This window comes from Chelmon rostratus, chromosome 1, assembly GCF_017976325.1.
Source record: "Chelmon rostratus isolate fCheRos1 chromosome 1, fCheRos1.pri, whole genome shotgun sequence".
Lineage (NCBI taxonomy): Eukaryota > Metazoa > Chordata > Actinopteri > Chaetodontiformes > Chaetodontidae > Chelmon > Chelmon rostratus.
This window is the reverse complement of record NC_055658.1, coordinates 14,550,393-14,838,750: the sequence shown is the minus strand read 5'-3', so window position 1 is coordinate 14,838,750 and position 288,358 is coordinate 14,550,393. Positions and strand designations below refer to the sequence as shown.

The following is a 288,358-nucleotide window of genomic DNA, read 5'->3' as shown; positions in this document are numbered from 1 at the left end:
AGAACAAATAGGAAAATTAAGAGGTATGCACATCAAAGTTTACTAAAGATCAAATCAGTAGAAATATTCAGGCACTAAAATAAATGCAAAATTAAATTGACACGTGATTTAAGTCCATAATATCTTTAAATGGAATGAACTAATGATCAGGGAAGTCAAAGTTAAAAACTGTATAAGAATTCAGTAAGAATTGAAATTCTGTCTATTCTCATGTCACCATCCCGTATTCTGAGAAACTTGTATATTTGTATATTTCACAACAGGTGAGTTCTGAAGGGCCACTCATCTGCAGAGAGTGTGTAGGATACTTCAATGGGATGTGAGCTGAGAAGAGGAAGGGTGACTGACACAGTTAAATGGTTCATTCCCTAGAGGGTGGATGTAGATCTTGTTATTTCTATTTCCCGCCACTCCTCTCTGTGTGTCTGTCTTCTTTTTGATTGTAGAGAGGATCTGATCCCAGAATGTCCAGTAAAAAGCAGTCTGCCACAGTTCTCTCTGACAGACAGGATTCAGTTTAAAGGCTGAGTTCACAAGATTCATCTATTAGATCTTGTGGTACCAAAGGAAAAAAGACTAGCCAACATCTTCAAACTTCAAAACACATTGATTTAGGAGGAAATTGTAGTGATGGTAAGGGACATTCTTATAGATCAACAACATTTTTCCCTCAGTTTAAAAAGGAGGTAACATCCTGTGATATTGAGCATTATCTCAGACAGACATAAACTCAAATGTCTTTTGAGTATTTAGGATGATAATATATTTTTAGTTAGTTTCATATTCTTCCATATATCCATGTAGTAAACTCATGGCTCCAGACTATTTTTTTTCCACTACTAGCACTGGTGCTCCATACTGACATTTTTTTTGGCACATAGGCACAAAATTTAGGAGCATCACTTAAATCAACATTAACTCAATAATGTCCAAGTCCAATATGGGTTGAATGCACATAGGTAGATCCGCTTTATATACATTCTGTGTATGAACTGGGTGTATCTTCAAGATACTGCCTTTTTATAAACCCTGGGTCACCTTTCTGTCCTGCGTTCAGACACCTATTCACTCCCTCTTTGTCGTCTTGAGGTGGATCGGGTCTTACAAGTACAGGTTATTACAACTTACAGATGCGTCGTGAAGCAACAACAGTCACATCTGTAGCCTAATGAGGAAGTGGGAAAGAGAATTGATCATGAAACATTGTGTTTTCTTTCTTTTTTTTATCACTGTGGCACCCTGCCATGGCAAAACATTACTGCCAGAAAAACTGCTTGCAATGTATATGTATATGTTTGCATTTGTTATCACACAAGTGTGGGTTGCTGAAACAAGATAAAGGAAGTTCCTCAAAATCCCTAAATGTGGGACATTTTATTTGGTTTAACTGATTTACTTTTTGCAAAAGTTTGACTTCTTTAAACTGGTGCAGGTGGAGACTGCTTGCAGGTAAGAGTCCAATGCAGAGACCAGCAGCAGCAACAGTGTGACTGTGCAGCAGAATAGAAAATAAGGCCTTGAATTTCCTATTGTATTGTTGTAAAAGTTTATTTGTGTCTTAAAGGAATAGTTCAGATTTTTTGAAGTGTGGTTGTATGAGGTACTTATCAATAGTTGGTGTATTACCTACTGTAGATGGCCGTGGGCATGCCTTCAGTTTGGAGAAGCAGTACTGGTGTAGGCAGTAAAGCAGTGTACTGCTGTGGATGGGGACAGCAGGAAAACACATTTTAAAAGCTGTTATGTGTATCTATGCTCTCTTCAAAGCCACCACACTCCTTTGGCAAAAACAGTAATTTCACTGGAGTTGCTGGTCTACTGCTGCCTTAATTGGTTAGATTGTTTGTGTTATTCTGTGACTTCTGTGTTAGGGCTAGTTAGGATTTACCAAAGCTACACAATAACATAAATTAACCAACCAATCGCTGCAGTTGTACACCAGCAACCCTGCAAGGTAGCAATATTGTTTAGTAGTGAAAATATTCAAAATGTACCATACACTTGATGTGATATAACTGGTATTGAGATTTAAATTGCTCAAATGCATTACGTTGCAGTACATTGTTTAGCTTCCTACACTGGTACTCTCGAAACTCTGTGTGTGCTGACCACCATGTACTGTAGGTAATACACTGACTATTGATAAGTACCTGATACAAAACCACTTCAAACAAATAGAACTATCCCTTTAATCTGATGGGTTATTATTTTGCCATTTTACTGATTTATGTAAGATTGCATACAATGAGAAGTGTAGAAACATAGCTGATTAGAAATATAGCTAATCTAGAATTATTGTTTTCTCATTTTCAATTCTCAAATCCTTTTATGTTATTTCATCTTTTTTCTAGATTACATTGCATTCTTACAGCAGTACTTCTGATTGGGTGGACCTGCGCTTGTGCCCTACCATGCTAGTGATTCTAATAGCAATGGTGGAAATTCTTGTGAAAGGGGGTGGGTTTCTGGGTCATGGGGACCTCATGTCCTCCTTAATACCACTCGATATGAGGCGAACCAAGTGAACCACCAGTGTCTTTGTTAAATATTCATCCCCTGTCAATAATTAAATGCTCATTATTTGAACCTGAAGATTGCTGTGATTCCAAATTTAATGTGCTTCTAATGCATGGGGCGATAAGACACGCCTAATAGCTAGGCTGCATGATGAAAGGTACGTGAGTACAGTCATACCCATTCTTTTTCAGTCGAACAGGTAAAAAGAATCCATGTTTCAAATAAAAAATTTACAACCGTTGTCCAGACTTTTTTGAAGAACATCTGAGGTGTTGTATTCTGCGACTGTACACGATTTCGAACAAATGTCAGAGAAAAGAAGCTTGTTATTTCAGGCCCTTTAAATTGTATCCTCTCTGAAAGCAGCAGACTTTTCAGGAGATCTGTTACTGCAACTGCCACAGCACAATCAACCACCCACACATGAAATAATGACACATGAGCCAATTTAGGTGATAAGATACAGGCAGGGCATGAATACACAAATATACAATAAATATGCAAACAACAAGATCTGTTACCCAAGGGCAAGGGGCTCACATGATAATACAAGTATTGTCCTGCAGCTATGTAGCACACTCAACCAGTAGTGCTATCAATTAACTCCAGGAGGAAGTCAGTGCATCAACAATGTTTTGCCTCTTTCTAAAAACTTTAAAGAATTTTTAAATACATAATCATTTCCTTCTTTGATGTCAGGCATTTTTCATTGTTTGTTGTTATTATGATCTGCATTATGAACAACTGAGAATTACCCCAGCTGTTTTTTTGTGTGTTTTTTTACACTTAATATTGTGTGTGTATGTGCAAGCATGTGTGTTCTCGTATGGCTCAAGGACCTGTCTGTGATGTAAACACAGGGAGGGTAAACACACAGGCAGCTTGTAGTCTCCATTGTTATTATCCTGTTTGTATAATTAGCCTTATAAATCGCTCACATCAAAGGCGCTGTCCCTTGAAATACTTCCATGCCTCTGTTCAAGCAAAGGAGAATAGAGTGGGGAGGGGCGGCTCTGGTCTGGGTCCCCCTCCAATTGAGATATGTTGATCTTCTACTGGGCATTGGAAGATTTAGAAGGGAAACGTAACCAGTGTAGTGATGTCCCTGGGCCTGTCTTTGTGAAGCTTTTTTCTTGGATTGAACTGCCAGAATATAAAGGCTGCAGAAATTAAGTAATTCACATGTGTCATGTTATTGGCATGATGTAAGGCACAAGTGTTTGTTTCAAGCCCCCACACTTGAAGGTTGCGTGAAAAGCCTGCTGTCTTAATCAGGGGCAATTGTTCAAACGGGCATTCATGGTGTTGCTCTTGTTTGTACACACAAAAGTTACAGAAGTAGCAGTGTGAAGAAACAAAAAGAAGTTAAAATCCTGCATACTTTTCTCGCTTGCCTCAGTCACAACGTTAACAAAGGTGTGGGGAGCGGAAGTTCAAGTCACTGTTTGACAATTAGTTGAATCATAATGTTGCCTTTAATCTAGTAATGGTAGTAACTGTAGTATGAACAAATGATCACCTCATAAGATGATTATACTTCGACTACTACTACTACTAAAGTTTTTGAATGTTTCAAAATCACTGCTTGGGACTCCGTCTAAACTAACAAAGTCATCACAGATCACCACTGGAAGGAACATTTTCCTGTCATCTTCTACCCTTTCCACACTGTGAAAACATGGTGAATATTGCAGTGCCTTCAGATTAGTTCCTCTCTCTTGGTTAAGAAATATCTACAGTACATTTAATGACCTTTATGACCTGTATTAAGTGTACGGCTAGGAAAGTGCTGGTGAGTACAGTATGTGCTGATTTAGCTGCACTCTGCTACTCTGATGCTGGCGTGAACAATAATGGCTTGGCAGCTGGAAGTGATGAGAGACAGGAAGTGTCAGAGGGGGTTTGCACAAATGTGATTGACAGTACCGAGGCTGCCTCTGCCATCAATTTAATGGCAATTATTATTTAATGTATATTACTTAAAAGCATATGCAAAATTAAGATTTTGTCACAAAAACACATTTTATATGGTATTTAAAGAATAATATGCATAATATATTGCTTGTTAATATTTATGAAAAAGAAGTTCAAGCATTTCTTGTCTTGAGCTAGTCTTCTGCTGAAAGCGTTGACTCTCATGATCTCAATTAATAACTAAGAAAGCAAGAAAAGGAAGAAGCAGCACAAAACTGGAAGCTTTTTACTCAGAGGAAAAAAACCTGCCAAAGGGAATTTATCTCAGATTCAGATTCAGTTATGTGTATGAGACAAGAGACTGGCCTCCTTCAGGGTATAATTCAAGAAAGCACACTGGAAAAAATATTTTTTCATGACAGATTTCAAAAGCGATATTATTTGTTCAATAAGTGTTGAATGGAATCTAGCAGAACTTTACCCTTTGGATGGAAATATAAGTCTGCACTTGCATTTGTGTGAAAATAGCAAAAAACAAACAAACAAAAACTAAGTATAAACTTAATTAAATGTACAGTACCAAAGAATTTCTTAGACCATATTCATGTGTTAAGAATATGATCTTGTTTTGCAGTTTAAAGCATAAAGTAAAACCTCTCTGGCAGTGCAGGGTCTACTACACAGGCCACCATGTGCCCATCCCTGGTTTGCTGAATCAAACAAATTAGAGACACACAAAACTAAATGGACAGAAGTGTGTTTTTTTGTAAGGAGCTTTAAAAAAAAAAAAAAAAGGTTATTTTTTCCCATACGCTATATAAAACATGGATGTAGTCTCCATGACCTCACCCATAGGTTCCTGAAGAGCCATTGTGAAACTCAGTAACAGTGGTTTCGGCCGTGGCCATCTTGGCAGTGACTTACCCTGACGCCAAACTCCTGAGTAATCCAAAAATTGGCAATGAGGTGGAGCTGGGTGGAGCGGAGACGGACCTAATGTGGCCAGGTTGCTGAAAAATAGCAGCTAGCTGTCACTCAAAGCAACACATGCATTATTATGCAGTTTATGCCTTTATTTATTTATTTATTTATATATATATATATATATATATATATATATATATATATATATATATATATATATATATATATATATATATATTTATATAAGTCGTCAGTTTTATAAAAATTCACCCTGGTACAGTTGTCATGAACTGGGAAATTAGCTATAGAGACCAAAACCATTTTTTTGGACCAGGCTGTAAACATGTTTATTTCTGCTGTACAGTTGGGCATTTTAACATTGGGGTCTATGGGGATTGACTCGCTTTTGGAGCCAACCTCAAGTGGCCATTCGAAGGAATGCAGGTCTTGGCACTTCCATGATGCCGGCATTTTTCAGTCCTGGAGGTTGCTGGTTTTCCTAACTTGAGAAAATCAAAATCAGGTTTGTTTCCAAGTAGGTTTTCACATACAATAAATTCGTCTTGGTGTATTGGTTCATAGAAATAGAAATGGTATGAGAAATGCTATATAAAATAGAGATTAACACAGGTATGCAACTAAACACTCGATCAAGCACAACTGTCTTTTTATACATGTAAAAATAAGTTGTTTTCTTGATAATAATGAAATTCGTAGCAATGAAGTTTAGCATCCTGTAAAGCCCATTTGTGTAAGATTTAGAAACAGCTGATTCTGGAGACTGCTAGTGGTCTTAACAAAAAGCCAGTGTGGCAGACAAAAATGCATCCCCCCAATATTCCACAGGAAACATTAAAAAGTCAACTGGCTACTAGCTTGTTAAAATTCTTCTGCTGTCTGTTACCTCTTTGTTCTATTACTGCCAAGATTAAGATTCTGAAGAGTGTGATTGACACTGAGATGAGGGTTTGACGGTCTGTCATCACTCACGCTGAAATCCTGTGTTAATATAATTAAATTATAAATGAGTGCATGAATATTATATCAGGATGGGAGAGCTATCAGGGAATTCTGTGTTGCTTTCCAACATCAACAATTCTGCCATTTTAGTCACCCCTGTGCATCTTCATCCACTGCTAAAACACAATGCAAGGGAATTCCAGCATGTTTGAGTCAGGTTAATATGAGTCTGCATCCTCACATAGCCCCATCCAAGAGGGAGGTTACTGTGCAAGCCACAAGGACCAAGGAGAATAGAGGACGAGGACTAAGGTTATAAGATGAAATAAATCTGCTTAGTTTATTTTCTGGCAACCCCCTGAGGGAGAGAGACCATGAACTGACAGGCCCTATGTAATTCTTGACAGAGGAAAACTTTGTATACAGACAGTCTCAGCAACATGTTATTAAAAAGATGAGCATGGCTGTGGAAAATAAATAAATAAAGAAAAAATACTGATTAAATTTTAAGCAGCTGGCGGGCCGATAGTTTGCCTGAGGCATATTTGTCAGTTTCAAAGGGTGTTTTTATTAATTTTGTATTTTGCATTTTGTTAGTGGAAAGAACTTACTCCACTGGGAGCGCCACAAGCTATAGCCAGCAGAGCCTATAGCAGGGAGAAAGGAGACGCAGAGCATGCCAAGCAGATCCTGCACACTTAGAGAAAGAAATCAGCTCGAGATCACCAGCATAACCCATAGACCCCCCACCCTCTGTCCAAAACACACACAAAACACTGACCTGTTCACGTAGAAGTAATGTATGCACTATATACATACACATTGAAATCTCTATGTGAAATGCACTGCATTTTCATTTTCCATTACAAACTTCTTTTACCAGCTAGCTGTTGCTGTAAGATAGAAACTGTTCAGTCTGTGTCCTATTGTATAGATGCACCTCTTTTGAAGGGTTACCACTGCACTGTGATAGCAATGTTACTGCTTTTCCCAGTCCTTTATATGAATCATCAACTAGTGGGTAGTGTTTGTGTGGGACCTGTAAGCTTTATCATGTACAGTATGTAGCTCAGGGCCACCGGTGACCTTTTAGAGGCTGTAGGCAGAAAGAATAATTTTGTTAGTAAGTCTTAACTTGTATAAAAGTCAGGTGTTATCCCCACTGATTAGTTTCCCTTAATCTTAATCATATAGACTACGTGAATAAACGTGTGGCCTTACCTCAATACTTCAATGCTCATAGCATCACACCTTGATAAAAAACATGTAATTTCAGGTCGAATAAATTAAATTGACTTGACAGTCCAGCAGGAGTGCATACATGGATATTTACATTTTGACAGAGAGCACACTTTGATGTGTGATTAATGTACTATACGATATTTTGCTCAACTTTTCAGCAGGAGCACAGTCTAGACAGACATTCCTGCCCTCTGTCAGCTCAGTGTCACTGCTGTGCTCTGATGGGCCGACCAGAAAACCAGCATTCATAACTGGGGTGGCTCATGATAGTGTGAGCTGTGCTCTGTAGCTGCTAGTGCTGTCTGAAAGTAATGCTCCTTTTGGCTTTGCTGGACAATGACTACTGACAAAATGAGTGTCAAAAGATAGTTGGTCAGGTATGTTAATTATTAATTAACATAAGTCAACTTAAGTCATTTTTTTTCTTGTTGCTTTTATTTTATTCATTTGTGTTAGTGGTGAAAATCTGCAGTGCATGCTATCTGTCCATCTTTACGGCCATCTGTCCATTTTATTCACTTGTCTGTGGTGTGGTGGCAGGCTAAGTTAGGTCCAGATGCCCAGCCACGTCCTCCAAGTCTTCTTGGGGGTTCCTGAGGACAGGTGGGATATATGAAATCCCTCCAGTCTGCTCTGGGTATAGCCTGAGGTCTCTTCCCAGTTGGATGTGCCTGGAATGCTTGCACAGAGAGGCCATATTAAAGCTTTTGTTGTTTATGTTGACGCTGCTGGACAGATGCCATTTATTGTTTTATATTTGCAGAAAATATGCTGAAGGACTTTACCTTGATATTATATGTAGTATGAGAATAAACCAAGATCGTTTTTGTAAAACAGAAATTGAAATATATGCCAATGAAAGCACAACTTTTGAGAATCAATTTCTATCACATGTAAATTGTGAGGAGGAATCATTGTTTTATGTAAATACTTGTGAAAACAAGGTAGTAGGAATGGAATAATGACAAAAAAACCTCAATAACAGAAACTTGGAATTTCACAAACTCCAGGCAGACAGTATCAAACAGCATCGAACACTGAGCAGCAAAGGCTGCCCTCAGGCTATAATTTGCAGAAGTTTTACCTGCTGTTGGCTGAGACGCCAGTGTGAAGACAAAGCTTAGCAAGTGTGTGTGTATATACATATGTGTGCACAATCCACAACACTACACTTGGCAATTTTATTGCAAATTGCCAGCATCTGGGTCAGGTAAGCCTCCTCAACCCACCAACAGCTTTAATCATCTTAAAAAAGAAATAGCCGTTGAGGCATTTGATGGCTATTAGCAATGTGTGTTGCATCTTCAAAATCACCTTTCATTCCAAAATACTCATAAAACATTTGCGTCAAATCAGTCAGACAGAGCAGTTTGAAGTAGATGCTACTTTGTTGTGTAAAGGTGAAGGAGTTAATTAGGTGATGGGAAGGTGACTGATGCTATGTATATACAGCACATACGACTGGGAGAGAAGCCAAGTGGGCTGCTAATCATGCCCTCCACCCCCTTACTCCTGCATTCATCTCCAACCATATGCTTTTGAAGTCAAGGCTGTCAGGAGCTCTGTGACAAGCACTCAGTTTTATTGGTTTTCGTGGAGAAAGTATGCTTTGTTTATCATGGATGATTTTGAATAAGTCTCAAATAAAACACTAAATTACATTTAAATGGTACGTTGAAAAAAGCTCATTCTAAATAGGACAAGATAGAGCCTTCTTGGCTTTTCTGTTTTTTCACTTTCTGCTGAATTAATGCATGTCCTGTGAAGTGATGGAACAGGTTTTACCGGGCATTTGAGGACATGAGAATGAGAAACAGTGACACTTGTAAAGTTAAAGAAACAACAAAACAAAAAAAGAAAAAAAATCTATATATTACAAATGATATGATGAACGGGTGTTCTATACTGAAAGTTTCATCAGTTATTAGGAGGTTTTAACCTAATATAAATTTGTTAACTACTTGCCTCTCAAAAGGAATTGCATAACAAAAATTCCCCTGATTTGGTTTGTGTGTGCATATGTGCATGTATGCGTGTGCATGTGTATGTGTATGCGCACCTTTGTGGTCTCTGTTGAAGGTTTGGGTATAGTACATTCTGAATAGGAACGCAAAGTCCCTCAAAGACATACTAACATAGACTGACCAGTGAGTAATTTAATGCATTTCTAAAAAGCTGAAACAATGTAGGTTTTGCACAGTAATATTTTTCCCCCCTGAGTAATCCTAGGCACATTTGTCAGTGCTTTTCTTCATGGATAAGAACATTTACTCCAAATATCATCTCACTTTCATCTTAAGACCAGCTGTTGTGGTTCTAACCCAGATCATCAACCTACAGTATATTGTCTTATACAGCCAGCTGCAATAACAAGATTTAATTAATTAAAACTAAAAATTGAAAATAAAGTGTTGTGGTTTGCAGGTTGCTCTCAGTTTTGCTTACTCAAGTGATTATTGAAATTGCATTGAATAGTTTTTTGGGGGTTTTTTTGACATCGGCTACAATGTCAATACTGCAAAAACTAGACTTTGCGGAATTGGATTATTTTCCCCAAATAATTCCCTAACTAATTCCCTTTGTACTTTATTATCCACAAGGAGCTAGGAACCAACTGGATATTTTTCCCCTCCCACCACTAATGCATTTATTCAGACACCTACAACCCTGATTCTGCGCTTCTACACCATGTTGTTTATCACTGCTGCAGGTAAATGTGATGCTTCACAACCTTTCCCTTGCCTGTTGGAAAGGAGATGTTGCACACAGTTGCTAGCTTTATGTTTTGGATGCTTGTACTGAGGGAGTTTAAAGATGTAGAAATGAGGAAAAAACATTGTCTTGAGATTTTTCAGGGAATTGCGTGTGTCCTGCAGTGCATGTCCCATATCGTCATCACAATTTTCACTGCATGTATGAGAAAACTGCGCACACAAGAAGGGGTTGTCATTGTCACATCCTTATCCCCCGCTGAGCTAAAGAGTGGCGGTTAAAGACAAATCATCTGAACTCTGTCCATACTCATACTTCACTTCTGTGTATGTATTCAACCTAAGAGACAAAAATCATTCACACTACGCTGTTGACTTGGTCAGAGCATTAACATCCTTGACACCACAACTAACAGTGGCACACTGGTGACTAAAACAAACACGAACATCCAATTAGCAATAATGTGTCTGCAAGTGTCATGGTTATTGTGGCCATCTCTATTTGTTCATTGTTTTATTTTTGTTTTATTCTATTTTGCAACGCTTTCCTCCTACTGCACGGTCCTCCACCTCTATAGCAATCACCTCTAATATTCGATATATTGTAGGACACACATATAACTCAGCCCCTCTTTGTTTGTCTTTGAAAATAAGACCAAACAGTTTGCACTGTTTCATAGAACTGCTGATTGCTTGCAGAAATGACTTAATTGATCACAGGCTGTGATCCAAATCAGAACCATAGCAAGCAATTAGGATCAAACCTCAAAAGCTATTATGAATTAATGAAGAAGGCATTAATGAATTATTAATGACAAAAGAATTACAGGCCTGACATGTTGTGTGTTGTTGATGGATGGATTTGAAGAAAAATGAGCCGAGTTCAACCATAAGTGATGATTTCCCTCCTGTAATCTTCTTCCCCAAGAACTGGCTTCAGAACAGAATGAAAATTAGTGATTAGGTGAAGAATAACCTTAAAATGAGAAAGCGCTTTCGACAGTAATTTGCTCTTTTGGAAACAATCTTTAAAGCGATTTTACAGCTCGCTCATAAAACATCCGTGAAAGACTAACGAATGAGCACATAACTGTTGGTCATATTTTTTTTATTTTTAACGGATTAAGTGCACCATCAATTCATTTGATTTTAAAATTTAATTTAACATAACAATTAAGGTTTTATTTGTATGCGGGAATATTGTATCGTCATTCTGTTTGAGGGTTAATTAAATATACTCTCTCTAAATTACACCAATTTACAATTACTACTAAGTGGATAACTGAAATGAATGTACAAGGTTTTGTACAGAGATCGATTGGAAAATGCAATTCTTATAAGATGTGAACACATTTCAACATGTAAACTTTGTAAACCTGTTTTTATCTTGTCTGCAGCCTCTCTCCAGAACTCAAAATGCACGTCATCGTTTTTTCTGTTGTTGGATTGTTGACTCCAGAAGTAAACTGCTGAGAGAAAAAAGACCACACTGACCTTCCATTTAGTGTTGCCTTGTGCCTGCTGGATCCCTGGAGAAAATGAGGCAGATTTTGACCGTGTAATACAGAAGTACAAGATCTTGTTTTATCTACTGTGTCTGTTGAGCTCCCCTGCCACCTCTCGTTCTCAGACATACCATAATACACAGATGGAGTGCAGAATGTGGCAGGACATAACAGCATAACAGCATTACGAGTAGCCAGATGACAACTTATGGCAATACCAATGTTGTTGGAACGCTTGCACTTAACTGAGCAATTTATTTGATATAATAGTTGCCTGTCTCTTATTTAGACAACAATAAGCCAAGTAGAGTAATCATGCAAAAAGCTGATGCTGCAGCACTATCAGAGTTAATATGATACACTACATTTTTTCACTTTGCCTTTTTGCGCCTCCACCACCTCATGCACATTAAATTCACAAATGCTTTTTGAGTTCCTTATTTTTATCATTTATTTCCGAGCTGAGGCATATTTAAACATTTTTTTTTCTTCTTGTCTCTGCCTTGGTGGATGGGGGAATTCTTTGCTTAATTCCATTAACTTTGTATTGCTGCTCAATCTTTGGTGCCCTGAGCATCAGTGCTGTGGCTTGGCTGTCTTTTAACAGTTCTGCTTCAGCGCTCTTGGATAGAACATGACAGTTACATTAATGTCTCCATGTAAATTGCTGTCTACATGTAGGAAACAAGCAAAAAAAAAAAAAGAAAAAAAAAGAAAACATGGAACATTCATTGCCCCATGACAGGAGAAATTACAACAACATTCATTGTGTGGAGCGCCAAATGGCCGAGTCTATTATAGTGTACAGCAATTTCACTGAGAGTCCAACCAGGAAGATGGACAGCAAGAAAAAGCAATGACAGGAAACACTCACACAGTGCTTTTTAAACAAGCAGTAGAAAAATAAAGGAAAATAGGGGTCAGGACTTCTGTTACATCAGTTTTCCGGTGGAAATACTGTATATATTTCTGAAGCATAGCACATGGTATTAAAGGTCCTGTGTAGGATTTTTGAGGTTGAAGATTAAAGCCAACTTAATACTCCTCGATTCACCCCTCCCTTTCCAAGCATGCAGGAGAACCTATGATGGCTGCGAAACCTGTGAAAAATGTGAAAGGCAGCCTCGAGAGCCATTGTTTGGCTTGTCCATTCAGGGCTACAGTAAAAACAACTGAGGAAGACGACCTGCTCTGTAAATATAAAGAGCTCATTCTAACAAATGAAAAATGGAGTTCTTATTTTCAGGTGATTTCAAAAACATACTTATTATTGTCCGTTTCTGCCTTATTCTTTTAGTGGTCCATTAAAGTGTCCCCTGGATTTTTGGACTGTTAGTTGTTTGATTAGCTGCTCCCTGAATTGTTTGCTTATGTTGTAGACATTTTGAACAGCTAATCAAAATATTATCAAAATCAGAGTTTAGCCAAATGTAATATCCACATCGCAGGAGCTGCAATTTTTTTTTGATGAAGGTCAAATGTGTCACAACACATCATTATAAATTAAGTATTGTGATGTTAACAGAGATGCCTTGGCCTACAAACCCTGATCTTCAGACATAAGGAGACATGCTGTTTGGTACACATTTCCCCAAAAAAACATGTATTTATGTAAAATCATTATAAATTTTATTTTTCTTTTTTCAGTAGAAATGAAATGCAAAAATGACCATTCCCACTAAAACTACATCAGTTCAGCCCTCATATGTTGTACTAGCATGTGCACGGACAAACATGCATGCTGTGAGCGTAGTGGTGGTTTTCTATTTTTTTCCCTTTAAAGTCTCAGACTTGACCTGTCAGACCTGTGTTTGTATGTCTTTTATGGAATCCCATGGATATGAAATGAAGAAATATTTTCATTGTCAAACAAAATAAAAAGTGATGGTTTAATCCAAGGTCAGAGGTGATATGCTTCTTTAGTTTGAAGTTGTTTGGCTAACCTCATTCTGCACTGGTGGTCAGGACACAGAGTGACACAACACAATAGTGGTGGAGGCAGCCGGAAGAGAAGACCAGAGTTGATGGACATGTAAATGTAGACATCAAAATGGTAATGTGAAAACATGCACAGATTATGAGCAGGCTCTCCCTCACTGGACAAAACTGAAGTCGGAGTGAGGATTTAATTCTATTACAGAGACTGACTTTGTTTTCAGGGGACTATTGCAATAATTTTACATATCTTTAAAGTACACAAAATGTTCATTTTGGATGTACATCTCAAAAAAGGCATTGCAAACAACAGATAACATATATGCCGATATGATATATCTCAAGTATATTTCTGATAAATCAAAATCAGCTGATAAAATCTGCAGACTGATGTATTGGTCAGGCTCTAACACACATCTCAAAACCCCTGGATAAACAAAACCAAGTCCAAGTCTGAAATGTCCCTTTAAGGTCGAGATGCTTTGGTTACACTTAAAAGTCCACAGTTTGCCTTTAAAGTTGTAAACCTATTATTACAGCAGTACAGTGACCGTTCAGCAGGTGCCCTAAATACTATATAAAAGGCAATGGAGAGGATTTCGGTATCCATTTTTGGTATGCCACATCAGATGTTTATATTATGATATAAATTTACTTTGACCTACTTAAAGAGGAACACAGAATAAATGATCCAAGTCTGCGCAACGCCTTACTCATGGTGTCTGTTCTGGTTGCGGTGAGGGCATTGCTTATCCTCACCACCAACATGTCAAAAGTCAAAATTACAGACATGCGTAAAGGAGCCATTATAGAAAAAGCAATCGCTGCATTTGGTTCACTTAAACTGCGACAACAGCATAAAAAATTAAGCACGTCAGGCTGCTAGTTGAAGCACTGCCACCAGCTGTGTGAATGCAAAATATTGCAGTTCCATTCAGTTGCCACTGTTTTAATGTTGGGAAAACAATAATGCTAATTAAATTGACAGAAAAACTTGAACCGGAGCAAGCAGCTCATGTGTATTTCTTATAGCCTTAAAGCATGTACAGAATCATCACTGATTTGTTTTCAATACATGTTAACAGTTTTTAGTGAACAGTGAACTGAACATATCCATTTGCAGCTAATGAACGTAAACAACACTGACTACTTGTGCAGTGTTGTTGTGATGTACAAGATCTAGACAAAGTAGAACAGCACGGTGCGTGTGATCTTAGGGTGTACAGAGAGACATTGATGGAGACCATGAGCTTTTCTGAAGTGAGGTGGGCATTCTGGACTTGAAAGTACATCTAACACAAAAGTTGTGCTGTCGAGATGACAACACCATGTCCTGAAGACACGTCTAAGGATGAGTGTCTCTGCTTTGCTTCTGTTGTGCTGGCACATTTTCAGGCTTCTCTGACTTCACAGCAAGCCACACACTGTAGTGAGACCAGAGTACCTGGGAGCCACCCTCATTCTGTGTCTCTCGCTCACTCCCTTTACTTTTAAGAAAAGGGAGTGGGCAAGAAGAGTGTGCTGTATTTGATTCAGGATTACTCCTGGGGAGAAACCATTGCGAATTTCAATTGGTGTATGGTGTGCAAAAGCATTTGATAAATACGATTGAACAGTTGATTATTCTGTGAAAAAGTACTGCAGATAACCACTGCTAATTTATGAATGAGTGAATGATTTATTTTTATTTTTTTGCAAAGCTATAATTTAGAAAACTAATCCACTTGATTTGTTTCAAATTGTTCAAATTTAAGGTCACTGATCCTCTTTGCAAGAAATTTTGCCGAGGTACAACAGGTTTGAAATATATCTATATCCATGTGATGAGTGGGAGAGGTGACAAGAATAAGAGATATTTCTATTATTATCCCATTGCTACAGCTTTCCTAAAGGGACCCTAACAATATTCCTTTTATGCTGTGCTATCCATCATGATAATGAATGGCAGTAACTTATCCTGGGACATAAATCTGGCAAGCCCCAACAGCACTGTGACACAGCATTTAATTACAACGCATGTCTAATTGAAAGACCCCCGGAAAATAGTGGGATGTCTCTTTGGCTTTAGCAGGGTTAAAAAACTTAATTAATTATGAGGCACCACCCTCCCTCTTTATTCTGAGTCACTGGTGTCCCTGCCTCAGTGAGCTGATGACATTTTCAGCCTCCCTTTCATCCTTCAGAGAAATGAATGACGTGGCAAGAGCGTTATCAAATGAGCTGTAGAGCCAGCCAGTGAATATGTCATTGGGTGTGACTGCTCCCTGAGTGAATTGTGATTTATCTCTATGGCTCCCTCGTCATGTTAACTGACTTGCTACCCGGCACCCCTCACCCCCACCCCTGTTGTTGACAGGCTCAGTAGATCATTTGGGGGATCTTGAGGTGAGGCGCTGGCTAATGTTGTGTGGGACCCTCCTGAATAACAGTACCCCTGCGTTTGACCCCACATGCCCCTCACTATATGGAACTGTTTCCCTTCATTGCTTCACACCGCCTAATCAATAGCATATAGCTTAGGTTGTAGTAAGTGAAGATATGACTAGGAACAAGTAATTAACACACTTAATTCAAATTCTCTGTCGATGCTTGGTGTCATCCACCAAAAACTGTTACACAACCAACACATACACAGACTTAAATACCTTTCACACCAAGAGCTGACAGAAACTGTCATAATTTTGGGAGCATTTTAGTTTGGAACAGGCCAAGAACCTACATTAGCCACTTGGCTGCACCAGCGCACTAGCACAGGCACTAAGTGACAGCGAGCTACAAGGATCCAGCAGTGGCATACCAGTTTTATAAAGCACCTGCTGGTGGGAAGTTTTATCTGTTGGCGTATCTGCCATTTGTAATACGCTGCATGTATTACAAATGGCAGATACCATAGAACAGCAGTAGCATGTCCACACAGTACTTATTGGCTCATGCAAATGAAACAATAGTCAAATAAGTTGCAAAAGATCTTGATTCACATCCTTGTAGGCTCTGTTTTATTTTTTATTTAAACCTTCCCTGCTGTTTATTGCGATTGTTAATAACAATAATGAATGCTGCAATGTTGTCTTTTTTGTAAAAGAAAAACAGAAATGGTTAAGTTTAAGTTAAGTTTTAAATGTTATCAGAATAAGTAGTAGAATACTTGATTATGAAAATAGTTACAACCCTTCTCCTGACATTATTCTGAGTAAAAAGCTTTTGTCAAAAATATGATTTTTTAAAACTCACACAAACTTTGGAGAAACTTGCATCAAAGACAGCTTGGAGTTGTTGACAAGGCACTTCCTGATCTTCTTGTACAAAAAAAGATGCACTTTAAAGTTGTTTATGTCTGAATCAAGTTTGTGTGAATATGTAATGTATTCATCAGCCTTCCAAAATGCTCCCAGTGCCTCTGTTTGGCAGAGACAGCACTTACATGTACATCAAGCACAGGGGTGTGGGCTGTGGGGTATCGTGGGGACAAGCAAAAGGGACCATGGAAAACTTATTTTAACTGAAAAAGGTGATGCAGCTTCCCAAATAATCCTTCTACCAGCTCCATACATTTGTCATCCACACTTCCATGCCTTGCCCCACCTGAGCTTGATTAGTGAATGCATGAACCCGCAGTACAGTGTTGAAAGGCTGCCAGCAGACATTCAGCACCAAATCAAAAGCTTCACTCTAGAATCAAAAGGGTTCAGTCTTTCTCTACATAAACATGAGAGCAATGGAGGTGATGGGCTGCGCTGAATGTGAGCCAGTTCTGACATCCCCCAACGGTTCCTGCACCCTCACACTGTTGTCATATATCCTTCCGCCTTTTTGCTGTCAAAGTCAAGTGTCATTTTAAACTAAGTAAAGTTACTGTTATGTTCTTTATCTCTCACACAAATTAAAGTAGGACATATTGTTGCCATTTCCTAACTTCAGTTTTGGCTTTACAATTTTAAATATCCTTTCTTAACTGACTGGCTCCCTTTCCAGAATATTTTTTTCAGATTGCCCAAAATATAGAAGATGTATTTTCCAGCATGGCAGGCTGTGAAGGAAGAAGAGACTCATACTCATGAGGAGTATCAGAGTTTAACTCATGATTATTTGCAGATTATGAATTTACTTGGGATATGTGCATCTTTTAAAAATGGTGAAAAACATATTATGATTATTATCCAAGCAGTGACAAGACAAGTCCAATAATTAATATAGTTTGAATTATTCAGGTCAATGAAGTAAGGAGCCTTGTCTAATTATAAAAAAGAAATCACATTTTATATCTTGTAGTTCCACACGGCAAAGCACAATTTCAAAAATTCCCAAACTTTAAATTTCACTTTCAGGCAGCTGCCTTTAAGATGGTCAGGTAAAGAATAGTGAATTTTTGAAATCATATTCCATACACACAACACACATACCTGCAATACATTACAATTCAGTCCAGTTATTTAAGTTAATATCATCCTATAGGGAGACAATGTTCTCTTAATTACATCACCTCTTTGTCTTTCAGCGGCAAGATGACAGTCTTTGTCCTCTCTTGTCCTAGTGTACCTTCTGTGAGCCTGTAAAACTTTTATCTTTCAGACATGTAGGATGAAAGAGAAAGATGAGTAAAGAGCATACAGCATGGGACACTAACGTCTTATTAGAATAATGACCATCGAGAGAACGCCGTCCCTGCGTTTCTGTTCACAGTAGTATACAGGCTTTCGTATTAGCTCCAGCTCTGTCGTTGGTAAGTGTCATGCAAAGAGACAGGTCATTTACATTTATGATAAAATGATCCTGCATTTTTTATTTGTCTTTGAAATTAAAGACTTCTTTAATCATTGTGGATGGAAGGGGACTTAGCCGACGTACTCATGTGTTTCTGATTGCATTAGAACTGATGTGGCGTGGCATGATGGATATTTAATAGTTGCGCTGTCCCTGTGTATCATGTCAGGAGTCTGACACACACAGATGCTCTGGAGCTCGCTCTCCACCCCGCACAGAATTGCTTTAATTATTAGGCCTATCATCTTGGCTTTGAGAAGAGAGGAGGGGCGAGGAGAGCAGAGAGGAGAGAAGGGGAAGAGCAAGTAGACGTACAGGCGAACCAAAGATGGCCATGAGAAATGAGTCAAAGGTTGTTGTCAGAGGTTCTAAATGAGTTTATCAGACATTTGTGCATGGTGATATGGTATCAAACTGGCATGCCATATCCTGTTTGTCTGCAGTACTTTCTTCTCCACAGGCCTCGTAGTGGGGCCTAATTGCTGTGTATATCTACAGAGGCCGCAAAGAGCCCACGGCAGCCCTGTAGTGCCCCAGGCAGTGTGCTGATCAGACCTCTCCCTCTGCTGTGCTTAACTGTCATCTTCTACAGCTATGTTTTTTTATATTGCAGCATAAAACTGATTTTACTTGATTAAAAAGATCAGATGTTGGCCTTGCCAATATGAGCAACTCGAAAGAAACACCGCAATTGCGTCACCAGTACCGCAGAAACATCCATCAGTGCACGGGTGCTGGCAAGTCTATTCTTGATAATCCAGAGCTATAATGAAGGAACATAAAACGGCCATACAAATTTTCCTAGAATACTTTTGGAAATAAAGAGGACCGATGAGAGGACCGATGAGAGCAGAGGCCAGAGAGTGATTATGTGAGAGAGAACAGCCACTCTTATGCTGGCACCTCCAGCATGCGGGCCATCTGCATAGAGGGCCTGGAAATGAGGATGACAATGCTAATCACTGCCATGGAGGCCTAACTGGTGTGGATGAATGGCCATCCCAGGCTCTAAACACACTGAGTAGCGCTCATCACACAATGTTTTTGTCTGGGCATGCCAGGTCCACAAGCCTCCACCAGCCCCGCCCTTTTCCTGTACACACTCCATCACTCAGTGGCAACATGTGTATGGCTTCCTGTCAATTCAGGAAGTCTTGGTTCATGTCCCAGCCACATTAATGGACCAGGCAGAGGATACTTGGTAATTTCCTATTTCCCTATTGAAGCAATTGTTGTTGGCTATTCTAATTCATGATCGTCCCCCCCTCCCAAAAAAATTGGATCATTATCTGTGTCTTGTTTCTGTATTGGTTGTTTCTTTCTTTCTCATACACGGTCCTTCATCTAGCAATTGCATCTTTTAAAGGTGTTTTCTGGTCATTGCAGCAAGTTCTATGAGTTACTATGAATGTATGTTCTGTAATGGAGCCTTAACACATGTCACAAAACGAGGCTGTGATGTGCTGTAGCCTCAGGTCAAATCAAATAATCAAAGCAAGTGAAATTGTCTGGAGGATAAGATCAATCTAGTGACACATGTATTTTCATGACTGATCAATCAAAGGGCTAAATCAAATAAACAGGGCTTTCAGTTCGAGAACATGTCTGGTTAATTCCTTTATCCTTAGAAAATGAGAAGAATAAATAGAGAATGACACATTTACATGAGCAAATAAAAGACTGTGCCAAGACAGTCTTTGGGCACAGGGAGGATTTAGCTAAGGAGGGAAGGCCCATAGTCTCAACTTTTCATCCTGATGGTTTCCAGCTGTAGTGTGGGCTTGCTTTTTGCGGGTGTCCCCATAAGTGAATGTGAAGAGGACCAGCTGCCTGGCAGCCGGGCTCTCTATGCCCCCAGCTTTGGGTAACCAGTAAACCTCTGTGTTCTTATTACACTGGAAGGCCCTTTGAGGTAACCTCAAAGCCTACTGTTTGGCTCCATTATCTTGCATACAACAATATACAATGCTGACCAGAAATCACATGGAATGGTAATAAAGAAGTGACACACAAAAATCTCTGTAAATTACTTAATTACTTAAACTTTTGGAAGTTTAGAATTCAAATCACCACAGCAGCTGTACAGATGTAATTTCTAAAACACCATTATTGCAGGTTACCTAGATATTTTATCATTGAGAGTACTGCAATTATGATTTTGTTTTTGCCAACACAAACGTCCATGTGTTGTTGTGTATTAGTGTTATCTGGGTTGGTTTAGTTGATGGCTCACCTGAGGAAGAGTGGAAGTGAAGCACCTCCCTGGTGATGGCAGGATGATTACAGACAAGGTTATATTCTGACGCTACAGTCACAAAACAAAAACCAAAATGATTAAGCTATGAAATTCAAGATCTCCTCAGCCTTCATCAGTAAAGCTCTGTGCTTTGTTGTTCCTAAAAAAATGCTAATATTGATAAAAGCAGTATGCTGTCCACCATGAAAATGGAAGCATGACTTTTTTGAGCATGTTTTTTGTTTGTGATGAAATGAAACATTAGCCTTTGAGCTGAACGTTAACCATCTTGATCAGACAAAAGCTCAGCCTTTCTAGCACTATGGTCAAAAGCAGGAGATCTCTGCAGCTACTCTTTCAACTGCCGTAAAATGTTGTATTTGTGGATGTTTGTGGTCTGTAGAGGTTGAATGTTAGTGGTGGTGGCCTGACCTTTTTCTAGCATCACTATTGGAGCACAAACACATTGAAGCATGGCAAGGTCAATAAAATGTTTTACTAGAAACTCTTACTGTCACAATGTATGGTTTCCTGATATTTTGGTGATCTCCTGAGCTTTTCTTTATCACCATCATCAGGCTAAAATTTCTGCTTGTAGACATTAAAGTCTGATTAGAAATTTACCACAAAGTATTATGCACACATTATGACACACACAATATGAACTTAGCACCACATTCAGGATATGTTATTATTCTATATTTTTTAATGATATTTTAAGCCCCACTACTGTTGCTTGCTGTAAAATAGCAAAACTAATACCCCCCTTCCCCTTTGGAATATTGCCTCAAAAGTTAGAGGTATGAAAAATTAAACTTGTGTAATGTTTCAATGCAGTTTTCATAAAGCAGAAACTATATGTTAAATACACAACATCAATGAAGGAATTACCAAAGCTTTGTAAAAGCGTGTCCACATTTCGCTTTAACCTGGAGACCTCTTTCAGACTGAGAAGACAGGCTTTTATTCCATGTCTTGTTGCAGCGGGTATGTACTGCTGCAGTTCAACTTCCATGTGGGGCATGTCGGAAAGCACTTCATTCTAATGTGCTGCGGTTTTCAAAATCCAATCCCAAGTAAGAAATAAAAGCCCGGACAACTGCATTACTGTCCAACCTGTCAGCTTTGTTGAGTATAAGCTCAATCCTGCCTGCCAGAGCCTTAAAAGCTGAGCTGGCAGAGCGCAGGACTGGAAGTGACAAAAGCAGATAGCTGCAGCTGCGATTTCAGGAAAGGAGAATGGACACTTAAATGCATTTTTCTATGTACATTTACAAGGAGTTCATACTGTTCTCTATGAATCAATAATAAGCAGCATGCAGGAGACCTAGATACAATTATCCACTCTGAAGTACCTCCCTTGTCACTACAATGTGAATTAAAGTCAACATGCTGTCAGGTGTAATGGCATTCATGCTTTCCCTTAGCTCCAGTAAACCTGACTCATGAAGCAGAACAAACCAAAGTAGCCTGGAAATCACACATTTCCTATTGCTTAAATCATAAACCTCTTCAATGGAAATAAAATACCTCTAAGAATTTCCTGGCTGTGTCAACATGTCAACTAACAATAAAACAGGTAGAACAGTGTCACCGATTTTAGTACTCATTAGCCTGAATTTCTGATTGCAGTGTTAAGATTTCAATGTCCTCAGTGACATTTAATTAGATCATACAACAACTTTGGCCACCAAGCTGGTTGTGCCGTATTTCCCTCGATCACACTCATAATTCATTGCCATCCGCTCTATCTCTCACAAAGGATATAGTCACTTTAAAGTATATCTGACAAGTGCAGCTGTTTCTCAGATTGGCGCTCAGCAGATCGCGGTTCCATGCTTCAGTTGGAAGGCACAAGTCCCTCAGCATTGCGTTTGGATATTGAGATGTTTCATGCAATTATGAAAACCTCATTGCTCACATAAAACATCCATAAATTCAATCACAGTCTGTCTTTAGGTTTTGTTGCACTACATCAATGCACTGAGACATTTTTTCTTATTCAGTGAGTTGTTTGATCGAAAAAAGAATAGTCAAGAATAAAATCCAAGCAGAAGCATCCACAGGGGATGAAGGAGAAATCGTATCTGAGCCACACTGGGACGCATAAATAAATTAGTAAATCGGCTCCAACTGTATAATTGGGATACAATGATATTCCCTTATCCAACCAATTCTCTGTAGAATTCATAGAATCCATACTCATGGATATGGACTTGTTTTGAGCCATGGAATAAATAGCCACATTGAATAAATATGCCAATTTAAACAAAGTATGAGGATTGAAAAAAAAATCAATATGTGTAAGTGCTTATCTTAAAATCAAAGTTAGATTTTAAATCTACAACTGTTACATCAGCTCGAGACGGAGTTGCTCGACAGAGGCTGACAGTGTTCCCAGGCTAATGCTCAAAGACGCAAAACATTGAATATACTGCACACCAAGCAAATGATTGTGTATGTAAGGGCTGTCAGAAATGGCCAGAAATTATGCTTGATTGTTCCTTCTGAAAAAACACATTCAGAAAGTTGTTTTAGAGCTTAATGTCCATAAGAAGGAAAACCAATAACATATACTACTTGTGTATTATTTCACATAAACATGTCTTTTAAAAGAGCTACACACCTAGACATTACAAAATAAATGTCCTATGATGCGTTGTTGAATTTTTGCTCTACATTTCTTTCTCATACAAATGGAATAAAACTCACCACAACCGTGGTTCGTCTTTCACTGAACCAACAATCACCACCAACTCTAGATGAGTTGAAATTAACTCTTAATTGAGAGAGGGCAGACATCAGAGAAGCAGTGCAGGAAAGCAGCCTGTAGAGCTCGAATATTTTCACATCTAACTCGGGAGTTATTTTCACCAGACGGTATGACCGCAGAGACTTTAAATATGTTATATGACTTCAACATGTTTTACTGGTAAAAAAAAACCAAACAAACAGAGACAACAGAAACTCTGGTTGTGTGACTCCTGTGTTTTTTTTCCACAAGCGAACATTCATTTTTACAATCGCATGTATGAATTCTTTTAGAATTTGAAAATCTGTTCAAATTTAGAATATTCTCTGGCAGCCCTATTGTATATTCATCCCATACAAACAGATTGGATTACTGTGACTTTAAAGAATTGCATTTTCATCAGTGATGGCTTGTCAATAACAGCACAACTTGTTGACTAGAAGGCAGTCTCCACACTCACTTGCTCATTTCAGTAGCATGGTGCAACAGCCCTGTTTGATATTCTTGGCAATATATTGTGTGATATTATGCACACCACTTCACTCTGTAACAGTATGCTTGCGAGAGAGAGACTGTATGGTGCACATGGTGTTCCTACCTGCGTGTTTTCACTTGCAATTAAGGAGCTTCACCAAGAGGGCAACTAGGGGGAACTGCTGGTGCAGGAAACGGTTGTGATGGTTGAAACTGAGCCACTTGGCTGACATTGGCTCATTTACAGTGATGTTGATCAATATGCAATGTCCCTGTAAAATTGGTAAAATGAAAAGAGAAGATCTCTCACTGGCTTCCTGTCTGCGACCACTATTGATTTGAGCCAGGTTGCTGCTGCTGGAAGCTGCATCACTGTGGTGGATAAGTGTTTGCCCCTGAGCCACCAATGCACCCCATGACTAATATTTTTATAAATGGATTTGATTTTTTTTCTTTCTTTTTTTTTTTAAATATGTCATTGGCATACAATGCCCGCCCCACTCCTCAAGAAAGTATTTGGCCATCTGGCATTGAGAGGGAGAATGCAGTTAGTTAGTTGAGCTTTATTTCTTCAGGAAATTGTATTACGATTGAGGCCTCTTTTGCAAGAGAGACCTGACAACAATTAATTGACTCAAAACAGCTATCACAAATGAACATGGGCATCTTGATATAAACAATCACAGCAATAATTAGAAATATCAGGTAGTAAAGTTTTAAGATTTAAGTACTGGAAACCAGTCTACGCCTGTTCAAAGTTGGTATGAGGAACTTTTAAAGTCAAAATATCCTTTGATCTGGTGTAATGGTTATTAGCTCATAATTTAACTAAACATGGTGTCATTATCTTAGATAGCAGAGCCTGATAAATGAAGATCTGCTTAGATAGCAGAGCCTGATAAATGAAGATACAGGCATGCTGATGCCTTCTAGATGCCACTCATGACCATCCAGCCTTTTCATGTACAGTAACTCACAGTGGTGAGTGCGATATGTTGTGTAATGAATCAAATGGTGCTGCAGTTGCCATCATCCAATGGTTTAAGTGTAGTGGCAATGTACAGGACATCTTCATAATCCAGTGAAGACAGTATGGTGCAGTGTGTATGCTGTTTCTGTTTTCAAAGGAGAAAAAAGCCTGTGTTTTGGTACAAGAAAGCAATATGAATTTTTGATTTTTGAGCGAGATGTTCAACATGAGTTTTGCAGGACAATCTGCCATCTAACCAAATTCCTAAGTATTAATGAAGGAGTGATGATGTTAAATGCTGCCTTGCATTTCATAATAGGCTACATTACCAATAAAATTTCACCTCATATACTTTCTCTTCTCTTACGTGTGAATTAAAAATTTAATTGTCAATAAAAACATCATTAAGCTTAAGGAAGTGTGTTTTTGTTTGATTGGTGGGAAGCTCAGCCCTTCACATTCAACTGCAGATTAGATTGTCTGGGTCCAATGGATGCTTTAAGACACCTTGAAAGAAACCTATGGATGAGAAACCTGTTGACGTGCACATTGTTGTCTACATGAAACAGCATTGAATGTTGACAAATGTATTGCTAGCTAAAAGTTGAGGCTCTTTTTCAGTTGGCTGTAATGAGCAATTTTTAAAAGTAAAGGGCAAAACAACAAAATTGTGGAACTATGAATGGGAGCCTGTGCTGCCCTTTTCCTGTATGACTGTTGAACAAAATAAAAAAAGCTATTGAAAACATTTGGTTTAATGTAGTGGTGAACTGTCATGAACCACTAAATTATTGTAGATGAGAAGTTACTTCTCTCTTTGGTTGCATATAGAACAAGTCATCTCTTTACAGCATTTTTATCAATTTATCACTATACTTATATTAAACAAATTGTAGATGCTTGTCCATAATTATTAAATTAGGCACAATAGCAGTTAAAGAGTTTTTTTGTCAAACAGTTGAGTCCACAGTCAGTATTTTTTCCTGCCCTTTCTTTTTTACATGTTGATCATACTCTTAAATTGCTTGATGTGAATTGATTCCAGTGCAGCAGCACAAAAAGCCTGAGCCGAATGGTCCAGCTACAATATGCTTGAAAGATGAGGAACTCACCCTTTTCCAGCCATTTACTGCAAACCTTTTCTACAAAGTGCTCCAAACGGAGCCATTACACGACTGAGGTGAAAATATTTGCTTTTATCACCCATCTATTTGAACACTGGCCACATCCCCAGCCAGCAAAATGCTCAGTGTGTAGCAATCACAGTCTTGCTTTGCGTGTCATCATTTCCAAATAATTTACCAGCTGCAATTAGCTGACTCCGGTTGTCATCACAGTGCTTTGTGAGATCTTTAGGAGAGAAGTTGATATATTATGGAGACTAAAATAAAAGTCTTCATTAAAAAATGTATATATATACATACAGTCTATATATGCATCACTGATGATTGCACACACCAATTGAAAATAAAAATGACCTCTGCCTGACAAATTAGAAATAAACCTGTTTGACAGGCCCCGTTTGGTTACAACAAATGTGAGACATGAAAAATTGTTTGACACACTTTCATAAAAGCAAGTGGCGGCAACCCATCCTTTAGCATGTGGTAATGGCCTCTCGTTGTTAGATTCAATGGAAAAAGCTATTCATACTGTTATGTGATTGAAAAGAAAATTGAATCCTTTTGATGTTATAAATGTGTCTATTACCGCATTTGCACACAAAATTTCTATGGAAATTATAGAGAAAGGAGTGATTCTCTGGAGGAAATGTTTGGGAATGACATATTGAATTCTATTCCTGCCTGAATATCAATATAGTGTATGCGTTCTACAACAACTTCAAAACTATATGATTTTTCACTGGGCTGAAAGGCTAAAATTACTATACTATACACATGAAAAAAGGTTAATGGTTAGATATTTCTTACGTTCTAATGAACAGCCTCTTCAGTTTACTGCTGAAGTTATGAGAAACTTTCTCTCTTTTACATGACAAGGTTTATCCGTAGCCACTGTTGGAGGTCAAAAAAGGTTCATAGGTGGGATGGGTCACGTCGACATTTGGTTCATGAAAAATGATCTCAAAAGGAAATAATCCTTGAGGGTGAGAGGTTCCGCAAGGGAAGTGTTTTTTTTCTTTCTGAAACACACAGAAAGATAGAACCATTGGAATGGTTATTCAGAAAATATCAATCAGTTGCACAGGTCCTTGCGCTGGAGCCTTTTACAGATGCATTGGGTATTAAAATGTAGACAAGGTTTGTTTTTATTAGCTTACAGATCAATTTTCATGTACCAAGGGTAGGTTCACAGAGTATGCCCTTTTTAGAAATATCATATAGCACACTGGGAGGTGTCCCAGACATCTTATACTGCTGACCACTAGAGCAGGTGGAGGTTAAGTGCCTCCCTAAAGAACCTCCCAATGGTGAGCACGAAGTCTCATCCACTTCCCCACACTGATCCTCTCTTCTGTTTTGGGACAGTGTACAGGTTAGCTCCCAGATGAGTTTTGGATTTTACAGTACACACGAAAAAGGACGATTTTCAGTATTTATTCATCTATTGCCTAGATTCATGTATAATTGATTAATCATTTTATCTTTATCATGTCAGAAATTTGGTAAAAGTGCTCTATAGAATTATCAGTTGTGGAGGAAGTATTCAGATCCTTAAGTAAATGTACTTATACCATACTGTAAAAATACTCTGTTGCAAATAAATAGTCCTGTATTGAAAATGTTACTGAAGTCAAAGTGTAGAAGTATAATTAGGAAAATGCACTTAAAGTATTGAAATTAAAAGTACTCAGTCCCAGAAAAGCAGGAAATCCTCACATTTGTGAAGCTGGAACCATGAAATGTTTTTGTATGAAAACATATTTTATAGACTCTTCATATGTTTATTATGCTTAATTTGTAAAATAACTACAAGCTGTCCGATAAACGTAGGGATGTAAAAAGCATGTTGCCGAGATGTAATGAAGCAGAAGTTTAAAAGTGGCATGAAAAGAAAAGACTCAAGTACTTCAAATTTGTATGCAAGTGCAGCACTTTAGTGAATGTGGTTAAATTCTACCAGTGCCCATGATAATTTCTCAGAGCCCCCAGGTAACACATTCAAAGTGGTTGTTTTATCAAGAAGATGCAGCCATGGATGTTTGGCATTTTTGCTTGAAAAATGAAACTGTAAAATAGAATATAAATAGAATTAAAATTATCAAAATGGTTGCAGATTATTATTCTGTTCATTGACTTATCATTTAATCGACCAATTGTTATAGCTCTAAAACAGTCTAATTATATGATGTTTTTCCTTTTAGACGTTCTCTAATCAGAGCTAAGGATAATTGTTAATTTGTTGTAAGACATTTGCCATGGCTTGCATTTGATTAAGTTAAAGGATATAGGGCAAGCTTATAAGCAGTCAGATGAAGGCAAAGAATATCTGAGTACTTCTTCTCTCCATCACAGTTTTATATTGTTATGTAACATTGATTATGTATATAGACCTGTGTTTAATGTTAATGTCTTATGTGTGTTCATCTGTTTCAGGCTGCATTGTATGTTCAAAAACCTTAAATTAGCACAACAATGAAAAAACTGCTAAAATCATACATTTAGAAAAGGGAAACAATATTTTTGACTCATGAATTATTGCAGTTAGAAAAACATTTTGACAAACATTAGGTGAATGAATGCTAATTTATTACTATAGGATACAGTATGTTGGGCTAAATTTCAAATTCCAGGTTTGCATTATGACAAGCTGAATTGTGTTGTACTGACATGAAATAGTCCCACTATTTTATCCCAGTCACGGGGGTCACCAAAGTGTGTGGCTTTCAAACTGTACTGATAGCAGCTCTAGAGGTTATAGAAATATTGGATTCCTATCTGAATGTTTAATTTCAAATCAGTCAGACATTAATGTACCGTTTTAAGATCTTGCAAATGGATAAGGCTATTGATTTGCTCATATGTAAATTTGGGTCTGAGTATCTCATGATAAAGAACACAGTGCTTTTATTTTACTCTTTTTACTGCTAATAACTGTCAGACACCCTTCTTTGATTAAGTTCCTGCAGAAACCTTTTTCGAGTGTTTTTAATAGTGCACGTGTGAAGTAATATGTGTCACATGTGGCAAAACTACCGACAAAACAAACTAAAAAGACATCTGTATTCAAGGTAGTACACCTCATAATTTAACCCGTCGTTGAACACAAGCTGCTTTCTGATCACTACACCACAACATTATTCAATTGCCTTAATGAGTGCATTTAAAGACTTTTCAGCTATGCTCATATTTGATGCTTTCGGGCCTGTTGTAAAACATTTTGAAGTCTCAGCAAATGGTTGTAATAGCTTCCTTTCAAAACGGTGATAATGATTATGGATGTATTCAAATTAAATTAAATCTCAAAGACTGTGATGCAAGTCACTGTGACTAACTCAAGCGCATCAATCATTTTCCTGAAGCTTACAGGAACACTGTCAATTCACTCGGAGGTACTTTTGATGTCAGACACAAAGGAATAATAATTGCTTTAATTCAAAGGTACACTTTATACTTACAATTTCAATCAAATTTCAATCTAGGATCAAAAGGATATGTTTGCATTATGCTCTGGAGCAATCCAATCCCTGAGTTTGAACACAGATTTTCCCAGAATGTTTAGCAAATAGAAAAGCAGATGGCAGTTCGTTTTTCTGCATTCATTACATTAAAAAGATGCACAAAGTTTCCACCCCACAGGACATAAAACCAAAACATCGTGATTAAAAACGAGTATGTTATATGAGAGGTGGGGAATATAGGCTCTGATTAAGAATTTCAAATTAGAATTATGCAGCAATTTTGGTCATTTGCTGGCACATTTGATCAAAAGTTGTGTGATGCCAAAAGAAAACCTTCCAAGGCTGGACAGAAGTAGGCGCTGAATTCTATGTGTACAGCATAAAAACTGTCATGCTTTACTCCAGATTGTCACAGGAATGGTGAGGAAGTCGAGCAAAGTGGTGTATTTTGTTGTTAACGTGATGGATGTGACCTGAGGACAACGGGATATTAATTTGCATGTGATTAGCAAGACTGATTGAGTGGATACAGAAGTGGCATGCTGTGGTGTGTTGTTGCCGTGTCATGAGGTTGTCATCCGGTGCGTGTGTGTGTGTGTGTGAGAGAGAATGTGTACTGTACGAGTGTGTGTCTGTGTGTATTTGAGTGTAAAACAAGCTCAGTGGCTGCAGGTGTGAAAGTAGCCCAGGCTGTGAACTGCACACACTCCCTCATCCTCTCTCACTTCCTCTCCCACTCATTTATTTCTCTTTTTCTCTGATTTGGTTTTACACTGCTGCACTCTGCTCATTTGCATCTGCTCCTGACACCCTTGTACCAGTCACAAGCAGCCCCTCCGACACACATGCTCTCTTTCTCTCCCTCACCCACACACACATTAAAACTACTACCATCATTCACAACTTGTCCTGTCTTTGGAGTGCGACGAGGAAGAAACTCATGGAACAACGTGTGTAAACTGGTGCACTTTCTGGTGGAGAATTTTCCGTCAGAACGTCATGCTATGTACAAAATATGTAAGATTTAGAATAAAATGATTAGCTATATGTTTAAAATCTTCTGTACAGCTGTTAATGAGCTCTGGTCTAATTACCATAAGCACATATAGGAGCTGGTGGACTTCCTTTGTCTTTTATTTAGTCTGCTGAGTGATCCGTGTGTTTGTTGGGGGGGGTAGGGAGTCGGAAACATATGTTTGTATTTATACCAGTGTGTTTACGGCAAGGATTCAAGCATGAATGCACAAAGGGAACTGATAATCAAATCTTTAATCCAATTAATTTATCCAAGCAGCAGAATGAGCTGAATATATCAGGAGGCTCTGGTCATGGAGCTGTGCTGTTGAGAGCACTGCGATGAAGTTCAATCAAGACACAATATAATAATTATAAACTGACTCGGGAGACAAGGCAGGGTTCATTTCTCTAAGCGTCATTCTTCTGAAAAACAGCCTGTTCTGTTAATCACAGTGACTTGGATAAGTAAGCAAAGAGATTTGCCTCCAGCTTTGCCCACTGGCTTTTGTAAAGTAAGTGCACCAGCTCCTATTTAAAATGTTTTTCAATGCCACAAAACGTTCACTTCTGCACGGTGACTTGACTGTGGCAGACGAGTATCAAATTCTAAAAATTATGAAGCCTGCTTTCTGCATGTCATGTGCGACTGTAATCCTCAAAATCCTTGTAGACACGCAGATGTAATCATACAGGAGGGACTGAAGGACGCTAAGACAGTAAGTCCTACTGAACAAAACTGTCTGCATATTAGCACATGTAACGAGGAATGATGCCAATAAAAGTTTTACATTTCATTAAAATATACAGTAGAGTAACTACGATGAGAAACTATCTTAAGTCCCTCTAAAACATTTCATACAGTTCAAGAAAATGCTCCAAGTAACAGTGCAGAACAATTCTAAGCATTTGCAAGTCACAGGTCAGGCTAATTATGTCTTCTCATGAAAAATAAGCCTGACCCTGTACAACTCATACAATCATGCATTGATTTTCTAAAGAGCGCGTGTTTAATACGTTTTGCTACTGTAGCAGAACCAGGTGGTCAATCATTGTTCCATTCTCAAAGCCCTTGATGAGCACTGAGAAAGATGGCAGAAATAATACATCATTGTTCTGCCTAATTGCAGCATGTCACAGACAAGAGTGGATTTGCATTTTAAACAAGCACTTGTTCTGATTGAGGAACAATTGTTATATATTTCATTAAATGTGAGCCATGCAGAGGGCAGCGCACTCCCTTCAAACATGCATCGCAGCTAGAGGAGATGTAACCCACAAAGCATCCAGTTTTATTCAAACATGTTCCATCGGCAGTTCAAGATATTCTTTAATATATGTTTGTTTGTTTTCATTTCTTTTACACTTATGCATACTTTAGTGATATTTTTCCTCCCACCAACGATTAATTTAATCTCGCAGCCTTCTTCAAGGTCTTTTTTTTTTTCCTTATCCCCCCCTTCCACTCCCAGTTCAAGCAGAAATGAGAGGGTCTGAGGAGAAAGGGAGAGGAAGAAGAACTAAAACAAGATGCTAGAATCAAATACGCTTTAACAGTTTTTGACTGCTTTTGCACTATTTTCTTAGAGTGGATTTGAAGCAGGGCTGGGCTGCTTCCTGAATATCTTACAGCCTCCTCAGTGTCTTTATCTACAATTCCACTTATTTACAGATCACTGGAGGAACATCTGCTCCAACACTTGCCCCAAATCTAAGAAGTGATGTTTTGCAATATACCATTTAATTTTTAATGCTGAAATTCAGTTCTCCTTCAAAACAGAAGAACTTTCATAGATAAGCTCCTTTTGATGACAACTAAACAACATCCAATAGCCTGGAAATATACTGGAATTCAAGGGATAAACAAAACTGTGGCAAACAAACAACTACAGTAATGGTAAACACTGCAAAAGTTGACAATATCACAGCAACATAAAAGTAGCAGCACTATTTTATCTTAGTTATAAACAAGTCTGAATGCAGCTAATCAAGTGAGATGAGTCACAGTATGTCAGAGAATACACAACAAATAACTTCATAAGAGATGAAAAATGTCTTGTTTTAGATTTACAGAAAATACAAACAAGGAAAAGTCATGAATGCTCCAATATTATCAGATTTCAATGAAAAAAAAAGATAAAATGTAACATAATGTACATAAATTTCAACACATAGAAGTCAAACTGAAAACACCTGCTTCACAAAGAGGTTTAGAGCGAGCCATCTTGTTACATCTACAATTACTCTGAAGTAGATGCCTTCCATTGTTACTGATCCGTTTTGTTACCCTGACAGGCACGGGGAAGTTGTGATGCACCTGCATCTGTTCATCTGTACAGCAATACAGGATGGCCTCATGCCAACGCTCCCCACTTCAGCTACCGCCAAATACTACACATATTTGATTTGCAATACAGGATAATAGGCCATCAGCTTAATTATTACTGAGGAGTTATCATCCTGAACCTTTCTGCACAGAATTGCAGGAACAAGGAAGAATGGCTCATAATACCAACATTTGCATGGAGCTCAACAACAGTGTAGTTTTTCTGCTGCTCACTGAGACCATGCCAAAGTTTCCTGTTTTGTTTTTAATTTTTCATACCCATTATCTTTGTGAAGTAAGTGATCAAAGACACTGGAAGGAGCACAGCAGTTTACAATTTTACATTTTACAGTTTACATTTACACATAATGTCAACCACACTAGGATACTCTGCGTCGATGTTCCCCACCAGACATACACGACAATGTGCTACACTGATTTTTGCGACCATGATAATAATTACTATTTTTTAGAAATGTATATACTCAAATCTGTGATGCAGTTCCAGGTTATCCTTAAATCAAGCAAAACAGCCTAACATATGGGAGAGACTGCAGTACTTCTGAATGTAGATGTTGGTGGCCTAATGAATACTGAAAACACTAAACGGGAATTCTCTATGGAAAACTGCCAAGATCATGGAAAATAGTCTGTCCACAGTTTGTATAGTGCAACCCTGCTTCCAATAATGTTGGGACGCTGTGCAAAACATAAGTGAAACAGGAACTGATCATTTGCTGATCCTTTTTGACGTATACGCAACTAAAAACAGTACAAAGACAATATATGTAATGTTTGACCACATCAACTTCATTGATTTTTATGAATATATGCTTCTTCTTAATTTGACACCAGCAACATGCGACACAGTAGACATACTGTAAGGCTGGACAGTGTATGAGTGAATTTCTCCATTGTGAGATCAATAAAGTCTCATCTGTTCTAGTCTAGTTCATTATTATCATTTAATCACTCTTCGTGGAGTCTGTGCAGTTACTGTTTTACAAAATTCAGTTATCCAAATTAATGATTATAAGCAAACTGTAATAATAAAAAACTGAAGCAAAACAAGTTATTGAACTTTTTGTTTTATGCTTGCAAGCAATGATGTATGATGTAAAGACACATTAGTTTGTCGATTTTGTGTAATTCTCTGTACACTTTTGCCATATCATGATTTATGTCAGTGTCAAGAAAATATTTCGTTTAATATGATAGTAATGTGATATATGTTTGAAATTTAGATTAGAAATAAATGTAGCTAACTTGAAAAACATTTCCTGCTTATTGATGGTTTGTCATATTAATTGATATAGTAGATTGCCCATTAACATACTGTGTATCCATGTTGCTTTTTTTAACACACCTTTGCAAGAGGCCCGACAATGTGTATGGTATAGTAACCTACTTTCCAGACACTTTACCAGTCAGATCTAATGTTATTGTATGGAGTGAGTCAGGAGTTAACACCTTGACTAAACTGAAACAGTGAATAACGTCCTTAGACCGAAGTTTGCCAAGCATGTATGGGACTGTTTGTGTTGGATGCAGGTCATGGAAGTGATTTCATAACAACGCACAGTCTGTGCATTGCACAGTGCACTGTTTCTTCTGCTAAATGTGAGCATCATACTCAGTTTGACTACATTTTGCAGCATTTAGAATTACACCAGAACATTCTCAGAACCAAATACATTTTCACGTTTCCAACAGTTTTTTATGTTGATATGATACCAAGAAACCTTATGCCTGTTGTTCGGAAGTATTTTTTATGTTGTGAATAGTCTGAATAGCCTTATTGTGGCACACTATGCAAGGTTAAGAAAGATTACCACTGAACATGTGGTCTCTTTCTCTGCTGTTTTACCTGGCATTTCAAACATCTCTAACTCCCATGTTTACTGCTGTCAATTACTGACTGAGTGATATTTCTGCAACCACTGGTTGCAAAAAAGATGAAATCTGTCCGTTGGTGAATTCGCAGCTTTAAATGGGGGACAGTTTTGTTCATGTCAGCAAAAAGTGCAGTAATCTTCCAAAGAAATCGGCTTTGTGTTTGTGCATGTTCCTTTGCAACTGAGCATTTCAGGAGCCAGAGATCTTTCCATCTGCTCCTGCAGTGTGAGATCTAAGCACAGAGAACAAGTCAGCCCCTTCCCACTGTACCTGCCCCTGCCTGGCCTTCTCGCATGTTTTAGTTGGCACAGCTCATACAGTATATCCATCATAGTTATGCTGCTCTCTGGCTGTAGTTATGTAGAGGGAAAGTAGTCAAAATAAAGCCTAAAGCAAATAGGAAAATATAATCTGATGGATGGTTAATTCAGAAGTATAGTCATGACATACAGCTTACCATCTTTACTGTTTGGGGATTAATAGCTGTTGTGGTGGTAAATTACCTGACACGGTGTCTCACATTTTAAAGTACGGCTGCTCGATCTTGGCAAATAGCATTATTATTATTATTTTGGTCAATAATGAAATCACAATTGATACGATTACTCAGTGACTTCAGTATCATGCATATATTGAACTTTTTAAAAAAGCTTGTCTTTTAAGCACTTGATTATGTTGGACTTCAATTGAAAAACAAATTAAAAAAACACGTCCAGTAGCATCATGGGCCTCACTGTGTCATTTTCTTCGGTTCTATCTGCGTGATACATCTGAGTTTGTTCTAGCTCATTCAGTATTAAATGTCCTTGGTGACCACTGTCAGCTCTGGGCACGTTATGGTACACAGTGGAGAGCCGATACATGCACTGAGAGCTTTCGTATGCTGAGGTTCTCTTCTAACTTGTACGAGGTTTTTGGTACTGCCACAGTGTGTCACGACCGTCCTTGCATGCTCTTCCAACATAAGCTGATTCTACTTGAGTGTGTGTGTGTGTGTGTGTGTGTGTGTGTGTGTGTGTGTGTGTGTGTGTGTGTGTGTGTGTGCTTGTTGTGCACACCTGCACGCATCTATCTGTCTAACAGCTGAATTGGTTTTTCCTTTCTTGACCAAAGGTTTTCTTTCCAGCATCTTGCCTTGAGCTGAACTAAACATGCTGCAGCCTGGCTGAGAGTGAGTTTGGGCTTTTAGGGAGGGGCGAAAGCGCACCACTGCAAGCGAAAGGGATGGATTTATAACGCAGGACAAAATGAGAGCACCATTGTGAGACGAATGCGGCTGATAATCATTTATCTCGAGTAACTTGTTTTCATAATCATTGGAAGCTAAAATCATCTTTTTCAATAAATCGAATTCAATTTCAATTCAATTCAATTAATCAGCCGTCTTTAAAGAGCACTGTTTTTATTTTTAGTTTTTTTTTTTTTTTTTACTTGTATTGAACACACATACATTCATAAAAATCCAGAAATTTGTAGTGTTTACCTCACACACTGATCTTGGTTATGATTGCTGAGCAGTGCAATAATTCAGACACTGTTGAGGTCTGATTTTGGATTAACCAGAGAAATCTCTGCAGATGATTTTCTGATGATAAAGCACACACTTACTGTAGCACTTTCACAATTTCACAAATCAGAAGAGCAGTTTAACTGTTGTGGAAGTAGAAACTGTCAGTACTTTAATAGCACAGACTGAGAAACTTGCATCCACTCAGCAAAATTACATTATTAAATACAAAAGCCCTCAAATAGAGCTGCAGCGATTAATCGATTAGTTGTTCACTACTGAAATAATCAGCAACTATTTTGATAACCAGTTAATCTAAAAACGTGAAAGTTTTATGATTCCAGCTTCTTAAATGTGAACATTTCTGGTTCTTTACTCCTCTATGACAGTACTGAATATCTTGGGGTTGCGGACTTGCTTTTACTATTTTCTGACGTTTGATTGACCCTCCTCTCAACCTCTTCACACAGAACACTATACACCCACACTACATATGTGTGCATTGCTTCCTAAGGGCTGCCTCTGTGGTTCCATTGGCTCAATGAATACACATCAGCAGTCTTGCCCACTCTCTGGCTGCAAGTGATGTCATTGTCAACTGCCTCATGTTGCTTTGACAGCTCCTAATCACACCTCCTGTGTTGTGGGGACTAGCCATTCAACATTGCAACAACACTGCTTCTTGTATCTGCCAATCACTGTCAGTGGGTGATACTTTCCCTGGGGTGTGGTTGTCCATCAGGACGGGGCTGGTCACTGTGTTCACATGTGGCCCATCAACCTTTTTTAGATTGATACCATACAAAGCTGACCGGCCCTTCAATCTCTCTTTTTTTTCCAGCTCTAGCCAGGAATCGGCTGCCGGCCTTGTATTGACAATGCAACAACAAGATTCAAACAAAAACCCCAAGTCTTTCTGCTTTCTCTTTTTTTCAGAGAGAGGGATCAATACATTGTGCAGCAGAAGTTGCTCCCACAAAGGCAAGAATATGTAAACTTTTGTTTTACACTCTCTGTCTTTGGAAAAAACTTCAAATAGAGGATACATCAAACAGAGAACCAGAACACTTTGATCTCACTTTGAATGCAATGAAGTTACGTTGCATTAAAATTTAAGAACTGGACTTGAAAATAGAATACTGTAGAGAAACCTGTATAGTAAAGACACCTGTGTATTGAAAAGAATATTGTACAGTACTTTCGGACAAGGCAAGCTTCAATAAGAACCATGTATCCTTGATGATAAACTGAAGAAAGACTCACCCCAAGGATCTCACAGGTGAGGTGAGATGAGAGCCCAAACGTTGATAAAGGTCTTCTTTCGCATGTCATTTGACTGACAGGCAAACCTTTAATTGTCTGATATTCGGCGATATGGCTAAATAACAGTGTTTTTAAAAAGTCCTCATTCACTTTAAGTGTAGATGACAAACATCCACGGATCCAACAATGTTCTTACCTCCGCTGTTTACAGCAGGCATCAACATGTGCTGACAAATGACCATGGCAGGCAAGACAGGATAATTTACCACCGATTAAACAGCAGGGCTCTTAACAGAGAGCCAAGGTTCATACAGTTAACACAACTCATCTTTATGCAAGCATATTTTATTACCTTACATGGGTGGCATGCCCCAGCTGCAAACACAAGTAAATACAGCCCCTTGTTCTGTCAGTGTGATTAACCATTTATTGCAATGATCATAACAAAACACAATAAGGAAATCAGCAGGGAAGATGCTTTAATAGAAACAAGATCATTTAAGAGCAGATAGTTGCTGTATTTAATCTGGAGTGAAATCGGTCATCACACATCAGACAGCTGAGACACAAAAAACATTAGAAGTTGCTATAACAAAAAGGAAATATGTCCTAAATAGTCACACAATCACCTAACCTAAGTTTAACGTTAATTTGAATCAATATTTAACTCCATTTTGACAGAACCAGTGTCCTTATTTCAGAAATGGATTTATTCTTCTTTAATTCTAATTTGTGCAGTCTAAGTGCCTCTTTTACAAAAGATGCATCTGTGGTTCGTAAATGACTTGCTGTTGAACAGGTGCAGTGTTCCACTGCTCTACGTATCTGCTCAAGTGAAAGGCAGGACAGACAGACAGACTAACTGTATGAAGTTTACAGTTACAGCTGTTAACATATTTGAAAATTATTAAGTTTGGAGGTGGGTCTATATTTGGGGTGGGGATCTTTTCCATTAGGGGATGATTAAATAATGATAAGCTTGTGAATATTTACTGTGATATTACAGTGAATGTAGCGTGTGACCCACTTTAGACTTTCACATCTGAAAAGGATAAACCCTTTGATAATTCTTTGACTGCAGACACTATTTGACAGTCAGTTTTGGGTAATAAAATATGCTTCTCCCCTGTTTTCCCCCCCTCCTATCTTATTTCTGTTGAAGATGCGCTTGTGTTAGGCCATGAGAGGTGCAGTCTGAGGTAAATGTGACTGAGTGATGTATCATATAATCTCTTGGACATATCTAGAGGACGTTATTCCAGGAGAGGATATGGGGGCTGCCTCATGAAACATTTATCTGGCAAGAGTAGCACAGCGATGGCAGAGAGATGGAGTGACAGAATGGAATGAGGTAGCGATGGGAGAATAACAAGGAAAATGTTTGTATGTGTGTCTCTCCATGTTTCTGTCTCTCAGTCATCCCGTTTGCTTGGTAAAGGTAGAGATACTGTGGAAAAACATACAGCAAACCGAATTTACCTTGAAAATGAGTCATTCTATAACCAAGTATATACATCAACAGATGATATAAACATGTACGCATCACACACACGCGCACACACACGTAGTTTTAAACATGCTCAGAGAGCTTAAAGAGGCTTTGAGCGTGATAACTCCTAACAAAAACCCAGAGGCTGAGCTCTGACATAAAGCTTATAATCTGACCGAGCGCTCCAGTGGTTGAGCTCACTGAACAGCAAATGCACCTCTGGACATATTTTGTTCCACAGTCCCTTATTTAAAAGTGTGTAAGAGGAGATCTTTAAATGTGTAATAATGTAATAGACTAACAATCTGAGTTCCTCAAATGCTGCAATTGACTGTAGTCCTATTAACATGTGAAAACTAAAATCCTAATTAATTTACACTCTGTGCTTTATTTTCGGTCATGCAGCTACTTGTTTAATAGGCATTTATGACTCCTGCTGAACTTCGAAATTGCCAACAATTGACTGATGCATCTTACAGTGCAAGAAATGTCAGTTGGCAGGGCAACTGTTGAGTCATTTACGGTGATGAACAACAATATTAATCCTCCTCGGTAGCAATTTCGATGATTAATTAGTTTTAAGTAATTTGAGTGATTTAATCAGGTGAAAATATCAAATATTTGCTGGTTCCTGCTTTACTCTGGTTTGCATCATTTTAAACTGAATATCTTTGAGTTTTCAGGCTGTTGATCAGACAAAATAAGCTATTTGAACATGCGGACTTGGGCTCTCAAAACCTGTGGTGGGCATTTTTTCGTGCTTTTTCCTGACATTTCATAGACTCAACAATAGATCAGTTAATTGAAAGTAAAAATTGTTAATAAACGCTATTGTTAGTTGCACCTCTACTTGTATAATCTAATATGGTTAAAATCTGTATTTTAAGTCTTCTTTTTACCTTGACTAATGTGAGTACTTGTTCAGTGTAGACCAGGACCTTGAAATAAACAGATGTGGGCAAAGGACCATGGGAAAGATTTGATCATCATACTCTGTGCTCCCATGCAACTCTTGGTTGTGCTTGGCTGGCCTGCTGTGGTGCTTCAGCACTGGATCTTCACATGCTGACAGACACCAGAGCCTAGTGGGAGCCTGGTGGAGTGGCCTCTCTCAGAAGGAGGAAAGCTGCTCCCACCCAGACAAGGTCATGCTGGCCTCTTGTCATTATCCTCCGAACAGACAGGGGAAAAGCATTCCTATCCAGTGGCCATTAGTGCCAGGCAGAGACCAATTACAACCAGGCAAAGGGCAAGCTGTAAGCGGACATGAATGAAGCCGGACGGGTCAGAGTGGTCATACATAGCAAAGGTCACTGATGTCATAATTTCACACAAGTTAAAGTTGTAAATAGCTCCCGAGATGTATACATGAGCAAGAAGGGTTAAATTAAGTACGCTTTTCCTGAGTGCAATAAATGCTGTCCATTAGGGATCTGTACTGAAGAGCATTATTGTCATTATCTGAATAGTCTTTCTCTAATCTCTTTACCAAAATGATTTGCATTAGCAATTTATCATACACTTATGAGTAGTAGATCAATAGGGGTCTTTGTTATTAGGATAAGACTGATATTCTCCCTGAAACAGAGTCATAGGTTATCTCAAGTAAACATTCTGATACATTCAAAAATATCCTGTATATTTTCTTACGAAGATCAAATAAAAACAAACATACTGTTTGACATGCAACACTTAGGTTCACTGAGGCAGCAAAGGCAGTTTTTTTTTTTTTTTTTTTTGGGGGGGGGGCTGCAGAGAAATGATAGCACTTACACCGACTTCTTTTCTTACTGTAACTCTCCTGAAGTGGAAACCCATTCACATCCTCAGGAAAGACTCCAGTTAACCTCCTGCTGCTGCACAACTCTAATCCTGCCAACAGCGAGTGTTGTCACTGACAGGTTTGCAGGATGCTCCCTGTGTCTTTGCTACTGTCACAGTGGGGAAAAAGAGGTCTAATTACAATCAACGATCTGTTTATGATATGCATTAAACATCTTGTCCACCTGCTTCCATGGACATGATCTGTTATCAAGAAGACAAAAGACCAGAGGCCAGATGCATAAAATTCTCTAAGTCAAGAATAAAACTCTGTGTATGCACTCTTTGCCTGCACAGTTAATTTTGCATCGCAGTAACTGTCCTCGCACAAGACCATGACAGACAGCTATGGTTATATTTAGCCTTCATAGTGTCATTAATTTGTTACATATGCGCTTGTACACCATCATCGGCAATGATATCTCTATCATCACACTCATCAAACATCAGAAAGGTCATCAGTACTGTTTCAATTTATAACACTCTTATAAAACAGTCTACAAAATGCATCACAAGTAATTAAGGGTGCTAATAGCCAGACGCAAATATCCATTAAATTCTCAAATGTTGTTCTCAAAAGTAGAACAAGGGCTCACAATTGTTTTATTTTATCAATACCAACAGTTCAACTGGACGGCCTTTAATTTTATTTAAAGAAAACCTGTCCGTGCCCGCCCTACTAATCTAACTTAAATTGAAGGAATCTCTCTGTCTGTCTGTATCAATGTATACATGTCTATCTTTCTCGACAACCACTCCTCCCATCAGCTTCTCACTTGGCGGGTCGGTTGCTTTGCAGTGTCGAATGTGAAGTAGTTTGAATCAGTGGTTGTTGAGAAATATAACAGAAATATCGCCCTGCATGTGCGAGTCTATAATCAGATTTTTTTTAAATGCATATTTTTTAATACATAAGAAGTTTTCCATGATATGAATAAACACCTGTGGCTCATATGTAGGTCTACAGCGGTGGATGTGGAACTCTGATCCAATACTGAGAAAGCTGCAAGCAGCAGTACTGTCAGCCAACCAATCTGTCCGATCACAGGCACATTTTGAACAGGCACTGCACTAGTTTGTAATATAGAAAGAAACAAAAGTAAAAAGTAAAGCAACAAAAATAAGCAAAAGAAAAATACAATTGCACACAAATGCATTTATTTAGAATCAAGTTGGTAAATGCACCTTTGAATAGCATGTTGCAGGTGATCAAATCATACACCTTATTCTTCATTAATGTGTGAGAAGTTTATTTCAAAAACAGCATCTGCAGAGTTCCTGTGCATACGCATCATTTATACTGTACATCTGGTCGACCTGGTTTGATGTCAAAGGATTACGCATCCAAGTATGAACGTCCAACCTGTGAAGAAAGTGCCGGAGATTATCTGATAGAAAGAGGGAACCAAAATTCCAATGATCTAGCAATCTATAATCTCTATGCATTTGATGAATGTCCATCCCCTTCTTAGTGTTAGATGTGCAACTCGAAATTTTCACACACCTCCTCCCACTCTGCACTTTTATGCCACACAGGGGTGATCAGCTGGAGGAAATCAAGCCCCTCTCTAAATTTCCTCTCAACTGATTAAGATAAACTGCTTTTCAGCCATGGTTACCCCCCCAACCAATCAATTAAAGTAATCAATTAAAGGCCTGCCGGCTGAGCCTTTGGTAATTGAGGGTTGAATAAACACAGGCTGCTGATACTGATGATAAAGCCGTAACAAAACCATGGGCATGAAAAGGGCTTGAAAAATGTAATTTCTGGGATTTTAGTTAGTCTCAATTGTAAGATATCTAAGGAATTCTACGTTTAGTTATTTATTTCATTTCACACCCAGTGCAGTTCTGGCTGTTTATCCCACGCTGCCAGAGATTGTGCCCTAGGACGTTAAATATTGAATAAAATCATCAGCCAGGCCTTTCCAATTGGCTGTGACTACTATTTGAAAAAAGTGCCAGTAGAATTCAAACATGGCACTGTGTTCCAGCATGTCCTCCAGTGAAAACAAATCCTCAGAGGAGGGTGAAAGAGACTCTTTAGGCAGGCTTGGCCTCTCCACTGCTGGCTTCAGGTCCAAGAGGTGAGGGGGCTGTCTGTACTTCAGGGATCCTAAAATAAAGCCACAAAGGCCTCACTGAATGAGTCACATTCACTTGAATATGCATTTTCTTCTGTCCTCTACTTAGAAATTTAAATTAAATTTTGATTCACAGACTCAGCAAACTTGGCACATGAAGATAAAGAAATATTTTGATGTAGAACAGAAAAAAAGGGAGAGAATTTACTGGACATTTTTAGTAGTTTTTTTTTTCAAAACTAGTTTTTCTTGCAGAAGTGCTTATAACAAGTAGGTTTGTCCATTTGGTTTGAATCAGTCAGCTTTTGTTGAAGTTAGTGGCTGTAAGTCTAAGACTCACAAGCTCCTCCTCCATCTTTGTGAGGCGCTCGTCTGCTGGGCTTTTACTAGAGAGTAGAGACAGGGTGATCGGTCCTTGTTTAAGATTTGTGTGACCCTGCCTCTTTATGGGGTCACCATTTACATGTGTGCGCTGTCGGAGCACGGATCTAATAACTGGCTGTTCGTAAAGTCAGCTTCCATGTTTTGATGACTCACAGCACGACGTGCGGCCGGGATTCTGTGTGGAAGAGAAAAGGAGAGTACAGTATCTTTTCAGCTTATTTGTGAATTACGAAGACGGCTGTGATAGTTCAGACTTTTTGTCTGTTTGAAATGCTACCATGGTAGCCATTGAGAAAATCCACTATTGATTAAGGTAATAGATACACAAGGACAAAAAGATACTAGACAAAGAATGGCAATCGTTTTAAACGCTCTCTTGGCCGTAATAATCATTGTCTCATCTCTTTCTATGGTGTTACCAACAGTAATACTGTATGTATGGACTGTACATGGAGGAAAGTGCTATGCCTGTTCCAGCTCATTATCTAACAGCCACATAACATAATTTAACATTTCCTTTGTGTTCAGGGACACCACGGCAATTAGCTAACAAGTGGGTCATCCATTAACCAGGCCCATGGGCCTGGGAGAGATATAAGCCTCCAGGGCAACACTCAACAATTCTCTGTAATAGAATGGCTGAGAGAGAGAGTCCATTAGTAAACATTTAGGAAATCAGTGAGAAGGCAGGTCTCCACGGATAATTATATTACTGGTTATTTACAACAAATACACTCTGCACTTTGTTGTATTTTGTTCCTTTATCTTTTTCATGATGTTGTTTTCAACTTTTTTCTTCTACCATTTGCAGGTTCACATTAATGAATCAGGAGGTCATAAATTACAGACCAGTGATGTTTCAGTCCCTGAGCCTACAGACAGTTTTAACCGAAACACAGCATTCTCACTGCTTTTTTGAATGTCATGAATAATGAAAGTCTGTTGATTTTCCAGAGATTTCAATTGTATGATCCTGCAGTCAGAGGATTGAGACTGCTCTATTGAGGAGCCCACCTCGGAGCCCAAAAGACTGGCAGACGCTTCCTTCTATTGACGTACTCCTTAACTCTGATTCGACTCTCTCAGACCCAAACTCTATATACACACAAAGAATAGGCTGTGCTGTTGGACCTTGAGCTCAACAGGGATTATATAGTATGGACACCCCTTTGAAATAGTTTACTTCAAAATAAATACTTAATGCAGCGTGCTTTTTCTGATGAAATAATTCATTGAACACACTAACATTTGTAATAGCTAACCAGCCCCTCACAACGGTGTTAGAGTAAGACTCAAGGTTGATCAATAGAGGCCTTAGGGGTTTTATTTTCTGTTCCTTGATCAAGGCTGTCAGATTAGTATAGGTACAGTGTAAATAGGACTGCTCCTTGAGCACAGGCGGCGGCTCTGCTGCACAGGTTGGAGCATCGCTCCCTCATTAATATGATTAGGAAAACAGCCTTCGGGCAGTGAGGATGCAGAGCAGCCCACACCGACGCTCAGTGGATACTGACAACAGTACAGCGGCACAATGGCACTGTCAGTATGTTTTTCATGGCCCGTCTTTTGCAAATCAACTAATCTGAACAGAATTCATAAATCGTGCACAAAAAGAAAGACATTTCTGTGACCGTGGCCCGGTGAGGTTTTACTCCTTTAAAGGCATAATTGATGGATGTTTTTTTCTGGTCTGTGGTGGAATTTAATAACTGAAAGATGTAAAGAGTTGGGCATTTGGAAATCTAGAAAATTCATATTTTAGAGAGGTTACTGATTTTGTGCATCATTTTATTTTGTGAACGCTGCTGTTTTGATTTGTCTTTTGTCTCTGCAAAATATTCCTCTTCTTGGCTCTCTCTTTCTCCCTGTGTATCGCCAGCTCACTCACCAAACCAGTCTGTTTCACAGGATTCACTAAAATCTTGCATGTTGTGAAGCCTGTCATATCAGTTTCAGGGTGTGAGATGTGGAAATTAGGGATTTTCTTAACCAATTTTTGAGCGCAGATTTTGTTATGAGTTTGCTTCATTTTTAGAAATTAGCAAATTTGTGTAGCATGTTGCATGGCAAGGGGGTGAAATGTGAGTGCTAATATAATTGATTTATGGTAGTAATGCTTCATTTCTTATCTGATAAGCAATCCATTTAGTTTCAGAAATCGCCAGACAAGGTTTTTGCTTTTCTTTTTTTTTTTTCTTTTTTCACAGTGGCTGTCGTCTAGTGAGTAATTATCATTGGTCTGTGTGTCATAAGCCAGAAAGGATAGTGACACTTCTACTGATCTGTTCATCTTTTAGTTCCGATGACATCTCCCTCCCGGCTTCAGAAACAGGTTGTCACCTCCTCAATCCAACAGACAGACAACACAAGTGTTATTAGTATGTGTTCCAGATTCAGCAAAATAGGTGAAAATGAAAATGGGCTTTACTGCTTTACATTGCACCTCTTTATGACAGTAATTACAGCAAGGACAATGTTGTTAATAATAAACAACATTTTAATGCTATTTCAGGGATATACTATACTGCAGTATCTCTGGCTGCTGGCAATTTTTATTTCTTTTTATATTTCTGTAGTATAAATCATAGTCAAAATTTACTATGAATTTTCATGTTTTTCATCATCTTAGGGCCCTTGACACCATCTTGTACAAGAGAATGATCATATTGAGCTTTCTTATTTTACCCAACAATAGCACACAGTTGTAAATAACTCAGTTAACTTGCAAAGCAGTTTTCGTCTCTCACCTAAGAGGATTTGCATTGTAACTTCACTGAGGGACATGTGTAAGAATCAAACTGCGATTCCTAAATGCTCTTTTGTGATGCTAGAGGCTGGGCAAAAAATTGTTCTTTGTCACAAATCAATGTTTTGTTTTAAGTTCAGCTACCTTTGATGTATCCAGATACACATCATTTGTGCTGTGTTGACGTCAAAATTTAAGATTTAAAAAGCACGATGGGAAAAGTTCACTTGTCTCCATATGTTTACCTTAAGAGGCTTCCATCTAAAGACCCTTAGGAGCAGTTGAGATGTGACTGTACAGAGGTGACTGAGATGGGGCTGTTGGTTGTGTATTCAGTTCCACAGACAGCCAGTAGATGGTACTCTACTGTGGGGCTAAGCAGGAAAATAGTAGTGTACACTGTTGTTGTATAAACGATGGATAGGAGACTCTGAATCGTATTAAATATCAAAAGGTCATTAGCTAAAGCATGTTTAAGGGGATCCTTAAAGAACTGCTGCATTTCCCCACATAGCATATTTGTGATTGTTGAATAGTTTGCATATATAATGGGCATTGAAAAGCTTTGCAAAAAATGATAACTTAAATTTTAGTTGAGAGCCAGTTTATGGAGAGGTAATCATGGGTGTATTGCCTCATGCCTGGCCAGTGTTGTGTGTGACAGACAACAGCAGATGGCACGTGGCTGCCTCCCTTGATGGCCCTGTCAGCAAGAATGTTTTGTGGAGGTTACTTTGGTGTGTGATGGAAAAACCAGATTATTCCTGTCAAAAAGCCGGCAACAATGCAGCCCGGTGCTTTGTTTCCCCATTTTCAAAGGCGTTTGTTCTTTGATAAGGTACCGGAAACAGTTAGCAACATACTGGTGGAAACCTATGGAAAAGAATACACTTTCTATCAATTGTGTTTTCCTTATCCCCTGGTGGCGTTTGCAGGGTGTGGGAATAGGCAGCATTCTGGGCACTGCTGCTCTGAGATAGCATTCACAGACCAGAGCACAAGAACGGGCTGCATTCAGCATGGGGAACCAGGGGGCCTACGCTGCAGAATCGTACACAGGGATGGACAATGTACACTATCTTTGGTTTGGACACAAAGAACCAAGGAAAGATTTTATTGTAAGGTTTGGCAGGTCTTGTTTGCAGACTCTCTCTTTCTTTCTTGTTTGGCCTCTGTTTACTTGCTGCCCTTTTGCTGCAGCAATTTCATTACGTGTGTATTATTTTACATTTTATGGCTTGTTTACTAATAGCAAACAGGCTCCTAGCTACAACTCTCACTCTCTCTCACCTCTTTATACACACTTTTGAAGCACACACAAGAAGAGAGGGTTTGAAAGGTGTTTCTGTCGCAGTTTTCTGGATTTCTATCAGATAGTACAAATAAACATTTGTACAGCACATGCTCAGCAAAAAGCAGCAAAACATTGCCGATTTTGATATAATTGTTTCTCGTTAATAATTGGCATTTCTGCGTGCTGAATGTCTTCACTGACTTGTGATCCATTCAGTGCTGGAGCTCATCAGATGATGTGAAGGCTAAGCGTTTTTAATAGAAGTTGGAACCACTGCTGCCTCCCACAGAGCCACCACATTGCATTGGATAAATTAGTATTATGATTTTTAAGGGATAAATACCCGTTCCACCTAATTAATCCACCACATCACAGGGGGATATGACACCATGAGCCCAATAGATCAAGGACCACAGATCAAAGGCACCACCACTGTTAGAGTCCTACACAGGCAAGAAGAAGGTTTCTTGTTTATTTCTATGTACAGAATGCCTGTGAACTAATGACTAAAGAATACAGCAATATATGCAAATTTGTTTATTGGTTGTTGGTCGAATGATGTTACAACGTTGGTCCACCAATAAACATGTCTAATTGGCAGTGGTTTCAAAACTCAAGCCTGAAATTTTAAGGCTTGTTGAAATTCCTTGTTTGGAAAAACATCATTTTGTCATTAGCATAATGTATGATGTAAAGTGTGTGCTTTGAATTAAACTGCCATTTGTAGTTCAGCTGCTTATGATCAATATGGAAACTGGAATCTGATCAATATGTTAACTAGAAAGCTCTGCATTTAAAAACTTTTTTTTAACGGTTCACACTCAGGGATGGTAATAAATTGATTGTTTGGTCCGGTCTACAGGGGTAAGGCTGATGTTGGCAAGGAAATATGAAATGAAAAGATCAGTAAAGAGGACAATTAACAGTTGCCTGCTCTGCAAATGAAATTAAAAATTCTCGCTCCTGTGAGACGCTTTACCACAGAGACTGAATACATTTATGAGGAAATCAATGTCTTCTTGATTTCTGTGATTTTTTTTTTCTTGTGGCTTGCTTCATCATGGTTATTTCTAGGTTTCATTTTTTGTGTGTGGCTTTCCTCAGTTTTTTTTTCATTTAGTGTTAATCACTTGAGCAGTTGATACACTCACACGTAAATAAAAAAAAAAGCTTAACTGACCCTGTAAATTGCCCAAACCAGCATTGCGAAGCTGCTGTGACATCTTGTTATGCTTCATAATATTCAGAGCAGTGCACACGCTTTGGCCCGTCCTCAACCTGACATAAGAAAGGAGCTAGCTGGGCCCTCTCTTTATTTAACACACTGGCTGTGCTCTAAAATATGTCAGTGTTCTGCCAAGTTTACCACATATTCACTGTTTACTGATGGCTGTTACACATGTGGTTTTTGCATATGCTCTCCTCTCCCACTTAAATCATCTGCGGTCCCTGGGCTTTCTTTTGACATGTGCAGCGTTGGTGCTGCCATTGCAGCTTAAATTTTTCAAGCAAAGAAAAGGCATTTGTATGAAATAATAATGACCGTTTCAGACATTTATATTTTCCACATCTGACTGTCATCTCTCCTTTTCTTTCTCTCTGTGTCCACCACAATATCCCAAACCTCCTACGCACATCTCCATCATCATTTTATTTGCAGTTAGTTTGTTAGAGTTGTCATTTTTAGGGTAAAGTTTGTTGATGCTTTGTTTATTTTGGCACATGTTGTGGTGTGCAGCATTGGGGAAATAACTAACAAAGCTTTTTCTTGAACATCTCACTTCTTAGCATTCCTCTAATTCATAATGACATGCAAACTAAAATCTACAACCGCAGCCTCCAACAAAGCTGGGCTGTGGACCTCTTCTCTCGGGACATGCTCCCAAATGTCAGGGATCGTGGGTTGACTGGACAGCCTGACTGATTTGGGACTACTGACTTGTCCTCAATAATTCATACAACAGTATCAAGTGCTTCATTAATATACTATTGCATACTATGTAAAAATATATATGTAAAAAAACAAGACCTTGTATCATATAAATGCAGTATTTTCATTTGAATTTTTTGTACATTTCAAAACATTCTGCATAATCCTCTACGGAGAACACATTTTGTTGAGCACCTACAAGTTCATTGTCATAACGCAGAGCTTTTGCTGGGTTAAGTCTCAAAAGTGCCACTCAAAACATTCTCCATAATTTATTGAAGGTTGCATTGTGAAAATTCCCTCTTCTGTCAGACTGCATCAGCGTAAATGATGTACACATGTCTTGTGGCGTGGAATCCTTTTCAAAGAGGCACTATTTGTTTTGTCGCTGTTCCTTTGTGTCGGCACGCCTACAGTCTCAGTAGAGTGTGGATGTCACAAAGCATTAGGAAGTATGAGATTCAGGATGTTTCATTTAATCTCCTTGACTTCCCCAGTTAGCAAAGGAGCCAAGCAGCAGCTGAGGGAGCCCCAGCATCCTGTAGAACAAAGCTGGCTGACATGATGTTTGCCTGAGGGGTCTGCACTAACTCTCTCACAGGCATAGTCTGCGAGCTTGTAAAACAATGAGAAACCAGTCAGCTGACAGATACACTAAGCTGCAGTCACTTTGAATGACAACAGCGCATGAGAGGAGCAGTGGCAGCCCCGGTCTGGGACTGGGGTAGACAGAAGGCTCTATCAGAGCTATCAGTCAGAGCTTCTTAGATCATACTGTTGTAGTTTACTGCAGTGTTGGAGTACTGTAGACTGATCATGTTTTGTAGTGACAATGTTTTGCCCGAAACCACAACAGTGCTGGGTATCTAACTGTGATGTATTCTCCTTTATTGCAAAGGCAGCAAGTAAAGCACAGTGGTCACTCTGATTACCCAGAGTGCTGCTGTGGCCTTGGGGTTAAATAGGAGCAGATGCCTACTTAGATGGAAGGGTGAGCCACTCTCCTCAACTCTAGACCCTTCTCAAGCATCCCAGTTCAGTTTTCCTCCCGTGTAATAATGATCTGCTGCAAGACGACACGTTTGACCCTCCGTGACCCCAAATGGTATAGAAATTATAATCAAGGGAGTTATTTAGATTGAGCTGATTTGATGCTCAGCTGACGGAAAGGCTCCACTGCTCTGTGTCAGTTCCAAGTTGACTCTTTCCTGTTTACCGCCAGCTTTGGAATCAGGTTACCGCCGAATAAGTGGCCGAGTGTGATTGAGATTCCAAAGGCCACCCTGTGCTAAGAATTGTGAACAATCTGTTACAACAAACCTGCAAAAAGAAACATGTTCAAGGAAACGGATTGCAAAGCATGAAGACAGTCCGCTATTACACATCTCAAGGGAGCCAAGTATATTCTTCCAAGAATCATGTGCAGTTGTCACACACACACACACACACAAACAGACACACACACAGTCCCATGGGTGAGCAGGCAGCACCACCACTGCCCCCTCTTCAGGTAAAGAGGCCCGCTCAGAAGGGTCATATGACTCAGCCTTTGGCTTTTCTGCCCGCCCTCCTGTGCATCCCTGGGGTACATGAGACTCTTCGGCATCCACCACTTCTCTCATTAGCACATGCCAGGCTGCTAGTTGCTGTGGCTGAATCCAGGGCATGTCAGGAGCCATGTCTAGGAGCCACTTGAAATGACAAGATGAGAATGAGGGCCAGGGGCTGGCATATGGTGCTGATTAGCAGTCAAGTTAACAGGGGTTCTCTATCCACAGAACATAATCAGACCGACTTCCAGCATCCTGCCCACTGAACATCATCTGACACACATCGATTCCCCCAAGATGCCACTGATCCTTCTGAAAGAGAAATTAAATTCCATTATTTTAAACTTCTGCTCCAAGAGGAAACACTGAACTTGTGCCTTCTAAACTGGGTCTTACTTGGCTGATACAAGTATGTGTTTGATGATTTTCTCGTAAACAGGTCTTTTGGAATTAATGAAAATGAAAAGCAAGTTCTCAGGCTTACCCTGAGGGACCTTGTCAAATGTTGATGGATTTCTGTGTGCACTGACAAGTAAAAACTAATATCTAGAAAATAAGAAATCACAAAACTATTCTACATATTAATGGGTGATTTCAAACAGTCTATGCCTGCACTGGATGCACCTCCCTGCCCACCAGGCACAGAGCACAACTCCCCTCAAACAAAACTTTCAGTGCCACAGTCGAAGCAGCAACATCTGGCTCCTCATGTAGGCGCTTATTAGGATCAAATTAAGTAGAAATGAATGGGATGATACATGACAGGGTGCAGATGTTCAAAGCCGTGGTGTGAAAATCTGAGGGCAGAAAAGAGCTTAATGAATTCTGCGTCTTACAGCAGGGGTGAGGCTTTGGGTTCACAGGTTAAAAAAAAAAAAACGCTAATTAAATTCTGAAGCAGACGCACAAGAAAATAAATGTTTGTTGCTTGTCGCTCCCCTTATTTACCCGTGGCGTGCTCAGGGACAGTGTAGTGATTTGCATCAAGCAACACAGTGAAGTGTAAGTGAGTGGTCTGCTCTTTTGTGACTTACGAACAGACGCATATCAGACTTGGATCCTGGTGAAGTGCTTCACATATTAGATGAACTGTCCCTCAGACCAGGTTAGCATTTTCCTCTCAGCTGATTTTGTTTATAGGTAGCACACAGACAAGACGTTCTAAATTCATTACCACACTAAATGATTTGTAATGAAGTAAATCAATAAGAGGTTTATACATTTGTACTATTTGATTTTTTTCCCCAAAGATTTATCATCAAATTAATCTTACTTTGAAAAAATATATCTATAAAAATCCTTGAATTACACAGGCCGAAGCCCTTCATTTGAGTGGTGACCATTTGTGCTTTTATTTATGGGACTGTTTTATGTCAACCTTCAAATATTATTCACTCTCTTCCCTCCCTCCACACAACAGTAAAATAACTTTGAACCTCCTCTGCCAGGTAGACGTGCACACACTCACGCTGGTCTGTCTCAGTCGATAGCAGGTTTCTTTAGAGCCACAAGACTTGAGCCAAAGAGGGAAAACTCAGTTTAACGTAAATGATGTCATCACACATCTAAATGTGACTTTTGGCCGGCTGAACGACTTGATAGTTACCTCATTGTTGAATCACAATTCTCTTAATTATGTCCTTGAGGTCTATTATTTAAGTTTATTTTCCTGCTGTGGCGTGGGGCTGCTTCTCTTCTAAATCACTGAGTCTCCCCTTCCTCGTTAATGTCTCTTCACCCGGCGTACTGAGCTCCAAAGCTGCACAGAGCCAAGTCTAATTTACACATTTTCACCAGCATAATGTTTAAGGGTGTTTTCTCCCCACTGACTACGCTGCAAATTGTGTGTGTCTGTGTGTGAATGTGTGTGTGTCTGTGTGTGTGTGTGTGTCTGTGTAAATAATGAGGTTGTAGAAGTAACTCAGCTAAGGGTTAAAAAAAACATATAGATCTTTGTGGAGTTCTTTTATTGTTTAAAGTGATAAACAGGTCGCTTTGCAGAGAAAAATATGTAGATCTTTAATTGGATTTTGTGATTGTTTATATTTCTTTTTACTGTTGCAACAAAGGCAAATGTTGCAATGAAATTCACTGGATTTTTCTGTATATTAGAATAATGAAATACCTTTCAGCGTGAGCAACAATGAAAAAGTTATGATTTTAATAGAAGTAGCACTGAGTAGCATAATAAGTTGCTTTGAATGGAAAATTAATTAACTAAACCTAGCAACCTCTTAAAATAATGTCTGACATATCAGTACTTTTTTGAGTGGTTTCTGGGGCCACAGAACACTTGCATTATAAGCACAGAAAACTTAAAAAAAAAAAGGAGGAAGGCACAAGAGCAAAGGGCCCAAATATGAATAGCGCTGACAAAAATCCCAATGTAGTATATTTTTGGCAATCCATGACAAAAACAGCAATGTATCAGATATTTCTTAGCACTCCTGCCTCTGCAGACCACATTGTAATTTGTACATGTTTGTTAATTTCTTTTCCTGATTGTACCAGTGATTACCAAAAAAATGTCTTTTTATATGGGCACCATTCTTGATTCAGAATACAGTTCTTTATCGACTGAGCATAATGCAAAACAAATAGGTAGGCTACGTCCAAGGCCTTTCTATTGGTGGCATCCAGAGGGAGCAATCCTTTTTACAATTCCAAGTAGAGGGCAGGTGAGTTATTTCTTTGGCTGTGTTTTACATGACTGTGTTCATGCATAGTATAGAGCACCCTATAAAAAATTTTAAGTGCAGACCCACTTCCCTCCACAGGAGATGTATCATACTTTGTTCCAAGTGTTCTGACACATAAACGCACATTTTTGGTTAGGGTGAAGGAAAATATTAATTTTTCTTTTTGTTTCTGTAGCAGTGTATTTACAGCACCAACAGATGAGAAGAAATGCGGGTCTTCAGAATAGGAAATCTTCTATAATGTGATACAGAGATGCCAGGTACACGTGCACATGCTAACATATACTGTACACACACACACACACACACACACACACACACACACACACACGTCTCCAACTTTGCAAGCACACTCAATCTTTCTGGGCTGGCACTTCCAACAGGAAACTGACAGTATTATGTGACACCATGGAATGTTCTAGGGAGCAGCAGCCTAGCAGCACTGACCTACACCCAACAACAATACCTCTTTTTGTCCTGCCTTTCCCTCAAAATCTCAGCTCCCCTCTCAAATGCAGGTGTGGTGCTCTGCAATATACATGCTATTTTTTTCAGAGGGCATAATTAAAAGAAATGAAGTCAGTGTTCCCGAGCACAAATCAGAGCACTCAAGGGAATGACACAATTCTCTCTATACAGGGATTTACAAGAACAGCATGCTACAGTACATGCCAGCTCTCGAGTAAGTTGATCGAAAATAGAATTTGATTGGTGAACCAATAAAAATGGGGAGAAAAATGCTGGAAAATGAGAGGGTTTAGGCATTTATTCCGAGTACGGACAAGTATGACAGAACTTTGGTTCCAGTGAGCTCCTGTAGTATGTCTAAGTAACATTTGCTATAAACTGGAATAATAATTTTGGCTGCTCTATGGAAATAATTAAATGTTCATAATGAAGCGTTTTAGCAGGATGTTTAAATTGGCCGGCCAGCAGACAAAATAGCATCCTTAAAACCAGCACATCACCTATTAATGTTATTCTCTAATTATATTGTCAGTACTAAGAATAGGTAAAAACATATTTTTGAGAGACAAACATGTTAAACCTAATTAGATTTGTTTGTAATATATTCCATTTCAAGTATAATTATTTTCGAATGTGCTCTCTGAACAGTGGTGGCCGTGCAGTTAAACGCTGGTTTGTAATGATAATCTCATTGTTGTCAGTGTGTGATCTTTTTCGAACTCTGAAGTTTTTTTTCACTCTCCTCCTTGGTTTTCTTGTAAAGAGGTTCAGATTGGAGGTCAGTCAGTATGACATTCTGAGAGGTTGCATGGGGTTTGAGGACCAATCTCTGGAAACTTGAACTGTATCAGTCAATTCCAAAAACTTGTTTTTTTAAGAGCACCGACATCAAAATGGTTGTGCGTTTTTTGCAGCAGTGAGGTGCTCTCTCTAGGTCATAAGTAAATTATGATGAAACATTTTCTTTTGAAATGATCCATATACTGTATGGCCAAAACCACAAAGTTTTTATCCTCAGAACCTAAATATGCTGGAATAGTACCCTTCAGCCTTAAAGTGCATGTGTATTTGTGCTCCATTTGAAGATACTTTGAGGTGCTTCCTTTTTCTTAGTGCCCAGTAAGAGTCAAAATCTCTTCATTTCACTATATCTGCAAAGTATGCATCTTAAGTCTGCCCTTACGTATTCAAATACAGATCATGCATATGCATCATTCACCACTTACCTGTAAAGCAATCAAAAGGAAGATGAGGAAATGTGGTGTTATACGGACACAGTTTTTAACATTTTTAACAGTACAGACAAACAATAGTTTATTAATTCAGTAGAGTTCATATGTTTTCAGGATGTGATTGAGCTGTACTTTCCTGCTAGTCCCGATGTGGGGGATTTGAGGCTTGCCATGGCTTCACTGGGGTTTCAGCCACACAGCAGGAAGAAGATAAAAAGGGGGGCTTTGGAGGAAGAAAAAATCACAGCGCATTAAAAACAAATCTACTGGGGGTTCCACCAGCAGCTTAAGTGAGCCAAGACGATTAAAGGGTCAGTGGTCATAGACTGCAGGTTGAATGTACCTGATGCCTCTAACCTTGATCCACCGGAGGGGTTGCCAAAACCAATCTCTCAAAATCAAAAACATACACAGGAGACGCAGTGAAGGTCAATTCAAAGTTACAGTAGATAATGACAAGTAGCTCAGCAGATCTCTTGGCTTGTTCAGTCATTCTTACTGTACAAGTCTTCTGGAGTATTTCAGATTTCTGAATTGTTTTTCCTAACTTCTAGACAGCCATTAGTTTCAACTTATTTCACATAAAGACAGTTGTGCAGATTGATTTAAAGTGTCTCTACTGCATTAACACACAATGATAAAGTAAAGAATAACACTGTCGTAGATTACCTTTCTTGTTGATCCTCTGCCAATTTGATTTTTATACTCGACTGAAATGAGTGGAACCCAATGGCTGCCCGGACTAAGGTCCCTGATCACAGTCTGTATTTTTGAAATAAGTAGACTGCACTTTAAATGGTCAGTAACATTGGGGAATGTCTTGATGACTGCCATGACACCAGCTGACCCTGCCTAATTGTCTTGTGGTTTATATCATTAGCTCATTAGGCCAGCGGTCAGTTCACTACAATCAAAAGCAGTTTAGCATACTTGGCAAAACATATTATTTATTTGTCCATACAGTAGCTTCAGTTTCAAGGTTACAATAGAATGAGGCCTTCACAGAGGCAGTCATGCTGAAGCGATGTTAGTTGTCTATTTATTTTAACAATAAGGTCTGTCAGGTGACCTGTAACAGACCGTCTTCTTGCCTTTTGGGACTTGTCACCAGTTTTTGCGACCCTGTAATTCATCAGATAAATTAATGAGTAAGCCTTGAATTTTAAATGCTGCTAACATATTAATGACCAGGTTTTTTGTCATTGTTGAAAATCTGCATTGGCTGCAAAAAAGGAACTATAGCATATACTGCATTAATGTTTAACTGTAAAGTTGAAAATCACCAAAGAGCCCTGTGGAGTGCACTTTTTCTTTTAGCGAAGCACAGAGGGTGGACTGAAGTGACTCAACATTTTGCCGTATCAATGAGGGCCTCTCTCTTTCTTCTGTCTGGTGTCACTAGTGGTGACTCTGAGTGGCTCCCCAGCCAAAGACCTGCTTTATCAAGCAGCCAATTTAACAAGACAGCTCCTTTCATGCTTGTTGGCTTCTCCAGTGGTAATGGATTTCCTCAATGAGTGTCTCTCTTTCTCCAGGTTTCACCAGGTTTCACACTTTTCTCTCTGTACTGCTGGGCTTCACTCCAGATCAGATCCTTTGCCATTGACTTTGATTTCTTAAGGTAAGTGATCCATCGCTCCAGGCCTGACCAGCATTGCCTGAAATCTGGCCTCACTTTGGCTCCTGTGTCTGATATTGTACACTCTAATGCAAAGTGAAGTAGCACGTCTAAATAGCCTGTCACTCCACCCCTTGCCCCCACAACCCACCCAACTATGCCCACCCCACCTCCAAGTCTCTCTCGTCACCTCCTTTGGTGTCTAAGCTGCCCAGCTGGGACTCATTTCCAGTGTGTGTGGCGGGGAGTGTAAACGATACAGTGATATTTAGGAGCATTAAACAAGTTGATGACATTTTGGTCACATTAATGAAGACTGGCACTTTAGACAGGGAGGAGGGAGAATGAGGGACTGAACAGGCTGCTTCTTCTGTACATGATGTCATTCACTCAACTTTAAAAAAATGCTTGAGGGAACTTTTGAACAAACTCCTGCAACAGCTTTTGCATGATGAATTCCATTTGCACTTTGTTTCCAGGTTAAGATCTCAATCCTATATCAGTCTAGTTTTTTTATTTCTGTCTAATAAATCTCTGCAACACTGGAGCTTATTTCAGCCATCAGGACCGTTGCATTAATTGTAAGTGAAACTTTGTGTGGTTTCCAACCCAAATTTGGATCGTTTTCAGAGCCTCCATTCCTCCTTTTAGGAAATGCAACCCAAGATGTGTGAAAACAGTGTATATATTGTTGTTTAATTGGCCAACACTGTTGCTCATCCTGGGCCTGGGGCACATGCTGCTTAGGGTTGTGCGCTTGTCAACAGGAAAGAATAAGCTCAGACTCAAATAATAGGAAACACAGATGATCTGTTTTTTCAAGGCTCAGTGGCCTGCCACATGATCTCTATAAACCAAATCCCTGCTTACCGCCTTACAGGTCAGCAGATCCCTTCGCTCAAACTGTAATCGAAGCCAAAAGCAAAGTGACAATGTATGAAATCACGGAGTTTCTGTATGTTGCTTTTATTGATCTTGTTCTGTAACTGAATGTGCTTGTTGATGTTCGATCTTAAAGCCACTACGACATCATCATCCTTACTGATGGTACTCTGCAACTAACTTGTTCATCTAGCGTATATTCAGGGGTGTACATGACTTCTGTAGTCAGTGATTCAGGTGAGTACCAGGAGCATGGTCTTATTGAAGGCAATCTTGTTCGCTGTACTCCTCTGTGTCTTCCTCACTGTCCTCCACCTCAGCTTCCTGCATAGTAGATGATGAAGATGCAACTCCCAGTCCCTGGCTGAGTCTCTGATTAGCCGTTTCCATCCACAGGCCAACAGCTGACTGGGTCAGATGTCTATGTGGTTGTCTTTGACAGGTGAATGTGCGTCAGGGTTGAGAGGCAGATGTCACAGATAAGATCTGTATTTTATTGTGTTGAGATGTAAGAATCCCCTTTCACCCCCAGCACTGGTGAAAGGCAGTGTGAGAGACATTTAAAGACCTTGTTGATGTTGGAGTAACAGTCTGGATTGCTTGTATTTACTGTTTGGACCAAATCATACACAGAGGACGCTGCCAAGTGTTTTCCTGCTTGCTTTAAGCGCATCCATTCTCTCACAGTGAATTCACACCTAGCTGCCTCAATAAAACAAGATCTTCAGTATAAGAAGACATGTTTAGTCTTATGACAACATTACACAGAGCTTCCTGTTGTTCTACAACTTGTTCTACAATGTAGCAAGTGGGCAATTGGACTTTTCAGCTTGAGTAGCTTATTTTTTTGCAATAGCTTGTGCGACATTTGTGTGCTCATCATTCTTTTTGTGTTCATTAGATTATGGATGATTGAAACCCTTTCACACACCTGTTTCGTTTGCTAGATGTGGATGCGAATGACCTATCTTGCACCACATTTTGGTTTGCTTATTGTTAGCTTGAGGCTGTGGCACATCTCGGAGCCACATTTCTTTGTAGTTGGCGAAACACAAAATAAGCTGCTTAATGTCTGTTGTTTGGTGGATATGACAGGCTCAGATTGTTAGTCTGAATGTCTGACAACATTATGGAAAGGATCCCTTCAAAGAACCACCTTTTCATTAACAGGAGTTGTTTATCCAGGAACAGCGGCTGTATCTCTCTCGCCAAAGCCACCAAACTCCATTTACAGAAACAGTAATTTTATCATCTTAAAACACACTTCAAATTTAGGAATAGGACTAGAATAGGACTTAACAAAACCAAGTATATTCTATTATACAGTATATAACCTAAAGTAGAGTATTTTCACCTGTAACATGAATTTCACTGGACATTATGCATGTGCTATGGTTTCACTTGTGTGTTTTATCTTAGCTAATTCATTAGTGGTGGATGTGCAGAGAAAGGCTCAAAGCAACCCACTGTGTGGGTATAAGAATGAAAATCAAAACCCAGGCACACACAGACCAGGATTTCTTCTTATGACTATCTACTTGATCATAAATTGGACGTAATTTGTATTTAGCAGTAGAGAAAATAGGGCCATACCTGTTTCATTTGACGTGCATGAGAGCTACGACTGAAAACTGCATCCTAAACGCCTCCTGTGTAGACACTCCTTAAGATGGTCTAACTTATGATTTAGAGATGTAGTTTGAATCATAGAAAATGGACACAGGCATTCGTTTTTTAATCCCTTTTTTATTTTTATTTACCCCCTTACTAACCCCAATATGGTTCTTTGTTGTACAAGAGGAAAACCACAAACCTTGCATCCTTTGCGAGGGGTAAATATCTTGCACGATGTGAAACATTGTTCACAGCTGAGTCTTAATAGCTCGTTTGGTCTGGCAATTCTGACATGTAGTTTCAGTTATTTCAGGAGACAGTCATCTTCGAAATCTGATTCCTGGTCTTTGCTACCACCCATCACCATCCCTCGCCTTCCCAACGTTAACGTCACTCTGCGTCTGTCCTCTGTATGCTTCGTCAGAGTAAGTCTTGTGGTTGAGTGGAACACAAGCTCATGGTTTAGGCTTCTTCGTTTCTAACTACAGGGTTTATACAGTACTAGCCCTCCGCCCTGATACCCACTGAGTCAGGGAGGCAACATGTGCTTCTGTGTGGTTCTCAGAGATGCATTACAGCATGCAGTTTCCACAGCAGCATAAATTGAATTTAATTATTTGTGTAAGAGTTTCTTTAATGAAAGTGTCCCTGGTTGTGGGAATGGGTTTCGCTGTCCTAAGGCTGTGTCCATCTGGATCTGAATCTCTTTTTGAAACTTCTTAAGAAAAATTGTGATCTTTTTTGTGAATCATTTTCTGGGTAGTGCAAAATATATGTAAATATAACCATGACAGTTACCCAATGACAATGAAACCTAAGTCTTGAGTTGAGTCTTTTTTCTTTTTTCTTTTTTTTTTGCTCAGCTGAAATCTGCAGCTAACGACTTCCATTTTCCTTCCACATCTCACTCTCTGAGTGTTCACTCATAATCATACCTACCCATATGTGAGGCCTCAGATGGGAGAGCGAGTCATAGGAAACCAGATGACAACTGTTCTAAGGAGCCAACGTTATATTTCAAACCACACCACTACATCCTTAAGCGTAGAAGTGACATTGAGAACACGGGCTCTGGAAAAATTGCATTACAATTAAGCGGACTAGTTAAAAGCTTTTAAAACCGGCGTCTTAATATGAAGCAGACGGCAAAGTTTGATTTCGCTGCAGTGATTCCAGAAGCGAACATGTGTCTCAACCAGGTGCCAAATTTTTGACAACTTAGATATTCAGGGCTCCAACACCATTTATCCCCTGAATTAAGAACATAAATGGACAGCAATAATTCATTCAAGTCTTTTTTCCACAGCAGTGTAACTTTTAAAGAAGCGAGTCGGATTATTTTTTCAGACAAGGTTTTTTACATCTTTGAAGCACAAAACCACAGTGGAGATAGCTGCCAAATCCTCAAATCAAATACTCTGTACTTAACTGCAAAACCAATAAACTGATAAATTAATACTTTTCAATATGATCTCAATTCCCAGCTTCTCTTTTATGTGTAATGTACATTAGATTTAAGAATGCCAAGAGGCTAAATAAATGTGAAACTACTCTGATCATTATTATTAAGATATTGTGCAGGCCCCGTTCGACTGGCACCGCCTGTCTTCCTCCTCCTTTTTTCTCCCCTTCTTCCTCTTTCCGCTCATTCATCTTATTTTGTAGTGCATAACGTTACACTATCTCTCACTGTAAATGGTTAATAACACAGAGTTCAGAATCCTCTGCAACTACATGTGATTTTTTTCCATAACTTTCTTTTTGATGTGTTGATTCTTTGCATATTAACCGCTAATATTTGCATTTACAATTTATAACATAGTTTAAATTGTTTTTAAACTCAAGTTTCCCTGTGTTGATGATGATCTCAATCTAAGGGTCTTGATCATTTGGTCTTTGCTCTAAGAGTACTAATCACATGCTGGATGTTGAAATGGACCGTGTGTGAGCGCAGATACTTTTAAATTCATTGTGCTTGCACATAGGATATTAAGACTAAGTATTCTGTACATGCCTGTGATCTTTCTCAGTGTTTAAGATTTTCTGGGCAGTAACGAGGCAATGGTTTATAATGAGACATATTAGAATCACAGTAGATATTTAAAAGGCAGGGCAAATCAAAAGGCTTTGCCACCTCTTGGTGGAAAGTAATTGAGCTAGCTGGCTGTATTCTGTAGCTCTGTGGGATGGGGAGACAAAGCCACACTAATCATGCCTCTATAATTGATACTAAGACTACTTTCTGTTCCATTGGCCAGGCCACAGGCATTGGTGAAACACTAACAATAGCATTATTCACAACTCCTCTTACATCTCACAGTTACACTGGTTTAATGAATGTTGAATATGCCATCTAATTAGAGGAGAATATTAAAGATCATGGATTCATTTCTGATCTAATCAGCTGTTTTGAGAGACAGTGGGGATTCTCAGTTGGTCTTGTGCAGTAATTATGCATCTTCTCTTCTTTGCTGACTCAAATTTATGAATCCATTTTACCAAATAAGATTTCAGATGATGCCAAATCTTTGATGATCTATTACCTAGTATATGTTACAGGTGTTATGATACAAAGAAGTCACGGTTCAGTACTAGTTCAGTATAATGGGGGGAAAAAAGAAAAAGTGCAGGTTTCCTTCCATGTATTTTGAACGGATAGCAGTGCATTTCAAGTGTCAATTGGAAGGAAGTATCAAAGACAACCTCTTGCTGAGGTAGCATTTTGCCTCATGGCAAAGTATTGGTGTACTATTTCCATTAGATAAATAGATAGACTAATAGACGAGGCTATAAAACTGAAAAGCAGCTCTTGTACTATGAAATTGAAAATATAAAATAAATAATAAAAAGTAAAACTTGCGAATTTGTGTCTCAGTTGGTTCCACCTTTCCGCTTTATTTCAACATTCAAAGCACCTAAAAGCACACTGACACTGCCGACACACTGTCTTATCCATAACTCTTTCTCCATTGCTGTTGTATCTGACCAGGAAACCAAATTGTTGCTTGCCGTAGTGTGACTGAGTCGCATGCCATCAGCTTGTTGTGCTAATGTCGGCATTGTTCAGTTTCCAGGCAGAAGTCACGAATACATGAACTGTTTCAGCCCTAGTACAACTTTACATGGAAAGGAGTCTTATCTTCTTCTTGAGATACACATTCTCCAAGATGTGCATGCACATCTTTAAATTGCAGTGTCTTTTTCTAAGTATTTTTCTGGGAAAAATACTTTTTGGGCCAGTGTGTGTATGTGTCATGTGGTCCTGCTGCCATCTGTGGACACTATGCCAGTATGACCTCACAGCCCAGCATGGTTCCTCTGGGCTTGATTAATAGCCCTCAACCTTATCACAAAAGAACATTATTTTATATCATTAAGTGTACGTCTGCCAGTATCATCTTGAAAATAACACTCATAGCTTTCCAACTATTTCAATTCAGCTCTTTATGCAACAAATTTTATATCATTGTGTTAGAAATGGCAACATGCAACATTTTCCCCAAACTGTTAAAGCCATGGTGCAGCCAGCAGCCTACAAGTGCTGATGGAAAAGTGGATTTGTGTTACAGTGCTGACTAAGGCACTTCCCCTGTCACATCATTAGATACTGGACACTTGCATTTTATTAAACCCATCCACCAAATGTAAATTGTTTGAGAAATTTGAGCCAATCCATGGGGCCCTGCACATGCTGGGATCCTAGGCTGCTCCATAGGGCAACACAGTTATTGACTGTCATCGGCAGACAGTCGATTTTAGACGGGACAAGGAATCGTTGGCATCATCTCTTTTGTAGAAGTAATTCAGAGCCTCCTCTAGTCGATAACAAAAGTTTGCATAGGTGGCAGCCGTAGATGGTGTTTTGTGGACCCTGTGCAAAACATGATCTGCCAACTTCAGTGTGCTAATGAATAGACATGTGCCAGTGCAACAGTCATCAGTGTGAACATCTCCTTTGATGCTTCATCGAGCAGAAAGCTCTTAAACAAAATGTTTGAAGTGTCTGCCTGTGTAATAATGATTTATAATTCTCTTGAACTAATGCAAAATTTGCTGTTAAAATTTTTTTGAAATGAAAATAAATTGTGCCCGGAGGGTCAGGCCAACATTCAAAAGAAGATCACCCAAGAGCAGCAAATGATTTAATAAGCCACCAGCTTCGCTTGGGCATGGAGACGAGCAGAATGGAGAATTTCAAAGTGTGTCTAATTAACATCAGTTTATTACTATGTCAATCTCTTTGGCTAGAGTGTGAATGAGGGTTAGGGCTTAGAAATGTACTACTTTGCTTAAATATATGGAATTAAACTTAACTCCTTAGGTTAATATGAAAGTCTGAACCCAACCTCCGCACACAGAAAAATTCCTTTTGCATGTTTCTATCTTGTCACAGCCAGACAAAATATAAATCTCATCTCACAGCTAAGCTTTTTTAGCTTTGTTGAAAAATCATTAAAAATAGAAAACAACTTCCAAGATTTTTCCATCACCATTATTCCTCAAGGAACGAGTAAATGAATATTTAATATCACTTGCATCTATATGATTGCATAGTAATTATCAGAACCCAAATGCTTGACAAGCTCAGCGTAATATAATTGGTAATATGTTAAATTTGCAGGGGAGACAATGTTGAATTCCTCAGACACTGTGATTTAATCTTGTTAATGTTGGTTTTTCATCACCAGCACCACGTCTATAGAGACCAGAAATGTCCCCATCAGAGGGGAGCAAATCCTAAAGAATCACAAGTAAAAGCATTGAGCAACAGGAGCAATTAACAGGTCTTTTCTAACCTTAGTACAGAAAACAGAATGGTTTCTTGTGTGCAGTGTTATTTATCCCCGTCTGTGCTCTTAAGCTTCAAAATGTCCACAAAGTTGCAACGTATCAGCGAGCATAAGGATTAAAAATGTTGTAATGACCTTATTTATATTTTCTTCAGTTCAATAAATAGATAGGCCAGTGGACTTTAATGGTGACTTCATGAAACGTCATGTTGGATCCAAAAACCAAATTAGAAACAAACCGATGCTAAACACACACATGCACACACGCTATGCAATTATATAATAACCAAATGGGAGTTTCGGGATGCTGAGCACAAGTTGTAAATCCATCAGCATCACAGGACTCCTGTGTCATTCCCTTGTATTTGGCTTCTTGCATGCCAAAATTGTAACTATGTTTTCAATAAAAGCTTAAATTGCAGATTCTCATTTTAACAGTGGGGTTCCTCCAGTCTTATTTTTCTGAGAGTCTCCTGGATTGTCTTGGCGACTAATTGGCCCTTTCATCAAGAGGCACAGTGGCAGCACAGCCGCAGTGGTGTGAAGAATAGGGATCTTGCATCAGCTTATGGTCTGGACGTGAAGTCACTTGTAGAGTCACCCACATGTGGAAACGCCAATAGACATGAGCAAAGACTGGATCCTTCTGCTACCTGCTGGTGCTGGACTCCTTACTCAGTCAAGTAGTGATATATTAATCATTATTCATTACTCATTTCAAAAGTAATTGCTTTACATATTGCTTGCGGAGAGCAAATCTGTTGCGCAATTTGTCGCATTATCTTTTTGTTACACCTCCATAATTGCATTACATCCTATCCTCAAAGATGATGAAACGTTGCTTACCTGACTTTGTAAAGGTGCCCACATGTCACTGATATCCAGCTATTTGATAAAATTACGTAGCTCATTTCTCCCTGGGGCTGGCTTACAGTATAAGTGGATAATGACTGATTGCAGAAAAGATTTCTGATTATTTTTGTTTCAGCTGTTTGTTAAGAAAGGAAAGAACAGGTTATGTTGATAATTGAAATAGCACTTTATTGTGTGACTTGACTGAAAAATGCAGAATTTGTCACAAATAACTGAGAGGAACTGAGCATTTGACTTTTTCTGTATGTGATCAATATGTCCATTTAAGCCGATTCACCACATACCTCAGAGAATGCCTTTAGTGAAGACACTAAATCCCACACCCTCCCAACAACCCATTATTCAAAACTAATGCAGTTTTATTGAAATAATCAGATGAATGATTCAGTGTTGCCCTTTTGAATGGTAAAGTGGTATACATGATATGATGACACATTTGTTTTTTTCTTTGAACCCCCCCCACCATCGCTTACTTGTTGAAAGCCCCCCCCCCAGTTTACATAAATATATCCCTGCCCCTATAGGGAGGCGGAAACAAAGTAGTTGCATCCGTCAAGTAGCGGACTTTAATCCCTAACAGAAAAGGCCACACCCCAGCTGCCCCTATGACTCCATGTTAAATTCATGGTCCAGGAATGTGCGCTGGTCAGCACACACTGATTTACTGGATTTGCACCTACTCTCGGCGGGTGCACAACTCTCCTGAACGTTGTAATGATTTAGCATGAGGGCTCATTTAAAAGCCACGCATCCAGGAAACCCCAAGACAGCACTGCTGTACATATACAGTGTATTTAATTCAGGCGAATATCGAGATTAACCAAGATGCACACACCTTTGTGGACACGCTGAGCAAGTATAACCAACCAAATTTATTTACTGCTAGTCAGGCTGTCATTTTGTAGAGATGTATACACGATATACATTGAATACTGAGTAATTATCTGGAAACTTGATGCAAGATTTAGTCTATTTTCATTTGTGCGATCAAACTGTGAGCAAGGAGCTGCAAGCTGTTCAAAGTGTTGCCAGGAAAGTTAACCTGACTTTTGTAGATATGTAGATATTAATCCCGACAGGAATTCACGGTCTTTCATTTAAGAAAACATACACACACACACACACAAGGATTTTTACAAAGTTTAAATCCTAAGAACGCTTCTCCAAAACAGTTTTGAGAGTTTTGACCTCTAATACTCTAATATTCCCCAACTGGATTGTTTTCACCGGCAAAAGAAATGAAAAACCTCCATGCACGTGGGCTAGACGCTTCTGTAAAACTTCTTGTGGCACTTGACAGTACGTGTCGCATGAGACATTGTTTTGATATCTCATCATTTTTCCTCACATCTGTCTTAAAATGACCAAAACGACAGAGTTATTATATCAAATAGAACATACCAAGAGAAATAATTTGATACACTTGCATTTTAATATTTTAACCAGAGTATAATAATGTAAGCAAACATCTCCTTGGAGAAATGTGCCTGTTAACATTACAAGTGCACTTGCAGATTCCGAGTAGAAATCCATAGATCATATTATGAGACAGCTGCAGCGATACGGCCATAAAAAGCTGCGCAAATCATATTCATTGAATTACACAAATTACAGATGTAGCTCAAAACCTCTGAAAACGTGATGATGAATCCCTTTTTTAACTTCTGACTGATAATTCATCAGACTACACTGGCAAAGTATTGGGGTTGTGAAAAATGCATGAATTACTAATTAATGAGGCATTCTCGCAACATTTACATATTCATAAAGGTGTGTAATTCACATATGCATGAGAGAGCTGAGTGATAGCTTTCAGAGAATAACACATATTCCAAGAAAGAAGCCTTTTATTTTGTTAAATTCTTCAAAAAGCTGAGGGAGCAGGGATGCTTTTAAAAAAACATTACGCATTTATTCTTCCCCACAGAAATGCAGTCAAATGCTTTGGGAGACAAATGCACTGAGGAGATGCAATGATGTGAAACAGCATGCAAAATTACATTTTCTGAAATATTGTCCCATGTGGATTTTCAAAAGTTCATTTAGCAGCCCAGTGTTTGTAACAACTGTGCTCAGAAAATCCAATTGATTTATACAGACAGAAATATATTTTCACTATCATCCCAGTTTGTGTTTGCAAGGAGACATAGCAGTGCACTGTAGAATAAACAATCCATAACATGTTTTTTCTTGAATCCATTTCTTAAAATCTGATGCTGACATTGTTCAGAGGTCACATATTGCATATTAGATTCAACTGTGCGTGTCATTTCCTCTTTTGTTATTTTTCTTTGGTTTTGAATTGTAATTTGAAATCTTTGTGATGCTTAGAATAATTAGTTAATAATAATCACTATTGGGATCAGTCATTGTTATTTACTTTTTAGTTTTTCAGTTAAAATCAACCAATAGCTGTGCCATGATGTCAGCCTTTTGGTGACGAACCATTTCAGTGAAACAGGTCCAAGATGGTTTGGCCGGAGTCGAGGCCTGTCCCTCTTCTGAAAGCGCCTCTCCATTGTTTCAACCTTCTCACAAGGGCTTTGTGAAAGCTGGCTCAAATATGGCTCAAAAAAACACAAATAACATTCAGATGGTTCCTAGGCTTTCCTCACAGCTATGCCCCAAAGAATGACAAGTCCAACAAAACCATGTCGAGTTTTTCACCCTGTGCCATTGTCTTTCCACATTAACTCCAAGCTGGGCCTTTTCAGCCAGGCCAGAGTTTTGTCAGGCCCACTCGGACACGACCCAGCTCTAGCAGCAGGCTTGGCCTCTTCAAAATACCATGCAGAGTCTGATTCACTCCTTTATTCCATTACAAAAAATGGCTCTTGGATGCATTGTGCAAAACGTCTAATGAGAAAGAACACAAAGTAGCAAGTAAGAATAGTCTCTCTGGCCAAGTGAACACATCAATTTCAAAGTAAAGTCCTTTGTGCTCCAGTGTGCTGTTTTAGCCAAGCACAGGAAGTAAGAAAGGCCACAAATTCCAAGGTCAAAAAACGAGACAATCATTGAACTGAACAAGGACTTCTGATTTTAACAGAAAAATAGAAAATGTGAAAAAGCAAAGGGCAGTGATACTGAAGCCACAAAACCGTATGTGAAAAGGATAAGAAATGTTCACAAAGATTAACGACTAATTAACTATTCTAGACACAGAACAATAGAGAGAGGAAGTTCATTGAAGACGCAGCAAAGCTAACAACATGGATGGCATTTCGGGATGCTTAAGTTTGAGTTTAACCTTGCAGGACTTTTGGAAGGCACTTCTGAGCATCAGGCGCAGGGTTTTGGCAGCTGCACAGGGAGCCTGGTGGGTCAGCCCTTCTCCGGGAGCTGCTACTCCACACTAATCTATTTTAAACCATCTGTGAAATTAGCAAGATTTCCTAAGTCCTTCACCTCCAAGGATTAAAACATTGCTAAGGGTCTAGGCTGTTCCTACATACTGTTCTTGTGTACATGTCTGATGACTCTTGAGATTAATCCCAAATTCTTTTCTTTCACCTGTGCTAGAAATAGATGGAAATACGCTGAAAGCTACATGCATGTAAAAGAATATTGAACATCTGGAGGCGTTTCTGCGAGAGTGGACACAGATATGGATACAAATTTTGTTTAACATCATTTAAACTGATGGTTGAAAATCAGAAAAAGAGAACATAGACAGGTGTTACTCATTCTCACATCCAGTAACATCAGGCAGACCAAGTCTCAGCTGTTTTAAAGAGCCATACCTAGGCACTGCAGTGCCTCTGCCAAAGCCAGTACAATAAAGTCATGAGTCAACTCTAATGAGAAAATCAGATAAATAGCAGCTGTTCTTGGGGAAATGGTGCTGTCTGACAGATTCACTGGGTGCAACGGCTGTAGCATTGAGCACATCCAAATGAGTAAAATATTGTTCCAGGCGGCCCTCACTGCTCCCCTTCCACCGGTGTTTAGTCATCAGAGTTGTGAAATAGCAGTCCTGCCGCTGCACGACAGCACTGCTGTATTAATTATTATCCGCTGTTCAAACATACACATCTTTGTACAACAGTGACAGCTCATCCAAACAGGCCACTTACAAACAGCAGTATTACTCCCCATAGCTCACCAAGCCCACAATTATTCACCCCGACCTCTTCTTTGGTTCACACTGAAGTCTGCGGGCATGATGCAAAGCGAAAACGGCTCAAAGACGATGAAAAAATGTCTCACGAATCACCAACTCAGCAGTGTTATAATTTTGTGCACTCTCTTGCACAATAATGCATAGACAAATACACAAAGCGCAGAGCTTTTCTCCATGCCATTAGTTGTCATGGAGGCTTGGAAAATTACTATAAGATTTATTGTACAGAGGTATATGTCTAGTTTTCCATCTACTGCTGGAGAGCGCTTACACAGACATCTATTACAGACACTGCAGTTAAACTGTAGCTCTTGGGAAGGCAGCGTGCAGTACAATGGTAAAAGACTAAGAGATCAACGAGGACAACAAATTAAATGGTTTCCCCAAATGGTTAAAAAGACTTCCAGAAACTCTGATTTTTTTTTGTTTTTTTTAATTGATTTTCTTCTTTGTAGATAAGTACAGCTAACACAGAGCCAGAAGAACTGTAAATCAGTCAAGTGTATGCTGACTTGTAATAACAAATTTTATTTGAAATGTTTTACCCCTCGCATCAAGAAAGACATTATTTAAAAAGGAAGCAGGGTGTAGAACTCATAATAATTATGATGATAATGAGCAATAGATGGCAGAGATCCAGAGAAGAATGATGGACATAGTCTGGGCTTACAACTCTCAAGATGACCTCTGGCTCTGGTACACACACACACCTGTCTCAATAAGCACACACACACACATGCACGCACACGCACACACACACACACACACTGAGCTTTTACCTCTGAATATCTGCCTGCAGGAAGTCAAGGATCCTCAGGACGTGTGCATGTGCAGATTGTTCTTAAAATCTGGGTTGACTCTAACAAACTGCATTATCTGAAAGCAATATCAAGTTGGTTTCCTGATTAAATTGTTAAAAACATTTAATGCTGTGCCATTACTTTTGATTTGTGTGTGCATGTGTGTCACATGTGTCCATCTGTGATGCATTGTGCCGTGCTCATACTGGACACAAAGTTTGGTTTCATTAAAGTCTACATAAAGTGTTTCTGCTCCCTTGAAAACTGCACATGTACCATTTCAGTACAGAACAACTGAACTTAGTGTCAGTAGCTGCTGTTACTGTTAAAGTAAAAACCTCCTGGTTTCTAATCAGCGTCTGCCTGTTCATGTTGACAGAGGTTTATCTTCTGTTCATATTTGAATAAAGTTTCCAGCCCCCTTTGTCTCACACACTGGCGCTTCCTCTGCACTTGTTTCCTTTGTCCCAGTTAGCAGTGCAGCTGCCGCCAGTCAGGCAAGCTGCTAAGTGGTGGGCAGGCCACTAGCCGATGGGGTTACCCACTATGCGCTGGTTTTAGACCAGTATTAGCACTGTGTTAAAAATTGTATCCCCCTAGTTTACATCAATCAGACCACTGTGTTGGCTTAGCAAGGGTCCCAACTAGGGGTGGACAACATGGCCAAAATCCTCTCTGATGGTACATCTAACTTTATATCATGGTAACAGTATATATCACAGTATAGTAATTGTTCTGTAAATTCAATTAAGAAATTGTTTAAAATAACCATGCCGTACCATGCTTCATCACTTTGGATTAATTTCTTTTGTTTGAAACTTCCACGCAAACAAAAACAACGTCCACACATGAGACAGCACTTGAGTTTAAAAACAAAGGACTCAACACACATGAGAACGTAGTAAACAGTCCTGCAGCCCAAATCACGTGACCTTGCAAGGCATTGCTACTTTGCGCTGCCACCCTGAATATATAGCAGAGACACTAAAGCCGTTTTCTAACATGAACTCCGGACAGTCTCTGCAGATTCAGGTCTGGGCATTCTCCAGAGTTGCCCTTTCGCATATGTAGCTCATTTGTCCGTGTCAGATGTGGTCTAACTCACTGGAAATACTGCGTTTGGTTTACATGAGGCATGACGGAAGGGGACCTATCCATGGCTGTTTTTATGTTGATATTAATACTGCATGTAATTGGACGTATCCGCAATGTTGATGAAAGAGTGGAAAACAGTATACAGGTAAACAGAAAAGAGTACGAAGCAGCTACATTCAGTGCAGTGTCATCAACACACCCACTCGCTTGCTGTGTAGCAGGTAACAGTGCATACACGGTGAATCACAGTGTTTGAATATGGCTTAAGGCAGGCATGTCCAAACTATTCCATGAAGGGCCGCGTGGCAAAGTCCAGCCTGGTGTGCTCCTCCTTGGTTGGAATGAAAACCTGTAGCTGCACGGCCCTGCATGGAATAGTTTGGACATGGCTGGCTTAAGGGATTGCTTCTGTGGTGGAAACAGTGTTGCTTTATCTTGCTAAATCTTTACTAGTGGTCACATTTCTACCATTGCACGATATATATACTGCCAAACTGCTCAACCCTGCAAAAACAGACAGGTTTGACTGTTGCTGCTATGAAATGCAACAGCATCGGGCCCCTCTGTGCGCTGGGCAGTGTAATATATATAAATACATATTCCAGATAGGAAGCTTTGTAATCTAAGTGTCACAATTCTACTGTTTACCTCACAGTTGTTGAGATAATAAAATGATTCTCCCTGTTATAACTTTCCTCAGTTGTAAAATCTTTTCTGATTGTATTTTATAGCACTGTGTAATGTTTTGGCATCTGACAAGGCCTTCAACTCATGGATTTATTCCTGAAACTGGCCTTCGTGGATGATACATTGTCTTTTCACCAGCACCTGAGGAAAGCAGCAGCTCTTTTAATGCAGCACCATTTTAGGTCTAAACACCCACTATCTACTGAAGCTGAGGCCTCTCTCATAGGTTGAAATCGTTAATGCAAGAGCAAATCTACCACTACTTCTTTTGACATGATTTGATGTGAGAAATGGAAAGTGAATGGCTGAAGTAAACTGGGCTGCTACAGCTGGCTACAGTGATACAGAGAGCATTGGTAAAGGGGTGGATGCTGTCTAAACACATACACTGAGAGCAGACAAGCGCTTGGTTCTGTTTATATTACATTGGAAGTCTGAGTACACGGACGTGTGTGTTGGCACATGTACTGTAGTCTACGCAGTCATAAATTGTGGGCTACAAGCAGACATGAGCAGTTGACAAATTTGAAGTAACACTGACCCTTGTGAATCCTCACACTCAGACGGATGCAGAAAGTATAGATTGGTTTTAAGCTTTTTCCATGCCAGCATTATAGCTAATAGTTGGAAATAAAGTTTAAAACACATAAACTACCTGGTACAAATATATATTTCTGATGATAAGCCAGGAGACAATAAGTTTCCGGATTTCTGTTTGCGATCAGGCTACAATCTTTAGTGCATGATGAGATTGTACTAAGTACGAACAAAAAGTTCAGAAATCGAACTTATGAAACAGAACATGCTCAGTTTTGTTTCATGAATGTTAAAGTGAAATATTCGTCATACACACATCTTTTTCAGCGTGCTGTAAAATGCACAACGTCACCCCTCGGAAACATGGCACACAAACCGTCATCCAGGTGGTCTCCATCACGCCACGATGACATCAGGTCAAAGGGAATTAATGAGAGACGCTTTCCATTCAGAGTTGGTTTAAATTCAGTGTGCAAAGCCCTCCAACCAATTTGCATGATGACATTTGGATGTTTTGAATGCTAAACCCCATAAAAGCTTCAGGTATAAAGAGGTACATTCAGTACCTAAGTTTTTCTGTAAATTAGAGCAACAGTAAATCATTTAATGTTCAATTTCACTTTTTGTGTTCTTAAAGGCAATTAAATCATTAGAGACATTATAGGCCCATAAATGTATAAATAACTGTGACTGTAGTAATGACTGTAATAATATAATAGTAAAAAGTTTTCAACAGTCAAAAGATTTTTGATAATGTAATAATACTAATAGTAATGTATTCATGCTAAGTTGACAGAGTAAAGAAGCAATAAGGGTGTACAGTTTCTAATTATTTTAATTTTAATTTATTAACACAAAAGCACTGAAACTGTTTGTAGCTTATTATCATATTATGTTTCCTGAGCTTCTTTTTCCATGTCCTTGTTGTGAGGTCAGTAACATTGAGAATAGTAGTGAATCATCACTTTGGTTAAGAAAGTAAAGGTCATTCTAGCTTTAGGAAAAAGCTAATAGAGGGTGAAAGTACAACAGCAGTGACAGACCATTACACTGTGTCTTCATTGTGCAGTGTCACGCATGCAATGGGTAAGCCTCTCAAAATGGACTAAAGCAAGTTGACACCACTTTCACAACCCCTCTGTTTTCTTACACTGCGGACAAACACCTAAACAAGAGGAAATAATACGACGAATGCCTTCACAATACTCAAATCTTAAAACAAAATGTCTCTTTAATTTGTAAGTGTCAACAGCAGTACAAAAGATGGAGTGATGGGAGAAGTTTTCTGTCTCTTTTACAGAAAAGGAGGAAATTCTTGAGGTAAATGAGCTCCAACAGGCAGTTATTCATCCCACTGTTGCATTGTTACAATGGACTGAGACAAAATGGTGTTACAGTTTAATATGCCTGAATTGATCCTGTGGGGATAATTTAATCATATACAGTATGCACATTTCTGCGGCGCGTAGGTGCACCCAAATGTGTCACTCATTGGTTTGTTTTTACTTGATATAGTGTATTAATACTACCAAAGCCGAGGAGATTGCTCTCCACACACACCACTGTAAAATTATTCACCTTAAGTTTACCTCACGTCAATACTGCACATGGAAACCAAAGACTTGCTGGTGTACACTTTGAAGCCAAGCAAAACAAAACAAACATTTAAAAAAAAAATTGTAACATTTTCATTTTTTTTTCTTTTAGCAATAATACCCCTAGCAAATAATTGATCTTTTGTACTGTATAAAGAAGAATGTGAACACAAATGTGATGGCAACATTTTTTTTAAGTTGAATTAAAAACTTTACATTGGACTGTACAAGATATTATGATAAACTATTTACATATTCAGACATAAACTTTTTTTAAAGCAGCAACAGACACTATGTATTTCATTTTCTCTAATAACACCCAAACAATACTTGCAATGGGCCTAGGTACCTGCCAGGAAAAAACAAACAAACAAACAAACAAAAAAACAGATTTCTATGCAGAAAATTGTATCAGGCTGCCAGCAATTTCAAAACAACGGCTCCAGTGATAGAAGAGCCACACACAGTGTTGCTTGAGAGACAAATCTAAAAAGCAAAGTACCAAAGGCAACTATAAATGTTGCCCTGAACAACAAATTTTACACTTCTGAACAGCAGCTAGCATGTCAGTCCAGCATGTCAGTGAATTGTGCTGATTAAATTAACACAGAGAACATTCCCACCATATACATCACAAACTTCAGACAGAGAAAAAAAAAAATGAAATTACAGTAATGTTGAAACAGCATAGAAGCCTTTTGTCTTCAGTTGTTCATTCAAACCATTTGCATGGCTAACAAGTGAATTGAGAGGAAAAAATTGTGAGGGCTACATTTGTAGATGGCTGGATAGTCATGAACATGTTCGGAAAAAATAATCAGCAACGTATAAAAGGATGACGAGGAGAGAAGAAGAACGCACAGTGTCTGTGCGGTTTGCCACATTTAAACGAATAAATATTTGCACACTCCCACCTTTGAAAAAAAAATCTAAAAACATCACCTGTGTTTGAAACAATCATTCATAAACAAAACACTTTTGTTTATTATTATAATGTCAATGCAACCTATGTTTTTTTTAGGATGATACCAGCTCCTCATAAGAAATTTGACATATACTATGAGTGCTGTAATAAACACAAGTGAGGATATACAGCATACCGCTTAGATTGTATCATGATTGGAAACAAATTACTGAATAATTCTTTTACATCAAGTGCTTGTTGTTTAAACGAGTACCTTTCTCGTAATGACTCGTCTATGTTAACAAGTCTAATGAGTACAGCTTTTATTTCGATTGGCTCTTTGAATAGTCCAAGGAAGATTATCAAAACATAAGCAAGTGAGGTGCTCCTCTCTGTCTCAGGTCCAATATTGCTCTCTACCAATAAGCAGAAAAACTCAGCATCTACATGAGGTACAGTGACTTGTCAGGTTTTAAAAACATGAAACCGCATACAAAAATAAAACATGAAAAAGAAAATAAAATAGAACAGCCAAATACATAACTTATACTTCACTAATGAACAAAAATATATTTCCTATGTTATATTTACAATAAAATCTAAATGAGATGGTGAATTCACTGAAATCCATTTTTAGTCCAAATTCATCAAACTTGTTTTTTTTTCTATTTCTCTGATTGTCCATGTTGTTGTTTTCCTGACAGTTTTAGAGCCAACAGTGGCTAATAATAAATACAATATGTTGATACTCTACAGTTTCAAATACAATATACAATGCACTGAAGTCTGAAGTCTGGTGTTTGACGGCTAACCGAGCCTGCTGTTGAAATTTCTGCTCACTCTCTTGTGCTGAGTCTCTCCCCCAGGCAGCCCTGAATCTTAAACAAAGTGTTCATTCATCACATGTGTCTTTGCATAAATAAACAAAATAAGTAGACAAAATAAAAGGAAAAAAAAAAAGAAAACGACTCAAATCTGGCAAGTGTGAGAGCAAACCCACTTGAGTCCAACTGGGCAATTCTGTTCATTCAGGGTGTTTTTCCTCAAACAGCTTCACATTAATCAGAATTGATAAAAATACAATTTATATCCAGTGCTTATAACACTTATGAAACATTGTCTCCTTGTGAGTTCTTGTCATTTTTTCTTCCTTTCTTTCTTTAGTTTTTTAGGTTTTTTTTTGTCTGTTTTCACTATATAAGCACAGTCAAGTTTCAGTTCCGTGAAGAGTCCTTTTTAACTGCCAGACACCTAAAGCAGTGTGGCATGGTCATGAAAATATTTACAATCACATACAAATCAATCTAACCACCAGCAAACAGGAGCAAACAGCTTAAAAATACCAAACAGGTTGGAGGGAAATCCACTTGAGTTTGTTTTTAGGAGAGCATCCATAAAATGTATTGTACCTCATAATGAAAACAATGTACAAAAGTTGTGATGGGGGGGTAATGAGGTGGTTAAAGAATCCACAACACTTAATGTAAATGCTTCTAAAAAGTAGAAACAATGCAAGCCAGCACTGACAATAAGACAATAAGAGTACAGAAGATATGAGTGCTTAAGAGATATTAAGAGCCAACTGTACCAATTCGAGCTAGGAGAAAAATGCAGTGACCAGCAGTGGGTGGATCTTGACCAGTTAAAGCCAGTAACCGGCCATTCAGACCCTTCAAAAAGCTCTGTGCTCTTTCTCAAATGGACAGGTTCAAGGGCAAGGGAGGGGAATAGCTGGACTCATGCATTAATAATGCTGTATTTCAGATGATACCCAGTCGTCAGTCATTTTAATAATCCCCCACAGCTTGATGTACTTGTTCCATCTGCTCGCCAGTGCCTGGTGATTGGGCCAGGGTGGGAGCCCTGTTGAGGCCTTACTAGCAGCACTTTGATGGAGAGCACAATGAGGGACACACACCCCATTTTTATTGTTTCCCCATTCCTCCCTGGTGTTTTCTCCTTCTCTGAGCCAGATGGCGCCCCCTGGGTGCTGAGGTTGCCACGGGCAGGGGTCAGAGCAGGGCATGGCAGGGAGGGGAGCCACTTAGACCTTCTGCCCTGTAAAGAGGATCTGAGTCTCAACATCAAGGCCTTGCTTTATCTAGCTGCAGTCTCCAGAAGGTCACCACTTGTCAGCTTTTTAGCTGAAATTAGGATAGAGGCTTTGTGTTGCATGTTGTCCTGTTTTAAATGCAAGAGTTAAGTGCATTCCAAAAGCTGATAAGATTATTTAAAATAACAACATAAGGCTCAAGGGTGACAGAATAAGATTTGTTTAAGTGCACTAATGCAAAAATCAGTGTTTGTAGTTACCACCATCATGCGCATATGACGAGGTGATTTAAGAAGCAAACATATGATTTCAGCCTCCCCCTCTGTTTAGAAATGTCCTCATAAACTGTCACTCCTCTTAAGACTACGGCAGTAATCAACTCATTGCATCAGCCCGATGTCCGTGCTCTGCTTTAAGACTTCTTAGTGTCAATTTAAGATTTACAATGTCTAAAAAGAATTAAGATTGGAAAAAAAGAAGTTCTAAGACCTAAGACTTAAACTTGCGTCCAAATGGGGCTAAAGCGTTTAACAGAACGTACTGTAGCTTCACATTGTACAACATCAATTTGAGATTGTAATGCCCCCAAAGCTGCCTTTTGCCGCTGTTCCAATCCCACAGATTGGAGGCCTTTGGCCCTTTAGCATTCTGGCCTGATTACAATCACTCTGATTAAGAAATGGTGAGTCAGACTGGGATGCAGAGCTGGAGACGAGTTAAGGATGCCACGGTGCTCTGTGTGGACTGGGATGAGGAAATGAAAGGGCTGGCCGGTTTCATTGATGATCACTGCATTGGGCTCCCTGGAGAACAGCTAGCATCACATGCTACCACCCAAAGATGGCCCACACTGTAACCTCCTGCAGAGCCTGCTGCCTCCAAGTTCCTGAGTTTCATTTGTTTATTCTGTTCGGGTAAATTAAAGAAAGACTGGAGAATGAAGCTGTATTAAGAGCTCAAGAGATTGTCCAAGACTCACGAAGCCTCTCTCAAAAGACTCTACAGAAACAACTTGAAATGTTTGGCACTTCTGCACTAAATTATGCAGTTTGTGTAATAACAATAACAAAACACCAAATAATAATAATAATATTAATAATAATAATAATGTGTAATTTCCCTCTGTAATAAGTTGGAATCACTCCATATGAATTTTGAGATATTTTGTACTGGTAATAATTGATTCTTGATTAAAAACATTCACAAGCTGTTGGCTGGCACACTATACCTGAGTGAGAATATTATTCCCATCTTGAACAGTTATGCAATATATCAAAATCACCTAATTGAAGAGGAAAACAAGGTAAATGACTGTAAGAATTATAGGTTTATATCAAATATTCAATTTCAAGTTCTGTCTTTAGTTCTAGGCAATGACCTAATTGTGTAAATGTCCGTGATCACAATGAAAAAAATGAACGATGAGATAAAAAAAAAGAAAAATCTAAATTACCACAACCAAACTGCTTCACACACTTGAAGAAACATTTAAGACCAAATAGCTTTTGATTTGGATGGAGCCACATCTGCATGCTGGCTCCTAAATGATACATCATTGTTTTTTACATTTTTTGTTGTTTTTTTTTTTTAAACATTTTTAAACCTTTGTGAGGTTGTTTTCTTTTGCTCTTTTGCTCCCCCAGATCAGATCAGACCAGCCCTCTGGGCATCCTCCTGTATGAGTGTTGTGTCTGCGTTGGCCTCCACGATTAAAGAGGTCTCAGTTGGCGCTGACTGGCTCTTGTGTGTCATTTTCACTACTGTAGTCTGATTTGGGCTCGTCCTCAAAATCCTCGTACATGTCCATCTCATCCTCGCCATTGACCGGCTCGCTGTTGTTCGCCATGGTGCTGGGCTCTAGCTTCATGTTGTAGGTGCTCTGAATGACAGGAATGGATGGCTCGGGACTCGCCGAGGCACTCGAGCACTCTGATGTCATCTGAGGTGAGGGTGTGGTGGTCGCCATTGTGATGGCCCCAGGATACACCATACTGGCGCTGGTGGTGATGGGAATCTGTGGTGGCTGTCTGGACGTGGGAGAAAGAGATAAAATTAAGATTTATGACTAACTTTTAATACAAACCTGACCTTCAAAAATGGTGAAAGAACAGATGGAAGGAAAGCTGAAAGTGTTGCTGAAGGAGTGAGAGCTGCCGAGGGTAGTCTTCAGAAAAACTTTTCTTTTTTTTTTTTTTTTGTTGCTGCACTCAGACAGAGATGGTTGCATTAGGGGTTTCCCACAGCAGTCCGCTTTAAGCCAGCAGCTCTGTGAAAATGATTTGGGAAAAGAGAGGTTCTCCTGACAGCTCCCGTCTTGAGCTGTTCAGAAACACTGCCCAGTTTATTGGTGACATAAAACCAATACGTGGTTAGTGCTGCTCTTGTCTGCTGTTGCGCTGGATGATTGATACTCCAGCCGCTGAAGCTTATGACTGACATGGGAACACCTGGAGAAGGGCTCTCCTGCTAACCACACACAGTAAATTAAAGTGTTAAGCTTCAGACTGCTGCCCTCCAGGCTTCTGTAAGTCTATACCTACAGCTTATAGCCTGTAATAATGTCTGCACTTCATGCTCCATTTGCAGACTTCTTTTGTCCAAAATTATTAAATCACAGCTATCAAAAAACACTTGATTTTAATGTGCATGTCAGGCTCTTGTCTTAAAACCAATACAGTAGAGGTTAACTCAGTGCTCGCTTTGGGAAATGGTGCTTACATTTTATTGAGAACAAGCTCTAAGGAGGTGAAAAGCTACAGCCCAGTTGGTATAATTGTCTGTGTTTGTGTGGTTAGTTTGTGGGATTTGTGACTGCGCACCTACCCCACAGTGAAGAACTGCCTCATCTCTTGTCGCCGTGAGCGCATCATCTGCTTGTACTCTCCAATGCGGAGTTTTTTCCCGTCGATAATGCAGGTCCTCTTGGGCCGTGGCTTGTACTTGTAGTTTGGGTACTTCTCTAGGTGGAGCTTACTCAGCCGGGCCTGCTCCTCATAGTATGGCTGCTTGTCTTGGTTAGACATGGCCTTCCACCGAGAACCTACGCAACAAAGTAGATTCAGATTTCACTGTTTGAACACAAGCAGGAACAGAGCGCATTTTAATAATGGATAGTGGACATGAGTAATCTAGTCAGAGACCTTCTACTTCACTTTCTGTTATGAGAGTAATTCATGTACAAGCTCAAGCTGGGACACTGTGTAAAAAAACAGAATGCAGTCATTCGCAAATGAACTGTATTTACTGAAAACAGTTTTCACAAAGTGTTCCTGAACCTGAATCTCCTCTATACACTCATGTGTGAACCTCGCTTCATCCTCGCTTGTGAATGACTGCGCCTTTCAAGATGCCCCTTTCATACCCAATCATGATACTATCACCTGTTACCAATCAACCTGTTTACCTGTGGAATGTTCCAAACAGGTGTTTATGGAGCGTTCCACAACTTTCCCAGTCTGTTGTTGCTCTTGTACCAACCAAATGTGTTGCTGATATCCAATTCAGAATAAATATATATTAATAAATATTAATGAAGTTGATGATCTAAAACACTAAATATATTGGCTTTGTACTGTTTTCAGTTGAGTGCACATCAGAAAGGATTGGCAAAAGATCACATTGCGTTGTGTGTTTTACACAGCATCCCACCTTTTTTGAAATCAGGGATTTAAAATTTGCAGTTGAATTGCATTTAATCACCTGGGATCCAAACTTACTTTAACAATGGATTGCACTTCTTAACGGTGCATATGCACACTATCATGCTGTTTGACATGCTTTGATGTCAAACAGCAAGGAACAACAAGCTAGTGTTGTAAATACTGCAGCTCTGCGAAGTGTCCTACTAGGTACTGGATGACAGCACTTTTAACAGCTCTGATGTATGGACTCCAACACTGAGGGGACAAGACCCATTTAGCCTCTGTCATTTTTCATGACAAACACTTATGGTAGTGATGGGCTATAAATCTATTTGTATGCTGAGGTGACCCAATGCACAGTGGCCTATGAGATAACAAACCCTCCTCCTTTAGATTGTTGCTAATTTCTCAGATCAACTGTACTAACTGGAGAGCAATGAAGACATATCTAAATGTACAAAACTTAATGCTAAACTGGTGGCATGGGAACATATTTCTGTTCATTTTGTTTGCCAGTGACACAAGTGCAGATGCAAGTGATACTAATTTATTTAGCAGGGGTAATAAAGCACTGAAGCTCGTAGAGGTTCCAGTGACTGAGGAGAGTGATACATGGAAGTACTTGCTGGAATGACTTGTATTTGATTTAAAAGGTCTTACCCAAAATCTTGCTTATGTTGGAATTGTGCATGTCGGGGAAGGCCTGGAGGATCTTGCGCCGCTCGTCCTTGGCCCACACCATGAATGCATTCATTGGCCTTTTAATGTGGGGCTCGTTGTTGTTCCTTCCTCGGGCTTCCCTGAAGACTCGTGCTTCGGTGGATCCTGCGCCTCCTGTTGGCCAACAATAATAGGGTTGGGGTTTATCTGCAGAGCCATTTATTTCCTTGGACCCTGCATAGCCAGAGCAGAACAAGAAGAGAGAGCGAGGCAAGACATTGATTAAATGACGAGCCATGTTCAAACTCTCCTTCATCTACTGCCGGTACTGCCACCATCATCATGAACATTGTTTCTGATGAGTGCAGGAATAGAGACCCTTCTAAAGGGCGGTAGTCTTTCTATTGCGTGAAAAAACCTGACTTGACAGGCTGATAAATGTATGTGCCATAAAAGCAAATACAAAGTCAGTTGAAGGGAGAGCTATGCTCTTCAACTTACAGTATACTCAGGTCTATCCAAAATCAAAAGAGGAAGAAGACCTTGGACTCCAATGGCAGTTAAATATTTTGACTGCAAGTGTTCACACGTCTCTACTCAGCCACATACATTTCAATTTGACATTCATAGTGTCCATAAAAAGTGCAAGAATGCCAACATAAATAACAAATATGGGACTTGAGGCAGTCTCTAAAATTCATTCCTCTACTTCTTCTTTCTCACTCTTACTCAAGCACACACACAAACGCAAACACACACACAAACAAACTAGGCACACATTTGCGATGAGAGACTGTGCCGATTCTGCAAAGTGCTGTTTCTCAATCAGGGCATTCACAATCAGCATAAGAGAGTTTCTCTCAGTATTAAACTGTACATCAGACTGATAATGATTTCTGTTTGCATGCGCATTTGCTTCCTTTTATATGTAAGATGTGAAAGAATTAAATAAAAGCAGTATGAATATTTAAACAAACAAAAACATGTTGATAAACAAGGCTTGAAAAATAAGACAAAAAAAGCCTTCCATATGCTACGATACATCTTTAATGATCTCAAATCTGGAAAAGAAAGCTTGGGATGACTCATGCATATTTCATCATCCACATGTGAAGCCTTCTCATTAGACCATTCCACTAGCAGCCTTGGCACACGTTACCTGGGGTTTGATTTCTATTATTATTTCAGTTGATAAACAAAATCAAACTCTTAATGAGTAATGGAGGGCTGTGCAGAGACATTAATTCCAAATCCGCAGAAACCTCGCTCTGCTCTAATCACTGAAGATCCTGCTGCACCATTTTCAGCCTCAAGAGTTTGAGTGTCTTCACTTTGAAAAAGCGTGTCTTCTTTTCAGAAGTATTACAGAAGACAAGTAGTGAAGAGGCAGAATATGTAGTCTAACACACACACACACACACACACAGATGCTGTACTGAAGGAGCAGACAACCACCTCTAGTATAATAGAGATGTAGTTGTGGTGGAAGTTGGTTTTGGCTTGTGCCCACAGAGAATGTTTGAGGTCCAGCTGCCCACTAGGAAACCTGTTTCTCCCAGTACAAAGGCCCCACAAATCGATTTTCACCAGCTCATGTTTAACGGTCAAACAAGTCATGTTGATGATCCACAGAGGCTTGCCCTCACATTGTGACATTCTGTCTTCAGCAAATACACATTACAAAGAGGAAAAAAAGCACATATAAAAATAGATATATAAATATATCTCAATTTGGGGGGCAAGAAGAAAAAAGTTTATTACCTTTATTTATTTATTTACTATCCATAACTAGTCCAAAATTAGTCCTAGATTTTCCTAATTTTGTGTTTTCTCTCATATGATCTTCAGAGGCCTATAGAGAAAGCCTAATCTGAAAGGCTTTTTCAAACTGAGAGCACCATCTCTCGTTCTTTATGTTTGCCTCTGCCTCCTAGAATGCTTAAGGCCCCAAAGCCATCATGAATTCAGAAATAATACACTACCTTTGCTGAAACCGAACCACACAGTACGTTAATTTCATTTAGCATGCACTCACTGTACAGGATGAATTGATTTCACTTTGTTTGGTTTTGACAACCATGTTTATTGTGCAATGAAATGTGGTGTGGCGGAGGGCTGACAGTATCCATCAACGCGGGGCAATCTGCTGACTGCCGGGGCCAGATGAAGGTATTCATTAGCTCAGGAGCGCAGCGCTCACTCAGACACGACAGGCAGTGTCTGCGCCCCGGGATCGCTTGCTGTAATTTACGATGCCTCCCGTGCCATTACTCTATCACTGACACTGATTCAGCAATTTATATACTGGTGTGCATGCATATGGGCAGAGGTGAGCTTCTTATGGGGAGGGGGACAAAACAGCCGCCTGCCATCAGCTAGTGCCACATCCATAGTTAGCCAGGAAACCAGCCACGTGACTTGGTTCATTGGAGGGAAGCCAGATGAGGCATGGTTTTTTTGCTCACACGATGGCACATAGAAAAGCGCCTGTCTGCTCTGTCTGATGCCACTGAAAGCCGTTGAAAGGAACAAGAGTTACATCATCTTCACCTGTACTGAGGCAGTTTCTGTGGTCCTGGACTTGTAAAGGAAAAAGTGATGAAGGTATCAGGCTGACTCAGACCTACGGCTGCCTCTCTGGGAAACCAACGGCCTAACACACAGTTTGACCTTTGACCTGAGATGATATTAAGGGTCTTCACTGAAGTCTGTCGGATTAATGTACAAACTTTACAGGGGATTGGCTTAATATAATATAAGAGCATGCAAGGCTTCATGGGTAGATGAATTTGGTTCCTTATTCAGCCCCTGTAATATATATGACTTAATCAGAGGCATCCTGTGCATTAGCAGCCTGTCTCGCCAAATCCCTAGAAACTGCAACATGCAATTTACTGCAACATTGTTTCTGTCTTTTCATTGAAAATCCCGACACTGCTCTGACATTTTGCAAATGAGCACTAACTATTTTTTTTCCAGGAGGTGCAGGACATTTAGGAATCAGTTAGTTAGGTGTGTGATTGTGTAAATAAACACAGATGTTTAGCAGTGACAGGGGCAGGCCCCCTGGGTGGTAGCTGGGGAGGGAGCGAAACAGGGGGAGTGCCGCTTAATAGAATTTATTGTGATTCATGAGGCCCGCAGCTCAAGTGTGACAGAGCGATATGAGAATCCCCTTTTAATTTGTCTCTCCTGGAAACACTGCAGATGAGCAGCATGAATTACAGTGAGAAAGACTGATTGTGTGTGTGTCTATGGGGGAGGGCAGGGAGGTGGGGGGTGTATAAAAAATGGAGAAGGGAGCGCAGATAGGGATGAAGCAGAAAAAAGGGAGAGAAATGGATAGAATGCAGAGGCCCAAAAGCCTATCACACCTGTGAGCTGCAGGCTCAGACTCGACCATGCACCGAGCCAGAGGGTAGCACTGCCCCGGCCGTCCCCTCCCCCCTTGTCTCCTCCTTACTCATCTTTGTTCTGCGGGCAGACACATAATGTCACCCAGGAATCCGCTCAAGAAGATGAGCCTCAGTGAGCAGGCAACAATCACGCAAACCTGCCAAACCCTCCCTGTTGGGATCAAATCTAACACCTCTGACTGAAGGCATTTACTGCTGACAATAGAGCCTCTCCCTCAGAGCAGGATCAGGCTAGATTAATGTTTATGGACAGACAGGACACAGCGCTCAGTGCCCCTGTTCTAGCCTGAGCTCACAGCACACTAATTAAACCATTACAAATTACTAGTGATATAAGGCTTATTATAACATGTCAATCCTTTTTTTCTTTTCAAGTCAGGATAATTTGAGTTTTCTTTTGTGTGTGTGTGTGTGTGTGTGTGTGTGTGTGTGTGTGAGTGTGTGTGAGAGTGTGTGTGTGTGAGAGTGTCTGTTAGGGTGTGTGAGTGTACGCACATGGGAAGCTGGGAACAAACAGCCAGCCTGTTACAACATGCAGGCAATGACTTTTACTTTTGTCTTCTCTGTCCTCTGTATTTAGCCTATAAGTGGAGTCTAATCTTTTCAAACATGACAGCTTTGCACACGTAAAAAAGGAGATGCCAGCACACACACACATATATATATATACACACACACACAAACACAAATTTGTCCTATTGGGTGTACATTTGAATTTGCCAACTTCAAAACACAACTTCCTTATTGATCTTGTTGACCTTTGTTGCTATTGTTGTTGTGTCTTGTTGATAAATCATTATGCCTGAGCTTCGTCATCTCAGCCTTCTTCGAGGAAAACTCCTCAGCAATAAAAGCCAGAGCTCGATTCCCACGGCCTCACAGTGAAAGAAAAACAACAACAAAAACCTCTTCAAACAATCAACTTGTACAAACTTCATAACAGCTCCGAGCTACCGATGCTAAGAAACCCATCACCAATGATCTTCAACAACAATGCAACAGCACTGTTCTTCTCATCCTATTCCATGTGGACTTTGTTAGAGACACACTGCTCTGCTAAAGCCTCGTCTTTTCTCACTCTGTGGTTGATATTATCACGCTGGGCGTTTTAGATTAATTCTGTTTCCTGCCTCTACACATCTCTCAACAACCCCTTTGTTCTCTACGGACCCTCAGTGATGGGGGGCGGTTTAGACAAACACACAACCTCAGCTACACAGCAACTCCGTACTGCCATATGTGAATGAACAAAGGGCCTGGCTGGGCTGAAGGCCTTTGTGGTGTTTGGTAATGTGTTCATCAGAGTTTAAAAAGACCTAATGAGTTTGCGGCAGGTTCGTGCGTGTGGCTCGTGGCTTTGTAAAATGAAGGAAATCCTATCTATTTTCATTCCTTTGCTTCTTTTTCCCCCAAGTCGTTAAGACTGTGGTTGCTGCGTGCTTTGCAAATATTAGCACAAGCAACCTAAAGCTTTCTGTGAACTGCTGTGATGACAGAAGTCTGCTGTACACTGGGTCTACTCAATGTGGCTGCTCTGAAAGCTGCTACACACCAAGGGGCTTTCACACCCTATGTAAGGGTTGGGAGGTACACCCAGTAATTTTCCTTTTCAGGAAACAACCAAAGTATAAGCAGTGTGTGTTTCGTTTATGACTTAAGAATTACTGTTCAGTAAGCACTGATTTGGCAGATTTGCAGTTCAAAAGACATCCAGATGTCTGGGTTAAAACTGGGCTAAGTTTGGTTGAAAAGTAAACATTTTTTTAGATGTGTTGGTGACATATAACCGTTGTTTCAGAAGAATAAAATGAACATAAAGCAGACCCACTGTACATGTTGAAATATGGTCTTTTTAAATGCCATTTAAACAACTGTAATATGTAAGCTTCATATAACAAACTGTTTTTACGCAGACACCTGCATGACTTTTGACATGCAAATCAGCAAATATATGTTTTTAAAAATGATCTGCATTCAGATACTATATGTTTCTATATATCAAGGTATGCCAGCAAACCGAGTCTTGATTGGTTCAGAGAGTAGAAAATCCTCACAACAAGGATTTCGAAAGTAAACATGTCCTCAGAAGAGTAAACACTTTGTGGTTCACATCATAAAACCCTGCTTCACATCACTCAGCCGTATGTGTTTTCCTGTTGGTGAAGCTGAAAGAGACAGACAGATATATTTGTGGTGAAAGAGAAGAAATGGTAACTGTGTGTTTTGAGTTATGTGTACTGCCCTGGCTCCCAGCCATTTCCCCCTGGGAAGAGGACCTCTCTTCTCCTCTAACCTCTGCTTGCTCCTAATCCATAGCCCACTGGGAACACTGATGTGAGGCGTCTGGCACAAGCCTTTCCCTCGGCCCTGTGCAGGACTTAAAAGGACACAACTGCCCTGGTGCGCGCTCTGTTTCAGTCCTGACTCCACAGTAGCCACAGAGGGAAGGTTCCCACTGGGAGAACGAGCACTGGAAGCACATCTGTCCGAGGAGTCAGACGGGTGGGGATGGGATCTGCTGCTGTGGCTCACATGGGAAACATGTCAATGAATCCACTAAATGCACCTCTAATTGAAATCCTCAGGATTGGGTGTGATGTGAAACTCGACATGGATGGTAAACAAACATTTTTAAGGGAAGTGAAAACATTTTTTTTTATAAAAGTCTATGTGAACCAATTATACAGGAGCATTTCATGCTAAAACTGATGGGAAATGTGTCTAAGATGCTATTTAAAGATGTTGATGGGTTACATTGTCCTGAGAAATATCTATCCTTCTGCCTTGAGACTCTTTGAGGCATCAAAGATGAGTCAGAACCATTTTCCTCTTTGCTCTGGCTCTGAAGTGCCATGGAAACTGTTACAAATATTTATGTCAGACAAACATTTGTGCACTGAGGTACTCCTTGCTCCTGTGTAGGAGCCAGCACCACAAAGGGAGATGACGCTTTGTCACACTGATGCAAGCCGAATTTACACCCCTGTGCCCAGGACCTCAAACAAGCACAACAGCAACAGGAGCCGAGCTTGGAAAAAAGCCAGCTTTGTCCTCAGGCACCCTTGTCCTCCGCTCACCTACCTGTGAAAACCTCGGAGCCACGGCTCATTTCAAACGGCATTCACCCAACCCCCATTTCTTTACACACACGCACATGTTTCTGCATACACCCTCACAAACCACTCTGAGACACACGCAGAAGCAGGCCTTGTCAGCCAGCAAAAGTCCTTTTGCTTTCAAAGCACAGATGTAGTCTACAATGTATAAATAATCCACTCAGCAATATTATCGCTTTAGCACAGTAGCTTTTATGTTTCTTCATAACCTTTTGGATTATGAAGAAACTTAAAGCCACCTGATGCACGAGCAGCAAATTACAATTATGTGTGCAATAAACAAGAGAAACCCAAATATGGCCTTACCATCTAGATCCTCTGGCCTGGTGAGGTCAATGACTCGGTGGCTGAGCTTTCCTTCCTCACCCAGCTTGCCCAGGTGGTGCCCGATGCTCTCAAAATGTGCTCTCTCCTACAGGGAAATACAAACAGTCAGGTACACGAACTAGTACATATACACGCTTTTACAGTGATAGAATTGTAAAAAATAACCCCATCAGGAATCTGAAATTTTGAAAAGGAAAAAAAAAAGTGTCTGATAAATGGAGGTTCTTTTGAAGAGCTGCTCTTTTGACATGAGCTAGATGTAGCTTTTTCCTCTCTCATCTCTCTATTCAGCTGCTGCTATAATGGATGACAGGAGGCAGAGAGACAGTGAGGGCCAGGGGTGCTGTAAATAGATTTACAGAAGGATACTTTGTGATCCCAAGCACACAATGGGGCCGTGGCCCTCTTTGCAGTGCTCAGATTTTCCTCTGTAATCTTCTCCCTACATCCTCCCTTCCAGTCTACAGCGCCCAGAGCTCAGCGGCCATCATTTATTCAGAGTTCATGCTTTGGAGAACACACCGTGTTTTCCCGTTTGTCATGTCGCTTTGTGCTCAGATTAAACTTGGCATCATGTTGTACTTGACGCACAATGAAACCCTGTCATTCAGCGCTCCGTGACAATATTAAATGTCATGTCCGTGTGCATTTACAGAATAAAATAACAGCTTTCGGGGGGCCTCTGAATAGTTGCTGCACATTACACTTAATGTATTATGCAAGGGGAGAGTGCCGACTGCTGCTGGCTCCATTGTTGAATGACCTACTTCCTCAGTGAATACACAGGGCATTAGCAAAGGGCTGTCTTCCTCTCTAAAGACTCAACTAGGAGATGGACACTTTGACTCTGCATGATACAAATAATCTCTCCCCCCCTAGGTTTTGCCTGGATGACACTAAAAGCAGGCATGTTGCCACCATTCAGAAAAAAAGCATTTGTTTTACTCCCAGGGTGAGCATTCAATCTCTGCCAAAGATGTACAGTCTGCACTGACCTCTGCCACTTTCTTTTCTAAACATGCCTATCACATGCAGTCTGAACAGATACTCAGGTAGAGTCCCCACACAATACTAACAGCTCCCCTGCCACACACAACGACACCAACACACACATTAATCTTTTAGCCCCTTCTTTGTAATGCATTGTACCATTTTGTTGTTTCCTCACTTTTCCCCCACAGGGGAGTTTTGTTTACCACCAGCATGAGAAGGTGCTAAAAAATTAAGCAGACATAACTATTTAACTGACTATATATATATATATATATATATATATATATATATATATCTTGTTTCACCTGACAAATAAAATCATGTTGGCAACCATCAGTAATCACAGCACATTTAAAAGAACTAATTAAGAAATCTATCTGTCCACATTTTTTCCCCTTTGTATAACCTTTTTTTTCCCTTGAGGAAAAGATGACAAGATGAAGGATGAAGACAGTTCAAGTCCATTTGAGGCCTTTCACTGTATTTTGATTTTCCTCATGCTTTTATTTATTCAAGAACTATTCCTCAAAAGAAAGGCTGCGAGAAAGACATAAAGAGGACTGCAATTTACCATCATACTTGAAGAAGCAGTCATTATTTATGGCCAGCTGAGTGATTCTGGTATACAATTAACCACTACCTGCTTATGGCCTGTGATTAGAGCCTGTCTATCTGACGGCCCTTTGCTTACTTAAGTGTTTTCTAATTATGACATATGTGGTGGTCCCTGCTGGGCAAGAGGACGCTTTGTAAAGAGAAGACGGAGTGTGGTGCCTCTCTCGGTGTCACATTCTGCGTTAAGCAACACATGCGCGAGCAGGCGGGCACGCACGCGCACACCGAGCTGTATTCATCACCCAGCCACATTATTGCTCTTAATGAAAGAAGCTAGCAGCCCGATGACAAAGTGACTGATGTGCGATTAGCTGGATGGTGCAACGGTGCTGCTTCAGATGCTACTTGGACAGTCCACTAGGAAGACACAGCGTTCATGGGTACTGTACGTCTGTAATAAAGTAGTCATCTCGTCCCTCTTCTGCGCTCTGTTGGTCCCGCCTGATCAATCAAGTCCTTTTATAAACTCATGATCATTAAGCATCATGGTGGGCTGAGGAGGAGAGAGAGCAGGGGCCATCCGTCAATGAATTTCATTAATAACTAGCTCAGCGTTGAACTTCTTTCTCCACCGCACAAATCCAAATGATTACTGCACATCAGCACATTAGACAGCCGAGAATAAGACTGAATGAGGCCTTTGTTGGAGGATTCTTAGTTTCTCATAGCCAGACCTGTTTCCACAGCGCTGCGTCAGTGTAGGAGAAAAGTTGGGGTGAACCTATTATCATTCTGGTACTGGGGGGGAAAAAATGCTCTGGCTTGTTTGTATTTCTTTAAACGGATCACAATCATTTTGGGCAGCGCAAAGCCCAGGATGCAACAACAGTGCCCTGCAAAATAGTGTGTGTCTGTCAGGGTGTAACAGCTGCTCGCTTGTTTTTATAATACCGTTAGCGACCAGGTTAGGGTAACTTGCCATTTCAGCATAGATCTGTTTGTCGGTTGCTAGCTCAGTGGTTGCTTGTTATTTCCTGTAGCGACAGGGATTTTAAAAAAAGGTAACATGCAGACAGAGTAGGGCCTGCAGGCGTCCAGTGGCAGGCTTTTATCTGGTGAGTTAGACTCGAGGATTCTCTGAGGTTTCTTCACTTAATTTAACATAAAAACTATTGTGTGGTTTTTTTGTGGTTATGTGTAAAATATATGCATATCGTATACTTTGTACGAGCCAGCATTTTACATACTTGATATAAAGGGGTAGTTACAGTAAGTACTCCTCCCTTCCTTCTGTTAGCTATGTTAATTAATATCAGACTATCTGAGCAATATGGTACCACAAATTTTCATAAAATTTTATATACTGAGCTTAATATACTTATTGGTTATAAGTTTGGAGATTTATATCTGCGAATTAGAATTACAGTTGAAATTAGGGCCATAAATTATCTGCACAGCATCAGGGTTTTGTTTTAAGGCTTGAAAATGTTCAGTGAACTAATGCTTCTTTACTGCCCACGCATCAAGTGCTGTGATAAATTAATGGCACTTTTATTATTTTATAGTGTCATTAAATTTTTACTGATCACTCTGACACAGAGAAGTAGCAAAGGACATGCAGTATCCTGGGAAGCGGGCCATCCTGCCAGGGAAGGAGAGGGAGGATATGGCTGATATTAAAAAGGTGTTCATAATGTACAGTACACGGGGCTGATCAAAGACAAAGAACACAGAGGAGTCGTGCAGCTGTGAGGAGGTAAAGATAAAGAGACAGGAAACAAAAGATGTAACAGTACACATTATTCTCCTCCCACTCTTACCACGACCGCTGGCAGGCAACCGGTCCCTCCCTCAAATGACTTCAGCATGCAGCTCTCCACCCCACAACTAAAATTATAGCAATGCACTCCGAGCTGTAGTGGAAAACTGCCACCCACAATAATCTCATCTGCCCTGCCTGTGCAGTCTGTTGTCTTTAAAGTTTGGTAGCGGATGCCTTTTGTTCAGTTGCACATGGCTGCCCAGTGAAGCCACGAGCCAGCCCAGTGAAGTCGTGAGTCACTCGGGAAGAGAGCGTAGTAGAGAGAGGCTAGATAGTGGAGTCTGTGCAACTTCTTGGGCGAGGGAACCCAAAAGAGCCCTTGTCAATGCTGTAAAGAGAGCTTTAATCTGGCCAGCCACAGAACATGTGCCGGAGGCCTGCTGCTCTGCCCACAGGGTGTATTCTGGGCAAAGGCGGGTGGCGGACGGCCCTGTGCATTGTGCCTACTCCTGCCCTATATTTAAGAAACACATTGCCAATCCTAACACTCCTTCACTCTCTCCTTTGTAAATAGCTCCAGGCTATAAGGCAAAGACATATGGCCTGAGATTGTTCAAATAGAGATGAAAGAAAAATAAGCAGGAGAGTAAGGTAGACTGTGGTGCGGATCAGCGTGCAGTTTTTTCCGAGTTGTCTCAGTTTGTTGGGTCAGGTTTTGACATTAAATGAAAACTGTCTTAATCTAAATGATGAGGTTTTGTGTGAAAAACTGTGCTGTTTTTCTTTGCGAAGAGAGGCTTCACTGCACCAGGCAATAGTCATGGCAGAGAGGTTTGGACATATCTTTTTCTCAGTGCTATATCTCGTTAATACCTTGATGAAAATGGACAAACTAGGCCTTGTTGCATATTACAGTTCTAGACTGTGGGCCTGGTCCAAAACATGCATTATTTTAGTTTTTATTTCTGTCCTAATTTATCATTAAAAAAATATTTGTTATAATCGCTATTAATTAACTGATTCTGCTTTTCCTTTTGCATTTGATTTTGAGAACAATCTGATCAGACTCCATGCTAAAAAAGCAATAAGTAAACCAGATGATACAAGCCAGTATATTTGCTTGCCAAATTATTTTGACGACAGAATGATTGTTTAAGGAGAAAACTGCTTCATTTCATTGAGGCATCTGGCAGGCATGACACATTTTATTCCTTTCAGAAGTTACCAGTTGCCAACTTAAAGTCATATTATAGTCTGGTTATTTTTTGGCCTTATATGTATGTACTGTATATACAGTAAATGACATGTTTAGCCCTTTCTGCTTTACCTTCCAAGATCTCTAAACTATTGGTAGAGTCTCTGATCGCACATGTTTAAAATTTTCATCATTGGAAGCTGTAACAGCTGCAGGACCCTAAATAGCCACTTATGTTTGATAATGCCTCTGGTTATATCACGCACCTGGTATGTGGCAAGTTGAAGGCAGTGGGTCTCTGACCACAATACAGGGCTTTGTGTATCAAGTGTCAGTCATCGCTGTGGTCTGTGGCCCTCAGAGTCTTCTCTCCGAGGGTCTCAGACTAAACCCCTCAACAATCTGCCCCAGCCCTGATGGAGACAACCACTGCACTTTAACATGGCTGCAGCTCCTCACAGCTCAGCGCCTCATCTGTTTTGTATTTTTATTGTAACCAGTTGCAATGTTATTTATAAGTCTGCAGCTTTCCAGTAGTTTTTGCTAGTTTTGAGCCATTTAAATGTTAAGTACATCCAGCCATGCGGTAAACCCACAGTTCCTTTCATGCAGACTGTTGCTCTCTTTTTATCCCGAGCTCTCCCTTTGCTAAGGCTAATGCAGGCAGCAGCAGAATCAACAGTAGCAGCCACAAAAGGCTGGCATCTGTTCTATAGTAGTCGTCCTGAACATCACACAGAGCTGAGATGGCCTGCTATTCCAGTCCCATTTGCACTGCCAGAGCATCACCTCATTTGTTTAAAACAGAGGAAGGAAAGGCCTTTAATTAAATTAAGGAGGTTAGACTATATCCAAAAAATGGCGAGGTAACCCTACTCTGGGCTGTGTGCCAATTGAATGTTTATTGTTTGTTTTTAATAAAAGGATATGCTGTCATTATTCAAGATGATTTATTTCTGTTGGAGGGAAAACGAGTCAAACCCACAAAATGTGACCCTTCAGTGCCAGTTTGAAACGTGCATTTAGTCTAAACAAATCAATTTCTTTCACATGTTGGTGTGTCCACTTTGGGACATTTTGTGAACATTGTGTCAAATGCAAAATGTCTCTTTAGTTAGATTCAAATGTGCTGAAAATGTCAGAATTTTAGGAACAGTAATACATTCCTTAAATTGGTAATGGTAATACATAACCATCCCAGCACTGTGACACACTTCTGACACAGTGCTCAGTTATTGCTCTATGTTATGTTCTTCTCCACTCCAATGCTGAGATCATTTGTGTTGGCATCATGTACTTTTACGGGCTTCCAGTCCTCAATGATCCAGAACTGTTCACTGGTTCCTCCAGGGAATGTTAAGTTGGGCTGCAATCTAGTGCCTTATCAGACCCTCCAGGATGCAAACAGCAGGATATTAGAAAGTGCAGGCTTCCCAAAGCCCCTTTCACATACGGACAAAACCTCACGACTTGTTGGACATTGGAGCCATTATGTGTCGACTGCAACAATGCCATAGACTATAAATAGGCCCTTTGTGGCCTTTTCTTTTCCTCATCCTTTGTTGTATGTGCCTTGTGGTGAGTGCGGTATCACAGGTCTTAGCTACCACGGCCAGCAGCATTTCTCTACAACAGGCCAGAAATTCACCATGTAAAGTGACAACTGTAGGAAATAATAGAGCTACCACCGCCAAATGACCCCACCAAGATGCAGTGTTGATGTCTTTCTGGGGGAGAGGCAAGACAGAGCAAAAGACCTGACCTGGGAAAGGAGCCCGCAGACTCACACACACATGCACTGGCGCATATTATCCAGAGTCATACATTATTTTTATTCTTTTGGCAAACAGGAACAATTGGACAAAGCATTAATGTAAGCAATCTTCACAATAGCACTTGCTGGCTACAGCCAGTGTCTGGGAGCTGAGCATAATCTAATTTGGATGGGCAAACCCTTGTATGCCAAGGATTTACATTGCAGCCAAAACGCCTTGGTTTGCAATTTCCAAGACAGCAGTCGAAAAGGAGCAGAAAATTGCTTCCAGGGCTGCAGACCAGACAAGATTATATTCAAAGTCTTTGTGAGGGCTTTGCCTGAATAGAACCCTGGCATCACATACACACACACACATATGCGTGCACATGTATGCACGCACACACACAAAATCACACACGCACACAGGAGGGAGGAGTATAACCACTATAACCAATAGGTTAGGAGTCTGGATTTTGTGGAGCACCAGTGTAAGCTCCATTTGAATATTTACAGGATGAGCTTGGGGACACGGGAAATGGACAATTGTAGTCATCAATACTGAGGAGAGGAGGTGTTGCAGGGCAGAAAAGGGCAGTTCAATAGGTTAATACACTGGCCTTTCACCTTTTGATTCCAGTTAGGGACATGTCAGCAGAGGAATATATTTTATCTCACACAACCTCCAGGGCATCACATATGCATCGTCTGTCGGAACTGAAGTGAGAGAAATTGATGCATCATTGTAGATATCAGTCATACCCAACTATGCAGAGTTAGACAACAAGGCTTGGCCAATGGCCCAGAGCCAATAAACTGCAGATTTGGGCCAGATGACTAGTCAGTCAGTGGCCCAAAACGTGATAAGACTGGTATCTCTTCTTCTTTGCTTGGCCTGTGGTGTGTTATCTTCTAACCAGTCGCATTGGACCTCGATCATGGGCCTGTTAATATGTGTGTGCAAGACAGATGAAGGCTGAAAGATTTGACTAGCATTGTACTATCTAAACAGTTTCTCAATAAGAGGAATTAAAGGTAGAGGCAAGGCAGCTATTTGGCTACGCCTGGCCAGTTCTGAGTTGACGAGTAAGAATACGTAGCAACGATTTGTGAGTTATTTGATTTTAAGCTCTGGCGTTTGCTGTTTGCTTTTTCCATGTTATGTCTGGTTACATTTTCAGTAAAGCGTGGATATGAGAGACGATAAGTTGTCTGAATACATTGAGGACAACTGTACCTTGGGTACAGTTTGTCATTTATTTAGTTCATTTTAAAAAATCTGCTTTTGTGGACTTTTGTGAACAAGTCATATAAATACATTGCTTAAATTTCCTCTGAAAATTATTATCTTTGTCTGCTGAGCCAATGAATATTTAAAGTAATCTTAAAGTACTCCATCTCTGATCTACTGGCCATATATTCCAGTAAGCCATAAATGTTGATGACACGATGGTAACATGGTTGAGTCTCTGCACGTTGAGTAGAAACATACGGAAACAGATACTTGATATTTATTCACCCATGACCCTGAAAAACAGCATGTCCAGATATAGCTTCAGTGCATAATAGAGGGAAACAATTCAAATGGTTACAAATGGATTCAGATGTACTGTATTTGACTCTAGGCACATTCTAGGTAAAAGCTTCCACTGGGTGAGGAGCAGATAGTAAATAATGGAACAAAGTAATTGCCCTCTGCAGACAATAATACCTTTAGATAAATATTTCAAAAAGGTAAATTGCAGAAGGGTTGTAAAAGGTTTTATTGTGCTGATGGGATATAGTAAAAACAGACAAATAAAAAGACAAGCAAGAAAATCCGCTCCTGTAAAGCATGAATATTTTACATGTCCTCAGGTTAAAGGCTTGTATACTGTACAGAGTCTGGTCTCCACCATGTTCTCCTAGGTCAATGGCCATGGAGGAAAAGAGAGAGCGCGAGAGTCATAGTGATAAAGGTTAGGGAGGAATGCATTGTACTGTTCAGACACACTTTGTATGAAAAGATGAATTGATCCATCTGTAAGCAGCACTTAGACCCACTCCTCTGCCCGGTCATTACAGTGGGATAAATCAATATTTAATATCCCTCTCTAACAGCCACACTGGATGATCTTAACCTCTCCTTAATCCCATTTATGTTACCTTTCCAGAATCTTCTTCATGTAAGCTCTCACTATGATAAACTTCCAAACAAGAGACTGGGAGGGGAGCTATTAAAGACCACACCATATTTATGTCAGGTGAGGCGCTTTCGTGAAATATTAATATTCTGAAACTGACCAAAGTGAAAGCTTTTATCTGGGGCGTTCAAACCTTTCTAGTTCGTTGGCTTGTATCAGCAAAAGACTCTCTCTCCTCCTCTCTCATTTCACCGCTGAATTACAGCCTACTGTTCTTTATTGCCGCAGAAGGATGAAGATGATGGGGCAATTCTTTTAGCTGACTTGATAAAGCGTGCCTCTCATTTCACACCATCCTAATAGGGCCAATGTCACTGAAACTAAGAGGTGACAATATCTCACAGTGATTTGCACGTACCAGGGAATCGAGCACGAGCTCGGTTAAGGTGTCATTCAACAAGGCAATAAATGATGTTGCAATGAAAACAGAAGCATGTTACCTGAGGTGATTATTACTACTTTCAATTATTGATATTAGTTGGCCTTTGCGAGAAGCACACATACCTGTGTGTGTTGCTTAAATGACTACAAATGCAATACAACAAATACATTTCCCACCTGAAATTCAGCTCTAATTATTATTTGGTGTTTTGTTTTTGTGTCGTCAATACTATGATCCTATTAGTGTACCCATTGCTTAAATAATATTTCCATTTTTGGGCTTTTTATCAGTACCTCACATTCACTAACTCAGCACACACACACACACACTCACTGACTCTGTTTCTCCCCCTTCTCTGAAAAACACTCTCTCTCCACTCAGGTGGCAAATGCGGACAAAAGGTAGATTACAGGTGAGGAGTGACTGACTATTTCAAGATCCCTTTAGAAAAAAATGAGAAAAACAACAAAAAGGAAAAGTTCTCTCCTCCTCTGAGATGATTGCTTTTGCGTAGGTCGTCCCAAATTTGGAGGAAACATAACTTAATCCTACAAAAGACTAAGCAGGGAGTTAAAAAAAAGCGTTAAGCTCTACCTGCTACGGACAATGTAGCTGTAGGTGTGTGCCGCTTGTTGAAAATGGCTCTTTGCAGCCATTGTTCAGTTACTGCTTTCATGTCGTGGCACATTCGGCTGCTTGGTTGACTACAGGCCCACCTTAGTTAGTGAGGCAGCTGCACCAGCTCCTGTGACTGAAAAACGGGTGCTTGCATACTCTTGCTAAAAGCTTCACATACCACGTTGTTACTAAACAAAGGAAGCAAGAACAGGGCGGAAAAAGCTTACGGCTGAATTTTGTGCAGGATGCTGTGCCTGTTTGGTTTAGATTTAGGGAAGAATCTTGACATGGTACATTTATGACAGCTTGTCAGTACAAGCATCAGATTATTGATTGATTATTGTACAGATGTTTTTGTTCTAGTTAGCAAAGACTAAGAGCAGGGGAGGCTCTGTCTCTGTCCTCTCTCTGGGCTGCACCAATTTATTTGCTTCACTTCAGTAAGAGCATCGCTGATTGCCACCTGCGTAGACAGTGATCTTTTCCAAACACCAAATTAGAGGGAAATCAAAATAGATATTCATTGACTTTTTTACATATACATTGACCTAGTTGAGGCTGTTGGTTGAAAGTGTCAGGTGCTGAAATATTAATGAGCATCGCTCCCAGTTCCTGCCTGCTCCTCACAGCCAACTGGCAACATGGCATCAAGCTGAAGAGAGGAGGACAGCTTTTTTCTCTCCTTGATTGACTCATCGATTGAAGATATTTTTAAAGGGAATCCCTGGGAGTGTGTGTGCTCCTGGTACAAAGCAGCCCCATCCCATGTCAGGGGACGGAGAGGGCTGCAAGTCTGCTTTAATTGGGCAGAGACTTCAGAGTCTTCTTAACCCACACCGGGCACCGCCATGGCCTGTCACGGCCCTCACACCAACATCAACAACACCGAGCCCTCTAAAACACGCACACACACAAACATATTCGTACAAATTTGAGTAAACACACATGTACACACTGAACTATGCCAGCTCTTATCAATACTACCACCCTGGAAATGGATTAAAGAAAAAATATTAGTCTTAAGAATGACTGCTATATCAAAAACACTGCGTTCTACTTTCATTAATAGTTTCTTTGCTCCACTACTTGCAGGGAGAGCTGAGCAATCTTTGTGGTCAACTTTTTCTTTTTTTTTTGCTTTATGGAAAAAGCTTGCAATGGAGAAGACCTGAATCAGGGATAAAACAGAGACAGACTTCATGATAGCAGTCCTAACCTTGTCAACTCTGCAGTTGTTGAGGCCCACTGAACTGAGGGCAGACAGCTTCGCCTCCATGCCCTGCTGGTGATGTTGCAGCTGTTCCCTCTGGATCTGCTCCCTCATTTTCCGAGCTTCCTGGATGGCCTTCATCACTGTGTCCTGGTCCCCGAACAACGCGGTAGAGTTTAGGCTGGACAGAATATCTGTGCGCACACACACATAGTGGATTTTGGACAGCAAAATTAGCCTACTAGAACACACTCTGCCAAAAAAGAAGCAAAACAACTTCTCACAACATCCTGACAGTGGCGTTGCTTTGAGATGTTAAGTACTAAAGCCTTGCAGTGAGGTCTCCCTGGATGTGAGCGCACCATAAATGTGTGTTTGAACAGCCAAAATCTCTGTGTGTGTGGGATGTGAAGTGGAGACGCTCTGAGGTCTTACCCAGAGACGAGCCCCGGCCCAGGCCTCCGACTGGGCTGGGGATGCCACCCTTGCTGAGGAGACTGTTGGGGCTGCTTTTACTGCCCAGGAACAGGTTTTGTGTCGGAGATGTGGGCGATTTGACCAGGTCTGTCGTCTTTGGCCGGGCAGACAGGTTGAGCGGCTGTGTTCCCTCCTCCTACGGCAGCAGAGAGAGAAGAGTATGAGAGAAGGCAGATGTGAATAGGTGCCCCCCCCCGCCTCCATTTTCAAGGGGGGCTCAGGATTCTCAGACAGCACAGTTCTCCTCTGTTCCCTGTTAATTATAGGATCCCTGTCTTGACCCACACCTCCTCCCTGGTTCTTCCTTCTCTTTGCTTATTTCCCTCTCTCCTCTCCTCTCCTCCTCATCCATCCTTCCTTAGGAGCTGTGCCACTGTGATCTTCCTCACAGTTGCTCAGTGCCTTTGTTCACACTAATTAAAGCAGATTCTGTCTCTCTGTACATCTTCATCTGTTCTCCCTCTCCTCCTCCCTGCTCTCTGTGTCTGCACTCTGGTTCGAAGAATAAATAATGACCAGATAACGGCAGTGGCAATGATCAAAGACAGCTGCTCCATTCATCAGATGTCGACTTATATTATCTACTTCATTAACTTGTTTTGTAATTTCTTTCCTCGTTTGTGCATCCTTGGTTTTATCACATGCTTTAATATTGCTATTCCTGAAAAAATATGATATGATATGAAAACGCCCTAAATAGTGTACAACCCTGATTCCAAAAGACTTGTGACACTGTGTAAAACATAAAACAGAATGTGATAATTTGCTACTCCTTTTGACCATTTTGATATACTCAATTGAAAACAGTACAAAGACAATAGATGTAATGTTTTACTTTATCAACTTCATTGATTTTTGTAAATATATGCTTAATCTGCACTTAATGCCAGCAACATGTTTTGAACAAGTTGGGACAGGAGCAACAAAAGACTGGGAAAGTTGTGGAATGCTCCAAAAACACCTGTTTGGAACATTTCACAGGTAAACAGGTTGATTGGTAACAGGTGATAGTATCATGATTGGGTATGAAAGGGGCATCCTGGAAAGCCTCAGTTGGTCACAAGTGAGGTTCACCACTTTGTGAAACACGTGATTTTCTAAAGAATATTACTACATGGGCTTGGGAACACTTCGTAAAACTGTCGTCAGTACACACGGTTTCTTTGCAAATGATTGCATTCTGCTTTTATTTACATTTAACTGACTTTTTGGAGTTGGTTTGTTGTTCTGAGATGAGGTCAGAGGAGAATACCTGCATTTTGTGCTGTGTTTGCTGAAGGCCAGTCGCAGCTTTTAGAACAGTTACTGATGAGAGATAAAAAGGACAATTTTTCAAAGTGTAACCCTCAGCAGCTTGTCTACTGGGACCAAATATTATTTTATCTGTGGGTACCTGTACACAAACAATAGGAGGCACAGGCCAGATATTTTAGAGCTTGCTCTCTTGCTGGAAATAGTTTAAAACTCTTGAACTCTTAAGAGTACAAATAACAGTCCGTGCAAAGTTGACAGTGGCTTTGCTAAAACCTTTTTATTTTCCCCAATATTAAAGTAAATGTAAAATAGCACATTTACAGAAATTACAATTAAACCGTAAAGTAATATATCTAAAATAATTGAATATTTGATCACCTTAAATATATAAAAGCACCCGCATCCCAGAGAAAGAGAAATGTCACTGATTCCTGGCCCTGTGTGTACAGCAGTCTTTTACATCAGATTGGGACATGTTGTCGTTAACAGTCTTTTTCAAAGCCCAAGTGTCTCCTTGTCCAAACATATGGCCCAAGCATACACTGCCCCAAGGCCTTGTTATTGCTGTGCCAATAACAGTTTGTCATGCAGTGAAGCTGAAAGCAGACAAACAAAACTAAAGGCAATCTGATTCCACTGGACTGAGAATACAGATGAGAGGACGCCAGGATGTGTTTGCTTTCCCTTTCATGTATGATTCATTTCATTGAAAGTCTTTAATTTTCTGATATTTGTCAATATTTGAAATATTTTGACTAGAATTAGTGTTGTATTAATAATGGCCTAACTGGCATCCACCTAATCTGATAAATGGAGAATTGCATTAACGTGATGAAATGACAGTGTTGAGTCAGTTAAATGGCAATCTTTCAATGGAAATCCCAGGAGGCAGGAGACCTGAAGGATTGCGTGTGCGTGTGAGTGTGTGCGTGCGTGCATGTGTGTGTGAGAGAGGAGAGCGGTGAAAGCCAAAGTGGCTTCCGAACATTTCAAGACATGATTTATGGTCTTTCTCCATTGTGATATTATTAAGCTAAACTACTCCAAATGGGCATATGTTTCTGATTATGGCCTTAGTGAGTGGAGATGATGTATATGGCCTTTCTTCTGCATGGAGGTCTCGTGGAGGCATGCCATACAGCAGCAGAAGACACACATCCTGCATTTGGTTTGTTTACAAGGCAGAAAAGGTCATCAATCCCGCTCTTTGCTTTGCTTTTGTCAGCATTTGTATAGTGCCGTTGTAATGGTTTTATTCCATTTCAGTTACAAAAAAGGAAGAAAAGAAACTTTTCATTGTGAAAAAAAAATTAGAAACCATGTGCTCCACAAATTACTGGCTTGGAGCAGCCATAGCCATAGCAACTATGTCCACAGAGTTCTGGTTAAGAGAGAGAGGGCCTTGTTAAAGCCCCACAGATTGATGGCCTGTTAGAGGCTGGGCTCACCACCGTCCAGCTGTAACACTGAAACGGTGAATAGTGTCAATGCTATTTTATTCAGACAACACCAGCTAGGCTAGGTTAGGTCAAGTACCACTCAAGGCCTGGGCTGGTGGCTAGGCAGGTTGAAGGAGTTAAGGGTTGTACCTTGACTTGAGTGATGGGGCTGGAGGAACTCTTGTCATTTTTCAGAGAGGAGGGAGAGATGGGCCCACTAGTATTGAGGGCCTGGGGGAGTGGAGGCATCTTGGCTCCAGGAGAGACCTGCATGCTGGCAAGCTGGGCAGCATACAGTTGCTGTAGGGAGGTGGAGAAACCCGCAAGGCGTTAACATCCAAATCCAGCAAACATTCAGAGTTTTATATTCTGTCTTTTCCTCTCTCTGCTTCTGTGTCGGCCTTCATCTCCCTCTCTCTCTCTCTCTTTTACGTCTTTCCTCTCTTTCCATGAGGCTGGCAGAGAACCTCCATCAAAGGTCTTAACTGTATTTCAAAGGCTGAACCCAGAGAGAGACAGCAGTCTTAAAAACCACACAGAGATGGCTTTCATTCAAAATACTTGGAGCCCCTATTTTCCACTCATCACAGAGAAAAGTTTGCCGACTGGATGCAAGTGTGTTAGCAAAGATCTCTCATTTCTCTAGATCTACACAGCTTCCTATTGAAGTTTCTGGTCTGTGATTTGTCTCCATGCAGCCATGTGAGACTGTCCCATTCCACAATGTTCGAAACCCAACCTCAGTTGGATTGCCATCACAGAATATGTTAAACACATGCATTATTAAGGCTCAGAAACCTGCACAGAGAAAACTGATGTAATCACTGTTATTTTCCTTGGCGTTAAATCAGTAAGATGTCCAACCATTGGTGACATTGCCACACAAGAGGCTGGTTTAAATGACTGGCAAAGCACTCCATAACAGTTGTGCCTGTAACAGGGTTGAACTCTGGAAGCTCAATTTACATTTCCACCACTGGGCTGATTATGTGGCATATACTAGAAAGGCTGGTTAAAGACGTTGATATGAGGGTTTGGAAATATTCTTTTAAAATCTGGTGAGCCACAGGCTGCTAATTGTCTGTTGGATCACTTATCTGACATAATCATTTATCCTGTATCAAGTTATAATTTAATGTCTTGACATTAAGTTGTGCACCATTTTTTTTCTATCATTAAAACCTGAAACAAATAATTCCAGACTGATTTGATGATTGTTTCTATGCTTGTTTTTTGTGCCTACAGAGGCCAGCGCTCGCACACTGCTGCGACTTCTTTCCGCCCCAGGTCTGTATTGATTGGCCACCAGGTAAGTGATGAAATTGGCTTTTGTCTCCAGCTGTAAATGGCAGGGGTCTGTCAAATAGAGCTACTGTCTGAGAAATAGTGTTACTCCATGTAGCCTTAGACCTCACTTCATCGCACAGATAGCACTCCTTAACTCCCCCACTGGCCTGCTATCCTCAGACTAGGTAAACCTTATGTTTTTTTTGTGTTATTCAGTCAGATGGTGCTGCCAGGGAGAATCTAATTTCTCTTCCTCTTGCCAATCAGCAAACCCTGTCTCATTTCCTGGTTTGACTGGCCACATACAGACTGCATTTGTGTGGATGGGGAAAAAGCGACCCAGCCCCGCTGCCCTCACCTTCGGCGGTGTAAATGCAGACCAAAGCCAAACAAAGCCCTTTATGTCCATGCACATATCTCCAGATACAAACACATATGTGCTCCTGTAAGAAACTTTATCGCTGCCACATAAGCGGCAGTACAAAAGGGCCATTCTTCCAGGGGACCTGGGGATAACAACAGCACATGGGCAGCGGAAATGACAGACTGATTATGTTCCCACAATGATAGCACTGCCCCCACCTCCCTCACAAGCAGCCTTTTGTCTCTGACAGGAATGGACAGAAGAGTGGACCCAACTCTATTTTCTTCTCATCTGAGCTTGACTTCGTTAATGTCAGCGGTAAAGGCATTCTGTGTGTCTTGTGTGTGAGGGAAGTTGGAAAGAAAGAGAGAGAAAAACAGTGGCAGGGAGAGAGAGAGAGAGAGAGGGGAGTCTCCATTCACTGCATGTCACTCCAGGCTATACACAAGTCTTAGTAGAGGAGCCAAAGTGGAGTCTGTTGGACAGATGTTTGCTAACAGGCCTGTCGACGGGCATGTCCCTGACCTTGAGTGGGAAGAATTTTATTGTCCCGGAAAAACAGCACAATTAGACTTTGCTCCAAATTACACGCAGTCAGGGTCCCCCTTTTCAGCACTGATTAGCAGGTCAGTGCCATGGGGTGAGAAGCAGTGGTTACCTTTGTAACCAGGAACCCCTGGAACCCTAAAGCCAAAGAACAATAAATACAATCAGGAGTAAAGACGGATGAAAGGTGCGTCAAACTGCCATATACTGCTCAAGAACAGATATGGAATGCCTCAGTGTTCAATGTGTGTAGTCCAGAGGCTTTTCCCTCTGCATTAACTTGAACATCGAAACTAAATTAACAATGGATTGCAAAATTATTGTTTGACACCAAGCGTATTCTTAAATTAGAGATGACGACCTCATGAAACAGCTCAGGATATTGACAGTATAAAGGGCATGCTGGTGCTAAAGGCTGAGGGATGATGCATTCTGCCAAGGCTGGTCTCCCATAAGCAGAGGACATCTGCCTGCTATCTTCTGTTGACTCTCTCACATCTAACAGGTCCCTTGTTCATATCTGCTTGCCAGGTGGGGGCAGCAAAAGGTTCATGGTATTTAGGGTTGAGCTGAAAGTCTGTACCCCAACTCCGGAGTATGGAGGAGCAGGCGAAAGCCAAGTATAGTTCGGGACCCTTCTGTGTCCTTTATCTCTTCTTTATTCCCCTCTACACTCTTAATGCTTGTTGTTTTGCTTTATTTGATTAGAGAAACATATATGTCCTCTAGGACACATACAATACTTCCATTCCTATACTTCCAAGCAATAGAGCAGCACACTAAAGCAAGCTTGAATGATGGTAGAAAATGGTAAATTGAGCATAATAGCTGATGGGATTGCAGTGTGGGTGTCAAAAGAGAAGTATGTGTGTGTTTTCTGTTAGTTTGAAGGCCATTTTCTATTATCAAACCTGTGCACCTGTAACTTTATAATATTACAATATATTATGTGTTCATTTTTCTGTGTTCTCTGTGCTTTGAAAGGTTTTGCCTTTTACCTGAAAATGTCATTATTTCTTGACACAGAAGCAACACACATAAATGAGGAGACACACAAACACAAAATCTAAGGTCTTCCTTCTGACCCCATCAGTCCCGTTTCCCAGTAGAGCAGAGCAGCTCTCAGCAAGCATGGATTCAAAGTGAGTGCAGCACGCCCAAGGTCAGCCTGTTAGCCTCTGGTAATTAAAAACAAGCCCTCTGGAGGCAGCAGAGGTTAAACGGGGAGGTTCACTTTTCTGCCTGCGACATTAAACTGAGATTACACACTCTGCTGATGATGTTAGACATCTCAGAAGTATGATTTGCAATTAAAATAGGCAGTCTCTATTTGTTTAGTAAAACAACAAAGCTGATACTATAGCTCAATATACTATATAATCAATTGTGGAAAAAGATCATAGCTCAAAGCTCATAACTTCCACCAAGGCTTTTTTTTCCTTCTGTAGAGAAAATAAAACTTTCTGAGGAAAAACAAATATGCATCTTGTTTTTCCTAAAGAAAGGCAGAGTCGCATCATGGCAATACATGCTGGAAAATACAGTGACAGATATTTGTCACATTTCTTGCTGCCAGCGATGACGGTGCATTGCACATTTATGACTGCAGCCTGCAAAAATCTAAAAATAAAGACAGAACAAATTTGCTGAAAACCAAAACAATTCCTGATACATTACCATAAAATCCTCTGCATTTTCCATGAGGTGAGGATCATCAGATGATTGCCACACTCTCTTTTAATCGCACTCTTTGTGTGTGAGTGTGTCTGTTTGTCTGTCTGTCAATGTCTCATTCACCTCTGCCTGGCCTGGGTGCTGAGCACTGGGCTGGATATGAGGGCATTAACTGTGCTTCAGTGCACCACACCATTTAAAAGGCAGCGCAGCGCCAGCCCCGTTTGCCACAAGGCTTGTACAGGCTCATTGCCCAGGGCGACCAGGCAGGCTGACCCAGGCTAAGCCCAGATGTCAGGAGTGGAGGAAGGCGTCCTGGTGCACTGTGCCGTTGCTTTCCAGTATGGCCCAACATCTGTCTCATCTGCTGGCACCCAACCTGCTCTGCTCTAACCCCTCCCCTTGCCTATCTCTATCTTACATCTGCAGTATATATATTTAAGTTCTTCTCTATCTGTGTCTCTCTCTGGCACATACACACACAAACACAGTCCCTCTTGTGTGGGTGTGAGCGTGTGTGTGGGTTCTACAGGCCCAGGGGCCCCAGAGCCAGCCCTCCCATTCAGTGCAGCTCACTGCATTATCCACTCTATCTGTCCATCTGTCCCTCTGTTCACCACTGCCTCTATCCAGCTGCTCACCTAGCCGTCCTATTAGCCAGCCTTCCACACACACAGCTAGCATTGCTGCACTGCTCTGGGTTACCTTCAAAGACTGAGCTCCTCTGCTCATAAACACAGAAACAGCTGCTCTCTACAGTATGTCTGTTCTCTCCCTTCTCCCCCCACTTCTCTCCCTCTCTTTCAAAGTCAAAAGTGCTTCACTTGTTAATGATGGAAGCCGTTTCTTCACATCTGTACTACACAGGCATTTACATTCAAACAAAAGATAATGTGCGGTTTGCGGCTCTCCTACTTTCTTCCTGTTTGTCCCTGACTGTGTAGCACTCTTTCTTATCACTCCAGTCGTCTCAGCCTCTGAGTACTCCTTCAGATGTGTCTGTCTGCTCGAGATCTGTTCCGGGTTTGTTGCTGAGCATGTGGGCTGCTTTTCATCTTTACAGTGGGAGCATGAGCTGAGGCTGGGCCCAGGTTTATCGTGGGCCTAGAGAGATGCCAGAGCAAATGCAGCGGATGATAATTGCAGCGTTACGTCTTAACTCAAGCAGCCCGACTTCCACTACTGTTAAGCATGAGGATGTGATGGTTCTGGACAATTCAGGGAGAAAAGAGCAAGAGTAACACATGGAGAGAATGAAGGGGAATAAAGGGGAATAAAGGGGGGATGGGAGTAATTCAAAGAGAAATACACGAACTAAGAGGTGGTTCAAGATGTGGATGGTAAATTGGAAAAGCAAGACAGTAACACAGAGACAGCAAGAGAGAGAAAGTGGACTTTGACTGAGTGAAAGCAGAGGGTTTTTATTTGTTTAGTTCTAACAGTGATGCATACAGAGAACCCAGATGTTCTGTTTTATCCAATAATGCTTTCTTTAAAATGGCTTAGACCCCAAATTCTGCTTCCAATGATAGAAAACAGGACTTTCTCAAGGGTCCTCCTCCTGTTTGGTGGTTCTGTATAAAGAATGGGTGATATATATTAAGTTCATATTGGCCTTAAGTAAATTGTTTTTCACTTGCCAACTGATGCAAGGTATAGTGTACAAACGGCAAATTAAGCACCATCCCAAATAGAAGATTCTTTTGTGGCATTAGGGAAATTCCCATCTTGTCTCTTCACTCAATTGAATATAGTGGGTGTCCGGACAGATTGGGGTACAATCTGAGCACAATTTCCTCTGTTCGCTGAGAGGTGTCAGTTGTAATCAGCGAAGGACAGGCAGGGATGGAGCCATTGTTTCCTGCTGGTGCTGGGCTCATCCCGGCCCTGTGTGGGCACTAATGAAGAGGGGCATGTCGCGCTGGGGTAGTTTACCCGCCTCCCCTCCTGTGAGTTGAGAACGAGAGCCAATCTGTCAGGAAAACATTGAGTGAAATTGCCCTGTGGTACAGCAATGCCCGGTGACAGCCACTTGCAGACTGCCAGCCGCTAGAGTGATGCTACCACCCTGTATTGACAAGCAAATTACAGTCTCCAACACTCAAACGCATCCTGGAGGATTCATTTACATCCATCAGCTCTAAGCCTTTGTTACCTTGTTGGGTTTTCTTCTCTTAGAGAGAGAGGGCGGGGAATGGGGGGAGGATCCCAGACTGTTATGACACAGGAGATTGTGACGAGGCTGCGTGGCCAACATTAAGACTGACGGAGCGGCTTGCCTCTCTGACTGGATGGCTGATCACATTACCTCTGCAGCATTGTGGGAATTAATCCCTCCAATAAGATCATTTTTAAGGTTCATATATTGCACAATCTAAACTGAGTAAATTGGTGAAAATTATACCTTGCCATACAGCTGACAGGAAGAGAGATTTTAATTGGGGGGGCAGCCTATTCAGCCGTGTGTGTGGATTAGTGTGTGTGTGTGTGTGTGTGTGAGGATGAAGAATGAGCATGGAGGTGAAACTTGAAAAGCTTGGGACAGTTTAAAGGGTTAGTTGAGTATTGTGCTTGATGATGCATGAAGAATTGACTGAGTAATGTGATAAGTAATAAGTAATATTTGCGGGGGAGCTTTTAATCATCTTATTTTATTTGATCTTAAGTGTGTTTTTGTGCTAAATAATCTGACCAGTGGTGTTTAAATTATAAGTATCATTATTGTAACACTGGACATAATGTGTACATTTTAAAGAAGATGTCACAAGATGTCTCAACTACGGGAGCTGAAAGACACATGTGGAGCACAGCCATCGGTACTTCACTGTACTAATTACCAGACAATGTGTCTTCTTATTTTATTTCAACCACTCTCATATCGTGTTCTCCTCTTATGATTTTTGTTGTTAATGAGAAGAAAATTTTATCTGCTTCTTTTGTAATCATGAGTCCTGTATCTCTAACACACACACACACACACACACACACACACACATACACATACACATACACACACGTGTAGTGGAGTATACTTTTCAATAGTTTAATTTTGAAGAAGAAGGAAGGTGCTGGTGCTATTATTGCTCTGAAAGGGTGGAGACTACTCCAGCTTAATTCCACGTCTGGCTTGATATGATGTTTTTAATCATAGCCGGCTCCCAGTGCTTTGTAGAGGAAGTGGTGGCAGTCATGGTTTGTTGATCTCAGCTATGTAGAAAAGGGCATGTTTGACTTGCCTTGCTGTTTTAAGGGGAGTCTCTGTGCAGGGTAAATAGCAGCCAGCAGGCAGAATATGTGACAGGCTGACAGACTTCAATTAATGGAAAATGCACCTCTTTTTGTTTACTATGTTCTGTAAAGGTCAGCCAAGTCATGGTCTTGGAGGCACTGTTTTTGCCCATTCCCAGGGTTAGATACATAATCAGAATTAATCACTGTAGACCCGTCTCCCCTCCTCACCCCAACCTTCAGATATATGACTGTCTCATCTGACCTCAGACACTGCTATAAATACACTCAGCTTGTCTGTCTGAACTACCACTCCTTTCCAATGGACTTCACCATGTTCCACAAACTAAGACACATATACACCCCAGAAACACAACTTCTGTCATTTCCTCTCACGAACACACTTCTGCAAACATGGGCAGACTCATTTGACACCTTACACGCTCTTGATAGCTGTTCTCATGGCTGCATAATGACGCACAGCTCTACGGAGCCAGCTGCATGCATTGTTCGAACTTGCCAAGGCTTGTTAACACTGACAGTGGTAGCCTCAGAAGGACAAATGCCACATATATCAGTGTGCAAGTCCCCCCACCCCCTCAGTCTTGAGCTCCCCTTGTTTAATCTTAACATACACATGTTGCAGCTTTCAGTAACTTTTAACTGTTGTTGACAAAGCAGCAGTGGCCACTTAACCATATGTTAGGAGAGATGCTATTTAATCCTTTGTTTCCTTCTTTTGTTTTCAAAGAACAGTACTGATTTCTAGTTTCAAATAGACTTAAGATCTCCAATTACTCCGAACTGCGAAGGAAACTGATATTTAGAGAAGCAATGAGCCACACTACAGCCAAACAGATATGGTGGCCACTTAGCTTCCACTTGTATGTTTTTATGTAAAAAATCAGTAAAAAGTTAGCAAGCGAATCAAAATTAACAATTTGAAAACAAAGATCATGCCTGGGCTGAGAGAAGCCCTGGTAACAGTAGTATTCATAATAATAACAGCTTGAGAGACAGAATGCAGATAATTATCTATATTAAACATTATGGCCTCAGGTTAAGCCCTGACCTGGGTTCAGCTTTTTTAAATGCTGTGTGAGAAAAGTCCTCGAGGAGCCTGTAGGGCTTGGAGCTAATCCCAACATTTTCTATGCCTCAAAACCCCTACTCAGCCTCCCATTGTGTAACATACCATGAGTTTGCCTTTACTACATACATATATTGTCAAATCTCTCTTCATATTTGTTTTCCTCACAGAGATAAAAGAAATAGCACAGTGGTTCTGCTAGATAAAAGCAATAGGAAGGAGATTCTTTGCTTACACAGTCAATTGTCTTCTGATAAATTCACTGGCAGGCGATTAAGGCAACCAAAGTGATTCTCATTCCTTCTAATAACTATTATCTTCCTAACTCCTCTGTCTGGCAGAGCTAGTAGGGATAAATCCTCTATAAAACAGGATAAATTACATATGTAAGGTGATAAGCGTGTGTGAGCTGGGGGCCTCCAGGATTATTTAGTGTGCAGCTCATTACTTAGCGTACAGCTGCTTAGCCATCCTTTCTGCCCTGGGCTTGGCGAGCGTCCCTAGCATTCTTTGTCATAGTACTGTACATACCTGAAGCTGGAGGGGGCTGAGTCCTGACGCTGCTGCAGCTGCCATTGTGGATGGAATGAACTGCACCGGGTAGTTATCACCTGTCAGAGAGGGAGAGAGAGAGACAACAATGCATACAGGTTCAGACAATGAGCCGGCTCACAGCGACCAGGCAAGTGCCAACACAGATCCTGGGCCCTACTGGCTCTACTTTGCCACAGCAATGTGGCACATTGCAACGAGCCCTCGGCTTCAAGCCCAAACATCTGCATTAACAAAAGGCTAAGCTGGTTTGACTGGAGCAGGATTACTTAGGAACTTTCACACCACTCCGTCCTTCCTCCACCTGCACATTGCAAGTTAGGAGTTCTTTCAAGATTTATTTGTGCGTGTGTGTGCGTGTGTGCGTGTGTGCGTGTGTGTGTGTGTGTGTGTGTGTGTGTGTGTGTGTGTGTGTGTGTGAGTGAGTGAGTGAGAGTGTCTCCCTGCTATTCAGTTAGTGATTATGTAAAAGGACCTGCATGTTCTCTCAGGCAGTTCATACAGCTGTAGACTTGTCTGGCTATTGTTCAACACTACATTGTTTGTTTCTGAGTGATAGCTTTGGCAGCAGAGTGAAAGCACTTGTATGTGAACTGGTTCGAACAAGTGTGCAGTCACAATAACAAGGCTAAAAACCCCACACATTCTTATCTCGCGTTTCACTGTGATCAAGCAAGGGGGAATTAGTCTCCAAATAGCAGCTCTATTCATTACTATTCACTACTGTTTGCCTGCCATCAGCACGTTTGTCAGACATGGATATAAAAACGGCTGCTGTATGAGTGATATCCACGGGGGTGTATAACTGAGTACCAGACGCTTTCACACACTCAACCTAGTGTGTTGAGACGGACAGAACAGCCCCAGTGAGACAGGGCAGCCCAGCGCTGGTAGAGGGGTGGTTGGTTTGAAGCATGTGTCTGGAGGAGGGGAGGTGGGCTGCACAGTGGGAGTGGGGAGGGGTAGTTGGCCTTCGCTCAGACCCCACTTCTGCCTGTCACTTCTTCTCACAAACATATGGAGCCATTAAGCCACAGACAAGGTAAATGTATATACCTTCTCTTTCACTTTGCCCTCGGTCGCTCGCCCCTCTTTGCAATCTTGTACAGCACAGCACAATGTGATGCAGGCCATGGAAATTCAATCCCCATTTAGTAGCAAATAAAATCACACAGCAGAAGTGGTTTCAAATAGCGCTGGGTTGGATGTGTGGGGGTGCACTGTGGTTATTTCTACACCTCCTCGTCTTGGTATCGCTTTCTCTCCGTCCCCCTTTCTCTGTGCTGTCTGTGACGTAGGGTTTGGAAATAATGAATGGCTGGATGTCTTTAGATGTCATGTGAAACCTGAGGACGGTCATGTGCTAAGTGAGCACAACACGGCCACCGGGGGGGTCTCCGGCTCCAAGGTCTGGGTCTTGGGGCACGCAGTCTGTGTCGAGGCACCAGACTCCAGCAGAATGGGCGCTGTGCCAAGTTGGCGTCACTGGCAAAAGGGAATTACGTTTAAAACTGAGGGGGGTTTTTAACTGGCCATGGCTGATCCCATGCCCAGAGCCTGGACTCTGAATGTTTAGGCGGAGGGGGGGGGGGGCGCCATGGTCACTACAGGCTATATTTCCCTGGTCATGCGGTGCCATAAAATACAAGTAATAGATCTGCTGAGAGTTGACAGATGTAGTTGAAACCTTTCTTAGACCAGATTGAATGATGATCAATGAACTGACAGGAAGCCTCAAACTTGATCTTCTCTTTTCACTTGCTCTTAATTTTTTTCTGAATCACCAAAGCTTACCAAAAAACAGAATAACATGAAACTATATAGGTTTTATATTTCTGAGATTTCATTCAGAAGTAGATCTGATTAGGCCAGATGGTTAAAAACAACTTAAAGTACCAAACTTAATTTGATTCATTTTAGCAGAAACCATGTTATCCAAATTAAATGACACAAATAAACACCACAGCATCAGAGAATCAGTTTAAGTGTGACAGCTAAAATGTGGTAAAAAAAATACAAGATTTAAAATAAAATAGCACAAGTAAGTTGTCATCTCTCAGCAGGATGTCCATGAGGAAGACTGGCAGAGGAACCCAGAGACTATGGGGTCATTCTGCAGGTCCATTAGAGCCACTACAGACTGAAGGGAAGTCAAGGAAGTCCAACTTGTATCTATTTGTTTAAAAGATGAGCTGGTGTTTCTATGACTGTGCTTGTCTACCATGCAACACCAGGCCATTGAGCACAGCCAGTGGATGGTGCGATGACTTGCCACTATGGTGCCAGAATGACTCTGTTTGCTATGTGAGCGCCACAGGGCCGGGGGTCATAAGCAGTGTCCCTGGGAGCTGTCTCATAATGATAACATCAGATTAGTGTGCCTTAGTCTTGGAAGTGAATGCTTGGCCACTCGCTTCATGGACAAATGACACGGCAGCATCCTGTATACCCTGCAGGTGGTGGTGATAACATTGTACTCTCTGGATATGTTGTGCATATTGTGTTGAACAGAGGGGAAATAATAGATGTTTTGAAATACCTCTCCTGACTACAAGAGTCATTTTCAGGCCCCCTTTGCTATTTCTTCATGAACTCATGAATTATGCAGGAACCATACACATGGCGACCCCTGACCACGATTCCATAATAGCTCCTGTTATTTGAACGAAAACATTTTCTGTGTCAAACCTATTGCAGAAAGCACACTGGTAAAAGACTCCCCCTCAGGCACTTTGTTTAAGCTGTCATGGCTCCATAGTTCCAAAATAGCTGACTTTCTTTTTCATCCTGTGGTTTTATAGTTAATTCATTAACTGCACTACCACACCTTTTAATGTTCTGCTGCAAACCTGCTGACTTCCCAGTGTTTCTTTTTCCGTTTTCAGTCCTCTCCCTTGTTCTGGTGCTGTTATACGACAGACAGGAAGGCTTTCCTTTTTGTGGCTGAATCTTAAATACCTTTCTTTTTGAAAGCAAGGTTTTCATCAACATAACACTGTCTCCTTCTGTTTGCATGAGTGGGAGAGAAAATAGGAAAACTTTTTTTTTAAATGTGCAAACAAAGTTTAATTTGATTGACTAGGTAATAAACACGTCTAAAAATTGCTTGGCCCTTGGACAAAGAAGGCCATGTGAGGTGAAAAGCTTCAGCTGAGAAGCAGGGAGCAATAGGCCATGAATGTTTTTTATGTGAGTACAGCAGTATGTGGCGGCACACACTTAATTTTCACAAGCATACAAGGGAGTATGAGGTTGCTGCTTTGGCATCAGTTAACATGTTGTAACAATGAATTTTTTTTATTTTTTTATTATGAAAGCTGAGGACAGCTTCTCTTTGACTCAATTCAAAAGACAAAGGGAGAGAAAGAGGCATGCTGTTACAGGCCATGGAAACAGTTATAGCTGTAGGAAAACCTGTTCCATCTACCTTATAATTGTCTTTTAATTACTTAATTTTACTATCAGAAGTCTATCAAATTGTGTTTAACTGTAATTGGGGGATGCTTTTTATGCATATAACAATAGGAAGACAGGCAGGGTTAATCTCCTGTGTTATTGGATATCTAACAGTGGATACTCGAAAAACAATTGCAGCCAGCACACTCCTGAAAGATACTTCATGTTGAGGACATGTTTACATTCCTCTGCTTCTCTACCCATATCTATTGTTCCACATGGAGTAGAACATTCCCGGGCCTCGGTGTCAAGTCCAAGTTCAGACAGAGCGGAGCATGCTAGAGTGAATTTGCTTGTCGCTGTATATTTGCTATGCAACTTTAAGACTGAACATCACAATTTGGAATAAAAGTGCAAGGGAAAAGACACAGCAAGCAGAGAGACAGTTGGAAGGACAAAATGAAGACTTCAGTTTGCAAGCATACCTGGCTTATAAGACATTCCCGGAGGGAAGAGAAAGCCTTGCTGGGCGGCGGCTGCTGCTGCCAGAGTGCGTTGGTCGTGTGGAAAAATGGGGATCATGAGCGGAGGCATGTGACCCTGGACCTGCTGAACAGATAGGGAGCGGAGATCAGAGAGAGGCCTAAGCATAGTCATGGTACACAGAAACACAGAGCCCACTCAGGGGGAGGCCAGATCACAGCTCTTCCTAACGCGTGCTGACAGGGGGCTCTGTGGCAATGACGGCCCTCGTGTGCTCACACAATACCTGGCAGAGCTGCGCCCGCTCTTAATCCAAACCACAATTTCACCTCGGTACATCAAAGGGCCAGCATACACACATTGTTCCAGTATAGGTTAGAACAAGCCACATGCGGGACAGAGAGCGGAGAGACGCAGTAGGTACGTACGACGCGTTGAAGGAAGCATTGACCAGTACCCTCGCTGTTGCGGTAGATGTTAGCATGTTAGCAAGAGGAGTGTTGAATGTAAGGCACAGGTGCAGGGACAGAATTGATCAGCATGTGCTGTACATGCATGAACACACACACACTCACTCAAGGGAAGATCAACCACTCACATAATCTTGGGTGATCATTTATTTAGATGATAGAAGCCTAAAGGCAATTCAGTAATTTATTAAAACTGTTTGCAGCAGAGGAAAATAGCAGCCAGTTGAAATTTACTTGCCGTTGTTGATTTTCGTGTCACTCTCTGACTGTCTATTCCACTCACATATTAACCTTCACCATCCTGTGTGTTTCTGACTTCCCTACTGGGAATATCAACACAAACTCCCTACGTGTGTGTCAAGGGTGGGTGACTAGCTTCTGTCTCAACCGTGATGTGTGGGGGTTTTGCACACATGTTGCAAGGTCCAATCTTACTGTCATTCTCTGCTTCCTGAAACTCTATGATGGGGAGCAGCCTGGCTACCATGGGCATGCGAGGGTTAATCTAGCACGGAGCCAGGCCATCTCAGGGGAACCTGCCTGGAAAATGGGTTAATAAAGGTCATCTCCCAAAATAAACACTTTACAGAATGTTTCTCCATTCATCCCTCCTTAAAATCAACTCGCAATAAAACAGGTCTGGGTGCAATTACTGCTGCTGCATTGGGGCATGAAATCAACCTGCTCTGAGCAATGACTTTTCCCCCATGTTCTGGCTGAGGTCTGCTAGGATCTCCACTTTTTCATCGTGTGCTGCTCCCCCTGTAGACCCTTTACTGGAGTGGTCGCACCCAGTTTCTCTCAGAGCTAGCATGCTAAACCTACTTTAAACTACTTTATTGATCTGTCCAGAGGTGCAGAGCTAGACTGAAAGCTAAATAAATATAACCATTTTATGTCTACTGAGCTTTTACAGAAGTGCAAGTGCAGAAAGTGCATTATAGAAGAATAGAAAAGTATGTAATTCTTCCAAAAGTAATTCTGTAAAATGTGCTGTTGCTGAAGAAAAATAAATGGCCAAGGAGACTGCGACAAATGACCTTAAATAAAACATTGCTTTATAGGGATTTGTGTTCCAAGTTTCCAGGCTGAATGGATGAAAGATGGATCTTGGCCTTGCATGTATGGAACATATGGAAAAACACAATAATTAATGTCACAACATGAGGTAGGGCCAGTGACAGGAGTGGGGGCGGGGGGACACTGGGGAACACAGCTTTTCTCTGTCTGTGTATTTAGACTGTAAAACCAGATGGAGTCTGTTGCTGAATGTGCGGTAGTCACAGGGCAGAAAAGGGCTCCCTCAAGTCCACATCCCTCCAAGTGTGTTACAAGTGTGTTGCATGGGAGTTCATACATTTTCATGAATTAGCTAACATGCATCAGTAGTAAATTATAAGTGATCTCATTATTTCCCGAAATAAACTTGACTGTCAAAATATTTGAGCTAAATGGATAAAACAAAAACATGTCTCACTCCTTATCCAGAGGTGATGATTTTTTTCACTTTTAAGTAAATGCAACCTTAAAGTGTATTAGCCTAATGTAAGGGATGCTCAAAATCAAATCTCATCAGCAAGTCAAACTGAGCCACAGCTGCTTATCATGATGCTACACAATGAAATAATTAAAGTAATTAAATATTTTCTACCTTTTATGCAATTCTATAGTATTTGCTTTTAAATATTTAAAAAGGCAAATGTGATTTCATGAATTGTACAAGAGACGTATACAGATTATACGCAGTATATAAACTGAGAGACATCAGCGAAAGGCATCAGATACTTTGGGTGTATTTTTCTCCAGCACTAAATGTAAATGATATAATTTCATCTGGGATATCAGCTTTTATTACCATTATTATTTTAAAATATGGAGCAGAATATACAAGATTCACTGAGGCAAGACAGAGTGAGAATGTGCGTTGAAGGGGAAATGAATGCACTGAGTTTGAATGGCTGTGATTTGCAGTAATGAGCTCCACGCATTAAAGTTTAATTTACGGCAACTAATGTCAGAGAAAGGCAAATCAAATTTTGAGGAGCTTCAAGGTGGCAACAAATAGTGGAGGTTAGTTGAGCTGTCAATTAACAGCTGGCACAGTGGCTGAACATATAACATTTCCACAAGTGCTTTTTTTTTATTTGACTGTTAAAATAAGGTAAAATAAAAAAAAAGTGTGTTTAAAAAAAAAGCAGCGACAGAAAGAAATTTATGTGTGGCTTCCACTCTCCCTCTGTAACTACAAACCCAACCCTCCCCCCCTTTAAGAGTTACCCTCAAGTTCATCTATGTATGGGCTGAGTGCCCAGGATATTTCTATTGCCAAGATGATCTTGAGGAGTTGGAGAATGAAGTGGAGCAGATGTGTGGGGCACTTGGGCAGCGTCCTCCCTTCTCCTCGTAAATACAGCGGCATTGTTGTGCTGGCACTGCTCTTCCTTTGTCTTAACACTGCTAAGTACTGGATAATGTCATTTCACACCATCTGCCCCCAGGCTTCATTAAAGATACATGAATGGGCTATCTTATGAGGAACAGGTGCTATTGTTTGTCCCTCAAGACCCAGCACTAAGGATCTGACTCGGAATACTTGAAGAGGAGCATCTGTAGTGATCAGTCAGACAGACTTGGCTGAGGCCCCCGTCTCCGCCAGCAAGCACTCCAACAGAGGTTTCTGGGGGAACTCAGCCGCCTTGCAACATGTATCATCAATTCAGATGACCTGATGAAGTCTGTATCAGGCCAGCACGCAATCTGTTTCCCTCTCAAGGAGATGCTGCTATTTGATAAATACAACCAACTAGCAGCTCGACTGCAAGTAGGATGCCATATCGATACCATACTACGGAAGAGCTAATTAGAGTTATTTTAGTTGTTGCTAAAGATTACAGGACAGCCTTTTATTATTTATGCAATATTTAGTTCAGTTGTATCTTTTTCCTATTGTAATTGTGTGATTTGACAACTTTCTTTTTGCCAAACTCTCTAGTAGTTCTGCATCAGTTTCATTGAGAAAGGCTTTATTCATCCTGTTTTAACTGATCATTCATTTTAGCAAATACAACTTAAAGAGTCTGAATTAACCACTTAACAACAAGGTGCTTACAGTAGCTCATCTGACTGCACTGTGGTTGACAACTGCAGCCCATCCCAGGGTCAGACTGCACAGGACCAGTCAGACAGACTCTCATCTCTGATGTGTAAATACACACGGTGTAAAAGACGGGGTACACTTGAAAGAGCTCCCTTTATTTCTCCTAGCGCTTACGACAAATGCCATATGCACACCCACACACGCATATACGCTCTCAAATTCAGTTTTAATACTGCATTAACGTATGAATGATGTTCTTTTGTTAATACTACATTTATCTTTAATTATTCCTGAGGCTTTCTTGTGGGGAAATGCAGGCAGCACTTAGCATATTTTAGATAAAAGATGCACTTCTATAGTTATTTTTTAACGAGCTGTGTGATTAAGAAAAACTTCTGCAGACAAAAAATCAAGACAAAAATATTTCTGCAGACCTGCATTATGCACATTTAGCTCTTAAGTGTTTGTGCTAATGAAAAAAAGTGTGTGGTTTTGTTTTTGTAGACGTGTAAGCATCCACCTACAACACGCGAGCAAGCAGCTCCAAAACACTGAGTGCAAATGGAGATGTACAGCGCATTACAGCGCTCACTTGGGACCCTGTCAACACCCATGTTCCTCACTGTCTGTTATAGCCTCTACATAGCACCCAGGAGGTCTGAAAACCCCTGCTGGCTTTCCCTCTGAATCCCCCTCACACTTCCATGCACTGATCCACACACACAAGTTTGCTGCCCACTATGGACCACAATGTGCTGTGTGAAGGAAACCGGGAGAGTTTTTGTTTTTACTGCCAGAATCAGTCAGAATTAACAAGATTAGAAGACAAAAGAGGCAGAAAAGACATTCTTACTATGTTTCATGGTTATTAGCTTGGAAGGACCTGTGAGAACCTGGGTCTAATATCCTGATTAATTGCTGCTTGACACCTTTTAACACACCTCTCACATATATGCTTATCTTGGATATAATTTGCATTCATTTGTCATGTAAAACCGTCAAGTATTTTATGAAGATACTGACAAAAATACGACCGCAAGTAGCCAAAAATTCCATGGTGATGATGTTCTTAACAGTGCCTTTTCCATTAGGAAAAGATCACAGTCACCAGTAATCATTGAGGAGGACTTACTTTTCACTGACATCTCATTTTAACATAAAAATTACTTCCACACTTCAGTAGCTGTCAGATCCGCACCTCTCACTAACCTTCTCTTTCACATTTTCTATAGGAGGGGTTGTGTAATTTCACTCAGGGAGGATAGACTCCAGCTGTTGCTGTAAGACCTGATAGTTCACACTTAGTTCCCCCTCCTGCTCTCCACTGAGCTACACACCAAACGCCTGCGAGAAGAAATCACCTTTTGTGATCCGTTTAAAGAGAAAGTGATCTTGAGGAAGCTTGCACGTCTGGCTACATCGCAACAGCAGCACACACAGTAAAACTGACACTAGACAGCAGGATATGTTTTAACACCCGCCACTGTGTACACAGCCCGCTGGGTGTACACTGTACTGGAGCCTAACCAGGAGGAAAATCACTCAGTGGAAGCACTTCTGGGCTGCTGAATCCTCTCTGTTGCTCCAGGATTTTTCCCCCCATCAAACAATCAACATTTTCTACAGCACATATTACTCCTTTACTACAGGTCACTTATCAGCTGGTTATACCACCACTGTATGCTGAACAGTTAGCACAGGGCAGACACACACATTGATTGAACAGAGATGTGATGGTGTTTGGATTTGTCTGTAGCTAATGGTAATCAGACAAATAGATCAATAGATTTGAACCAGACTTTGATGCTCCAGACCTCCGCCTTTGAATGGAGGTCTTCATGTTTCCGCCCACTAGACTGAAGCACATCATTCCTTGCTTGTCTGCTGTGAAAATGGGCTCACTGGAATGGGGAGGGCAAATACACTGGAGAGGTTTAGGTCACCAACAAAGAGCCCTTGTACTGGTCAAGTCTCTGACCTTTCTCCTCACTTCCTTCCTGCATCTGAAGTCCTTGTGCGGCACCCTTTCCGACAAAAGTCAAAAACAGACCTCTAAAGCCGAAGATCAACAGTGTACAAGCAGCAGCCTGAAAAAAGTCCTGTGATATTTTCTCTGAATTGTTGGGCACAGCTCTAACTCTGACAGCAGGCACTGTTTGCTCAGGTTTGAGTGTGACGCTGCACATCAGTCACGCTTCTGTGTGTGCTACACTGAGTGCTGTTCAGGATAAAATGCAGCAAATCCAGACACCGAGTGAGGTCGAGCCATCCAGAGGGAATAACCAATAGATGACTTCTTGTTCCACTAATTCCTTACACAGTAAAACAAGCCTTCTTGGAAAACGGCCATTCCAATATGTCTATATTAAGTCGATGGGAGCTTGAAAGCAGGGTAGTCCAACCATCTGACCCGCCTAACACACCCCACCCCAAATCCCTGCGCTCCAGCCCTCCTCCAACTCATCGTTCCTCCTGACTTCCTTGGAATTCTGGACAAAAACTGCAGGCTACCGTTTGCTTAAATACACTGCCTGGCATTGACAGGATTTCTGCACACCGCTCTGATTTAATGTAGTTTCAGTATTAAATGTTTTAGAAAGAATAATATAAGCCTGATCTCAAGTGTGACACAAAATCATAAAATAGAAAGACAAAAATAAGCTTTAAAACACTTTAAAACCACTAGTGCAACTATTTACATAAAGCAAATTGTGCAAATTCTTTAAATGAAATGAATCTGTGTAAAGAAATTGGACAAATTAAATATCAAAGTAAAGCCAAGCCTTTCGCTGGTGTATGTTAATGTGACGAAAGAGAGTTTTCATGCTACAGCTCTGCATTACGTTACACTGTCTGTGTGTAGTCCTACATGCTGACACAATATGTGTCATTGCGTACACACTGCAACACAATCCTGCATTACATCCTTAGAATACCGATGATTTTGAACAGCAAATTCAGCGTTGTATTTCCAAAGAATATTTTTTGGGGGGGAGGGGGCATCCCTGGAAGTACGGATTAATATATTTTTTTCAAGGTCTGGCCATAAAATTAGGGTTCGCAGTAAACTGGCCAAATCCATGGGGACTCCCTCAAACAGCATGCGTAATGACGGGAAAGAAGAGAACAGACATAAACAAACCCACAAGTGGGTTTGGGGCCGGCATCATTATCCTGCGTATACATCCTCGCTGTATGGAAGTGGGAATAAGCGAAATGCCTCTGACCCTCATTGCAGGGGGCGAGTGATTTTCGAAAGAACATTGGACATGGGCTAGTCAGATAGCCAGCTACATCCCTGTGATGTGAACGGCGTAGGGGGAGTGGGAAATAGAGGGATTTAAGTATGTGAGGCTTATGAAATAATGTGGCTGTAAAGGTTTGAAACATCACATCTTCAACACTTTGGAGCATGCAGAGAGACACAAATGCTTTGTCCACTCTTAACTGTTTTGTCTTTTATAAAATATAAACTTGGCATTGCATGTGTTTGAGGGGAAAAACCTCTCCTGTGGTTATGAAAAAAAATGTTTTGTCTGACTGTGAAACAAAAGACCGTCCCTTATTTGTGTGATGGTTTTGTCCACGCTACGGCTGGGTTTCCCCCTCTGTCCCGTCCACCAATCAGAGACTGAGGCTCTGTCTTCACAATTACCTCCCAGCTGCTGGGGCCACAGAAAACAACTGAGTCCATTCTCTTGCTCAGCAGAGAGCAGTAGACACAAGTGTGTTGAAACTTTTAAACATGCTCAAATATCATCACCTATTGATTGGCATGAAAAAAACGCAGCATTTTGTAAAAGATCAAACAAGAAAGGAAAAAGGCCCAAAATTCACTTACATTCATTGCTGATTTTTAAATGTAAGGAAATATTTAAAAGAAAAATAGATATTTCGGCAAACTGATTTATGCAAAAAACAAACATGCAAATTCTACAATTCTGTTTCTATGAAAAACTGTGAATGACAAAATGGCTCATTCATTGTGTTCTGTTGGGGAATGCTTGGACTCTCCTCCGCCCCAAAAACAAAAAGCTCCTTTTTTGCGTTGGCCATGGGCTGAATGCTTTGCTTTGCCACCCCAGCCCTAAGAAAACACGCGCCCCTTTCTCCCTGCCGGCTGCCCCTACACAGTAGACCCTATTAATGCAGCTCCTTCTCCCTGTGAGTGTGCCCACTGCTGAGGACGATGGCCACGCAAAGCCAATGCAAAGACAAAACAGTTTGCACAACATTAGCAGAGAAAACACAGTCCATGCAGAGAGGGAGAGGAAACTAAATCAACATCACACTGGAGGATGTGTTCTCGCCTCAACTGATATTTTCCTTGCGAGGGTTTGGTGCACAATGGATGTTAAGTGTAGGCGCTCTGCCTTCATGCAGGGAAGGGTTGTGGAGCTCTAAACAGGTGCTTTATAGTGATATTCAGACAGAGCATAAAAGTGCTTCATTCACTCTATGTGTATAAAGAATAGATGTTCGGTTATCTGCATTATTTAGCACCGTGATTCATTTAAAAGACAATTTTGCACTCCTGTCTGCCTGGTAATCTTCAGTCTTGTGTGCATTATTCTTGTCACTTGTGAAAACTGATAGAAGGCTGCACGTTTGTGTCATAATTTAACCTGTCCCATGGCTGCTTTACAAACCCCTCAGGTGACTAATTTTAAGTAGACCCTCAGGTGTGATTTCACACATTACAGCCGTTCAGTGTGGCACCTCTCAGATGGAGCCTCTTAATTATCGCTGCTTAAACTGCTGAGGTGTCTGCATACAAAGGGCAATTACACAAAAGCATGGCTTTATTGTGTAATTTGCATCAATAATGGATCCATGTTTGTCTACAGTCCTACAACATTGGCAAAGAAATGATGTAAGCAAGCATATGTTTCATTTGACTACGTCTAATGAGAGTCAGCAAAGCCAGTGATCATCTGTTAAATTGATCAAGGTTTTGTAGGATCTGTCCATATTTTGTCATTTTTAAATCAAGCTTTCAGACATTCTACTCGTCTTTTTAGTTCAGAGCAATACAATTCAGTAGCCTGGCCTGCGTACCATAAGTGTAAATAGATGGTACATTTCTTACAGAAAAAAAAGGAGACAGAATCATGCCCCAATGGGAGAACACCCCAGACCATTCAAACAGAATCTACTGTTTATATTCCTAAAGCAAGAATTTGTCTTAACACACAAACGGCATTACATACCAACTGTTCATCCACTTAGCTTCATTTACAAACTATCACTGCCATTGCTGAGGTTGTATCTATTACACCTCTCTGTGCATCATTAAGTTTTAACGGGGTTGCGATGGCTTTATTGTGTAAATTGCACATGACTTTGTTTAACGTCAGCATTTCTTCTGCTTCCTGACAAGAAGTCACATTTCATAACTAATTAAATTGATCCTCCCTCCGCACCGATAAGAGTCCGCTAAATGGAATTATTTGTATCCAAGTGTCAATATATTAAATCACGGGGGCTAATGAGTCGGGTCACCGCTTTCTTTTATCTTCAGTCTTGCATGTGCACATCTTCATCAGCTAACAGTCTCCTTAAATGGTGGATGAACATGCTGGACTGAGCCTCCCTGGGCGAGAGCCAAGCCTGTCTGACTAGGCTGTTAATGCCCCCACATAATCCTACTAGCAGGCTAACACAGAGCTCTTCAACAGAAGGGAGAGCGCTGGTGGCACAGCATCTACACAGACACACATGTGCACACAGCAGCACACACTTCCACACTAAAACACACACACAGGCACATGATCATTCCCCTGCTCTATTATTCTCTTATTATCATGCTAACAGTTCCAATCTAGCTGTGCTAATTGGGGGACTTACACATTCTCTTTAACAATGTCTATTTTTGTGCTCTTTTTTTTTTTTGCCAGTGCATTAATAAGAGTCTCACACTGAGAAAATCATTTGTGTCGGGGAGACAACAAAAGCATCTGAGAATACACAAATTAGTGCTATTATCTTTGTGCAATTACCATACAGCCCTTTGTTTATTTAAACTCATCTGATTGATATGAAATATTTACCATAATGTTGTAATTTTTAGCCTTTGCTTCTCTAAATTGGCAACCAAACAGAATCAGTGCATTAAATTGCTGCATTGGTTCACATGTTTATTCCTTGTTAGAATTATAAAGAAGCGATTGCAAACCAGTACCACTAAAAGCCAATTTATCATATGGATGAATTTGTCTTTGTTCGCTGGGAGATTTGCTAAGATAAGCTATTGTGCAAAGCAAAGTTAAATGCCTCAGCTGTAGTAAAAAGCTCTACATAGCGTCAGGCTGTGTGGGGCTTGTAAGGATGGAGGAAACTGTTGATGCGGTCTGATACGGGTGATCAGAGTGGAACTGCCTCTCAGTGACAGAGACCTTACATTGGCGTGATGATTTATGTTGCAACAGGACCATGACCCCAAGCATCCTACGCATGCAGCTGAATCACACTGGAACAGCGTTACAAAATGTGAAAGTCCTTGAGTGGCGGAGCTAAAGGATTCTATTGAAAATTTGTGGAATGACTTCATGATAGCTGCTAGTCGAACTAGACATGAGGCATGACAGATGTCTCACATCCAGCTTGACCAATCTTGAGCACATCTGCTAGTAAAATCCAGATTTGCCAAGATAATACAGATGTCTCCAGAGAACTCAAAGTTCTGCCAAAGCTGCTGCTAGAATGTATTTATAGATAGATAATGGATTGTTGTGTGAGTAACAAAAAAACTGAAGCGTTTAACGGGGCAGACTCTACAGCCACTGAACACAGAAGACACATATAGGGCTTCCCCTGTGAATTCTCTGGTTTCTTTGTGACAGGGGGAAATGGGAAATACATGTGCAACTGACTAACTGCTGTCCAGATTTTTTTTTCCCTCTTCTAAAAATATATTAACTGACAGTAAACAGCAGCATGTACGAGCATTTTGTCCGTATTAAAACAAAAGTAGCATAAAAAGAAAAGAAGCATCTATTCACCTGTGCGTAATTAAGTCTAAAACTGTGTAAATAGTGACTCAGACCTTAAAATGGAATGTTTTTTTAAATAAACAAAACAGGACTGTATTGCACAGTGTTCTACATTTTGTGTCACACACTAACAAAAACGGAATAAATTACTCTGAAGCCGAGAGAGAGATCTGTTAGTGATGAGGTTCTGGCTTCTGTATGACCTCTATGAAGAATCACTGTCGGTCTGCGTGTCTGTTGTCCTCTGTCTCATGTCAAAATATATGCTTTAAAATCCACCTTATAAATTATGGTCAGCTAATTGCAGGTGTAATTGAATTTCATCTTTAATCTTGGGACCTTTAACATCCAACCTGTGAACGTGCGCATGTCCCCCACTGTTTCTCCACGCCATTAAAGACACATGTGAGAAAGCCTCAAAGACTTTGAAGTGTGCAGTGGACAACGATATGCTGGCCTTTTCTCTTTTAATCTCTGGATTTTTAATGGAAGAGATATGCACACATTCTGTGTGTTTGTGCGTCTTTGCGGACACAAGGTTAAAGGTAGAGGCTTATATAAAGTGTACATACAGCGAGGTTGGAATTGTATAGGGAGAGACCGACTGTGTCAAATATAAATAAATAGAACCAGACCTGCTGGATGTACAGATCATTTAAGGTGCAGGAAAAACACGATAGACAACATCCTCCATAGAAATGTAGAAATTCTCACATCGTGCTTAGGGTTAGCACGTCGATGACTCAGCCAATGGCGAATGACAGTGTCATGATATTGTGCTATTTTTAATGAATACAAAATTTAAATGAAATGTTTTGGCTTAACAGTGTCCCTCTGTTTCATCTGGGGAGCTCTGCTTTCTCCAATCTGTTTGTGAAGATAAAGTTCACCCTGACCTTTCCACCAATATTTATTCTCTTGATGTGTGTATCAGTGTGTGGGTCCCTGTGTGCTGTGTGTATGATGCCAATGAGTATCCTGTGTATGAGAGTCAAACTACAGTTTCTACCCATCCTTGAGGAATGCGTGAACTGGGGCCGTTACTATGTGAGAGGTGAGGCGATGAAGGGTGCTTGCGTCATGGCCGTGGACAGTACTGTCACTTGACTTTCATGGAGCTCCACATTTCATGAGGCCATTATTTTATTTTGCATCCAGAAAGACTTTGATATGCAACTCTGCCGTCACCAATCTAGTGCTGCTGACTTCTTAGCAGCGTGCATCTTGCCTTAAACTCTCATGTACTGCAACTGGAAAATGCATATGAAAGAACATGCCAGCCAGCAGAGTCAACATGATGCTGTTTAGCTGCTCATCAGCTGCAACTGCTCATCCATTAGGAGCAGGAAAAAGTGGCTGTGATTATGAAGCAGAGAGCCACGAAGAGGAGATTGAAATAATGCTCAGAGTGCCTGAGTGATGCTGAGCTGAAACGAACAAGAGAAACCGAACCGTGTGCTTATTATTATATTTAATGTTATTTTTGGTAATCTCACGCTGCCTCCATACAGACTCCAAGAGAATAAGTAATTTATTTATCTGCTAATATATATCTTTAAGTGTCACATATGTCTTGGTGGTGTTTCAAATTTTCAACTAAATCAACTCAGGAGTTAATCCCATCCTGGGATTGAATTAGTGCCAAACGATTTCAACTGCAAGGATGGACTGAAGGAATACAAACAAACTGAGGGAAAAACACACAAAGCCTTGAGCTTTAACTTTTGATAAGCCCCTAACACTGCAATCAAAACATCTGCTATCTTAAAACAAGTGACATTGTAATCCCGAAGGACAAAGACTAAATCTCTCCCTCTGTAGTAGGAATGATGAGAAAGGATAAAAAGAGATGGCTATTCAAAAGGGAAACTTGATTAAACGGCGTGTTGCCTTCCTCCACAAACTAAACCTCTAGAACTACACACTTGTGATGGATCCCCGTCAATCCACATGCAAAAGCCCTGTGAAAGCGCACACATAGCATGCCAACAGGAGTCTCCAGTTGCAGTCCCCATGGTTTTATTGTTTGGACAGTTTACAGTGTCCACTGATGTGATCAGTTACATCATCAATACGAGACCTGAGCAAGAGTCTTTCTCTTGGTTTTCTCCCTGAAGCCAAAACAGAAGGGCTTTGATGGCCGGTAGGGTCTCCAATAAAGTTTAGTGCTCTCCATGCTAATAGCAGAGTAACTCAATCCCCCAACACTGCTTCCCACTTTGCTAAAAGTCTGTGACATACAGGCTGGAAGCTTGTTTACAGAACTAATTAAGTCAAAGCTGTTATATATTAAAATGGCCAGGGCATTTTAAGAGGCAGCAGTAATGAAAACAGAGCAGCAAAAAATGCTTCACTAACTTGCCCCTGACTCTCTTTTATCTACTCTCCCCGCGACTCCGGCTCGAGAGGAGTGGCCATCGCCACACTGGATATTTGGAGGAAGTGGGTTCGGGAGAGAGAACCTCTCCTGCTCTGAAGAACTTGCTCTTGGATGAACAGTGTTGCACATGATCAAACTTATTTGAAGCAATGAGCGCAATCCCCATTTATTCTTGGGCAGTGTTCTGTCTGCATCGTGCAGCCAGCAGAGGCTGACGGGCAGTGGAACAGATGGTGAACTGAACATGGGACTCTTTTGTTTAATTGTGGATGTGGCTTTTTTCTTCTTCTTTTTCTTTTATCAGGGAAGATCTGTGGCACATTTGGTCCAGGGAGATGTTGGCTAACTGGGCTCCACAAGAAAGGACTTTACTTGTATCTCTGTTCAAGTGTTTGAAATGGATATTTAGAAGTACATTCCCATACGCACTCGACCCCACCACCCTCTCTCAAAACTATTCATCAAGAGGAATTTTCAGGTATCATTTGCTGTTAACTTTGTGATGAAAGGAAGGGCCTCTAAAAGTGAGACACATTAGGGCTTTGCCCTTATGCTCACTGAGCATAAGTAAAGGGTCCTCCATGATATGAGTACTACTAGCCCCTCAGTAGTGTATAAGGTACTTCATTTGAGAGTGTTTTCTAGACAGAGTGTCGTGCCCTTTGCTTCTCTTTAGTGGAGTGTAATATGGAATTATTTTTCCAGTGGACACAAACATGTTGACAGTACAGCCTTTCTTTTGCAAAGAGCTGTTGAAAGAGCAGTAAATCTGGTTGTCGCGCTAACTGCTGTTTGCAACCAGAAGTGTATCAAGAGCAAACTGTTATGTATGAGTATGATGCCCAATATAATGCCCGTAATGAGGAACTATTATTAAGTAAAAGGAGAAAAAAAGAGAAGCTTGTGAAAAGTGCTTTAAATGTGTGCTGAAAGAACAACTTGAGTGACTAGGTAGGAAAAAAAATGAAAAGGAAAGAGGAGGATGGGGAGTTGTCAGTGTGAAGAACAAGCGGAGGAGGAGGAGGTGAACAGAGAAGGATGTGCCTGACACCAAACACACCCGGCAGGATAACGCTGGCTTCACACAGGCAGCCGGGCTCACAGCCTTGACCACTGCCAGTGACCAAACCTGGATTACCCTGTCCTGTCTGACCGTGTCCAGCTACATGCTGCCTGGGTGGTCTTTCACTGCGCCACTCTGTGCTGTATCACATAAAGCACTCAAACACGCTAATGAGAGTGATAATGTCTGAGGTGCAAACTAGAGCAATGCATAAATGTATACCAGAAGGAAGAGGCAGCTGAAAGAAAAGAAAGACACACTACCGGCCACACAGCATAATGACAATATAAGTTTCAGTAGTTCTTGTGCTGTGTGAAAGCGTGCCACGTTGCCCGTCTGGGACCGACTCGTTTCAGAGCCATTTATCAGCCTCTTTCATGTCCCCCACCTCCAGGCTCTTCTCCATCAACAGGACTCATTAGCTGTTGTTACACCCCCCCACCACCCCACCCTACTCCTTTTTTTTTGTTCATTAAGATGTGCTAATTATTCTCCTCCATATTTTAAAGCCCTCCCGATTACCAACAGGCAATTAACATTTGATGAGAGTGATGAATGTTAGTGTGACACAAAAATTAAAGATAAAAAGACAAGAAATGTAAAAAACAGAGAAGGATGAGAAGGAGAGGCTAACAGAAGTTAGCAGTGATATTTACTTTAATGTCTAATTTTTATTGATCTGTGTCATTAAAATCCAGACGTTTGGCTCATGGTGACAGCAGCGGTGCACCAATTACAGTGAAGAGGGAGAAATGCTGTAGTAATCAGCGTGGAAGAAGTGAGAGGTGTAACCTGCACAGTGTTAGAGCGCCAGCAGAAACACTTTCACTGACCTGGATCTGTTGCTGGAGGAGGTTGATTTTGTGCTGCTGCTGCAGTAGCTGCTGCTGTTGTCTTGCAATCTGGTTGGAAACAGAAGTAAAGATGGGAAATTAAATGGTGAAACTCACGTAAAGAAGAGAAGGAACTAAAACAGCGTGATGCTTTTGTTCCCTTTTTCTAGACAAGGAACTACATTCCAACTGCTGCCTCACGACCAGAGATACTGCTCCTAGATGCTACCCAGGCCACTCGTAGCATATTAGAATATTTTTTACTTTCCTTTTACAAAATATGGTTTTAAAACCCAATGGCTGCAAAATCTGACAAAAATCAACACATTTTCAATTTTCTGAATGAACACACATAAACATAAACTGTGCTGAACTGCACGGCCAAAAATTAGCGGTGAAAGAGAATGAATGATTTACAGGCCAGACGATCGTGGTTATGATGGAGCTGGCTGGCGCGGGCAGTGTACGGGTGACAGAGGTCCCCGAGTGACGAGCAGACGCACCGCAATCCTTCTCATTCCGGCAGTCCCCCTTTCTGCATGCCCACTTCATTGAGCATGACAACCTAGTTTTAAGTGTCATTTAATTTTCATTTTTAAATATAATTACAAAGTGTTCACTGTAAGATACCGGCCGTCTGCAAATGTGTCAAGATTAATTTGTGCTGGCTTCCTCACGAGTGTCAACAGTTAATTACTGTGTTGTATCTTGATGGCTTGATGACATTCTAGCTCTCAGCGGGCTCCCTCGCTCCCCCTCTCTCTCCACCCTCCCACCCCCCACCCCCTCTCGCTTCCGTTTTATTCATGTTATTCCATTTTTAAATAAGTTCAAATAACAAAATGTCTTATCCCACTGTTCATTTGTGCTGCCATGTCTACAATGCCGACAGAGTTGAGTGTAGTTTGCAAATGAACAAAATTGATTGAAAAAGAAATCAATACTGTTAATGTATTATTAGTGTACTATGACCAAATGCATCACTCTAAGGTATATGGGCTAGCTCTTCATTTACCACAGGACGGTCTGAGAGTGTGCTGAGGAAACTCTGAGTGAACTCCTTGCTGATAATTGACTCATAGCCATTAGGGTGGCTGGTGATAATAAAAGTGTCGCCCGTGTGGATAGTTTGTGTCCTTATTTCTTCCCAGACATTAACACACTTCATGGCCTCTGCTAATTTGCTGATTTGTACAATATGGCTCATTGGCCTGATTCGTGCTGCAAATCTAATGCCAGGCTTGTTCTAATAGGAGTCGATTTATAAGATATAGAGGACTTCCATGTTTAATATAACGTTTAATTCACACATTCCCTCGCATTTGTTAGTACAAGTCATAATAACGTTTTTCCTACCACACAGCATAAATGTGGGCGAGAGAGCATGACAGAAATATCTGAGGTAATGTAGAATATAGCATCTCTTAAATTTAATATTATTCCAAATTCCTACCGAGGACCAGGATTTTATTGGCATATTTCAGGCATGAAATTTAATATGAAATAGAGTCAAGTGACAGTTTGTTACAAATGTATTTAATGGGAGTTGTTACGGAGGCGAAAGAGGAAACAGAGTAAACAAGATTAAAGGAGGAAGGGGACTGAATATTTTAAATAGCAAGGAAAGAAGAAAAGGAGGAAATGTGCGGTAAATATGGAATATGGTTAGAGGGAATAAAAGGCTATTACCTTGTCACTGTGTTACAAAAAGAGACAAAGAGTGACACTGTGAATGTGAGAAAAGAAAAGCGTGAGCAGCTACCTGCTCCTGCTGCTGACGTGCTAACTCCATTTGCTGCCTCTGTTTCTCCATCTGTGAGGCGGCAAGCTTCTTCTGTTCGTCGTGGGCAGCTAGGAGCTGCTCTCGCAGGCTGATCAGCTGGGTGATCATCGTGGAGAGCTGGTGTTCCTTTTCTGCCAGGCTCTCTGGAGTACCTAGTGAGGGGAGAGAGAAGGATGTCAGGAGTGGAAAGGATTAACACAAGGTGGAGAGCCTGAGTCATAAACACAGATAAAGGTATGTGTTTGGTATACCTCAAAGAAAAAGAAAGTACACAAAAGGTTTTATCGTGGCCATGACTACATAGCCAGGGTGTAGGCTTTTGTATGGAAGCCTGCAGAAGGCCTTGATCATTGTACACTGCTAAATATAGAAAAGTGACCATGCTGTCAACACACTGATCATCATATTGTGCTATAGTACTGTACCCAGTATGCTGCACAAAGAAAACCACACAGGCAGCAACCAACTGCAGTGAATTGAGAAAGTGTTAAGGTCACACACAGCCTGGAGTTGTCTGTTTTACTGCGGCTGGTGTTCACAGCTCTCACAGGAAGAAAGGGAATGAATTGTTCCCGGCACATAGACAAAGAGCTGCGGGGAGCTGTCAAACTGAGGTGGCAGCTTGTGTCAGACTACCAGGAGTAAATATAAAGAAAATGTTGAGAGTCAGTGTTTGCCCTGGCCTCAAAGCTACACAGGTTTTTCCTCATAAGGCCTTTTCATTAACACACTGGAGCTGGAACTTTGGAAGCATTGTTCAAACTTGGCAAAAAAAACAAACAAACTGCAAAACAATGTTTCCACACTGAATAATATGCTCCGAATGCACTGTGACAATCCTCATCAAAGGGAGATTTGTATCATAATGATCAGCGCTGAACAATACACTCATTTTTTTTTATTATCTGTGTAGTTACTGTGTGCAATGACAGACCACTGGGCTTACTCTACAGTCACATGTCCGTGCTGTGTGTGATAGAGAGAGCAGCTCCGCTGCACTGCTCTCTCCCTCCGCCTAATCAATGCTAAGTGATCCTACCATTGACTTACACCGCCAACATAATTGCCAGTGAGAGGCTAGACAGTAACTCACTCTCCTCCCACTGCACTCCTGTGTGACAAGCTGATCTGGGTGAACATGCAAAAAAAAAACAAGATGGGAAAACCGACATAGAGAGAGAGAGAGAGGATAAAAGCATAGCGATCCAAATAAGAGTACAGTGAAGTCTGGCCTTGGGCCAGCAGGAGCTGAATTCTTTCCTGGGTGTCTTCCTCTCGTCTCTGGCCACATCTGTCTTGAGTTTCTCCGAGAGCTCCCAGGGGCCCTCTCCACTCAAACTATTTTAATTTGACTAAACACCTGATTTATTTTATCTCTCCGATGAGGGAAGCCGTTTGTCTTAATAGGGCTTGTCAACCTCCAGAACCCATTCAGGGCAATTTACTGGCAGGCTTGTCTGAACCTCGGTTCGCCTTGCTCTGCCTCCGCTGCCTGCTGCAATGGAAGAGAGCTGCAATTCTCCATTTATCCTCCTAACGAAAAAAAAACCCACCTAAAAGCAGCTATTCATTGGGCCTGTGTGCAGTTTCCAAGGCCTGAATTGACTTCTTATTCACCCGACTACACTTGTTGTGAATGGCTTATCTGTAAAATTGATACAATCAGCACCAATTTTATTAACCTTTGGCTGTGTCCATGAAGGAGCTGCCTTTTACAGGTCACAAGCAAGATACATCAGTCGTTGTCACAATAAATCACTGCTATCAATACGGTAGTGGGAAGGAGGGAGGGACTGAAGAAAGTAATAAAGGAAGACAGGCAGGGAGAAAGAAAGGAAAGAAAGAAAAGAAAATCCTCATCCAGATGAAAATGAGGGTCATCAGACCTCAGGGCTAGCACAGATGACGTTGAGTTCGGTACCAAACATCTGGACTGAATGACGCCCTCTCAGCCTGTCTAATTACACATTTCTGATAATCACTCACTAATTAGGAGTGTCAATACTGTAAAAACAACAACAACAACCCAGAATTACAAAAAAAAGTTACTGGACTGCACAGCACTTGCATTTTGTGTATTGTGCATGAATGTGCAGGGGGGACTTGGTGCTAAGGGTCCACTGATGGCTTAGTCTGAGTGTGGAGAGCTCAGTCCTGCCCGGACACCAAAAGAATACTAAGAGAGGGCTCATTGTTTTGATGCTGAGCTGAAGTGTGGGAAGCCCAAACTGCCCTCTCTCCTGCAATTTGGGCCTTCCCTCCTCCCTTATTTTAATTTTAATTATTTGGGTCTTTTTTTTTCTATTTTTGACAAAGTCAATGCTGAAATATCAACAAGAATTCCAGAGTTATTCAGATTAGTGGTGAAGATGAACATTGAAAGACAATTTGGCGTCGAAATGTGAAAACATGTTGGAAGAATTTCCCCTTTGAGACTGTACACAGCGGAAAAATCAGGCGCATATGTTTTGTGTTGAGTGGTTAGTGTTAAAATCTCTTTCTTCCTGCTTTAAATTATGGATCAGCCTTAAAATGCAGATAAAACTTTTATTGGGTGGTGCAGAAGAGGAGAGTCGTGGTCTGTGTCTGACCAGCCCGCTGACAAAAGAGGCCGTTTCCTGCATATTGCATGGCTCTTAACAGCGGTGGGGCTGGGGTCTGCCCGTTAACATGTCTCCTCGCATTGCGCTTCCGATGGCAGACAGACAGCCCAGAGATGCCTTGGCGCTACATAAACCCCAGCAGTCGGCCCAGACCTAACATGTTGTGACATCCTCCTGTTAGACGACTGAAGCCCAGTAGGACAATACCGGCCTGACACAGGAAGAGGATCCCAGGAGTGAGCGGTCAAGCTGTGCTGGCACTTTTCTTGTTTTTTTGTCCTCAGGCCACCGTGTTAACTTCAGAGAGAGTGACACATAGGAGGAGGAGACGCTAAGGCGGCGTTGTTCAGTTTCAGCCCATTCTGCATTCACCTTTTGAGATTCCTGCCTCTTTTAAACGTCACAAAGTAGGGCAGAAAACATCAACGGGTGGACTAAATAAATGATAAGAGGAAAACAAGCAGAGCCATGGTTGCTTGGGGAGGGATGGGGGTATTTGAGCCTTGGGGTCTTTGGATAAAAGGCACTTTGTAGGGGTGCGATTTGTTCTGTCCAATACCCACATCTCCCTCTCTCTTGGCTCCCTTCTCTCTGCTCTAATCAAGCAGTCTCTAATTTGGGTTCCAAGTCCAGTACCGGGGAAAAAGAAGGAGGCTTGTTACTTTGAAGAGTCCCGAGTGAATAACACAGATAAAAGATTCAGACACAAAAAAAGAAGAAAAGCGAAGGAGGGCGAGGGTGAAAAGGGGGAAAATCACAAGGCACCCTATTCTCTTCCCTTCCTTTGGTTACGACAGCTGAGCCATTATGACCAGATCTGAATTGAGTTTTTTAGCGCCAGAAGACTGGAATTTCTTTGTCTCTCTATCAGTCAGCTATTGTGGATGCTTCCATATGCTGCAAGCCCATCCTCAGTAAATTAAGACTTGTCTAAATGCTACGATTGTACCAAGCCGTATCCGCACACAGACCGCACATAGCTGGAATGCCTCGCGTGCTGTGGCTCTCTCTCTGTTCTCTCTTAAAGTGTGTGTGCATGCAGACATGAGTGTGTACAGATGTGTGTTGTGCGCTGCTCCAATCGATAAAAAGTACATGCCTCTGAGTAAATGCACACGTGTGTGAACTCTGCGGTCATCTGACCCTTTGTCCAATATTTCTGTGGGAAACACAAAGAGCCAATTGAATAGCAGCTAATGGCACATATTGGTACCTTCTTTAGTGTGTTCAAAAATAGGAGTTTTTTTTCTTTTTTCAAAACCATAAAACTGCCTCTACAAAAGCATGAAACGCAAGTCAATCTTTGTACCTAATCCACTTTTGTGAAATCTAATATGGCTGAAACATTTGATCCTTTGGTCAGAAAAAAAGCTAGTTTTATGGTATTCCTTTGCTTTTAACTACTACTGTACATACATACACTTGTTCAGCATTGCTACAAGGCCATATGTGTTTCCAGTAATATGGTGTTAACGCATCTCCATGCCCTACAACCAAGACAATATGAGCAACAGCTGTTTTACCTGGCTTGCTGCCTCTGCCATGATATAAAAGCTGTTAATCTTGCCAATAAAACCACATTAACAAGCATGAGCAATGACTCATGAGCACATGTCATCCACTGGCAGCAATGACTCTCAGTCTCTAAGCTTTCCTACATCTAATGGACATAAAGGCTAGTTCATACTGACAAAAAGCCCATCATGTTGTTTAAAAAAGCCAGATCTTCCTAAATGTTTCAAATCACTTGAATTTGTGTAATTGAGACTTTTAACAACTTTTTACTTTTTAGAAATGCTAACGATAGTCTGGCATTACAAGCTTCTTACAGTATGTCTATATGTCTATCAGCATGTGTGCACGCATATATTTGAGCACTGATGTGATTTTTAAGACACTTTTACAGAATTAAAATCATGTAAATGGCTCAGGCGACGATTTCTAAAAAATGAATATTCTGATTGGCATATGGAGAGGTTATTAATGAAAGCATACTTCATCTACAGTGGTTTTGCTGTTCACGCTGAACACTGATGGAGACTAATATTTTGATGATAGGGGAAGCTTCACTCTTCAGTATAATTATGCTAATGTAAAAGCTCCAGCACTTCACTGTCTATCCATGACACTGGACAAGGTACTTCATCAAAGCCAAGATAGAGGCTCGACCTGAACATATTACTCCATGGGGAATGCCAGTGACCCTGAAATTCACACTGAAGACAAAAAAAAAACGAGCCAACACAGAAACTTTACTTCTGTTCTTTCAGTACTTGAATATATCATTCTTTGACTCTATAACACAGTGCGACAAACCAGAGATCCTTGCACCATGGAGGATGCTGTATGTATGCAAGGCCGCATATAGCAAGGATCATTACAGGAAAACAATTTCCAATCCTTCTATTCATCTCCCATGGCCTTTATGATGATGAGTCTGACCCCTCTGCCCTTAAAATAAAAAAAGCATACACACTTTTCAAGGACTCTCTCATACAAAGCTCTTTAAGCCTGCAAGACAGTGATGAAGGCAACATCTTACTGTCTGGAAAACCTTGTAAGTGAATTAGGAGTTAGATGTTATCTCATTCTTTTCATAGAAGATTTATTCATTGGTCTTACCTATTCAGCTGATAATTAAAGAAGAATGTACTTAATTCCTTGGACTGTGCAAACGAGATCTTTCAAAACACTTTAATACTGTTGTCTTTGATGGAAAAGTGTACTAACAATGCCTGCACTTTGTCCGGGTTTTAACCAGATCAGAAGTGACACACTTAAATAACTGAACAGTAAGCAAAGGCAGCAGAGGCCAGTACATGTATTTGCAGAGTATATAAGAACACCCACTTAGTTCACTTAAACAAGACATTTGCAGTCATTAGACCTAACCAGAGATCATGAATATTTGTTTTGTGCTTTACTAATATACATTGCATCCAGAAAGTATTCACAGCACTTCACTTTTTCCACATTTGGTTATGTTACAGCCTTATTCCAAATGGATTAAATTCATTTTTTTCACCTTGGTGAAAAATGATTTTGAGATTTTTGCAAATTTGTTAAAAATTAAAAAATCTGAGAAATCACATGTACATAAGTATTTTTGGCTTGGCTTTGAGCTTCAAGGCTTTGCCATGAAGCTCAAAATTGAGCTCAGGTGCATCCTGTTTCCATTGATCATCCTTGAGATGTTCTTACATCTTAATTGGAGTCCACCTGTGGTAAATTCAGTTGATTGGACATGATTTGGAAAGGCACATAACTGCATATATAAGGTCCCACACTTGACAGCGCATGTCAGAGCACAAACCAAGCATGAAGTCAAAGGAATTGTCTGTAGACCTCTGAGACAGAATTGTCTAGAGGCACAAATCTGGGGAAGGGTACCGAAAAGATTCTGCTGCTTTGAAGGTCCCAATGAGCACAGTGGCCTCCATCATCGGTTCAGACCCACCAGGACTCTTCCTAGAGCTGGCCGGCCGTCTAAACTGAGCGATCGGGGGAGAAGGTCCCTAGTCAGGGAGGTGACCAAGAACCTGATGGTCACTCTGCCAGAGCTACAGCGTTCCTCTTTGGAGAGAGGAGAACCTTCCTGAAGGACAACCATCTCCGCAGCAATCTACCAATCAGGGCTGTATGGTAGAGTGGCCAGACGAAAGCCACTCCTTATTAAAAAGCACGTGGCGGCCCACGTGGATTTTGGCAGAATGCACCCGAAGGACTCTCAGACCATGAGAAACAATTCTCTGGTCTGATGAGACAAAGATTGAACTCTTTGGCGTGAATGCCAGGCGTCATGTTTGGAGGAAACCAGGCACCGCTCATCACCAGGCCAATACCATCCCCACAGTGAAGGGGTGGCAGCATCATGCTGTGAGGGTGTTTTTCAGCGGCAGGAACTGGGAGACTAGTCAGGATAGAGGGCATGGACTTTTGAGATGGTCTCTAAAATTCATAAAATTCATTCATTCATATCTAATCCATATAAACAGATATCCTCAGATGAATGCAGAAACAAGATTTTGGTATCAGAAGCTTTCTGATTTCTGTTTGTAGTCCAAGTGGTATTGACCAGTCACGTTTGAGGGGGCTTTGGCTGCAGGCAGGTTGAGATTTTAAAAAAAATACGGAACACATTGGCCGAAATACAGTCTCTTCATCATCTTATAATGATTTAGCTTTTTATTATATTATTTTAAATTTAGCTACATTAGTATTAAGGTATATATTCATAGAGATTAGCCAAAATGTTGTCTGGACCTAAAACAAGTTGCTAATTAGACTGCAAACAATGACCGGCACACAGAGGAAGTCTTGGTCCACATATCCATTATTCGGATATCCGCTGGCTACACCGGAAGCCCCAAACACTGGCCGTTGCCCCAGAGGATAAATCGTGTCAGACAGCCGAATGGGTTCATATCCAAAAAATTTATTCATATTCGTTTACACCCTTAGTAGTAGTAATGTAGTAATGTAGGCCAACTTTTCATGGCTGTGAGGATTTCATTTGCTTTTCTTTGCTTTCCTTTTATAAATGACAAAGGTGTGTTCATGTCAGCTCTGTTATTCTCTCCAAATGAAAACAGTCATAAATGTGCTTGTTTGCATGAAATGTATTATACAACTTTAAAAGTCATTAGTGAAACAAACCATGACAAACCACTGAAATATAATTCAAAAGACAAACGGCAAACTCTATCCCTATTACGTACACACACACACAAACACACACACACAAACACACGAGGACAGCACTTCCTTTTTTACCTCCATTGCCACAAGCTAAATTCCTCAATTCATTAGAGGAGAAAAACACACAGTCCAACACTCTCATACATTCATCTGGCAAATGTGGCCTGAGGAATAATGATTTACTGTGGCTCATATTTCACCTGAGTGCACAGGGCAAACAGTTGACTGAAGTGTTGTGGAGAAAATGCTAACTGAAGCATTTTTGACTGGAGCAACTGGACAGATACTGTTCTGTGCTGTTTGTGTGAATGTTTTTGTATGTTTGGGTAAATATGATATACATAATATTTATATGCAGCATGTTGTAAAAATACACAAGCCATTTCAAATCTGCGAAGCGCAATTCTTTTGCTACTTGCTTGTAGTATCGCTGGGAATGTGTGCGCGTGCATTGTGCTGTGTATCTGTGGTGGCATCAAAACCTCACTTCATGGAAGCCATTAAGAATACAGTTAAGTGAATAATCATGTTTTGAAGCCAGCCCATGCGGCTGAACAATATGGGCTCTGTGTTCTCACAGTGGACTCCTTTCTGTCCGTGCAGGAGGAAAGCCAGCACAGGTAGGGCCAGCATCAAATCAGTCTCAGCTGCCGCCCTGCCCTGCCCTGTGCACTCCTCCTAAAGAGCTTCCACTTATCTGCCTGCCACAGGACTGCCTGTGTGCACCCGACCACTGTCATGTAGACACCATTCTCAAATTGATTGTGACAGTGCAAGAGCCCCAATTTCTCTGCTTCGAAATTCAAGCTGCCGTTTCAACGCTAGTGTACAATGCAAAGCTTTTTTCTTATTTTCACATATTTTTTTCACAAATTCCAAGAGAATGAATACAGCTTGTGTTCCAATTTAGCAACTACATATTTTCCTTCAGTTTGAGTAAATGCTCGAGCATTTTGCTTTTTTATTTATTTTTTTACTCCCAACGGGGGGCCGGGAAACTGGCACTCAGCAGGGAAACTTCAACAGCTCTGTTGAGTATGAAGACCCTGCACAGAGCAAGCGTGCAGCAGAGAGCAACCCTCTCTGCCACAGGACACTGTGTGCTACATTTCTATATGTTTGACACAATGCACAGAATGTATCTACACTGTGTGTGTGTTTATATATATATATATATATATATATATATATATATATTAGTTTAAGAGAAAAATCTCTTACATTAAATTACAAATGTCAAGTCTAAGTATCCACGTCTAAAGTCTTTTTCTCTGTCTCCCACTTGCACTCCTCCTTCCACCTTGCCTCCTATTATCTGCTACTTTCTGTGGTTTGGAGCCCTTCCAGCCGGCCTCCCTTTCTTGCTCTGTGGTTTTGTTCAGGAGATTTCATCTCCCTCCTCATCGTTCCTGCAGATTGACAGCTAAGCTCAGGTATGAAAACAAACAGTTAGCTCTGGAATTGACTGGTGAAAAGAAATCCGCCACTAATGCTCCTTCACAAATTCGCCTTTTTGCCTGCCTCTGCTGATGCTAAGCCCAAACAGCATACAAGGAAAGGCAGATGGAGATTTGAAATCATTAACCCTTAATAACACCGTTCTACATGTCGGGCTTAAGCACACCACCTCTACTGGATTATTGTGCTTGTTCCTTCTTACTCTAAAACCTAAGAACAACTGGCTTTACCTCGGAAACAGCACATTATGTAGCCAAACAACTACATGTCAATAAGCTATAATTACAGATGTGTCATCTGGAAGAGGTAAATGGTAGGTTGGGTTAGTAGACCTTGAAAAGCAAATCTCTGATGTTGTTGATACAATTGCTTTGTTTTGTTTGTTTACTGTACGTGCGTGTTCACCTCAGCAGGATGAAGTATTCAGGGCATGTTTGAACACAGCTGCAGTGAAAGAATGTCTTTCTTTTCATGAGTAAATGCCTCGGGTCAAGTTCTGTCACACCTATTGTTTTTCATTTCTTTTTTTTTAAGACAAAATTATTCTCTCACCAGTCAGATTCCAACACTCTGCAATAACACAATTACTTGTTTGTCAAGGTTTTTAGGTTGTGGAACAATGTCAAGAGATAGCCTACATGGTGCTCAGTGCACAGTAATTGGTTGAGGAATTGGTGAGTGATCAGCATAGAATATACAAGGCCACTCTGCCACTAGGTGCTGCAGTCTTTATCTGCATGTCAACCTTTAGTCTCTACTTTCTTTCATTCATTTAAAACCTACAGGCATGTTTGCCTTTTGTAGTGATTTTAACCTAACAATTAATGGAACCTCTGATTCATCATAACACTTTAGATCTTAATCATAAGGTGTTTTCTGCTTGGTACCTTTGTTTGTGTTTTAATTAGGCGGACCTTGTGCGTCTCCAACCCTGGGCTTCTTTTTAATTGCCCGTATTTACATCAGGCAGACATCAAACGCAGAGAGAGAGAGACATTTGTAAGGGGGAGCACAAAGCAGCCCTTTGAAATGTCTACAGTCATATGAAATGGCATGCTAATTAAAAATCTAAGGCTGCCACTGTGATAGGAGAAGCATTTATATTTGTAACTGTGGTGTATAGACTGTCTCCATAACTCATCAACAGACAGAGGCCATAGTGTTTATTATCAGACTCCCTACCTGTTTACAGACCACCAAGTAACCTTCCCGTTCCCATTCATCAAACAGAAGAAATGCCCTGCCTGTAATTTAACAGGCCAGCTTTCAAAAGGCTAAATCATTTTAAACATTTTAACCAGTGCACTTTGATCTACAGTGGCATACAGTATAGTAGGGCAGGTACAATGAATCTAGTTTACCAAGCAGTGATTTATCCCTCAGTTCATTAAGGTTATTGCCAATGAATATACTTATTAGAACATTCAACAACAGCCGTTTTCCCCTTTCCTCTGCAAGTATAATTCAAAAATTCAAACCAAACGCTAGTTTTATTTATGCATGTCACCTATACAGCTTTCTCTAGGTTTTCAAACAGTCTTCATTAAATGTTTGTTAAAAATAAACAAACGTTAAAATGTTATATTGAGAATCCGCTGGGTTGTTATTGTTTAGGTGGTCTTTCAAGAAACTAAAAACAAGACGCAAGAAGGTGTCTAATGATCAGCGAGGGAGAGTGCAGGAGCCAGTGACAGCCTGGTGTTATCAGCCAGCTGGTATTGTGCTTTGCTGTGCTGTATAAACACACCAGCTCTCAGTAACAGTCAGTGCTAAGGACTGAGCAGCAGCCCTGCCCATCCTCGGCCCACCTTCATCCTGTCATAAACACAGATTTTGGGGGAGTGCTGAGCTGTGCTTTGCCGTGCTGCACTTGATTCGCCACGCAGGGGCGTTCACTGTCGGAGTCAAGACATTCCACTCAAACGCAGGCTCACTGAAGAGACGACTGTGTGCGTCTCAGCACCATCTCCTCTCCTTAACGGCTTCTCTCCTCTCAGCTCGGCCGTGCGCTGTTTACATCTAGCGCACTTTGGGTTCAACGATTACCAGAGCGGCATGGACGTACCACATGTGTCAGAGCAGAGGAGCGAGGGCTGAGGGCCGTCTAACGGGACAACAACAATAAACCGCTGAAAAGCACAGGGCCTCAGAATGGGTCTAAATGGGCTGGAATTTTGAAGACAGCACTTTGGACAGAGTCAGGCATTCCAACAAAAGATAAGAGAAGAGAGAAATGAATGAAGAGGGCAGCCAAAGGCCTTTGTTTTATTTCAGAGTACAAGGCTGTGTCTGAGATTACACAGTACATAGATAATGTACGTCTGATAAGAATGAGGGGCTTGTTAACACAGCTTAAAGTGGTCTAAAATCTGCTCGGTTTGACTTGGTCCTACCTTTGACTTCTGCCAGCAGTTCACTGGTGTTGAGCCTTTCCATCTTCTCTTTCCAGTCTTTAGAAAGAAGTTTCTCCATGCATGAGGATTCTGAAAAAGAAAAAGGAAAAAAAGACATATAAAGCAGTTTGAATGAAAAAGTATGTCCCTGTTTAGAATGCAGTATTTTTTCTGATTATTAAATATTTCGTGTAAAATATTGTGTCTATTTTCTATAGTTTTGTGGATCTCTACATCTATTCGCATAAATGAAGATTAAGGAAAGTCAGATGAAAGAGGGGTATTTTACTTGATGGTACTGGGCGGTGAACATTAAAAGAGACTCGTGCAGACAGTAGAGAGATGAGCTAAGGGTGGAGTGAGGAGGGAAGCAGGCATTGTGGGGATAGCATAAGGGCAGAGACGCACATTAAGTGGGAGGCAAGGAGTGAGACTGGGTACGTCCGAGCGTTCACAGAGCTGCCAATGATGAAAACAATTAACATTTGTCCAGCAGACAATGAATCAGAGGAGGAATGGCTGCAATCTGCCACGCTGTCGCTGGGGTAGCTGATAAAGAACACACTGGGCCGGCTGACCCAGGCCTCCACCATCCCTGCACTGCTTAGGGGTCAGCCTGTTCCCATCAAACAGCAGCAGCACAAGCGAGCCTCCACCTTGAACCACTGTCTCCACCAACTGCCTCCAATCTGAACCGGATCAAGACATGCAGCATCAAGTCTCTGTTGAGTCTGATTAAACAAGCAGCAATTAAAGTTCTACTACTAGTGTCTGTTTGATGAATATAAGGCTGCTGATTTCTATAAAAACTGTCCTCAGGTTTCGTGAAGTGCCTGAGGATGATACAATTTGTAAATCAGTGTTTCTGCAGATTTGGAGCAAAATGCAAAACTAAAACAGTCACACTTATGACCACGAGCCCCGGGGCACCATGACGAACTGTCCAACCATATCTCTAACAGTTAATCCATCATAATCATAGTTCTGGCAGCAAATGGGCACAATTCATATGCATGTAAATGTTTCAAATGATGCCACAGAGGAGGTTTTTCTCAGCTTGCTGTGTGTCATGTGTTTTTGATTCCACATAATACGAAGCACAGAGAAAGGAGAGAAGACTGAGAGGGGCCTGTCGCTTGCAATATTTTGGACCCTTCCAGTTTCACCGTTATCGTCCTCGACATCAAACATAGAGGAGATTTGTACAGTTGAGAATGTATACAAGAGTTGTCTCCTTTTATCCATCTCTAACATCTCTTGCCCTCCGCTTCCACAAACCAAACACTGTTGCTCCCTCTGACAAACATGCTGACTTCAGAGGATCTGGGAGTAACAGGGAGTCAGTAGTTCTTGTGGCCTTGTTTAAGGATGGCTTTCAGAGAGATCAAGCAGAGTGACCATTTTGTTTGATTGTCCACTTCCTCCAGTGTGATGGGGGTCGACAGGACATCTTCAGCTCAGGGTCATTATAACATTACTTCTGCTTTATTGACTTTCCAATTCCCAACTCACAGTTTGTGCCCTTGACCTGAAGACAGCGAGAGAGAAAAGGCTGCGTGTGTTTGTGTGTGTTAACTCCCTCCGTGGCACAAAGATCACAGATCTTAAAACAAGGGTTAAAGGCGGGGGGAGTAGCAGAGCTCAGCTCTTCTTCCCTGCGCCTCACCCCTGGGTGAGACAGCTTCCTCTCCTGGAACAACAAACTCCCCTCAAATCATAATCCTCAGACAGACAGAACAACATCACTTCATAACATTTTCTCCCCTAAAGCACAGAAAAGGCTTATTTTTAAAGCGGTGTAAAGGGGAGTTAAACAAACGCAGTGAACATATGTTAATATGCACACATATGCTCCCTCTCTCACACACACACACAACGTACACACACACGCTTTCATCACAGATGCTGCTCCAGCACTTGATCATTAAGGAATGCACCAACTGTTGGAGATAATGTGGTGCCAGCTTCCATTCTACTCCAGTTCTCCCCCTCCTTTCCACCTCCCTCCCAGGAGAGCTGCCGCTCCCTCACTTCTCCATCGCCTCCGCTGGGCCAGACACGACCTGCCAAGTCCTCCAACAGGAGAGACTACAGCTGGAATGCACCGCTGTCCTCCCTGCCTTCCACCTGGGAGAGGTGAATAATGACCTGGATTAGTCTATAAAATAACTCTCAAACATCTTTCAGTGTTCGAACAGCGTGGACAAAACAGCCAACCAAAAATGGATTTGGTGAAAGCGGAGCAACTTTTGCGCACGCGTGCTCGAGGAAAACAGTAAATGAGTCAGATGTCTGGAGTTTTTCAAAGCGCCCTTCCACAGCTTATTTTTCAGAAGAATTTAGATTAATAGGAGGAATGCTTTTTCAGTTTCTAAAATGTCTGTCTGTTTTTTCTGGAGAAATTAGAGATGCCAATGGAAACACTGCTCAGTATCAACATAACAATTACTGTCACTGTTATGACACAGAGAATGATGTATACTGTATTCACCATAAAATAACAAATTATTTCTGATAAAAGATTCACACTTCACTGATTTGCAAGTGAGACGCAAACAGAATTATTTAAGACAGCTAGTGCAGAACTTCTGAAGTTTGTGGTGTAAGGAGAAGTTGTCTGCTCTTGTCCTTTCAAAGTAGGACATCACATACTGGGGAATTAGCTAAAACAAGAGAAGAGTCCAGTGAGTTTATTTTTATTTTCCTATGGGGGCTCTTAAATCTCTCGCACCCCCACCCCTTCCATTTCTTTCCCTCCCCCTCTCGAGATAAAATGCTCTGTGGCTGGGGAGCAGGCCATTCAGCTGGGATGAGAATGGAATGAAAACAATAGCCCTTATCAGGCTCTTATTTACATTTTCCCAGCGTCCCTGCAGTAGACAGCTTGGCTTGTCACCAAGCCCAGATCGCCCCACTGGACCCAGACCAACTTCCTCCAGCCCCAGCGATTCCAATGGTCCCTATGGACCCTCGCCTGGCACAGACCCCCTCCTCGCTGCAGCTAGCGCAGATAGCAACATACAAGACAAAACTACTGGAGTGTGTGTCCAAGACGTGTTCCCATTGAGAGGGGAATGGTTTCTGGACTACTAAGCCCGTCTGGGTCTTATTGTCTCCTCTCTGGGGCTGGTGCTGCATAGCTGGAAAAATGCCCTGAACCCTTTCCCGAGATTTTTTTGAGAGTTTCCAAGTGGCACTCAGAAGAAAGCGAATAGTCGCCACTGATTTAATTCTGCCAAATTCAATGTGTTTATCTCCTATCTGCGCTGTCATCTCTGGCATACAGCTCCCCTGTGCAGGTATTCTGTGATCTTATTGATGTGGGCGAAAAGGAGCAGGGATTGAGACACCTGAAGCCGAGATGAGCTGGCTAGATTAGGCTTTTTTTTTTTTTTTTTTTACTGTATTAAAAACAAAGCTAATGATCCTCGTAAATCTCAACAAGGGAATGTTTCTAGGTTGATGTGTGACATAAACAAAGCTTTCAGCACCTGGCAGTTGGGGCTGCCAGAATATCATGTTCTGTATAAACCACAGTGGTGAAGCTAAGAGGCAGGTTGCCACGAACTGTCTGTCCCGACACCGGCCGACTCTGACAGCCTTGACTCCCCCTTGCATATTTCACACTGACTGGTGTTTAAATGCAACAGCAAATAATCTGAATTTATGTTTTATTGTTCGTACTAAGTAAGACAAAACACTTTTACTAAATTGAGCGCTAGTTAGCTATAAATGCCTGTGGTTGAGAGGCGAAGGTAGGGGAAAGTCGTTTGCTAATTTCTGTTTTTATTGCTGCTCTAAAGAGAGTAGTGCATTCAAACGATCATTGCAAACTGCAGAAAAGCTCAAATCACTGAGTGGAACACCAAATAGACAAATAAACACAGCTTCGAACAAATCAAATCTTGTCACTTTGGAATTGGATTGAACAGTAATAAAGCAGACCTTAAAAATTCATGACACATTAATTTCCAAATTGCTCTCCAGATTGCCATGGAGACATGAAGTCCAGTGAGTGTATTAAAGTTACAAATATACCAGCACTGTTTGGGCCACAACCCCCCCAAAAAGGCCATCTTCACTTTAACGTATCAATGTTTTGAAACTCTGAAGGGTTTAATCTGCTAAATGCGTTGATGCAACAAAACACGCCATCGTGTTTCAAAAGACAGCGACTGCCTCAAAGCACACAAATGGTTTGTTACAACATGCAGCTATCGGTATTTTATTACCGTGTTGTCAGCAGTGAAATCGTTTCAACTGTCTGCCACCACATTCTGAGTTTCTCTGTGTGCACTGTTCTCCTGGGAGAAAGATGATACTTGTGTTTGAGTGTTTGTTGTGTTGAAAAGCAGTTGGCAGAGAAAAGAGGGCTATCTAGCAGAGTCAAATTAGCCATAAGTCATGGATAACAGACTAAGAGACCTCCCCTTTAGCATTGGCCTTGTATATCAGTTGTCCCGGCCTCAAGGGGAAACATGTAATTACCAAATCAATGATCAACTGACACCGACCATATAAATAATTTCCTCCTCAGAATGCAGAGGCTCGTACTGTGAGCCGAATAAGGAAACAATGCTATTTACAGTGCGGAGAAGCCGAGAAACAAAGGAAATAAGCTTCAACTTGTATAGAGCACATTTTTTACAAGTTGTCATCATCCAGTCATAGTCAACCAAAACCAAAACCTCCACATCACACGAAACTTGGCATCAGGAAGACATATGAACTGCAATAACAAAACTGAAGAATGCACCATTTAAAAAAATAGACTGACTCTAAACAACATAAAATATAAATAATTTCTTGTTTGCAGTTTGTAGAATAGCAGCTCAAAATATTCATATTTCTAACACAAAATCAGTGTTAAAACTACATCAGAGAAACTGAACAAAATCAATTTTCTATAACAAGAGTAACAACTACATGCACTGTATGAAACCTGACCGACTAGTCTAATCGTGTCCTTCCTGCACTATAGACTGGAGGTCAGTAAGCTTATGAAAAAGCTCATGGTTGCTTGCTCCAACAAAAAAAAGCCTACAAGTGTATAAAATGTCTAAATATTACATATGCAAATTGTTGAAAATACCTTGGGCCACAGAATGTGAGGCTGCACAAAGAGCTCTAGAAATGGTGGGTAATAAAGATGTTTGGCCAACATGCCAAATACGCTGGTACAAATGTGTGAGAAATGAAAACTTTCTCTCTTGTGGGATCTTGTCAAGGGAATGTAGCCGTGTAATATACTATGTTGATGACTGTAGCCTGGTGATGCTTAAGTCTAATGAAGTAAGCAGTGAGATGAGGAATATCCTCTGTCGCTTAGTTTGAAAATGATTCAAATCACTTTTATTTAGCAGTGATTTATGGAGTCATAAATTATGCATTAATGACTCCTCTATATGATATTAGTGCTTTTGATTGACTTCCTTATATTGACTGTATGATGCTGTATGAAAGCAGTCTAAATTCTAAAAAAGAAAGATGAACTAGAATGCATTAAATAGGTTTTTTTTAAGAAAAACCTCTTCAATTTCTCTGCTACATTCAGTGTTAGAACAGTATATTTCTTTAATTCAGGCATAAATTTCTATCTCAGAGATAAAACTCGGAGTCAGACAATGATAGGCTGACGTCTAATTTCCCATCCACTCTGCACTGCACGGGAAACAAATCAAAAGTCGAGATTGATAAAAAAGAAAATGACTGTGACACACTCCAAGGAGTCCTTTGAATATCTTAATCACAGACACACTAAAAACAAGACCCCATCATCACACCAAATAAAACATAATAATTACAAGAGGCAGGCAGGGAAGTGAAATGCAGAGAGAAAACATGTTTTTGTCATTCAGCCGGTAGTCCCTGAGACAACAGCTGTTGGATTCTGCAAATACTCCTGAAGTCTCCATAATCATGGCGTTATTGAAGTGAGGACAAAAAGGGCACTAATTGCAAGGGAGCAATCGGAACGCAATAGGTTACACACCCGGGTGATGCTGCACAATGCAAACGCTAAAGAGGGAGCTGGGGGGGAAAAAAACATTCTGAGCACAACAGTGCGTTGTCGCTCATTTTCAGGCAATTACCTTTCCTCGTTGTCAACAGTTTTAATAACCTTTACCATTTCCAGAAGACTTTTTGGATTCTAGTTAAATAATTTCAGCTTTTTAATATGTAATTACTAGTGCTGGCATGCATGAATAAAAAGGTCCAGACATGTCAGTTTTGTGGAGCACCTGCACCTTGTGGTGGGCTTTCTTTAACTGACACCTAATCATTATTCCACTTGGTGAACATCTCTGTTAGTCACCTTTGAATTTTCATGTTTGGTCATGTAAACAGTTGCTACAAATACATTGTAGGTAACCTGGATGGGATGTGCTTCAACTGAGGTTCTGGCAGTCCTCGTTTCTTTTTAACCTGATTTCCTTACTTCTTTATTGTACCTTCTTTACCTCAAGAGGAAGACATTACAGCTCACCAAGTGCCAAAATTGGTTGGTGTCTAGAAGGGGTCACGGGTCAGCTATTGTTGTTAAGTCACAGGTCTTTCATGTCATGAATAGGAGTTTAAGGAGCTGCTTTGTGGAGACTGAGTGCACGGTTGATATTGGATCAAGGGTCTCATACAATGTGGTTACTATAGTTTGTCTTCAAGGAATCAATTGAATGGGCTGCTGTGTTTCTTTGATATCTGGCAAATATTTTGTGGTCGCTTTCAGCTAATTTAACTCTATTCCTTGCATGTATTCCATTAGCAACTGAAGGTTGCAGAGTTAAATGCCAAGTGGGCTAAAAGACCTCGACACATACAGGCACATATCAAACGTGTGCAGTTGGAAAATTAGATGCAATTTGCAGGTAGCTTTTTGATTATTTTGGCTTTTTCCAGCTGAACACACTGGCCTGAGTGACCAGGAACTTCTCCCTTGTCCCTCGCCTTTATCTGCACTGACCAACGTGTTAATCCCACAGTGTTGACCTGGCCATTCTGAGAAGACATATACACACACAGCACCCTGACCTCTCTAAATAGGACACGTGTCTATCAAGCATATATGAATTAACCATCCCCAAGGGGCTTCACCTCCTGAGCTGTGCAGCATGTGACCTCTCCCAATCCATTTTACTGCGGCACTCTGTGGCAATCAGGCTTGAATTATTAAAGTGAGCAGTGAGCAATGATCAATTCATTGCGGCCCTTGCTCACAGACTGCCCGGCTGTACTTCAGCAGAAATGACATTGAGAACACTTGAGTATGCTTCCAGACAATGCACATAAATGTGAAATATGTCAGACCCAATATGTCAATAATCATAACTGTACAGGCTGAGGCCATGTCCAGGCTAATCCTACAGAAATGCTGTTAGATGACTGTGGGCTGTGCAGGTTTCAGCAGTGGGATTCCTTACAGATGCTTTCCTGAGAGAAAGACTGGGAGAAGTTGAAGGGCTGACAAGAGGCTAGTGTGCTGCATGCGGAGATGATGTTTGTATTAAATATTCTCAGCGTATTAATTGAACACATCTTCAAGAAACACTGCTGCACTGCTTTGTGGGCCTCGCACATGACATGGGCCCGAAAAAGCAGAGATTCAAAGCAGAATTGCAGCCTCTTATCTACGCACAAATTAGAGAGGGCAAAAACAAAAGCAAAGAAGTTGAAAGAGAGGGAGAAATTGCAGGAAAGTATGCAGCTGAAGGAACCTGGAAGTAGGAGGAGGGCAAGGAAAAAAAAATCCAATCAAAACTTCGTGAGGAGCAGATGAGGAGCCAAGATAAACCAGTACTCAGAGCCCCCAAAACTGCAATCTCCCCTTAAGCCGGAGAGTGGCAGCTGGCAGAACAGCTGGTGAATAGGATTAATGTCAGAAGAATGAAATAAAACTCAACATATGTCCGAGCCTGAGGTGTTGGGACTGTGCGTGATTGTGCCCCCGATGGATGCCATGTGTGCATCTGGAAGGAGCTGCTGTGCTGCTCCGCTCTCTACCCCACAAGGTCACTTTTAAGAACTAGGACCATTAAATGCTTGGATAGCAAAATGAACTTTTCATTCCCTCTCCTCTCCCCTTCTTTGCTTTAAAGCCTCTATTCAGGCAGCAGAGGGAGTCTGTTGAGCACGGCTATCAATACAATGCACCCTACAACTCATAAGGGAAACAAACAGTTGCTAATTTGATTAAATTAAAGAGCAAATAGCACACAAAAAAAACCCAAAACAAAACAGACAAGGTCAAAGAGAAGTGGAGGCTTTATTCAAATTGAGAAAAATAAAATACAGTCCTTAGTGGCTTGTGGCTGAGAATTTTTACACAATTGTTTGTGTCTTAATAATAATGATCAGCCTAATAAAGATGTTGATAAAGCAAGGTGCATTAAAATATCTCAAGTGCATCATTGTTTTTGTTTTTTTTAACTAGATGACAATAGAGCAAGAAAGCAAAACAGGAGGCCAGTAAAAGGGGAAAAAATGATGCACGCACGCGTTTGGTTTACTAGAAAGAAAAAGTAGCGATTACTCCTGGAATCTCAGCTGACACTGGTGAGGGGATCAGCACTAGTGAAGATGAACATTACGAGGAGAAATATGTGGACTTGATTTCAATTTATAATTTCCATTTGATGTCGGTAATCATTAGGGTCCACACACTGTAATAAATTATAATAATTTCACACAAAAATTTAATTACTGGGTACCTTGCGTTGGAGAGATTTTTTTTTGGGTACCCTGCAATTTAACTGTCAGATATAAACTTGCCTGCTCATCAATGCTCGAAAACATTCACATTTATTCATCTATGTTAAATTAATAGATGTGTGAGGAGAACGTGGGGTACTGTGATCATGGCTGTTCAGTGTGATTTAGTAAATTAATGGGTGTCTGACTCTACAAGGACAAAAAGACGCTAATAGGATCCACATGAATGCATTACAATTTGCAGTGAGGCCAAGTGTCGGGTATAGACATCGAAACTTTATTTCATCATAAACGCTGGACGACGGTGTTTTGCGCTTCAGAGACTGAACCATAAGATGACATTTTTTAAAAAGCACACATTACTAGAATGAGCTGGGTAATATACTGTACTTTTGGTAATACAGCATTCTGTAAATGTGTTGAATTTAGCTAAAGTGTGTGTGGATATCCTCCAACTATTATCTTCCGATTTCAGTTGAAGTAAATGACAGATTTTTAGGAGAAAAAAAGAACATCTAAGCTCGCAGTGAGGGTATTATTTTTTCTGCTTCTGCAGTTTGGTTTTCTGATTTTAAAAAAGTAATTAAAGTCGTTTATTGAATCTCGCAGCCAACTTTGTTTACGAAGATGCCAGAGCTCAGTATGTACAAACACTGATTACTGGACTGTGAGACCAAAGGCCACTGTTTTTGGATGATGTTCTCTGAAGCATGCACACAATAAAAAAAAACCTAGTACTAATCAAAAGTTATAAGAATTTATAGATATCTTTTGTGGTCTTTTATAACACTATTATAATACCAGAACTAACATTTTTACAACTGCAACACAATTACTGAACAAATAAGAACATTAAAAATGAAATTATGCTCTTGCCTCGCCACTGGATAAAGAAATTTTGTATTTATAGCATTTATAAAGGTTAAGCATTCCCACTCCTTGATAGTCCCCATTCATGTGCTCACAGCTAAGTGTCTCAATTTGCTGTCTTTAAGTTGGTTCATCAACAATAGCTGCAATTTTCTTTTCATTTGGCCCATTCCCTTCCTGCTGGATACAGAACCATATGGACTGAGACCTGCTGGGCAAAGATGGAGAAATTTGCTTCTCATGAGTGACTGAGCTCATTGGTCCTGCTCACCATGGGGAAGCTAACAACAGTCTTACAGTATCGGCTCTGTCAAAGAAAGTGCCACCCACCCAGAGAAAAAAATGACAAAGAAGAAGGAAATGAAGGCGATGAGGTGTGCAGTGAAGGAAGTACAATGAGTCTTAAGACCCAATTCCTTTTTCCAATATTATGCTAATTGGGACAGGAATAACAAAAAGGCTGCCACAACAAATCATTAATCCTAATTTCAAATTATAATAATGTCAGATCATCAATTGAAATTGCGATTGACAGCGTAGTCTTAAAACATATTAACCACCCGACCCGTGCTGATTTACAAAATTATTCTGAAGGTGCTTCCAAAGAGAGATGACGTTCGTCAAATAATTATAATCATTGGCACTCGGGCTTTGCAGTGCAATAAAACATTTCTGTTCGTTTCTTCTGACATCCTCATCTCATCTGCTGTCGCATGTAATGTTATTGAACAAGGAGAGAGAAAAAGCATTGAGCGGGAGGAAACATCTGTTTCATCGCTGCTGATTTAACAGTCTCTTTGTTCAAGAGGCAGCCATCAAAGTTTGGTGTACGACATTCATACTTGATGTTTGGGGGGGTGGGGGGGACAATGCAAATATGTTGATAGGCTGCATGTACACCAGTTGTCATGTTTGCTTATGTCAAGGCGGATCTCTTCGCTGGATGGCTGACGTATGTCTGACTTTCAGAACAAGCCCGCAGTGTGCTCTGAAATCATTAGCAGGCCACAGAGGCAGTCTGTGCCCAGGGTGTGAGTTACACTCACACTATTTTGATCCTTGGTCAGATGACCCCGGCTCTTTTGTCAAGTTATGTGTGGAGAATGCTTGGGAGCTGAATGCCACAGCGAGGACAGTGATACTGAGCTGGCGCACAAGTTTCCCAGTGTAACCCTACTGCAGGCATTCAAACACACACACACACATGCACACACAAACAGCAGGACACATGTGCCCTCCCTTTGCACCCCATCCCATTGTGGAATAGTCCCTGTTCTCCCCATTTCTGACCACCTAAGCCCCTCCCCCCTCCACTCTTTTTTTACTATACCAAGTTTGTCTGTGTATGTCCCTCTTCATGTTCCTCTTAGTCGCATTTTCCGATTCTTGGCTTCCCGGCCCAATGACAGATATAGTAGCATTAATGGCTTCTGCCTTCTTATGTGTCAGTGTTTCAACATCTCTGTGCCCCTCCAAAAACTGCAGCGTCACCTAAAATAGTCAGGCCATTACAAGCTTCTGCTGAATGAATCGCCCAATCACCCGCATACAGCGCTGGGGCAAATCTATTGTTTTTTCAAAAAGCAAATATAAATATTTTACAATTTCCCCAAATCGCTGCTGCACAAGTGCTGACGTCACAGACGAGACATGCCTGAAACCAGCGTGCGGGTGTGTGAGTATGTAAAGACAAACAAGCCTCTGTGCAACCCTGGCTGTGATTTGTCTCTCAGAGACACCCGTTTCCTCCTATCAAGGGGTTCCTGTGCAGCCAGTAAGCCAGGATCACAATGGGAGTTTTGTGCTGCATGGGTGCAGGGGGACACGCTCAACAGCTGAAACCCGGGAAGATGGCCCCTGGAATGCTCCGCAGCAGTTGCTACTGTTGACTAATCGGAATATGAGAAGTGGGGAAGGTGATCTTGAATGCAAAGAATGGCACATTGAAGAAGCAGCTGCTTGTTTTGTCATCTGAATGACCAAGACAGCAGAAAGGGTTCCCGTTTTGAAAGGGGCAACAAAATCTAAATCTTAGCTTGTGTAAAGTGAAACCTGTGTCGGCCCCCGTCGGCCTGTGGGGACGTGGCAGTGTTATGTGAGGGCTCTGTTTTGGAACAGATAGTAAATACATAATTCAGCACTGGACCATGCACTCTGTGCTCCCTAGTCCCCTCGTACAGACACTCCATTTAGCCCTGGGCTCTGATCTCTGCCTGGCATAGGAGCAACTTTGTCACTGGAGAGTAAGATGGGGTGGGAGACAAAAATCTTAGGAAGAGGGAAAATGTTGATCTGGATTAGGTAAGGGTGACAAGATGATAGAGAAAACATGGAGAAGGTGAGAAGAAGAAGAAAGAAAAAGAGGCAGAAGCAGAACTGGACAAGGATAGGAAAGTGAGATTAGGGAGGCGCTGAGGGGCAGGGTATCTTTTTTTGTGAAAGTTCACATGTCAGGCTGGCAGGCTGCCCGCGGCGTACAGCCGAAAAATCTATTTAACGTCTGCTTCACAGGGTGACAAGAGGGTTGATTGGCAGAGAGCAGAGAGCCGCTTTTGATCGTGTGTCCTAACAAGCGATTCCAGCTCATGTCTCTTCAGCCTGAACAGATCTACATTACCTATTCAAACAAAAGTGACAGACCAGAGCACTGCTCCGCTGGGCTGGTGCACCACGCCACAGGCCAAGAGTGAACACACACACGCACACACACTGGAAGGCCCCCACTGACACATAAAGTACATGCAAGCATGCACACACACTCATCCACACAAAACTATATTGGCTGTTTGATCAAATAGATTACTTGCATCAAGATAAGTAGCCTGCTGAAATCATGTTGACAGAATAAAGAACAGATTATTAAAGGAGGTGGGAACACGGCGCACAGGAGAAATGCTGGTGCTTGACTGATGTTTGGCCTGTGTGTGTCCTGCCAGGAGGGTCCCGGCCTCACACCGCCCGGTCGGATGCTGCAGTCAGAGGCAGCGTAGAGCTATGTGTGAAGCACGCCTCAAAATCGGCAACCAAGGCAACTGGATTTCCAGCCCTCATTGCATATGCATAGAGTCAGACGCTCATGCTCAGATCATTATAACAAAGATTCCTATTAATTAGGTGGGATAAAGCAGAACCAGATGACATGGCAGCTGGGATGAGAGGAGAGGGGAGAAGGGAGGGAACTGAAAGGGGGGGCATCAGTCTGTCTGGGGGGAGGGAGGTAATGTATGATACAGACTGCATTATACGTGGAGTGATATACCTTTGGAAAACCTTTTCGAAATCTTTTTTAAAGCTACATTTAAACTAAAAAAATTAATTTCCAAAAGATAAATCTGTTGCCGCTATTAAGCACCTGCAGCCAATTTCCAGAGAGGCTCCGTTTGGAGTCAGCAGGGGCCGTGACACTGACGGGGGACGGTGTTACAACAGAGTCAAGAGTTCATCAGCGCTAATCAGACCACAGGCTTACAGCTGATCCTATTCTCTTCCAAAGCTTTCACCCATCCCTGAATCTCATTACATGGCCTGTTGTAATAGAGGATAATGACCTGGGGCTACGCACACAATGCTGATCACTCCTCCACACTCAACCTAGTGCACAGTCATTATACAGTGATAATACACAGCCTCGCCGGGGGGATTATGCTTCTAAATAGAGGAGAGGTGATAAAGGCAGAGGGAGAGGAAGAAAGGTCTAAGTGATAACACAGGAGCGCATAGAGCACACACATGTAACCACACATTTAGCTCACAGTGTCTTACGGTGTTGTGCTGTTTCATGTCGCAGGCAATGGTTTGGTTACCTGCTGCTGTAATAGGTGAACTCTTTTTTCAGTAACCATTAAATATCGTCCTACCTGAGATTGAAAAGGAGTCACAGTTTAGCTGAATGCTGGTATGGCTCCCCTTCGTGAAGCTAATAAGCCATGACTCTGTCAAAGGGCTCCAGGTGTTGAGTATTCTGCTTAAGCACCTACTGTATCCACTCTGGCTGATCGCGAAAGCTGCAGTATTAAGGAAAGAAATCATCTTTCTGTTGTAGTTTTAATATATTTGGCTGTCTGTGTGTGTCTGCTTACCTGTTTTGTTTTTTGTTTTTTTTTGTTTGTTTGTTTAGTTTTATTTCTTGAATGAAAGTTGGGACAAGGTTTGTTATTTATAGATTATAGCTATAGATTGTACGTGAAAAGTCTCCACTGTCAGTTTAACAGCTGTGTTAAATGTCCTCACACCTGTTCATTGGCTGGATGGCCCTGGATCACGTGCAGCACGGTTTGTCTCAACAGCATCCGGGGAACTGAGCCCCAGCTGTGATTCAGGATATCACAGCTACTGTCTTCAACAACGGTGAAACGGTTGAGAAAGGTAGCTTTAACTTAAAAGAAACACTGAAGGGTAGATATGTAACACAGATCGACTGAAAGTATTTAAGAATGACTTAACATGGATTGAGAGCATCTGTTGCTCTTTTTTGTTTGTTTGTTTCATATCTATGTGCCTTTCATTGAGACAGTTTCTTTACTCCACAGACCAAAAAGAAGAAAAAAAGAGACTCAGCCTCTGATGCATACCACTCAATATCACAAACACGACTTAAGATACATAACTGCATCCAGCTCAGTGCTGGGTTCACTGGGAACGACTTAACAAACAGATACTGAGCCCAGGAAAATCCCTAACAGCTAAGACAGGAAGCCTAAACCCAATTACCCGTCCTTGTCTTAGGGACAATCATAAAGACTCAACACACAAAGTATTCCTGTGTTGACTTGCACAGTATTGATTCATACTTTAGTGCATTATATAAAACTGTTCTAATTGCATGTGAATCAAATCAAGGTCACCTTGGGTTTTTATAATGGTGGCTATTTTTCTTTTTCCCCCTAATACTTTATACTGGTATTTTTAACTCTTGACAAGTGCTGCCTGGAGACCCATCCATAAATAATGCATTTACAATACCTAGTAAATAAACATGGGGCACAATCGTTAGCCCTGCTGGCAACTGGGCCTAATAGAGCTTTTACAGCAAAGGTGACTATTCAGCTAAATGCGGTGCTTGCTGCTGGGAGGACATTTTCATTCATTAGCACAGTCACAAGCACTTAAAGCACTTTAAGGACCAGAAATGGAGAGGAAGGGTGGAAGGATGAAGAGGGTGAAAGGGTACAAATATAGAGAGATGGAAGAATGGAGGAGTGATACCTGTAATACTGAGACCACCTCTATTAATATATATGTTTATTAGGAGTCGTGGTCAATGAAGGAAACTGGCGGATAATTTTTTTTTTAATGGAGACATACAGTATTAGTAAGAAGAAGAAGAAGCCAAAATATGTGCCAAGGCTTTGTCTCATGCTAATTCTGATAATTTCTCCTTAAAGACCAGTTAACCAAAATCATCAAAACATTTTTTCCTGTCAGCCCTAACCTTTCAGATACTCTATTTTTAATTTTATATTCACTGCAAAGGTTGAGATATTTGGCTTCTCTGATTCTGTGACCACAGTACAATAGAGGTGATGGGAGTTTCATTTGTACTTCTCGCAGCATAGAAAAAAAAAAATCATATTTGAAAAAGCTAATAAAGACGGCCAACAATATTTGGATACCATGTCCAAGAAGCTTTCCAAACCAACCAAAGCATCCACCAATGTTAACACGACTTTAAGAGGAATCTCACGTTCCACATTTGAGCAACGTACTGTGTAAAAAGTGGCCCACAGACCGTTTGTTTTCCCTCCACACTTGAGGTCACCGCGTTCATTCACAGGCCATCAGGACAATGAACTATCTTGACCAGACAAGGAAGCCCAGAGAAGAATGGCAGCAGATGGTGAAGAGTCTCTGAGGACCTCGGTGATCCCGACCCGGCAGGCACCAAAGCAGCAGAATTAGACACAACAGTTGTCATGCTTAGATAAGCGATATATTTAGCTCATCTGTTGCTTGTGCCACATTAGCAACATCATTAAGACAACAAATGGCTTCTCCAACCTTCTTGTATGTCCTTTAATAGGTTAATTCTGTCCTTTCCAATTTCCAACGGTGTCTCTCTCCATAAACAAAGACATGAGATTATGATTTTCATGAGGTTTTCCTTCGGCAGCTTCTAAGAGTCCCTCTCTCTCCATTTTACAGTAATCACTGATCATCACCACTGAAGCTTCCTCAAGTGCTCTCAAGAACAGAGTATCTCTCAGTTCCTGCAGCTTGGGGACAGCATGCTGAACTTTGTGAGGCTCTTGTCTTCTGCTGTGTTCCCTGCTCAGAAACTAATTTCCTCCAACAAGGGAGTTTATTTAGGTGGTGATGATACGCAGCGCATGAGGCAGACCAAGTCTCTATTATTAACAGGAGATTAAAACAGCTGTATGGCACTCTAAAGCACCCTCTCCTCCCTTCGCTAACATACGGCCCTGGATTACAAGCTGCACTTGACCATTTAAATTACTGCAACAACCAGCCTTCACCAGCTGGGGCTCATTACCATAACGCCCGCCGTCGCTACAGAGCTCACTGACGGTCTTACCCTGAAAATCAGCTCCGCGTGAAACAAGACACAAATGAAATAAATTCTTCCCTTCAGGTAAAACAAAGAGCTAGCAGCAGAACCGCTTTACTTTTAATTACCAACCAGAAATCGTCCTGTAAGGTGCTGTTGGCCAACATTCTCCTGCGTCCTGGGATCAGCCCAGAGTCAACAAGACCAGCAGTGAGAATACGGCATAATGTTCATGTCTGTTGATGTGGAAGAAAACTAGAATGTTCAGGAGAAACCCCCATGAAACCAGAGAAAATTGTCCCTGCTGTACTGCAGCGTTATGAGTATTAATTGTGAATTTTCTTCTTAATTGCCAATATAAGAGGTTATTAAATAATATAAAAGGTATTGATGACACAATGAATAATTAAAAACAACACATGTCGGAGGAGAAAAAATGCTGGCACACTTACGTGCACCAGCGTGTTTTTTTGTGTTTAATGTTTGACCTTTGTTGGCCATTTCCTTCCAATAATCCAAAACTTTTCAGCTCCAATTCTCCAAATTATAGGTGCTCGGATGAATAAGGACTGATTGTTCTGTCTTTTATCATTGGAACGACACCACAAATAATCAGTCCTGACATCAGCACGTGGCTAAATGATTATCTGGTGAGAGGCCTGTGATGCTCTGACACAAAGATCACCAAACGAACACTTAAAAAAGAAGTGGCAAATTATTTTTAGGCTAACAGAGGTCTAATTTATTCGTCTGATGAAGTGCTTAAGCTAAGAGCTCCCCAGACACTAAATGAGACACATGCATTCCCAAGGGGGTTTAACATTTGATTGGATGTAGTTATATTACTACAGCCCTAATTAAGAAGGGGGATGTGTTTCAGCAGCTCTTTCAAATATTTGTTTTTCCGCCATACTCTTGATAGACTGCAGGCTGTGGGAGGGCGAGTCGAGCGGGGTGAAACGGGGTGCAGATATGACACAGACCGAACAGTCTTGTCACAGAAAAGGATCGTTTTTTCCTCCGTCTGTACTTGCAGGAAAATAAAAAGTCTGAAATCGTCATGGTGTTTTGAATAAAATGAATTAATAAGGCACGTGAAACAGGTAAAAGCCGTGAGAAGGGCTTGGGTTGTTTGCGGGTAGCGAACTTTGATGAATACCTGCGCTGAGTGAAAAGTGTTCTGTGTAGCAAAATATAAAGAGGTAATGTTCCTGGCATCAGGTCAGCACTGTGAGTTTTATAGTCAAAGAGTTTGCCTTGGCACAGAGGAGGACCACACTTATGCTGAGGTGCACTGCCGCTCAGTCTTTGTCACATTGGAAGAGGTTCAGAACAAACTGGAAACACTGTAACGTCAGTATTCCCAGCCTGTGTGTGCCCGCGTGAGTGTGTGAGGCAGAAAGATACAAGAGAAAAGAGGTGGACGGTCAGGAAGCTAGAAGCTTATAAACAGAAGGGAACATTTGCAAAGATCAGGCGCACCCAAACACACACACACACACACATACCGTCTTGCTCTGTCTTTGTCATCTCCTCCAGCTTCTTCTGCTTCAGCGTATCCACCACGTCTGCCAGGCTTCCTTTGCGGCGCTCTGGAGTTCCAAACGCTGATCCGCTCAGCAGGTCACTTCGCTCCCGGGCCCCCTCCTCCGGCTTGTGCGGGGAAGTGGAATTGTTCCGGAAGGAGTACAGGGAACATACTTTATTGCTGTCAGATTCCTGTAAGACAAACAAAAGTTGGGAGGGGTGGCAACAAGGGATGGGATTTGTATTAGATGACGAGTGTGTTTCCGTGTCCTGTCAGGGCTCCGCCGAGCTTTTTGACAGTCTTTCATTCAAATGCAGTGATTGCTAGGTTTTTGTGGCTCAGGGGCGATTTGGCCATATCAAATGGCTCCTTCTCTGGCTTTCATACAGCAGCTTCTGTATCTTCAACAGAGCTAGCTGCGCTGGTAAATGAGACATGACAAGTGAAAAACTGAGATGAAATGATGAGGTACACTTTCATAGGGCATATCCATAATGTGCTCAGGCTTTACTTTTCATCTGCAGAGACTACACAGAGAAACCTCCCAAGTGTAATTTCTCAAATTGCTTTTGAGTGTGCATTTGTGTTAGGGTGACTGCTGTGTAATTTGTTCATTTTCTAGTGGAGACCTATTCTCAGCTGAGTGCCTCGAGCTATCGTAAATCTGTGTCCTGTCTCAAGCTGTTGTTGTTTTTCAGTCCCACCTGTGTATGGTTTAGTATTTAACTAAGGGTCCTGTCTCTGGCTGACTGGCTGAGTGCCCCCTGTGCACAAACAGAGACATGATGGAAGTGGGGAGAAGAATGGGAGAGAGCTCGACGAGGGGGGAGAGCGAGGGAGAGAATATTCTGCACATGGGAGTGTATAGTCAGCACACAGACCATGGCTGAGGGTTACGTCTGACAGAAGGTGGTGTTAATTATGGTTTGTGGAGTCTGAGAAAGCAGAAGGTAGCTAAGCAGCCAGGAGTTTGCAGCCTTTAACGGGGGAACACTTAGCCCTGATTTAAGCTTTGGCCCTCCATAGTGAAGAGAATAAACATGACACACATCTGAATCCAACACATACTGCACGCCTATCATGGAAAAATGAGCTTTAATCGACAGCAGCGTGATAACAGAGTGTAATACAGCAGGGCCAAATGATAGAACCATGTCTGGAGCCACTGACAATCCTAAATAAAAAGTCAGGAATGCAGCGGACTGGGCAGGAATGTTGACAGTGCCAAATTCTCATCCCTGCGTTGCATGTCGAGCTCCAGGCAGAGTTGCAGTGGTGTGTAGGGTGGTCTGGTACCAAGCGCCAGGGTGGCACGACCTACCGGCCGACTCTGCACCTCCCAGCCCTGTGCTGGATGATTATGCAGTGTGGCAGAGACAGTGGAGAGTGCTTGAGGGGAGTGGAGCAGTGCTGGGTTAATCAGCTGGCATGGGTTCAGGGCACAGCCCACACAGACGCATGGCACAGCAGTGGAGTCAGGTAATCAGCAAAGGCAACACTCTCATTCCTTTCGCCTTATGCCTTTCCCTTTTCTCCTCTCTATCTCCGCCTGTCCTTCTCCATTTTACCTTTCCTCTCTTTTCTCGTCTTTTTTCTACTTATTCCTTTTAAGCAGCTTCTAAACTTAATTAATCCAAAAACAAAGGCTATTGCAGGCAATAATGAATTAAATAATAATCCTTAAACGTTCATCCTTTGACATTTAGAATGGCCAAATCATCCCCTTGAACTGTTTTCAGACCTGTGTAACTTTCATCTTTCTTTGATGGCTGCCAGCCTTGTTTGCCTCAGTAAAAGATCACACTTTCACCTGTATTTTCTATTATGCTGTTGTTGACTCTGCTAGAGCAAACTTATCAATCACACCACCTTTCTCAAAAGCTTCATTCTGTAAAACACAGCCTCTGCGGAGGATGCTCCTGTTCATTCTCTTAAGAAGTTACGGTACACTTTGCAAGTTGTCAAAAACAAAATATTAATATTTCGTCAAGTGTCCGTTTGTGTCCCCTTTTTTAAATTTTTTTCTTTTGCTTGTTTCCTTATGTTCTTTTATTTTTCCATCATTTAGGACTGATATTACTTGACTTTTCGTCATTGACTTTATTTGCCATTTTTTGTAAGGCACTTTGTAAACATTTTACAGAAATGTCATATAAAACAAAAAGTATTCTAGTATTTATATTTTTAATTCAATATTGGTTGGTCATATTTTTACACTTTTTCTATGTATTTTTAGCTTCAGCCTTTAAAACTTCTAAAACGCTCATAGTGACATCCAGTACCACAGAAGAAGACAACACCTGAGTGATCCTTACTGACAGTCAATTACCTACATTGTCAGCTTACACAACACAGCATCTCAAGCATTCTGCTACAGAGGCTATTCATATGTCTGTGTGTGTGTGTGTGTGTGTGTGTGTGTGTGTGTGTGTGTGTGTGTGTGTGTGTGTGTGTGTGTTTGCTGCAATGCTGAGGTGTTGAGGGTCTCAGTGGCCAACTGCAGAGCTACTTCAGAGGCCCTCTGGGTGTCTTTACTACAGACCCGTCTGTCACGGACAACCACCTGCCTCCCATGTCTATAGCCCACAAGTGCCTCTGCTCTTCTTCGCTCCGCTCACATCAAAGCAGCTCCGCACTTAGAATGTACAGCGTTTGGAGTTTGGCTGCAGATGTAGCTCATACACAAGAAAAACAACACCCACACACCAAGGACAAGACATGTTTCTCTAATAGCAACAAGAATGCAGGCTAAAGGAAGCAGAGAGGCTGCATGCCCTTTCATCGGTCATGATGGAATTTTATGTGGCATTCACATTATTCAAGGGAGAGTAGAGGTCCTCTGTTTAACCTAATAATAGCTGATGGTTTAGTGTTTGGCAGAACTGCCTTTCTGAAGATCCCAGAGGTTTCCCAGTATTAGGGAACCATGGGGCTGGAGCTAGGGATAGAATATCGGCTGAGCTTCTTTGTACAAGCCGGGAACAATGAGTTCCTACTGAGCCTCGATCTTGAATACTCAAGGGAGGACAGAAAGACATTAGTGCACACTCCCAGGTTTGAAATTGTCCTGCTTTACCCAGCTTTGGAACTTTTACTTCCCCATTTATGCTTTTCCCCCCACAATTATTCTAACGCTTTCTTAACCACAAGGGCACCAAATAAAAGTGAAAAAGGTCTAGAGTTTAAACAGAACAATTTTTGCAAATATAAGCAAACTTTACTTTGCTTGGAGGACATTCAGTGAATCTTCACAGTTATCAGTTACCTATCTGTAAATTTAATTCAACCCAGGGTCACATCTCAGTCTGTTCTGCTAAATGGAAATTCACAGTGGTTTAGAGTTAAAAAAAAATATCTTTTTGTCTTGATTTTTTTGGCTTTCTAGTAGAATTCATAAGTTACACCGCATTGTTGGCTCTCAACAGCACTACCAACCAATCATAACGCATCTTGCATTGTGACTATGATGAGAAATTACGTTGGTGCTTATTTGCATGTATGTAGTACGCTGACTTGTCTCACCATGCGCTGTTGGGCTGACACCAGGCTGTCCCAGTCGCTCTCTGGCGGTACGCTGCTGAGCGGCTGCATTTCATCGGGGTGGGCTTTTCCGTGGAGCAGACTGTGCAGGGGCAGCTGTGGTGTGCCGTGGGCCTCAGCACTCTCCTCTTTCTCCCAAGACAAGTGCTCCTGACTCATGGCATCATCTCCGTCAACCACAGAGGCAAAAGGAGACGTGGCTTGCTTGGAAGACATGACTCTGCTGTAGAGCGAGAAGAGGAGAGAGAACAGAGTCAAGACACAGAAATGTTATCTCAGGAGGGTCAACAGCAACGCGTGAAGAGGATAGCTGTTTCCTTGAGTGTTTCGTGGACAACTGGCAGTTATGTTCAAGTGACTGTGTGCCACCTGAGCAGATAATGCAGAGCGGACTGAAGTCTGCACCTGACTGTCGCCTGTAGCCGCTCTGGCCTGTGGAGTTTGCAGCAGGCCATGGGGTCCCTAATCCTTTGTTTAATGCAGATGGATGGCTTGATCTAGGGCTGGAACTGTGCCTGCTTGGGTCCTGGCCGAAACCCCAAGACAGTTACTCAGGCAGTAGGTCAGCCAGGCAGTGGAACGACCATCCAGATAAAAAAAGCCTCACAAATACTGGATGTTAACTCCCAATATACAGAGATGTGAAACTAGGTGGATTCTTCCTGAGATAATGTTCTTTTTTATTATTTCCACGCTACCTGAGAAATCTCTTTCATGTTGATTTGGTTCTGTCCTTCAAGCATCTTATCTACATTTTCCTGGTGTGATTAAGTTTCGCTCTGCAGCAGTCAAATACAAACAAAAACCGGCCTTGTCTTCTTTTGTTTCCGCACGTCAAATTAGGAAATTATTAGCATTATGATTTGACGCCGTTCCCTCAGGCCAACAAATCCTACATAAGCAGCTTAAAAATCAAAAGCTAACATTGGAGGACTTGATTCACAAATCTGTCACATGCTTTCATGAATATTACAGTGAAGAGTGTACTTGACATATCAGGTGCAAAGGAAACTCATGTTAATTCTAATTTCATTTTCCCCCCCTTTTTACAGCCCAACTCTTTTTGGTGCAGAATTTATACAACCAAGTCCGCTTTTTCTCACAATTAATGAGGCCCCACTCATGCTGTGTGCTACAATGAATGAAATTAAACACTGTGCCAGCAAATCTAATTATGTGTTTGGTATAAAATTAAAAAGGGGATAATATGGCCTTCCTACTGATGTGAAGTGGAGAGGAGAGAGACGGAGCATGTTTGACTCCTAATCCGCTTTTCCCCAAGCTGTTGTTCTGCTTATTTTTCTCGAGTACAGGACATTGACCATTAAGGCTAGAATGACAAGTCAGGCCTCAGTCCTCTCTAGAGGATGAATGGATGTTCTTCCTCTGTGCAGGAGAGGAAGAGGAGAGACGCACTCGGGGTGTGGAGGTTTGGGTCCGCGTTTGTATGTGACAAAATGCTCAGGGTACTTCTTGTAGTACATTTGATCACTGATCACCATCTGCCCCGTTCTCTTGCTCTATCCACAGGGGTCAGTGTGACAGCATTTTAGTTTCCTCCCTTAGCTTGCCTTGGGAGGTGGAGGGTGGGGTGGGGTGGGGGGTTATTTGAGAGGGGAGGTGGGGGCTCTCAAGGTTGAGGCAGGCTCTGGTGCGATGGCGTCCTTGCACTTTCCTCTGAGAGTCGGGCACTGAGAGATAGGGAAGGATATGTTCCATTTAAGAAAGGCTTTTATGACCAAGGCTTTTGGGTCTGTTAGTTCTTGGTCCTACTGAAGGAAGTCTGCCAGATGTGTGTTGTCCATGCACACACACTGTCGAATTCTTATTGTGGATATTCTATGAAAGATTACAGCATCTTTCAAAAACAAAGGCAAAGTGCCTTTATAAAAAGGCATAAAGCAACATTTAAACATAAGAAGGAACATTCGATCAATTGTGCCATAAGATCTAAAATGAAATCAATGAAATGGAGATACAATAATAAAAGACAGTTACAGTGCAAAAGTTAGAGTGCAGTAGCAGTTTTATAATAAATAGCAGGAATGTTTTTAGTCTCGTTTGCAGTTGGAGCAGACCTCAGATCTTTACGACATTTATTCTGGATAAATAGCACAGAGATATTAAAGGCTGTGTCAACTTGTTTTCTTTTAACCCTGGAAAACAGTAAGTACACCAACCCCAGACGACCTGAGAGCTCCGACGCAACGAACGCCGAAGCAGATCAGACATAATTCTGTACTGAACTGTTATTCAGAAACGTGCACTGATATATCCAAATCTCTGTGCATTACTACACTCACTGACTGTGGGTGTGCGGGTGACTGACTCACCCGCACACACACACACACAGATCAACATGGGCAGCAAAGGGGGACCTAAACAATGGTCGCCTTAGTTAATCTCATGTGTCTCAGCAGCTGTACAAACAAACCCAGTAAGTCAGGTAGATGGCAGGGCAGGGGTGTGAGATCCATGCCTGCCTGCCTGCCTGCCTGCCTGCCTGCCTGTCTGTCTGTCTGTCTGTCTCTCCTTCTGTCTTTTAGCCTCTGCGCCTGGATGTGTTGTCGGCTGTGTCTTAAGTGGGACTCAGTCCTCAATTTTAATCAGGCATTAAATTGTTTCCTGTAATTATATTAAATAGTAAGTGATGTTGAAATTGGGCACTGTTAATTGAAAATCAGAAGTTGGAGCAAAGTTCAGAGCACGCATGTAATGGTAAGTAGAAGGGGCAGTAGTGAGGTTAGAAGGGTGTGTGTGTGTGTGTGTGTTGGGCACATGGATTGTGATGTATTTTTTATTCATGCGCCCAAAAAGCCCAAGCCTGGAGCGCAACAAGCGCCTTGTCCTCAATGGAGTGTGAGAGTGAAACAAAGCACTGCTTTTGTATTACACAGTAAATCAAGTGGTATTATTTTACCACTAAAATATTCAGTCTCTCAGGCACTTTTACTTTAGTCTCCAGCCATCAGTCAAACTGCTGAAGCGTGAGCGAGAGAAGGGGATAGAGAGAGAGAGAGAGAAAAGGAGCGATGGAGACTCCATCCTCCTGTAACATGTGTCTACAGCAATCTTGTTAAAGAATGCAACAGATCTGCGGCAGGCTCCATAACAGTATTTGTCAGCAGGAGTTAATAATTTATTAGCAGTGCTGGGAGGGCTGCGCTCAGGCAGCTTAGGAGTGCGGAGAACCCCCTCTGCCCCACCCCCACCTTCGACATGCCCTATACAATACTACCTCATATTATTGAAAGGGAAAAAGGGGAAGTGCGGCAGTAATTCTTTGAAAATATCCAAGGGCAACCATACGGTATTTTTATTCCTCATATTTGGAGTGGGGATCACACAACGCTGAGATCTAAAGGGGTTTGTGTGCAGTAGATCAGCATAGACACAACAAAGATATTTGATGAGGAGCAAAATAAGGCGCAGAATTCAGCTGAATGCGGGTACTCACGATGCATGTAGAATATTTTCTTCACTGTTTACAGCCACGGTGTCCGTGCTCGCAAAAATAAAATCAGCGAAACAGCCCTGTTTGTACAACTACAGTGTATTCTGGTACTGTTGAACTAACTTTACTCACATTAATAATTGAATCTGCTTCTCTAGAAAAATAAGCCCAAACTGTGCTTTAACATACTAAACAGTGAAAGTATGGCAAAGTGTAGAGGTAGCTCATAAATCCTTGACAAGCTACCATCCCTCATGCTTTATTGCACAACAACAATGGACAACTAACACACCAAAGTAATCAATAAGCACATGAAGCGCTGCCTTCCTGCCCACTTTCTCAAAGACAAAGCCCCAGTGACTTTGAAGACTCGAGGCAGACACTGAGGAGGGTCAGTGAGAAAAGAGAACTGGTCTATATATAGCTGACAATATTGCGCACATTTGAAGGATTAGGACTTAAGTTCTCCAGTCGCGGGCTCATGTGGCCTGGAATGCTTTGAGTCATGAATTGTTCCCTGCGATAATGTTTCATCAGCGTGCAAAACAACCTCTGCTTAATTGGTGAGTATTAGAGGAGTGTTGTGCGCTGGTCATCTTAGGGGTCTTGTGACCGCGGGGCCATGTGTCCTCAGCTATCCCATTTCCTCTTTCATCGTAAAAGGGTCTGACTGACTTTCACCCGCTGTATCTGCTCTGTCACACTGTTTACCTTTTATAGACAATGGTGATAAGTAACTCCACACCATCCCAGCCCGCCCTACGAGCCACTTGTTTGCCTCACTACTGATGTTGGGAAAACTTTAAGGTGCAAGACAAGTCCCAGCAGGGGAGAATATTACACCTTCTTCCTTCATGTGCTATCAGCAGACAAAAGGGGAGAAAATCAAATAAATTATTAAAAAGGAGATGCTTTTTTATAGAATGAGATGGGAGGGCAGGCAATAACAGATAAAGGGCTTTAACTTTCCCTGTGTGTATTTGTGCACAGCATGCATGCACACACAAACATACACAGATAAACGGTGAACTCAGAATGTGTTTATTCATGTAATTTAAGGGATATTTAAGTTTTTAAATTTCCTATCTGTCTGCAAGCATTTTTTAATAGAGCCAATTCACAATGACTTCTTTCACTTTGTCATTGTATTGTAGTGAAGGGGCTCTTAAACATGCACACCAAACTAAGTGTGCACTTTCAGATGAAAAAACAAAACACAAGAACCTAAATTGTGAATTTAATTACATCAATTTCCAAACAATGGTAGTAACCTTGACAATAATTTGTATGATCAGTGGAAATCTTTTAAAGTGAAGCAGATAAAGAAAATAGTTTGGGGGCTTGTAACCATGTGTGTGTGTGAGAGAGAGAGACAGAGAGAGTGAGAGAAAATCATCTGTGTGTTTCCCTTCAGGGGTTCCTCCTGTTCTAACAGGTGTCGTGGTAGGGTTCCTCTGGGTTCTTCACCTGCCATAATGAGATATTACTACCTGACAGCTCCCAGCTGGAGGAGCATTGACACGGAATCCACCGTTTAGCACAATTAAATTATCACCCTCCATTGTGATTGTGCCATGCTGTGCAGCAGCCAGGTTTCTGGATACATAATCAACTCGTAACACGGGCGGTACACTGCACAGAGTTAGTCTCTTTTTACACACACACACACACACACACGCAGGCATTCTTAGACACAGTGTGCATGCAGGTGCATTTTGCATATACGTTTGTCTATTGTATAATTTAGATTTTAAAAAAGGTAAATCAGGAGATCTGATTCCTCCCCTTTTTTACCATCACTTTGAGTCAGTAATACACAAATTGATTTAAATCTCTTAAACCTCAGCCGACAAAGTAATTACAGATAATGATATTAAAATATAGTAAATGGTTGGGAAAATACAGATTTTCCAACAAGGTAACCTACTGTACAGCGACTGGAGAGTTGCCTAAATGAATTTGTTTAAATTGTTCCTCCATTATTGTTGACCTTCCCTTGCAAAAAGTCAACTCAATTACGGCGGCACTTCATCCTCACTTCACACTCTCTCCTGATGCCGTCTCTATTAGAAACTGCCACAGTTACCACAGCTAAAATCCACACTCAGATGATAGCCACCCAGAGCAAATTAAGCAAGCCACCTGAAGTGCACACTTTACATATTGAGCAGAGCATTGATAATTACTTTGCAGGGCAAATTATTTGCAATAATATGCTGCTAGAGGAACTGCCTTGTATCTCACTTTAAACACTTGTGCAGCTGCCATGACAGCATGGTTGGTGTCCTTGCCCCCCACGCAAGGCAAAGGCAGATGCAGGTGTGAGAGTGCTTAAGTGTCCCTGTCTGTCTACTCAGGAAGGGTCGATGAGCACTCACACACTGAATCCCTCGTTGCCCCCTCCTCCTCCTCCTCCTCCTCCTCCTCCTCCTTCGGTCCCCCCGTGCCATTGGCCCTTTTCCTGATCCCAGGACACCAGCTCAGCGCTGGATGGCATAACAGCCTCTCAGTTCCCCAGGACACACGCACACACACACAAGTTCACTCATGCGTATGCTTTCACAAATGAAGGATGGCCATCCAAAAAAATTCACCATTGGCCTTTTTTTTTTTTTCTTGCTGGACTCGCATCATTCTTTAAGAGAAATTATCCACTAGAAGAGGAACCCATTGGATGCTGTGAGAAGAACACACACCCAGAAGACACTAACAGTCGCGGGACGACAACTTCGGCTGCCTTCTTCACCAGTCAAACTGTTTCCCTGCCTGAGAGGGGGAGGGGGCAGGGAGGATACTGAGACAAGAAAAGCTGCTTGTTGTTTTACTCCTCTTTCTGTTACTTCCTCATTTTCTCTGGGCGTGCTGGGAGATGGAGTTCCCAAAGAGCCTCCTGTTGCTGCTACTGCACTTAGGCAAACCTCACAGCGAGTCCAGCCATCAACCAACACAACCCTATTTGCTGAGCAACAGTGGAGCTTTGTGGCTTGCCTCATAGTTGACAGTAAGTTATGAGCCCTTTGTGAGCAGAGAAGGAAAACAGAGATCGGAATTTGGCAGGAACATAATAATGCAGAATTCTCCTGTTCATGGAACCTGAAATTTTCATGGAAACAATCGAGCATTGTTGAAGGAAAGAAAAGCAACGGTGACAGATGAAATATAGAGTGGGGCCCCCTTTTTGTTAAACAGTAAACAAAGCGCTATTCAGGCCAGGTCCATTCTGTCATTTATAAAGATAACTTCTTCTGTGCTCTGGAGAGTTTGCAGCAAATGGCTGCACTTCAACAAATTGAGTGTAACATCTCTCACAGTTGCCAGAAAAGTGAGCTGAGGAGCTGGCTGGGGGGTGCCAAACAGAAGTGAAGGGATGCATCCCAAGTCACCAAAGAGATGCACAATAAGTCTATAGGGAGCATAGAAGTCTCAAAAGGGAGGGGGACTTAAAAGGAAGAAAGCAAGGCCTGTTAGCAAAAAACAAAAAAACATTTAAAAAGGACTGCAATCTTAGACATTTGGCCAAAAACTCAAGGACAAAGGCTAATTATGAAGGAGAAATTTTGCAGGGTGATGGAAAAGCATGAACATTGGTGACCGTGAGTGGTTGAGTGGGGGGAGTTAGCGTATTGTATGGCAACTATGGGGCTCGGTTTTTGGTCTTGCCATCATGAGGTCATCATTGGCAACTTCAGTGCCCAGCAGAACTCGGGTTGGTACAACTGCCATTAGTTTGGACATCTGGAATGTTGGCACAAAGCGGCCCACTTTCTTCATCACTATCCTTGTTCCTTTCTTTTTTTCCAAATGCAGAACAAGTCCTGGTCACCAAATTGGTGAATTCGTAATGTTTACAGAAACTAAAAGCAATTTTATTCCCTTTAATTTTCTCATAAACTGTTTTCTGTGGCTAAGGGGGGGAAAAAATTGGAAATTGCCTTCAACTCGGTTGTAATGAAGCTGCTCTATTGTTATTCAAGGGCTAGGGAGGGGGAGGGACAACAGCTCATTAGCTACAGTTAGACCCAACTCTAATTCTTTAGCTTTTTTTTCCATTTCTGCTGTTCTTTTTCTCTTTCTGAATAAATTAATGGTATTCATTGAGAGCACCCACACAAGGGAGGGCACACAAATGTCTCTCCCCTTGTGACAACTGGACTTCTTTTCCCTCTTTGTCTTTGGGTCCTTGTATGTTTTTTTTTTTTTTTTTTTTAACGGACTGTGAGAAGAAGGGCCGGGATAGAACTGGGGAGGGGAGAGAGTAACCACGTTTCATGTGACACGTCAATTGGAAAATCAAAACAGGGGTAGTTCATTTGCTCCACCCAGATGAGGCCATGTAGCAGAGCCATGATGAATAGGGGTCAGGCAAGCCACACCTCAAAGATTTATGATTAAGGCTTATTATGTTGGGAAACTGACATTGATTGCTGATTTAAACCACTGAAACCAATTAATTTGCCGGTGCTGAATAGAAAGCATGGTCAACAGTGTGTGTCATTCTGACAGGTTGGACGGGAAGAAGCCGAGCAAAAGCGAAGGACTAAATGAATGGTGCCAGCTCTGTTTGGAGGTGGTTAAAAGTTACCAGGAGTGATTGACAGCTGATACAAAAAAAGGAGAGAGGCTTGAGAAAAAATGAGACCTGAAGAGCAAAACCCGAGACCCCAGCCACTGATCTGAGTAATTGCCCAAAAATTTGGTTCACAGAAGACATGTACAAGCTGCTGTTTTAGCAATGCTAAGATGGTTTCATTCATGGCCCTGCGCTGAGCAAACCTGAGTAAATGAATGTGAAACATAGCCCTAATAAAATCAGAGAGCTGACAGACATGGTTGAACAGAAAAATGTGCTGTATTTCCACTCTGGGGAAGTGGGCACTGTAGTGGATTAGACGCTGACTAAAACTCAAAATGCCTCAGTAGCCCACTGCTAACCATGTGCCTGACCACTCATACTGTGCTTCAGCTCTTGTCTGCATTTGTCCAGAGCCATGCAGGGAAAAGAGGCAGGTGATACACCTACCACAATCTGTTACCCAAGTGATGTTGCGCTGTGTTCACAACAAATGCCACACCACGCTCGGCTAGATGTTATTTTTTCGCTGTGGTTGTCGGGGGAGCTTGTGTTTACCTTTTCCTGTGTTAGTTTCCCCTTTATTCTTTCCCTGGCTCGCTAAGAGGACACATGCATCCTGACAGTGCTTCAAAATGAAATCATTAACTAAATTGCTTTCTTAAAAAGCCACAAGTGTGCGGCTGGATTTGTGTGTGTGTTTGGCTGCGGGCCATGGGCCTCTGGTTCCCAGGCAGCCTCTGCCCCGGCTCTGTTGTGGTTCCCTGCCACCACACTCATTATGCTCAGCCTCAGCGCAGCACGGTGCAGGGCTGCGGCTCGCCTCGCCTCACTCACTGGGCTAGTAGGAAATAATCTGGTAATCTCAAACTACTCCTCCATTTCAACTGGGGCCCCATTCACACAAAGAGACCCTTTGTCCTGAAATTTATGACCACTCTTTGAATCTCAATCAGGGAATCAATCAAAAAGATGTTAAACAAATATGGTTTTATATTTGATGTTAAAGGCTTAAGGGAGTTTTCTGTAGAGCCAACCTGATTTTATACTCCTCTGCTATCAAACAACAATTCCTGCTTTGGCTTCTCAATGACGGGGAAAATACCCACATCGGTGTCAAATATCTATGAACTTAGATTGTCAGTAAGATTAAAAAATATATAGATATAGATATATGCACATGTAGACATTATGTAACAAAAACAAATCTGAAAACAACTTTCTGGAAGCTTTATCAATCTGCCTGAGATAGATTTCAATAAACAAAGTAAACAGAATGGAAGGTAAATAGGGAGTGAAGGCCAGACAAATATTTGATAAGAGGACTGTAGCTGAGTTGTACAACAGGGTATCTGAGGGTCCCACCTGCCCACACACACACACACACACGCACACACACACACACGCACGCACACGCACACGCACACACACACGCACACACACACACACACACACACCTCCAACCCTCAGCCCTGACTGTCTGTCTGCTCTCCACTGTGCTGAGGATAGCAGATGTGTCTTTCACAGCCTGCAGAGTGTGTAACCAATCTGCAAACAATAGCTAGAACTTAACAAAGGTCGTTGCACTTGCAACACACTCTTTACAGTAAAGGGCAGTCAAATCCCATTGGCCACTTAGGTAAACCATGCCCTTTAGATTTTTTTTTTTTTTTTTTACTTTACAGACCACTGAGGCATTTAACATTGAACACAAGCGCAGCAGAGTCTAGGCAAGTTAGTCACTAAAGCTATTTGAGCTGCTATGTAAGCCCCTTTACAAAGTTTAAGTCACCTTTTTGACCTCCTGTTAAGCCAACAGCTGGTGTAAACATGTTCAATCCTATTAACCTATAATATACATTAGTCCGGGTAAAATGCCATGTGCTAGAAGCCTGCGCAGAGTCTTAATTACAACAGGCAGCCATGACAAATCAAGATTCAGCATCAGACATGCTTTCTAGTACCTGCCATTGTGGCCACAGGATGTGGGGCTACAAAAGAGTTATATGTTTCACAACATACCAGATCAGTGCTGCCTTTGTTTTAAAGCTGATTTAAGGAGTTCAATGGCTATGAAAAATTACAAAAAAAAAAAAAAAAAACTTCTTATGAATAAACTAAATGTAGTGTGGAAAATGTATGCCTAGATTAACACTGACTCCAGGTTTACCAAGTGGTGTCAGGTAGCCAAGGTGGCCCCATCGTTATAGAGTGAACGCCTGCACCCTGACAAAAACACTGCTTGTCGAGATGCAAAAAGGGCCTCAGTTTATTTCATATCCAAAAAGTGACCAATGACCAATCAGAGGAGAAGTGGTAAGAGTGAGGTGTTTTGCATGAATTCATCAACTCGCTGTCTGTTCAAAAAGGCACCAAGAGTGTGTGTGATATGTTTTTAGATTCAGATCAGATGTCCACCACTTTGCACCTTGAGATCACATCCACTGCCTGAAGAATGTGTCACTATATCCTACAATCTTCAAATATAAAAAAAAAAATCAACCTCTCTTCATCAATTAAACCGGTCACATGAAAATGTACATTAGATTTGCTTATTGTAATAACTATTGTTACCAATAAATCAAACATTATTATGTGTGCTGTGTATAACAGATACTGTGAGATTTTGAAAAGCAACCAAAAGCACTTTTCACTGATTGTGTTTGCATGTCTGTGTATTGGAGATGGTGTTGTGCAGAGTTCGTTCAGTCTATAAAACCTCCTTTCTGGTGTCAGCAGGGCAGCCGTCCAGCATCAGCCTATCATATCAGCTATAAATGGCAGCTACATCACTACGGCTCAGGCTAAAAATACAGGACCCGGTTTCTTCCGTTTCCCTGTATTCTCAATTGTGTGTGAAACTTTAGCCGAGAAACCCTGTAAGACTAGCTTTATGTGGAAAAAAATGAGTATTGGTTTTGGACCTGTTGAAGACCAAGTAACAAATCCCCAGTATTTTGACAGCAAAATGCAAAAAAAAAAAAAAAAAAATTACAGCATGAGAGACCTTTTTTCTCTTTGCTTGCGAGCCAGGTTTCAAGAAAGCTCTCTAAAAGCTATCAAAAGTTTCAAAATTTCCCACAACCCCCTCCTGTGGGTGTGCCTGTAAAGTGCTTCACTCCCGTCTCTTGAAAAGCTCTAAGGGATTGCATCATTGGACGGGGTGTAAGACGATGGTAGCCACATACTGTAACATGGGGGAAATACCTCATGTTGGTTGATTCATAAACACCTTGTGCACTGGCTGGCTGGCCCCTCAGACTGGTCTGTGCTGTGCCGCTGGAGCTGTGCCGTGTCCAGTGCCAAGTTCCTACACCGGCCTGAGTGCTGTGCAGGGGCACACACACACACAGAGACTATGGCGTGGCTCTGTTTTTAATTGAGTCTCAGCCTTTTTGGTATCTGTTATCTCTGACTAATAGCATACATTGGCCCTCTCTCATTATCAGAGTGGGTCTTTATCAGAGACCCTTGTTTGATACAGTTAGAGGTGATGCATTATGAACCGCACACCAAGAGTCAACAGTGATCTGCATATTCAATAACTTCCATAATTATATGCGCAATTCATCAGATGGGATGTGATTGCAGGGGAAGTGGAATAGAGTGGAATAGAGAGGAGCAGAGAGGTCTGATTCCTGGAGGACTAAAGTCTAATCACAAAACTAACATGATAATTGAAATCTAAATTGAAAGGCTTAGCTCTCAGGGAGAGTATGTCACACATGGAGTGCAGAGACGCTAGTGAGAGAGAAAGAGTGGCAGGAAAAAGAAGATTTAAACTGTGCATGTAGTACACAAGCCACTAACAATACACACATGAAAAAAATAGGGGTGCTTCACAGCAATATTATAACAAGCTCTGAAAAATGTCTCAGTAATCCTGTTAGGAGGTGAAAACTTGCTGGAAGTGGAGGAGCTTTGAACAGCCTGCTGGGAAGCTGTGTGCAACATTTAGAGGGGAAAAAATCCTGAAATTTGAAAAGATTTTAAAATATTTCAGCCACTTTTATGCACATATCCAAACTCCTCAGTGACTCATAAAACTAACCACATAGCTTACAGTCGCTGATCACTTGTGTTGTCATTGCTGTAGAGTTAACTCTTTCTGTACATGCAGTTATGTTCGATCTGCGATTGGATTCCATCAGTAACTCTGAGCTTCTAGCTGAAATATTCATACTGTGAACGTTTTTTTTTTTTTTCAACACACCTATTGCCTAGTCCTGGAGAGTGTAGCTCAGTATTCCACACTGTCACCATCATCCCTCTTTGCTGTAGACAGTTCTTTGTAGCCCTTAAGGTCCTGTTTTCAAGAGGTGACTGAAGTAATTGCTTAACAACAGTTGTGTGAAAAGGGACATGTTCTGCAATGCATTGAACAGAACAGTCCTCAGCTTACATGAGAGTGTCTCAACAAGTTAGCTGTTCATTTATCCTTTTTACCCTCCTACATGACAGCAAAATATAGAAATGCAAATACAGGACAGGTCGTAGTCTGCCTTTGGTTTCGGAGGTATTCTTTCCTTTCACATTGGAACATTCGTGTCTTATTTTGCCAAGCACATTCTGCGGAGTTACACACAGTCATGTTAACAATTTCCTTTAAGATGCATCTAATCAAAGAAAGTATTGTATAAGGGCATTGCTCTGAAACAAACCTGTCCTCCATTTTACCTCAAAGGCCGCGCTGCCTTCGCATTCACTTCTCAGGTTTTACTCATTGTGAACACAACCCAAAGGAAGAACTGCAGCAAAGTCCTCTGTCTCATTCTCCTACCCTCCCCTCTCGCTGCCGTCCCTCCCCGGCCACAGGATTCATATTCATCCCTCAATAACATTTAATTAGTAATGCCAAATTCATTAACCTGTACTGCTGTTACGCTGGCCTCAGCCATAAATTTGCTTAATGTGAGCAGACGTATTGCAGCTGTAATAAGGGACATAAAACTCAAAGAGAAACACATAGTGTTCCTCCACAGTCATGGATCATTATAACTCAGCAGTGTTTTAGAGCATTCCTTTTCAGAGTAGCAGCTCTTTAGCAGCTCTTAACTACAAGCCCATCAAACATTTTTTTGTAATGCCAAAGAAATTTGTTTTAATGCTGATTGAAATCTAAAGATTATAGAAATGCATTACTCAAGACAACCAGCATTTCTCGTCACCGCCTCGCTCCTCAACATTTTCAACTCTTTAACTAAAGTAACATTGAGTGTTTAATGGCAATGAAAAATGGAAAAGAAGCTGAAATATGCTGTTATGCAGTGGTAAGTGCAAGTCAAGAGTGCAATATCAACACGTTTTTAAGAATCGTGTAAGAGTCCATGTTGTTTCCAGCTGAGCTGAGGTGCCAGAAACCGATGCAGAATTGGCTGTATCAGTAAAAGAGATGCAAGAGACAATTCCAACAGCTTCTGACAGCTCCGTCTAATTGGTCCAACTCTTTGGCATCTTGGTTGTGTTTATTTAATCAGCTGAGGGAATGTGTACATTTTGGCTGTGGGGCATGTTACCCCCTTTATCACGAGGAGACGTGTTACTAGCAGCCTTTTCTGTCAATCTTGCTTTTTTTTTTAAAAATCTTTCAAATGGACAAACTTGAGGTTTTGTTTCTTGGGCAGACAAACGGTTTCAGGAAACAACCTGCTATTGTGAAAACCTCAGACGACCTTCGCTGTCCTAGGATTACACGGTGACCTTCCTGCTCCTCTATCCCCCAGAGATCTCGCCTAACAACTCGCACCAAAGAGCCCATTAGGCCTGGATCCCACTTTGTTGTTAAAAAGGGTCTTGTCCTTTCAGAACACTCACTTCCTCGCTTTCTGTTTTTTCAAGCATAGGTGGTGGAGGAACACAAGTTCATTGTTCCCTCGCAGATGGAAGTTGGAGTTACCAGGGTAACAGCTCTAATCCTCCCTTTTTTTTTTTTTACAACTTTTTTCATATTAACAGCCTATCGAGGGCTACCTTTTAAGTCACAGGCGAGAGCACTCGCTCACTTTTAATCAGCTATGATTCTGTTTGCCAGGAGACAGCATGATGAGCTAATCGAAATTCACCAAATAATGACGTACTGCAAGCAGCTACTTTTTTCTCCGGAGGCCTGCTCTAAGAATAATAATAATGAAGCCATTATTGAGGATTGCACTTTAAAATGCTGCCCTGCCACCAAAACAGAGGACATAATTGTTCTGGTGTTTTCCATACAATCAACAACCCATTGTTGATGACTTGAGAACTAAGGGAGCAAAGAATGGGTGCCATAATGATTGGTCTGTGCTGCCCTGAAGATCCTGTACAAAGTGTCCACTGAGGAAGGACCTCGATAGACTACTGATTTACTTGTAAGGGCTCTGGATGAAGACAACTGTCTGGCTTTGTAACCAAAAAAAAAATGTCCTTTCTGCTTTTTGTCTGTTTTGCCGCTCAAATAGTCCCCAAGCCGCATTAGGGAAGAACCATTCATATGGTGAAAGGCTGGGAGTCACACAGGCTCATGTGAAAGGGCCACAGTTTCTGGAGAGAATGGGCATTTATATAACCTCCCTCCAATCAGAAAAAACATAACTGGTCTCAAGCAGAAGATAATAAAAGGTGGGTTTATTATCCATACGAAGACCGCAAGGTGTCTGCAAAAGAATAACATATCAACAACGCCTCATACATTTATTTAAAAAGTCAATTTAGTTCATGACTCATGTATGCCAACTGAGCTTTATCTAACATGTCAAGATGACTCTATTAGATAATTGCATACCGTATCTATTCTCCAAAACTAACTGCTCTACAAATGCAGCCCAGCCATCTGGGAACAAAAATATCCCAGAGAGAAGATTATGATTAATAGAGGCTGAAAATTAAATATTTTGTCAAAAGTTTCACATCTAAACTTACTGGGCGAGAGCTCAGCCGGGTTTGTACAAACACGGTACTGCACCTATTGGCTGTGCTCCATTGTAAAGGAGTGAGAGAGACAGAGCTCGAGGGCAGGAAAATGCTAAGTGGGCCCCTTAGCCTAGTCAACCTTCAGTGGGTTTCATTTATCTTCATCTTGTTAGACTAAATTAATTAACAATCTCAATGTTACACACTTTCTCCTTTCATTACATCAAATAATGGCAGAAATGTAGGGGGAGGTCCTGCCCACTGGGAGTAGACAGAGACTGAAGACATCGCTCTCTCCCTCTCTCTCTTTTCACATCTCTGTATACTGTCTCTCTTCCTTCCCCTTTCTCTCTCACACTCACTCTCATTTTCTCAGTCTCTTTGACTACACAAACAAAAAACTGTTAAACGTCTTCCATAAACATATGAAAAATTGATCTGAAATGAAAACACATCCTCTTTTCAACAAAGAGAGAAACGGCGAGGCTTACAATAACATGAGCATGAATGGTTGTCTATTAAAGACACTGTGCACATTGTAGACTGTAGTTCAGAGAACTTTCGCGTTAGTTTTAGAAATAGTGGGAATTTTAAACAGACTGGCATTATTTTTATGAGACAGTACAAAGGCTTTGACTTGAAGAGTTTGATGTATTTTTCACGATGGCCGTGTATCAGCTGCCATTAGGAAGCGTTTTTACAGCTATTAAAAATCACTCTACGTACAGTATGACTCAAAACCAAACTCATGACTCATTACAATCATGAAAGGCCCATCCGGTGTGCTACTGAGATACGACATACAGTCTAAAAAGTCAATAACATCTGCACATTGGAGCAGAAATGTATGAGTGTGTACAGAAAGCCCCCTTTGACCTAATTCAGTTGCTTGGGAAAAGATACTGGGACTCTTCACTGGAGGAATGTCTAACTGCCACATCCATCCACCCCTGTTTCTATCCTTTTCTCCCCTTTCACCCCCACCCCCACCCTACAGCCCACTCCAGGACACAAGTCTTATCCAAGCAAAAGGGCTAACCCTGAAGCAAAGCCTGCCTTTAATCTTGGCCTGATTGTTGAGGCCTCCAATTTCCAGCCAGTGTGCGTGATATCTTTCTACTGGCACTTGTCCTTTAATTAAAGCAGACACTAACAGAAGGATGTGGATTAGCAGCGCAATAATGTGTTTACTTGGAATAATCAGTGTTTTCTCACAGCTATGAGAACAAAAGGAAATTGTTGGGAAACGGCTAAGGTCAACGGTCTTTTTTTTTTATTTTCTTTTGTAGATGTGGGATTGGCTGTCCTGGTGAATGTGAGCTAGGCTTCTTCCAGACCTCTTCACTTCACTGTCCCACCGCAGCGTACAGTGCACAGCGCATCTTTAGTGCAGTTAGTTATCCACTAAACTGGTTTCGACAGGTGCTGAGAGTTAAACTAACTGCTATCCACTTTGTACCATTACTCCAAAAAACAGAAAGCGGAAATGAGCATAAGCAGTGTGCATGCTGTATGCCTGAATAACTCCTTTTATAGCACATATGCCACACAAAATACAGCGGGGCCACAACAGTAAATATATCCAGTATTTATGAATATGTAATATAGGTAATTTATTTTTAAGTAAAAAGCAGATCGCTCAAGTCGTTAAATAAAATAAAAAGAAATAGTTTGAGTTAACAGAGTTATATAAATGTGGATTTTAAAGGATTGAATTCTAAAGATAAATAAAATAAATTTAAATGCATGAGAGATTTTCCTATTGAATTCCTGAAGGACACTTTGACTAGTGAGTAATGGTATCAAATTGTCCTTTCTTTTTAAAATGCCCCCAACAGTTCTGAGAGAGAAAAAAAATGCTGTTAATTTAATCAAATAAGTGACCTTTTGAAAAAGAAATCAAAGAGGATTCATTAGCTTTAGTAAAGTTTGGCTGACAGCAGCTTTGAAAGGCAGATGCTGCTGCTGTGGCTTCTAATGAGCCAGCCCTAATTAGGGAGCAACACTGCAGCCTAGAGAAGGTGGTTGACTAGGAAAGGAGCCAATGGTAAATACACTCTCTTATTTACATCCTCTGTGTGTAATGACAGCACAAATTTTTAATTAGAATCACAGGAAGGGTAAAGACAAAAAATGTAAATCTTTATGGTGGGTTGAATACAAACAGGGAACACAACAGGAAACAACAGTACATCACAAAACAGATATGCCAGCCACTGCCTCACCCCAGCGGCCCTGATTAGCGTGGTTAGTAAGGGAGGGCAAATGGTGAGAGTGGTCAGACCGATGCATGCAGTGTGAAGACACAGAAAGCCTGATCTGCAGGTCCTTTAAGCCCTGAAAGGGAAAGGAAGGGGGAAAAAAGGAGGGGACGGCTCATCTACATGTGTCCCCTAGGTTGTCGGTGTGTGCTTTCAGTCTGACTGGAGGCTATCAGGGTGAGCATGCCAGTCAGCCACACACTACATGAACACAATCATCACACACAGGTTTGGCAAATACGTTTGACATTGTTCAAATATACAGACACATACGCACACACAAACATGTGCACGCACACACAGGACAAAGTCTAAAGCTAACAATGTGTCAGAAAGCTTAACCCCTGTTAGCCCGCTACCACCCCCTGCCCGACCTGTGATCCTAAATGGCAACAACGGAAATGAAACTAACCTCAGTAAAAAGCTGCTACGAAGAAAGCCCTCCATGTCAGCGTGTGGGGTTCTGGCAGGAGAAATCACAGAGAACCATTTTCACTATGAAATGAGTAATAATCAAGAAGAAGAACAAGGAGGAAGGAGGGAAAGAGAGAAAGAGAAAAAGAAAGAAAGAAAAACACAGAGCATACATCTTCCTCCTATAATAAGGCATGTCTTTAATTAAAGCAGAAATATGGCTACGAACCCATCCTCTCTTTTTATGAACTGACATCATTAATTATACCTCTTTCCATCGAGGGAGTGGATTTGCATACAACATCGGTTTGCACTGAGAGCCTGATGATATGTTTGCATCAAATAAACTCTGCCTACTGATCTCCATACAGTCTTTTTCCACGGCTGTGTGCAGATATATACATGTATATCCAGCACTGTAACCGCAGATCCCAGAGCAGGCCTGGTCTGTTCGGAGTAGGCAACGGTGGTCCAGCTGCAGTCCATGTGTGGCGAGGGTGCTGTGGCTTCTGGGAGCCTGGCCGCAAGGGACCCAAGCTGGGACTCGCAGCGTCAATGAGGCAAAGGGATGTGGTCATGATGTCACCAGTTGTAGGGGTCGTTCAGAAGCCTTACCCACAAAATACTGGAGACACATGGCTAAAAATTACTTACAACAGGTTTCCATTAGCCTGTGTTATTGGTCTGTGTATTATATGCTCTTACTGTGTTAAGATTGGTTGAATATTGATCAGGACCTTCCATGAGCTTTGTTGTAAGCGGTAAAAACAAGCAGCGACTGCGCAGAACAGATTTGCGAGTGGGACATTTGTCAGTGCTTCAAATTTAAATGGCTCTCAGATCTCACTAGCCTTCTACAGATACTCAGCCGCTGAAATATGGCAAAGGATACCTCGCAAAAAATACTACAATGAGTCATTTTGCTTCAGCATTTCATCACTCCACCGTCATTTTGTTCAGTTTCATAACTTGAAAATTCAAGCGCTTTTAAATCTGCAGATCAAAATGCCTGCTGTGAAAATCGCAACTTTTTAACACCAGTGGAAAGAAAAGTACTCTTTTCCGAACTGTTATGACACTCCCTCGAGCACATCACCACGAATAACACAAAACACAAGAGCAAATGACATCTCAGCCCTTAAACACCTTAAGTTTTAGTGACATGGGTGTAATTTGGCATTTTCTCCCCTTGCTCTCGTTGCTCATGAGACAAAGCCTCTGAGAGAATGGAAAGAATGAGCTGGGCCCAAGGACACTGTGCCTTTCAGTCTGGCCAGCACTTAGCGAGGCAGTGGATCCACAAGGCCCAGAGGGCTCAGCTGAGACTTTTCTCACAATAAGGTGTCTGGGGAGGCGGGAGTGGCATAGCTAGGGGCGCTGCAGCTCTGCTCTTTTCTCCACTCAGCTGGGCCCAGAGCACATAATACCATCACCACGGCACAGCACACCGAGCCAGTGACAACGTGAGAAAACAACCGTCAAACAGTGCAGAGCAGATCAAGCGTGTCTCCTCACTTCTCTGAGTGCAAAAAGCACACATACTCTGAGGCGGGCGCACACAAACTAAAAATTACCAACATGAATTCACTCTGAACTTACAGCACATGCAAGCAAATTCTAGTATGCACATTTACATACTGCAAAGTTTAGTTCAGAAACAAGGAAGAGGAATAGAAACAGTATCGACGTTGATGCAGAAACTCAACAAATTCACACATAACCAGTGTGATGAACAGAGTGCTCTTTTTTTATTATCTGAATGTGTGTTTATTTTACTGACACCTGAATCCTTCACAGGCTTGAGCAGCAGAAGCGAAAATGAAATAGATTAGGCTATACTCAGTTTCTATCTTTATCTTTGGTCTTATTCCATTACCCTTGTTCTTTCACTCTCTGTGTGCTTGTGTTGCCTCAGCTGTGCTTGCTGTCTGCAGTCCCATTGTGGTCAGAAACAACTGAACTTAGCCTATGGAAGCAAAGGTGCGGTTTGGAGCGCAGATGACCAAACGCAGGAAAAAGTGACTGAGCCACATTGTATTTGTACTTCTGCGAACACAAAAAAACAAGAATGTCTTTAAATGAAGGCTAGGCCACAATTCAAGGGCAGGCTCTTTGGTGAAGGAGAAGCGGGGAGGATAGACATCACTAAGTTGGCCTGGACCGGTCCGAGCAGCACGGCAGCCCTTTCGAAGAATGAGCCTCTGCCAAAAGCTGCCTCTGCCTAACCAAGTCTCCCACCATCTGCAACAAATGTGCTCTATTAAAGCAGTACCATATGGACAACAAGCTAGCTATTAACACGGCTTCAGCACATCCCCTTAACCTAGCCCAGATTTCAAACTTCCAGTCAAATTGACTGCTGATTTAATGCACCGCCAGCAGCCATGTGGGTCTTGGCACGAGACGGCGCTCTCAGCCTTCAGTCATTAACAGGCTCACATAGAGCGCGGTGCAAAGCGAGACAGAGAAGTTAGCTACACAGATCCTACCAGAAACTACATCCCAGGTTACTTGGTATATCCCTTAACCAGACCCATATGAGAAGAAGCAGCAATATCCAAAGATTCTGCGCTGATCCTGGAACTCCAACCTTCTTAAGACAAGTAAACCAGGACTCAAAACACTCTATTGTACAGAGTGGAAACAAGCTTATGAGGCAGATCTACCCACAGAGCGGCTGCAGCGGCAGCCTAAGTGGTGGCTTATGTCTCAGTTCTTCCACAGTGATGGAGAGTGCATTTGCTCCCTCTGCATGGATCCAAAATGGCAGTGATTAACCCCGCAGGGTGTGGGGGGGGCACTTTAATCCCTGTGGGCCGGGCGGCCATGTTGACGCCTCTCCCCTCTCTGAGTCATTGGGGGACCCACCCACCGTTCACAAAGCCATGCTCTCTTCTCCTCGACCATGACGCCACGGCTATGAGGCCTCTGTTCTACGACCCGAGACACACACACACACACACAAAATCAATTACAGTCCTATGGTTTGAACCAGACTCCAAAGTTCAGTATATTCTGTTTGTTTATTTTTTCTCCTCCTGTCTCAGCTGCTTCGGATACTACACATAATTAGAGTGGAAACACATTTCTTCTCTGAGAAGCATGAGTGCATGCGGAGCTTTGGACTTAGAGAGACAGTTTTTACAAAAATCAGAATACAGTTTGCTTTTATTTGACTTTTTGATTTGGACCTTGTTAATTATTAACTGTTTTTCTTCTCCATGATACCGACTGTCTGTGTAGACCAGCATCAGGCCAGTGAAGGGTTGTGTTTTTTTAATAAACAGATTATTATTTCAACATCAAACTCAGCTTTAAATCATATTATTGTTGTAATTATTAGAGCTCTGCTAAGGATTTATCCAGAAAACATTTATTTCTTTTATGTTTTTAACCTTTGAACGTGAAACACACAATCATTGCCCCACAGCATCTCTGCCAGTAGTGTCCCTATGCAAATTGAAGTGATAAGCTAAAGACTGCCTGATGACAGTCTAATTAAATAACCCGTTCAGTGCTCTCAGTGGAGCAGCGGGATGTGTGAAAAGGTACTGTTGGTTCGAGAGGAGGGAGATCCAGAGAGGGGGGAAAAAGCTGTCCAAGCAATCCCAACATCCCAGCAGACAGCTTTACGCCAACTCAACACCCAGTCACATGAAATATGTTGATACCTGGTCCAGCACGCGTGTCTGCACACACTGACATATATGCATTTACGCCTACAGTGCAGTACACACACATGCACACGCACAGAAACACCTAATGTTACCTTTACTAATGGCAGTAGTGTCCCATTGACCCCCTCCCCCCACCCCACACTGCACATACGCTTGCGCGCACGCACACACACACACACACACACCTCAGTCAGAGCTGCCAGATGAGTAGTGAATTAATTTGTGTGAGCCACTCCAACATTAAGAAGGTGTGTTGAAAGGTGTCTGCTCATGTTTCAAATTAAACGCGCTGCTGGTCAGCATTAGCACCTCGCCACCCGTCGGCAACTGACACTTAGGGGGCTGGGGGGATGGGAGGAAGGAGGGGAGCCCATCCGCCGTTCACACTGGAATAATTAGAACATGTCAGGAAGAATTAATTTCCTCATTTTTCAAAAGGATACACAGAAATTACCATGTTATTATATGACAGGGTCCCTGGGAGGATTGGATTAAATTTGATTTCTTGCGCAGCCCACACAACAAATTAAAGTCATAAATAAGATGGAAAGAAGCGGGGCACAGAGCATATGTTTATGGCAATGAGTGAAGCCAAGGGACCAGAAACAACTATCTTCATTTCATTTTATTTAAATCAGGCCGACACCGTGTGTCTGAATGACAGCAGTTGCTAATGGGTCGAGATTAGAGGCTCCTTGATATTAACACAGAGATCAAACAATTTCAGATAGAAAGTGGTGGAACGTACAGTGTGCCTGCTGCTGGATGAGCCTGCTCGGCGCAGAATGGCCAGATATTGCTACATCTCGGTCGTAAGCACGACAAAACACTCCAAGCTTGAATACTCAACTTGAGCGTTCGGCTTTTCTTAGAAATTTTACACACAGACAGCCTGTTTTGAGAGTTGCAGGTAACAACATTTCACTCCGGCCAAGTCAGCCAAACCCCATTTATTCTGGAGTTGGCTGAGAGTGTCACACTGGCATAAGAGAACATGAAAATGTTCAGCTTTGTATCTGTATTAAAAACAGCTTATCCTTCATATTGTATGCATTCCCAGAGAGGAGAAAACAAAGAGGAATAAAGGACTATGAAATTAAATGGTCTGTTTAGGATGAGATACATCCTAATTTAAAGAGCATATTCAGATGACCCAATCCAACAACCCAATGCTGGACACCATCTCCCCTCTTCGGGCTCAGATTAGACTTGTTAGCTTAGTGTAACAATCTTATACTGGCTTGCCTGGGAAGAGTTTTTCAACTCTTTCAAAACGGGCCGTCATTAGAGTGTAGCACTCCCCTGGGCACCACAAACTTTAAATAATTTGCAAATCAATTAACTGGCTACTCTCAACGCAACAGGGATTTCACACTCCAGGGTCGTGGTGCATTATCAGTTGGAGACGATTCATGGCGTTTTGGGAGAAAAGTTCATGGTTGAAATCATTAATTCATTTTACCGGACTTTTAGTTATGCATTACTTTCCACAGCTGGGGTAGCAAGAAGATTAATGGCATGTTCTTTGGTCCTGCCGTGTACAGCTACTAGGTGAAGCTCTGTCCTACAGTACAAGGGAACATACCTTGAGAAGCAGGACAGCAGCCAAGTCCATATTAGGTTTTTATTCTTCTAAGAATGAAATAAAGTCCATCAAACCTTCAAATAATAATAATAATAATAATAAAAAACTCAGAGGTTAGGTCCTCTTCATGTGATTAAATATGGACCATACTTCATCACCGACTGTAAAGAGAGTCCAGACAACACCCCACCTAATCAATTTGCCAACATGCATATTTTAGTTTGAGCACTTCAAAAGGAGGTCATTCATGAGTAATACAGACAGCAAGCTGTTAATTGAATGCAAAGTTTAGGCAGATGGATAAAGTTCAGGAGGGTTTTTCACATTGTTGACAGGTAATGACATGTGGAACAATTAGTCTTCCAAATTCGCCCTGGGATCATCTGATGTAATTGAGGCTGATGAAATTAAAATCTTTGTTAGGGGGCCTTTGTCAAGCGGCCTCTGTTTAGCAACATGTTGACCATAATCACTGCAGGGTCAGTGGACTGAAGAGGCCCATTTGACAAATAATAGATGAAGAATAAGCATTCAAAGGTTATTCACTTTCATTTTATGATGAAGTGCTTTTTATTTAATTTCTGACAAAATGAATCCCCCGCATCCTCCTCTAGAGTGGTGCCATGGATAGTGGGATGAGAGCTCTGAGACTGTGTGGCCGTTGCTTATTAGAGAAATAGCGCACACTAAGAAAGAGCGTATATGACCTGTTCTGATGGTCTAACATATCCTCAGGTGTCTCCAGATGAGATTGCATGAGTGTAATTAAAGTGTTCTGTAAGTGCTCCAGACACAAACTAAATTACTTCCTGTCATGTTTTGAAGTTCATTAACCACGTGGGTCAAAGGATCTATAGATTTGGTATTGCATAAGGATCCAAATTAATGTCTCAGAAGAATGGGATGGAAATGAATGCTAGCATGGTAGAGTTTCATGCTGTATTTTCTTTTATAATAGCTACGGACAGGTGCTGCATAGCATTACAGTGACGGGTCAACATAACCACTGCAGTATTGAAAACTTTATCGTCAAAACGTCCGGGGTCGGTTTATTAGCGGAGGAGGAGCATTTTCCACTGCCCAGCAGGAGGCAGCAGACACGACTAGAGACTGTAAATACTGCTGAATATTTGCAATTGTTGTTTAATATTTTCAAACAAGCATATTAGGCTTATCGAGCAGCAGCTGGAGATTTTTCTTGGTTTCTTGCTGCGTGAGGATGTTTTTCTATACTGTTGACTTGATTGACTGTTATTGAAGCTAGCTAGCTTATGTTATATTATAGAAATATATATAAATATATAAGAATATATTAGAAAACATTTCATGTGGTATCTCAAATTACTCAGATGTTTTAAAAGGGACTCTGCAGCAGGTTGAGAAAGTAAATGATCAGGGATTTGAGACCTGCTCACGCCAGGACTCAGTTAGCTGATGTTAGCAGTCACAGATGTATTGTTTTTAACCTTGCATTCAATTGTGTACGTGTGCTAAACAAAAACTGGCATTTGCTCAACATGGTACAACTTCTGTAATTCAGCTGAGAAGTCCTTTATGTCTGTCTTTATTACATCTCTGTCAGCAGTGTGTGCAGCGATGTCTTTCATTGGTGTGTATGCAGTGCTTTTAATAACTCTGATTAATTAGATTCTCTATTTATGTTCACCAGTCAGGTCACAATCTGCATGACTGGCTGTCATAGTAGGACCATTTTACGAGTTCGCCCCATTCACAACAAACTCAACTAAACTAACATGCAGCAGCAGCAGCGGCAGAGACTGCGTGCCGGTACACAGGTGCATGTTCATCTGAGCAGAAGACGGTGTGTGACATGAAATGGCGTGATTAAACAATGGTAAATGGCCATGAACTTTGAATTCAGAGAGACATTTCTCAGCTGTTATTGAGGAGCTTCTCAGGCACAGTTATATGACTCCCATGATATCTCCTGACATTTGGAAGAAAAGAATAATATCAACTAAGGTCCTCACCTTTGTTTGCTTAATATCTAAGTTTCATTTTTATTAGAAATCCTGCACAACCAGCAGCTGAGCAAAGATTGTTCAAGTAATATTTGTATTGATGCAGAGAGGACTGCAGTATTCTCTACTATGTTTTTTAAAGCAAAATGTTGCTTTCATAGCAACTGTCTTCCTGAATTGCTTTGAAAATTCTTGACTTCACTTCTTCACTTTTAGATTGATTTTATAACCGGATTGACTCTGACCTGGTTTAAACATAGGTCTGATATTGCTCTGGTAGAAAAGGATGAATATGGGTTCCCATGTTAGTATGCAGTTGTTATAAGTATTATGTGATTATCTCTTATGATCAAATTCTTGTCTTTTACACCTCAGAAACACTTGACCATGTTTATGGACGTTACATAATGATACCAAGTAGAGTTTCAATCTACTCCAAACAGTTTTCATTTGATTGACTTAAAGGCTTCTTCTAATTACTGACATTCAAGGTTTCACATTTTTGACCAGTTTCACCTGTAAAAGAATTTTCTTCAAAAGGTTGATGCATATTTTTTTTACTGTAGTTTTTTTTCTTTAAGGCTTTAATCATTAAGATACTTGATACTAGAAAGCATGATTTCACCTTAAAAACTCCCACACAAGAAACAGGATTAGAGCACACAGGGAGCAACAGACTGTGAAAAAAGGAAGAGAAAGGAAAAACAAACACAATATTGAAGCAAAACAAAATGCAAGAAAAATAAGTTGGAGGATCTAATGTTTAAAAAGGTCTGTCAGTGACTTTCTGGCTATATAAGCGTCTAATTGTGCATACATTGTGCGCCTATCCAATTGTCCACCTCATTTGACGCAGGTGTTCAGTGTGGGTGAAAGACAGCAGGGGTGTATGAGACATGTGGCAAGACAGAAAAAGCTGAAGAGGCAAATTGATACTTACAAAAACTGAAAGACTCAATCCCCAGCTTCCAGCGATCACTGGTCGGTTGATTTTGAATTCATGTAAAAACCTGGAATGTAAGCAAAAAGGAGACAGGAGATAGGGCCATTTTAAGTGTGTATGTATGCAGCATCATATTGTTATTAATAACTACTGTATAAATATCTTTAAATCCCCTTTATTTAATTAAAAAAAAACAACAGTGAAATCGGAACGTGGTTAAAATCAACAAGGTCTTAGATAACTGTATTTACCTACATCAGAACAAACAGAGGCAGGACTAGAGGAAGAGAAACGGGGCCATAGTGACTGTTGGCTGAGGGTCAGAGTCTCCACAGCTGAGCTACTGTAAGACAGCTTTGTTAGTGTCTGACCTCCAGTCCTCACAGCTGTCTGTAACCAATGGCAATCCTTCCTAGACAATGTTTGAAATCCACTTCTCTGCTACCTCATTAATCTGTCTTTCAGTCGATGGGCTCCGCTAATAAACAGCTTTCCTATAAAGCGGTTGTTTTATTTAATTTTGCTTTCTTTCTTCAAGCGCTGTCTTGCTAATGATTTATTTAGGGGCCATGCTCTGCTAGTTTCAGCATGTCTTGTTGAAATGCTGCAACTTTAAGAGCTTTGTTAGAGAAAATACGCAGGAAACTCCAGTACAGTGTTGCTTGCATACGGTTTTAGGCATCATCGAAGCCAAATTCCACCCACAGTTAAGAGGTAATGACAACGGAGAGGAATCAATTCACTGATAAGACTGTCTGGCTTGAGGGATGAAAATGCTGTAAGCTCGATAATGTTCATTTTCTCACATTATCTTGTGTTTCACAATAAGCCAAGATCTCATTACCAGCTGATTTATACAATTAGTCCGCCTCAGCACTGCCAATTAAACAAGGCCAAGGGTTTTTTAAGGTCACGCTTAACTGATCCGTCACTAATTTGCACTTCAGCACCTCAGTCTCCCATCGCCGGGGCAAAATAAGCCACCAACAATAAGACCAGATAAATGTTCAGACTAGCATCGCATTGTTGCTGGCGCTGAGCATGGACCGTGCTATGTGGGAGGCAGGAGGGTTAACAGGATGAGCCAGATAAAGGCAAGAGTTGCAGACAGGTCTGAATGTGGTAGCCTTGAGGCTAGAGGTGACAAAGCGGGAGAGGGGACCCAGGTGACCCCAGCTGAATGGAAAGCTGTTACATGAATAGCACCTCTGAGTTTAAGGTCTACTCTTGCCTCTCAAATAACTCTAAACACACATTATTTCACTGTTCTGAATTGTGCTCAAGCCACAACCACCCACTCCTGTATTCACACACACACACACGATTACTTATATTAGTAGCTATTCAGTCAACACAACAATGCCTGCCTGCTGGATAAACCACATATTACATGGATGGTAATTCAATAAACCAGTCTTTGTAAAACATCTGACTATAGGCTTAATTCCTGTTGTGCCTCAATAAATGAGAGCTCTTATAATTACAGAGTCGACATTAACAAACCTTTGAATTCATAATCTGATGTTAATTGAGAACAATGAGGTAAGTAATAAATGGGGAAATGTATTCCTTATTCATCGCTTATTTAAGTTAATTATTTGTCTGAGGGAGAAAAAAAAACAAAAGAATTTATAATTGCAAATAATGAGCGAACCCAAATGATATTATAATGAAGCCAGTGTAGAAATCCCTGTGGTGTATTACGACTCCGTGTCAACCGGCCTATTGTAGCTGCACGTAGCAGCTTTTTTCCTGCTGTGAATTAGACCTACAGGCAGGAAACATAAAACAGGCGCCCCCCATTCCTAATTAGAGGGTCGGGGACTTATTATACCCAATTCCATTCGACCCTGAATCCGAGTTATTAGTTTACTACATTTTCATAAAGATATTGTCGGCACACTTAACCGATATGTTTTCTGTTAATTCTTTTTTGTCAGAGACAGAAATCGTTAGGGTGAGAGGAGGGGATGCCAAGTAAATTTGGCCCCATTAGACCATGACTGACAACTCAGAGTGAGGCACAGAGACTATTTTTCTGTTAAAACTAATTTCCCTTCACTGAAAATACTGGAGGTTTAGCTTTCAGATGCAAAAAATCCAAACAGACTGACGGAGCTGACTTCAAAGGGGCAGGGACAGAGAGCTCACAGCCACCTGTGGCATTTCTGTCAAAGAGTGGCCTTTTCTCCAGCTTTGGCTGGTCATGGCTATCTCACACACACACACACACACACACACAGAGACGCACTCACAGACACACACAAGAAAGAAACAAAATGCAAACATACGCACACACACTCAAGTTGCCACAAAAGCTTTCATACGCAGTGAAGCAGAGTTGAAAATTATAGCATCATTTCCAGTGCTGAAAATTGTAAGGGATTAAACACACACACACACACACAAACACACAGCCTTTTTGTGCCTAAACTCAGCAAAGACAGCACCAAGTGGATACACACTGGTTTGAAAGTGCAGAATTTATCCCGTAATTTGGTATAGTTCAGACGCACACATACGTACAATTTGTCTGGGCACAACACGAGATTCAAGTTCCACATTTCTGCAAACTATATCCTTAACCCATTCACTTGTACTAAGGCTTCCCATGTAGAAACGGCTCGTGTATCTTCGTATTACACATCAAACACACTGTATTGCCTGCTGGAGTTGCCGTTAGAGCGAAGGCCCTTTTGTACAGTTTACATGAAGGAGAGCTGCATCACAGCCCAGAAAGAGTCACTTTCAAACCAACTCAACCTTCAAATTCCAGACATGTGTTCATGTACGGTGTGCGCTACGCTTAATTGAATTTTCCTTCACCGTAACAGAGAGCTGTGTTTTTCAGCCGTCATGTGACAGTGGCTCAGTATCAATAGACAGCATCACCACAGCTGTACGCAGCACAGGGGAGACCAACCACTACACAGCTGTCCCGACCAAATTCAGGCTTTACGTTATTTCAACTCTGTGTTTCATTAAAACTACTGAATGTGCCACATGTTTAAATTGCACTTATGTGGGTGTGTTTATGTGCCTGCTGCGTACGTGGATGTAAATGTACATCTCAAATTGTGTAGTTTTGTGTGCATGAGGCAAGCCAAAACTTGAGCTGCAACTTCTGTTTGGAATTCGTCCAGATCTGCAACATGTTAAAAAAAATAAAATAAAAAATCCTCCCAATCCTCCGTTCCAAATCCTCACTCTGTCCTGCGTCCAAACACTCTAAAGTAGGAATTCTGCAGAGTTAGTTATTTTGACAATAGAGGTAATCTATGCCATCAGCAGGCTGCTCCCTACCTGGATGCTGTGTGGTTATCTCTGCAGAAGCAGCAGCCACACAGTGAGAGTCAGGCCGGGGGACTGCGTGGGGGAGTTTGGGATGCAATGAGGTGGGGCTATAGCAGTGGTCCCAGGGGAAATAGGGAAATGGGAGGAAGGGGAGGGGGTGCAGGGTGGAGGGCGACTTGGTGAAGCGCAAAACATTCTGGCACAGAAATGTCTGATACAGTAATTGAACACATGTGATTGTCTGTTAAATATCCAGTTCCATAAAGTCAATCCTCTCTGCAGTAGCATCATCTGTGAAATATGAAACGACAGCTTCCATGCAGTGAGTAATCACTTTAGCCGGGAATGAGAGGACATTGCTGGTCAGGAAGCAGCTAGTGTTCAGGTAGACACTTGCATTTTTATACATAATTTCAAGGAGGTCGTATTTGTGGAGCCGTTGTTAGCTCATGCATTTATTCACTTCCTACTGGTGTGATAAACTTTGGACAGCCAGAGGCAAAAAAAAAAAAACCTGAAAAAAATCCAGTGCTGTGCTGTGAGACAGACGAGCTGAATTTCTACAAGAGATCGCACCATATCATTGAGTTATTTGGTGTTGGAAGCAGGTCAATCACGTGCAAACAGCTGTTTCACGCTCTAGCACACCGTTAACTGTCACAGCCCTTACAAATCTCTTTCCTCCTTATTTTATCTTAACCCTCTGTCTCTTTCAAACTGCCTCTTTCTGGCCGATCCTGTCCTGACACTGAACTACAGCAGAGTAGACGCTCACAAAACGTCTAGCACCAACGTGTCAGGAATGACTGCCAGAGTGTCACTCTAGTTAAAGTATCTTTGTTGAGGGCAAAACAGTGACCTGTGTTCTGGCAGAGCTGAAGTGCAATGGTGTCAGATAAAGCAGAAAAAAAACACCCTTGAACAGCAGCTATTCTACCCAGAGTTTCCTCCAAGCAATAGCCTGATACAGATACAGCGGCTGTGGCTGAACGAGGCTTTCGTGTGCTGCTCGGCAAATGCATTATCTGTCATTTCCTCTGCGTCAAATAACAAGAATAAAAGTCTATTTACTGAGCAACTGGGTTGAGGCAGGGTGAGCGGAGAGAAACGACCAGCAAATAGAATGTTTTCCTCCACGGTGGACGGCATTCAGTCCCCAGTGCTCCTAACAGGCGGGCGTGCAACCTATCAATTCTCTTTGATTCCCCTCTCACATATTCTTCACTCCAAAGACTGTAAAGACAGAGAACACAGAATAGGCTTGTCTTCTTGCACTCTGATGAGACCTCTTTTTTTAACTTTGCAAGATATGCGCCCGTATTTTCTTTTCCTTTTGGTTATTATTTCTCTGTTTCTTTTTTTTTTTCTTTTCTTGTAAAGTGGGGTTTGTGTTTTTGTGTACGTTGGGGGCAGGGGTATGAAAACAAGTCTCTCCCTCTCTCCCAGGTAATGTGTTTATTTTCCTGGACCCATCTTCTAGTTTACTGCGTGGTGGCGTTTCTCCCCTCTTATCGCCTGGCCCTCACGGGGCACTTTAGCCCCTCAAATCCTGTTCACCACATACTGGTTTTAGAATCTGTGAAATGAGTGCTAGAGAAGCGTGGCCACAATGTCTGCCTGTGTTGCTACTGGACTCAAATGGGCTTGGTGCTTTTTTGTCCAGGGAGATGCATAAATGGAAGTTTTTAACACCTCAAAGGAGGCTGGGCCTTTGTGGAGCCACACTAGAGAAGCCTGCCAGTCTCCCGAGGAGGCAGACACACTGAGTGCTGCAGGACAAAGAGCTAGAGGAGCAGAATCAGCAGGGGCATCACTCTGCTTTGGGCACCAAGCAGACACACACTTGCACACCCGTATGTACTGTATAACTGCACTAACATACAGAGCGCACATACAAACACATGCACTCGTGCACAAACATTACAAAGGCTGGAGTGACATGTTCCAACTACCTAAACTACCTGTAAACACAATAGCAAAAGGAGATGTGTCAAATATGTCATGCGGTCGTATTATATTTCTAATCTGATGATTTACCAACAGCAAATTCCTACATCTTTCACTCATCTGTAACACCTGCACTACAGCCATGTACACAAAGCCTGCAGCAGTAGCCAAAGAATAAGACATAATTCACCTGAATATAAACACTGTATTACCACCAGTTAAAATACAACATACCGTAGCTAACTGTAAATAGATTCATATGTGATTGTACAAACACGCTCAATAAAAATGACAAATACAACCAGCACAACAAATGCCGCCATCTCCTACTTATTGATTTCAGCTCCACTGTTTGAAAATAATTTCCTCATTTCCATCCCAATTTTCCTTATTGAAATTCTTTTTTTTTTATTCCCGAGTGCGGCCCAACAGCTGGCATTTACAATCAGTCTTTATGCTGTTTAGATGTCTACAATAAGCATTTAGATGCAAATATCGCTGCCTTGTACAAAGGAGTTGCAACTTCTGTCAGAAGCAACATAATCAACCTGCAATTGTCTCCTGGCTCCAAGTGGTTTCCAGTGACAAGGCCTAAGCCGTAAGCATCTGTATTCAAATGATTCCCTATTTCAGGCACGGTTTAGTGTGGATATTTTCCAACAGTACTGCACTGAAAATCAATCACATGGTGAATTAAACCAGAAAGGAAACAACTGATCCATAAATGATCAGGTTACAACAAGGCATTGGTGTCCGCAAATTATTATGTGTTTTCCTTGTTTCGAGGAGAAGCAGGGACGCACTATTTGATAGTGGCTTTTTCCACCAATGACTTGTATTACCGTCGCACATTTTTCGATTTGCAAAGGCAGGCTTAAGTTGACAAATGATTATCTTAGCGGCGAGCTCAGCACAATGCAGGCAGACAACTTTAACTGAGGAAATGTGCAAAGCCTTTGTAGCATGTAACGGAGTAAAGAACGTCTTAAACGGGCAGCAGTGTTCTCAGAAAAGGAAGGACTACAGTTGAACATTCATATTCCACGTTGGAAAATTACTCTTTATCTGCCATTCATGTAACCCAACACTGCACTCTACAGTATAACAGTATTTCACTGCATGTTCCCCTGCATCCTGCTAAAAAGTGATCCAGTTTTTAGTCTCTTCTCTGGTGGAACACTAAAACAAATGAATGACACACAGGATAACTCCTTTTTCCCAAGGAAAAAAAATCTGACTGAAATCTTGATTAAGATTTAAGGGTCATATAAATAATTATAATGAATAAAACTAAACCTTCCCCCTGTAGCGTGTGTGACCACGGTGTAAATCTGATACTGATGGGGGCATATGCTTTGCTTTGGCTCCACTGGCCCCTGTGCAGCCATTTTAACAATTAACATTATAACCTCTGTTTTTTCTTTTTATTTACAGTTGCAGAGGTCATTTGTCTTTTTTTGAAACCCACAATTAATAGCAGCGTTTGCAAATGCAAATGAATCCATTTAGGGGGAGGGAAAATGATCAGTTTGAGAATATTTCTGCCTTCTTAATCTTCTTAAGAGGGAAATGATTTAAAAGGAGGACACAAATCTCCAGTGACATGGCAGGAACTGTAGGGCACTTTCCTCTCTCCCTCTCTCCGTTCTCCCTTTCTCATCTCACTCATGTCTCCCTCCCGCCCCCGCCCCCCCTTCCCCATTCCTCTCCCGTCCTAATTTACCTCTCCCCCCTTGTTGGCCTGAAGGGGTGGAAGGGCCAGGAGTAAGGGACAAGGAGCTGAGAGCAGGGCTCTACTTGGCTTGTCCCCCCAAAGGAAACAAATGTAGTGTTTGAGCCACTGATCACTGGTATAATTGAGTTTAACACTCCTTTTCTGGATTAAAAAAAGAGCCTTTGAAATGAAAGGTCAAATTACCTCTACAGTCAGGCAATAAATAAGTCAAACAAGGTAAGAGGTTCCTGCCAGCATATGTTAGTGGCAAATTTAATTAGCGGAAAACAGGAGGCTCTTCCATTCCATACTGCACTGAACAAAAGCAGTTAGAGTCCCAATTGTGCAGCAAAGGAATGAAAATCTATCAGTCATCACTTAATTAATCTCATCATTTACAGTCACGTTTCACAGGGCATGATTCCAACGCAGTCTTTCGGAGCTAATGCAGGAACACCCCGTTATTTAAGAACTCCAGCCTTGATGTTAGAAAATCACCAAGATTTTGCAAATAATCAAATTTCTCAGAGAAAAATAACTAGACCCTTTTCAATGCATGATTTTTTTCCAATTATGTAAGGTATCCAATAGGTCCATTGTCCATTGATTGCAGCACAAGGAAAGAAAATGGGCATAAAGTAAGGCTGCAGTCTGGACTGGAGGCTCAGAAGGTGGCCGTGCAATGCACAGAACAAGGGAAAGAGAGAGAGAGGGAGACAACACTGCTCTACACCCAGCTAGCTACAATGTGGCCTTTGTGACATAATGCACTCCGCACAGCAGATTGTGGAAAATAATCCAAAATTTACTGGTTCACATATCCAGCAATAACAAGTGACATCACAACCTGTACCATATATCCCATGTTTCTGGGCACATTTTACATTTAGTGGAGAATGAGGGGGGTAAAAAAAACATTGCCAAGCAGTTATTATATTCCCATCATGTCCTCGGAGCCCATTACAGCATGGCACAAGCAACGGTAAAACTGAGAAACTCAGTGGGCTCAGGCTGTGGGCAGAGGGCTGGGGAGCACTTCCACTCACAGTACAAACCTACGGCACATTGTTAACTGCTGGAGAAAGATGTAGTTCAAACAAACACTTGGCACCTACAGATTATGTGTATTTCAGTTCTGGTGGTCATTAAGGTTTAGTTTTTCCCTTCAAGTGTTTAGTTGGCTTCCGTGTGCTACCATGAGTGTTAGGCCAAGCACCTCCAGGTGTCTTTGCAGAGCTTCTGAAGCAGAGTAATGAAGAGGAGAATGCAGCAGAAGAGCAGGGGGAAGAGGCTCTTTGGGGCGGCTGTCCGGACAGTAGTAACATGAGGTTGGTGTTAACAGCGCTGTAAGCACGACAGGTGGGTCACATGAAAGATCGCTGTGTTTTTTTCACTTGTCCGACACATGCTTCTCATTATTCTAGCAGAAAACTGACATAGCTCCAAGCAAAAGAGAGACGGCCACTACTGCTCACCGCAAACTAGTTTTCAAGTTTATCTTACATTACATCTGAGTATACATTTTGAAGCTAAGAATGCCTTGAACATTCCATTGGGACAAAATGAAAATGTAAATAGATTAAATTGCGTGTCCAAACATGCAATAAGTGCTGCAAGGTAAGTATGATCCATGTAATAAAAGAAAAAACACTTTCCAGGGTTTCAGCTGAATGAGCCAAGCAGACTTTAAATAAAACTAGCTGACTAGTTCCCACAACCTTAAGAAACGTCAGTTAAAATGTATACTGAATAAAACATATCAATAAATGTGCTGAAATATGTGGCTTCAATCCAAGCGAAAAAAAAAAAATCCATTTCAATTTTTAAATGCAAAATAATATTTTCAAAGACCATCCATGGACAGTGTGTGTGTATATGTACATGTACTTGTGTCAGTGCATGCATGTGTCCATATATCCACGTGTGTGCATGCCTGCTCTCCACAACAGCCCCCTAACCGTGGTTTTGGGCAGACTGTGGCCTAACAGTAAAATGTTGAAATTGGAAAAAATATTACCCTTCTTTCTCTTGAATGGCCCAGAGATAAGCACCCTTTAGCAATGAAGCCAGTGGAGTTTAAGTTTATTATGAATACCTCTCAGAGCGCAGAAGCATGTACTGTAGAAATCAAAGGGAGTAATAGGCAGGTAAGCCTGTGTCATTTTAAGGAGGAAGTCAGTTGTGAAATTGTAAAATCGCGAGGCCCTACCGACAATCTCCTGCCCTCAGAACACTCCCATAAATGATTTCTAATGGCAGTGGCTATCGCATATCTGAAAAAGTCAGAAGTTTGTGAGGCGAAAAGAAAGAAAGTCCAATGCTAATCTCTCCATTGATGGCGACTAATAATAATAAGACCATTTATCTCTTTGATTAAACAGCACATACTCTGAAGTTCACAAGAATGTGTGATTCTTTGCAAGTGCGCTAAGCTTCCCGAAGTAGACCTGGCTTTGCAGAACATTCCTCACGGATTCATGTTCAATTGGCTGTGAAGGTCCACAGCATAACTCTTACATGCCGGACTGAAACCTTTAAAAAACAAGCTACAAGCTGAGGTCATCTTCGCTTTTTTTAAAATGGTGTTTGTGGTACAAGAGGTGCTCCTCAAATTTCTAATTCCTGTGTGAGGCAAGTGCACATGCACTCACAGAAACTATCAGCTGTAGGGTTGCATATTCGTTGGTGCATTTTCTCTCTAATAGCGTCAGTTGTAAAGCTCCTCTGCTGTAGATCTGCTGTGAAGATGATATGATAACGCAACAGCTCCGAGGCAGCCCGGACTCCACGGTGCTCCGTATTCTACAAAGGCATACACACATTCGCACAAAACACACACAGGCTGATACGTACTGTGTGTTTTCGCCTCTGAATATTCATCCCTGTTTCCACATCATCTGCAGGTCTCCTAATCACAGTCACTTCCCCTTTAATCACAGGGCTCTAATTAGGTCCTAATAAACCATTTTGCCATCCTCTTGGAGCGCCTTGGTGTCACTCACACATCAAACCAAGAAATACTATATTAAGGGGATGTCAACCTCAAAGGAAATCTCCTCCAGCAGCAGTGATACAGATACTGCAGGCACACCCTCTTACACTAATTGAAATTATCGAAAGCTCCGCTTACATGTGACACTTGGCCATGTCTTAAACCATGGCCTAAAGTACAGCAGTCAAAAGCATGACGGTTGTGCCAGCGCTGAGGCTCTGCTGGGTTCTCTGATGTCTGGTAATTGTTTAAACCTGAGTGGATATGGCACAGGGCCTCATGCTGCCTATTCTGCCAAGAGAGGAAAAAAAAATGTTCTCGCTAGCACTTTTCTCCTCTGTTTCTTCTATTCTAATTCAGTCCAGCATGGGCTTCAGGGAAAGCCTCAATGATTCCATGTTCATCTTGGAGAACCAGTGTTGGGGATGATGATCACTGACCACAAGTTGATAATGATGACTGTTTAATTAGAAGCCTTTCTTTGGCCTGGCCACAACCCAAACTCCTCCACCCTGCAGATGGTAACCAATAAATTTAGCATTGCTGAGGATGAGGAGGAACATTGTACCTCCCCAGTTTACCCTCAACCCCACCCCTAACCAAGGACATAAAGCCTTTCTCCTTCCTACCACAGAAAACCACAACCATAGCTCTGCTACATGTGCCTATGAGCATCTGACTGTGATGGTAAAGTCCAACCACTTCTTCTACAGTCTGTCTCCATCTTCATCTAATTTGCAATTCATAATATGCTTTCGAGGAAATGCATGGCCGATTTTTTTTTTCTTCAATTTTTTCTCATCTTTTTTGGGAGATTTTTCAGCTATTTTATTAACAAAAACTTTACATTGAATGTTGATGCAAAGACTTTACCATCAACGCTTTTCATCTGTTTTCGCTACAGTATCCACTGCTCGCATCTAAAGCATAATTACATTTTTTATGGCTATGTGAAGTCAACTCAAAACACTTGGTTAGAGTTAGGGAAACACTGCGGTCATGGTAAGGACGTTTCGGTTATGGTTGGGGAAACTAAAACACTTCGTTAAGGTTGGCAGATGCATCATGAGCATGGTAAATATTTTAAAAAAAAACGTCAACTGTGATGGGACGCAAACCCCAGCCTCCAGCGTCGAAGTCATGTGCCTGGCCATCCACCCTGGCCTCCTCCCTATGATTTTACACTGCGGTGGACGAACGTAACTCTGCGAACAAGCTTTGACAGTGAACGTAAATCGCTATTGCAAATTAGCTGCATATGAACCTATTACTTAGGAAGGAGGGTTTTGAAGTCATTTGTATATATTTGTATGCAGTCTGCAGGGTCATTAATTGTGGTCATAAAATATTCCAGCAAAATTATCTTTCAAAATCTTTTCGGTCTTTAATGCTTGTTCCACAATGTCATTTCACTCCCCTCAGCAAAGTTCTTGTAGATTTTATAGACCGTCCCGTCTAGTGGAAAAAACAACGAGAGTTACTGTTCCTCAGACAGGACAACCCCTCCCATCATCCACTGCTCCCCCTCAGTCTAGCCCTCACCCACCTCCTGTCAATCATCCTCGGACAAGCCTCCTCCCAGAGGTGTCTACACCCGTGCTGCCTGGCAGAAACAACACTGTGTGTGTGTGTGTGTGTGTGTGTGTGTGTGTGTGTGTGTGTGTGTTTTGTGTGTGGGCGGGTGGCGTGTGCCAGAGTGGCTATCCCCTCAGATTGTCAAAGAGGCTCATGGGAAATTTACTGCATAGGCCAAACCGCAGGCTTTCTCTATCATTTCAGCAGATTTCTCTTTTTTAGTCCCATTGAAGAAAGTGATTATCACAGGCGGCGTTTCTTTCTCGGAGTCGGCTTTTCTGGGCTTTCCTCACTGTAGCTGCACTTTGCTTGTAGCTGTGTAGCTGAGCCAATCAGGGGTGTCATTTCAGATGGGGCCAAATGTTTCCACCGCCTTTGTCAGTTGTTTCTAAAGCATGCACATAACTCATGGACCCTCAAAGAACGAGCAGATGACTGTCAGTTAAAATTTGGTTCTGTTTAAAGTTCATATTTTCCAACATTAGTGTCTCTGTTATGTTTACATTATGATACAAGTAGGCAGAGTGATGGATAAAGTTGCTCCAGAACTCCACCATGTACCACCAGTGAGAGTCAGAAAGCATGCCATTTGGAAAAAAAAATTAAAGGAGGAAAGTCCACCGCTTCGATGCGACTACTGCATTTACGTATTCCCATCTAGTGAGTACAAGAAATATTCTCAACCACCTTAAAAATGCAAGATTTCCTACATGCAGGTCAGAAGAAAAATCACTTTCTCAGAGTAAAGGAGACTGAGCTTGATCCACCTACACATCATCAGCAGGGTCTGAGGCAACATGAACACTAACATTATTTGTGCAGAGTCTTTAGTCTCAGAAAATCTGCTCTTCGTCCATCTTTTCACCAACAGGGTCTAAACACCCCCCCCCCCTCTCTCTCTCTCTCACAGAGAGAGAGGATAACAAAGACAGACAGAAAGTGAGAGAAAGCTTGTGGTCAGGTCTGGGGAAGCCATTTTCTCATAATGCACATTAAGGGCAAAGCCTTGTAACATATCCAAGTCAGTGTAAAAATAAATTATTCAGAAAGGAAACAAAAGACCTGGGTAAGAAGAGATGCTATGGTTAACTTCATCAAAACTTTAGCCACAAGACCCTTTCCATCTATTCCCCCATGCGCCCTCCCTCTTTGTCACTTTGATTTATTTTTGGCATGAGACATTAGTGTTTTCCAAAGGAAAAACTGTTGGGAATCTGATTTCTGGCCCAATATGTCCTTTCTTTTCCATGACTTCCTCGCCTGTTCTAGATGTCACAGTAGCTGCTCCATGATGCAAGTGGTTGATCAGTATTTATTTCCATCCAAGAGGGCTGACACGCACACTATCTGGAGACCCTGAAATTCAGCAGCAGTAGAGACAAAGTATGTTTATATTGTGAGGCCTGTCTTCAAAAATGTAATGAAATCAACAAGTTAAAGATGAACCATGGCTTTAATCCACATTTAGAACAAATGTGCAAGATATGGCGTCTCAGGTCTTCTGGACCTTGCCAGTCAAACTAGAAAAGTCGAATACTTGGCCCAGCCTTCTGCATCATGGATCGAAGTGCCACATTACGGTAGAATTGTTCATCATGGCCGTGTCACTTCAGTGCACGCTGAAGAAGACAAAGCGCGGCATCATGTGTTCAAATCCCAGATCTCTCAAGAGTCTGCACACACGCACTGTACGTACGGGTGCGCACACAAATGAAGTTGCCAATCTGATCTGAAAACAGTCGTGTGCCAACAAAGCGGCTCCCAGCATCCTAAAGACTGGACCGCAGAGCAAGGAAGCCAGATTGGTTGGCTTAGTCACAGCTATGGGGCATATTTTACATCTCATGTCAGATCAAGCTGGCAGATACCAAGCCGGCTGTCAACCTCCACCAACTGGATAATGTCTAATCGCTCAGCTTTTACAGACAGTGGAGACCTGTGTGGATATAAAATTAACTACTGCCTTCTGAGACTGTGGAGTACATAAACTATGCAAAACTGGATCAGTTTTCTATCAAAAAGGGTAAATGATTGAAACAAATGAGAATTAGGGTATGTGCTCAATGGCATAATTGTGCCTCTTCTCTTTTATCAGAGCTTGAAGTTTAAAGCCTTTTTTCACGTTATTTTGCATGAAAACTCTCTGTGTCACAGTGGCCCATGTTGGCTCGAGTGATATTTTCATTGGGTCCTTTAACGCTTCCTCCATGGCAGTGGCTTGCCCGTGAGACTTGATCCAAACACAATAGGGGGATCACAAGGAAAAGGCTTGTTGTGACGCTTTTGTGTGTGAGCAGTGCAAAAGCCCACATTACACTAATCTCTTTTCCCTTGTTCACTCACAAGACACAATCGCAGGTCTTCAGAGCTTCTCCAATTCCAGTAAGACAGAAATCACTCGAGGCGAAACATCACTGCTTCTTCTTCTTTTTTTTTTATCAATCCCAGTATTCTGCAGCAAGGTCACTCATTCACACATATATGGACCACATGTCTATCTGTGTATGATGAGTTTGACAAATAAACATCATTTCTCTGTGATTTCAAATCGAGGTTAGTGTGACTGCTGTCAGTGACAGCTGTTACTGAGTCAAAGTGAAAAAAAAGATAATGCAACTCTCTCAAACTGTAGCTAACAAAATGGTTGCTACTTAAAAAAAAAAAAAAAAAACTGGCTTTGGATTCTGCACCCAAATGTCTGCAAAAGGAACCTGGACCGACATGAGTGCTTGTTTAAAATTCAGTTTCAACCACCTGCACGCTTTTCACATAACCTGACAGTTCTCAGCCTTGGTCCATATGCTGTGCATGTGTGTGTGTGCGTGCATGTGTCCCCACGCCTGTGTGAGGGAGAGAGAAAGTGTGTGTGTGTGTGTGTGTGTGTACATATGCAGGGACTCCAAAATCCACCACATTTTAATTACTGCCCGGCTGCACTGTGTGCCTCTTTGATATGGAAATAAAGGCAACCATCTTCACACAGCCACTGTACAAATCTTCATCTGATCCATAAAAAACAATGAGTCCTCCTAATTCCTCCACCTGATTACAGTCCCAGACCTGTGTAAGAAACATGCAGCCACCAAGGCCCTTCCAATTAATTCTACATATTAATGTGTGATTTTTAAAAAAAAATCAGAGATTACTTACCATAGCCTAGACTTTTGCATTTTGAAGTCAAAGTTAATTATGCACAACTATGCTATGGACTAAAAGAAAATGTCCAATTATTTTGAGAAAAACATTTTCGGTGGGAGAGTGAATGATGCGGATCAAAATGGGCCACTTAGGTTACTTGTGCAATTATGCAGCTCCTGTGAAGATACACATATTTAGATTTTTTTTTTCCATCTGTAATCCTTTAATGTCAGCAATACTGTTCACTTACAGCAGCCAGAGGGACACAGAGATCTAATAGAGCAGAAAAAAATGCCACCCCTACCCTCGTCGATGTTCAGTAAGTGTTGCCGCACACACTGTAGGTTCTATTTTTTCCTGACTAAAAAAAATGACGTGTACTCAAGTTTAATCTTTGACATTAGAGGAATCTGCGCTCAAGGAAAAACATGATCTTAAAAAAAATTGACTGTGGCAAACTAAAAGCCAAAGCCAGATGAAATTCTTTGTCAAATAGCAGGTGTGTTGCACTGCCTCCCATTAATCTGTCTTGCTCCACTTTCTCACAGATTTTCAGTTAAGACGGCGACTTCGTGGAGGTGATGCCCCATGTCTGGTCCTGATGACTCACTTGAGCACTGATTTCGTCAGCGTTTTCTCCTCTAAGAGAGATGACAATGGCGCACGCTGAGAAAAGCCACAGTTTCCTCCTGTGTGAGCACAAATCCACCTCACCCGAACACAAGGCATCCGCACCGTACACACTTCCTCAAGGCACGCTGTCGTCAAACGCCCGCTCTACGCTCCTCTGGTGTACGGAGGAGGGCGAGCTCTCTGTCACCACGCATGCATTATACATAACGCTGTGGAGCGCCTCCTCACATTGTCCCGTGGAAGAAAATTAAGCTTCATGACAGGAGTGACATGTCACTAACTCGTCAGAAACTTCTTGCTGCAGGAAACTGATAACAAAAACCACACACTTGCTGTGGCACATCCCCGTCAGTTTTGATCATTGTTGAAATATTCTCCAGCAAATTAGATAACACTTAGATAGACAGATGTCACAACATCTGCTACCCTCCCTCCTCCACCTTTACCAGGCCTGCTGTTGTTTACCTCCTCTCATCTTGTTTATCATCAGATCTCAGCCGCTTTCTTCACCACCACAAAAAGAGGGCGACCAGTACCTGTGCACCCCTCAACTGACCCCCCCCCTCCCAAGCTTTGTTCCCCCTGCCCATCCTGTCACTTGGAACAAAACAGCCATCTTTCTGCAAAACACTGTGTATATATACACATAGAGAGAGAGATAACGCGATGTGCAAGTTTTTTTTTTTTGCAGCCTAACTGACATCTGGTGAGCTTTTTGGATTTAGGTTCAAAAAAGAAAAAACAGCATGTTTATGCATGTAAAGACAAAATATCTGGGAATATTTGAGGGAAAGTATCGCTCATGCATACACTCATGCCAAAGCACACAGGGGCTCGCTCTCTCTCTCACACACACACACACATACATACACAATAAAACAATGACAATTTTGCAAGAATTTTAAATATCAAGGTCCGCAGAGACTGATGCAGTCTCCTCAGAGCTCTGGTATTACTGACACACACAGTATCACACATATTTTTAAAATTGCTTGTAACGTTGCTGTATCTGCCGGTGACAACGCATCACTGTTATTTACAATCCCACTGGAGAATTGTGTTGATATAAGAACGCCCCCAACCCCCCCTTTCTCCGACTGTGAAATCAGCTTATCATGAGTTGGAGTTGGTTGTAATTCTGTGAGAATTCTGCTTGGCAGGGAAGCGCGCTCTGGTTAAAACTGTTAGCAGAAGAGCATAAAGGCCATAAAATGAAACCATGCAAACCAGCACTTTCATTCTGCGTCACTGTCATATTTGATTTTTAGCAGTGAAATGATGAAACACGGTACATTGACAAACAGATCTGCGAGCTCAATGCTGATGAAGGGACTTTGGGTTTTTTGTTTGTTTGTTTTTTTAGTCTTTTGAGTAAAGTCACAGTTGCAATAAAAATTCCCAGTAAACAACATCTGCTGTCAACCCGAAATCATCGGATTCACATTCTGCATTAAAAGCATCAACCAAAAGCATAATCAATAATCAATGTGCACATGTGCAAGGTAGGATATAGAAAAAATATCCAAACATAAAGCACATTTCTCTCTGAATCCCTTCCCCTTTCATTCTTTCTCTCCCTCCTTCCCTCCCCTCCCTCCTTCTCTCTCCTGCCTTTTCTTTGATCCCACTAATTGCTGGCACAAGAGCTTAGTTTAAACAAATTCTACCTTTAGATGGCGAGGACAGCTAAAAGTAGAGCGACAAGGAAATTTAGTTTGCGGCACTCAGTCTAAACAAATTTTAAGATGGGCTCCCTCACAACATTTCTCTCTCTCTCAATAAAACAAATAGTAATAATTAAATGTAATGTATAATAATGAAAATAAATATAATCTCAGCATCCCTGTTGCTCTTGCAACAGGGGAGACATTGGACCTATTGGACAGAGTGCAGGATATGTTTAGACAAGCCAGGTGGCTTCTCCCTTCATGCCAAAATGAAAGTCCTAAAATCTTTGAACTTACTGGTACATCAGCGTCTGCGAGTCTATATGTTATGCTGAGTCCAGGTTGGAAATGCTGCCTTTTTCAGTCTTGCGAAAAGCTCAAGTCAGCCCGAGATCCACCGGAAGATTAGTCCTTGAAAATACAGAAAATGCGCATGGCCAGTCAGTGTGTAATATGATAAATATATTATTGCCCTGCAGTTTTGTTGAGTACCAACATATTGCCAGTCTTTAGTTTTTCATTAATGTTTAAATCCGCTAAAATTACTGCAAAATAAAAGCACATGCGTCCCGGGCAATGCTGATAAAACAGCAGAAATTATCTGAATCTTGCCAGAATTATACTAACACGCCTCCATTTCTCCAATTATTAAAACGTACGTTCAAGTTGTGTGTTACCACTGCGAAGAGGTGTGCAGAGGAAGAAGGTGGTTAATCGGGATGCCGGTAGTTTCTGTGCGCAAAAATAAGTGAGAGACTTTAAAATAAGAGCCTTAAGTGCGGCTGTGTGGCATCAAAGGGCTGCCACGCCGCTTTTCACTCTTTCCCCTCTCGCTCTTTTTGCGAGCGACACGCTGAGCTGCACAAGCCGTCAGAGACAAACTCTTACAGAGACAGAGCCGAGTGTCCCTGTATAGCAATCAGGACAATGTGCTGAATGGGCAGTCTAATTATAAATGTGCCATTTAGACTTGCATTTGGTCTCCAGAACCGCCTTACCTTATGAGGAAACCTGCGCTCACGCTAAAGAGCGACTGTCCAAAACAAAACACGATAAGGTTAAAAAACTTTGAGCCTCGCAGAGTACATGACTCTTTCTCTTTTTTCCCGAGGCTCGCTTATTGTCTGAGGAGTCTTCCAGGAGAGAGCGTGCGAGAGAAGATAATTGTGTTTTCACGAATTAGCCACAGGTGTGTTATTTGTGTGGTCGCGAAACGCACGTGCTCGGTGTTTGATAAATAGAAGAAAGACACAACTGTACAATTCAATTAAAACAAAAAAAAGTCAAAGATGCCAGTGTTGCCACAGTTGAATGTCTTCTTATTTAAATGTTGTCAGCCGCCTCAGAAGGCTGCTTTACACATGGACTGGGGCTCGTTTTTAGGAAACATCTTAAAACGTGGGGCCACCTCCGCGCGACATGCTGCCAATAACATGTTCAGCCACACATATTTCACTTAATCTGCCATTTATGAAAAAGATGGAATTTTATTTATTAAGATTCTGCAGCATAAATATTTCCTAATGGACAGTGTGTAAAACAGTGAGTGATTTCCCAAATCTCATACACAGACCAAAAGTTTATTTTATGTTCTAAAAAATATCTGAATAATATTTTTCTATTTTAAGGCCAGGTGGTTAATTTTCTGAAATGTCTTGCGGCAACAACCGGATAAATGCAAAACGATTCATCCTTATTAAGAACATTTGCAACATTTTTTTGTCTTTTTTTTTTTTTAACAAGAGAAGCTGTGTTCAGTCCGGGGGCGCCGAGCTTCAGAGCCTCGGCTTAAATGGAAAACTGTCTGTTCGGGAGCATCTTCTCTAAATGGACAAGCCCGGCGACTGTTGAATTTAATTTATGGCTTATGCATTCTTTAGAGGTCGATTCCCCTGACCTCGCGAGAAAGTTAAGGAAGAGCAAATTCCCAGGCTGCACGGAGGCCAGAGACTGCGAGCGTCTAACAATAAAAAAAGAGGGGAAACAATCAGACAGAAATGTGCGAGTGGATAGGCGGTTTGGAGGGCAAGAGCCCTGGAATGCGTAAAGGTATAATGAGACATGAGCGAAAGCTTCATATAAACTTGTCCACCTCACATGCAGAGAGGAAACCTACCAGGGCGCGCGTCACTGTCAATGACGAGTACCGCTCTGTGGACAGAAGTGAAACTGCCACCAGCACAAGAAAGTTACGGGACATGTAAACACAAACACTAAAGCGCCGTCAGACCTCTAAATTTTGACCAGTTTCGGACGAATCATCACTTATTTGTGATGTTTAGTGAGAATGTTCCCGGTGACAGCGCTCCGGCTCGCTCTTGGCGCCTCACAGTTGACACGGCGCAGCCCGTGTCCGCTCGCACGGCTTCACGCTGCCGAAACAAACAAAGACAAAAAAAGGTGATTTCAAACCTTCAAACGATGCTTCAGCTTGTGTCGGACTTCACTTCTGGTGGAGTTAAACGCAGTGTTTCGCGCGTATTTGCCAATTCCGAGCGCCTCGGAGTCAGCCCCGCGCCGCTCGCCCGTCTCGCATGCAGTCCGCTTGTTTTGGTGAAAGCGACGCATTAAATAACCGCAATAATTGAAGTTTGACACTCATTCTCCACCGCCACGAAACGCGCGACCCAGTGCGAGCTCGACGCACACACAACTTTCTAAAAATGTTTTTGAGGAGAAAGACAGAAAGGAACATGCGCGCACTGTGCCGGAACATTTCACTGACAGCGCGTTCGACTTTTAGGAGTCAGCAATAAAACACAAGGTGGAAAATAACAAGACAGCATAGAGCATTTTGAAAAGTACAGCAAACGTGTTGTTTACCTTGATGATCTGAGCCGTGGAGAAGATATTTATGCGTCCTTTCCCGTGCGTAAAGACCGCTAGACTAGGCTAGACTTAGGAGAAAATGATCACTGAGCTATCTGTTGAGCGAAAAACTTAAGTCTGCTCACACGGGGCCATATGAGGGGATCCCGTATACTCTCTGTGAAGTTCAGCTGTCCAAAACTACAAGTACCTTTTGTTGTTAGCCTATCTGTTCTTTATCTCCCTCTCTCTCTCTCTCTCCCTCTCTCTCTCTCTCTCTCTCTCTCCCCCCTTCTCTCTGTCCCTCTCTCTCTCACTCAGACAAGAGAAGACGATGGTAGAGCTGCTGTCAATCTTGGCAATCAATGCGCGCAGCCATGTCGCAAGTATTCAAAGCATTTCCCGTCGTGCAACATCAGAAAGTGAGAGGCCAGGGCATTGATCTGAGGAAGGCAAAGAGGCAGGACTCCCCCCCTTCTCCTCCTCCTCCCCCTCCTCCTCCCAGACAAGAGATGCGAGAGAGAGAGAGAGAGAGAGAGAGAGAGAGAGAGAGAGATTTGCGGTGAAATAAAAGTGGGGACAGGGAGGATGGTTGAAGCTGCCCGCAGTTTAGTCAGTTTAATAAGCTTACTTAAATGAACATCAATTAGAGCCACGGCGACTGCAAAGTTAAAGATGACTCCCCCCCAGTCTATGGAAATGTGACACTCCTTTTAATGACACGGTCACACGGTTTTATTTATTTTGTCAGACGACAAATAACGCACTGACCTCTCCAACCTCGATGCAGGTGTTTCAAATTTCTTTAGAGGAAAATACGGTGATGATATGAGACAACGAGTGAAGGTGAGAGAAGTTCAGGGACTAGTCTAGACTTTTGTGATATGACAGCTTGTATTTGCATACATTTAATCAAAATATATGTAGCTATAACCTTGTTCTTTGTTATGAGTTTTTAAAAATATATTTGTAATGTAAGAAGCGTTGACACACCACCCAGAGCTTCCCTTCAGGTATTTGCAGATTTCACGGACTGGAAGTCACATAATGCATCTCAGCGTTTCCAGATTTTAGAAGAATTATTTGGACACATCATCCTGTTAAAAAAAAAAAAAAAAAAAGTACGTCCAACATGCACATTCTTCTCCCCGTGTAGGACATTCAACATGTATTTTCACGCCGTCTATTTAATAGCAGATCGTTAAAATCCTCCCATTCAAAGGAGGCGTCAGGAAATAAAAGACTCGTCCTCCTGACAGGGTCAGTTTTGAGAGTCGCACAATTTAAATTAATGGACCGATTTTAGTCATAAAAATAATTGGCGTGTGATTGTTTGGAAAATGTTTGTCATGTGGGCGGCGATAGGAGGGAAAGTGTTATTTCCCAGCATCACATTTAACTTTTAACTTTGATGGAGTGACACGTTTTATTTTCTAGTATTTATGTAAAATTGTCACACATGAGATAAAACTAAAATAATGAATGTGTTGCATCGGTACGTTAATTCATACTCGGTTAATATTATGTCAGACAGAGTCATTGAAATAAATCCTATGTTGTGTTTTAAAACAGATCCGAGAACAGCCCTTTGCCATCTAAAATTAAAGCAAAGGTGTAGCGGCTGCAGGCAACACACACAGGTTGAGATCAATTACTAAAAGCAAAATAAAAATCAAAAGTTTTTGACAATGAGACACTTATCTGCACCGCACGAGCATGTGTTTTAAATGACCAGCTGCAGCTTGGAGGAGGCCCCGCACGAAATAAATTACAACAGGACCGTGCACGCATCACACAAATCAGAGAGGAGTCAACACAGAGAGAGACGAGCCCGAGACAACTGCAGGAAAAGTTGTGATCTATAAATCAGCAGCAGCCTTTTGTGCCGAGCACCGGGGGGAGGGGGGGACATGCCAATACACATGACAGCAGCACTCGCCCACTGTGACTCCCCCTAAACATGACAGCAGACCATCCTGTAGCGCATAAGAAGAAATGAGAAAGTTACTTACAAAGAGGGGAGACAGCAGAAGGAAATTCTGATTGTTAACTGCGGTTACACAGAGCTAAAAGAGGAGGGAGGAGAAGGAGAAAGAGAGAGAGAGAGAGAGATCCACAGCATGGCATCAGCTCAGCCTCCCGTGCGCCTCACCGTCCCTCTCTTTTGTGTTCAAGGTGAAGTCAAACGCACCACATCTCCTCCATCAAGGAGCATCACAATGTCCAGCCGCGCAGCCGCATGCGCCTCACTTGGTTCCCTCTGTGCTGTAAGTTTGAGGTCTGCCTCGTTTTCCCCCTTTCCCGCTGACACTGGCTCGAAGAGGCTGAAAAAGAAAGGAAGACTTACCTTTCCCGACAGAAACTTTTTCTCTGCTTCTGCGCACACTTTGAACTTGAGCGCCTCCTGAGATTCAGCAGCGTAAAACTAGAGGACTCTTAACACCTGTGACCTGTTTTGCCGACAGAAAGCTCACACACAGTGAGTGTGCTGAAGTTATAGATATCCCTTTGACAATCTAACAGTGTGGGGTGTTTTTTTCTGATCCATGCATGATGATTGTATGTGATGTCTGCTCTGAGTGTGCAGTGTAGTCTCTTGAGGAGCGGACCTACCGGAGCTGAAATGCGTTTCGCGTGTCTCATACGCCACCTTTTGGACACAGCAGGAAACACCTCCAGATGCCGTCCACCCCGCAAAAATCAGACAACTCTAACACAGACAAAATCAGCGGATTTGGGCCACAATCTTCAGCCTCTTTTAACATGAACTTTGTGCTGCTTTAAACTGTGATTAAATTTGCATCCGGCACCCTGATGCAGGCTTATTGTGAAGCATCTAAGAGGCAAAATAATTTCCTTCCAACACTTGCTGCTTTTGGACTGGATTGTTGCTGCTTCCAAAATAACAATCCTATCTGCATCAAAAGAAGAAAAAAAATGGTTCAAAAAGGTTGTATTTGCTTAATGTGGTATTTATCAGCAGCCCAGTGAAAGATGATTATTTATGGGTGCAGCTGAGCAGGTGCCAGCGGGTGCCGGGTAGTTCTCAAAACACAAATATAGACTACTGTTTCCATAGAGGTGACTGTAATGGCTTCCTCTTTAGTGCTCAGATGGCAGTGCGTGAAGCCTGCACGAGGAGCAAAAGACAGTCCAACTTGTTGGGGGGTAAGGCAGACACATTTGCATAGCCTGTGAGTCTTTGATGCATCTTGAAATTCAAGTCTAGCCCATAAATATTTGAAAAGGAGGGTGCATGAAAATCAACATTTTTGTTACATTAAATTAACATGTGTTCTTCTCCTGTTCTGCATGGTTAATTAGAGAACGCCATTCAGTCAGTGAGTGAGGATGAGGGGTGGAGGGGGTTGGTGGGGGTGGAGGGCTGCTTTGATTACAGTGCAGCGAGAGCAGGTTTCAAAGGTGCACAGCTGATTCATGCTTAGGAATACAGTGATTTGTATTCTCAATGATGATCCTCAATTATCTGCATTATAAAAGAAGAAGATTATAAGAGTTCTGCTTTAAACCTTTGAGCCTGACATTAAAACAGGCTAACATGAGTCAGGACAGTAACACTAACACTTTATCTTAGCCCCCTATTTAGCAGTTAGCCTACAAACAGTTAATACACTATTATTACACACCATGATGCAGTTGCAAGCAGAAGAAGAGGACATTTTTAACTGATATTGTCTGTCATTTCTTCAGTAGTGTTCAATACACTAATAAATCTGCTGTACATGTGAACAAACACTCAATAAGTGCTTCATAAAACACTGTAAAACTGTTACAAGCTGTAAATATCTTAGAGTTGTTATTCATTTTAATCTCTAACTCTAACATACCATTGGTGCACTTGCATAATAACAATGATGCATATTTACTGTTAAAATCTTTAATTCATATATTGATATGTTCCTAACGAAGCGTGTGTAGCTATCCATCCTGACTTTGCAAAATGTGCTGATGAGCAGACACACCTTTTAATCAGTTATCAAGATGTTTGCAAATGTGACTTTGTGGACGAGTGATGGAATTTGCTGTATTTGAAATGTGCAGGGATGTCATGCTGGTGAGATCATATCAAGCACCTGACCTTAGCCCAAGAGGCGGTGGAGGGTCTGGGAGAAAAGAGCATTTTTGCAGCTCAGCTCAGCCTTTATCTTCATGACAAGGAGCACAGGAAGTGACTTGAAAATGTAAGGAATGACACAGTCCGTCTATGTATGTACTGTAAGAAGATTTTCGATGAAAAGAAATGACACAACATAAACTTCTGTGAACACCCTGTCCTGCCATCAGTGAGACGTTCCTGCCAGTGGTCACAACCACTGACACGGCCCAGTCGTAAATGGCCGACATCCACAGATCCAACACAACTGAGTCATTACTGAATGCCAAGTTATGCAATTAACTCAAACACTATTTGCATACATGCAAATCGTCTCTCTCCCAATTGGACTTGCAAAGTGGGACGCTCTGTTCTCATTAGTTGACCCAAATCTCTTACTTGTAACTCTGGATTTCATCAAAGTTTAGTCAGGATCTAATATTTCCTTTCAAGTTAACAGAGAAGCACTGATTAATCATGTTGAAATAAGGAGTGCAACATGCCAATTCTAATTATATACTTATCAGGAACACCATCACACTGCCTGTGCCAACACTACTACAAATATCAACCCTGTAGTACTCATGAATACACTTTAACTAAGCATTTATGGTACTATGTATTTCTAAATACACTACCAGCACTATGTCAAGAATGCATCTTTTAAGGTGAAAACTTTCATGTAAGATGCAATGCAAGCATTGTTCTGCAGCTACAGCTGTTTTTTTTATTAAAACACATTCTTCTTCTGCCCTAATCTGACAGTTACAACATTAGCTTTCTGCATTAATTTATGACCAATGTACCTGGAAAAGATTGACGGGGAAAAGACTAATGCATAACCACGATACTGCACTGTAGATCCACACAGCAGATGCATTTGTAGCCTTTTCATTTGAGTCGTTAAATGTAGTAAATTTCACTTAGAACAGTGTGTATGTGCGCATGGCGCTGCTAGATTAAAGAGGAAGCCCAGGGGCATTCGGTTAATTTACAAAGCAACTGCTTTTATGTACAAAAAGCCCAATTCACTGTAGGTATTGTAAAAGCCTTCCGTTTAAGGGAAATGGGATTAATTCATTGTTTAATGTAACACAGCACCTTCTCAACACACACTTAATCATTTATGTTGAAGAGATTGTGTTCTCTTGCTGTTTAATACAGTAAACCCATAAACACATTATTGAATATTTAACGTTTTCACATTTGTGTCATCTCCCAACTGTTGTGGCAACTCTAAAACCTAAACAGAACTGCTCTGAAATCAAAGATCACACAGAAGGCATTGTTCTAGGTAGTGCAAATAGTTAGGTCAATGTGGTGCAGCATGGCTGTAATTCAGCCTTCCCTTTATTCTTTTTATAGCATGCACGCACGTTGGGAAGAATATTCAGTGATTCCTAACTCTTCAATTATTCAACAAATCACCATTCCATTTCTTACATATTAAAAAATGTACCGTATGTGGAGCTTGAAAATGATAAAACAGCATAAAATACTCTTTTGAAATCAAAGCACCTATTGCTTTGGCTTCCTTGGTTTTGTATTTGTACAACTGGACTACAGTCTCGATCCCCACAGTGTGCAAAGGAGGCGCCGGCTGTGTTTCCACTGTAGTCTAATCCTCAGACATTCACGGCAAGGAACAATAATATTTATGTGATGGAAATAGGTATCACTGGGAATCAATGTAGGATTTCTCTTTTCTCTTGCCCTATCAGGGGAAAACTGTGAATATGTTACAAATGCAGCGTGCAGTGCAGGAAACAATATAGACCCGAGAACAAGGTCAGACTCCTCAGCATGGTCTCAATAGGCTCTTCTTTTCAACCACAGAGCTGGTAAAAAGAAAACCTGACAAAAAAAAGGTCAAAGCTTTAACCTGATCAGTGTCATTTTAAAAATCATACCTTTAAAGGCAGTTTCAGTTCTGTGATTTAAAGGGATTTTATTTACTTCTTGAGGTTTAAAACTACTCTGGAACAAACATCCCTGTCAGAGAACTGAGCAGAATGTGTCTTAGTAGAAAAAGCATTTCTGAAGCCAGTAAGTATTTAGTAAAGGATTAATGCGGGAGGCCTTGATTGCGTTTAACAGAACAGGACCCAATTAGCATAATAGGCCCTCTTTCATTCTCTTTGAAGTCCAGAGGATAGCATAACAAATGTATACGAACCACCAGCCAAACGTCAATACATGGAAATGCCACAATCCTCAGTGGAGGGTCTTGGGTGAATTTTTGCAGGAGGAGGGAAAAACATCCCATTTTATTGCAAAATAAGCAGAACAGAGGATGTGATGGGTCTTCTAGCCACCAGGGCCAGCAGGCGCTGTGGGGCCCCCGATCCTGGAGGAGAGAGGGAGGCAGAGAGGATGTGGCTGCCGAGGGAGCCGCATCCTCCCCTCTCAGGTGCTTTCAAAGCGCACCACGATGCAGACGAGTGAAATTACTCTCCAATTAGAGATAAAGATGTCACTTGGGAGCGAGCCGCAACACAACGGCTCACAGTGAGACGAAGAAGGCGAAGGCACTGTGCGCGCATCACGTCCTGTCAGCGTATGCATCAGGGTGATTCATGACAGATGTAACATGACAAATGTTTGTGCTGAAAACTGCAGAACTTGCTCATAACAGCACCGTCACACTTTCTGTTTAGGAACATTCTCTCTATATTCTTTTCTTTTTGAATCAGAAGTTCAATACATGTATTTCTCAGAGGTTTCTTTTACAATTGCAATGGAGACATAGTTCATGATTTAAAGATATGAATTCTGTACTTCAGAATCCAGAGTTATTAGTATCCACCTTCTTGGTTGAAAATACACGGAATTAAAAATGCTCTTTTGAGATGGAAAAAGCTTTGAACTTAAGAAACATTTCAAGAAGCCTCTCTCTTTTTTTTGTATTGAAAGTTCACCTCCTTTGAGCATACCATAGTTTGGTTCCCTTTCCAAATAATAGAATGAAGTTTAATAGGTCAAGGCAATCAATGTGGAGGTTCAAACAGAATCTTGGAGCTATGATGACTGCACATTTTGTACTTCTCCTTTGTGCATGATTAGAATGAAGATACGGCCAGTAAACGTTTCACGGAAATTGAATAATGAACAAAAGCTCTTTTAGATGAAAAGTTAAGTAAAAGTTGCTTTTCGTAGTCTAATCTCTCAACCAGAGGAAGAGTGATACATCTTTGAATGGATTTGAACATCTGTGTACTCCGCTCTGTGCAGTATGATCGACAATGACAAATGAATTGGACGACTCTCAAACTATTGAGACCTTGAGAGATGATTTTGATAACTGTTGTTTCGACTGTTGCTAATAAACTTTCAGTCTCATTGAGAACACATTTGGGAGTCAAAGGTAAAATGAATAGTCTGACTCTTGTCAGTGATGGAGGAATGCCAAAGTGTCACATGATACATTCTTGGTTCTTTTGAATTGTTGATTGAGCGGCATCAATGATTTCTGACTGTGAAAATGTGGCTGCCACTGAAGTTGTTTATGAAACTGCAGTGGAAGCAGTTTCATAAACAACTTTTTCTTTATCACTAAGGTGGGAGGACAGAAGGTCGTGATGAATTTCTATATCACAGAATTTTGCACTTTTGGCTGGTTTGATATTGTCACCGGACAGCTGAGCCTATATGGTATGTAGCTTACTAGAATAAACATGACATGAATGTTAATAAACATGAAATAAAATACTAAAAATAATGAAAAAAAAAACAAACCGTGACAAACCAGATATTGTGTTAATATCTTTAATATTCACATTTTTATAAATTTCCATTGTGCAACCTTCCCCAGTCACACAGAAAATATGTTAAAGGTTATTTTCATCCTGATGTAAGCAAAAATAAAATTCATTTTGGCAAGCTAAAAGGAGACTGGCAGTGCTACAGGTACATACATATGATATTTCAAGTGGTTTGGTGTAAGAATATTATCTGAGTTTTGACAAAAAATACTACCATCATGACACATTTAGTACCTCTTGTTATTCTGTACCTGACCAAAAACCAAAAAAAAACAAGTTCCCAGTTTAGATCACACTGCGAGTAAAAGCAATTCAGTCATACCTTGAAAACATGATAAAGTGTACAATTCAAAGTGCAATAACATGTAGAAAATCTTTTTTTTTCATTTTCATGAGATTAACATTTGTTAGACTCGTCCGTGGTTAATAAGCACAGCAGCTCCCATCGCAAAGTCTTCCATTTCCCTGTCGCTTTCTGCAACTAGAAACACTTTGATGAGTCAATGCCGCGTGAGCCTCACAGAGCAGGTTACATGTTTAGTACGGCTCTTGCACTGCTGAAATGAAGGGCGTAAATGTTCGAAATCAAACAAAATCCTCTTTTCTTGCAGAATCCAGTTGTCTGTTCTCATCGTGGAGTAGCACCTCAGTGTCCAGAAATTGCTTGAGCTGGGAAGTGGTAAGAGAGAGAGACAAAGTAAGTGCAAAAACAGTAAATAGCAGAAAACAAGACAACAGTGACAGCAGAGTTTATCAAAATGAAATAATCCTGGAGCCATCAGCGCATGAGTCAAAAAAAGTGGATAAATACTGGTGCGTTCAGGCTCTCGCTGTCTTTTAATTGGTCACTCCTGTCCATGTGCAACATTAACCAAATACTTCTTCCCCCTTGACATTGAGAATGTAACAGTCAAGTAAACATGAAACCTAAACCCACTACGGTACATGTGCATTACTAAAAGGGAAAGTGAAGGAGACTCATTTTTTATATTCTCACACAAAGCAAATAAACAGCTGTCTAGCATTCTTCTTCATGGTGTACTCATACATTCATAGCATACGCAGAATAAATTTCTCATACTCTTCCTCGGTGTGCCAATTTTCAGCGTGAAAGCACAAGTGTAAAGGTCGCATTTCTGTTGTTTGTTTGTTAACAATACTGTAACGTGACATGAATCCAGTTAGTAGATGCTGTATGTCATTCTGATCTTCAGTCACGACATAAAACTACAAAGCAACTGCCCATCGTAGCCCAGCTCTAACAGCTGACCTGAACACGGGATGAGAGAACTACAGGAAAAAGTTTGGGAAAAGTAAGAATCACATACAGCACAGCATCACAGTAAAGCATGCAGTCACACAAGGAATGAGGATTCCTTGTAGTGTACATAATAATGCATTCAAGTCTCAGGTCAAAGGTCAAACACAGCTACACTTTTTTTTTACTGTCTGTTTGTGTTCCTTTATTAACATCCAATTATTTTGTGGATTTTATTATTTTATCTGTTTCCACCAATTTGTTTTCTGATGGTCATGTAAATAAATCACATGAAAATCAGCAACAAAATGTAGTAATCAGATATTTGTCAGTGGTGGCTGATGCATGGAGGATTTTTAATGAGGCGGTAAAATGACACAAACCCTCTTTTTACAGTAACGACAGTGATATCTACTGTTTTTTTTCCCCCTGAATTATCGCTGGCAGGCTACAGATGGGGAGCTAATTGGTGCTGTGGAATGCAGCTGTGCTGACTGCTGAACTGTCAAGGTGCTAAATCAAAAGGTGTCTCCTTTGTTAATTATACACAATGCTACAAACAGCCATGTTCGTTTGAGCCCTTCCTTTCCTCAACCATCCATAAATATTTTGGCAGTGGTACAAAAAGGAATAAAAAAAAAAACCTAAACAATTTACACACAATTATCACAGTGGGATGAGCAGACTGCCTGCAGATGTTTGTTTGGATTATAATGGGCTTCCCTAACCCAGACAAGATGCGTTTCCTGCAATCACAGCAGAGCATGCAGCGAGGTGCAAAGCACGCCGGAGCCCCCTGTCAGAGAGAATTAGTGAGGCCTCAAACACACCAGCACCGTAAAACATGCAGCTAGGCCTTACTTTATTTCTCGGATTAGACAAACGTGTAGTGAATCCCGTTGCTTAGAGGAGAGGGAGGCGCCAGAGACACAGGAGGAAGTGGAGGAGGCGGGGGCGGGGGCGGGGGTGGGGGAGGAGGGGTGGGGATGTTAGCCTGTGCTGGAACTACAGAGGAGAGGACAGAAGGGAAACAGAGAGGGAGGAAACGACATCGCTTGTTAGTCAAATGGATAATTGTGGGACAGCTCGTAGGCCACAATGACGGACACACAACTATCAAAGTGTTTAAGATCTGTGGACCACACTTACTGCACGCTTCCTGTGACACTGAGGGTGGGCGACAGTTACAGTTTTTGTGTGGTTATTCTGGTGAAAGTCGGCTGAGAAACGTTTGTTAAAATAACAAGATGAGAATGTTTAATCCATCTAATCCACACTGATGCAAAACTTCCACTGTGACACGATGCAGCTGGATGGACTAAAGCAGCCACAGCACAAACGATAGAGTTGGTAAATTAACTGATGAGTCGATGGACGGAAAATGAAGCAAGATCTATCTATAAGATTTCTAAATTATATCTGGTGATGAAAGATATTTGAAAAATGAAAACTAACTTATTGCAAAACTATGAAATCACAGATTACACCACGATTACACCTTACACCATCACAAGATGCAACTAACAATTATTTTTATTATCGATTGGTCTGCCGATCATTTTCTCCAATCAGCTAATTGTTTTGTCTGTACAACAGTGAAAATGGCCAATCATACTTTCCCAGAGCCCAATGGAGCATCTTCAAATACCCTGTTTTGTCTGAGCATCAGTTAAAAGTTTACTCTCATATTTGAAGAAGAAAAGCATTAAATCCTCTCATTTCACAAGCTGACACCAGCTAAAGTTTGGCCTTTTTGCATGAAAAACAACTAAACTGACGTGTCCATTACCAAAGTAAGTTTGCAAACCTCCAGGCTTTTGTTTTCAGATGTTTTTCAGATGTGTGCTAATAAAAAAGTTTTCTACTGATTTCACATCATATCAACGTGATTTCAGACAACATGTGTTTGTGCTTCAGAATCCCAAAGAGGAAGTGATTTGAAGATGTGTGATGAGAAGAAAGTCATAGAACGGTGCGAATGGTTCACATCACCTTCACCGTCAGTCGTTTATTGTGATCTGCTCGCAGCGGTGTGCTTTATTCCCTCATCATTTGAACATTTCATCAGCTTCAATGAATAGTTTAAGAGGCCCTACACGAGGAAGTTTCTTTTGCAGATCATTAATATTTCGCAGATAAATTAGAGGTTCTTTCAGTGTTTCCGACAAGTAATTACAAAATACCAAATTTGGAATAACAAATTCAACAATCAAAAACACCTTTTTAATATATACTGTATAGAATTTTCCGCGCTTCATATTCCTGCTTTTATGCCGGCATTATTGAAGTCTCTCATGCATAATACTGTGAAAAAGACTCCTCTTTTAATTCAGGGATTTGAAAGTGCACCAGCATACCTTACTTTAACACCAAAGGGAGAGAACGTCGTTGATTCAGTCTCCACTGACAAGATGCCACCAGTTATATTCTCTGACATTTCTCTATGCTGGAAATAATGTTATAATTGTTGACTTTGCCTCACTGTGCATATTAAGCTTCCACACGCGCTGACAGCTTGAGTGTTACTGTGTGTGACAGATATATATGTGCGTGTGTGTGTGTGTGTGTGTGAGGCGGTCGGACTGACAACCTGGTGCAGCTACAGTGAAAATGAACTTGCCTGTCTGCTGTAGAGTATGAAAAAGATGAAAAGTGAGCGCAGTGTCTTTTATGCAGGTTCAGAGCTGCGTTCAAAGCAGCAGTGATGGTATGCAGAAGGAGAGTGGAGATTGACTGGGTCATTGATCAGCACACAAAATGGCCTCATCAAGCGATTCCTCCCCTGTCTGAAAGATTCTACATGGATCGCAATTAGAAGCTATCTGCGCTCCTAAGAAGGAATAATGTTCAGTTATTAGAAAATGAACAGCCCCATTGCTTGACTCTGCACCTTACACCCTTCTCATCTCCACTCCATCAATCCAGAATTCTCCCTATTACCACGTCTTCTACCAAAAGATGTCAATTTGATGCTGGAAGAATATTTACTGAAGCTGTCAGTGCTGGTACACTTTTTTTTGGCAGATAGTAATTATTTCTCTAGTGTTTCTGTGGAATAATAATTTTTACACTCCTTTTAAACGCAAAGACGTATAAACCTACAACAACCTACAGGCTCAAACGAACAGATGACATAAATGACTGACCTGCGACTAGTTTGCTCTTGAGCGACGCCTCCGAGGCGAGAGCGTAGGACATGGTGATGATCCTCTCCTGCTCCTGCAGAGCCGAGTCCAGTGCCACCACCCCCACCTCTGGCTTGTCCACAGGCACTGCAGATGCTAGGTTTTGCACACTGTCCCGTACACAAAGAATTAAAACACCAAAGTGACCAAAAATGATGCATTCATTATTAATAATGTGGAAATGCACAGACTGGTGTGAGGGCATTTTTTTTGCCATAAGCCTGAGCTACAGTTGCGTGCCTTTGAAGGCAGCAGCAATTTAGCACCATGCTCATGGACAAGGGAAAAGGTGGATGATTGGCAACAAAGGGCTTGAACCAGCATTTAACTGGTTGCTTAGCAAACTTCCTGAAACCCCAAAATCAGCCATTTATGAACAACGCTTAAATACAAATGTTATTTTATCTAATTGTATTTAATTTACCTGGACTTTGCTAAGATGCTCTTGATGCGCTCCACCTTGCGATGGCGATCCTCCACCTCCTGTGGACTGAGAGGCTCCTCAGGCTCTGAATCTATATAGCGCTCCGGAATCAACACTTTCTGCGGCTTGGAAAGCTACACAACACAGATAAAGTGTGTGTTAAGATCTAAACTGCTTTATCATCATTCTTGTTATCAGGTCACCCACCTAAAAAATATACGTCTGTCCTCACACAGCTGAAGGATACACAGATGGAAAAAAGAGAAAAACAACGTTCACTAAGCTAAGCTAAAAACAAGCAGTCAATGCTTTCGCTGTGCGAGGGTTTGTTTGTTTTTATACTTACGACCAAAAGGGGGTGCTCATGGGATGATACTGTGCTCTTTACGAGTGCCCGACAAAGGTCATTTCAGCAGAAAATATGTCAGAAATGTATGTCCTGCATAGTCAGCAAACATCTTTTACCCTCCACAACCTGCGATCAGTGCAGCAGCACTTGTCTGTCCACAATCCAATGGCAATGTTGCTGGCATTAAATTCAGAGCTTATATTTAGTAAAATCAATGAATTTGATAAGGTCAAATTTATTGTCTTTGTACTGTTTTCAATTGAGTATGTGTAAAAAAGAATTGGCAAATAGTCTCATTCTGTTTTATTTGTGTTACACAGTGTCCCAACTTGTTTGGAATCAGGGACTTTTTTTGTTTGTTCTTTCTATGTAGTGCTCAGTGTACATACTCAGCATCATATTTATGTACGGCTGAGATATCTGAGATATCTTACCTCTTTGTTGAGGTCCACGTCATAGTCGAGTGGTTCCAGGTCGACCTCGTGGGTGGGAGGGGTTGTGGCCGTGGAGCGGAGGGTCAGCCATTCGTCCGAGTGCGAGCGCGGTCTCTCTTTGTGCTCGGGAGGTCTTTCCTCCCCCTGAACACTCCTAACGCCCTGCGCCTCCTCCCCCTGAACAGCCCTCTCGAGCAACTGCAGGTCAAAGTCCTGCTCTCTCTTCCACTGGACAATGCACAGAGGAAACAAAGCAGACTGTGAAACACATTACAGGATGCAGCCATCAGGTGGTCGTGTTCGTCAAGTAAACGTGAGCCTTTCACTTGCCTTCACACATTATTTCATGGAGTAAGTGCTTTGCAAACCTCTAGCTGTCAGTGGTTATTGGCTGCAGAAAGACAGTGTGTGTGTGTGTGTGTGTGTACAGGTGTGAAAAAGGGAAATAAGAAAGAGCATGCATCGATACAGATATGTATGCATGCTAATATGAAACCGAAATGTGTCAAGTCACAGCATGCTATAAACTCTCTACAACAGCGATAAAGACGGCAGCACACTGACACCGAAACAAACGGGAAAGATCACTTCACTCATACTGATACAAACACGACCATACGAGTGCATTCAGAGCAAAAAAATATAACACATAAAAAACATGGCAATGTGAGTTCATTAGAAAATAATGTTTATTTATTTGCAAACATTCACATTTGAAAAAGGAAGTGCTCTTATAACTAACAATTAATTTGCAGATAAAACACTGAAGTCACTTAACCTGTATGAAATGGACGTCATACACATTAGTACTGTCTAAATAAAAGGCTTCCTCTCACAAAGGCTGGGAAATGGGACAACAAGAGGCCCCAATCCCTTAATACTCTTTATCTTCATTTAAGTAAAATAAATGAAATCCAGCAAGAAAAATGCCATAATTAGGTTGAGATGAGTAAGCTTAAACAGGCTTTGCTGAGTGTATGTCAATGTCTTGGTCAGTAGAAAATAAGAAGGCACTTTCTTTCTCTTTCTCTTTCTCACACACACACACGCACACGCACACACACACACGCACACGCACACAGTCATGTTTCCATAATTTCTGGGGACATTACATAGACTTGTATTCATTTCCTGGAGACTTACCATAACCATAACCATAACTGCCGCTTGACTAACCCTAACCTTAACCCAAGTCTTTACCCTAAAATGTGACTGTGTCAACAGATTTATGTCCCCTACAATGTGAATAATACACATCCACACACACACACACACATACAATCACACACATAAATTGACTGCTTAGAGACTTAGCGACAACACACCAAAGGATAGTGAGCATTAATGTCTAACTGAGGAGAGACGGGACTCTGGTGAACAGACACAAGCCACTGTTACAGGGTAAAAAAAAAGTAAAGGTGTACAATAAAAGTACACTGTCAGAGTGAAAGAAACCACAGCCAGGAAATGGAAGGTTTTTGAGGAGAGGTGAGAATGAATGGAGCAAGCAGTGTTAATGTCTGTTACAGAAATGAATGGATGTGAGGTGCAGATGCCTTGGAAGGCCTGTGTCTGAGGTTATTAGTGTGTTATGTGTTTGATAGGCAAAGATACACTGTTTGTCGTGTTTCTGAGCAAGAATACCATCGCTATTCAATGTAAATCTTAATTATTTCCACTTCATAATAAACACAATTATATAAGTACTGTACAAACTTTTTGTGTTAAGTATAAAGCATAAACTGTTATCCACTTATCTGTGTAAGCCTTTTTCACAGGAGGCATTTTTGACGTATCACAGTAGGAAAAACACAGGTGTGAATAATGAAAACAATCACGGCTGAATTCCACTTAGCTGCTTCAGTTTCAGGGTCCTGCTATTCTCCGTGTTCGCTCACTGCCACACTGTTCTGGCTTACTGGGGCAGCTGAATAACACGGAGCCATTGTTAATGTTATTAGCAGCACTTGTGCTTTTCCCACCATGACAAGTCAAAATGTCTGCTGTAAAAAAGTACTATTAAATTCAACAACATGCATGAAATAAGCACAGTTAGAGCCACACAGTGAATAACCATCCTGCGCTAATTTAACATATTACTATCGACTCTGTAATGGCAGCAACAGGAAAAACTGCACTGAGTAATGGCATGCATGACTACCGTAGATGGCCACTCTCGGTTTGGTTGTCGTCATGCATGAGAGTGTGACGTGTGATATTGTTCTAGTAACATACTGATCCCAGGTCTGCAGAAAGCGGGCGCGAGGATGAGGGCGAGGCGCGCGACGATGGAGAGGCGTGGCGGTCTCCATGACTCAGGGTGCGTTTGCGCTGGCGGACGAGGGCCTTCTGGTGCCTCTTCATCCTCTCCAGCTGCTCATCAGCACTCATCTTGCTCCTCTGCTGCTGCTGCGCCGGGTCCCCGGAGTACAGACGCTCCAAGGCACTTTTTGGTCTCTCCTGAGAGGAGTAGAAGGAGAGTTGATAACCGAGCGAGGAAAAAAAATAAAAACAAACCTCACAAGCAGGCGAAAGCTCATGTTAATAAGGAATGAAAAAGGAACACAATGCACAATTCAGTTTTCACAAGTAATCAGCTGCACAGTGTATGTTAGACCACAAATGCTTATTTTTCTTTTCCAGAATAATCCTTATTTACAACCTGTTTGAACACATTATAGTTTTTCTATTGATAAAATTGGAGCTTGACAAAGTTCTCACATCAAGATATAATAGTTCTTCTCATGTCTAAATGATTCAGATAAACCTGAAAATTAAAACCAAATCTTTTAAAAATGGAAATTTGTTTTTCTAGTAAAACACTAAAAAAAACTTTTGACTCAGTGGGATAAACATGAGTTTTTACTGTGTGACTTTTAACACTACCCACCACACAAGCTTATCTTCATTTGCTACCACAATGACCACATTTTACAAACCCATTACTCATTTTTTCAGCACATTGTATTCTTCACTGACTTCCCACCTGGAAGTGGAGTCACATACTGCCGTGCTATCTCTCACCATTGTGTCACAATATTCTCAGGGAGCCTCACCTTCACGCCAGCAGCTGAGGTTGCTCTTCGGAGGGTCACATACGAGGAGATGCTCGAAGACTGATTTAGCCTAAGCGAGGAGGCAGTCACTCCTGAGGGGAAGCCAAGAAACATAACATATACTGACACTGTGATTTTAAATTATCGTCTTTTTTGTTGTTTCTGTGTGGACCCCAGGAAGACTAGCAACCACTTTATGGAAGCTAATGGATAATCCAATTCAAGAATAAGAATAAACAAACATTAAAATGCTGTTCTCCACTTTGCAATGTAGTCAAACAGTGGTGTAAAACAATGAGCATTTGAAATATACCACAGCTACATAAATCTATTGTACTGGTTCGATCATCCGTGTACCTCGGCTGGGTAACGTCTGGTAGCCATCATGTCCAGATGCGACTACACCGATGTGGCTGGAGCCGTCTCCAGCTCCCATAAGCTCTGGGTCGCTCAGGAAAGGCCGAAGTTCCACCTGAGACACACAGACAGGGAGTAGAAACTGTGTATTTTTGTGTGTGTGCTGCATAGATGTGTACATTTCACACACTGCATGTACCTTACTGTCTCCATTAGTGTACTGGCCAATCTCTCTGTCCCTTTTGCGTTCATCTGACTGTCGTTTGAGGCCGCGTACAGAGGTGTGTCTGATGACTGTGGTCTCCCGGGGCAGCGGGGGCACAGCAGGGGGATGCTCATCAGGACTGTAGAGCTGAGGTAGAGGAGGTCTGGGAGGCACATCATCCTCACACTGCACACAGAACAACTGTGAACTACTGATAAATACTTAAAATGACAAACAGGCACCAAGCTCACATTGCTCTACAAAATCCTACCAATGGTGCCACACTATTCTACTGTAGGGTTGCGACGGTATGACATTTTCACAGTAAGATAACAGTATCAGTGTACAGTAACCCAGAGAAGAAAAGGTCCAGCTTTTCTGTAAGGCGTCATGTGATATCTTTGACCAATCACATGTGACTAGTTTAGTAGTAGAAAGACTTATTTTTCTGCCAAGCATGTGCTTTATTTTGTAACAAGCAGCTGAAGTTTACTACTGCGGCAGGGGTCACTCACCCATTTAAGCCCACTGGTGACGGTTGCAGAGTGGCGTAAAGGCTGCTGGCTAGGGCTGGAGGAAAGGGTGGGGGTGTGGCTACTGGGGCTGAGGTGGGGGCTGTGCTGCTGCTGCTGCTGGGACACTCTCATCTCCATAGCAGACGGGCTCCCAGACACAGAAGGCACTGATGACACCGACACTGAAGGCACAAATTTCCTCTCTGGGGATTTGATGTATATGAACATGTAACATGAATACACACACGCTGTAAAGACAGTGCGTTCTTTTCCCGTGGGAAATGTTCAAGGCATTAGCATCGAGTGTACGATTAAGAGCTTCAGTGAGAAGATACAGTAGCTTGACCGTGTTGCTTGCCTTGCATTGTACAGGCAGCAAATGTCATTTGCTTTGCATGCAGGAAACCTCCAGGTCGCACTTGTCTCACCTGGGTTGGTGACGGAGGAGATAGTGACTTTGTAGTTGGCTTTACTGGCGCTGAGGCCTGCGATGACATCCTCAATCCTCCACAGCTCTTTTCTGATCTGGACTTTCTCTTGCTGCTCACAGAAAAACACAGAAACAGCAGTAGTCTGTAATTCATGCAGAGCCTCCCATTAGAGTGAATGACTTGTTTATGTGTGTGTGTGTGTGTGATAACAGAGATCAGTGAGCCTCAGACCTGAGTGAGATCGCTGCGGCTCATCTGTCCCTGCAGGGCCGACTTCAGCCAGTCCACATCTCTCTCCAGCCGGCTGTACTCATTCCACGCGTTCTCCATCTCCTGCAGAACAAAACAGAGCACGCTCCAGCTTATAGTAAGGCATCTCACGAGAGTCCCATCCATTATACAGAGATTTGCGGTCACACTTGGACGTACAGTAAAGCCCATGTGAGGTGAGATGATGCTAGGTGTAGTAGACAGCATGTGTTACTTCATGTTTCTTTGCTTTTTCACTTGAATCAAGTTTTTTAAAATCTGAATCACATGTATTTGATCTATTGTTTCCATTGTTCAGTTAGTGCCTTTCACTCTTACAGTGTTAGAAATGTCTTTGACACAAATGTTTACGCATGTGTAATCTGGTGGTTTATCTGTAAATGTTTTATTGAAACTCATCTTTTTCCATTGCAGCACTGAACATTTTGAATATTAGTCAACATTTTGGCATTTTGAGTTTCTTTGCAGCCTCAGGTTTCCCCAAGCACTCATTTTGATAGTCACAGTCAACCTGAAACAGTTGCACCAGTTGCAGAAACCATCAAAAGGGAACAGCTAAAAATAGAAGTGAACATCTTGTTTTCAACCAATAACAACATAATAGAAGTGGTAGCATGTACTCAGCAGTAGAGGAGTAGTCAGAGTACCTTATCTGTCAAAACTAAATGAACTACGTTTTCATTATTAGTGTAATGAATCTGTGAGTGCAGCTTGTGTCTTACTGTGGAGACTTGGGATATTTCAGCCCTGATGTGCACCACGTCCTCTTGTAGTAATTTCTGCTGATAGGCAATCTTCTCAGCGTGGGCCGGCTGATCTCTGTACTGCTCCATCTGCTGGTGGGAAACATCCAGCACAGACTCCAGCTTGTCCTAGATAAGGACATGAAAGACACAGTCATACAACCCCGATTCCAAAAAAGTTGGGATGCTGTGTAAAACAAATAAAACACAATGCGATCATTTGCTGATCCTTTTTGACTCTCTCTTCTACTCAATTGAAAAGAGTGGGAAAGTTGTGGAACACTCCAAAAACACCTGTTTGGATCATTCCACAGGTAACAGGTGATAGTATCATGATTGGGTATGAAAGGAGCATCCTGGAAAGGCTCAGTTGTTCACAAGCGAGGATGGAGTGAGGTTCATCACTTTGTGAACACATGATTGTATAAAGGATGTTACTACATGGGCTCAGGGACACTTTGTCGGTTTGTTTGATTGCACTCATGTTTTACACTGAGTCCCAAGAAGGATTTATGGATCACACCAATACAGGCTGACACACACAGATAAATACTCATTTTACACATGTATGAGACACAAACCTTGTCCTCCTTCAAAGTGCGTATCGTGGCCTCCAGCTCCTGTAGAATCTTGTCTTGTTCACACAGTCGACTTAATTTCACCTGAACAGAAACAAAATGAAATAATAAGAATGCAGGAAAACAAAGGACAAAATCTAATCTATGCGTTTACCTCCAAAAGACACCACGCACAGAAAGAACAGCACAGAGATAAAACAGCGACTGCCCCGGCAAGATTCAGTATCTGTTTACAGCCGAGGCCGACTGTTCCATTCTTGCCTTCGCTCAACTGTATTCACAACAACGCAGCCAGATAAGACGAATTGATCGTCTAGTGTAGTCTTCGCCGTCTGTAAATATGTCAATAAGGCTCATCTATGTGAAAAGCCTCGGGGGATTCCTCTCATCAGCGCAGGGAGGAATATCAAAAGGCTCTCTACTGTCTGGTTTGAGGGTGAGATCTGGTAATACCCATTATAAGTAATCATAATCAAAAATCCATATTTTCAAATTCACTTTTGGAGAAAACCGCATTTATTGAGAGTGACAGATTTGTTTTCCCAGAAATGGGTTATGTGTTTATGAAAACAACATAAGACTGCCTAGTTCACAGTCTTTCTCACACAGTGTATTTTTTCCTCAGATCTATTTATCATTCTGTTCAATTAATAATTAAGCTGTTTTTATTTTGCTGCCGTATATTGTTGTTTTTAATTGCATGAAATATTCATTGTTCGGACAATTTTACTGGCAATTTCTTATAAATTGTTAAAGTGGAACAATGCTAATGATGAAAAGCCAGGACATCCATCTTATTTACCTCTATTCAGCAGAAAACAAAGAGTGAGAAAAGCAGGATCAGGCAAATCAAACTGAAAAATTTAACAGCTCAACATCTAAAACTCCCATTACATGTATTTTTCCCTTTAAATTGCAGGGAGGAAAATAAAAGCTGTGGTCGATACTCTCAGGCCCTCACTGTGCAGCGTGGATGGGTGTCCCCACAGTGTTGCAGTGTACATACGTTCCCTTCCCTCCAAAGCCTCTGTTTACCACAACTTAAGAACACACACACACACACACGCACACACACACACACATGCAAACCACACTAAAACACAGTAAAGTCAGACTCAAGTCAGCTGCCTCTCTGTAGTGGATTGTAAGAAGTCGGAAATGGAGATCTTAAGGAAAAGGAAGAGACGGTTAAACAGGGTGCTTACCCTTTAAATCCTGAGAACATAATGATTCACTTACATCAGCATCACTTTCAGCTATTTTCACAGGCCTCGACGGTCTTTCTGTTTTTAAACTCTCACGTCCAGTAACCTGAAATTGCCACAGATGAAATTAAATGTTTAATATCAGCAATGGCGTGACATTTTTTGAATACCTTTACTTTAATACTTCCAGTAAACAGACAAGAACAACTGCATGGATTTTAAACATACGGTGACAGTATTAGACACATCAAGCTGGAATCACCAGAAAAAACAAAGCAAACAAACAAAACCAAAAAAAAGCATGAGCTGATAAAACAAAATGTTGCACAGAAGTGAAGCACAAACACTTCTGCAGAGAGAGTTTCTGCATTTTTGTGTTTGGGAAAACCCTATAACCCCCAAAGCTGCTCTTTCCTGGCTGCTTATTACTGTAAGGTCCTTTATATCAACAACGAGGGAGGATTCATCAAATGATGATTTTTCTGGTTCAAAAAAAATATTGGTTTACATTGTATAAATTTAAGGTCAAATGGGGTAAATGTTAAACTGTCAGTTATCAGGGCCTCTGGTTTCATGACGGCGTGTTAGGGCAGTATGTGCTGACAGAGACAGCAGTGACACTGCGGGCAAAGCCTGCGGTAACACACACTGACTAGAACAGAATCAGCCGCGTGTAGCTGCACCAGCCAAGGCACTATGGATATCATGGACGTCGTCACAGTTTATCATAACGTTGTTATATCTGTAAAAGTTCAGTTTGCCAAACAAACCATAACGGCCTACAGCTTGCCATGCCACCAGCATGACTGAAAATAAGGAAATGTGTCTGCTAAATGACTTAAATAAGTACTTAGTCTCTTGAATTATGCTAATTGGATATCTGTGTCATTAAAGTAACTGAAGATGCATTATACTCTATTATTTACAGCTATAGGGATAACTAGATAGATATAATGGCATTCTTTGATTAAATTACAAAATAAATGTAACTGTATTAGGTTATGGTTACAAAGAAGAAGTATGTGATTAAAATGCTGGTGGTCAAGCTTATATGTAGATATAACTATAATTCTGTCATTTTGCATCTTTTCGCCGTGCAGGAATGTCTTTTGGCATATTTCTGGAAAACGTGGGACAGCAAAGCCTCGGGACAAATTTGAGCAACACCATCAGAGGTAGGATGGCTTACAAGCAACTGCCTCTACGTCGAGACAGGCTCCATTCATTTCGCTGGGTGCAGTTTGGCTCTCTTTGACCTTGCACCACCACTCACCTGCCAATCAAATCAATACGCAGTTCTCTTGGCAACCTGAGTCTGCCGTGCCACGTCAAGGTGGGTGGCCATGTCAGACAAAAACTGTAACTTTAAAATTTAACAATATTTTCCTTATAAAATCAGAAAACATCGGTGCACAGTGAGAAACTTGTTTACTAGCAGCGAAAATGTTTGACATCAAAATGCTCGACATCAAACCCGAGGAAACATCTACAGGTAAGGTAATATACAGCACCTCCAACCCCAGCCTTACATTACTTATTATATATTTATCAGGGCAACTGCACTTGTTCACTTACTTTCCATTTCAGGGCCTGTTTGGTGTCATTATATCCCCACAGTATGTGGACTTAAACATGGTTGGGTTCAAGGTCTTTACAGCAAGCTTAATATACCTTCTCCTGTTACTCTTATGCTCTGTAATTTTTCTCTTTTGCTATCAGTATAATAATATAGGGACTGTCAGTCTGTGCATCCTATCCAGACATTCTCCAGATAACGGGCCAGAGGCTTGTCTGCCAGTCGTCTGTCACAGTTACTAATGCATGAAGCGTTAGCATCATGAAGTGTGGGTGGAATATTCATAACACACCCACATCAGGACCACCACACCCTACACGGCGGTACGGACCAGTGCAAATGGGAGACTCCGTTAAAGGGGCATTCCGCCTATTTTGCATGTCTAAGTCAATTACTAGTCATGTGGAGCACTACACAGCCTGTGAGAACAGTTTTATAATGTATTCTGTGGTTCTGGAGGGAGCTTTGTCAAGTCTGGGAAAAACTGCTGAAATTATCCCCAAGATATCTTAGCTTGGGCTTGTAAAGTTTCTTAAAAGGAAGCCTGTGTTACATACTCGCAGTTTGAAAGACGTGGGTGTTTACCGGCCAGGGAGGGTCAAACGAAACACGAGATCATGCTAAAAGTCAACAATCATGTCAAAATGAACACATTTTGACCACTTTTATTTGTAATCTTTCTTTTAGAGGTTCACCAAATTTATGTAAGTTAGTTTCTGTAAACGTTCTGTAGTTGTCTATCAAGACCACGGTGAACACACACCACCTCACATTATTGTTGGCTGCCACGATGAAACCAGAGGCCCCATAGTTGTCGCTGCCATATAACGACATGGCCAGTGTAGTTCTTTAAAGAGCACCATTGGGTCATCTCTTATGCTCTAACAAGCAAAACAAAAGCAAAGTGAAGATACAACAAACATTCGATCCATTCAGAAATGCTTAACAGCATGCAAGGAAGTACTCTGGCATAACGACTTCCTTTCCGTCATCTCAGATCTCATAGCAGTGTTGGGAGTATCACGCAGTGAATGATCGGATCAGGGTATCCATGTGCAAAATCCTGCATAATTTCCAGGGGGATGCATCACATTCCTTTTGAAAAGCAGTGGAATGGTCTGTTTCACTTTGTATGCACACCATCCTTACATTCCAACAGTACCCAAAACTCGGAGTGGAGTTTTCAAACGCATTGTGTACTGAAACGATCATCGGGTCAATACTTTGGATCTGTTTTGAAACAGGAAATGGAGAGGAGTTACAGGACGTACTGTACATCGTTAGATGACCTCCCTCCATTCCAAAACACAACCCATGTTTTTAATTATAGCACTGTGGTGTTAAACATACAAATCAGTTCGGCTCAAATGCTTTGCACAGGTGTAAATGGAATTTATGCCAGTAGATGACTAAAAGAGACAGACTACTTAAATACAACAGTAACAGGCCTTTGCAATTACACTATTTCTCGCGTAGGAATTGGAGTTCCCATGACTCGACATTTTAGAAATTCAGCCATGTGCTTATAAAAACTTCAATTCCCATCAGGAGCAGCTTAATATCAACATGTGTTGGGGTGAAATAATTGCAGCTGAAAGCAAAAACTATCATCCAATGGAAAACACTGCGACAAACAGAACATCAGGACTTCTACACATGTAATAAACCAAATATTGCTGTCACTTTATGACAGTCACATTGGACTATTTCTTGGAATCACCAGACTATTAATGCAAAAATGGCTACTTTTTTAATCCTAAAATGGATAATTTACATAATAAAACGACAGTTGAAAGACACATTAATTCCACCGTAAGGAGACAGAAGAAAAAGCACAGCGCAGAACAGAGGAGAGACAGGAGAAGGGGAAACAGGGAGGCAGATGTTGGAGGCAGCAGCAGGAGAACAAGATTGCAGTCCACAGAAGGGAGATGAAGAAGAGGATGAAAAGGATAGAGTGGCATTTACTTCGTTGGGGCCCACCTTCAGATCTAGATACTCCAGGTCCTTCTTCAGTTGTATGTAAGTATCATCAGCCTTTAAATGAGCAGTGGAGAGATAAATCATTTGAAATGAAGCTGCAGAGGATAATAGGTGACCAGATGACTCCTAAGGCCTTTATTTGCTGTTCAGAACTTTAATTAACTTGGTCTCAATTACAGTTTACTTCCACCTCTGTATTTTTATCCACAGTTAGTAAAGCCAAACTGTAATTAAGTAATGGTGTAATTTTTGAACTGGTTGAATGTCTCATGTTTGACCTCATACACAACTGAGCAAGGTCTTGTGCATGACATGTGGTCAAACTGAGTGTACGCATGGAGGATGGCCAGAGAATGGTTGGATGTCAGAATCTGGGTGGAGCTGTCATTACTGAGCACCGTTGCAGCGTCACTGTGGTCTGCTAGTCTTATAGCAATGCACTGTTTGTGAGCAGGCTCATAAGGGTGACTGTGGCCTGATGGCTGCTTCAGAGTAAAAAACATCAAGAGCTCACAGACGTGTAGATATAAATGCGCTGTATTACATATTCTTTTTGTGGCTGTGAAGGGTTATACTTCTATCAAACAAAGGAAAGGTGCAAAATGCAGGCACAGTCAACAAGCAACAAGCTTCAAGTATCACATATTACTTCTTACAAATAGAATAACACACAGCCTCTTGAAGCTTTTCCAGGTTTTGAATAAGGTGGATGAGTGAAAACTACTACAAAGACACTAATGTTTAGCTTAAAGGCAATTTGGACAATCTAAAGTGCAATGCAGCGCATGCCAAAATTCTTAAATAAGCAAGACAACCAAGCAATGCCAACAGACTGCACAGTCTTATGAATGACAGGGAAGTAATGTGTGGGATTGGCTGGGGAGAGGGGGACCACAGTCCACTGGCAGGGGTTGCAGTGTGCATTAGAGGAGGTTAGGGAAGTACGGGGGGCCCCTGACCTGCATGCTGGGGCCTAGAAGCCCGTTGTGCTGGTGGTGCTGCAGGTGAGCGAATGCATCGCTGGGGCTATGCACACCAGCCATCTTGGCCTGGTGCCTCCGAAGCTGAATGAGGAGCAGAGTCAGCTCCTCTGGCTGTATCCAAGCCCGGGTTTAGGGGGCCGGAGGCCAGTGAAAGCACAGAGGAATGAGAAAAAATACTTGAGAACCATCTGGGCAGTGCATTAGCTGAGAAAGCCAAGTGGTTGAGAGGCCAGTATACTTTTGCTTCATCAATGTCCTACTAATAACCTAAAATGCAAATGCTAGAGTTGCACTATGGTGACTGGGAGGATGACTTATTGTGCTCTCGGGGACAGGCTGACAATAAGGGTTATCAGAGCAGATGACACTAAAACAGGTATCAGAATAAAAAAAATTAAACAAAACGAGCCTTACAATCAAATTTTGGACTGAGTCATTCCTGTTCATACGTCATCCTAGACGACTGGATGTGACAGATACGATAATAATGAAACAAAGTTCTGTCGTGAATGTCGTAAAGAGGATCGTACCGTTTTGCCATGCAGGCTGGGTGCGCTGACAGTGTGTGTGATGTAGCCCATGGCTGGCATGGACCTTCTCTCCATTTGGGAAGTCTGTGGAGAAACAAAATTCATCAACTTATTACAGCTCTAATAGAGTCAAATCAAACAGAATGTCTAATTCACTAAGTAATCTTCAATAGAGTGTTGGAAGTGAGATAGACCACTCTATCACACTGAATCAAAGTTAAACCATTGCCTCCAAGTCTGCAAACAAACTTGACTACACAGCAGATTTATTTTCTCATCTATCCCTTTCTCCCTTTCATCACTCCCTAGTCTTCTTCGAAACAAGGTGTGCCCTGAGTTTAACACGCTACAGGGCTCGGGAAATTTGACGTTTTTGCTTAACACACAGAATTAGCGAAAACCAGGCCCACTACAGAACCTTAAAAGGACACAAACAACAAGAGAATTAATTAACTACACATAAATTATACTAAACCTGCTTTCTTAAAATAACATTTGTTTGCTACCAGCAAGAGAAGCACTGTAAGCCATTCCCTTTGAGATTCCCATGCCACTATTTTTTTGCTGTATAATAGGTTTTTTATTTAAATACGAGATCAGAAGAAAGAGACCGCTGCTGATGTTTGAAATAGAGTAGAGATGTTTATAGGGTGCTGAGGAGCCCTGGGCAAACTGGATTAGCCGCTAATAAAACATACTTCTTAATGATATTCCACAGAGGTATAGAGATCGCTATTACTTAAACGCACTCCAGCCAGAGAGCACCGTTAGCCTCAAAGATGCTGGATGCACCAAAACTGAGCTCATTGCAGACTAAATTTAGTTCCCATAAACATCGCTCCCTTGGATCGTCGTGCATAGTCACTGTGGCTCCCTTTGTTAAAAATGTATCTTCTTCTAAAGGGTTTTCCATAATTGTGCGTCACTCTATTTTATGGTTATAATTAGTGTCTTGACACTCGGGTGAATGATGGAGGAAACAGAGCATCTGCGACACTTTGTTTACTTGTGCAAGGCCAACGGGTTGGTTGTGAGGCTTGTGTGTGTTGGCAAATGTGGTGACGGTTTGGAGGGAGATCTTTTCACATGTGGAGGGTGTGGTGGGCAGACAGCGCAGGGTGTGGATGACAGGACGGCCCCTCGCTCCGTCTCCTGCGGCGGCGGTGGTGCTGTCTGAGCGCTAGGACGGTTTGGGGAACGGCGGAGTAGCAGGCTTTCACTCGCACATGCTCACACCACCTGTGAGGCCGGGCCTGGGTGTGGACTGTGTGAATCTGCAAATGATTCACATGAGCATCAAAGTGCGCGCACTGAGAAGCTTGGAGCCTTCTCATGGTCCCAATCTTCCCATGGTGTCCTTGTGAGCTCACAGCATCCTTTAAGGCAATAGATACCCCACTGTCCAAAGCTACCGTGAGAATGAGACCTTTGTCATTTGGCTCTCTACATGCGAATCAGATTTCACTTCAGTCCCATGCCAATGACAGGCTGCTGACATTTACTTTGTGCCATTATTACAGTGTTAAATCACCAACGACTGGGTTTCAGCACATAAATTCATGGATCAAGGGTGGGACTTCCATGCATCCATTATCTATACCCGTGTGATGCGATACCACGTTGAGAACAAACCTCCTGGATGCACTGATCTCCCAAGCATTGTCTCAATTAATTAATTCATCATTTTGTCTACTGATTGTAGGAAATGAGTAAAAGCTTCCCAGGGCCAAAGGTGATGCATTCACATTACTTGTTTAGTTCAACCAGCAGTTCAGAACTCAAAGATGTTCAGTTTATAGTCAAAGAAAACAAAGAAAAGCTGCAAATCAAACTGGAGAATCTGGAACCAGAGAATGATCACTGTTTTTGCTTAAAAAATGGCTTTAATTATTAATTGCTTATTAAAATAGTTGTCAATTAACTCACTTTCGCCCTAGTGGTGTCCATGACAGCTCACCATGTGATATGTGTTTTAATGGATGTGCTGTATTGAAGGCTTGCTAGTAGGACAAATTCCTTGTTGGCTTTTAATGGAATTCGTTGATATTTATAAAAAATCTAATTGATTTTCTTTTAAAAACAGCTTAAGATCAAGTCAATCACTACACTAACATTTGCATTTTATAATTTTATAATGAGTAATGCTGACTTATTGCTTTACATGGATACCTTATTCCTAGACATGGCTGTATGGTTGCTAACCCAGGCAACAGTACACCATGATATGAACTTAATTAACATCAGAAGCTGACTTGCAATATCAAAGGGATTGATATAAAAACATGAATGAATATTTTTCTTTGAATGCAACATTTCTCTTTGTATTTAAGATGTTATATTGCACAGAACTACATTTAATACCCTTTATTTCAAAATCTGATTCGGAGAAGAGTAAATGTTTTATATTTAATACTGCAGTGGTTAAGTTAATTGTCGTCCAAACTGTCTGAAGAACATTTCTGAGGGGCAGCTTTTACTAAAAATATCAGAGATGCCTCCTCTCCCTGAGTAGGTGTCCTACCTGAGAGAGTTGGGCACAAATATGGCCGGGGGAGCTGGACCTTGTGCTGTCCCCGGGTGCCACTTCATCCAGGGGCCTGACTGTGCGTCTGTCTGAAGGAGTGTGTGGCCTGCGAGGGGACAGCGGTTTGAAGGAGGAGGGGACTGACGGTGGGACTTCACACGGGGACGGAGGGACAGAGATGGAGCGTGGCATCTCCACGGTAACTCTAAAAGAAGAGTCTGTGAAGTTGGGGCCAGTGTAGATAGGAGCGGTGGGGCTGCCGTGACGGAACTGCTGCCGCTGCTGCCACTCGTACAGCTGCCACACCATTCCCTCCTTGGTGGCCATACGCTCATCGGTGGACATGCGGAAGTGGCTGAGCCGGTCATGGGCGTACTTGTAGTCACTGGGCAAGTTGCACGTTACTGGAGGAGAGCTGCTGCCAGATGGGAGACGGGGAGACTTTGGCAACGACTGATAGGCGGCATCCGCTGTGCTGGCTTTGGGCTTTAAGGGAGGAGTCCGCCGAGGGAGGTTGTACTCAGTAGAGGGCGCACTGTCACAGAAAAACACAAGCAAGTATTTTAAATAAACAATTTCAGATCATCGGCCCACATTGACAATTCTTTCTCTACATAAGATAGTTAAAATTAAATCAAACCACTGAGCAATTAAAATGTTTTTTAAAAGTCCTCATATTCGCCACTAGAGGGAGGCATTTACTCAAGATTTTCCTCATCATCATTCGACTCAAACTGACTGAAATCAAACTGACCTCTTCGGTGGGTCCCCTTTATGAACTTTGACCCAGTGCTCCACCTGAGCCAGTGTATTCTTCCTCTGCACATGTTTCTCAGTGTCTGTCCGTGAAACAAAGCCCCTCTGATAGACCAGATTGCCATTCTGTTCCGGTGGCAGAGCCACCTGGATCACAGTTTGCTGTCCGCTCTTGTGGGCCGCACCATCGGCAGAGTCTGGAGAAAGTGTCTCTGCTCTTTCCTCTGAGGACGACTGGCTGGGCCTCCCTTGGATCTCCAATCCGTACCTCACCTCGTCTCCATGAGCCAGCTGGACACCATTATCTGGAGGTTCCTCTCTGTCTGTCCTGTGAAGGCTTTCTGGCTGAGCTGAGTTCTGGTTGATGGGGACATGGTTGGTCTGTGGGACTGCCTGCTGCGCTGCCTTCTTTGGCTTCTCCACCTCTCTGAGAAAAAGTGAGACAGGATGATTTAATATATCAGCAAAAGTTAATCCTGCCTGTAAACGACTGCAATAAATTGCTTTGTAGAGAGTATGCACTGAAGTGTTAAAGTACTTTCAACTATTACACACTTCAACACTTGTACAGTTGTTTAACCATCATCTAATTCCCCCTCTTCGCCATGAATTATGATGAAGTGCAGCACTATTCTTGAAACAAGGGATTACACAGCATTAAGTGGGGGATAAAAACACAATGGGCACTCAAATTAACCTTTAGTGACCTCAAGAGTAATTTCCTTTTAGTGAGTTTTTCCTTAGAAATGATCAGAAACCATAGAGAGCTAATCAATAACTTTCCATTTGCACTTGTTATATTTTTCAATAAGGAAAGAAGGAGAGTGCTGGAGAATGAGCAAATCCACATAGAACAGAAATAGCTCACTTTGTCTTCATCAAATAGCTTGGGGCAGCATGTCACTCTTCTTAATGTGTTCAAATGACAGTACTTCCAATTCATAAGGTTTCATGTTTAAATTTATTCATCCTTTTCACAAGTAAGGGACTGCGACACGATTTAAAATGTCTACATTTCAAACTGCATACACTTAAAGGTTGTTCATATCTGCAGAGGAAAGTCATGAGAGCAGTAATAAAAGGTGTATTTTAGTCCACTGAGGTTTATGTTACATGTACACAGGTACATGTCCTCATGGTAGAGGGTAGCTAAGTGATCACTCCACATAGAACTCAGTGGAAAATGTAGTGCTGTTATCTATTACTGCTTCATTAGTGCAAATCATTCATATAATGAATGTTTCATTTCAAGGGACCAAACTAAGACTGTAATGTGGAACATCGAGTGCTTGCCTAAATAAATCATTCAGGAGTACTGACTCACAATGGCCTCTAGGTGGCATTACAGCACAAACCATGCAGCACATCCAACTAATCTCAGACTTGGTCTAAATGCAGCTTGTAATACATTTGCCATAGTTAAAGTAGTCACAAACTGCACTGCAGTCATTGATTGTAAATATTTAAAATAAAATGAAATCATGCTCACAAATAGTGCTGCTGTAAAAATATGTTCTATGGTACGTATTTTATGTGTGCTCAGCTGGAAATGAGCTGCAATATTCCTCATCTATACCAGAACCCCAGATGCATTATACACACACACGCACATGCACGCGCACGCACATGCACACGTGGAAAACTGCAGGCATCTCAGTGCCCCAGAACAGACGGACGGGGTTGGACCTGCTGTGGAAGACTGCTCATGCTGTTACAATAAAGCCTATGTAGGTAAGAAAAGGGAGCAAATGTGAAACCAAACCAGTTCAACACTGCAGTCTAACAGTGTAGTTGATGCATTAATACCTCGGCACATAATGCACGCAATACAGAGTACCATTTGGTTGAATAGCTTGACACTCAGGTTCCCTTTATGATATCCTCTCAAGACATATCTAGTTCACAGACACTGCTGTGATGCTTTATACAGGCAGAGATGTTGGTACTAGAAGCCCAACCCATGGGGGAAGTGAATCCTACCCTGTAGAGCGAGACCAACCTCTTTACAGTGTGACTCTGCTGCATCAGCGCAGCCTGGTTCATGGCCCGGATCCAGCCATTCATGTCCTCCTGTGTGTCCGCACTGAAGAAATATGTCCGCATCCCGCAGTGTTCTGCCTGTGAGCCAATCACAGAGTTCTTATTGTAAATGTAGGAGCGCATTCCTGTGTGGCTCGCCTATCACAGAGAGAGAAATCAGGAGGGAGAGAGAGAGAGGGATGATATGAGAACTTCTTACTGATGACAGGAAAAGCTGCCAAAAGGGCTGATGAGTGGAAAAACTTTGCTTTCTTGTTTACTGAGACTGACAGCCGTCAACTCAGTGAGGACAAAGTTTACAGCAACATTTAACTGGGGGGAGAAAAAAGAGCGGGGTGGGAGCGAAGTGCTGCAGCAGAAACAATGTTAACATTGTGCTGTTTCTGGCCACAAAAAAAAGCACAACACAGGTTAGATTTTCCAACTGCTTTTCAAAAAAGCTTCAGCAAAAAATACACAATCTCTATAGCACACAGAAATTAGATAGCAACTGCGGCACACAACCGTACAGTAGCAACAAAAAGGCAATTATGGGCATCTGTCACCAGTTTAGTCAGAATACCCCCACACACACACACACACACACACACACACACACACACACGCACACACACACACACACACACACACACACACACACACACACACACACACAAACATCATCTTACCTTGTGCTATTTGTATGTGGTGGTGTAAATCAGTCCTAATAGCTTGAAGGCTAATTCTGATGCAGACAACCAGCAACACCACAGTGAAGGTGCGTTCAGCACCTTTTTGCACAGTTTCATAGTACTTTATCTCCTATTGTTTTTCTCTTCCTTCCACAATCATACAGATCACCTTCTCATTTGAAATCTGCAAAACATGTTGTACTGATGTCCTCAATATCTCTAATGTTTAAACATACTGTATATCTCATTCATCAACATTTTTTGTGTATGATGCTACTTATTTCACCTTAATTGTAACTTCACCATAACAATATTCATTAAAGGAAACCACAAAGGCATCCACAGAACAGGACTGAACTTTAATATAGCATGCGCCGTGGAAAGAGTTTCATTTTCAGTCCAGCACAACAACATCTCTGCAAAAATATATCCTCAGTAACAGAAAAAGTGTCTTAAATATGAAGATACAATCCTTATTTATCATACTGCTTGTTGGCTTAAGTGTAAGCCAGGGCAAGGGGACACAAGTTAACAGTTAATACTGTTGTGTCTATTGTGAAACAGTATTAAATCAATGTTTGTACAGCAGGGGGCAAAGTGATGATGGCAACAAACATCCAAAGAAATGCAATGAAATCAGAGAAGAGTCGTCCCTCCACTCTTCTCCATGAGAACGTGATAGGTGATATGCAGCTTGACAAGACAAATGCCAGAGCCGTTGATCTTATACGTATATGAGATTAATCACACGAGTACAGGCCTCTCACACTGTCCGGGAATTGGCAGACTATAAAAAGAGTTATGAGTCCTGCACTGACTGTGCAATTTTCTGTATTTCATTTCTAATCTAATTTGCAGTGCAGTGGAGTACAGTGCCAAAACGATAACAAATGTGTCACTGTCCAAATACTTATCGACTGCACTGTACATGTTGAACAAAAGCTTATTTTACCCCCCAAAAATTCACAGCAAAATTTGCTTACCACAACTAATGGCCCCCCTGTGAGCTCTGGCATTGTCCACTGATGACTGTGGTCATGCCTGTACATAATGAGACTTTGATGCACATTTCCAAATGTGCATCCAGCAGCTACTAGCATGACATGAAACAAAATGAGCTGAATATGGGGGTCCACTGATGAGGCTCAAGTGAAATCAAATACCTATTCATGCAAGACAGGAAGCCTGTGTGATTCAGGACGGCCGCCCCGCAGAGAACAGTACTCACTCCGCCCGCGCACACACACCGGGTCACAATGGGAGGCAATTGACCAACAGGGAATGAGAGAAACACAGTGAGATGAGCCAAAATAAGAGAACAGAAAACAACAGGAAGTTACACCAGATCAGTGCGGACTCAACACGAAAGAACAGAAACGGCTCCGGCTGCGGTCTTATGGCAGTCATCACAGAAGCAAGAATGAGTAACAGTGGCAGCATCAAAAGTGTTTCGTTTCTTTACAATCAGACTCATCGTTGTGGCATTACAGCGCAGCCTGCAATGCTTCAGACAGGGAAAAAAAACTCTAAATATTTTAGAGAAGTACTGACTGCACTGACTTGCACAACCTGTTTTCTTATACCTCCTCCATTCACATGCCAATCAGACTGATTCTAGTGTCACCATCTCTAATCCTTGATTTCAAATCATTATTTCATGCCAACACAGACTTTAATCTGTAATTCATTGTACATGTCAGTAGCTCTAACAGTCTGAAGCGTCCCGTTGTTCAGCAACACCAGATACCGATTAAGCTGCTGTCATGCTTATGTATCAGTAACTGAATTTTCCAAAGCACCTCAGATACACGTAATGAAGTCTCCTGCTCTTTAATGCATGATAGCTCAGAGAGAGCTGAGGGGAACGGAGATCTCTTAAATACAGGGAGGAACAGCAGAGCCCAGGCTCATTTCATCCAACCTTACACATACTCCCCGACAAGTGGTGGGAGGGGACGTGAGTAGGCTGAATGTATAATTAATATTCCCAGCAGCGCAATTATCATACAAATTCCTTTGTATGTAATATGATCTTTAAAAAGATACGTACCACACAAGCGCACGCAGTCATACTCACACAGACGTGCACTCACACAGAATACAAGAACAAAAGGCAAAGTACAAAGGAGCTGGAAGGATTGCAACAGTATGCCCTGAAGCTGCAGTGGTGCATCAAACATTCAGGCACTATTGTTCTTTGCAACAAGCTCTGTGTTCCCACAAAGGAGGAGCTGGATAATGTTAACACTCTTGCTGTAACCAAAAGGCATTAATCCCTTTGCTGCTCTCTGGCAGAATTCACAGGAGCTAAAGAGAAAACGACTTTGCAGCACCAAGGAAAAGTTCTGTCGCACACTTTATGCATATTTTTACTGCATGTTAGTTTACTTTATTCCCTTAGCTTTATTTTATTTTATTATCTTTCTTATCTTATCTACATGGGGGTTGCAGTGCAAATTTCGTTGACATGCTCAATGACAATAAAGGCAATCTTAAATCTCTTAAATGCTGAATAAAAACAACACTATCACCAAATGCTGGCTGGCTCTATTAGGTGCAGCGCCAGAAGCCAGTTACGTGCCATTCAGATTTGAGTGAAAGAATGGAGCTCTTGCACTGTGCACTTTGTACAGAAGGCTGCGCTGCCAAAGCCTGTCCAGCACACTGGTAGAGCTACGGAAACACAGTGAAAATGGTCCTTCTGCCGCAGCTCACGATAGGTGAATAAAATCAGACCACGCACAGTCTGCTTCACCTGAAACGCATATGCTAATATGAACAGATCTGCTCTTTAAAAATCGTGACCAGAATACATAAAGGGTTGTGGTGCAGCCATCCACTGTAACACACACCACTTGGTTTGTGTTTAAAAGAAAAGGTCAGCGACCAGAAGGTCTGAAGTTCCATCTGACTCCACACAACCGGACATCAGAAAGAAGTCTTCAAACGTGCAATAGCTGAGCTGCATGCAAAACCCAACACAAGCCACTGTAAAAGCTTGCATATATAAAGAAATGAATAAATATAAAGGTTATGATTTAAATCAGAACATATGTGATCAAACAGTAAGTAAACAAAACTATGATCTAATTCCAGCTTTGGACACTTGTCAGTCCTAATCAAAGGCTAATATGAAGGAAAATGTGATGTAGGCAGCAGGCAGAACCCAACCCGCCTTCCTGTGTTACAGAAGTGATGTAGCAATGAATATTCCTAGAAACACTGCAATGACTTTCGCTGGCTACACACAGACATGACAACTCCTTTTTAAAATCTGATTCAATGCCACTTCAGTGTTACCTTGAAAGCGTATTTGCGGTTGATGTGGTCATCAGGCTCAACCGGTGCAATGACGTAACTGGGCAGAGGGATGCTGCCAAGCACCGTCTCCTCTCGGCTGTCTGTGAAGCAAGTACATGCAACACACAGGTATCTGTCACAGGCATCCCAAAACAACAAACTCTAATTCTGCCGTCATCTTTACGATGTTTACGAGTGACTGCAGATTTATGAACAGCGGGGAAATTAAAGAGGTATAATTCATGGGTGACTCTTGTCTGGACGAGGCCACGTAGCAGCATGTGGCATGAGGTGGCATGTGGCTTATCTATTATTCAGTGTGATTAATGGAGGAGAGGAAGTAGGTGCTCTGGCAACACAAGCTGAGATTACATCTCATAATAAAACACTCAAGTTAATAAGGAGCAAGAAGTGGGAGGAAGAGAGAGCAGGTGAGAGTGAGAGATATAGATACATCTAATCAAAGGCTGTCATTAATCTAGAAATGGTTTGGTTTGTGTGTCTGATTTAATGGTCAAGGCTATTTTCTTTCTCCAGCCATGTGCACTTTTCATAGACTCACCTTTGTAGTAAAACAAGCAGTAGTCTGACAAAACAAACCACTTCCGTTTCCACAGTCGCATTCCAGAGCTGTCCTGGAGGTGAAGGGGGAAAGGCATCACACACTCACACTCACACTGTATTTAGAAATCCTGCTCGCAGGAACACATTTTAATTCACACTTCAATTAAAAAAGCATTGTTTCGGAATGTTGCACTCGCTAGCAGCAAGGAAGTGAGTGGGGGGGGCTTTGTGCATATCATTAGAACAACCATTAAATTTCATTAATTTTTTTTTCTTGCAGCATTTGGCACAAAGCTGCAGCCTCATTTAACTCAGTAGTACTGTAGGTCTCTAAAACAGCTTTTTTGTCTTACACTTTTTAGGATTATATGCTCTCATGAGACACTCAGGTCCAGATTTAAAAGGTTTTCAGGGCAGTCTGAGCATTCATTTTGTAAATGTTACATTTCACAGAATATCAGATTCTACAGAAAATGACAGATTTTTGTTCAAAAGAATTAGACAAAGACAGGGGGAAAGAGGGAACAACAGAGGAACCACAGGGAACAATCAACAATGAGGCAGACACACAGCTACTGTATGTGACTACTGTGATTTATATTCCACAATGTGACAGATCTGAACATGCGGCAACTCTTTAACATGTGCTCCCAGAGGCGTGACAGGTGGGGTCTTTTCTTTCACACTCAGAGCAGAGGAGCTCCAGCTCACCTGTTTATAGAGCCAGCCTCTCACCACCACTGGGATGTTGAGGTTTCTTTTAATAGCATGATCCCTCTTGCCAAAACTGTGCACTTTGCCTGTAACTCTGGAGCCCTGCAGAAAACAAAAGAGTTCACAATGTGGGAACTTTGCTGTAGAACTGCAGCCTATTTACTGTGCTTACCTGATGTGACATAGAGTGAGATTAGTGCTGTGTATACCAGTGGTTCTCAAACCGGGGCTCGGGCCGCCTGAACAGGCCGTAATTTCAATGCAGAGGGTGCATGAATGACCAGGAGGGAAGATGTGGAGCGAAATTTGTGTTGAATAAATGCAGCTCATATGGGGACAATAAACAAACAACAGTGCTCTGATGCTAGCAAGGCTATCTTGCTAATCCAAATCCATTTTGGTCACAAATGTTTTGGGCACATCCTGATGGGGGGGCGTGTTTGAGAACCACCGGTGTACACCATGGCGTTGCCTAACACAGGGGAGAGAACAAATGCAAAATGTAGTTACTTGGAAAGAAATGACACACACAGCCTTGAACTGCCACCTTATTGTGTCTCCCAAAGCAAACAGGTCCTAGGTGATGGGTCAGACTAAGAGCGGTTCCGCAGTCCCCGATGAAAGACATAAAAACAAGGACCACTACGTCGACCGGAGCTAGGCCTGGGGTTGGGGCTCGCAGGAGAGCGCCTGGTGGCCGGGCCTTCGCCCACGGGTCCCGGCCAGGCATAGCCTGAAGGAGGGACGTGGGCCCGCCCTCCAGTGGGCCCATCACCCGCAGGATGGATCAGAAGGGGCAGATGGGATTTGGGTGGCAGACGTGGGCGGGGGCCCCGCCGGCTCAATCCCTGGACTCTGAATCTGGCAATGGGGACATGGAAGGTCACCTCACTGAGCTGTCAATGGATCACCACCTGGTGGTGAGTTGGATCCGCTGGCGGAACGTCTGACTTCCACCTCCGGGAGAGCTTTGACCAGATCCCGAGGGAGGTTGGAAACATTGAGTCTGAATGGACCATGTTCTCCAACTCCATTGTTGATGCAGCTGTTTGGAGCTGTGGCCGTAAGGTCTCTGGTGCCTGTCGTGGCGGCAATCCCCGAACCCGGTGTTGGACACCGGAAGTGTCGGAGCGTGGTTGGTTCGTGGGAGCTGACGGGTACCGGCAGACCAAGCGTGCTGCAGCCTGGGGGGTTGTGGAAGCAAAAACTCGGGTATGGGAAACGTTTGGGGAGGCCACGGAGGAGGATTATCGGGTTGGCCACAAAGAGATTCTGGCAAACCGTCAGGCGCCTAAGAAGGGGGAAGCAGTACCCTGACAATACTGTTTACAGTGGAGGTGGGGAGCTGTTGACTGGGGATATTGTTGGGCGGTGGAAACAATATTTTGAGTCCCCAATCCCATTGCCACACCTTCCGTAGAGGAAGCAGGGGCTGGGGACCCAGAGGTTGGCTCATCCATCACTCGGGCTGAGGTCACCGAGGTAGTTCGGAGGCTCCTCTGTGGCAAGGCACCGGGGGTGGATGAGATCCGTCCTGAGTACCTCAAGTCTCTGGATGTTGTAGGGCTGTCTTGGCTGACACGCCTCTTCAACAGTGCGTGGCAGCTGGGGACAGTGCTCCTGGACTGGCGGGCTCACACTCCTCAGGCTCACTGGTAAAGTCTATTCCAGGGTACTGGAGAGGAAAATTGGAAAATTTGGCCGATAGTTGAACCTCGGATTCAGGAGGAACAATGCGGTTTTCGTCCTGGTCGTGGAACACTGGACCAGCTCTACACCCTCCGCAGGGTGCTCAAGGGTTCGTGGGAGTTTGCCCAACCAGTCCACATGTGTCTTGTGGACTTGGAGAAGGCATTGACTATGTCCCGTGGCATTGGAGGTGCTTTGGGAGCATGGAATCCGGGGCCCTCTACTACAGGCCGTCCAGTCTCTGTATGACCGGAGCAGGAGCTTGATTCGCATTTCTGGCAGTAAGTCAGACCTGTTCCCAGTGCATGCTGGACTCTGGCAGGGCTGCCCGTTCTGTTCATTATTTTTATGGACAGAATTTCTAGGTGCAGCCAAGGGCCAGAGGGAGTCTGGTTTGGGGACCACAGGATCTCATCTCGGCTTTTTGATTATGTTGTCCTGTTCTTCGAACCAGGACCTCCAGCATGTGTTGGGGCGGTTTGCAGCTGAGTGCGAGGTGCCAGGGATGAGAATCAGCACCTCCAAGTCCGAGGCCATGGTTCTTGACCGGAAAAGGGTGGCTTGCCCCCTCTGGGTTGGAGTACTCCTGCCTTAAAAGGAGTAGTTCAAGTATCTTGGGGTCTTGTTCATGAGTGAGAGAAGGATAGAGCATGAGATTGACAGGTGGTTCAGTCTGGTCCAGCGGAATTGTTGCTCATTAATTTTATGTAGATTGACTACCTGAACTAGCTCTACAACAAAGTAACATGAGAAATTACAAATATTTTCAAAATTATCAGCAAGTAAAAGACTCAAGTCTATACGAGCAATAGTGCTTCTAACATGAAGTTCCACTAAAATGTATTTATAACGGTTTTGGCACCTGTGAAAGCAAAGGGGGACTGTGTGAAAAGTTCAGCTGTCTTTCAGGGGCTCCCTAAGGTAGCATTAGCCATTTCAGATTTCTCTGTGAATGTATTACTGTCCTGTGCTTCAGCGGTGTTTCTCATATTCACTGACAAAACATGTTTGCAGTGAAAATTTCCATGATCTCTGTGGAAAGAACAGCAAGTCTATCACAAAAATGCATAAAGTACACCACACCCCTGTTCAGTCCCACAGGATGTGCATTTGAGTTTCATCATGCTTGAAAGATTGCTAAATTATTGCTCTCTAAAGCCATTAATCAGAATGAGATAATGTCTCCGAGTGTTGATTAAACCAATTTATCAACATGAGCATTAACAGCCTTCAAGAGAGCTCCTAAAGCAATTCTCTACCCTAAGAAGAAAGGTTTGGTCAATTACAATAAATGTCCAATAAGAAAACCTGAAACGACCTTTAGATTCTGTTTTAGGATTAATTTTCTCTTAAAATGTCGTCAGTAAAACTAACTCATAGTAGACATTAACAATTAGCCTTTCAGAGAAGAAAAACACTGACGCTCACCTTCGACCCCACCGCGACATCTACTGCTGCTGAGGTCACAGCCTTGGAGGACTCTGTGACCATGCTGGGGGATCTCTGATTGGCCGCTGACTTGGACATACGGGATTCTATCCTGCAGTTGAGAGGGCAGCGAAGAAGAAGGAGATCAGTACCACAGACAGGACGAGACACACTGGGTAGCCATATTGCTGCTGTGCTCTGACAAACTCAAGACACGCAGGCACACAGAGCGCAGCCCTGTGCTGAGCTTTCAGATATAAAGGATATGACTATTTCCTGACACCGCCACGCGACCTGTCACAGCCAACGGCTTCGCAGCGGATGTGTTAATAGTGGAAGCATTGTGTTCCAAACACTCTAGTGAGACTTGGTCTGACACTCACCCCAGGGCACACATCTTATACACAAGCCAAAATAAACAAAAAGCAACTGTGTGGAAGCCATATGCACAGATGACACTATTAATTAGTAAGTTCAGAGCAGTGTTTCTCCTCCTGATCTGGGGTCAGAGAGTCTCAATTTGATGGTGCTTCTTCGACTCTGAAACAAAGTCGAACTACGTGTTTCTTTATCTAGAGGACTATTTATTACCTCTATTCCCCAAGATCCTCAGTGTGCTACCTCCCTGCTGTGTCATTACCATAATCAGTTCAACTCAATTTAGAAAGAAAAGAACATTTGGCTGTTTTTTTTTAGTAAACTCTTAATACGTATATAAGATATGCATCAAAGGCAGTGGAGACGGGGAATAAAAAATGATACAACTAGCTACCGGGGCTGCACAACATTTTACCAGTAATTATTTGTAAGATGCCTCAAACACAGTCTCTCCGATAGGTAAATGGAGCAGCTCCAACCGTCGGCACAGAATTACACAGAGGCAGGTTACAAATGGGACTATCTCAGTCGACAGTGAGGTAATTTCCGCGATATATCCTTCAACACCAGCGCTGAAAAAAATGTCAGTCCACAAGGATAAGAATGCAATTTTAATACGTGCGCATGTTAGAAAAGTAGAAATATTTTGCATAAATTACATCATGCCTTTTCTAAGTGTTGCATCACAGAATTCCACACAGACACTTGATTAGAGGAGGAGGGTCTTCATCTGAAACACAGAACAATGTGACAACAAGGCAGCCTAATGGTTACAGTTAATAACCACTGACAAAGCTCCCAAAGCCTGTATAGTCGAAACATGACAAACCGAGGCTAATACATGAATGTTACATAAAGTAAGCTGGAGATTCAGATGTTTAAGTGGCCATGTTGGCTGGCATTGCAAGCAGTGTTGTAGCTTTATTTAATTTTTTTCTACAGTTATCACCTGGTATTCACTCCCATAATTTCAAGGACTCTCTTTCCGAGCTGCTGCAGCTCTTCGTTTGTCCTATATGCTCCACGGCAGATGCATCACAGATAACAGGAAAACCAGAGACAGCGAGGATCAATTTGACTTAACAAGGTCCCAGAACGTTCCTTAAGAATTTAAGGCAGTGCTGATGGAGTGATCGCACGTAGTTCCAGCAGATTTTTTTATCTTAACAGCCTCCAAACCTGCTGCTACATCTCAATCTAAGGGTGCTCTGCTGGGTTTAAATCTGGAGACTGTATAGACCACTGGATTCAAATTAAGCCTCTGTCATGTTTAAAAAGTACATTTTCCTGCTGCAAGGAGCCACATTAAAATGAGCAAATTGTGACCAAGAGCAGGTGCAACTGACCAGCAACAATGGTATTGATGGCCATCACCTCCTTTAACACAACCTGGGACAGGTCCATGGACTGCTGTCATGATGCTTGTGCCAAAATCTATCATCCCTATGTAACAACTGAAAATGAGATTTGCCAGATCAAATACCGGTAATATTTTTCCACAATTCTGTCATGGTGTTTTGGTTATCACATGCTCTCTGTAGTCTCACCTTCTTGTTCCTGGTGACACTAGTGGAAATCTGGTCCAATCTTTAGATGCTGTAGCTTTTCTGCATTAACTTGTTAACTTCGTGTCAGCCCAAACCAATCTCTCAGTTCTTCTCTGAGCTGACATTACAGGTGTTAAATTTCACTATTCTTAATAAGCTCTGGAAGTGAGGAACCTCCAGCTGGGGCAAAACCAGTCAAACCATGTTAAACTCACTTCCAGTGTTTATTTGAATAGCAGTTTGTTCATATTCACTCTCACAGGCTGAGAAGATAATGTGCATCACTTCTGAAGAAGGTATAAGGGACAGAAACTCCTCTGCAGCAACTCCACCAGTATAACTGACCTGGCTGCAGCAGTGAGCTTACAATAGCAAACAATGTGTGACCTGTCTGTCTGACAGCACTACCACGAACCCCACGTACTGTTCCACAAATGGGTCAAAAGCAGCTAACCCTGGTGTTTTTTCCTGCTTTCTGTGCCGCACTACACTGAAACTAAGGAAAAGGAGATAAGCTAGAGAGGTGTGTCAGAGATTAAAGCAAAAAAAAACAAAAAAAAAACAGTGGGAACAAGAGAGAGAGAGACCAGAGCGGAACCAAACTCACAGTATCTGCACTCGCAGTCTGGACTGCAGCCAGTCTTTTTACAGGATGTATCTGTCGTATCAAGGGGACTCTGCTGCTTTATGTGAAGCTTTCACACTGTTTACCACCACTGTCATTGGAATGGTTCCCCAGGAGATTTGTTGTGGCATGTGGTGGAGAGGAGCGATATTTCACATCAGGAAGTGTACAGGGGGCAAAGGCGCTAAGCCTCATCTCCCCCTGCTTCTCCAGCTATGAGGCCGCATTTGACGTTTTTTAATCCTTTCAGGCAGTGGGAGTACATGAGGAGAGTTGACGAATTGATCATAGTGTGATAATCCATAACAAAGTCAAAGCCCTCAGGCCAGCAAAGCAAGGCTGTGGGACCTCTCCGTGGGGGAGGACCTCCTGAAGCTCTTTCTCCTGCACTGCCCTCAATCCGATACAGGCCTCCAGGGAACACACTGAGGTTCTCCCTACTTGGAAGAGATTCGTGGCACTTCCTTTTCAGATATCAATGTTCCTAGGATGAATCCCGTAACATCAACACGACAGCGAGGTCATGCTGTGCCGCACACATTTGAAAACAAGACTGCACCCCGGCCGTCACGCTCTGCACTAAACTCTACAACAGCATCATGAAAAGAAGAGTGGACGAGAGGCACACCTCATGAAATACTGTATTGTACACAAATTATTTTACATTTATGGGACGTGTTTACTGTGGCCTAGCTTAGCACAAACATATGAAGTAAGAGAAGTAAGAGAAATAGTTTTTTAGCGCAAGTGATAAGCAGAAGAAGCAGTTGATGAACACATAACTGACAGACAACTGAAAATAAAATATTTCATTAACAGGCAGCACACAGGTTTATTTGCAGGTGTGTGTGAGCCAGATATAATTATCTCGATATAATCCAGATATAACTATCAGGGGCTAGATTTTTCAACCTTGTCCTGCCTGTTTCACGACATCTGTGTCCTTGTCAATAACTGATGCTATTCTTACAACAGCTTAGAGAGATTAGGACTGCCATGTCAAAGTAAAAGAATCATCCTATCACAGCTGAAAATATGCAAGTAAGCCCCTTGATGGTATACAAATCCATGGCTCATCAGAACGGAATTTGGGATAATGGAGAGTAAATGAATGACAGTGGGGGATGCAGATGAATCATAGTCGGTTTTGCATTGCTTAAACAGACCATCTTTTTAATTAGTGAGAATGTGGAGGGTACAGGCTTTCTGTCTGTTGTGGAATCTGTGCTATGCATATTCATCTTACACCAGCCAGCTTAAATATGATCAGACACCTGCTGCCTTATATTGTGCTCTAAACCTGCCATCCAGCTTTGATGGCTTTGCAGGAGGAGATTCACACAATGACAAAAAACGACAATAAATCCAACTGCCAAGCCATGGCAATATACTGTAATCTGCAGTAAATGAAAACCATGTAACGTTGCCGTTCTAGTACAATTCTAATTCTCAACATACATTATTTATGTCAAAGAAGTAGCATTCTTAAAAAAAGACAACTATGGGGAAATTTTATCAATGCCTAAGTCACGCAGTCAGGTTTGCATCTTTATGACTTCAGCTTCATTGAGAATAAAGTCCCGAACCAACCAGAAAAAATAAAGCCAACACAAGCATAACTTGGCTGATTGATGAGACAGATTCATGACTCCAGATGTGATGTGAACACAGTAAAAAGCATATGTGAGTGTCAGCTATGACATTACCATAAATCATACTAAGCCAATAATTTGAGGAATAGTACTTAAAAGTCTCTGGGATCCAAAGTCACTGACAAGTGAATGCAGTCAGTTATGAATTCCATGATGGTAATGAATATAATAACACACAGTTTGATTGTTCAGTGTTCTGAGTATGACCGCAGCTCCCATCGTGATATGCTTTATCAGGGAGGCCATTTCCCAATCTATTTCCGGACTCCCCCTCCATGACCTTGAACTAAACTATCTGTAAATTTAAGCATGCAGTGTATGCAACTTTCCCAGGGGAACAAAGACCCACTCACCTGTCTTGTAGCGTGTATTCTGTGTTTTCAGGGGAGATCTGTCCAGTCACAGGGTGCCGAAATGACGTAGCCCTAAGGTTGTGGCTGCAGAACGGAGTGAGGATGGAGAGAAAACGAAATTAGCATCAAGTCATTAATCATATTCCTGCCTGATCACATGTTTCTTACTTCTGTTTGGCTGCTGGTTGAGGTTACAGCTACAAGTTTAGCTCACAATGAACACTTCAGTCAACTGTAAAAGAATCTACTGTAGCCCTGTGGCTCATATTCTTTAGCACAAAGTGTAGGGCTCAGCACTCTTCCTCAGCCAGCTTACCAGGTTTTATTGATTTCACTTAGATGGGGCCATTCATTGCTTTAACTAGAGCATGAGCGCATGTTACTGTCACAGGTTAGAATAAGAAACAAAGATAAGCGGCTGGTGCTGCTGGTGTTGAAAGGATTGAAATATTAGGCCATGTTTCTATTTGCTGTTGTTATATTTACAGTATATACATGTGTGTGTGTGACTAGGTCAGGACACGATCTGGGCTATTTCATTCACAGATTTACAACAAAATAAAACAAAATCCCAGGAGATATCTAGTATCTGCACATGCTGTTTGCAATATCGAAGGAAATATCAACAGCCCTGGTGTGACCCACTGAAGCGTAAGTCACACTGACTTACTCCTTTTTTCTTTTATTTATCCAACGCCTAACATCATCTAACTAGCAGGGCAGGTTAAGCTTTACGCATTCATTGTGTTTAGCTTTCCATTTCGTTTAGTTCCCACCACTGCAGAGGGCCTTTCAGGTGTACAGCTATCCAGGATTAGGCAGGTGCCACTGGTACCCCCTCAAACTGTGACACATCCTTTGAGATGCTGCTGGCTCTCTGAGTGCATATGAGACATTTTTTCAGGTTTATCTTACATGCACATATAGAAATGTGGCACTATAAAAACTTGAGTTCTGTAGAGACAATATACAATGTAATGTTGCTGGAAGAATTTCCTCAAGTGTGTTTTTTCTACTCAGGTGTATCAAGTAAGGACATTTGTCTTATGAGTGTGAGGACAACAAATATAAAGCGCTAAAACAGTGTACTGAACTGCAATGCCTGGCTTTTGTTAGTATTGTATTTTATTTCCCCTAACCCTCTCTTATCTTCTCCCATCACCAACACAGTCTGTTACAGCAGAAAAAACATAACACTATTCCTCAGCAGGAGCTGTGAAATCCCATGCACAAACGTGCAACACAACCACAGAGTGAATAGTGCTGTGCAGAAGCTTAAACCATATGCTGCTATCATGAACACAGACACAGATAAACAGCTGTGATAAACTGTCCTAAGTTAAAGTGTACCAAGGGTAAATAAATGACTATATAGCCTGCAGTAAAGGGTGAATCCTCCAAATAACAGCTGCAAAACTTCAGTGCTATGAAGGTGCAGAATGATACAAACAGAAAGTGGTGCCTCACTGCATCACCATGCAGCAAAAGGAGGGGAGACAAACTGAGTGGGCTGGAAAGATTTATGGGTTGACATTTCAGAAAAGTTCAGAGGGTGTAACACGAATAACACTGAGTGATTCTTTACACACAAACAATATGCCATCAAATATACTGTAAAGATACATTAAACCTACACATGCACTTGTATGTACACACACATGCACAAGCACATACACATACACATACACACACAAACACACGGGCTTCACGAGGCTTGTCCCCGGTAACTACTCATAATTTGCTGAGCTGCACTGGGCACATACAGCACTGCACCAGCATCCCCTGTTAATTAGGAATCTGCATTCTTTGAGGCCTTTGTTTTAGCCGCATTACTTCTGAACTATTTGTCACGGAATTTGCAGCATCCCCGGTTAGTGTACAAACACTGCAGCACAGTAGGTCTATTTGTTTGAAGAAAACTAGCTTCGATCAACATTTGTGACAATATTGTCCCAGAGGGGAAAATGAACTCCTGCTGCAGAAGAGCTGTAGCACACAGCCCTTTAGATTGTGTATTGGGGACACAGCTTTGTTGTTAGTCCCAGTGAGATGTATTTGCTAGAATTTAATGTCACAAATATGATTCTGTGCAGTGACTCTGCATAAATCATTGATTGTAATACGTTATTCAAGCAAAAAACAATACCCCCTTGCAGTCCTCTCTGGTTCTTTTTGAAAAGACGACCACATTGATTTGAGTGCAGTCGATCTTTAACTGAATCATTCACAGTTACATCAGTTCTAATCAATAACTGGTCAAAAAAATCTTAAGGATATAGCACACACACAGCAGACACAGTAATACGAAGCTATTACTTACACCTGAACCTCAAAAGCACATGCTTATTTGTTAATGAGGAAATGAAGTCAACATACGTGCAGTTTTCTGAAGTTATTCAGGTTATTTATCTTCAAAGTTGCTGAAGTCAGACAACTTAAGTTTATTTCAAAAACCTTACTTTACTCATACTTTAATATAACAATTGTAAAAAGGAACCATTGCCATCTAAGTAACCTAATGCAGTGATACGGCAGTGTGCTTTTTGTAAATATTTGTTCATTAAGAGCATAAACTGACTGCTTCATACCTCAAGCATGTTACAGGGCCCCAAAACACTAACCATCGGGTCAAGTAGGGTTTCTGCTTCCATTAGGCCAGATTACGATGAGAAAGAATGACTGGCATCTCTTTGGTGAGAGCCTAAAAGGGGATTTTCTCAATGTAGCAGTGTTGACATGTACAGTAGAAGTGCTACCACAACGCAAACAAGACTGAGATCAATCCTAGCCGAGAAAAGAAGTGGCTGTCAGTTAAAGACTATCATACACAAAGTGAAAATACCAAACTTTATCCTAATGCACAGACCCTCACAGCAGCAAATTGAGGGTTTTCTGTAAACTGAGCTTAGTTTGGTGTAAAGTAGACAAACTATGAACAGTGAGTAACCTCAAAATAGAACAGCAACCTGGTTTTAATTTTAGCCAGAGCTTCTAGAAAATGTGTAGAAACAGCAGCACCGCAGCTCAAATCAGTTCTCTCTCTCTCTCAGTGCTGCAACAACTACAGTCCGACGTTCAGCCCTGGTACTATACGAATTTTTTTCAGCAAAAACAAGAGGCTCAGAGTAATCCTCGTCCAACACAAGGGCTAAGTCCTGGCAGCGGGGGCACCGGGGCCACAGCTCTGTGGTTTGCACACCTCTCACTCTTTTCTCACACCAATAGAAACACATGGGGGCTCTGCTCCACAACACACATCAGGAGACAGAGAAGATACCCGCTTACAGTCCCAACTCTGTATCTATTTAGACCAAAAGAAAACTCCCCTAACTGTGCCACTCAAAGCACAGATCTCTTCGCGACTTACGATGCTCTCCTGTATCATGCACACAGCGGAGACAGCCTCACCTGCTGTGCAAGAGTGAATCATCGCGAATCAGCTGCTAGACTCACTGTGGTGCTGCGGGTCATGGAAATCCTCTTGGCATTGTCGGGAGAGGCAGGATGATGCGGAGAGGGTCTCTGGTAGGCAGCCGGCATCCGCAAAGAGCAAAGCGGAGCCCAGCAGGATGTGAGCAGGAGGGGGGAGGTCTTTATCTCTGCTTTCTCCTGCTCAAGCTTGCTGTCTGAGAGTTTCACCCCACACATGCCGAGTGGATGGTAGGGATGTAACTGCTTCCCATCAGGGGAATACCTCAGCCCGTTATCAGATCCTCCTCCCTTTTCCATTCTTCCCTCTCTCCACCTCTCACTCCCTCTTTCCCAGAACTGAATTTGCTAAACATCACCTCTTTCAAGGAAATACTAAGTTATGTAGCTGCTGTTGATGTGGACATACATGAACCTTGGAGGTCTGTTTTATTTGGTTCGATCATTGCCAACTCCTTGCTGCCGGGGCTTGTTACTGTGCGGACAGAGTTCCACTGGCACCCTCTGAGTGGCAGCATTGCAGCTAAAGTAATGAAGATAACTGGGCATGTTGGTGATTTTGCTTTTTCACAAAGTCATCCACACTCATCCTCAATACTAATTAGTCGCTCCATGCACACTAGTTCACATCAAATAACAGCGAGCTGTCTCTTAAACGCACACTCACACCTGCAGCATTCACAGCAGCTTCTGCTAAACATCTGCTGTGTAGTCAGTGGATTGGTTTATGCTGTGGTTCTGAAAATTATTCAAACAACCACCACATTCATGTTTAACACAAGACAAGTATTTAAACCAGGATCCTGAAATGTATTGCAGCTTGGGAAACGCATTACCTCTCAAACTTCTTGGGCCCCTTCAAGGTCACCCCAGGAACGTTGGTGTCTACTTTTTGAAGCACTGGTTTAACAGTAACCTTGAACTGTGACCTGCGCTAGAGGGAATAGAAACTAATCCTGAGGAATGCAGCCCAGAGAGCAGGTGGTACCAATGTACTGTAGGCCTGTGATAAATAAAGGCATCTACTCTAGATGTTTGAGTATGTTGTTTTGCCCCTAGTTATTGTTTCATTTTCCCCCAAGATGACTTCAATGACACCCCCCTTCAATTTAAATGCATTCAGACAATGTGATACAATTAACCCACAGAGATGTTTTCAGAGCCTCTCCCTCCTGCCTTGATAATAAGCATCACAGCATCATTGTGGTGTCTGAAAGCTCAAGAGGGATGAATCATGTGGGGCCAGTGAGAGCACCTATTTCTTCTCTGTGGACACTTTAAGTCCAAACATGAGTCATTATTTATTTAATAACTATTTACTGATATATTATGATATATACTGTTAAATGTTGAAATCAATTAACTGATTTTAATTTACTGCTGAAAACTATGATTATTTCATGGTCACACTCCAAGCTACGTAATATATAATAAACAATCTTTTATACAATAAACATAGTTTCAAAATACAGATCTTAGAAAAGGCATTCTTAAATATTCTTATGACCCATATAAAAACATTGAATATCTCAGATTTCCTATGTACAAGTTGCTGCTAATGTGACATCAAGACGACCCTTCTATCCTACAAAACCCTTTTTTAAAAAAAACATTCAGGTTCATGTTGAGATGATAAATAAGGTCTGAACTCACTGATCAAGTGTGCAGCTGAACACAAACTCATCTCTTGAACCAGTGTGGTGAAACAAATGTCAAATACTGCAGAAGCCTGCATTTGGGCTTACACTGTAGCTTTGAGGGAAGTAAAACACAAATCAGTGTTGTGCGACTAATCACCAGGGAACACACAACGGCAATCATTTATTTCTGTTGGGCTGCTGACTTCAGACCAATTCAATTAGCTGTAACGAATGCATCATTAATATAAGCAAGCTGTTCACGCGTAGATGATATGCTTCTGCAGAAACTAAAGAATATGACAAAAGCAAACCACAGAACACACGACAGGTCAATTGAGGTGCCTGAACTCTACAAGAACACCATATCTGTGTGTACCACCTCCCACCCAGCCAGTGTGGCTGTGTGACAGCCCATTGCATCGTGGGAGATAGATCATGGACCTCCAGTGCCTCCACCCTGTAGCATCCCAGGCCTAGCGGGCAAAATTAATTAAGCCTTAACAGCAGTGGTTTGTGCGCAGTATCCAGACACAGGGAGCCATTAAGGAGATAAGCATTCTGCAGCAGGATTTGCACATGTTGACTGACCTTTATCGGTTTCATAGCAGAGCACTGCAGCAGCAGCCTTGCTCAGCTTCATTTCTCTGACATTTGTGGAGGAATTATGCAGGCGGTCTCTCCAACGAGTTACCGGGAGATTCCACTGTCCTTCAGTGTGGAAATGAGGGAAGCCAACCAAACACATTTCACACTGACTGACTGGCCTTTCCCCGTCATTGCACTCATTTACTACTATCATTGTCATCATCATCTTCATTGTTTACAACTGCAGACTCTCCAAGCTGAGTTGACACTATGACACAGTCACTACAAACCTACTCGAGAACAGTAGCATGAATGCAACAGTATGAATATACAGTAGTCTAAATAACATCAATGAAACAGGAAAACCCTTGTCAAAGCTGCTTTCATGGAACCTGTAGCCATCCAGCAAACCACTCAAACCGCACTGGGCAAGGAGCGGTAACAACAGGCTCAAACAGGCCCAACGGAGAGCAGGAACAGGTGCAAGGACTTGCCAGTGTCTGTAACCCTGTCAGACAGAGGGGTTTGGCAGAAATTGAAAGAGCCGTCACCTTATTAACATTCAACACACACACGGTCCTGACACAGCACATTTCATTGCAGTCACAATAGTCCTTAAGGCCATGCTGTTCCAAAACATAAGCAAGGCAACAGCTAATTGCATTGCAGTGAATGCAAGAAAGGCCTGTGTTGGGCCAATAATAACGAATTAGGTTGCAAGGAAACACTGCGCTCCATGCACAGAAAGTAATTCTGAAAAAGAACCATCTCTCTGAGTGAAAGTGTTGGATCCTGGTCCAGGAACTGAAGTCATGTTGCTCGTCAGTTACATCTCATTTCAAGCCTGCTCAATTGGAAATGAAATCTTTCAAGCTCTAAGAGGACAGCAAAGACTAATGGAGACTTAACTCCAATGTACAAACACAGGCTTCATTAAAGAGATAGTTCGGGCTTTTCTAAGTGTGGTTGTGTGGAGGAAGAGCACTGAACTGCTGTGGACAGGGTCAGCAGCAAAATGCATTTCATCCACCTCAAGGAAGGCCCTCCGGAAACAATCAATATCAGTTTGCCTGCTGTATTTTAAATATTTCAGTGCTACACCTTACTGTCACTACATTTTCTCAACAGAAGAACTTCTGTATTCATAAAGCACACATCATCTTGAAATCTTTAGAGAAATTAAGTTTTATTTCAGTCTGATCTGTGGCATACAGTGTGGCACAGTCTTGTTCAGGTGAGACTTCTTTAAGGTGGATGAGATGCATTTAAACAACCCCACTAACAAAACAGAACTATCCCTTTAAGAGCCAAAAACCCATACTCATGTCTTGTGCCAAAGGTTTGTTTTTTGTTGCAATGTTATAAACTTGTTATAACCTCAAATTTTTCCCGCAACTGCCTGCAGAGAGAGAGAAAATGGCCTTATCAAGACATGGAGGCCTACAGGACTGTGAGCACATCAGCACTTCCTTTGCTCCATTGGCACAAACTTAGCTGACTGATAAATATTTATAAAGTGTAATTTTAAGTAACCCATCAAAGAAATTGTGGTTTCATAATGCCTCCAACCATGACAATAAGATGACTTTCAAAAGCACTTACCTCAGGGATGAACAGTGACAGGGCTACACTGCGACAAAGAGAAAAAGTAGGAAGTTTTCTGGAGCGAGCGTTACTCTGGGGAATTAATCAATGAGGGGTCCCTGCAGCTTAAAGTCAATATTTAATACCACTGATTTATCCTGCACCTTACTCACTGAATAATGATGACCCAGAGCTACCAGGAGTCATCTTTATTTCCTCTCTTCATTTGTGCTAACAAGAATTGTCAGAATCTGAATGTGCAAATATGTGTGTGTTTGTGTGTGTGTGTGTGTGTTATGTGGAATCTAAACAGGGAATAAAATGCAATAAGCTGTTTGATACTGTTGCACACTTGATTGAAATTAAGGACAATCCTAAAGGTTATCTTCACTGGTTTTCAACCCTGGTGTTACTAAACTGTCCCTTTATTTTTTTACAAGAAACAGGAAGTGCACATGAAAGCCAGATGATTCTGTTTATATTCTACTCATGAAGTGAACATTTACTGCTTTCTTTAAGGTTTCATGTACTTACTTCTGAACAATTCACTAGCTCAAGAGAAATACACCTGACAAATTGAGTGAAAGGGGCTAATCTAAACATTCTCAGTAGGAGTGAGATACTCCTCTCTATTGCAGCGCTGCAACTGAAATTAATCTGATAAAACTGATGCACATTTTATCCAAAAAAATCTTGCCTTGTATAATTTATCATAGCGGCATAGTTGGTTTCAAAGTTCTGACATCTGATCTGGATTGTCAAATCTATTCTTTGGGTACTGACAAAGCTACGTGAGAGAAGACTTTGCAAAGCAAATGATCAGTTACCAAGACAAAAACACACAATCAGCAAAACCATCACGTACCTGACAGTGCAAAAGAGATGAGAGACAGTCTGCAAAGCACATCAGTGGATGCAGTTAATCTCAATTGTAGCCCTCACTTGCACATGGATGTTATCAGCAGAGCTCACATGCTGATATGACTCTCGAATAAACAGGCCATCTTAAAATGTCTATAATCGATCAAAGTGATAAGCTGACAGGAAATGAATCAAATCTTCTTCTATTCAACTGTGAAACAAAAGATATGAGACTAGCTGATGTCTCTTTTCTCTCCTGTCACAGTCTTTTCCCCGCTGTGATCAGCACATCAATAGAGGAGGTTCAAAGGCACTTTGCCTCCCTTCACCGACACACACGCACAGACACGCCTCCACAGAACTGACTCAAGCTTTATCATCAAAGGTCTGAGCCAATCTCAGATCAGCTAAAGCACAGCATGAGCCACTTGCCTCTTTAAATCATAGGTTAATAAGGAGCAACATGGTGACCTTTGACCTCCATTCTCCAGAGGTTCCATGGGTGCTATGAAGTATAGGTAGGTCATCACAGTGTACACGGCCACAAAGTAAAAACAATGCGTCAGCACTCAGCAGGACACGAGCCACAGCTGCATGTCCTCCATTACTGTCCACACTGGATCTGCTCGGCTGCAGTACTGTTTGTGCACTGTTACTGTGCTGTACAATACAACAAGCACTCACCCATAGTTTTAATCTGCTGCAAGAAAACAAAATATCATTTATGCCAACTGATCTTCAAAAACGCTGTCTGACAGCAAAACATTCAATAATGATACAGAGAAAAGCGGGTGGGAGTCTGCAGTTTTTTATATGAAATCCTGTTCCACTTCCTCTGGAATCATGGGAACAAAGTAAAACGCATCAAGTTTGAATGGTGAATTAAACAGAAGCTTTAATCTCTCACCTATTATCTTGTTGCAAAGCCTTTCTTCATTGTCTGTCACCTACACATCATGTGACTCTGTCGACGGACCATCAAGTGCCTTAAATCACACATAAGCATGCATGTGTCATCATTTTAAAAGCTTATTTACTGTGGTAGCAGTTTTTCAACAAACATGCTCAGCTGAACTAAGCAGCTTTGTGGTATTAATGTCATCACACCAATTTACAGGCTCCTACTTACTGAAAAAATGAGGTTGCAAATTGGATTTGACAGTAAAGACTATGGTATGGCAGATAGGAAATGATACTGAAAAATTACAGAGGAGGATCCAGGAGAGTTAGCGCATACACTTGAGGCATTTATGGCAAAAAATATGATGTTAAGCTTCAATTGTTGCCAAGTGGTTACTGTAGTGCTAGCGATACCTAAACCATGCATCAAGCTCTGCCATTCTGCATTTAAATGAGCATTGAAAGAACAGGACATTGTATTGTATGTATAATAGGTAGAAGTTAAATCCCCAAAAAAGTGAGCATACATATGTTGAAGATGATTATGAAGATGGCGATTAGCTTGTGATGAAGAGGGTGATGATAAAACTACACCATGGGTGAAAGCCAGCTAAAAAGCTATCTGTGTTTTTGGATCATGACATTAGACGTCACAATAATTACCAGAGTTATGAACTTTGAATTCTACTGGTACCCCACCTGCCATTTCACCAACGCCCTAGTTTGTGCAGTACCTCTGCTCATCATTCTTTTTAGCTGCTGGTGATGGTGTTCATCTTATAGTTCATCCTGATTGTGTAGTGCATGGAGTGAAAAACTGCTCAAAGAAATGTAATGCCTATCAATGTGCACACACCACCACTGAACAGGAGTCTCGAACCTCAATCTCTACTATCTGATCTTTGCAGCCGCTGAGCATCTGCAAGCAGGCTGTAGCTCTGTGATAGTACAAGCAAATGATTCCAGGTCAGGTAAAAGGTGGCCAAACCTAATGAAGAACATCTCGACTGACTCCAAAATGGAAACACACACTGAGGGAATCTGACGAGGATGAAGCTCGGATAGCAACTGCCAGCCTGCACAGCCGGCTGGGTGATCAGCAACGGTCCCTAATTACAATGGATGTAATCAAATGCATGTAATTATGTTCCATCTCTCAACCCAAAATTATTTCTTGCCAGAATGACAGGCCGGCAGACAGGAAGACATCATAGCTTATTCCAACCCATCTTCACTGTAAAAAAAAAATTTCAAGAATGTAATTAGGCTACGTGATATGATGCTGTGACCTTCAGTCTGCCATGCAATCACAAGTTCACAACCACCACCTGAAACGACCCTTTTTAATCTACTCTAAATAATTTAGATAAGTATGAAGCATCATATTTGAAGTGGCAAAGCAGATCAAATACGTTTCTTTCACAACCTGAGACTGCACACTTTTGCCATGTGGCTACTTAACTAGAGCATCTGCCTGAGTGTCCAACCCACAATGCAAAGCCAAACACAGCTAATCACTCTGCTGTGCAATGTAGGACAGAAGGGGTGTGAAGTGCGGGGGAATGTTAAAGCTTAAAATCTCATGCAGGAGACAGACGGAGGGCTTAGAAACTGCTAGTTCCAAGCAGGAAAGACCAGTGGGAATGGTGTGCAGCAAGCCCTGCTCATAATGCTGTCACTGTAGCTAAACAAAACCATCAAGAGACCTTGCTGTACAGTAAAAACACAGCACAAGAAAATCTTAAAGCATGTGAAATACTGTCAGATAATATCTCTGTCACAGGTAACAATATTACCAATATCTAAAAGAGTTGTCTATTTTTTATAAAATGCGCTAATTTCAGTGTTTAATGGAGGTAACGGATTGAACTTTTGTTACATCCCCAAGAAAGAGACTTAAGCAGTAATTCATTTGAATTTGACCGACTCACCCTTGTATCCCTTCGGGGAGCTCCACCCATGTGTAGGAGGCTTAACTAGCAAAATGATCATCGCACTGTCAGCAGAATAAAAATGAAGAATATGAGGGAGCTTGAGGTTCTGAACAATGACAAAGAAAGAATAAGACAAGATAAAGAGATGCTGGGTCCCTTTACTCAACCTCATTGTCTTTATCCACAAGCTCCCATCTGGGTAACTTACGCACCAAAACAAGGAAGTGCATAACAGTGAGAGAAAAGTACAATTCCTCCCAGGTCAGAGACATCCTGTACACACCCCATATTTCCATTTAAAGCACCACAATTTCCAAGAGCAGCAGAGCACTAAAACATATCGCCATTATCTGGAAAAACAAATATGAAGCCAACGCTAATGGATGCTGTTGTGCTCTGACGCTTGCCATCACATGTGCAAAGGTACATTTAATAGAGAAATTTGATTTAAAGTCTAAAGTGTTGTGATGGTGCCATGATGTTCAAGAGGCAAAAAATAAAATAAAACTTGAACATAAAAAAAAGGTTATGCTACTGAGTAACAGTTCAAATTAGGACACCACTTGTGGTTGAAACGTCATCTCATCTCTATGTCTTTAACGGGAGGAGTGGTAATAAATTCATCTTGTAAGTATCCTCGAGCAAAATTTTAAAATGCAGCTCCAATGACCTTGTCAAAATTAAATAAAGAGCAGAGATCTGTCAATAGTATGCAGTCTGAACTGCCGTTAATGCATCTGAAATGCAGAAGCAACATTTAAGTTGAAACACTTCACATCTAAAAGAAATTGAGCACGATAATGTTTGCATGTTGTAGTTCCACATTTTTTATTTAGATTTTGCTGTCGGCAGAGCAGGTGTTTCTTTCTCAAAGTCATTTAGAGAATGCAGTCATTAACTGATGAGCATGAGCTGGTTAAAACAGGAGGTTTGACAAGCGAGCCTGATGATCAAGAATAGTTGTTGTATGCTTTGTTCTTGTCGATGCATGAATACAGCAATCCCACCCACCCCCCACAATGTCCCTGTCTACTCTGGACAGTCAAGTGACGGTCACTCACCACCTATGTTTACAGTGCATATATGCACATTTATTGAACATTCACATACACATGCATTTACAAAGCAGACCTATCAGCAGAAATATATTTCCCAGCTATTTCTCTGATGAATGCCAAAGCAAAATTAGGAGAGAAGAAGAGAGGAGAGGAGACAGGAGATAATTCTGGGTTAAAAAGCTCTGTATTGTACTTGCAATTCATACAAAGAACACTGTCAGACCTGTGATAGCATCCTCCCTGAAACTGATTCTGCATTCCTAATGCAGATGGTGCATCACTGCACAGCCTCTTAGCTATCTTCCTACAAGGTGCATGTGTACATCCATGCGAAGTGCCTACTTACGCTGCTGTTTAGGGCTTAAAGAGAATTTATGGTGAGGCAGCTTGTCCTGTATTCTGCAGCAATTCTGCAGCACAGATGTCAGTCAGAGATGACACCTCTATCACAAAACAATAAATCACGCTCAGTTGTCATTGAATAAGTGAAAAAAAAGCTAAGAAAGGAGTTGCAAAAATAAAATGAGGAAACTTATAGTCAGCTTTTAATTTCTGAGCAAAAGCAACAACTAGTCATCAGGCCATTTATCAAAAAGCAGACCAAGACAAGGTCCCTCACTTAAGCTAATGTTTAAGCACTAAACAGCAAGATGGCGTACATCTGTGAGACAGTATTGTTCACTGGACTATCTAAGTAGCCACGTGCACCTTCCAACCAGCCCTATCAATCACCAACAGATATGACATAGAGCAAGTGTATCAAAACAAAGACGGCCTACCTGCAGGTTCTCAGTGTAAGTCCCATACAGCAGCAGTCATCACTTGCCAGACTAACTCCAAGCATTTTTCTCTGTCTTCAAGCTCAAAAGAGCTGTCAGCTCCCTGAGGTTTTACAGTACCAAATGAAAGATCTGCGGCATGGCTCTGTCTGATTCAGCCAAAGTTCGGCAATCTGTCACACCACGCACACGTTCCCCTGAGCGCACACAGAGAGAGAGACACACACACACACAGACACAAATTGCATATGTTCGTGGTCAGATTATCTGTCTGATCGCTCATCCCCATAATCCCCTCAACATCGAAAATAAATCAAACATCACAAGAAAAAAACTCAAATTGTAACAGACAAGCATGGCTAAAATAGGCAGAGAACCTCTGAGACGGCTACTCTAAATATGACTGAACAAGAAACCATATGACCAGCTCACAGACAGGAACTCCACTTCACCTTTCACTGTTATTGCAAAAAAAAAGCAGTGCCAAGTGTGAATGACCACAGCCAATGAAATAACTAGCTGTAACTGTAGTACGTTTGGCTACACAGTGTCCACCCTATAAAATAATCACTGACAGGAAAGCAGGTAGGTAGTTGGGTAGCTAGCTAGATAGCTTTGATGACATCACATTTGTGAGTGTAATGGCAAAAGCCGGCACAAAAGCTGCAGGCCAGTCCTCACACAGATGAACATGGCAGAGCAGCTTATCCTGTTATGGGTGGATCAATATTTACACTTTTTGCATATCATTAACACGCTCTTGGGAAAACACCTCTGCAAGAGCTGGATGTCCAAGTAATTAAGCTCAAGCACAACTCTTCCCATCTAGCTCTTCTTTAAATATAATAAAACCCTATTATAATCAATGACTATAATAACAAGCAGGAGACGTCCATCCCATGGCCTGGCAGTGTGTTAACACACAGTGTCATCCCTTTCATCGTATACTCTTTATGATGGAGAGAAACAAAACAGGACAGGCGTAGTTGAATTTTGTTGTATCCTTAAGGATTACATTATCCAAACCAGAGTAAACCCTGTTTTCCAGTACCGTTTCATGAAAGCCATGTCACTTGCCAGTGCGTTTGTGGAAAAGCAGGGGGGCAGATAAACAGCCACTGGATCCTCTAACAATCGGATTCGGTTAACCCTCATGCTGTGAAACACGTCTAAATCCCTTACACAATCATGTCAGAGGCATTATTATGTCATCCCCCCACTAAGTACCCTCCTCCTACCGCCAAACCTTGTTCGCCACACACACACACACACAAGCAGGAACACATAAAAAACAAAAGTTTGTTTTAACATCGGGGAGCTTACGTCGGCGAGATGACAACAGAGGAATGTAGAAAATTATCCAGCTGCTGAAAAATGCGCCGTGCAGAATACTAAGAGACGCGTCTATTGTTCAGACCCTTGATTACATTATTCTTTTGGATTTGGTACAAGGGTAAATGATAAAGTCATCACATTTAAGCAAAAACACAGAAGCTATTGTGAGAGAGAAATTTGATTAGTCTGGTCAATTTTTGCTGCAGAGAATCTCGGCCCTGAAGGTGTCCGAGCTCTTATAGCGCAGCAGACTTCACTGCAGCAGGCCTGTCTTTACAACAGTGTGTGTACGGTGCATTAATATGTTATCAGCAGAGGAAAACAAAGACATTTCTGACTTCTCATCAAGACCAGGAAATACCTTCTCCTCAACCCACAATCACCTCTTTGCAGGACACGCCGACTGAGTCAGCTCGTTATGTGTGTGTGCGTGTGTGTGTATGTGTGTTCGTGTGTGATATCTGTTCTCTGCTGGGAGCTCACTGTGTCCAGACTGGCTCCAGGCTTGGAGGGACCTCTCTCCCGCAGTTCTCATTACAGAATCTGAGCAGACAGACACCGCAGTGCAAAAGCAGCCACTGAACACACTCCCACTGGGGAGTGACATTACGGTGATACACAGGGTCAAGACAACACAGCCACTCCATGACCGCAATGCTCAGTGACAATGAACAACATGCAGGCGCCACACACACATTCGGTGGTCCAAAAAACACACAAAATATACTTGGAAGCCAGCTGATTTTTTCACTGTCACTGTCTTGTTATATTATGCAGTGCAAACGTGCTGTGCACAAAGCTATCAGTGCACTGCAGGTTTCTCTCACAATCCGTTCCCCCTAAATTGGCTATTTATTCTCTGGTATTCCCAGACTTAGATCACAACACCAAGTGACCTAAAATCACCACCTTGCATGATCAGACATCAAATAATGGTTATTTTAACATAATACACTGTGTTACAAATATTCTAAATTACTGCTGTAATCATTTGGTTGAAGCCCACTCCCATCTGTCCCTCTCCGTAGCTACAGAACGCAGGCTATCACATTATCATTTTCTCAAGGAAATTAAACAGATGGATTAAATGAATTAGGTGAGGTTCCACTTTGCTGGCAGAGGGTAACTGAATTTAGAGGCTATTCTTAGAGCTCTGTATCCTGGGAGTGTGGGGAGAGCTTGCAGAGACTTAGGAGGCTTATTAAGTCAGGCATCAGTGGAGGAAGGTAGGCCACATCTGGTGCACAGCTCTGGCCAGCAGGATCAAGATTTTACCAGATCCCACCCTGTGATTTTCCACGCTGATCTAAACCACAATTTGGGGAATTTAAAAGGTCATGGCCTTCATACGTGGAAAATGTACTCCCTTTTCAAATACCTCAACCTTCTGTTAGGTATCATCACTATGTCTATTCTTAGAAACATTAAGTCTCCCTGGAAATGCAGAATGTCTGTATTTAAGGAGTGGTCTCCTCCTTCCTCCGGTACTGTCTCCCCTTTATCCATAGGTTTTCTGTCCCCTGCACCAATTTTAGGTGTGTCATTTTTCAGACTGAAGCAGTCCAGCCATTCAAAGTTGCATTTAACAAAGACATGACCTCTATTATCAGCTTAGCATACAAATGAAGCACTGTATCATTCGGCCACATTTCACCCTGTGGCAGAGGGATGAAAGGGGAAGGATGAGCTGGGCTGGGTGTGGCAGGGCTGTACACAACATTACTGGAAGTGACTGGGTGAACTAAACATCAAATCAGATGTTATCCAACACTCTAAGCAGAACCAGACTAACATAAAAACGGCCATTACATATTCCATTAAAAACAGACCACCATGCACGCTTGGTTATGAATATAACTGTATATCGTGCGATGGAAATAATATTGATTAAAAGCTGACCCAGACTGTCGACCTTTGTTATCTGCTACTCATACTGTACATGTAGGTGAAGTTTTGCAGGCTGCTGTTGGCAGCCCACTGCCTCTATGGCTGAGAGCACAGCAAGAAGGCTGACCAATGAGGGAGCAAATGCAGGAATGATAAATAGGCTAAGTAACCTTATCGCCGCGGCTCACATCGACACCCTGACAGAATGATAATAAGCTTGGTAGCTTGTGCGTGGATCTGTGAATGGTTGGACCTCTGGTGTGGTTTCTGTGTCACAACCCAATTAAAACAGAATTAAGCAAAAGAACAGCTAAAAAACTGGAGGTTGCCTCTTCATTTACCTGGAAATCTGATCCAAACCATGTTAATGCATAGCAAGCTATACACATCAGCATACATGTTCAGTTCAATTTAATGCTGATAGGCGACAATTCCACATCCGCGCTAAAATGACACTGACAAACAACAGACAATCTTCAGGAAAAGGAGAACTTAATATTCTGCCAGTGCGTGGAAAAGTGTAATATGCAACAGATGTGACATTGCACGTGTGAGTCTGTATATATACAGTATGTCTCTGTGGGTCTGCCTGTGTGTGGGCTGGGCCCTTACAGCAGCTGCGCTATGTTTGAGAAGCGAACTCATGTAAACAAGAACATTCCTTTGAGAAATATATCTGTGGCTCGCTAAGAGGTCGGGAGGACTGCATCAAACCTCCACTACAGTCTAACCATTGGAGGAATCCTGCATTAACCATTTATATAGAAGAGCGTCATAATCAGCCTGAGAGATCACAGTTCTGCTGACATCAACACAGCAGCCAGTGACCTGTGATCATGAGGCACTGCAGTGAGCATCTCTCTCTCTTTCTCCCCTCTCTGTCCTCTCATTCCTGTAAAGGCTGCTCTGTCAGTACACATTCATATACCTACTCCCCAAAGGCAATTCAAAGGTCTATAAAGGCAAAACTGCCTTCTCTGCCACAAGAACAGATGACGGACACCTTTCGGCATGCATGTAAATTCTCCTGCCCGCACGTTTACTTTGTACAAACACTTAACGGCATGCAACGCGAAGCGCACTATCTCCTGCAGCTACCGGAGAGCTTTAGCAGACACACCTCCTGCGTAGCTACGTAGCGATACAATCCCACATATGTGTGAGAGGGGCAGGGATACACACCTGTGAGTTGCACGATACACTGGCTGCCTCTTGTAAGGGACGTGTAAGGTTGACTGTCCTGGTTGGCCCAGCATGTTAGCTGCAGGTCTGTGATTTGCTGTGCGCTGCTCTGCTCTTCTCAGTGGTGCCTGTGTGTGTGTACTCCTCTCAGCTGGTAGTGCTGCTACTGCTGACGTCCTCTGCTGTGCACCGAGGCGTTGATTCATTCAAAACACCCTCTTTCCCGCTTCTGCTATGTAGGGGCTGCTGAGGTGGAGCTAAAAATACATGCCATCACTGAACTATCCCCTGTCTCCGGGAGTATTAGTCTTGTGATGGGTATTATTAAAGCCAGCCAACCTCACCACTACATCATGTAAGAGGCCCCAGAGCAGCAAGTAAAAATACAGGTACAAAGCATTATCCATAACCCATGTAATCATATCCTCTTCTCACACAGTCCCTCCCTGTGGTGGTACTCCTCCTCTCCTCACCTCTACCCTGCTCTCTTCTAATGCATGCGTTCCTCAGCAGAGCTCTGCCGGGAGCACTTCCCTGAACTTGACGCTCTCACTGCTCCCTTCCCTCTGCAGTCGTGCAGGATATACACAGCATGCACAGCATTGAGCCAGAAGAGGAAGAATGAGGAGGGATTTGGAAGAAAAACAGGAGTGAGTGAGGAAAAATGAGAATGAGATGAGGAAGTGCTGTGAAAGTGAGTGAGAGAAACTTTAACATTGCACATACATCATGAGAGACAATGTATATAAAATATATACTATGGACTGATCTTTATACTCGATTAATTTGACAGTTAGTATGCAAGAAATTTTGGATTGAAGGTATGCACCCATGAGTGTCACTGTACACAGCATCACCTTGTAACTGCTGTAAATTTCAAGAATGACCTCCAAGGATATTTCATCATTTTACACAGAGATGATCTTGGAGCTAACAGCTCCTACGTTTCACTGCACTGTGGGACAACAGTGTCCAACAACATCTCAACTGGAAAACGCAGTAATTTTACTCTGCAGGATGACTGTAAACAGCTTAAACAGGAAATGCTGTAACAACAGCCAGATCAGATTAGGGAGACAGAGTGTGAGTTGTTATAAACATCATTCACAATGTGAGAAAGGAAGTGAAGACCCGGCTATATAATAGCAGAAAAGACTGATGACTATGCCATGCCAAAATGCCCTCTATCAGCTAATACAGAGAGTGTGTTGAGGGTGGGGCGGGTGAAAAATGTTTCCTGCACCAGCTGAGGACTCAGGACGTCAACTCACAGATCAAACTGACAGGATACCTGCACACATACACACACAAACATGCAGGTAATGCATCCAGCTGCCGTTGCCCTCATCCCCTGAGTTTCATCCTCTGCTGCTCTTTCTCATCCATCTTCGCTCTCCTTCGCATCTCGTTAGCATACCCCAGGAGTCGAAGGCACTTGCGCTGCAAGTAAAGACCTCTTCACTGCTGTGGAGATGATGCCAGCCTGATAGATCTGGGTCTAACCACCACCAGTGGTCATTTGAATCGTGCATTAGCCCTCTCCTACAGTAATTCAGCTCACTGAATGGAATAAATTGCCACGTGTACACCAAATCAAATGGAAAGGAGCCTTTTGCCAGCAAACACCGAACTGCCAGAGAGCAGAACAGTTGATAAGTGTCTGCAGCAAAGAAAGGAGGTATATAGTGCAAATAAGCGTTCAAAAGAAAACCGAATGTTTATGAAATGGGAAATGTTTTGCATCACTAAAAGAATAATCCAACCATGAAAACAGCATTACTGAAGACCAACTGACGGAGGGGGTCTCTGTCAGCGCTGGAAAGTACATTTACTCAAGACTGTATACAAGTTTTAACGTGTTCCTGCACTTTACGTGAGCCTTTCCATTCTTTGCTTCTTTCATACACTTAACAATTTCTATTTTCACTCCATCACATTTATTGGACATATATAATGTAGTTTAGTTACCTTGCAGTGTTTGGTTTTATGTATGAAATGTGTTCACTTTATAAAATATGACTCATTGTACATTAGACTAACGAAGGATACAGTATAATAGTAATGCAGTAATAATCCAATAACATGTATATCTAATAATATCACACTGAGAGGAAGAAGGACGCTCTGCTGCACAATGAGTACTTTTACTTTTGATACTTAAAGTATTAACTTCACTCTTAATACTTACCTGCTTTTACTTATATAAGAGTTACTCATGTATTAAGAATAGTTTTTATGCCCATGACCCTGAATAAACTGTATGACCACTACTGAACACATATCCTGAATGGAAGACCAAAGCAGTGAAACATTTGCACATAATAAAAGGACGTACCAACACACAGTGAATAAAACAAGATTTAAACATTTAGAATAGAAATGCTGAAGTTTTTAAATGACAAAAACTGAGCAGGCTTGCCTTCAGTTGTAAAATAGGCCATTTAAAAGAGAACAATGTCTGATGTCTTAGTGTAAATATACATTTGACTCATCCTCCTGTTCTTATTCTATTCAGCATACTCCCAGTGGGTCTCTATGGCTACAATGTCCTCTCATTTGTTGCTACCTTGCTACTCACCAGTTTGTGACAAGATGTGGAAAGCAGTAAGTCCAATTCAGAAGTCTCAAACATCCAAATCTGTCCTGATCCTGAACACGACCACTAAGGAGGGTGCCTGTCTGTTCTCTTAGCGAATGGTAACTGAGACGGTTTTAACTGTGTGCACTGTGCTAGGAAGGGCACAAAGAGCGGCGTCAGATAGGAGTATAAATGCTGTTTCAGCCCTCTCTCTTTACTCTCGATCACTCAGTAACACCGCCAGCACTTACAGTACGTAGCTCTACTCAGCTTCTCCAGGGACAAATAAAATGATAACGCTCTAATGTTGTTATATACAAGATGAAGAAGGAGGAAAGGGGAAGGGCCCAGCTTGCGAAGAAACTCTGAAGCCACCACTTTTTCTGGTGACCACAGATGAGCGATATTCACCTCATTGTGTTGGCCAGTCAACGTAAAGTGCTGACCTTGGTCTCTGACTGCAACCAGAGCCTTCAGTCTCACCCTGAGTCCTCTTTATCAGATCACATCCCAGTCAGCTATGGAGCGAGGGAGAGAGGATGGAGGGCAGACTATAGCTGAGTGGCTGGCTCGCGGCTGCTGCAGTGCTGGTTCAATAACCAACAGACAGACATATAGATAAGAGGAGAGGGCTGGATGAGGGCGGTTTAGGTCGATATGTACGATGGACAGCTGGGTCAACATTCATACCTCACTCTATCACCTACTTCCATTGTTGTCCTACTGGCTGTTGTACAGTAAAATGAAGCTATAATAACACTGTATCAATCCCAGATCAAACCAGAAAAAAAGACCACAGGTGTTAAGGTGGCAAACTAAAATTACTAAAAAGGCAGGAAACACTGTGCAGTACTGAACTGATGCAACAATATTTCAATTAAAATACGGGAAAATGGCAAATGAAAAATGATTATTAAATCAATATATGAAGGGGAGGTAAAACAGTTATGACTCAAGACAGAGTTGAACTCAGTTATGAAGTGTCATATATTTTCAACATGGCAGGTAGTACCAAAGAAGAAAGGCTGCAATACCAAAACCACTTAGTGCATTATCAGTCTTGATTTTAAAAAGAAAAAGAAAAAAGACACAAACAAATAAGATTTTTCATCAGACTGTCGAATAGCCAAAGACTCAACAGCACTATCTAGTGGCAACCCTCAAAACAGCACTTTCTAACAAACACAACTGTACATAAACATGATCCACCATGTCTCAATGATGCACTGACAGATAAGGACGCACATCACTACTAAGTCAAATACATACATACACACAGCAACTTGAAAACTTCCAGATATAAAACATGCTGCCACAATCTGCACCACGTCTTTGCTGCACAATCCAGGCTTTATCTCACTGGCTGATCGGACTGATCACATCTTAAAATGGTCAAATCACACATATTTAGAAGAGTGAAAATGGAGAATCAATCAGCTCATGACTAAGGAATTAGCCTTGCATGTCTGCACTAAAGCAAATTAAATTGGATTGGTTTGTGAGAACTCACACAGCTGTGTGCTCAATGTGTTCAATAAACGCTGCAGTGAGTGAAATTACCCGAACCACCAGATCTGCTCTCACCAGCACGGGCCCGACGGGACTTTTCATTGACCTTTTCCACACTCAATATTCCATTAATGGGAATGGCAATATTCAATTAAATAATCCACAAGAAGGAACATTTTTCAGAGCTCACACCCTCAGTCTGCTGTTAGGTTATTCAGACTTTAGGCAATATACCTTAAGGAATATGTCCAGTAAAATACCACAAAGCACCTTTATTGCTACAAATCCTGTGATCAGTCAATAAATGTCAGATTCATTGGTACAGTTCTGCAAAGTGCTACACTAAAAAAAAAAATTGGTCCTAAGAAATACAATTAATTTCCAATCAGGACATGGCACCATTCCTTGCTCTCACAAGACCAGAGTGCAGATAAAATCCAGGTGGGTTCAAGGTCATCTTGTATTGAACAAGTGTTTGATTGCTCTTTGCATTAACCGGACTGAGCCAGCTGACAAAGCAGCAGGGACATATCATCACCTTATAAAGTTGTTGTACTGAACTTGTTGTTAAACTCCTGAGGGAAACTCTCGTCACTTTAGCTCAATGCGCCACAATGCTCGCCAGCTAGTCACTAACTTTCTCTCTCTGCCTTTCGATGCTGGTGCAGGTCGTGTGCAGTTATCAGAGCATGTTTGCTGGCAAGCAGTCAAACCAATACAATGACCTGAAAACATGCAAAGACACCCATTAAACTAAGAATATTGCAGCGTTGGGTGATATTCTCTGTGGGTTTGTCACCACGACTGACACCTTTCACATTACACCAATTCATTTGATCCATTGCTAATGTAAAAATATTGATCAGGGCAGCTTTGACAGTGTTGTTTATACTACAAAACACTCATTCAGATATAAAAATTATAAATTCTAATCTATGTGTATCATGTATGTGATAGCAAGCGCCTAGTAGCTGTTTCCCTATTTATCTAAATGCAAATTTTCCATGCTTGCAGAAAATCAATGCCATCACACTATGTATTAGAGTTTCTGCTGGTGATGTGAACCTCTCACATTTAAATTAGCTAAATTAGCACCAAACAGTGGAATATTTGGACAAAATAAAATTGAGCTAGGTCTCAGATGTACTCTCTTTTTATGCAACATCTTCCCCTTTTTGTAGCTGCAAACTAATCACTCCTCTCCTCAGCTGTCTGGTGAGACGAGAACAGTGTGGGACCTGCTTCTCTCTGCAGTGGCTCCAGTCACACTCGGGCTCTGACAGAATGCGGCAGAGAAACTGTCATCTGAATTCAATCAGAGGGAGGGCGTACAAACTCTTTCTTTCTTCCAGAGAGGCAGCTGAAAAGACTCAGGTGCAGTACTTCTCTCTTTAGCAACGTGGAAATAAATGACAATAGAAAAAGAAAGAAAAGAAGTTTTGTTTTTGTACATAATTTAGTATTTGTCAGCTGTTTGTTGCATGCCAGTTCCATTTCCATTTGCTGTACCATTGCATGTTACAGGTATCCAGATTGTAGTAGCATTGCATTGTATCAAAACGGGCATTTCTTTTACACAAAGCCAAAGACAACATTTCCCTGTGATAATACCATCAAACCAGTGTTACCTTTTCTCAGTCTGCCTCTCCTCCTTCTCCAAACTGGAGAGCTCCAGCTCAGCGAGCGCCTCTGTTTCACGATCTGCCGAGTCAGTCCCCCGGCCAAGGGGCAGGCAACTGCAACAGCAGGTCCCCATCCCGGCTCGGGCATCTCCCCTGCCCTGTTTCTGCTCTGACTCCTGCTGCTCCAGCTCTGACTGGTAAACCTGCTCAAGCTGTCCGGACAGTGAATGACTCATTCTAGATAATGTATATCATCACACAGAGCACACCTCAGGCCCGCAACTCTTAATGTATTCATTCATTGCAGGTTCCCAGGGTTAAATATTGCAAGTCCAAACAAGGCCTGATGGAAAGCTTCCTTTCTGTTCTGCAGCACAAACGTCTGCTGTACCAGACTCTCAATCTGCTCTTTGTTTTCAGCGTCTTTACTCAGTCCGCTGCTTTAACCTCCGACTCTATTTGTAGGCCCCGGCAGTACTGTACAGTATGTATTGTTTCACTGTCACAAGCCTCGTAATAAGTCAACTTGGACATGATATCGACAACCGAGCTCTATTTATAAAACGTTCTGGCCCTAAGTGAAAGTTCAGGGCGCCCAACAAGCAAGAAGAGAAGATAGATGCACAAACATAATAGCTGGACACGATTTAAACGTGGTACAAGGATCTACTGATAGTGACAAATGGTCAACATAAATCATGCTACAAGAGTGAGAGGACTCGCTACCTCGCCGACAGCCCATTTGCAATTCCCTCGCCATGAATCCTAATATCAATTTCAGTATCCCTGCATCAGGTGCTAAAGATGCCGTTCACACGTGCACTGTTGCCATCCTCACAGGATTAATGAATCATGCCTCAAGCCAAGGTTGTGTATCTATGCATGTCTGTTATAGGGAAATGAAGTGCTTGCAATGTCCCATGTAGTTTCTCTACTCTAACCATCAAGTTCTCCTGTAACAAAAAAATACATATATATATATATATATATATATATATATAGAGCACTATTTTTATGATGTTGCAAAGACTGCAAAAACTACATCTTGTTGCTATTCTCTTGACCTTGAAATGCATTAAGCCTGTTCATTTAGTATTTTCATTCCCTGCACATCACACATGCTGCAATGGTGGGGAGAGAAGGAGCAAATCTGGGAGTTAAATGAAAATGAGGCAGCACTAGGTAAGGTGCTGCTATTTTGACAAAACTAGGACTTTGATGGCGTAATAAGAATTACCAAGGTGCAAGGTGTTTTCAGCTCATTACTCATGTGATAATTGCCAATTTAATCAGCAAGTACAAATAAAATTAAGTAAGAATGAACCCTCTGAAAATATTCTCCAACCAGCAGCCATTTTTATGCATAAAGGAAGTCTAACTTGACAAAGCATTTCCTGCAACGTGTTATAAGACTGCAGGGACTTTTAGCCCCCGTCATACAATAATTCCACCGAAAATCAAATTTCTTTCTTTTGCAAAGATGAGACGGGAGGAATCTGATGCATCAGGATTTTTCCTGTCAAGAATGACACAACGATTTCAGAGTATCTATTTTCAGCTGAAGGTCACCGTCTCAACAAGCAGCTTGAGGGAAGGTGGAGAAGCCGTGTCTACATGCAGGCTCACACATAAGAGTCTGCACAAGTGATGTATATGTAATGTGAGCCAAATGATGAATACCATGTCTAGACACAATGTTGATGTAAAATCATGGGGGTGGGGGTTGTCTGATGATGATGAGCGTCCTCCAAATAAGAAAATATCATGAAATGAAATGGGGAATGAGCTTAACACAGACAGTGTTGTGTGTATACGATACAGCTATACAATGCAAAGTCTGAACATATCTTCCATGAGGACATACAGAAATAAATTAGTAAGATTGCTGGTAAGTCGCTCATTGCGCTGAAGTGCAGAAATTGCACACGTTGCTATGTGACCTTTCAACATTGTGTCTCTGGTCATGGAAGCAAATACACAAAATCACAACGCAGCTTGGTTGCTAATTTGAATGTTAACATGCACATGCTGATCTTCTGCTTATCAGGCAATCTGTCAGACAAAGAAAAATGAAATCAACAGTAACAGCTCTTATGAGTCTACGAAGAGGAATAATGCAAATTCAGTAAAGCCAGAATGCATCGAGGTTAAAGAAAATGATTTACCCATGTAATGCTTTAAACAACATTTGTGGTTCCTTGGTGCCTTCGTGTTAACAGTTTTGCTTCGTGGTGCTGTAGAGTAAGTGGATCCTCAGTTACTCCGCAATTCACAGGTGCATAAACTACACTGAAAGTGGTGCTATCAGACTCTGAAGACACTGCTGCAAGAAATATGGCTCCTACAGTACTCTGTGGCGCCCTGTAGAGCCAGTCCAACAAGCACACCTGGAACTCATGGACAGGAAAATTGCAGAACAAATGCTGCCTGCAAGGTAAAGCAGTTTCTCACAATAACCATGCAAAACAAATGAAGAGGCAAAGTGTAAGAAAGAGTGAAATTACTTGAGTCATTAAGGGCAGAGTTGAGCCCAAGTATGAGGGCAGATCTATAAATATGCAATTAATATTTGCTCACTGGAGCATACGTGCAGTAGAAAAGCCGTTGGTCTTATGGGATCGCATTAAGTGCAACATCTGTTTCAATTGGACGAGCCTAATGACTCCATTTCATCCACTCCTTCTTGTCCGTATCATCCGTGCACAGTTTATACACAGGTACTCTCTCAGATAGCACAATAGATTTATAGATATTAATTTCCATGTTGGTCCACACAGAAGACAGCAGTGTTCATCAGTGAAGCTGAACAGCAGCCTCACTGTTTCTGTCAGCCTCGCCTCAGCTTTGCTCAAACAAAAGCTTTTGCACTGATCCTTCTCCCGTCCGCTGCCTGTGGCGGCACAGCTCTGTCTGATTGGTATTCACTGATGTGTTTTCAATCTTTCTTCATTACTTCATGGCACTCAACAACCATTTCCAAACAATGCCCCTTTACATCCACGGTCCTTTGAGCAAACACAATCTAACAGTAGTCCGTCTCAGATGCAATACAACAGAATTTTAGACTAATGTCTGTGAAGTATGTTGTTAAGCTTCAAAATGTTACCAAAGGATGAAGTTTGAGATCCCATTCTGAGTCTTGATCTTAGCATTAACCACTTCTGAGGGGGTCGCAAGTGACATGATAGATCGAGAGACACAATGTTCCCAAACAGCTCAGGTTAAATACTTGTTTTGGTATTTGAGGAATTCTGACAAGCACAATGGCAACCCTAGAGTTACACATAAATATCTTTCATGTTACAAGAATCTAAAATCTGGAAGGCAGAGGTCATGCGAAGAACCTCTGGGCTAATTTGTGCCCTTTCATTTTTTTTTTTTTTTTTGGTATGGATTTGCTGTCTTGGCAGAAAAAAGCTTCATTAAGACAGCCTTCAGATAACAGCCTGTAGGGATACCAAACTTCTTTTTTTACCCCCTATTAAAATGCCTTGCTTCATAACTCCCAAACCACCTCATGGCTAATTAACTCAAACTGTCCTGATCAAAAACAGCCAGCTAGTTCTAAAATGCAGCACAACCTAAAAACATAACAAGCAGGAGGAGAATGGAAAATTAAACACCCCTGAAAAGTATTGATGGGGACATCGCATCTGAAGAGTAAATGAAGTTGAGTCTTTTTTGGTGAGAGATCGATATGAATTTTATATCAAACACTTCTTCCTGGACTGTCCATGGGAAGCCCATTGAACAATGTGAACTGTGTCCTCAACAGGACACCATTGTACCTCAGTGGGGCCATTTTTCCCTCAGGGAGCTATAGAATTGCACATTTCTTATGCTCAGTGAGTGCCAGTGATGCAGTGGAGAGTAACAGAGCTCTTTACTTTGGATAACTAAACTATAAAGATACAGAAATATGATATAAATGAATCTGAGTCTCTTGTTTAGAACCATGTTTAAAGATCTGTGACTAATCGTCTACATTCTTTCCAATTGTTCTTCCAGTCACACCATCTGTTACAAATAGATCTATCTAACCATGTGTCGAGTATCATGACAGCAGAGTCCTACTAATATAACTTGTTCAACTTTAGTCATACTGTACCGAATTATTCAGTATGTTACACACATTACATTTCCACACATGTCCTTTTTCAGCCTTGTTTTGCTGCCCAACTCCTTAAACTGACCATGCACCCATTTCATAAGTTTACCTCAACACACAGGCCCATTTCATCTGCAGCACATCATCGGCAGGGGTTGAAACAGGATGATTTTGGAAGATGATTTTCAAATTGGATCACTTCCTTGGAGATTTGACAGAAGCACGACAGCCAGCTACTCTATTTCAATCTGCTGCCAGAGATGACAACAGACCTCACCCATTAGTTTTGACAATCTCCTCCTCCTCCTCCTCCTGTCAACAGTCTATTGATGAGTTAATCTCAGGATGTTCATGCACATTAAGAGTACTGTGACTGAACTGAGCTAAAACAAAACTAAAAACATACATGGATAATAATACAATAATCCATCTTATTCTGAGCCAAAGATTGATCGCTCACTCTAAGAGCTTCCAAAACAAAGCACTGCACACATTAAACTGATAGCTCAGGTAGGCCTACAGTGAAACTTAATGAGTTTTTCCACAGCGTCCGAACAATTCGTCCTTTGTACTCCACCTCGGCTAAATTCCACCATCAACACACAACCAAATCTACCGTTGTCACGGCAGCACCGTGTGGACTTCAGTCCTGCTTGACTTCGTTGCTGCACTTCCTGGACAGCTGAGAGATGAGAAGAGATGGACAGCAGTGGTTTATCAAAGAACCTATTTGCTTTGTACTAAAAAGTTGATTGTCCACTTCAGCAGAGCTTCTCATTAAGTCTTCTGTCAAAGTGAGAATGAAACAAAAAGAGCCATGATTTGCACCTTGGAGCATAAAAATAGACTCACCTAAACTCACCTACCTGGGGTTGCCCCTGTAGTATTAATGGGAATTTTAAAAGGCTGAGTTGTGATGATTTTAATGGTCTGAAATAAATACGGCCACAGTCCAAGCTGTCCAGCTCCTTTCCAGTTTTTCTAATATGATTTTCAGGATTAATCCCACTGAGCTGCAGCCATCTTCACTGTCTTCAGTGTTTGAGTTCTGCCAGCTAACATTAATAACCAAAGCGTATCTTGCACCAAAGTTGTAAAGATCTTCCTGGAGAGTAAGCTGTTTCAAACGTTTAATCTGCCAAACCAAATCATGTTTTTAAGAACTAAGTAATAAATTGTCCAGGCCTGCGTACCCACTCATACCTTAATTAGCTGAGTGCTGGAGTTAAAAGCCAGGTAAGCTTGACACAAGCGAGACCTCCTATAATTACCCTGTAGACACATGGGACAAATCCAGAAACCTGGCATCCAGGTCTGCAATAAATCAAATAAACCACCAGAGATACACTTCTCCACAATGAGAAAATGACAGTACTCCATCACCAGTCGCATCAACATTCATTTCCCCCACTGAGCTGAACGATCAGCGGCTTCTTAAACTAATTATCCACGTAACCACTAAACTTTAATATGGGACTTTAAGAATTAAAGACCACTCAATTTGTCATATAGCAGTTGAATCAATGTGGTATTTTAACAACATTTTTAAAACTTTAAACTGACTTTACTGTCAGATATTTGCATGAAGTTAGACAATAAAAGCCCAAACGTGTGCTCATTTACCAAAATATCTTTGCATTTCACAACACAATTATATCATGAATAAAAATAATCACCCAACTGTTTTACCCACTCTGGCAAACACAAAATGATTTGACTTTGTTTGGGGCACCAAAAGAACATGGAAAGATGTCGGCTGTGCTCAAGATAAGCTGAATGGAACAAGAGACTAGTCTGGTGTGTGTTCCTGTCCACTGTTTGACTCCAAGAAATTAGCCCTCGAAAACAAAGCAACAAGCCAGGAGCAGGGGCAAAACAGGATCCTTCCACCAAGCCAACTGGCCAGCAAGTAGCCAAATAATTTAACAACCTTGACATTTAGGCTCCCATATATCACACAACTTCACTGTTGTATTGTTCTCGCTTCTTAGAGAGAAAAAGTGCGTGAACGAGGGAAACACAACGGCCGCCTTTATTCTACGCGCAATATAAGTGTCAGTGACAACAAATTTGTTAGTTGAAACCATTTTATGTCTTTTTTTCAAAGCCCACATCTCTGATTGCCAGAATGTCTTTCCAAGTGGCCACTGAATGCATTTGTTTGGCTCAGTGCACAACGTATTTATAAACCATAATCCATGTTGTTGTTATACTTGAGTTTTTTTGAGTGTAGGTATTGCTAAAATGAAAAAAATGTATTGTTAATTCAGTGCTGCAAACTGCTGTCTGCAGAGCCCTGCACATCACGGAGCAGAGACCTCTTATTAGCAACTATCAACCCCAGAAAGACTGCAGCTATGGGGATATAAAACCTCACCATACAGGCCTTCTGTCTGGAACAAATGGGGCAAACTAAAAGGGCCATGACAGGACTACGGGAAGTGTAACTACAAAAACCTTAAACAAGCTACAGAGGGAGGAGGAGAGGGAGGAGAAATGAAGAAATGAAGAATTTGTCTCCTCTTTGTTTTGCAGTCGGCTTTCTGTTTGTCACTGTCAGCCTGACTTATCTGATTGCTTCCAGCATTGCTTGCTCGCATGTGGAGCCGCAGGCCAGAATCCACAGAAATCCAAGGCGTAAAATGCTGCAGATGAACATGCAAATACAAAGCACATAATCCTCGAGTTATTAAAAATAGCAGACGTGCTGGTGTTGTGCTGGTGGCCTGGCGCCTTTCGCTGATTTTTGGCCTGAATCCTGCAAACGTTAATGTGTGAAGGACGTATGAATATCTGACAAGAAAAAACTTGACACTGCAGTCTCTGACTTTGTAAATCCTGTCCTCATTGCTTCAATAATGCAATCATGCCATACATCTCTGTCACCACATGGTCACACCCCTCTCCTGCAACCTTTACAGTGGCAGCACACACACACACACACACACACACACACAGGCTGTACACCTATCTAATGGAGAGAGTGGAGGTCCTGCATGGAGGATGTGAGGAGAATTTTAATAGCCTTCTTCCTGTCCTGCTAGGCACTGCCACTTTCCATTCACAATGCAGCCAGAGGTAATTGGTTTCACCTATCCGATGGGACCCGTGTGTGTTAATCCACACCCTGGTGCGTTCATGTGTCATTTGTCACCGTGACTTTTAGATGAAACGCTGCGTTTACAGCGCAGGCTTTTAATCCAGTTTGAGTAGCAGTGTTTGACGTGTCAGAACTGCACGGTGACAGAAAGGAAACGAAAGCATTTCACACACAGCACTTTGAAACGACACAAGCAGCTGACGGGGTCACATTTTACACGGTCAAACAAGGCGACAGCGCGCACAGAGACACTCACTTGATGAAGTAGCTGGCTCCTTCGTCCGTGAAGCCCTCTTCCCATCCTCTTGGCAAATCTACAACACGGACAAAAACCACATTGAACGAGCCGCCACAGACAGAAATTACATTGCAGCAAGGAGGAAAAAAGAAGAAGAAGAAGAAGTCCCCTCGGTGTCCTACAAATCAGATAGTTTGTCGCGTACCTGACCGGATCATATGTCCCGAGTTAACAGGTTCGCCCGTGCGCGGATGTAGCCAAGTAGTGCTACGAGTTTTATCACTGCAAGAGAGACACCTGTTACTGAACGATAATAAAACAAGCACAATCCTCCACGTTAACAATGGCTCGAAAGGAAGCAAGCGACGAGTAGTAAAAGCCCGCTCACTTAATAAAGAAGACCCGGCCGTCTCTACAAACTCCATACGACCAGTGGTCAGGTAGGGTGTCCGGTCCGAGAGGTGCCGCCATGATCCCTCCAACTCGGCTCGTCCCCCCTCTCCCTCTCCGCACACTTTTCCAGGGAGCCCGGATAAAAACCACCGCTAGGGCTGCATAGTTTTTTAAAGGGGAAGAATACCAAAGTGGGACCACTTCCACCACTCGGTTTTTTTTATTTTTTTTAAGGGAATTTGAGCTCGCGAAAAGCGGCGAACCGGTTCCCACAAGTAACAGCCTGGTAGATGATGAAAAACAAAGCCCAGGGCTGCACAAGAGAATAATAAATGAAGCCCACTGCGGAGAAAGGTAGGGTGTAGCCGCGGGGGTGGAGGAAGTTGCTGGATTAAAGCTGCAACTTGAGGCTGGGACATTTCAGGACTGTGATGTTTGGCTCATACATAAAACAAACATTATGAAAACACAGGAAGTAATTCTAGCAGGAGTCTACACAAGCAATGGAAGCAAAAAAAAAAAAAAAGATTTTAGAGGATGTGACTGGATGGCAGGAATATTTCAATTAAAGCAGAAATAGATTAACTTGCTTAATTTGCTCTTTTTAAGATACTGCAGTATGTGGAGAAATCCAGGAGCCCACCATCCTCACACATTTTATCACTAAGGCTGACAGCATGAGGCAGGTGGCAGCCACGTCCGAGGAGCGTCTTGGCTTTGCAATAACCCTCCAAAAATTGAATTTATTTTGCAACAATGTTATATGATTTGTATTGTCCCCTCCAAAAAAGAATTACAGAATTTCCCTCATGTACATGGCTCCTGTGGTACTGCACGAAGGGGTGTAAGAGTGGAAAATGTACCACCACAGACCCAGAGTCTGCAAAGAGACTGTAAGAAAAATATGTGTTTGAGTTCAGAGCGGAGCACGTCTTCATGTAAGCATGCTCATGTGTAGATTGTACAGTATTGTAGTGGAAGCTTCAGATGGAGCTTGTCAGCCTCACATCACCTTCACTGCAGTCCCACTTTGAGGGCAGAGAGCCGTCCTCACCATGACACTTTACACTAATGCTTACACTGCATCAAACACACCTGCCCAATTTACCAATGCTGCCCATAAATTTCACTCGGTGCTGTGTGAGGGCAGGCAACGTTCAAAGTCGCAGTCGTGTCGACCCAGGAGTTATTCTGCTGAGCACCGAGCAGCAAGGTCTCCCTCCATCATGCCACGCTCTCTTATATAAATGCTTAATCATGAATACAATCCTCTCCATGTAGCATTGTGTGGTTTAACTGGGGAGGATATCCTAAAAAAAACTGACAATCATAGAAGTACAGCAGCACTACCTGAACACCTTGTGTTTTACTGTGATGTGTATATTACAGGAGTCTTTATAGTGTCCTTTTGTGAGTGTAAAATACTACTGTATGTGGTGCACATCAGTGAGCAGAGAGCAACAAACATCTGTCAACATCATTAATATTTGATCTGTGATTCCCTTTTGGGGATGCTTTGTTGAAACTCCAGTGGTTTAAGGCTGTGCTCTTCAAAGAAAGTGGGAGATAAAACGTTTCCTCAAGAAAACATTACAGTGCTGCCGCTGTGCAGAAACCAATTCACTGTAAATCTTCAAAAGTCTTATCTGCTTGACAGAAGAGTCGGAGAATAAAAGGATTTTCACTGCACTAGTTTGTTTCTAACCTTCCATATACTGCAGGGTCTCTGTTCATATGGGACACGTATTAAGACATTATGTATAAAGTAAATGAGATATACAGACAGGAGATGAAGTTAATGGAAAAACTGAATAAATACAGACATAACAAATGCACATGCTTCTATACAGAACACAAGGGGGCACTGAAAGGTTTAGGAGATTTAAAATTATGTGAATCATGTGCCCTGCCCTTTACAATCACATCTAACCCCTATTGGCAACCTAAGGCAGGCGTGTTAGACAGTGCCCTCCACCACCATCAGTCAATTAAGGATCATTAAATCTGTTTTAGCGGCTTGTAGCGGCCCGACCCCACACCAAGACACGCGTGATGAATGATGGTTTTCCCTTTACTTTCACACTCATCTGCATTTTACCTCAAAAGAACAAACCAAATGTATTGATCGTGACATGCATTATTACATCTGTCACAATATGAGAACAGCACCACCCAGCTGCAACAGATTTGAAGAAGACTATGCTGCATTTTGGGAAATCAATGTCCTGTAAGGTCAAGCAGAGACTGGCAGAGATCTGCAAAAGGCACTAATATTGTCTGGATTGATCAGTAATACCTATGTGTTATTGATAAGGCTGTGCTTTGATCTTGTGTCATTTGGAGCACAATTAACTTGTGTGTTCTTCAACCAGTCTGCAAAATGAAGCACAGGGTACCTGGAACATCATGCATTAACTGCAGTGTAATCATCTGGTATCCCCATTCAAATGCTATTGTTTGACCTTGCTATGATTTATCATCATCCCCACTACACACACACCCTCTTATACACAGTAATTTACACACAAATGCACACATTGTTGATGCGCAGTCCAGTGCGGCTCTGCAGTGTGGTCTCTGCTGCTGCTGATTCCTGCCAGAGGCTGCCAGAGGCTCACAATGCAGCAAGGTGACTCAATGTTATTGTCTCCTCCTCAGAGAGCCTCCTTCTGCTGAATCACAGCTTACTAAAGGTGCTGAGCAGAAAATAATAATAAAGATTCTCTTGTTCTCCTCTGATCTGACTTCCAGCTCATCAGTTTGGAATAGTTTGGGTCCTAATCTATCTGGCAGATGCCCATACAGGAAATCAATATCATCTTTTCTGAGCGCATTTTTCAAGCTATTCCTTAATCTCAGCATTGTGACATATATAAATGAGCATGCACGGGTGTCTTAAAGTGCGTGACTTATTACATGCGCTACGGCAATATTTAGGCAGCTCTCTCCTGTTCATTATGCAGCACATTTAATCATCATATAGCTGTTAATTAAAAAGAAGTGCTGATCTTACCCATCTGCTCTAGCTTTCGTTCACTTTCTGTGTTAGTTATAATCTATGGCAATGATTGATTACCTTCCAGCTCACTGAACTGTTACACTGACACCTACAGGGCAGGGATGTTATATTTAGTCATGAGCCAACTGATCCACGTAAAAATTATAGTCATTGTCTTGCTGTACCTGCCAAGGCTTGTAAATAGTCTTTTTGGATTTTCATTCTAGCAGCCATAGCTCCAGCAGAAAGCCAATGTTTTTACAACTCCTGGGCAACAAATTTATGCCCTTTATCCAAGTTGGTCCAAGTAGCTGTTGAAGAGGGAGACTGATTTCAACACAGTATAAAACTTTTTAGAATCTGTATTTCTTACAGTATCTAATAAAACTTAATTATCTGAACAACTAGATTACTAAATAAATTCTAGCTGCTTTTAATCATGCACTCATTATCTCCTGAGTCTTCCAGCAGATTATATCTCTTATGCCAAAGCACTTTACAATACACCTCTCATCAGCCATTCACACACAGTCCTACAATAAATGGCTCAGATTGAGGCTTCAGTGGACACTTTGACATGTGGGATCAAACTGTCAACGATCTGTCATTAGTGGATGATCTGGAGGACAACGTCAGGGTGAGCAGGAAGGGGGACCAGACCAGCTCATGGTCCCCTGGACATGACCAGTCACAGGTGACCACATCAGTGCACACTGGTGTTTTTTACTGTGTAAAATGTGCAAAATGTAGCACAAAAGAAGATGAAGGAATGCTACCGCAGGTCCAGCATCATTAAATGTAGCACTGCGTGGATTTTGTTTCACATCACAAACCTACTTTTGCGCTACTGCATTATTTATGTCATCATATGCTAATATACATTACATCTGTGCAACTTATCTTGTGCAACATTCTATATTTTTACTGTGCTTATTTACTGTATTTGCATTATTAGTATACATTGTATTCTATTATTCATATTTTACTCATGTTCAAATCAAAATCCACTGTGAAATTGAGCCAATATCACCAGCCAATATTGTTATACTCTTTTGCAAATATTGCACATAAGCTCTATAGTTTTTAATGTCTAACATTTTAATGTGTATCTTGTGAATTTCCCCAGCGTGGGATCAGTAAAGTCATACTGTAAAGGTTTTTTTTTTTTTGCCAGAATTTGTCACCACACTGTTGGAAGTGATTGTAAACTGCATGTTTACATTGAGAGTACACATGAGATGATTTTCTCCAGAAAGAAAACAAACAAGTGTCTTACAAATGAGACACTGGTTTGATCGTGACCTTAATTTAAAGTCTTCTCATCATTTCCATCTGAACATCAGGACAAATTGTTCTGTTTGAAGAGACATATGAAAGATGTTTACTATCCAAATGAAAAGTAATCCTTGAAAATACCTCTAAATGGAGCGCTGAGTCAGACCACACCCGCAGTCCAGTAACATTACCATTTACATTTCTCAAAGAATGTCGTTTTCTGTCTTTTTCTGATTTTACATTCCTACTGGAGGCTGTTTTTGCTATGTTGATGGACTGTAATCAGTTCAAGTGGTTCATTTGGAAGATCTCCACTGGTCCAAACACCTCTGGTAGGCTGTGCTGT

At 41.6% G+C, this 288,358-nt stretch overlaps 2 protein-coding genes across 4 annotated transcripts; both read right to left on the bottom strand.

Moving 5' to 3' along the window:
- Positions 1–73,286: 73,286 nt before the first annotated feature.
- On the bottom strand, positions 73,287–209,049 carry sox6 (SRY-box transcription factor 6). Of its 3 annotated transcripts, XM_041957594.1 has the most exons (18): positions 208,835–209,049; positions 206,309–206,422; positions 189,049–189,118; positions 180,863–180,913; positions 163,260–163,500; positions 159,718–159,928; positions 142,129–142,218; positions 130,956–131,128; positions 129,194–129,262; positions 114,361–114,481; positions 110,459–110,538; positions 101,889–102,038; positions 99,004–99,181; positions 98,575–98,762; positions 87,897–88,002; positions 81,059–81,232; positions 79,581–79,797; positions 73,287–78,784 (listed from the first exon to the last, which is right to left on the bottom strand). In XM_041957594.1, the coding sequence occupies exons 4-18, from the start codon at positions 180,895–180,897 to the stop codon at positions 78,478–78,480; spliced, it is 2,340 nt and encodes a 779-aa protein (XP_041813528.1). In that variant the 5' UTR covers positions 180,898–180,913; positions 189,049–189,118; positions 206,309–206,422; positions 208,835–209,049; the 3' UTR covers positions 73,287–78,477. The 3 variants fall into 3 exon arrangements, with proteins under 3 accessions (XP_041813528.1, XP_041813681.1, XP_041813601.1); XM_041957747.1 differs by lacking the exon at positions 101,889–102,038; XM_041957667.1 differs by lacking the exon at positions 206,309–206,422.
- A 7,733-nt stretch (positions 209,050–216,782) lies between these two features.
- On the bottom strand, positions 216,783–270,265 carry plekha7b (pleckstrin homology domain containing, family A member 7b). Its single transcript, XM_041939819.1, has 26 exons — positions 270,192–270,265; positions 253,018–253,101; positions 248,463–248,574; positions 245,343–245,447; positions 244,630–244,702; positions 244,068–244,168; positions 240,056–240,234; positions 238,055–238,483; positions 237,298–237,835; positions 234,777–234,860; positions 234,223–234,357; positions 233,264–233,317; positions 229,739–229,810; positions 228,503–228,583; positions 227,901–228,050; positions 227,140–227,241; positions 226,906–227,017; positions 226,478–226,680; positions 225,957–226,148; positions 225,758–225,872; positions 225,401–225,492; positions 224,580–224,804; positions 222,345–222,572; positions 221,562–221,695; positions 221,099–221,247; positions 216,783–217,363 (listed from the first exon to the last, which is right to left on the bottom strand). The coding sequence occupies exons 1-26, from the start codon at positions 270,263–270,265 to the stop codon at positions 217,341–217,343; spliced, it is 3,846 nt and encodes a 1,281-aa protein (XP_041795753.1). The 3' UTR covers positions 216,783–217,340.
- Positions 270,266–288,358: the final 18,093 nt, after the last annotated feature.

Excerpts from the sequence above, each read along its gene's own strand:
- plekha7b (XM_041939819.1), bottom strand. The coding sequence starts at position 270,265 with ATGCTGGGCCAACCAGGACAGTCAACCTTACACGTCCCTTACAAGAGG. Across the intron at positions 226,681-226,905 it reads CTCCTCCGTCACCAACCCAG|AGAGGAAATTTGTGCCTTCA; the intron begins GTGAGACAAGTG and ends TCAAATCCCCAG. Across the intron at positions 225,873-225,956 it reads ACACTAATGGAGACAGTAAG|GTGGAACTTCGGCCTTTCCT; the intron begins GTACATGCAGTG and ends TGTGTGTCTCAG.
- sox6 (XM_041957594.1), bottom strand. The coding sequence starts at position 180,897 with ATGGAGGGCTTTCTTCGTAGCAGCTTTTTACTGAG. Across the intron at positions 110,539-114,360 it reads GGGAATGTCTTATAAGCCAG|GTGATAACTACCCGGTGCAG; the intron begins GTATGCTTGCAA and ends CCTCTCTGACAG. Across the intron at positions 88,003-98,574 it reads ACAACTGCAGAGTTGACAAG|GAGAGAGCACATTTTGAGAG; the intron begins GTTAGGACTGCT and ends ATTTCCCTGTAG.